General features: G+C 36.4%; 3 protein-coding genes and 1 long non-coding RNA gene across 8 annotated transcripts; 2 read left to right on the plus strand and 2 right to left on the minus strand.

Moving 5' to 3' along the window:
* Positions 1 to 34395: 34395 nt before the first annotated feature.
* Positions 34396 to 42583, minus strand: SRSF3 (serine and arginine rich splicing factor 3). 3 transcript variants are annotated; one of them, XR_012489336.1, is made up of 8 exons: positions 42449 to 42572; positions 40484 to 40691; positions 39044 to 39178; positions 38342 to 38419; positions 37665 to 38121; positions 36770 to 36808; positions 36042 to 36128; positions 35037 to 35893 (listed from the first exon to the last, which is right to left on the minus strand). XR_012489336.1 is itself a non-coding variant. In XM_074311114.1 (6 exons), the coding sequence occupies exons 2-6, from the start codon at positions 40687 to 40689 to the stop codon at positions 35866 to 35868; spliced, it is 495 nt and encodes a 164-aa protein (XP_074167215.1). In that variant the 5' UTR covers positions 40690 to 40691; positions 42449 to 42583; the 3' UTR covers positions 34396 to 35865. The 3 variants fall into 3 exon arrangements, 2 of the variants coding, with proteins under 2 accessions (XP_074167215.1, XP_074167214.1); XM_074311114.1 differs by lacking the exons at positions 37665 to 38121; positions 38342 to 38419 and having other exon boundaries at positions 34396 to 35893; positions 42449 to 42583; XM_074311113.1 differs by lacking the exons at positions 36770 to 36808; positions 37665 to 38121; positions 38342 to 38419 and having other exon boundaries at positions 34876 to 35893; positions 36042 to 36155; positions 39024 to 39178.
* An 883-nt stretch (positions 42584 to 43466) lies between these two features.
* On the plus strand, positions 43467 to 107994 carry LOC141566504 (uncharacterized). Its single transcript, XR_012489337.1, has 5 exons — positions 43467 to 43665; positions 69667 to 69881; positions 74775 to 74982; positions 85577 to 85686; positions 107637 to 107994. It is a non-coding gene; the product is annotated as an uncharacterized LOC141566504 (long non-coding RNA).
* Positions 107995 to 115004: 7010 nt separating this feature from the next.
* Positions 115005 to 149877, plus strand: STK38 (serine/threonine kinase 38). Of its 2 annotated transcripts, none has more exons than XM_074311108.1 (14): positions 115005 to 115295; positions 122239 to 122371; positions 125863 to 125914; positions 127761 to 127883; positions 129459 to 129542; positions 133631 to 133754; positions 136511 to 136665; positions 137732 to 137834; positions 139930 to 139991; positions 143122 to 143239; positions 144552 to 144675; positions 145193 to 145288; positions 146762 to 146856; positions 147767 to 149877. In XM_074311108.1, exons 2-14 carry the CDS (start codon positions 122241 to 122243, stop codon positions 147895 to 147897), a joined length of 1398 nt encoding a protein of 465 aa, XP_074167209.1. In that variant the 5' UTR covers positions 115005 to 115295; positions 122239 to 122240; the 3' UTR covers positions 147898 to 149877. The 2 variants fall into 2 exon arrangements, with proteins under 2 accessions (XP_074167209.1, XP_074167211.1); XM_074311110.1 differs by having other exon boundaries at positions 115033 to 115295; positions 122236 to 122371.
* Positions 149878 to 155222: 5345 nt separating this feature from the next.
* KCTD20 (potassium channel tetramerization domain containing 20) lies at positions 155223 to 229812 on the minus strand. 2 transcript variants are annotated; one of them, XM_074311111.1, is made up of 8 exons: positions 229663 to 229812; positions 193447 to 193653; positions 177916 to 178189; positions 167292 to 167394; positions 166835 to 166955; positions 163767 to 163964; positions 160747 to 160857; positions 155223 to 160003 (listed from the first exon to the last, which is right to left on the minus strand). In XM_074311111.1, the coding sequence occupies exons 2-8, from the start codon at positions 193604 to 193606 to the stop codon at positions 159711 to 159713; spliced, it is 1260 nt and encodes a 419-aa protein (XP_074167212.1). In that variant the 5' UTR covers positions 193607 to 193653; positions 229663 to 229812; the 3' UTR covers positions 155223 to 159710. The 2 variants fall into 2 exon arrangements, with proteins under 2 accessions (XP_074167212.1, XP_074167213.1); XM_074311112.1 differs by lacking the exon at positions 229663 to 229812 and adding an exon at positions 198798 to 198816.
* Between the last annotated feature and the right edge of the window lie 22198 nt (positions 229813 to 252010).

Here is a 252010-nt window from a genome sequence, read left to right on the forward strand (position 1 = left end):
AAAGAAAGAAAGAAAGAAAGAAAGAAAGAAAGAAAGAAAGAAAGAAAGAAAGAAAGAAAGAAAGAAAGAAAGAAAGAAAGAAAGAAAGAAAGAAAGAAAGAGAAAAGGAAAGGAAAGAAAGGAAGGAAGGAAGGAAGGAAGGAAGGAGGAGGAGGACTAGTAATAACAGCAGCAGTAACAATAGTAGTGGTAGTAGTTGTAAACTAAATTACTAATGGACTCATGATCACCATCACCACTGAAAAAGCACACTGCTGAGGCATGAACACTAGGCTAGTTTTCAGGAGTCCCAAGCCTGCTACTACTAGTCTATGAGTGCCCATAGTCCATTTATCCTCTGAAATTTGTTTCTCCATAGGGGCTTGGACTAGCTGACCCTGTAGGGTCCCTCACTGTCCTAACCATCCTTGTGCTTCTATAACTACAGGTGGGCCCAACACCCACTTCTGTGTTTGTGTTTTGGGGAAGTCATTCTCTCTCTGTGTCTGTCTGTCTTTCTCAGTTTCATTTTCCTCAGATTCAGCAGATGGACAGAGGACTAACGGTCACTTCAGTTCTAATCTTGAGTAGCCAGTGACCCTATGATTATTTTTACACTGTGGTCCAAGTGGGCTGGTTACTCTGCCACCTTGTGGTATGGGTATGACCTCATCCACATAATTGAGTTAAGGACTCAAAGGGAGTATTTACTTAAATGTTGATTTAGTTTTATAATACCACCCACTAAGTATTAGATTAGATTAACTGAACTGACCTGTGGTGCTATGAAGAGAAGTTTGGGGCAGCTGAGAGAAATGTTTACTGGGCAGCCGGGTATAAGGGAAGGGAGCATTGGGTCAGGAGTCAGGATACCTGGGTTTTAATCCTGGCATGGACTTGCCAGGTAGCTCTACGTAAATAATTTCTCCTGTCTGGGTCTGTGTGATTGTCTGTAAAATAAGCTAATTGGTAACTCCAAGTTCCATATTTTATGATCTTAAAGGAGATGGCATAATAGACAAAGTGCTAGCCCTGGGATCAGGAAGACTTTACTTCAAATCTGCCCTTACACTTATTGGTCTAGAAAGTAGCCCATTATTATCATAGATTTAATTTGGTTAAAGGTAGATGCATCTGAGGACTCAGTACATGGCCTAGAGACAACATCCCAAATTTTTGTGACCTCACTTGCTTGCACTGTATAATGACGATAATGGTAATGATAATGATGATTATCTATATGATGTAGTGGAAAGTTATCCTCAGAGCCAGGAAAACCTGGGTTCAGAACTGGGTGTATAACTTTAGGCAAGTCACTTAACCTTTAAGTGCTAGTATCTAAGGAACTCTCTAAAACAAATTACAGATGAGGAAATAGAGGCCTATCCAGGTTGCAACAGTGATCCATTCAAGATCACAGAAGTGACAAAACACGGCTTTTAAATTAGATCATGGAATCATATACTTGGAGCTGGAAGGGGCCTCAGAAGCCATTTAAAAATTTTAATTTATCTATTTTTTTCAATAGTGTTTTATTTTTCCAAATATATGTAAAGATAATTTTTAACATTCATTATTTTAAAGGCTTTGTGTTCCATATTTTTCTCCCTCCCTCTTTACCCCCCCAAGACAGCAAGCAATCTATTATAGATTAAATATGTGCAATCCTTTTAAACATATTTCTACTTTTGTCATGTTGTGTAAGAAAAATCAGACAAAAAGAAAAAAAATTGAGAAAGAAAAAGCAAACAAATAAAAAAAGGTGAAAATAATATGCTTCAATTCACATTCAGTCTCCATAGTTCTCTCTTTGGATGCCAATGGCATTTTCTATCCCAAGTCTATTGGAAATGCCTTGAATCATCTCATTGTTGAGAACTAAATCCTTCACAGCTGATCATCACATAATCTTGTGGTTACTGCATACGATATTTTCTTGGTTCTGTTCACTTTACTCAGCATCAGTTCATGTAAGTTTTTCCAGGCTTTTCTGAAATCTTTTAGAACAAAAATATTCCATTATATTCATCTACCATCACTTATTCAGTCATTCCGAGCTGATGAGCTTCATTCAATTTCCAGCTCCCTTGCTACTATTAAAAAAAAAAGCTGCTGCATACATTATTTTGCACATGTGGATCCTTTCCCCTCTTTTATGATCTTTTTGGGATACAGACCCAGTAGTGACACTACTGGATCAACGGGTATGAACAGTTTTATAGCTCGTTGGGGATAGTTCCAAATGGCTCTCCAGAGTACTTGGATCATGTCACAACTCCATTTCACAACTCCACCAATAATGCATTAGTGTCCCAGTTTCCCCACATTTATCATTATCTTTTCCTGTTATTTTAGTCAATCTGAAAGGTATGAAGTAATATCTCAGAGTTGTCTATATGTATTTCCTCAAAAGCCATTTAAATGTATTCCTCTTGTTTTAGAGATGAGGAAACTGATAATCCAGAAGTGGTGCTGAAGGCTTGTCTCTAACATGGACTAGTTTTCTCCTTTTTATACCTTAAAGCAAAACCATTTAAGACCCATGTAAGAAGGTATTGAATTGAGAGTGAGAGGCTTTGAATTCTGCTTTTGCTAATTACTACCTGTGTTTACCTGGGGCAAGATATGTCAACTATTTATACTCCAGTTTCCTCATCACAGGAGCAGCTAGATAGCAGATTGAACATTCCTGGGGGAAGGAAGACCTGAGTTCAAATCCAGTCTCAGACACTTCTTAGCTGTCTGACCCTGAGCAAGTCATTTCCCCCTGTCCACCTCAGTTTCCTCATCTGTAAAAGAGCTAGAGAAGGAAATGGCAAACCCCTCCAATATCTTTACAAAGAGAAGCCCAAATGGTGTCATGAAGATTCAGACATGACTGAAATAACTGTACAATAAAATTCCTCATCTGTAAAATGAGCTTTAGAATTCTAAAGTTATAATGCTATGAAGTAGCTGGGGTAACTGGTATGTGCCAAACACCTGTGAGACAAGAGGGAAGGCTCCAAAGGCGTATACTTAGAGGTCCTAGGGAATGTCTCCCCTCAGAGGAAATTGACTTCTATGTCACTTTTTATTTTATTTCTTTGTTTTTGTGAGATAGGTATATTAGGTTGCTTCTGAGGTCCCTTCCATCTCTGATCCCAGGAATCCAGCACTCTAACCACTATATCACACTGCCGTTCAATCCTCCAAATCCATTATACTAGGCATTCACTTAGCTTCCCCTAAACCTCAAGCAATCTTACTGTAAGAGATCTCGGATTTCCTTGATGGGGTTAAGTACATCCTCTACCAGCACAGATCACTATCTTTCTGAATTTTAGCAGACAGACTTTGTGAATTTCTATGGCACTCTATACCTCCCTGTACAGGTTAAAAAAAAAAAAAGCCCATCCCCTGGTGGTGATCCCTGTGTTAATGAAGCTTCTCACTCACACATAGGTAGGTCAGGTCTTCATTGACAGTCTATCACCAAACTGGCTCCTTATTAAAATTGGTTGGACCTGCCAAAGCTTGTCCTTTGCTGCATGGATTAGAGCAGTAGGGATCACCTGCTCATCACAGGAAGGAAGGAAGGAAGGAAGGAAGGAAGGAAGGAAGGAAGGAAGGAAGGAAGGAAGGAAGGAAGGAAGGAAGGAAGGAAGGAAGAAGGAAGGAAGGAAGGAAGGAAGGAAGGAAGGAAGGAAGGAAGGAAGGAAGGAAGGAAGGAAGGAAGGAAGGAAGGAAGGAAGGAAGGAAGAAGGAAGGAAGGAAGGAAGGAAGGAAGGAAGGAAGGAAGGAAGGAAGGAAGGAAGGAAGGAAGGAAGGAAGGAAGGAAAGGAAGGAAGGAAGGAAGGAAGGAAGGAAGAAGGAAGGAAGGAAGGAAGGAAGGAAGGAAGGAAGGAGGAAGGAAGGAAGGAAGAGAAGGAAGGAAGGAAGGAAGGAAGGAAGGAAGGAAGGAAGGAAGGAAGGAAGGAAGGAAGGAAGGAAGGAAGGAAGGAAGGAAGGAAGGAAGGAAGGAAGGAAGGAAGGAAGGAAGGAAGGAAGGAAGGAAGGAAGGAAGAAGGAAGGAAGGAAGGAAGGAAGGAAGGAAGGAAGGAAGGAAGGAAGGAAGGAAGGAAGGAGGAAGGAAGGAAGGAAGGAAGGAAGGAAGGAAGGAGGAAGGAAGGAAGGAAGGAAGGAAGGAAGGAAGGAAGGAAGGAAGGAAAGGAAGGAAGGAAGGAAGGAAGGAAGGAAGGAAGGAAGGAAGGAAGGAAGGAAGGAAGAAGGAAGGAAGGAGGAAGGAAGGAAGGAAGAAGGAAGGAAGGAAGGAAGGAAGGATAGGAAGGAAGGAAGGAAGGAAGGAAGGAAGGAAGGAAGGAAGGAAGGAAGGAAGGAAGGAAGGAAGGAAGGAAGGAAGGAAGGAAGGAAGGAAGGAAGGAAGGAAGGAAGGGAAGGAAGGAAGGAAGGAAGGAAGGAAGGAAGGAAGGAAGGAAGGAAGGAAGGAAGGAAGGAAGGAAGGAAGGAAGGGAAGGAAGAAGGAAGGAAGGAGGGAAGGGAGGAGAGGAAAGGAAGGGAGGGAGGAAGGGAAGGAGGGAGGAAAGGAAGGAAAGGAAGGGAGGAAGGAAGGAGTGGGAATAAGTAGCCTAAAGAAGACATGAGTGTGAAGGCAAATATGTTAGCAGTCTTAAAATATTAGTAGCATTATCATTCAAAGAACTCTATCTGTGGAAAAAATAATAGTATTTCCCATTCATATAGTATCTTAAGTTTTTGCAAGTGCTTTTACATATCTTACTTGATCCTCCCAATAGTTCTGTGATGAAGGTGTGACTTGCCCCAGGTCACAGAATCACAATTTTCAAAATTGGTTCCCTCTGGTGCAACCCATGCCATAAAGAAATCCCTGAGATAAAGTAGGCGACAAATGATCATTTGGATTCTTCCGAGGAAAGGGAAGCTACAGTCTCTTAAGGAAGTCTATTCTATATATGAAGAGCACTAATAGTTAGCACACTTTCCTGGCATCAAGCCTCAATTTGCCCTTTTTTGCATCTTCCACCTGTAACTCCTGGTACTTACTTCCCTAGGGCCAAACTGAACAACTCTTTCAACAGGAGAGCCCTTCAAAGACTTGGAACGACATTTGCATGACTACACACATACAACCTATGTCAAATTGTTTGCTTTCTCAATGTGGGGAAGGGAAGAAAGGAGAGAATTTGAAAGTCAAAATTTGAAGAAAAAAAATGTTTAAATTGTACATGCACATATACTTTTACATGTATTTGGAGAAAATAAAATACTAAATTTAAATTTAAAAAGTAAAAATACTTGGAATATGGCTATCACATTTCCATTGAATTTTTTCTTTTCCAAGTAAAATGATAGTGACATATTTGGCATATGGCGACTAGCCTGGTTGCCTTCCTTTGGATGTTCTTCAATTTTAAGATGTGCTTTTTAAACTGTGGTGCCCAGAACTGCTCTTGGTCTGATCAGGAGGTTTCATCAAGACAAAGAGAGGCACTATGACTTCCCCATTCCTAGAAGTTATTTTTCCCTTCATTCCTTAACCCATACCTACTTAATGCAATCCTAAACTATATTAACTTTTCTTCCACATCATAGTGCTGAATCATACTGAACTTGCATACTGAACTAAAACTCCCAGACCTTTTTCATTCAATCAACAGTCATTTATTAAATACTGTGTGCCTGGAACTTTGCTAAGCCGTGGAAATACATAGAGAGCAAAAAACTCGATCTCAAAGAGTTTACAGTCTGATGGGGGAGACAACATGCAAATAACTAGGACCACATAAGTTCCATATGCAAATGAGAAGTAATTCCAAAGAGCAGACACCAGCAGTGGAAGTGGAGGAAGGAAAGGGAGAAGGGAAAAGGAAAGATTTCTTGATTAAAAGATACAAACCAAAGAAACCAAAAGATTGGATGGAGGAAGGAAAGAGCATACTAGGTATGGGAACCAGCCAGTATCCCTTGAGTCAAAGAGGTTGGGGAGGGGAGTAAATAAAGTGTGCTAAGATTGGAAAGGTGGGAAGGGGCGAGGTAGAAGAGGGCTTTAAAATCCAAACAGGGATTATATTTGAACCTGGAAGCTGTTGAAATTTATTGATTTAAGGGGGGGAGATAAGCTGGGGAGGCATGCTGAAATGTTTCTGCTAATTAGTATCTGTGTAAACTGGGACAATATATTTCAGTTATTTAGACTTTAGTTTCCTCATCACAAGATGGTGCAGTGGACAGAACACCAGACTTCGAGTCAGGAAGACCTGAGTTCAAATACAGCCTCAGACCCTTGCTGGCTATGTGACCCTGGGCAAGTCAGTTTGTCTTGTTTGTTTGTTTCCTCATGTGTAAAATGAGTTGAAAAAGGAAATGTAAACTACTCCAGGATCTTTGTCAAGAAAATCCCAAAAGGGGTCATGAAGAGTCTGATGTGACTAAAAAAAGAATAAACAAAAAAAGCGACACGGTTGGTCTCATCATTTTAGAAAAAGCACTTTGGCAGCTGCATGGAATATGAATTGGAAATGCAAGAGACAAGACAAGAAACTCAACCATCAGGCCTACCTACTCTAGTCAAGGTGGCAAGTGATGAAGGTCCGTACCTAGGCTAGTGGAGAGAAGGGAACAGACACAACGTCTCTTGTGAAGGTAAAAACAACAAAATGACGACGACGACGACGAGCCTGTGTAAGTGGAGTTTGAAAACACCTGGAAAACACCTGTGGAGTCACAGAAAACACCTACTCTGCAAGCTTGGGTGACTGGGAAGATGGTGGTGGTTCTACTCAGGAATGAGAAAGTTTGGGAAAGGGAGGGTTCGGGGGAAAGTGATAAAAAGTACTGTTTCAGGCATGCCTGTGGAACAGGTTCAAGTTGTCTAAGATGTTGTTTGTCCTCTGGAATTATTTTTATTGTTTTTAAATTTTTCAATCTTATTCTATTTTTTCCATATACATATAATTTTCAACATTCGTTTTTGTAAAACTTTATGCTTTAATCTTTTTCCCACTTTCCCCGACCTCCTCCTTCCTCAAGACAGCAAGCACTCTGATATAGGTTAAATATGTGCAATTCTTTTAAACGTATTTCTATAGTTGTCAAGTTGTGCAAGAAAAATCAGACCAAAAGGGAAGTAACCTCAAGAAAGAAAACAAACAAAGGTGACAATATTAGACTTAAAGCCACATTCAATCCCCATAATTCTCTCTCTGGATGCAGACAGCATTTTCATTTCCAAATCTATTGTTGTCCTTTGTTTTTGAGAAGGACCGGTGGGTTCATGGAATGATGTCTTGACTTTCTCCTGAATTATATTTAAATAAGGCAGAGTTTAGACAGCTCACTCTCTCTTCCTGACTCATCAAAGTCTAGTGCAAGACAAAAGTTAGGAGGATTGGTGATGGAGTTAGGAGGAGGGTGCAGTGGACGGCCTTCGAGTTCAGCCACCTTCTTGGTCACTGGAAAAAATTCTCACTCATCCATTCTGGTGAGAAAAGTGTTCATATGCCTAACTCTCCAGGGGATTGAGGCCAGTAGTGTACCTTAAACTGGGTTTACCCATCTGCAGAGATAATTTACTGGGATGTGACTGCTGCCAATGCTACCGATTCATCCAACTCTCACCTATCTAACCAGGTAGTTGGTAATTCAAGAACCTGTAACCGGAGAGAGGCTAGGCCTTGATATGTATCAGCATTGAGATGACAATTGGACCATTGGTGAGAGCAAAAAGGGAAATAGAATATAGGATGAAGAGGTGGGGGCCCAGGATAGTGCCTCAGGGTGCAATCATTGTTCCAGGACCTGATCCAGTTGAAGAAACAGAGAAAGAGACTAAGTAGAAACAAAGAGTCTCATCACAGAAACAGTGGCCCGCCCACTCGTGAAAGTCAAAATACAACTATACTTAGAGGAAGCGGGAGACACAAAGAAAAAGACTGACTCAGAGGCCCAGGCAGAAGCAGGGTTTTTCTGAATCCTCAAAGGGTGAACCTGGAAGTCTATAGGTTCCCTCACCCTCAAAACACACTCAAAGACAGTGGGAAGGTTTGTACCAGGAGAGATGAGTCCATACCAGAATGGCAACATCTTGGCCAATCTGCTCCACCCCATGTGCACCTCGCCCTGATACTGAAACTGCAGTTGATGGGAAAATACAGCCACTGGGAGGAACAGGCTGTCCAGGGCAGAGATTCCCCACACTGGCTGGAAACAGTATTTAAGAACCTTGAGGGGAGGGGAGGGAAGGGAAGGGAAGGGGAGGGGAGGGGAGGAGAGACAGAGAACAATCAGAGAGAGAGAGGCAGAGAGAGAGATGAAGATGAGGGAAGGGAAAGAGAGGTGGAAGGGGGAGAGAAACAAGAGAGAGGAAAAAATAGGGAAAGTGAGAAAGACAAAGACACAGAGAGACAGAGAGAGAAAGAAGAGAAAGGGGGAGAGGAGAGAAAGGGAGAGAAATATACAGATAGCTATAAAGACAGATACAGAGACTATAAGAGACAGAGAGAGGGGGGAGGGAATTATTCTGACAAATAAGGATATTCAAGGAAAAGGAATTCACAGTAGCGTTGTAATAATAACACTTTAAAGTTTACAAAGAGCAGGGGTCAAATCTAGCTTTTGGCAGCTGGAGCTGTGTGATTAGGCAAGTTGTTGACTTTCCTCATCTGATGATTGGGGATGATAACACTTCACCCTGGTGAAGAAAACCTTTACAAAAGCTATTATTATCACCATTCTCATCCCTCCTATTGGTGGTCAGAGCAGCCTCCGGAGGCCCTGATGGAAGGCACTGAGGGCTGACACAGGCAACAAGGCTCTCCAGGCTTGATGAAATTCCCTGGGGCTAAAATTGCCTGGTGAATAATTCACCTGGGAGATGTGCTGGAGCCGTTCACTGTTTGCCATCCGTCTGAGTGTTTGCCATCCGTCTGAGGCTTTATCTACCCCAGCAGAGACGGGCATGGGGCCAACTCCCCATTCAAGGTAAATGATTGGGCATCGAGGAAAACAAATAGGCCACAGTGGACAGATGTCATGGCTGGGCGCTCAGGAAAAACCCTGGACTGGGGTTTGTGTCCCGGATCCATCAGGCTCCTCAGTGTAACCTCATTCAAACAGCTTTCTCTCATGGAGCCTCAGTTTCCTCCTCTGTAAAATCCTCTTCCTAGTTCACAGGGGCTTCTAAACCAAGAATCAAATGGGATTATGGACCTTCTAATGGGGAAGTGTTGACCTCAGTATCCTGGATTCTGGGTTTGAATATTGCCTCTGCTATTAACTTGGCTCTGAGACTTCAGATATGTCTGGGCACCCGGTTCCTCGTTTGTAAAATGAGAAGCTCGGACTAGATGGCTTTTCAGGTCCTTTTCAGCTCTCAGTATCATGATCCTAGGGTCACCATCCCCAGATCCTGGGAAGTGTAAAATAAACTCCTTATCACCAGAAGGAGAGACACTGAGCTAGCCCAGCACTCAGCCATAAGCAATGTGAAAAGAGCCCCTAGACTGAGAGAGACGCAGGGAATCTGGACTGCATGCCAAGCACTGCCCATAACTAACTCACAATCAGCTGCCAGCAGCCCTGGACCAGAAGGGTGTCTCTCTGAGTGTGTTTTGAAGATCTGGGCGCATGGGTCCTGCACAGAGTGTCCCATTAACTATTTTGAAAGCTCTCAATTCCTTATGCATGCCAGTCCTTATATACAAAACAGCCAAATAAAGCCTTTTGCATACAAAGTGCTTCACTTGGCTAGAGTAGAAATGCCCAGAATGGTTAAAAAGCAGTCTTTAGTATATTCTCCTAGTATCACAGTCAGGATAAGGAGGCACCTCGGAGATTTTTTAGCCCAACAAATCTCTTCTTCCTTTCATGCCCCAATAAAAACATCTTACAGATAAGGATATTAGGCTCAGAAGGAAAATGATTTGATCAAGATCACATAGTTAGGAATAACAGCACTGGGATTAGAGCAGTAGGTCTTTGGGGAGCTCCAATCTCCTAGAAACAGGAGTTCTTAACCTGGGGCTATGAACTTTATATATGCTATATATGTGTATTACATATATAGTATATACACTTATATAATATATAACACATATAAAACATATGTAATATATATGTTGCATATTATATATATATATTACATAACACATATATAAAAATATATATACATATATAATATATAACACCTATAAAAATATATTTTGGGTAACTATTCCAATATAACTTATTTTCTTTGTAATCCTATCTATTTTATTATATGCATTTAAATATATTATTCTCAGGAAGAGCCCATAGGCTTTTCTAGGTTACCAAAAGAAAAAAAAAGGGTAAACCCCTTGATTTAGAACTTATTCTTGCGCTTTTTTCATTGTATTATGATCCCTGGGTAGCACAATGGGAAAAAAAAAAAAAGCCATTCAGGGGTTCAATACTCCTCTCTCAACCTATATGATCTTGGATGGGGCACTTGTACATCTGTAAAATAAAGAACTAGATGATTTCTAAGGACCAGTTCTAAAGGTATAACCCTAGAATCCTTGAAACTTTATTCCTAGCACCCAGTTTCAGTGAAACCCCAATTTGCATCTGGGACAAGGCCAAGTCTTTCTTTTTTTCATCTTTCTTATAAAATGCAATAGTTTTTTTTTTTTTAAAAAGCAATAAATTATTTGCCCATAAACTTGGGGCATACTCTTCCTTATATATACACTGCCAGTGAGCAGAGAAAACAAGCCAGGTAATATGTAGGGGTAATATGAATAATATGTAGTCAACTACAGACTACATATGGCCAAAGCACCTCTTTCTCCATCTCTCTTTTCTTTCCTTTCTCTACATCTTTGTCTTTGTCTTTCTCTGTGCTCTCTCTCTCAATCTCTCTCTGTGTCTCTGTCTCTTCCTGCACTCTCCCTATTCCTCTCTCCTCTCTTTTTTCTTTATACTGTCTTTGTCTCAGTTTTTCTCTCTCTCTCTCCACTCTCTCAATCTCTCCTCTCCTGTCCCCCCCTTACTTCCCCTACCCCCATATTCCCCTCTCCTTTCCCTTCACCTCCCCTACCTCACTCCCCTCCCCTCTCCTCCTCTTCCTTCTTCTAGAGGGTTGAGTTATATGGCATGAAGGGGAGATGCAGGTAACAGAGCCACTAAATCATAGTTTATATAGTGGTTATATAGTATTTTTAAAATTTCTATTTCCCATGTTGCTACTAAAGTCTTCCCCCCATAAATACTTGGAAATTCAATTGTTGGTTATTGCCATAACTTAGGACTTGGTGCTAGAGGAAAGAAAGCAGCAAAACATAGTGAAAAGTACCTCCAAATGGAAGTCAAGAGACTTCTAGGGCTGACTCTGTCCTTCCCTTTGTGATCTTGGATAAGTCATTAAAGCCTTTCTGGAGGCCTTAGTTGTCCTATCTGTAACACGAAGAGGCTAGACTGAGTTTAATAAATATAGGTTGGTTGAATATCTACTCACCAAGGTAGTACTCAATTGAATCTAACAAACTAATTATGGGAATACATTGGAAATCACTCTCCAAATTCAAGGTACAGGATTAAGTCCCATTCCTCCTTTTTTTTTTTTCCCACCCTCCCCTCCATCCCCTCCATTTTCCTATCTCTCAACTCATACATGTCTGTCTTGTATGGCTTCAGGTCCAGTTCTTTCTCTTGGTGCTATAAGACATAGTAGCTGGAGATGGGGGGAGAGAAGCTGGCTCTTTACCTGCTAATCTGAAAGGTGAGAGCAAGATTAAAAATGATGGGCTAGACATGTACCATTGGTATGAATGAAAGCAAGAGTACCATTGGTATTTTTGCCATGTTAAAAAAAAAAATCAAATCAAGTAGATACTGGTACATTTCTGGGAGGAGTTAGGCAGGAGTCACACAGAATGCAGAGGCATAGAGGGCTTATGGTTTGTATTGTTGGAGGTGAAACCCATATTTATTAAGATCCACTAGATTGTTGCAAGTATTTGAAATGCACTATTCTAGTAGGGGAAGGGGGCAGCTTGGTAGCACAATATATAAATCACTGAGTTTAGAACTAAGAAGACTCATCTTTATGAGTTCAAACTTCACTTCAAACACTCATTAGCTGTGTGAACCCTGGGCAAGTCACTTCACCCTACTTGCCTCAGTTTTCTCATCTGTAAAATAAGTTTGAAAAGGAAATGGCAAATCACTCCAGTATCTCTGTCAAGGAAATCCCAAATGGAGCCATAAAGAGACAAACATGATTGAAACAAGCAAACAACAAAAGTTCCAGGTGGGGATGAAAGATAAAAAGATGAAAAATAAATAGATAAGATGACGCAAATACATATAAAAGATATATGAGATGAAAAAAGGCACAGTTCCAGCCCTCAAGGAGAGCTATTGGTGGGAAAGACTAGAAGTACACAATTAAATATCATACAAGGTGGAACTTGATGAGAGCAAAGGATCAATCCAGACAGAGTGCTCTAGGGCAATGATGTCAAATAAATAGAAACCAATTCTTCCTGCCACATCCTGAGTTAATCATAAGTTAATAGGAGCTATGTCACACGGTATTTGCACAGCTAAGTGGTGCAGTGGTTAGAACTCTGGGCTAGATGTCAGAAAGACCTGAATTAGTAGGTGTGTTACCTGGGCAAGTCACTTAATCCTCAGTTTCTTCATTTGTATAGTGAGCTGGATAAAGAAACCATGCATCCAATATATTTGCCAAGAAAACCCCAAAATGGATCATAGTCATCCATGACTGAAGCAACTGAACAATAGCAATTAGGCTTTTAAGGACCAGTAACTCACTCACTTTTATATGCAATTAACATTGTGCTTTGGGCATAATATGTTTGTTGAACTGATTTGAATCACTTAGCAGGATCCCCATCAGATTTGAGGACAGAAGTAAAAAAAAAAAAAAGAGATCTACCTGAAGGGTAAGATAGGGTGCAAGGAAGGTCCAGAGTCAGGACATTAGTTAGTTAATAAGTGATAGATGCTGTGACAAATACTGGGGATACTAAGAAAGGCAAAAACAAGGTGCCATTACCTTTGAGAAGCTCACTTTCCTATGGGGGAGATGACTCACAAATAACTAGGTAAGTACAAGGGGTGCAAATGACAAGGACGGTATATCGACTGACCCCAGAGGGGACCAGTGACCATGATAATCTCTTATATACAGCTGGTATCTATCAGGGCCATGGCAGGGAATGGAATCAACTCCTGCTTGGGGTTTGCAGAAGAGGAAGAATGCAGGGAAGAGCTGAAGCCAAAAGCCTTAGAATGGAAAAAGCAGAATCCAATAATATTTTATTTCCAGGAAACATGCTTGAAGCATAAAGATTCACAAAGAGTTAAAATGAAGAGCTGAAGCAAATTTGTTATATCTCGGGAGAATTGTACAAAATCAGGAATAGCAACTATGATTTCAGATATGGTTAAAAGAAATACATAAGTAGGAAAATTACATTATGTTTAAAGGTACTATAAATCATGAAAATATAAAATATATACATATATGCATCTATTTATACATACATGTGTATATAAAGTGGTATAGCACTTAAAGGTAAAGTTAATCAAATTAGATAGCAAAAGACAAAACTAGAACAGTTGGAATCCTCCACATGCCCATTTCAGACCTAAACAAATCTAAAAAAAAGATAAGAGAGAAAGAATTAAGGATGTAAATAGAATCTTAGAAAAGTTTTATATTTTATATCTCTGAGATTTCTGAAGGTAATAAAAATGAAAATCTTTCAGCTGTGCAAGGCACTTTTATAACTATTATAAGATATTAAAACTCCATAAATTAATTTTTTTAAATGACAAATATTGAACACATCCTTTTCTGACACAAGGAAGTAACCATTATGATCAATAAAGGAATTTTGAATGAGTAGGATGCTCTCAGAAAAACAGGGAAAGACTTCTATAACCTGATATAAAGTGAAATGTGTTGTTGCATAACAGCAAATATTGCAAGATGATCAGCAGTGGACATAATTATTCTCAGTAATATAATGATCCAAGACAACCCTAAAGAAGTTATGATGAAAAATGCTATCCTTATCTAGAGAATGAACTGATGGTATCTGAATGCAATTAAAGTTTTTTTTTTCCCCCAAGATCAGCTATAAATGATTCAGTTCTTCTCAGCAATACAATGATACAACATAAATACAAAAGACTCATGATGGAAAATACTATTCACATCTTTTTTTGTTGTTCTTTTTGGTAATTTTAAAAATATTTTAAACCTAAATGCAAAATAAGAGGGGAAAAATGACATTTATACAGCAAATCATAAGATTTGAAATTTCCACTTCAAGTAAACTTATATAAATACTACCCATCATTTTCAAACTGCCCAGCTTTTCTGTTTTCTTATTGGTTTTCTTTTGTTCTCTGTTGTTTACTTTTTATTTTATTTTCTCTCCTCTCTCCTTCCTTACCCTAAAGAAGGCTACAATTGAGTATGGATATATACATATATTTGTATGTGTATACATAGAGAGGTTTCTAAAAACATTCACATATATGTAATATACTGTGCTTATTTCATCCTATCATCAAGATGGATAGTATCTTCCTTTACAGGAACAAATCTTTCCATGTTTTTCTAAACATCAGCTCATACTTTCCTATATCCTATATTTTTTCCCATAGTCCTAGCCAATCACATTCTATATGAGAGAATGTCTATACATTCCCTCACCCAATTTTTTGCATTCCTTCCATTCTTGGCTACATAGGTTTTATTTTTAAATTTTTAAATTTAAAATAATCAAAATTATTCTTTTTACACTTCAACAATGTTCTCATCTGTTTTAAGATCTAATACTGCTAAGTCTTTGCCTCTTTTCCCCTTGGCTTCTTTGAAATTCCTAAACTTTTGTTCTTCCAAATGAACTTTATTAGTATGTCTCTCATTTTTGTAATGCTTCTTGAAAGCAACATAGTTGAATTTAAAATTTTAATCTGTTATCCACTTCCATTTTATAGGTACATCCACATTGTAAACTATAATTACTTGTGTTATTTTCCTCCTTCCTATATTTCCTCACTATCCTCACTCATTTTACTTCTACCCATTATCTTGTCCTTCTGTTCCTTAAGCCACCCACCTCTCTAAAGGTCCTTCCTTTATCTTCTCCCTTCACTATCTCCTTGCCTTCTCAGATCTTTTTGAATTTGGAAGTTTTATACCTTCTAGATATATTTTCTTTTTAACCTTTTCCCAATGAGAGTAAAGGTCTAGCACTACCCATAGTTCCCTCCCTCTCCTTCCTCCCCCCAACTAGCTTCTTCTGTATCAATTTTTTTTCCCTTTTCGCCTCATTTGTAGGAGATATTTACTCCTTTTTCTCTTTTCCTATACAGGTTTTGTTTTTTTTTTTTTTTTTTTTTTTTTTTTTTTTTTTTTTTAGAATTACTCCCATCATATTCAGCTCAGCCCACATCTTTCTTTCGAACTACCCAAGTAATAATCACAAGAGAACTGGGATATTTTCACAAATACAAAGTAAATTACCTTATTGAGTTCCTTATAATTGGTCTTTAATGTTTACTTTATATTTCTCCTAGATGTTACATATTGAATTTTCCTTAAGTTCTGGAGGGTTTGTCACAAAAATCTAAAAGTTTTTGAGTTTATTAAATATCATTTTTTCCCATTCAGAATTACTTTTACTGAATAAATCATCTTCAGTTGTAACTCCACTCTTTTGCTTTACTATAGGATTTAAGACCTATAGTCTTTTAGTAAAGTAGCTACTACCTCTTACATAATCCTTATAGTTCCATGGCATTTAAATTATTTTATTCTTGTGCTTCAAATATTTTCTTTTTTTTTTTCCCAAATTATTTTTTTAACCTGGGAAACTTGGCTTATCATTTTCTTTTTATTTTGCCTCAACCTAAAATGTCAGGGCAATTTTCCTTAATAATTTATTTTAATATTATATCAAGATTCTTTCTCTGTAATACTGATTTTCTTATATTATTTCTCCATAAATTCTCCAGATTGATTGCTTTTTCTGATGAATTTCACTTTTTCTTCCATTTTTTCATACTTTAGGATTTTGTTTTATGATTTCTTGGTGTCTTAGAATGTCATTAGCTTCCCCCTTACCCCATTCTAGTTTTTAAGGAATTATTTTCTTAAGTTTTTGATTTTCTATTTCCAGTTCATTGACTTTTTAAACATTTTCTTGAATTACTCCTATTTTTTAACCCTAATTTTTCCTCATTCTCTCTCATTTGATTTTAAAAACTCTTTCTAAAATTCTTGCAAAAACTCTCTTCTGTGCATGGAACTATTTCTCATTGAAAAAGGAATAACAGGGGGCAACTAAGTGGTGAAGTAGATTGAGTACCAGCCCTGAAATCAGGAGGACCTGAGTTCAAATTTGGTCTCAAACATTTAACACTTTCTAGCTGTGTGACCCTGGGCAAGTCACTTAATCCCAATTGTCTCAGGGGGAAAAAAAAAAAAAGAGCACCGATTCCAAGAGACTTGTGATGGAGAAAGCCATCTGCATCCAGAAAGAGGACTATAAGGACTGAATGTGGATCACACATAGTATTTTTACCTTTTTTGTTTGCTTTTTCTTCCCTTTTTTTGATCTGATTTTTCTAGTGTAGTATGATAAATACAGAAATATGTACAGAAGAATTGAACATGTTTAATATATATTTGATTATTTGCTGTTTTGGAGAGGAGGTAAGGGGGAAGGGAGAAAAATTTGCAACATAAGGTTTTGCAAGGATAGATGTTGAAAACTATCTTTACATATGTTTTGAAAATAAAAAAGCTATTATTTTAGTATATGTGTTGCTGAAGCAAGCACAAAAAAGCTATTTTTTTTAAATTGCTGCAAGCAAAAAAATACAATAGACAAAAAAAAAAAAAAAAAAAGATTGGCTTTTAAAATTCCACAATTTTTCTCTGAATATGAACCCAAATCTTCTCTATTCCCCCTTAGCGACTATCCTTGGATAGTTGGATCCTTCTTTGCTTTCTTATTTTTATTTATTTTGGGGTTTTTTGCTGATCAACATAATCAAGTTATAGTCTTGAGGTATGGTGAATGATGTCCTTAAGTCCTTCTTTACTGTGATTTTCTGGGGTCTTTCTTGGGATCCAACCTTGGGTTCTCCTCTCCACTCTTAAACCACAGGTAGGGCACTCAATCATACTGCCCTAACCAAATGATCTTGCTCCCTACTGTCCTTCCAGTGGCTGCAAACTACAACTTTCTCTCTGCCACAATCTGAGATTGGGAAATCTGCTCTTCTGCAGATGACCTCAGCCAACAGGGTCCCTGCCCCTCACTACTGCACTCATCTATGTGCTACCTTTTCTCCCCATAGCCACAACCTCCAATGCCTCTGGTCAACACATGTGTGCTTCAGTGTCGCTCATTAGTAGAAGGTCCCTCAATCTTCTCCTACTCAATTGTCAGATGTCCTATTCTCTCTTCCCATCCCCCAAATGACAGATGAAAGTTTCTGAGGCTGAGACTCCTCCCAGAACTTCTTGCTTTTTGATTCTACAGAGTCAACCTGGAATTGTTAGCACTTCACTCAGACCAAGTCTCCACCCATGAAGGTCTGGTCTTTCTAGGATCATTTTAGGTTGTTTTAGGACAACTGCTCTGCCTCACGTTTATTTCTGCTGCTCTAAAGGTGATGTTCTTTTTTTTGGAGAAAATTTGAACAGTCGAAAGTTTTATGACCTATTCTGTCATCTTTCCAGAATCTTCCCCACTATTCACATTTAGAGAAACTACTGATGAACTCTGAATGCAGACCATAAGCACATTGTTTTTACTTTTTTGTATGTGCCGTGTTTTGTTTTCCCCTTTTGGCCTTTTTTCCTGAAAGTTGTGAAAAACTATACCATAAAAATGTTTTACATGATTGCATATATATAACATAATTACTATTTTTGGATAATGGGAAGGGAAAGGAGGGAGAAAAATTTGGACTCAAAATTTTGTACAAAAATGAAAACAAAGAAACTGGAAATTGAAGGAATGCCCATCAATTGGAGAATGGCTGAATAAATTGTGGTATATGAATATTACGAAATATTATTGTTCTATAAGAAATGACCAGCAGGTTGATTTCAGAAAGACCTGGAGAGACTTACGAACTGATGCTGAGTGAAATGAGCAGAATCAGGAGATCATTATATATACTTCAACAACAATACTATATGATGATCAATACTGATGGACAGGGCTCTCTTCAACAATGAGAGGATCTCCTAGCAATTTCTCATTACATCTTTCTAAGTTGCAGTTCCAAAATAGAAAAGAGGTGAAGGAACAAACATCCTACTTGGATAAGAACTAGAACACAAACCAGGAGAGCAGTGGCCAAAATTCTCCCAGGATTATAAGACCTTTGGAAACACCAAAAACTTTTGATCCCCAAACCTAGTTGGAAAAGCAGAAAGAAATAAAAAGATTTGATAGACATCCTCTCCCCACTCCTACTCCCAGAAATGAATAGGCTCCATTCTTTAACAAGTCTAAAGTTAAGAAATGGGCTAGAAATAATGAGCAAATAATATTAAGAGAATCTGCCATAAAAAGCTACAGTGGTGACACTTAACAGATTGGAAAAGATAAATGTTGAAGTTGGCTCAAGACAAATTCAGAAGACAATGATTTGAAAACATTTACAAGCCTCAAAGGAAAAACTGCATATTGGACACAAGCTCAACAAGAATTTCTTTTTAAAAAACATTTAACTTTCCCCTAATTATATGTAAAAACAAATTAACTTTTTTTTTTTAATTTCAAGTTCCAAATTCTCTATCTTTTCTTTCCTCATCCCTCCCTGAGATGGTAAGCAATTTGATGTGTTAGAAATGTATAAATGTAATAAAACATATTTTCATATTATGCTGCAAAAGAAAACATGGACTCATTTCTCAAAATAAGGGATGGTAGATATGGAGGTGGATAAAAATTTTCATTTTAAATCCTTTGGAATAGTCTTAGATCATTATATTGCTGAGAATAGCTTAAGTCATTTGCAATTGATCATCATATAATATTGCTGTTACTATGTACATTTTCCTGGTTTACTTTGCACTAATTCTTATGTCTTTCCAGGTTTTTCTGAAAGCATTCTGATCATGTCTCATAACACAGCAACATTCCATTATAATCATATACTACTGCTTGTTCAGCTATTCCCCAATAGATGGATATCCCTCAATTTCCAATTCTTTGCCAGCAAGAAAAAGGCTGCTAATAAGTATTTTTGTACATATGGGTCCTTTTCCTTTTTTTTTTTTTTTTTTTTTTTTTTTTAATCTCTTCAGGATACAAACCTATTAGTGACATTGCAGGATCAGAGATATAGTCCATTGGGCATAGTTCCAAATTGCTCTCCAACTCCACCAGTAGTGCATTAGTGTCCCAATTTTCCCACATTCCCTTGAACATTTATCACTTTTCTATCATATTAGCCAACCTAATAAGTATGAGTGCCACTTCAACTGTTTTAATGTGTATTTCTCTAATAAAAATTGTTTTACGTGACTTAGATTTCTTTATGTGAAAACTGCCTGTTTATATCCTTTTGTTAACTCGAGAATGGCTTGTATTCTTATATTTGACATATGTTTTCCTTCTATGTTTGAGAAATGAGACATTTATCGAGACACTTGCTGTAAAAATTGTTTCCCAGCTTTTTGCTTTCTTTCTAATCTTGGTTGCATTGGATATTTAGGCACTTTTAAATTTTAAATGTAAATTTAAAACTCCTAAATGATCAAAATTATTCACCTTATATCTCATAATGCTCTCTTTGTCTCTTGTTTAAAAAGCAAAAAAAAAATTTTAATGAAATGAGTGGTAAGAAAAATTGGGGGAAAAATGAGAAGTGCAAGAAAATTACGAAAGAATTAACAGCTTGTGCTTCTTTAAAAGCAGCACAAAAAAATATCCCCCCCAAAAAAACTCCTTAAAAATCAGAATTAACAGATTGTTGGGTTTTTTTAAGTAACACCCCCCCAAAAAAAAACCTTAAGAAAATAACTGCTTAAAAATCAGAATTGGCAAAAATAGTAAGAGTTACAACATCTCACTGAAGAATTTACCTCCATGGTACCATTACATACCTCTTGGATTGGCTATGATGACAGGAAAAGATGACAAATGTTGCAGGGGATGTAAAAAACTGGGAACACTGATACATTGTTGGTGGAATTGTGAACTGATCCAACCATTCTGAAGAGCAATTTGGAATTATACTCAAAAGTTTACCAAACTGTGAATACCCTTTGATCCAGTAATTTTTCTACTAGGCTTATATCCCAAAGAGATCTTAAAGGAGGGAAAAGAACTCACATATGCAAAATGTTTGTGGCAGCTCTATTTGTAGTGGCAAGAAACTAGAAACTGAATGGAGCCCAAAATATGAATGTTATAGATTATTGTTCTATAAGAAATGATCAACAGGATGGTTTTTAGAGAGACCTGGAGAGACTTACATGAACTGATGCTAAATGAAATGAGCTGAACCAGGATTTCATTGTACATTGCAGTGGCAAGATTATACAATGATCAGTTTTGATGGATGTGCCTCTTTCTCAACAACAAGACAATACAAATCAGTTCCAATGATCATATGATGAGAGTCATTTACACCTAGAGAACTGAGAACTGAGTGTAGATCACAACATAGTATTTTCATTTCTTTTGTTGTTGTTTGCTTGAATTCTTTTATTTTTTCCTTTTTGATGTGATTTTTCTTGTGCACATTTATCTTGTTCACAAGTGTATAAATATGTATATGACTATATTGTTTACATATACTTTTTACCATGTTTAACATATATTGGATTACTTGCCATTTAGGGGAGGAGGTTGGCAGAAGGGGTAGAAATTGGAACAAAAAGTTTTGCAAGGGTCATTGGTGAAAAATCATTCTTGCATGTGAAAATAAAAAACTTCAATAAAAAAAAAAAATTGGTCAAGCTAATGAATCTGTGAGAAATCAAGAAACCAAAACCAAAGTCAGAAGCCTAAAAAACATAGAAGAAAATATGAAATATCTCATAGGAAAAACACCTGATCTGGAAAACAGATTTAGGAGATTTAAAATTATTGGACTACTTGAAAGCCATAATTAAAAAAAAAAGAAAAAGAGACAGAGACAGAGAGGGAGACAGAGACAAGAGACAGAGAGACAGATATACAGACAGAGAGGGAGAGGGAATACAAGGAGAAGAGCACTTAGACATCATATTTCAGAAAATCATACAGGGAAACTGCCAATATCTTAGAACCAAAGTAGAAATCAAAAATATACTAATCAACTCCTGAAAGAGATCCCAGAATGAAAATTCCCAGGAATATATTATAAGCAAATTCCAGAATTCCTAGGATTAAAGAGAAAATTCTTTAAGCATAGGAAAGAAATAATTAAAATACTTTGTAGTCAAAGAATATTTAGCAGCTACCATTTTAAAGAGAGAAGGGCTTAGAATATTGATATTATGGAAGTCAGAGAAATTAGAGTTCTATCCAGGTATAACCTATTCTAGAAAAATTGAGAATACTCCTGCAAGGGAAAAAATGAATATTTAATGAAACAGCCATCTTTCTAGCATTCCTGATTTAAAAAAAAAAGACCAGAGCTGAATAGAAAATTTGACATTTAACTCAAGATCATAAAAAAGTTAACATGAGTGAAAGATCACAGGGGATTTTATAAGGTTAAACCACTTACATTTCCTAAATGGGAAGATGATGTGTAACCTTTAAGAATTTAAGTCTAATGGGCAACTAAGTGGGGCAGTGGATAGAGCACCAGCCCTGAAGTCAGGAGGACTGGAGTTCAAATCTGGCCTCGGACACAACATTTCCTAGCTGTGTGACCCTGGGCAAGTCACTTAACCCCAATTGCCTCAGGGGAAAAAATTAAGTTTACTTAGAGGGCATGAATATGAGTTTATGATGTTGGGATAGTCTTAATTAAAAATTAAAGGATGAAAAAAGGGGGATGTCTTAGGAGAAAATGGAAAGGAGAGCAAGAACTGGGGGCAAGAATCTTAAAGAGATACAAAGGAAGAGTTTTTATAATGGAGAAGGGAAAAGGAAGAGGGCAGGCAACACAAATCTCAATCTCATTGAACTGTTTCAACGAGGGAGATTTTACACTCACATACACATACACACACACACACACACACACACGGATTGGATATAGAAATTCATCTTATCCAACAGGGAAGCAGAAAGGAAAAGGGCTAACAAGAAGGGATGGGAATAATGGGAGGATAGATTAAGAGGTAACAATTATGTGAAAACTACATTTTGCAAACAAGTACCAAAGACAATGTTGGTGCTGCTTGTTTTTTTATTCTTGAAGACTATGACTTCAGGGAGGTGATGCCGTGACATGCAAGTGAATTGGATTTAAGTGAGGGAGGTTGTGCAAGATTACCTGTCACAATATCTTCAACATAGAGAAGAGCTAATCCAATTCCAATTGATCAATGATGGACAGAATCAGCTACACCCAGAAAAGGAACACTGGGAAATGAGTGTAAACTGAGAGCATTGGTTTTTTTGTTTTGTTTTGTTTTGCTTTGTTTCTCTTCCCAGATTATTTTTACCTTGCGAATACAATCCTTCCTTTGCAACAACAACAACAAAATGCCGTTCTGCACATATATATTGTACCTAGGATATACTATAAGATATTTAATATGTATGGGAATGCCTGCCATCTAGGGGAGGGGGTGGATTCTGAGGGGAAAAACTCGGAACAGAAGGGAGTACAAGGGATAATGTTAAAAAAAAAAAAAAAAAAAAAGATTACCTGCCACACTTTCCCCTCCAGAGACATCTGGGTCCACAGGCCCCAGATTAGGACAACCTGGTCCTAGATTTTGGCTTAAGCTACAATTTTTAACAAGTGTCAATCTGACTGAATCCAACACCCATTCAGTAATTAAGGCTAGGTACAAAATGAAACAAAAATGGCCTTTTCATTTAGCCAAATTTAAGTTAAATTAAAAAATAAACAAATCTAAATAAATAAAAACATAAATCTGGGAGGGGGAAGACCCTTAGGGTTAAAACAGAAATGACTGCTATTTGCATTCACTCTGTGTTGAAGAGGGCCAAACAATGACCACTTGGGGCTTAGTCAGGACCTATACCCTTATCTACAGACACCCTTAGAAACTATTTTTTTCTTCTGTAACTCTGAACTCTTTTTCAAGATATTTTGGATTTTGGGAATTACTGGCTAGATTTCTTTCTTAAAAACTGAACACATATGCAGCAAATGGCATAGTACTCAAATACTTAAAAGGAAAAGTTAAATAAGTTACAAGAGTAACACTCTATTACTAGGGACCTCAATTTACTCCTCTCAGACCTATATAAATCTGAAGATAAAATATGCAGGAACAAAGTTGAGGAGATAAAAAGGATTTTACATATGGCATACCTGTAGTAAAAAATTAATGGGAATAAAAGAATATACCTTTTTTCTCAGCTTTCCATCCACTTTCATAAAAAATGGCTGTGTTAGGGCATAAATATCTTACGAATGAATACAGAAAAGTAGCAATATTAAATGTTCCCTTTGCAGACCATTATTACAACAAAAAAAAATCAATAAAGGGTCTTTGGAACAGTAATTACAATCCAGCAAAGTACATGAAAAGTGGGGAGGGGAGCAGGAAGATAATCAATTGGAAACTAAATAATATAATTCTAAAGAATAGGTTAAAGAATTACAAACAATTTCATTAAAAATAATAACAATAAGAAATTCCAAAATTTGTGGAAAGTATCCACAGTAGTACTTAGGGGATATTCTCTATCTTTGAATGTATACATTTATAAAAGAAAAAGTTGGGCATACAACTAGAAATAATAGATGATACCAAAGAAAGATGTGAAATAAGATGACAAAGATGAGACATTTTTTCTGATGTTTATGTCCTCTTAAACAGCTCCACCTCAAACCAAAATTACTTGTCCAAAGTAAAGCAATTGTAGATGTTTCCATGGTCAACGTACACCATAGGACTTCTTAAGCTTTTTCCATTTGTATTCCTTTTGGCCTAAGAAATTTGTTTGATTCCAGGTACATAAGTATATAAAATAGCCATTCAATTTGAATATTTTGATAAGTCATAATTTTGCAAATCTCACATTCAGTTGTAAGACCCCATATAGTTATGAACCACAGATTAAAAAAAACTGGGGGTCTAGGACACCAACATTCTGCAACAGGGTTAAAAAATAAACTCCAATCCCAGAAATTGACATTTACTGACCCTGAAACTCATTCAGCTCTTTTCCATGTCCCAAGCTACTGGCAGTGAAGCCAAACTAGCAGACCCAGAGAAGGGCCTACATCAAAACTTACATTTACACTCCAATTGTCACTCTCTCTTCCCAAGCTTTAAAATTTTTTCCCCTGGTTATACATGTACATTAATTTTAATATTTTTATGAATCATGTTGAGAGAAAAAAAGTAAAACGAAAGGAAAAAACCATGAAGAAAAAAAAAAAAAAAAAGAAAGAAAAAAAGTTAATATAGCATGTGTTGATTTACATTCAATCTTCATAGTTCACTTTCTGAAATAAGATGTTTTCTATCCAAACTTTACTGGGATTGCCTTGGATCACTAAACTGCTGAGAACTACTAAGTCTTCCATAGTTGATCCTCGCACAATCTTGTTACTGTGTACGTTGTATTCCTGTTTCTATTTTGCACAGCATCGGTTCATGAAAGTCTTTCCAAAACCAGCCTGTTCACCATTTTTTATAGAACAGTAATATTCCATTACTTTCATGTATCATAATTTATTCAGCCATTCCCCAATTGATGGGCATCTACTCATTTGCCAATTTTTTGCCACCCCAAAAAGAGCTACTATATATATATATTTCCTCTTCCCAGTTCTTTAGAGACTGGTCCTAGGCTGTGTAAGTTTTCTCGGGCCTCCAATAGCCACAGATTGGAGCAAAATATTGCTAGGGCCTGCCAACTGGAAGCACCAAAGCTGAAAAGCTGTAAACTGTAAGTAAACCTGAGGGAAGGGCACAGCATCTACTTGGAGCCAGTTCTTATCATCAAAAATCAGCTGGGGCAGGCACCCAGGTGGGAAAACTGAATTATCCAGTGTGGGAGGTGAGATGACTTGGAAGTCCTCACACACACACACATACATACACAAAATCAAAGGGGAGGGAATCAGAAGTGAACAATAAGGAAAATAAGAGAGGAAAAAAGACTGAATGTATCGAAAATTCTAGGAAGAAGAAATCTCAAAGACCTTGAACATAAACAGATAACACTAACGAGAAAAATAGTAACAACAGAAATATTGTTTCCCCATCTACTGAATGAACTCAGGCGTTTATGAATAAATATTGCAAAACAAAAATGATTCGACATTTGATAAGACAAAAACTGTGGAAGAAAACGACACACATGGTTTCTGCATGTTTTAAAAAATAAGAATTGTGAGATAAGAATTTATATTCTGCCAGTAAAAATAATAAACACAATAGAAAAAAATTGAATTGAATTGGATAGTAAACCTCACCAAAAAAATAAGACAGATAGATCGGGAATGCAAATACACAGGAATGTAAAAGAAATCTCCAAGGAGAAAGGTGAAAAACAAAAATGTAGGGAAAAAATATGCTCACTGCAGGTGAAACACACAGATCTTGAAGACGGCATGTGTAGAGATAATCCAATAATCATAAATCTCCCAGAAGAACATGTCAGAAACAAAAAACAAACAAAAATAACCCCCCCAAACACTTTTAACACCAAATTGAAGGAAATAAGAACTTTTGGATATAAAAAGATGAAATTCTAATTCAAAGAATCCATATTGCCTCAAGAAAAAATGCTAGGTTGCAAACTCCAGACACAGTGACTAAATGTAATAATTGGATTCAAAAGTTCTGAGAGCCACTAGGAGAAAGATCTTCAAACACAAAGGAAAAGACATTCAAATAATACAATCCATTAGAAAAAGGATGGAATGGAATGTGTTCCAAAAAAAGCAGTGGAGCTTAGAATGTAGCTTCAGGTGTCCTATTTTGCAAATAGGAAGCTAATCATGCAGGGTATTAGATGTTCGACAGTTTCAAAGAGTTTGAAACATTTTTAGAAAAAAAAACAGAACTGAAGGGAGAGTGAATACATGCAGAAAGCAACAGCAATATAACAGAAAGACCAATAAGAAAGTTTTTGTCTAAATGTACACAAAAAGATGGACTGAAGGTAGAAATTTGGGATAATTATTAGTGAAGACATGATTTGAGGGAATTAGTGACACCATATTTTCAAATGAAGGTTTCTTCAGTGGCAGCAATTAGAATATGGCAGACGCATAAAAGTGGGTAGAGGAGCAGGGAAATGGATAGAAGTGAATATTATATCTAGGTCAAAACAAGTGCTATTAACAAGAGAAAGGTGACCTCTGTGGTCTTATAAAAAGTTTATCAGGGAGTAGGAAGTTAAAATTGAAAAGGGGAAGAAAGGATGCCTTACTTTGCACATAGGAAGGGTTCCCCTGATGCACATATTCCTTTGGGTGAAGGGAGACCACAACTTTAAAAATTGGATGAGGCCTAGGGATTTTGGTGTCTGAGAAGTCAATTTGTCTTGGAGGTAAGAGGGAGGATGGAACTCCTAGGGGCAACAGAAAGAGCATAAACCTAAATAGAAAATTTTTAGACAAATGGGGAGTAGGAGAGAGGTAAATAAGGGTATAAATCAGTATAAATCAGTTGGGTGAAAGAAATGGAAGTATAACATGGGATGGTATCATCTCTAATACCTGCAATATTGGCATTGTTCTGAGACACAATAGCAAAGGGGATACATGGGCCAAGCCCTACAAGGCAATTACAGAAAGTGCCTGGAAAGCAGAACCTAAAATGTTACCTTGGAAGCTTCTGACTATGAAAAATATGGAGAAAGAGACCAGATGATTACAGTGATTATGAATCGAGTATAAAGGGGAAAAAATGGATAACAGAGTAAAAGAAATCCTTTTTTGAAAGGGGCACAAAAAATGAAATTTTAAAAGCTAATGAATGATACTAGTTGAAGGGGAGAAGGAAACTGCCTAACTAAAAGAAAAAAAAAAGAGGACAAAAAAAAAATATAATCAGTCAGAGAGAGGAACTAATAAACTAAATCTTAAAAAGGATAGTAAATAAGAGGAGAGGAAAAAAGCTAGTAAGATGCTGAGTGAAACGAGCAGAACCAGAAGATCATTATACACTTCAACAATGATACTGTACGAGGATGTATGCTGATGGAAGTGGATTTCTTCAACATAGAGAAGAACTAATCCAATTCCAATTGATTAATGATGGACAGAACCAGCTACATCCAGAAAAGGAACACTGGGAAATGAATGTAAACTGTTATTTTTACCTTCTGAATCCAATTCTTCCTGTGCAACAAAAAATTCGGTTCTACACACATATATTGTATCTAAATTATACTGTAATATATTTAACATATATAAGACTGCTTGCCATCTGGGGGAGGGGGTTGGGGGAGGAAGGGAAAAAATCTGAATAGAAGTAAGTGCAAGGGATAATGTTGTAAAAAATTACCCATGCATATGTACTGTCAAAAAATGTTATAATTATAAAATAAAATAAAAAATTAAAAAAAAAAAAAAAAAAGCTAGTAAGAACAGGAGCACTTAAAATAAAACAATTGAATTAGCATATTATATTTACAGTATAGGAGAGGGAAATCAGCAGTTTTATAGATAGATGGAGAAAAATATAAACCTCTTTTAATTTTGAATGTAAATGGATTAAACAATCCAATAAAATGGAAAAAAGGGACAGATTGGCTACAATATCATCAAATAAATTTCTATTGAGACAACAAAAAACTTTTGGGATACACGCAAAGTAGACTAAAAACTAGTTTGACACCTTCCATCAAAAGAAAGAAAATTAAGAGTACTCAACAAATGAAAACTAAGTTTAATAAACTGTTTTGTCCAATTACATGCCAGTAAAATTTTCGTATTTGTAAATATCCATTCATTTCATTTGTTACAAAATACCCAGAATATCAGAACATTAAAAAAAAAAAAAAAAAAATCAAAGCAGGATGAGGTTTAAAATTATTCAAAATATAATTCACACCAATTTTACATAAATTGATTGTAAAAATAAGGAAAGGTGGCATCCTGTCCATGTTAGAAAGGAGCAGGAGCAAACAAAAAATTAGAAAGTGTGATTTAAGTTTGTTTCTTCCAGAATACTGTAAACTTCTTAACAGAAGTTTTAAACACAACCTTGAAGAAAGGAGCCATGGTTTCCAGATGGGAGGTGAAGAGTCAAACTCTTCTAGACATAAGGGAAATAGCTTATTAGAAGGGATGAAGAATGGAAGATGTCATATTAAGGGGGAATAAAGCCAGTTTTTCGGGGGTTATCAAGTGGGTCATGTAATCAGCCTAAGATAGGATGGAGCCAAACTGTGAAGAACTTTAAATAGCAAGGAGTTTTTAAGTTTAAAAAGTAAGGAGTAATGGGGAGCCATCTTGAAACATTGAGCAGAAGTGTGATGGAGTCAGATGTGTCCTTTTGATTTTCAATTTGACAGTTGTGTGAAAGTTTGAAAAAGGGAGAGGTTAGAGACAGAGTTCAATTAGGAGGGTGTTGCTTTATGTCCAAGTTAGAGGTGATGAGGGAATAAACTAGGATGATTGTGGTCTGAATGGACAGATACAAGAGATTCAGAGACAGAATCTAAGACATGTCAGCTGATAAGGATGTAAGAACTAGAAATATGGTGCAAAGGAGCCATTGGCATTAACATATCTCTTCTCAACACATTAACACATCCTTCATCTCTATTTGGGTTCACTTCTGGTGATGCTTTATTATTTCCTTAAATATTCTGAGTGGATGAAGAATTCTGTATCAACAATGTGGCTTAAAAAAAACTGCTTTTTTAAAACCTTGATTATAACACATCCATATTTGCCCAGTAATTCTCCAGAGGATCTTGTTCTTACATGACAGCATACTGCTTGGGATAGTTCATTTACTGTTGTTTTAGACACTACTGGCCTATCTCCTCCAGTCATGTGTCCTCCTATCAGTGGTTTTTTGGCTTTGTTTTTTAACCAACCATTCTTCTCTTGAATAAGTTTGTTTCTAATTACTGTATACTTTTGGTTGTTCGGTGGGTCATCTAATTTTGGTTCTTCCAAAATCATGGATTATGTGATTATACATCCTTAAAACCCACCCAAATACTGTATTTCTACAGCAGTTTGGAATCACTGGAAAATATTACTTTTTCTTAAAGACAGAACAATCTCATTCTTTTACTATTCAATTCTACATGCAGAACATGACATATATGCAGCACAAGATACTGGTTAGACTGTCTGACTTGCCTATAGGTTGTACATGACATAGTCTGTACCTGGATAAAGAACTTAAGTCATTATTCCACTAATCCACTGACACCTCTACCAAGCTCGTTTTTGAATACTTTCTCCCCCCTCAAAACTTTTATGTATTTTCACTGCCTGGAATTCTAACTCTCCTGATCCATTCCTGTTGGGCTTTTAAGCCCTCTTTAATGGTAGCCCATCCCCTTTAGATTATCTCAAATTTATCTTGTATATATTCTGTTTATATCTAATTCCTTTAAGGAGAGACAAGGTGTTTTTTGTTTTTCCTTTCTTTGTGTCTCTACTTTGTGTTGAGGTAATAAACATTTAAGCACCTACTACATGCTAGACACTGCAAAATGCTAGGGATTCAAAAGAAGGCAAAAGTTCTTGTCCTCAAGCTTACAAAATAGTGGGGAAGACAAGAGGTGAATACATACACAAAGCTAACTATATGTAGGATACATATTTATCAAAGGGAAGACATTCTTAAAGAGACACTGGGAAAGGCTTCCAGTAAAAGATGAGATGTAACAGAAACCAGGTTAAACCAGTAGGAACTGCTGAGGAAAGAAAGCATTACAATTATGGGGTGACAAGAGAAAATTACTGGAGCTAAGATAGAATGTCTTGCTCCTGGAATTACTAAGTAAAGTACTTAAATATTTATTGAATGACCTTAAGGGGTACAGTCACCAGCTCTAACCAAAGAACAGAAGTAGTACAAGACTATAGAGATGGGCAAATACAATGATTTTTAAAAAGTTAAGTTCATCATGACAGGTAAGCTCAACTGACTTTTTAAACATTAATTTGGTTTTGCTTTTTTTTTTTTTTTTTCCCTTAAAAAATCTGTTATAAGAATGGTTCTGGGAATGGTAACAAGGGAAAATACAGGTGAATGAAGATATTAATAAAAAACAATTTTAAAAGTACAAATCAGATCAAACCATTTCCTTTTTTGCTGGACAATTATGGGAATGCTGGAACCTTAATATTCTTGAATTTTGGATTTCTGCAAGTCTTGTATACAATATGGAAAGATGGAGAGAAATCTCTGGCACAAGGAACTCTGTCCACAATTGATGACCATCTTTATTAGACATGGAAAGCATGATGAAAAGTTGGTCAAATCTGCGACACAAAACTGGCAAGTAATGGTTAATATTTTGCATGACAATCTAGATTTAAAACACTATTTGCCCCAGGATGACATATAACAAGAATATAACAAATACTAAGTTTTAAGTTTTCCTTCCCACACATCCCTTCCTCAATTTTCTTCCATCAAGCATTCTTTAGCCATATAGAATGTTCTTTGTACTTCTCCCCAAGCCTGAAAGTATCTCAAGGACAAGAATTCATCTCTGTAGCATCCAATATAGGACTGGATATACAGAAGTGGCCACTTAACATTTCAAATGAATTTTGTGTCAAAATCAAAATCTCAAAGAATTAGGTTGTCTTTAAGGAGCTATTTGACCACAGAAACCTTTTGATAGCACTAATATGATCCCTGTACTAATAACCCATATCAGATTGTCATAAGACCTATCTTGAATAAAATATGTGGGAGGTGCCAGTTCTTCTAGTTTAACAGATCATTTCTTCACGGAAACTCCCTCCCCCCAACAGTAAATATTTATGCAATTAATGCAGAAGCTTAAGGAGCCACACTAATGGCATGATGGGATTTATACTCAGGAAGACCAGAGTTCAGATTCAGTCTCAGATATTTACTGTTACCCCAAAGTAACCTGCTTGCCTCATTTTCCCCAGTTATAAAAATGGGGATAAAGGAACCTACCTCCCAGGAAAGTGAAGAGGAAATGTTTTTGTTTAAAAACTAAGTGCTTGGCACAGCACCTGGCAACAAAATTAAAAGTTTTATTTCCTTCCTCCTTCCCCATGGAAAGAGCTAGAAAATGCCATTAGGCACAATATAGCTGATCTTTTTGTTAGTAGCAAATTTGTAGAAACCAAGGGGTTGGTGGAAGTGTCCATTAATTGGGGATTAGCTAAATAAATTATGGTATAAGAATATTGTAAGAAATGTAGTTTCAGAAAAATGAGAGGGTCTTTATGCAATGATGAAGAGAAGACCAGGCAGAGAATCAAGAGAATAATTTACAAAATGGAAACTGACTTAAGAACTCTTTTATTAATGCAATTTTCAACCAGAAGTGTTAAATGAAGCATGCCATCTATGTCCTGACAAGAGGTGAACTCAAGATGTAGAATGAAATATAGTTTGGACATGGCCCAAGTGATTTTTTTTGTCAAATTGCATTAGAGGGTGTTCTTTTCTCCCTTACCCCCCAAAATAGCTAGTGGTAGTGGTGAGGGAAAACAAAAATGCTACAGCTCATAACCTCAATGAAAAGAATTTCTACAAGCCTTCCTTTACTTCATATATATATATATATATATATATATATATATATATATATATATATATATATATATATATATATATATATGATAGTATGCCAAACAGTAGTCAAAGCCATTTCCTCAATCTAATGTATATATCCTATAACAAATCTTTCCTACACAATCTTCAAATGCTTTACATTTGTAAAATTCAACCTGGAACTTCAGTCTTCCTTTCATGTAAATTCTTTTTGATGTTGACATGACCTTTTCCACACATATTTATTGACCATTATAGAAGCTGCTGAATGCCAGAGCTTAAGATGATTTGTGTTCTTTCCCATTTCTACCTCCCACAAAAACAAAATCCAGACTATTATCTCATGGAACAAAAAGACAAGTGTGATCACTATTTTCACTGTACTAATGTCCTTTAATTAATTAATGATTTAGTTTTAGACTTTGCTGGTTTTTCAATTATAGCTTTTCAGCTTCTTTACTAAGTATATTGCAGATTTTTCCAGTTAAGCCCCCATTCTTCCTCACAGTAATGGGACAAATCCTTGAGCTGAGATGGCTCCCAATATGGTGCTGGAAATAAGACAGTTGTCTAGGAACCTGCCTAGTTCAGTCCAAGACCACAGGTTTCTCAACGTTGTTGGTCATCAAGTGCCTTTTTAGGATGCAACTACTACAAATATTGTGGAAGGAATATCTACAATGTCTCTTCAAATTTTGCATTACCAATGTTTACCTTCTTAGATGTGAACTTTTTGCATTCCAAAAAGTTACTCTTCCAACTTCCAAAGAGGACAAGTCATTTTGCCAGAAATTATGTATTTACCAACTAAATAGCAACTCAAGAGTGAGAAACAAATCTGGTTTGATTTCATAATATCCAAAGGTTCTTGTTTTGTTCAACAATCCAGCCCAAATTCTAAAAGCAAGAATGTCAGTCTGGTTAAGGCATTATACTTTGGCAGACTTTGGAAAAACAATCATTTCATCTTAAATATTTGGCTTCCTTATGACTATATTAGGCAATAAGCCTATACTGAACTATGTTGACTTATAGCTTTATTTTCTTTAACAAGCATACATTTTAAACAGCAAAAGTAGAACTAAAAGTTAGGCAGTTATCAATGTATGCATCTTCTCATTCAAGAACTAATCACATAATTGCTTCCACTAAGCTCAAATAATAAAATATTGCCAGTTTTCCCATTTATTAACAACTTTAATTTTATGCAAATCTGAGAAACCAGGGAAGCACAAGACATGAACTTAAACCCCAGCTTTAACAGGAACTAAAAATTATGACCTAAGGATATTAGTGAAGAACTAAGGAGCATGAAAGTATTACACAAATACAAGGTATTTGAGAACTACTAACTATGGCAATTAATAACTCTTCTCCCATTGCCCTGGCTGGGACTAAATGTTATCAAGTCAACACAGGACACAATGAAAGATCTTGCAGCACAGAAATACTCAACCAAGATGCATATAAATACCTCTGGGTCTTGTGTTTAAAAAAAAAAAGTAAAAACAAAAAAATCCCAAAACCCAGCCCCCTACACTTTCTTCAATTAGAATAAATCAAAGATTATGGATACAGCAACCCCTAGTGGACAGTAATCAATACACCGCAACTCATAATTTCATGTCTAAAAATTTCTCAAAATTTTAATGCTGGGGTAAAGAATAGAAACTTAAAACCATAAGCTCCTTGAAAATGGAATTGTGTAAACTTTTTATTTTATCATCTAATTTAGTTAATGTTGAGTGAACAGTACAAAAGCAGTCTGTTGCAGTGTAAAGTGTTTTGAATTATGGCTAGTACTAATCATGTGATAGTATATAAATTGGCCTACCTAAATCATGTCTTCCACCTCCCAGGATTCTAAGGGAACATAGATAACCAAAACTTCCTTCCCCAAGCTATCTCTAGCTCTTCTAGAACTATGAACGTTTTAGACAAATATGAAGTCATGCATATACCTCAAAGGATGTTTTACTTATAGACAGACACCTCCAAGCAGCATTACTTCAGAAGGTAGGTAATGAGTCTGTCTACAAATAGGCTGAATTTCACAGTTGGAAAACCAAGAGGTAAGGCTTCTTGGAGGAATAATGAAATCCCTACTTTGAATTGTGATCCTGTAAGACTCCCCCCTCCCCTCCCCTTAAAGGAGAGCTCTGAAATATGTAAGTGCTATAGAATAAAGTTATACACTTCATTTTAAGTAAAATTCTTCCAGTTCCCAATTAGCTATTTTGGGGGGGTCAGGAGGCCTCTTGTGAACAAGTGAACTTTGATTCAAAATCTTATGATTAGCTACTGTTGCTATTTGGTCTTGTTATAGGGTGCATTAAATTGTATCCTATGGGCAGTGCAACCACAGCTATCTGAAATAAATTTCACTTAATATTATGAATTTTTTATAGAAAGTTCAGGAAATATTGAAATTTACTCAGAATTTTATCTCATTAATGTAATGCCTGAACTGACATTGAAAAAAGAACTTATAATGATAATACATTACCCAATACTACTTTAAAAGCACATTTAAGGAAACTAAGCCACAAAACTGTTGCATTATGATTTAATCTAAGTGCACAAAAGTTTGAAATTACAATCCTTCCTAGTATCCAGGAAGGTTAAGCATGCCTCCATATTTTCAGTTCTACACTGTTACATTTGAGCTAATATGAATTTTTACATCATGATGCTTAGTTTGGAATTCCCATGCAAAACCTCAACTTATAGAATGGAAGCAATCTAAATTTAAGTGAAAATTATTTTCATGCTGAAAGCCTCTAAGGCCATTTCAATTTGGGTTACAATGAAATATATCTTGATATTCCTCTGAGCAAATTGCAGTATCATGAACCCTGAACTGGCTTCTCTTTTAAGGAGAAGGCATGATTACCTAGCAGAACTACTCCTCCCCCAACCAAGAAACCATTTTCAAAGTAATCAAGTCCAACTCAAAGTAGCAGCTTTGTGCAATCAACTGCTTTTATACAAGAACTGTGATGAACAGTGGATTCAACTGGCTACCACACAAATAGGCTAGCTAGTATTTTATTACTCCAAAAGCACTTTAACAAGAAAAATATAAGTATGGCTTCTGATAGGAATGTTTAAACCTGGACTGCATGTACCAAGCGCATAGGCTGAATTAGGTTCTACAAGGAAAACTTTTAAGTATTCAAAAGTTAAGCAACAATTTGTAACCAAAACTTTAATCCCGAAGGTCTCACAAAACATGTTACAAATGACATCATGAAAAAAAATCTTGCACAGTAACTCAAAAAGTTTTATCTCTACAATGTACCCTTAAACTGGAAGTGTGTGTGAATGGCGAATTTTTATTTATCACTATTTATTTACTCACAGTGCGTTAACTACAAAAAGAATCCATGACCTTAAGTAAAAAAAAATAAATTCCTCGAAACCTCTAGGTTTTCACTTAAAGGTTATGTGTCCACTTAGAATATTTTTTTCTTTTTCTAAAATTGCCATCACACATTTGAGCAAAGCAATTATATTTATTTTGGTATGCTTTTTATTTTCCAATTCACCTGCTGGCCTGTTCTAAGAGGAGCTTTAACATTGCATTTTGTTTAACTGATGCTGTACATATAACTATGCTGTGGACAAAAATCAAGGATCTCCAATGTATTCTGTCATTTCCTCCCCAGAAGACACAAGTCAAGATATTATTTTTTGGCCATTGCAGGTTTTAGAAATTTGCAAATCGATGCAAAACAATAGAAAAAAAAAAATCAATAAAAATTAGAATTTCGTTTAAGGGAACACTGTAAAGTTAACAAATTCTTGGTATTACATGCCTTATATGATCTGTTTTAAACCATACAGATACACATCTTTACATGTGTCACTGTTACAAGACAATAAACAAATTTTAACAGCTAAAACATTTTAAAAATGCACTGAGCTTATGAAGGCTCAAACAAAACTTGTAATGTTCTGTACATGCTCCTGTCAAATGAAGGGCTACTTCCTGTACATCACTCCTCTTGAAGGCCGATGTTCTATTTCCTTTCATTTGACCTAGAGCGACTGAACAAGGGGAAAAAAAATTATTATATTTCAATACCTGACTTGAATCAGATGAAAGGTCTATTTTGTACATGTAATTTTAAAAAAATAAATACATATACACATAGAGCTACTTCTGTAGTTTGCGCAAATTATTTAAAGAACCTACCTGCGAGACCTGGAAAAGGAACGAGAAGGCTTATGATTTCTCTCCCGTGACAGTGATCTCTCTCTTCTTCTATCTCTTGAAAGGGACCTAAAGTAGTAAAGGAAACAAAGATCACTATGCCTACTCAAATTTAAATGTCAAATTATTTCAAAGTAGTAGAGCTAAGATTTAAAGCTGATCCCTATAACTTATAGAGCATAAAAGGTTAATTAAATATTCGTTACATACCTACTATGACTAAAGCACCATGAAAGGAACTAGGGATTTGAGGGGAATAAAAAAAAAGTCTACTCTCAACACTACAGAATTCTTATTATCTACAGATAAGAGTAGAATGGAGTGGGAGAAAAATAGTCAAGACTGCCTAGATGGCAGATAGAACTTGAGTTGGGCTTTGAAGGAATTTATACATCCTGAAAAGTAAAGGAAAAAAGGGCATTCCAAGCAAGGGAATCAGTTTGCAGAAATGAAAAAGGCAAAGATATAAAATGTTCAATTCAAGGAAAAGGAAAATTGCCCATTTCAGCTGAAATAAGAAACACAAAAAAGACTTATAACTGGAAAAATGTAGAAGATCAGAAAGCTCAGAGAACTACAGGTTGAAGATGCCCTGTTGTCCCCCAAAAAGTTAACTCGAAAATTTCGTAATATCACTCAACCTAACAAACTTCAACTGACAAAGAATTACTGACAAAACCCCCCCAAACAAAATATGTAAACTGCTTTACCTGCTCCGGCTGCGAGAAAAGCTTCTTCTTCGTGGTGATCTACAATCAGAAATAGGACAAATTAGGCTTACTATCAATTTTAGTATTTATGGCGTGAGGCATTTCCCAACTTTTCAATCTCACTGTTGGGCCCAGTGATCGTGCCGAAGAACTGGCACCCATCGTCCAAAACAAAAAAAAGCACAGAAGGATTAAGGAACAAAAAGCTCAAGTGAAAAGCAGGTATTTCCAACCATGAATTCACTTTAACAAAGAATGCTTCACAGCAGATCTGTCCAATGCAAAACTTCCACGTCAACTAACTTCACTACCCAAACACCACGCCAAAATGTAGTCCCACAAGTAGTTCCAAAAACAGTACCATAGACCAGTATTTGGAACCCATGCAAACCTAGAAGTCCTTGACAAGACTTAAGGTACCAAGTGGATAAAGTGAAAAACCGTGAAAACGCGCTCAGTGTAAATATTGATGCCATTAAGTGATACATTAGAACTGCATATTTGTGATTGTCACATTTTAAAGTGTGTGTTTAGGCTTACAAAAAAATTACCTTAGCTTGGCCCACTTCACCCCAAAAATTGTTTTAAATTTTGAAAACTGTTAGTAAAACCATTTAAAGGTGATAGGATTCAACAAAATTTTGCTAGAAAGGAAAGCTAAATTTGTTAGAGATATTAAAATTTTAGTTTGGCATCTCACACATGCAAATGAGTTTTGCTTGAGGTTCTAGTTACATTAAAAGTTCCCTATCACCCTTAAAAGTTTTATTCAAGCAATATCTGTACGTTACCATTCAATTATGCACAGCCAGCCTTTGATCGAGAAAAGTAATTACTTAAGCCGCTTACTCCTTATTTTAACCAGCAGTAAACTGTATAAGCAGGAAAAACTTACTAGTTTTGGGTTTCAACAAGCTAGAAATGGTGAGGTGAGGCTGCCGGACTGACGGCCAGGAAGAATTTGCTGAAAAGGTTTTGCCAGATGTTGCGTTGTATTTAGTTGGTTGGCGAAGGGGGTGTTGTGGATTTTTCCTGCTTTTTTGTTAGCCGAAGGCTGCTGCTGTAGTTGTTGTGAAGACATTTGGTAAATAAACAGCTGAGCTGATTGGCCAGGAATGTGTGGGCGGTCGAGGTGGCTGCTGCCGATTTGGTTAAGGTTGGAGAGAAGGCTGAGAGAAAACAGCATGCTCGGGAACCAAAGGGCGGTGCAACCTGACGACTGGCCATGCCTGGGTCATGTGAAACGACACCAGCCAAGCTGAATGGGGCGCGCTGGTCACATGACGCTGAAAGGGCTAGTTGACTGGCTAATGCAGACTCAGAGGGTGGTGAGAAGAGACATGATGGTGACTCTGTAACGGGGTTCATTTTTATTAATAGATGGACCAAAAAGCACAAAAAAAAAATGAAAAAAACAAGCCATCAGTACAACCATCTATTAGCTAACATATAATCTTATTACGATGGGCAACAAGTGTGGGGTGGATTTTTTTTTTGGCCTTTTGTTTGTTTTATTTTTAAAATAGCAGAAGGGGCAGTTTCAAACTCCCATCTCCTAAGGACTTCACTCACCTTTTACAGGTAAATTCAGCCCTGTAGAAATCATGTTGGAGATTTGAGGAGGTGCAGATAGCCTCCAGACAACAAAGTCTGAGTCCAAGAGTGATGTGCCATTTTTAATTACCAAAAAAAAAAAACAAAAAACTGAAATGTCAGATTTGGGTTTGAAAAACTTAAAAGATGATTGGAATTACATCCTGTTTAGCCCCCTTTATTAGTGACCTAAGTTTACACTAGTTTAAGATTAATTTCTACTTCACCAGTTGTAACATTCTTAATATTACAATTGTGCAAACAAAGTAGAAAGATACATTTGCGTGGAAAGCTAAACTGTTGTGTTTAGTCTGTCATTGAGTCAAGGAATGGGAAATGGCCTAAAATTGAAGTAAAAGGGAAGACTGGAAAAGATGTGCTAGAAGATGAACTAAAATAACTTGAAAGAAGATAGATCCAGGACTGAAGTTACTGACTATCAAACTTGAACAGTGACCTAAAGACCAAAGCCAACATTCAGCATCAACTTAGATAAAAACTCCCCACTATAGCCCCAGCAAGGCTGTTTTATAAAAAAACAAAAACAAAAACAAAAAAAACCACCTCAGAATCTCAGCAATAGATGTTACCCATCAACATGCTTTAGGGAAACACCTGTTCCTATATTGCTCTATGGTTTAACACCAAGGGCTCTAAACACATTCTTTGATTCTGAAGTACCTGCGACGGGGTGGAGGACTTCTTCTCCGATAATCATCCCGTGGGCGACGACCCCAAGAAGGTGGAGGACCGCGATTCCGACTTCTTTTCTCCCCATTCGACAGTTCCACCCTTACCCGGCAACCACAAAGTGTTCTTTAAAAGGAAAAAAATTACATATATTACTAAAAAATATTCTCAAAAATAAACAAAACACACACACACACACACAAAAAAACCCCTTAACTACATACATTTTAGATGCTGATCTATACTTCAAATCCATTGGTTCATTTTGGCTAAAAAGCCTTTTGAATAGTGATACAAGAGTTCACTGTTCTCTATTCCTTCCCTACATGACCCGATTTAATGCAAAATGCCTATAAACATGTGTAATACATAAACATATTTATTCAACATTTAAGCAACTAAATGGTTAAGACAATGGGAGGAATAACAAATTATTAAAACTAAATGCCTCCTTTAAGATTATATTACAGAAGATAAAGATATTAAATGTAAAGAAAGGGTCTAAGATGCTAAGCAATTTGCATGAAGTCCACAAGATCAAGGTCTTAAACTGGTTAAAGACCATGTCTCATCAACTTAGTATCCCAACACTGTAGACTGTATTTGTGTTATGGATTCAGCATTTGGGATGCCTAACACTGGTGTTGGTTTACCAATTTTGTTTGTTATCTAATCTCATTTCAAAATTATGATTTCTACCACACAACTTTATACTCTTAATTATCTGGTTGCCTTTTGTATTTTAAATTATAGTTTACAAATATATATATATATATTTTTAATATGGCACTACTGAAACTCAGTGATTACTATTTTAGTTTAGACAGATGCAGTAAGATGGAAAGTGCAATGAATATAGCATATATATGTATTTTAGGCCTAAAAACCAAGTATCTTTAAACACTAGATGGCACACTACAAATAAGTATTAAAAACACTAATTTTAGTTTGATTCATTTTCGGTAGTGGTTTGGTGATATCAATATGCAACAAAATAATTCTTACAGGTGGCCAGCAACTCTACCTTAACCCTAATACTACAAAAAAGGATCTAGGTAAAGCTTCTTGAGTAAAGAAGCCCTATTTTAGTTGTTTATGTCAGTCCTAACTTTATTGTAGACGAGAAGATAAAGTTTGGACTGAATCTGTTAGCTGATTTATTTTGATCATTCATATAGTAGTGATTAAACTGTATAGTTGTCACTGATATCCTACAAGACTCCTAACTAATTCTAAATGTGTGCTGATAGGCAAATTATATATACCTCAATTTTTGCTTCTATAAATGAGAATTGCCTTAAAATGCTATCTATGTAATTGTTAATTTTATGATGTACAATCCATTAATTACTTCTTCTAGTGAATCCAATGAATAAATGTATAATTCACATGAAAGAAACAACTAGACAGAGATAATACAGTAAATATTACCTTCCATCTAATTCTCTAACAGCATCAGCTGCATCTCTGGGATCTTCAAATTCAACAAAAGCAAAGCCGGGAGGATTTCTTGCAACCCACACACTTCGGAGTGGCCCATAATATCCAAAAGCTCGCTCCAATTCTGTCTTGTTGCCATTGTTACCAAGGTTACCTACATAAACCTTACAATCCAGTGGACAAGAGTCACGATGCATCTCTGTAATGAGACAATGGTAAAAGGCAAAGTTTAATATTTGCAGAACTTTAATAAAATATTTTATTAGCTTAAAATGCCAAAATATGCCAATATAATATCAAAACCAAGAAAAGTTGAATGAAATTCAGCTCCCTTCTGCAACTACTCAACAATCCAGCACCAAACTATGTAGTGATATGTGTATGGAGAAGTAGTTCCAGATGCACTGTCTGACAAAAAGACTAGTGTCATTTCAAGATCCCCACCCCTCAACTGGCCCTTTAAGTGCCCTGGAAATCCAAGTCTTTTTTAGTCTATTAGCAATCAAAACCAAAGATTCATTTAATGGGTCCTTCCCTTTTGCAAAATTTAGATTTCTACAAGGAGTCTTTCCCCCTTCCATGCTAGTCTCTTCTAATATTCTAATAAATTGACTTCCAATTTATTCTGTATGTTTTGTTTGTTTTATTTATGTAGTCATCCATTAGATTATGGACTAGGGGGTGAGGCACCTACCCAGGAACCCCCAACGCTAAGAATTTCTGGGCTCTGGCACATAATCAGTATTTAATTTATTTAGACACAATTGCAGATCATCCTTCAAAATAGCAAATCTAGGCTGACTTAATATTCTTTATAAAGTCAGCATCTATTCTCTACTACACCTTTCAATAGTGGGTCATTGTGTATCCTTGGTTGAGAAGATATTTGCAGCTAAAGGGAAATAAATAATGAATGTTGCTACATTAAAAATTCAAGTATGCTGCGCTCTTGGTTGTCACACTTAAGAGTAAATATCTGGGTAACAATCCAATTTTTTGTACGGAAGAGCTTAACCCAAAAGTCAGAAATTTCTTAAAGAGGCTCTGAGCCAAAACAGTAATATTGGATGCTGTAAACATCGGGCCAATCGTCTCCCGTTTCAGCCATTTAAGCTAACACAAACACATACTAGGTACTAGGTACATGCTGCCACACCCAACCTTAGCGTTTTTCTAGGAAGCATGTTGGAACAGGCTACATCAGAATTTGGAGAGCTAAATATAAACTGGTCAAAAACCGCATACAAGTTTCAAACAAACAAAAACGGCGAACATTCATGGCAACAGGTTTCAGGCCTGTACTCGGACGCCTCCCAGAGTTACGGTGCTCATTGAGCGGGACCAGGGCTGCGTCCGAGTTCTAAATGCGCAGTACCTATTGGCCCACGTTTATTTGGGCGCCGATGGGGGAAGCGCCCGCAGCAACAAAGCGGCCGCACGGCCCCCTCCTTCCCTTCCTCGCTCGCTTCCGGCAGGCCCTAAGTACTCTCTCCAGCCCCCGCACTCCGGAGGCCAGGAGGCCCAAGGCCTGACGCCCTCTAACCCCACCCCCGCCCCAGAAACGCGGGAAGCTCTGCTCAGCGGAGGCTGAGCTACAAGAATGATGGAGCGGGCCGCACGAGAAGAGGCGCCATGAGCCGGAGGCCGCGCCCGCCCGCCTCGGCTCCTTTTCCTCATGTTTCGTACCCCGATCCCTGTTCCTGGCCATCCTCACTCCTCAGGCTCAGGAGCCCCCATCCCAGCGCTCCAAAAGCGCCCAATCTCTGGTCAGGGCCTTCGAAGTCTTTCCCTGCACTACCCAAGTCACCTCGACCGCCGACCACCGAACGTCACAAAATGGCGGCGGTGCCTCTTTGTCTGCGGTCGGCCTCGCTCTGGCCTTACGACTACAGCGGCGGCAAAAAAAAAAAAAAAAAAAAAAAAACCACACGCCCGCTCCACTGCCTGATTCCTTACCGTTTGCTGTGGCTTAACAGGCGGGGATACGATTCCCACCGCTCGACTGGGTTTTTCCCGCTCCTCCCGGCTCCGTCCCCGCGCAGCTGTTGCGCTACTCCCCCGACGTCCACAAAATGGCGGAACACCGCCTTCGCCTCCTAGCTTATATGCCTCCGCCCCAGGACACGTGACAGAGGGCTGCGGCCAATCAGAAGACGAGGAACGCTGTGACCGACACCTCGGAAGGGCCCGCCCTTCGTCTTAAGTTGTGAACACCGCTTAGACAGCGGTTGGTTGCTGGGAGCAGGCCTGAGCCTGGAAGCTGTGTTTGTCCCGCCAAGGAAGGCTTCCTTCCCCAGATGCCGAGTGCGCGCGCGCATTATGGGTGTTGTGTGGGGAGTGTGTCCACCCCCTTCCCTCCATTTCCTTTACGTCCTTTTATAATCACTTTCTTCAGTGTGCCAATGTATAAAAAATAATTGAAACCCATCCCAATATTACTGTGTAAACGCTCTAGTATGAGAATCTGGCCGGATGTTCTCAGCATATATTCCAGACCCAAGGTACAGTATTGTTGCCCGCACGCAGACATTTTAGTGAAACAGAAAACATCGTCAATCAACTAGTATTTATGCTAATTGTATGCTAAGCATCATACTGAGTGTTAGGAGATTAAAAAAAAACAAAAAAAAAACAAACGAATCCGTGCTCTCCTGGAGGTTATAGACTAATGGGGGAGACACGGCAAACAACTATGTGCCAAAAAAGTATATTTTATATAGGTTTTATAGTATACAAATAGCTGTTTCATACAGGCTTTATAACCATGAATATAAATATACATTATATATGTAAATACAGGTATACATTTAATAGATGTACGGGTGAGACGGGCGGTCCAGGAGATCGGGGAGCCATTTGCATGGAGCACATAATGTAAACATGGGCGGTGACTGAGGTCATAGTTGCAGGCAGGATACGGATGAAGAATGACCAAATAATAGAGGGGAGTAAAGAGCAGCGCCCCGAAAATGGAGGGAGAGCGAGGTTTACAATGTCCCAGGCTGCAGAGGATGCGGAACTTTGTTAATTAGGTTTGACAATTAAGAAACAGTCAGGGACGCCAGAGAGCTCAGACTTTGCTGGATGGGCCGGACCCCAGGCTCAGCTGCCCTGGTTCTCATCTGTTACAACTTCCTCATTTCCCAGGCGGGAGAGCTGAGGTCCATGTCAGGGTAAAACATATTTATTAGGGTGAATGATAATGACTGGATAGGTATCTTTCTGCTCCATTTCTTTGCTCTATGGACTTGTTGTCTACGAGGATTTTAAGACCGGGCAATATACTACGTATTGTGTAAACTAGGATGTTAAAATGTGAAATGACAATTACGTGGCCCCTAATCAACACTTGTTAACTCTTTCTGATCAATCTAAAAACAACAGCCTGAACGTAGCCTCGGAGGCAGCAGTGGACAAAAAAAATCTCCCTCTCACAGATGTGGTTATTCAGTTATTCCATTGGGCCTAGATGGTGGAAGTGGATGGAGTCTGAATGAGTCATTGTCCTGAGTTCAAATCCAGCCTCAGGAACATTGCAGCTGTGTGTCCCTGGGCGAGTCACTTAAGCCTGTTTGCCTTCCTTAACCCTTGTTAACGGCTCATCCATAAAACAAAGTGGAGAAGGGAATATCAAGCCACTCCCTATCTTTGCCAAGAACACCCCAAATGAACTCAAGGAGAATCAAGTGTGACTGAAACTAGAACTACATCGCACTGACCATTCTCTCTAATTCTTATCTCATGTTATCTTGATATTTCTATTTGATTATTTTGATACTTATGGCTTTGAATATAGTTTGAGATCAGGTATTGTCAGGCCGCCTCTCCCATTTCCCCCCAGTGATTTCCTTGATATTCTTGACCTTTTGTTCCTCCAGCTGCATTTTGTTATTTTTTCCCCTAGCTCTATAAAGGAAGTCTTTTGATAGTTTGATATGGCACTAAGTAAATTAAGTTAGGGAGTATTACCATTTTTATTATATTGACTCAACATCCATGAGCAAGTAATATTTCTCCAGGTTTTTAGACTTGCCTTTACTTATGTAATGAGTGTTTCGTAATTGTGTTCATAAAGTTCCCTCTGTGTCTTGTATTTTACTCTGGCTGTAGTTATTTTCAATGGCATTTCTCTTTCAATCTTGTCCTGCTGGATTTGTTGATAATAAACAGAAATGCAGATGATTCATGTAAATTTCTCTTATATCCTGCAATTGATGAAGTTATGTTCCACTAGTTTTGTAACCGATTCTGTAGAATTCTCTAAGTGAATTTACATTTACAGAACACGAAAGTTTTGTTTTCTCATTTCCTATGCTTATTTCTTCCATTTTTTTTCTTATTGTGACAAATAGAATTTCTAGTACAATATTGAATAATAATGGTCATAATGGACATCTCTGTTTACCCACTAATCTTATTGGAAAGACTTTTAGCTTACACCCATTACACATAATGCTTGGCTTTTGGCTTTAGATTGATTTTTAACATTTTAAGAATAGTTCTATTTATTTCCTGCTTTCAATGTTTTTAATAGGAATGGTATTGTATTTTGTCAAAAGCTCTTCTGTATTAATGATTGAGATAATTAAATACTTTTGGCCTTTTTTGTTATTGATATGGTAAATTATGCTTATAATTCATATATATATATATATGTATACATATATAAATATGCTTATAATATAATACCAGCATTGCATTTCTGGTAGAAGTTCCAACTTGTCGTAGCATATGAACTTTGTAATATATTTATATATTTATATATATATATATTTTTTTTTTTTTAATAGTTTTTATTTACCAGATATATGTATTGGTAATTTGATCTTTGTAATATATTACTGTAAATCCCTTTGCTGGCATTTTACATACATTTTTTGCTTCAATATTAATTAGGAAAATTGATCTATAGTTTCTCTGTTTTTTATCTTTCATTTAAGTATAGAAACCATATTTATCTCATAGAAGGAATTTGAAAGAATTTCTTCTTTACCTATTTTTCCAAAGTTACATAATGTTGAAATCAATTGTTTTTTAAATATGTGGTAGAATTGACTTGTAAATCTATCAGGTCCTGGTTGTTGTTTTTTTTTTTTTTTTCCTTAAGGATTTCATTTATGTCCTATCCAAATTCTTTTTTCTAATATAGGGTTATTTAAGCATTCCATTTCCTCTTGTTTTTTTATCCATTTTATTTTTTTAACCTCTTTCATTTAAATTGTGTTTTATTAGCATATGGGTGGACAAAATAACTCTTAATAATTGCTTTAATTTCACCTTCATTGGTTGTCTATTCACCTTTTTCATTTTGATATTGGTAATTTGATTTTCATCTTTTTTAAGTTAATTAATGATTTTTAAAGAGGCTAATATTTAGATTTATTTATGGTTTCATAGCCTTTTTAAATTTTATTAATCTTTTCTTTGATTTTTTTAAGATTTCTATTTTTGTATTTAACTTGAGATTTTAAATTTGTTATGCTAGTTTTTTTAGTTGCATTCCTATTTACTTGATCTGCCCTTTCTCTTTTATTAATAACATAATTTTACTAATTTTTTATTAATCAGTTTATTTATTTATTAATAACATAAGTTTAGAGATGTAAAATTTCCCATAAATACTGCTTCAAATGTTTATGTCCTTTTACTACTTTCACAACTCAGTGGGGTCCAGTAAGTTTTTGATGCTTCCAAAGTGGTGTGATTTAGGATTTGATTTGGTCACTATCTTCCTGGTCCTTAACCAACTTGGGCTTCTGCTCCCTTGTGACTGTAAGCACTCCTCTCTTTCCCGGAACTGCAACCCAGAATTAGATACTGCAATGGAGCTGTCAAATGGCACCCAATTCTGTGCCCAGTGATGGCATCGGGGTCGGCCTAGAATCTCTTTCTGACCTTGGATGTTGGGCATACCCTGTGCAACAGCTACTATTGCTCCACCACCACCACTGTAAGGGCCCACAACAAGGAGAAGATGAAATGATGTGCAAGGGAAGTGGATTTAAATAAGGGAGGGCCTTGCTGGGTCACCTGCCTCACAACAGCAACACTATAACAAAGATAGCTCTTCTGTTATGCCATGTTCTGGGCCAACTCCCTTTCCCAGTCTCTAGACCTCTCTGTCCCTAAACTGGAGAAAGGACCCATTGTGACTTTTTGTTGGTTAATCTACTCAGAATTCAGTTTGATGTTTAGAAGAGTGAGTTGGGAAAGCTTTGCAAAGTTGCTGGCATTGCTGTGCCCTTCCCCCTCAAGTTCAATACAATATTCACTAGAATTTTAAAATAAATTGTAAATAATAGAGTTTAAGGAGACCCCTTTCTATTTTTTTACATTTAGATGTTTTTATTTAGGGTTAATATTTTTCCATAGAACGCCAAAGTCACAAATTTAGAGCTGAAAAGGAACTTAGAGGTCATTTAATCCAACCTCTTCATCTGTGAAGGTGTCAAAAATATCAAAAATCATGGACCCAGAGATCCTACTGTCAGAAATATACTCCAAGCAGGTCAAAGATAGAAAGAAAAATCCCATATATACTAAAATTTCATAGCAATACTTTTTGGTACCAAGAGTTGGAAACAAACAGGATTGTCCATTGACTGGGGAATGATTAACCAAATTGTGGTACATGAATTTAATGGAATGTCCCTGTGCTACTGTAAAAAATGATAATTATGAAGTAAAAAAAGTTCAGCACAAGTTAGTTAAGTGACTTGCCCAGGATTAACTATCTGAAATGAGATATCTAGATTTTCCTGATTACAAGTCTTTTCTAACTACAAGTTCTTTTCTACTGTATCATATTACTTAGAATAAATGTTTTGAAGGGAAACTTTAATCAAAGTAATGATTCAATTTTTAAAAATAGTATTGGGGCATAGGAGTATAGGTCATTTCAAAACCAACTTTCTTCTTTCAGTAGATAATCTAGAGGCATGTCATAGATTGAGAAACTCTGTTAAGTAAAGAATTATTTACATGACACTTGATTTTCAAAAATCAACAAATATGATTCAACAGCTTTCAACCTTATTTCCTCCTGTCCACCCTTCATCTCCATTTTTCAGTCTATGGAAAGTCAAGTGCAATAATACTTTTTTGGTAGTGGAATGAAGTGATCCAACAGTACTGTAAAGCAATTTGGAATTGTGGGAGAAAGGTGAACAAATGTCCATAACCTTTGACCTGGAGAAAGCTATTGCTAGAAATATGTCCCAGAGTGATCAAAGATATTTAAAAAAAAAAAAAAAAAAGCATCCTATGCATATATATACCAAAACAATCATACCTTCATCTTTTTCGGCAACAAAGAACTAGAAATAAAGTGGATGTATATGAATTGAGGAATGTCTAAACAAATTGTAGTATGGGAATAAGACTGCATTGTAAAGAAATGAGAAATATGAAAGATTCTGAGAAACATGGGGAGACTTATATGAACTGATGCAGATTAAAATAAATTGAATTAGATAGTTGCTAAGATGTTATTGGAAAGAACAATAAAATGAAAATAAGCCTACAAAAGTGTAATGATCAAGCTTGCCTCTGGAAAAGAGAAAGGGCATTTTCCTTCCTTCCTTTGAATAGTTTGGGGAGAATGGGTAAGGAATACTGCATATTCTATCAGATATAGGTGATTTATCGGTTGGTTTTGAGGAATTACTTTTCCCTTTCAAAAATGTTTATTATAAATAGCTCTGGTTGAAGAGGGGAGGGGGCTATATTTGAAAATGAAAGTTATTTAAATTTGAATATATAAATGAAAATAAAATTGTTAAAGATGCTGTCAACATCATCATCTATTTAAAGTGTGAAACCCTACAATACAAGAATATATTGATATTTAAAGGACTTCTATTTATTTAAAACTAATTTCAGATCGTCATTATCAACAATTTTTGGATTTTTTTTTTTTATATTTCCTTTTATAACATAACACCTAAGTAATCAGATAATACAATGGACTGAGCACTGGTCTGGAATAAGGTTTGAATGAGGTTCAAATCTGGGCTTGAGTACTGTCTAGCTTCTGATATGATTTAACCTCTGGTTGCCTCCATTTCCCCAATTGTAAAATGGGATCAATAAGTTTCTGACTTTTCTTTTAATTTTTATCTGAATTGGGTTTTTTTGTGCATTTTTTTCAGTTTTATGTAGTCAAAATTATCTATTTTACCTCTTATGAACCTATCTCTTATACATCACTTCTTCCCCATCCATGAATCTGACAAATAATTTCTTTTATGCTTCTTATTTTTTTATGATGTCATCCTTTATGTCTAAATCATGTTCTTATTTGGAGCTTAATTTGATATATGGTGTGAATGTGGGTCTATATCTGGTTTCTGTCTGGCTGTTTTCCAGTTTTTCCAATAATTTTTGTGGAATAGTGAGTTTTTTTCTATTCTATTGATGAACTTCTGTTTCTTATCCAATACCATATAATTTTGACAATTATAGCTTTGTAATATAGTTTGATACTTAGTACCACTAAGTCCTTTTCTTTCTCTCGTTTTTTTTTTTTCCACTGATTTCCTTGATATTTTTGACCTCCAGGATACATTTTGTTATTATTTTTTCTAACCCTATAGTCTGATATGGCACTAAGTAAATTAATTTTATTATTTGACTCAGCCAATGAGCAATTAATATTTCTCCAGTTATTTAGATCTGCCTTTGTGTAAAGATTGTTTTATAATTATGTTCATAAAGTTCCTTGTTAGTTTAAATGGTATTTCTTTTTCTTTCTCTTACTATTGGATTGTGTTGGTAATATATAGAAATGAATATGATTTGCAACTTTGCCAAAGTTGTTAAATGATTCAACTAGTATTTTTGTTGATTTCTAGGGTTCTCTCACTAAACCATCATGTTATCTGCAAAAAGCAATGGTTTTATTTCCACTTTATCTATGCTTATCCCTTCAATTAATTTTTCTTTTCTTTTTGCTGTGGTATTTTTAGTACAATATTAAATACTAATGGTGAGAATGGATATTCTTGCTTCACTCCTGACCTTACTGGAAAGATTCCTAGTCTGTCAGGATTAGTTAGGGAGTGCTTTTCTAAAATCCCCAAGTGAAATCCCCAGTGAAAGTGATGACCAAGCAGGAGGCCCAACAGTCAAACCTTCACACAAGGAGACAGTGGTACTAGGGAACTCCTTCACATAAAGGGTCTCAGGTAGCTATAAGGACACTATTTTTCTTAATATGTGCTGATGTCACAATTTTCTACTCTAGGTCAATTCATGATGAGTTTACCCTATTTACCTTCTTCCTTGAATTCTGTGGTTTAGAAAATACAGCTTTTTGGCCATGTAAGTCCCCTCTCAATGACTGCCATCACTCGGGCTGCTATCTCTAGGGCTGAAGGGAAAGATTCTGGGGGATATAACTCTATGTGGATCTGTGGGTGCTATGTAAAACACGAAACTTTGTTTTCTTCTCTATCCTCTCCCAAAAATCCAAGTTTTTTCCCCAGTCTGTGCTCATTTTTCTTAAATCTTTCCTTAGTTCTACTTTCTTTTATAGACTAAAGACTAGGAGAAAATGGAGTCCCTAAAATATGCTACTCAGTCTCCAGCAATATGGAAGGTCAAGGGGAGAAGCTCTCAACACACAGCCCCTATACACATTTTTGGCACACACCCTAAAAGTTTGGTCAGCCTTGGGGTCCACTGACTCTAAGAGAAAGGGAAAAAACAAAACAAAACCCCTTCTTTAGGATTTGAAGACTGTTTCCTAAGGGTTTTAATATGAAACAAGATACCTAAAGTTTTGTTTGTGATTGCTTGTTGAATTGACATCAATTTAGAGTTTAGGGTTGACAGAGTGCTTTATCTATATGGCAGGAGTACTTATGTACTTAGTTCGCATCTTTAAAGGTACCTTTAAAGAGTTTCGATCTTTGGCTCACACATTAGACTTCACACCTTTAGAGAGCATATAAAAGGACAATCCCACACTCTTGGAGATTCAGAGTCAGGATTCAGTCAAGGAGAGAATTTCAGGGACTTTGGGAGCTTCAGAACTAGGACTGACTTCTGGGAGATCCACAAACCCACAGAAACCCACAATCCCACACTCTTAGAGATTGATTCATTCCCATTTCCGCGTTTGTGCTGGCTGGAGACATTTGGACCAGAGCTCTCTGGAATCAAGGAGAGAGAAAGCTAACCAGGCACAGAAAAAGATTCAGGATTTTGAAGGACATAATAAAAGATCCAGACTTCAACTCCTGGCTGCATTTGGTGATTATTGGAACTGAACTGAAACTAAGGCTGCCTCCAGAAGCTCCCCAAGAAAAGGATTACATTTTAGAGAAACAGAACATTATAGCACTGGAGGTACAAAAATGGAAAAAAAAAAATTCTAATGGGGAAGAAAACACATAAAAAGAAACTAAAACAAGTGACAAAAATATTGAGTATAATGGATAAGTCCAAAGAAATTCAAAAAGGAGTGCAGTCAGGTAGGAAATGAAAAGATGGCTGGCTGGAATCTCCTATTTAAATGAAAATTTTAGAGAGCTCTTAATTCCACCCTCTAATCAGAGGGATAGAGGGTATTATTGAGTATTAAGTATCAGAGTTTATTCTATAGTATAGGATCATGAAATTTCCCAATACTGAAGTTCCAAGGAGTGGGGAAGAAGGGATTCAGCATAATGGAGAAATCCAAGGAAAGCAAGCAGATAAGAAATGAGGATCTCTGCTTGATTTGATGAGTTCCCCAGCTACATTATACATGCATGGACTTTTGTCCACATAAAGGTGTTCTATAGAAGTAGACGATGTGCCTTAGTCCTTCTTGGCAGACATATGCTCATACACATGTGTGATGTGATATTGCTAAAGTTATTTAACCTGTCTGTCTTAATTTTTCTAAAGTAAAATTTCTACAAAAGCAACTTTTTGGAGAAGAGGACACTAGGACCTTCCATTTTGGATCTGAAGAATTAAAGTAATCCAGAGTCCTGCCTCATCAGGAAAGCTATAGCTTGTCACCCCAACATGATCATTCCTGTGAGATGCTTAGACAGTAAAGTCCGGAATCAATGCAAAATATCTATTCAACTTCTGAGAGAGAGCAAAATAAATGTAATAGACTAAGTTTTATGTTTCATATGTATTCATGAATGCCATTGAGACTTTTAAGGGTGAAATTAAGGATTTTAGAGCCAATATCTATAATTGTGCATTGAGTACCTCTGTGGCAGCTAGCCTATTATGGCTATCTTGATGAAACCCTAGACATGAGCCACACTTTTGTTTTTGTGTTTTCCTAGGAGAGGATTAAGTGATTTGCCCAGAGTCATATAGTTAGTGCCTAAGGCCAAATTTGAACTCAGACCCTCCTGATTTCAGAGTCTATTCTCTGTCCACTGCCCTGCCCCACATCTTTGTTGTAGAGATTACTACTTTAGAGTACATGCAGAATTAGGGAATCTGAACCCTTCAGTAGACAGGCCTTCCCCTAAAATGAGCACAACTCGGTGTGCCACCTGGACTACAGGGAATATGCATTATTTCATCTGAGCTTTAGGAGAACTAGGAGAGGTAGGGACTATTGATGTCCCCATTCACCAAATGGGTGATCTGGCCCAGCATTGGATCACACTGAGTCCAATCAGTTTTGAGTATTCTGGAGCCCCTTCCCCAGACTTCAAATCCCCGAGCTACAACTTTAAGCCTACCCCTGGATATAGCTTGGGACTCTAATCAAAAGTCTTCCAGTAGGTAATCATTTTCCTTTCTATGTAGTTTCTCTTCCAGGGACAGAAATGTAAACAGGCATTCTCCTAAACTTTCCATAATTTGCTCAGTCTCTCCTGATCAACCTTCTACAGAATATTCATGTCAAATTATGTCTTGTTCTAGACAGCATCATGGCCTGATGAGTTATATTCCAGGAGAGCTCCATCAGACATTATAAATATGCAATCAAAATAAAAAAGGAGTTGGAAATGTAAGATCAGGGTTTGGGAAAAATTCCAATGATCTAAAAGTGAGAAATGACTAAGCAGAGCACAAATCCTGTCCTGCCTTTTAAGGTTAGAATGACTAGAAAACATGCTCAGAGTCAGGGTAGGCTGAGAACAAGGAGTCATCTTCACCAGGGGAATTATATTCCAGTTTTCCAAGGGGGCCAAGAACTTAATTTGGTTCTTCTTTCATTTTCTTTAGTGATCTGGGGTATAGATGTAAATTAGGAACAGCCTCATCTTCCTTCACCCCACCCTGCCCTGGGTTTTATATATGACAGCAGTTGAAAAGGGAAGCATTATACAAACTCAAGGCCTCATTTACAAATGTTTTTTGTACTAATCATTTGTTTATTTTGTTGCTCCATTAGTGTTCCCTCACGTGGGATTTAAGCAAAATTGTGAAGTTGCACAAAATTTATTATTAGGAACTAGCAATAGTATGCTTCTGACTTTGGCTCTTTTAACATTTTTCAGCAGTCCCTTCAACTACAGACCCTTAGAGCTCTGAGAAAAGTATAATTTAATAAATTAACTCATTAATGAATGGAAAAGCATTTATTAAGTTCTTATTACATAAAACACTTTGTATTAACACAGAAAATCAAGACAGTTGCTGCTTTCCAGGAGCTCACATTTCTAGGAGGCTTCATTTGCAAGTCATAAGATCACAGATAGAGCTAAAAGTAACTTTACAGGCCATCAGAGTCCTTCCCTCTCATTTTATAAATAGTGAATGAGATGAGGTGAGATCTTTCAAGACAGTTGTGAAAATCGAGTAGGGCTTCATCTACTTCAGAGTTTGAGTAGGCCTGAAGGACTATGAACATCGCGTCAAGGGCATAATTGCGTTCCCCTCCCATGATATCATCCAAATATGGGCAACTATGTACTTATTGGTCAAGTTCAATTTCATGGGCAGATCTGAGTTTAGAATGTAAGACTCTCAGCCAATGAGGATGAGGGTCAGTGGTGGGAGGGGGTGTTTTGCGTTAGGGATTAAAGGGGCTGTCCTGGCCACAGGAGGCGCTTCCTCTCTTCGATTGTCTGCTCTAAGGGTGGGACGCCCTTCCCTCGAGAATGTACTATAAACTTTGCTTTTCTCTAGAGCTCTCTCCAGGTTTTTCATTAAATGGTGACCCCTCACCATTTCCGTACAACACAATAGGAAACTGAAACTCAGAAAAAGTGAGCAGATTGCCCAGAGTTACACAGCAACATGAGGCAGAATTTGAATTTGCATCCAGCATTCTCCCCACTGCTAACTAGTGGAAATGCCCCTTGGTTTTGGGGTGGGGGCTGTACATCAGTAAAGCAAATAGGAATGCATCTTCTTTAGTGTCATTTCCATTGATAAGAGTTTTCTAATGGTGAGCCCTTTGACAATGTCAAGGACTTTGGTGGCAAGAATTTTCTTTCCAGATCTTCAGTAACTTTGGCAGTTGAGGCAGGCAGCTACAGAGGTAGTTTCCAGACTGCATATAGAAGGAGGAAGGAAGGAAAAAAAGAAGAGAAGGAAGGGAATAATCCAGGGAATCTAGGAGTGGATATCAGGAGGAAGAACATTCTAAACACTGGGGACAATTGTAATGGGGGGAATTCCAGAGAAATTCTTGCAACAAAATGTTAACTCAGTGGAATTTATAAGATAATGGTTTCCTAGCATGTGACTTCTCTAGTTCAGTACATATAGTTCTACAAGATTCACACCTACGACAATGTACTTATAATAGAGTATATAAGAGACTAATAAGAACAGACTCAGAGAGACATTCACTCCATCTCCCACCACAGGAGGCCTGTCCTCCTGCTTCCCCCACAGAGACCAAGGCCGGTCTGAAGGGCCTCCAGGAAGCTAGCAGAGCCCCAGGCAAGGAGACAATAAAGAATTTGGACTTTATCCCTGGCTATTCTCATGGTGATTACTGTGCTGAAATGTCAAAGGCTGGTCCAAAGACCTCCAGAAAGCTAACCAGAAGACTACCGACAATCTGAAAATTTGTGAAGTCAGGAGATGGAATATCTTGTTCAAGGAATAGCAAGGAAGTCAGTGTTGCTGGATTGAAGAGTACGTGGTGAATTGTAAAGTATTAAAAGATTTGAATAAGTAATGAGGAGGCAGGTTAAAGAAGGCTGTGGATACCAAACTGAGAATTTTTAATTTGATCTTGAAGGTGATAAGAAACCACTAGAGTTTACTGAGTGAAGTGGGGACAGGGAGTGACATGATTGAACCTTTTCTGTAGGAAGATCCCTTTGACAGCTAAAAGGAGGATGGAGTAGAATGGGAGGGGACTTGTGTCAGGGAGACCAACCTGCAGGCTATTTAATTACTCCAGGTATGAGGTGATGAGGGTGTTCCCCAGGGTGGTGACAAGGTCAGACTATGAAAGGAGGTGTTTAAGTGAGATATTTTATGAATGTAAAAGTGACAGGTATTGGCAACAGATTGAATATAGAGAGTAAAAAAATGAGGAGTTGCTTTGAATCGCTGGGTCAAAGTTTATACACATTTTAATAGCTTCCAAGATATAATTTTAAATTGCTTTCAAAAATAGCTAGACCAGTTCATAGATCTACTGGGATGAACCAGTTTTCTCACAATCTCTCCAGCATTTGTTACTTTCCTTTTTTTTTCCTCAAATTTTTATTTATCTGATAATCATAAAGTAGAACCTCAGAGTTGTTTTAGTTTGCATTCTCTAATTATTACTTATTTGGAATTTTTTTCATATAGTTATTTAATGCTTTAATTTCTTCCTTTGAAAACTGCCTGTTTATAGTCTGTGACCATTTATCAACTGGAGAATGTGTTTTTATAAATTTGAATTATTTCCCAATATATCTTAGAAATGATATCTTTATCAAAGAAACTTGCTGCAAAGAGTCTTACTACCCTGTCTATTTATATGTTTCTTCTCATTTTAGCTGCATTGGTAAAAATGTTTCTAATTTTATGCAATGAAAACTGAACATTTTATCTGTTGTGATCCTATCTCTTGTTTTGTCATAAATGAATTGGTGTATTTATAAAGGACACTAGTTGCTTTTGTTGACACGAGAGTATAAAAAGGTATAGGTGTTATTGCACATGAACTATTCAAATTAGTTTGGAGCCCTGACAAAGCAGATCAATAACTGGTTGGACCTCGTGTCCAGGAGTGTAATTGTGAATCAGGGCAAAAGGGATCTAGGAGGCATTGTTACAGATTTATATGCAAAATCTGGAATCAGAGAAATAAAGTTCATATTCTAAATTATGCTCTTTACTTTCTCTGTAATATAGACCTGGACTTCTATTTGCCAATTTGTAAAATGATGTGTTTGACTAGAGAATCTCTGAAGTCCCATCTCCATAGTCACTAAATCAGTGACTCTATGACTTTAGGTGTATTAATTAACCTTTCTGGGTCTCAGTTTGCCAATCTATAAAATAAGGTGATTGATTAATCTTTAAGGTTCAGCTGAAAACCAATGATTCTAGGTTTCAATATTACTGAGTTATATAATAAACAGGTGGGTTCCCTGTGAACATTAGCAATGTGTCTTTCTTAAATTTTAAATATGCCAGTATACTCTCTGAGTCTGAATATTATCTGTTTTGACAAGAAATGGGAGTTGAATAGTTCTGCTTTTTCTCTGCCATCTGTTAATTTCATACTATCTTTCCTAAACCCAGGCTTTTATCTGTTCCTTGGCACTGAACAAAACTTTAAAAGCCTTTAGCTTTCCTTTATATTTTGCCTAAGTTGCCTCTTACTCTAGGCTTTAGCCTTCATGACACTCTCTTATTGTTATGTTATTCTTATATTAATAATTGGTCACCTGTCTCTCTCTCTTTCCCCCTTTCCTCTACCCTCCACCTTTTTTTTTTTTTGTCCCTGTGCCTTTTGAATATGAGTTCATCAGAGAAGTTCCTGTGTAACCACATCATTTTCTTTAGCGGTCTCCCTCATTTGTGATTGTATCATCTAGGTTTTGTTTTCCAAAGCCATTTCATCATCCTTGATCTCTAGGGCTTTCTTCTCTTTTAGGGCTATTGACATCAATGTTGACATAATTGACATTCCCAAGTCTATTTCAAAAACCTTTTTAATGTAATCCTGGACAAATTAAATATAATCCTTTTTTTTTTTTTTTTTGCTGAGGCACTTGAGGTTAAGTGACTTGCTCAGGGTCACACAGCTGGGAAGTATTACAAGTCTGAGGTCAAATTTGAACTCAGGTCCTCTTGACTACAAACGATTTCACTCTATCCACTGTGCCATCTAGCTGCCCCAATCCACTTACTTTCTTTGAGTTGTTTACTCATTTATAGAATGAGAAAGTCGAATTTGACTCAATTTTCAACTTTAAAATGAAGATAATAATAGCACCCACTTCCTTGAGTTGTGAGGATAAAATGAGATTATAGTTTAGCTTGGTACTTGATTTCCTTCTTTCCTTGACGATCTCTGAAGTCCTTTCTAGCTCTACATCTATAATCTTATGACTTATCTATGGTCAGAATTAAATCTTGATTTAACATTTATTTATTGATTGATTAATCAATAAACATTTATTCTAGGGATACAAAATAGGCAAAACACAGGAAAACAAATATGTACAAAGTAGTTATATATAAGATAAATAAATAATTAACAGAAGGAAATATCTAGAATTCAAAAGGATTGGGAAAGGCTTCTCATAAAAGATGGGATTTTAGTTGGAATTTAAAGAAAACAAAGGAATTTTGTAGGTGGAGAATAGAAGAAATTGTAAAAAGTCTCTAATTTTCTAATCATTCCAGAGAAAATAAATGTAGCTGAACATGGAATGTTTTTTTCAAGACCACCAAAAAAGGATCACTGTCATTGGATCAAAAAATATATATTGGGGAGTAAAGTATAAAAAGACTGGAAGGGTTGAAAGCGTCAGATTATAAGATTATGAATTTGAATGATAAACAGAGCATTTTGTATTTGATCCTCAAGGGTATAGAATGCCAGTGGAGTTCATTAAGGTGCAGTGTGTGATGGGGTGAGACCTACACTTTAGGAAAATCACTGGTGGCTGAATGGAGGATGGATTGAAGTAGAGAGAGATTTGAAGCAGACAGACCCACCATCAGGCTAGTAATAATAATTTAGATGTGAGGTAATGAGGATCAGCACCAGAATGATGGCACAGTGTCAGAGTAGATGGATTTGAGAGATGTTGCAAAGGTGAAATTAACAGAAGTTGGCAATGATTGAATATGGTGAATGAGAAATAGTGAAGAATCCAAAATCATTTCTACATTTGAAATGATGGTTTCATTTCATCAGCAATTCATCAGCAATAGGAAAGGTGTGTGAAGAGATCTTAGAGGAAAAGATAAATAAATTCAATTTCGGACATTCTGAATTTAAGATATCTGTGGTCATCTGACTTGAGATGTCTGAAAGGCAATAGGAGATGTGAGAGTGGAGGTCAACGGAAGTGTTTTGGTGTTGGTGGTCCTTCATTCTTGAAGAAGAACAAGGACATCAGGAGGGTGAAGTCTTGACTTGCAAGTGAGGATGTAAGTGATGCAGTGCTGTGCTAAGTCATCAGCCTTTCTCCCTGCAGAGTGAATAGAAAGATCACAGCAGGATAGATAGGTTTGAGAATTATCAGCATTGAGATGGTAATCAAATCCTTAGGAGCTGAAAAGATTATCAAGTGAAATACTATAGAGGGAGAGGGGAGGAAAAAAGTCTAGGACTAAAAGAACCGACTGAGATAACTTTGGTTAGATAGTGTGATCTAGATGAGCATCCATCAAAGGAAACCAAAAAAAAAAAGCCATCACATAAGTATGAGGAGAACTAAGGAGAAAGTGGTAATCTGAAAACCTAGAGAAAAAATAGTATCATGGAAGGGAGAATGATCAATTGTGTCAAAAGCTACAGAGAAGTTAAAAAAAAAAAAAGATGATTGAGATAAGGCCACTGAATTTGACAATTGAGATAATTCCTTAGGAGCAAACAGTTTAAGTGGAAGGATGACATTTAAAGGGGACTGTAAGGCCTTAAAAAGATTGTGAGAGGAAATATCAATTGATGGAGGCATGAATTATACATGGCCTTTTTGAGAAGTTTAGCAACAAAGTTCAGAAGAGATATAGTTAGGGATGAAAGGATCAAGTGAAGGCCTTTTGAGGACTGATGATACATGGCTATAAGTATGTAAGTAGCGTGAGGGATAGAAAATCCTATCCAAAAATGACTACTCAGAGATCACTCATAGAAAGAAGAATTATTTATTAGAATCTCGAGAAGCGGACCCCATCCTGGTCTGTGAGCCAGATTCACAGCAGGAGAGAGCCACTCCCTTGAAGATGTTTACAACTTTTATACATTTCAGACAAAGAAGCTCTAAAATCCCACCCTCCATAGGTTGTGATTGGTCATACAAGTCTGCTCCCCATTTGGTCAGTGGAATGTAGCTGGCAATGTGATTTATAGCTTCTTCGTCCCCCGTATAGGTTAATCCCTATTTGGGCAAAGGAATGCAGCCTAGGCCTTCACTTGACTGGGGCCTATAGGCCTGATTTTACGTTAGCTAGCAGTCTCTGATCAATATGTGCTTAATCTGTAAGTTCTTCACCATACCTTACTCCACACAGTAGTATAGCAGAAGCCAAAAGACAGGGAAAAATTGAAAATAAATGATAGAGGAGAGGTTTCAATCTGTTGAAAGAGACAGGATAGAATGTGATCAACTGAGCAGATAGAGATGCTTGGTCCATAATAATTTCTGTCTTTATGAGTAATGAAATTGATGTATGCTCCTTTAGGATAGGGACTGTTCCTGACACACACAAAAAGGTGTTTAATAAATATATGTTTGGTTGATTGATTAGAATAAACTTCAGGGATAAATTAGATGGTCTAGTTCCATCAAATGGTTGAGTAATTGAAATCCCTTTTAAACTACAACTTGTCTCAGTACCAGCTTAATGATCAGCACCAGGAACTCATTATTCATTTCCTTCATTTGATCAGGCAGAAAGTAATTTAGTTCCAAACTTCTTCTTCTTCTTTTCTCCTTTCAACATTCACTCATCCCCAATCTCAGGTTTGTGGATTTCCATACAAATGAGTATCTTCATGTCATATGATGTTTATCTTCTTTTTTTAAAAAAATAGTATTAGCTTTTTTATTTTTCGAAGTACATGCTAAGATAGTTTTCAACATTCACCCCTGCAAAACCTTGTATTCCAAATTTTCTCCCTCCTTCTTCCCCTTTCCCCTCCCCTATACAGCAAGCAATCCTATATAAGTTAAAATATGTGCAATTCTTTATTTTATTTTTTCTTTTTCTGAGGCTGGGGTTAAATGATTTGCCCAGGGTCACACAGCTAGGAAGTGTTGAGTGTCTGAGACCAGATTTGAACTCAGGTCCTCCTGAATTCAGGGCTGGTGTTCTATCCACTGGGCCACCTAGCTGCTCCTGTGCAATTCTTCTAAACATATTTCCACATTTAACATGCTGCACAAGAAAAAATCAGATCAAAAAGGGGAAAAAATTAGAAAGGAAAAAAACCGCAAACAACAACAACAAAAAACAGGTGAAAATATTATGTTGTGATCTTCATTTTGTCCACATAGCTCTCTTTCTGGATGCAGATGGCTCTTTCCATCACAAGTCTATTGGAATTGCCATGACTTACCAACTTTGATGTTTATCTTCTTGACAGTATGGTGTTTCTTCTTACTCCTTATTTAAGATCTGTTTCTTTTGAATTTAAATTTATTTAAAGTCTATTCAGTTCAACTTAACATTTATTTAGTCCCTACTGTGTCTCATATGTTGGAGGAAAATTTTTAAGAATTTTCAATTTTTAGGAGGCTGAGGGGAAGCAGGTAAATGTGTATTATTTGATGAATGAAGCAGAGGATTGCATAACAAAATATAATATATGAAGTTTGAGAGAGAGAAATCATCCAGTGAAGGAGACCTAAAAGGAATCCCTGATATAGTTATGACCTTGAGTATATTCTTCCATAACTATATTCTAGGCCTTAAACATTCCCATCAAGTCCAGCTGACTTCCAAGAGGCTATTTTCAAGTTTTTGTTGCCCAAATCTATGATTTCTCCAATATGGAGCATTCCTTGATTAGAAATTACAGATTTAATCTGCCACTATAGAATCTATAACTTTAGAAAGCTGCCTGGGGCACCTGCAGGTTAAAAGGTACTTCCAAGGTGTCACAGCCCGTGTATGTATCAGAGACAGAGCTTGAAGCCCTGTCTTTCTGACTCTTAAAATCTTTCTTTCTTTTTTTTTTTTTTTTTGGTTTGTTTGCTGAGTCAATTGGGGTTAAGTGACTTGCTCAGGGTCACACAGCTAGGAAGTGTTAAGTGTCCAAAGTCAAATTCGATCTCAGGTCCTCCTGACTTCAGGGCTGGTGCTGTAGCCACTGCACCATCTAGCTGCCCTCTGACTCTTAAGATCTATCAACCAATCCATAAACATGTATTAATCTTCTGCTATATGCCAGACACTGAAGTACTAAAGATACAAAAAGAGGCAAAAACTAATCCTTGTCCTCAAGTAGCTCACAATCTTATGGGGGAGACACTATACAAACTATATGTATAGAATAAATGGAAAATAATTAAAGAAGAAAGACACTAGATGGGACTAGGAAAGTTTTCTTGAAGAAGATGGAATTTTAGTTGGAGCTTAAAAGCAGAATTGAGGAGGCAGAGCATTCCTTAGGTGACCAACAATGCTTGGGGCTCAAAGACAAAGTACCTTGTTCATGGAATAGCCAGGAGGCCAATGGCGATGGATCATCTATGATAAGAAGTAAGACACAAGAATTGAAAGATAGGAGGGAGTGAGGTTATGGAAGACTGAGAATATCTTTTTTTTGGATAAAGATCTACCCACTATATTTGTGGTCTTCAAAATGGTGGTCTCTGCTTAACTACAAAGAGACCATGGCCTGACCCCAAGGATGTTCATCAATGCAGAGTGGAAAAATGGATCTCATCCCATATATTTGTTTCTAACATAAACCACACCCATCTCCTTCAACCATTATAACTTAGCATTTTCTCCCCTACCTCCCACTGCCCAGCTGAATGCTGGCCCCTCAGGGCAGTTGCTAATAATACATTTTGTTCACTTTATAATTTGCTTAAGTCAACTTCGCGACATTGCTAACCACCCTCTCCACCTGGATACTTATTCTATTTTGTCTGGTTAATTGAAAAATAGACTAAGCATATCACTAGAAACATGGAATTTTCTAGTGGATGTTAAAAAAAAGGTCTTTGTTGGTTTTTGAATCCTATGTGTTAAAAAATTTTTTTTATGTCATATCATTCTTTTTTTTATTTTGAATATAGTATTTTTTTTGTTTTTTTATTTTATTTTATAATTATAACTTTTTTTTTTTTGACAGTACATATGCATGGGTAATTTTTTACAACATTATCCCTTGCACTTACTTCTATTCAGATTCTTTCCCTTCCTCCCCCAACCCCCTCCCCCAGATGGCAAGCAGTCTTATATATGTTAAATATATTACAATATATTCTAGATACAATATATGTGTGTAGAACCGAATTTCTTGTTGCACAGGAAGAATTGGATTCAGAAGGTAAAAATAACAGTTTACATTCATTTCCCAGTGTTCCTTTTCTGGATGTGGCTCCTATGTGTTAAAAATTGAAAAAATACAACACTTTTCAATAAATTTGCAAACACTGTTATGCCCTCAAAAAAATTATGGTCACCCTCCCTTCTTTGCCATTAGTACTGGGAGAAGTGAGTCAGGAACAACCTTGGAGCTCCAATCACCTTTACATACCATCATGTAATAAACTCCAGGTGCATTATCTCACTCATTGGAGGATAATTACCCCTCTGTTTGAGTATTGCCCCTCACCTTGCTGTTTCCTGCCCTGGACCTTCTTATCTTGACCCCTATCCTGTCAGGATTAAGTTATGATCCTTTCCTGGAATTATGGCTTGTCTATCCACCCAATAGCTAGCCCCCCTCATCTGCCTATGTTTCCCCTCTAAGATCGTATATTCAGATTATGTACCTTGTTTTCAAAACCTAGTTAGCTAAAACCCCATATAAGTTCCCCCTCTCCGTTTATCTGGGCTGAATGCTTTGGACATGAATCCCATTTGGTCAGCCAGCCCGAACTCTTCACATTAAAAATTAAAAATCAATCTCTGTCTTGCCTCAGTTTCTCTGGTATTACAGTACAACTGGTTGGCATCAAAGAAGATGGAATTTATTAGCTGAATTTCAACACAAACTTTTGTGTTGGTATGTGGGATTGAAAAAAATAACTTTGTTTCTAAGGAAGTCCTTATTCCATTTGGATTGACATCTTTCTGAGATATCTTTCTCAGCTATGGCAACCATCAAAATATATATCAAAACAAAGCAAACTTAGAATAAGTCATCTGCATTTCTGCATCAACAAAGGAGCCAAACCAATATTTTTGAAAACTAATGACATATTCAATCACACTTCTTGCATTAAAATAATGCATATCAAAATACATTTAATGAGTGACAAAAAAGGTCTGTATTCCATTAGTGAGTAAAATATTGTTTTCTCTAGTACCATTAGTAAATAAACTATTACATCTTTTAAATTTTAATGTAAGAGTTTTATAATGTTCCTAATTATTAGTACAAGTATTATATGAATTTGATTTATTAAAAAGTAAATATATTCATAATTATTTATATTAAATGTTTATAAATTATATTCATATATAACTATGCTAATATTTAGGTACATTATATAAAATTTCTTCACTAATAGTAAATGTTTAAAAATAATAACTTTGATTTTAAAAGTTTATCAAGCCAGGCTTCCTCTCTGGGCTTACCAACTTACTTGTTAAAATCTACAGTTCACCTTGTTTACCTTCCATACTCTGTGAAGATATAAGAAGTGTCTGGGGCCACAATTATTGCTTTTTGGCCCCTTTCCCAGTTATTTACTCCTGTGGATTAACTTGGTCCCTCCTCCCCTATTATTCAGTTGTCCTTTAGAGTAAACAGAGTTAAGAGTTTTGTGTGGCATTTCCCACCTTCCTCTTACTTTTATTTTGAGAAGACTTTAAGGACTTCTTTGTTCAAAATGGAAATTACTTTTAATATATAAATATCATTGGATCATAGATAAGTCCCCAGATGATATAGAATGGGAAGGAAACTTAAAGGTTATCATGTCCACCCCTCTTCATTTTACAAATGAGGAAGCAGGTGAAAAAAATTAAATGACTTGTCCCAGGATCACACATTTAGCAAATGTCTGACTGGAAGTCATTTTGACTCCAAGCCCCAGATTCTATCCATTGAGCCACCTATATAGCACAGATAAATACGTGAATGAGGCTCTTATTTCTTTAGAAATCAGAAAAATTTATTTAGCTTTTATTCTTTCCTATGTCAGTTGTTGGAGAGAGGACATAGATAAGATTTCTAGAGGCCATCAAAATGATGATAGGGGGTGATCAAGGGGATCACCGCTCCATTTCTGCCTCTTCCCATGATGGCTCAGGCCTGGTGTCATTTGGAAAGTTTATCAAAAATGTGGCTCACTCCTGCTCCTAAAACACAGCAATACAAAGAAAGATACAATAAAACGAAAAATAAAAATACCCCTGAGCTGTAATTATAACCTCTTGCTCTATTGGCTACTGCTTTAATTTGGTTGGTTGGTTTATCCCTGAGGGTGCTACAGTTTGCAAATCCCTGCTGAGTGTAACCAAGGGAGGAGCTGTTGACTGGTTTGTATTTGAGAAGAAGGAAGGCAGATAAATAGCCTAAGTTTCTATAGCTCTTTTCAGTTTAAAAAATACTTTCTTCGCTAGCACTCTCCCTTTGAGATACTATGTAGGGCAAGTGTTATGTTCTCCCCTCCTTTCCTATTTTATAGATGGGAAAACTGAAGCTAAGAAAAAGAAAGTGACTTTCCCATATTTGCTTGAATTTGGGTCATCCAATTCCAAATCCATTTGCTCTCTCTGTGAACTCTATTAACTTGGAAGGTGCCTGGACTTAACATCCAAGGTGACTGACTAATACAGCCGCATTAAGGAGGAAGAATTTTCCATCTCAAGACTCAAAAAGATTGGTTCATGAGGGGGTAGCTAGCTAGTGGCCCAGTGGATAGAGTACTAGACCTGAAGCCTGGAGGACCTAAGTACAAATCTGACCTCAGACGATTTGTTAATTATCTTCCTAGCTTCCTACTTCCTAGCTGTGTGACCCTGGACAAGTCACTTAACCCCATTTGCCTCAACAACAACAAAAAGATTGGTTCATGAACTTTTTCATCTGATGACAAAATTACAATTGTTAGAAAATTAGAACATTTACAATTTGTGTTAATTGATTCATATGAACATTAGCTAATCAATGAAGTCACCAGGAATTTATTAAGTACCTAGAATGTGCCAAACACTGAAAATTCAAAGACAAAAATGAAATCGTTCCTGCTTTAAAAAACCTTACATTGTATCTAGAGAAACAATATATACATAAAAGTACAATACAGCATATTATGTATAAGTATATACATAATCCATTACTTAAGTCAACAATTACCTATTAAATGCCTACTACATGCCAGGAACTGGCAAAGATAAAAAGGAGGGAACATTACCTGTTTTTCAGACGTTTACAATTTACTGGGAAGGGGAAAGAAGGGAACAATTTAGAGAGTAAAGATAAGGCAATTGGAGGAAAGGAAACATTAACAGCTTCAAGAAGAGTGTAATGTAGAAGGTGATGTTTGAGATGAGCTTTGAAGGATGCTAGGGATTCTTTAAAGCACAGCTGAGAAGGGAGTGGGTTCTTAGCATAAAGGAAAATTGGCATGGAGACTGGAGATAGAATGATTTACACATAATTTACCATTTTAAATACTTCTCTAGTAGAAAGAACCAGGAATCAAGAGACCTGGCCCTAACAGTTCTCTAGTTCAGTACATGTATATAGTTCTACAAGATTCACACCTATGATAATGTAATTATAATTATTAACTGGACAAAACATCTCTTCCCTGAGCCTCAGTTTCTTCTCTTTTAAAATGAGAAGATTGAACTAACTGATCTCTAAGGTCCCTCCTGGGTTTCAACATTCTCTTCTGTGCTATAACATTCTGAGCTCTAAGGCCCCTTCCAGTTCTGACAGACATTCTATGTTCTGTAACCCCATAACTGGCATTAAAGAATTGTTGGCTTTTTTTCATAAACACATTCCTTCGACCCTGGAAACCCTGGGGAAGGAAGCCTAAGGAACAAAGTGTTCCATACACAGGTTTTGTCATCATGAATTCCTCATGCCCCCAGCAGGATAGCTGAATGATTGCCTGTATTCCCCTGGGAAGATTCAAGGCAACTTTTCTCCCTTTTCTTTCAGATCCACACCCTTTTGGTCTCTTACTTCCCCACTGTAGGTTCCTTCAAACCACATAGTTCTCTGGAAAGAGGATTGCAGCTCTAAATCAAAGCAAATATCTCTTAAGGAACCAGCAGGGAAAGGAATCTTTAATTTTAGGTTCTCTAATTCTCTGTTTAAGATTCAGCCCACATAGTGAAAACAGGGAGTGTGACTGAAGCAGACAGAGTAGAGATAAGAAGAAATTGCTTTTTGTGGATTTTACTGACTTGTGATTTAGAATGAGATCGGGGGCAGCTAGGTGGTGCAGTGGATAGAGCACCAGCCCTGAAGTCAGGAGGACCAGAGTTCAAATCTGGTCTCAGACACTTAACACTTCCTAGCTGTGTGACCCTGGGCAAGTCACTTAACCGAAGCCTTAAAAAAAAAAAAAAAAAAAAAAAAAAAAAAAAGAATGAGATCTGGAAGTATACAGATAAATACCAATTTAAGGTCCTTTCCTTTCAGAAGGGCCATTGCCAGGATTAAAAAAACAAAACAAACAAACAAAAAACAAGAACCATCTCCAGGATGAATCTTTATTGTATTATTATTCAACTTTTCAGTTAATTAACTAGTTCAACCCCTTCACTTTGCAAATGAGGAAACTGAGGAACAGAGAGCTTATATGGCATAAAAATTTAAAACTAGAACAGAAAGGGACTTTTGAGGACATATTGAAACCTCCAAAGCCTCAGGTATACAAATGTGTTAACTGACAATGTCAGGATTTGAACTTAGGTCCAAACCCAACAGAACATGGTTCTCAAAGCTTTTTGTTCCTTGAACTCTTTTGAACAAGGACAAAGAAAGTGTAGTATACTCCCCAAGGTAATTTAATATACTACTTACACTATTCTTTACAATTGTTTACTGCTTAAGTACTGTAAAAGAATTTTAATGGGCAGCCAAGTGGCATAGTTAGGTAGCATAATAGATGGAATACCCTGCCTGGTATCAGGAAGACCTGAGTTAAAATCTGGCCTCAAATATTTATTTATTAAAGCTTTTTATTTTCAAAACATATGTATAGATAAATTTTCCACATTGACCTTTGCAAAACTGTGTTCCAAATTTTCCCCTTCCTGCCACCCCCTCCCCTAGATGGCAAGTAATCTGGTATATGCTAAACATGTGCAATTCTTCTATACATATTTCTACAATTATCATGCTACACAAGAAAAATCAGATCAAAAAGGAAAAAAATGAGAAAGCAAACAAACAACAACAAAAAGAGTGAGAATGTTATGTTGTGATCCACACTCAGTTCCCACAGTCCTCTCTCTCTGGATATAAATGACGCTCTTCATCACAAGATCATTGGTACTGCCCTAAATCATCTCATTGTTGAAAAGAGTCACATCCATCAGAATTAATCGTATAATCTTGTGATCCTATGTGATCTTTGTGATCCTAGGTTGTTATGGGTCAGAACTCTTGTACTTAAGGATTCTTACAAGGTGCTAACTCAGTGGAATTGATGAGACAATGGTTATCTGGTTTAGCATGGTGATTAATGGTTCTCTAGTTCAGTACATGCACTTAGTCCTTAATATAGTTCTACAAGATTCACACCTACGATAATGTAATTATAATAGAGCACATAAGCTGGGACAAACTCAGCCACATTCATTCATTCCATCTCACACCAGCATGGTGGCAGGCCTGTCCTCCTTCATTTCTCCACTGAGACCAAGGCCCATCTGAGCCGAGACAGACTCAGAGAAGACAGAGGACTGGAGGCTGGAGCACAAGCTCTCAGACTGAGACAGATTCAAGAGAGAGACCTTTGTGGTGGCCCTCCTGCCTCCCCCACAGTAACCAAGACACATTGTGGAGAACCTCCAGAAAGCAGCTCAGCCCCAGGCAAGGAGACAATAAAGACTTTTGGACTTTAACACCTGGCTCTGCTGAAAGGAAAGCTGGTCCAGAGACCTCCAGAAAACCGACCAGAACACTGCACTAGACAAGTCACTATACCCCGTTTGCCTGAGATTCCTCATTTGTAAAATAAACTAGAGAAGGAAATGGAAAACCACTCCAGTATCTTTTCCAAGAAAACTCCCATACGGGGTCATGGGCACTTGGACAAGACTGAAATGACTACAAAATAACAAAAGAATTTAAAATGGGAGCTAACACACTGCACCACTCTATCTTTACACACTATCTGTAAGGGGGAAAGACAAACTGGGGATTCAGGGAACTCCTATATGCCCCCCATGCCCTTTTCCTTTCCCATCCATCAATTTACACAAAGAAGGAAGAAATAACGAGGTCTGAATCAGGGCTAGCCTTTAGGAAAATTGTGAAGTTTTATTTCAGGAGCCTAACCTCCTCTCAGCACCCTTCTCTTCCCAGTTCCCATGGCATCTTCTCTTACTTACGGTAAGATTTACTCTTATCTTATCTTATACTTATCTCTTCTTACTCCCTCAAAATCTGCTTCCGAGAAAGGTCTTGTTAAACTCCTAGTCTCATAAGAATGTCAAAGCTAGAAGAGAGCCGGAGGATCATTTCATCTTACAAACGGAACTGGGGTCAAGAGCAGGCACAGCTAGTAACCTGTGGCCCTTGAGAGGCAGCAGAGTATCTATAGTGGGGAGCATGTTGGCCATTCGCTAGCTGTGTGATCTTGAGCAAATCATAATTTCTCTTGGTCTCAGTCTCTCTGCAAAATGAGGTTGGAGTAGATGATTTTAAATATTCTTTTTAGCTCTGAATCTACTAACCTATGATTCAAACCTCAGCTGAAATAAGTTGTAAATGACTGATATCTTCTGATTTGTGGTGCTTTGTAGGGGCATTTGCTTTTTAATTAGGAATATAATCTTAAATCAAAAAGAAAAGTCATAATGGTTACATGTCAGTGGTAGTAAGCCAGGGGGCTTTGAGGGAGAGGAAGGCTCCCTACCTTTTACCCCTGAGTTTGTGCATTAAACACGTTTGGCTACAGACTGGCCACCCGATATAGGGAGATTAGGGAAAGGTTTCAACGTAGGCATGACCTTCACTGTACCCAGTTTAGTGTAATTATGCTATTTCCTCATCCTGATAGGAGGCCTTGTTTTCTGATCTCTCCCTCCATCTTCTATTTTAGGTTTTAAACCTTGGTTATTTGGTGCCTTTCTGCTGCCCCCTGGTGGCCTTGGGCCCCTAATACAACAATTCTCTTGATTTATTAGTGGGATGGATAGTCCCCATAAATGTTACTGCTGGTGTCAATTAACCCCACTGGAAAGAGGATTGTAGCTCTGAATCAAAGGAAAGGAACCAGCAGGAAGAGGTTATTTCTTCGACTCTCTTGAATATTTGAGATTCAGCCTGCACAGTACAGAGTTCAGACTCTAGAACCAGTTTTTGGTTGTTGTCATTGTTGCTGCTGTGGTTGTTTTGGAGTTGGGGACAGGGAGGGATAGTGGAACAGAATTTAAGGAGCCATAAATCAATAATTTAATACTGTTAGCCTTGCTGGTTGTCTTAGATTACAAGTCATTTGTCATTGGGCCTTAAATTTCCTGTCTAGCACCCAATTTCTCTGGAATAAGAGTCTTGCAACATACTGATCCATGAGACTCTAGAAGCCATAGAATTATGACTGGAGCTAGAAGAGGTCCCTGAAGTCATCTAGTCCCCTCCCCCTAATTTATATAGGTGGATAAGTTAAGCAATTTGCCTAAAATCATCTCAGAAGCCCAGCCCTCAGGGCAGTATGGTAAGTAATGCAAATATTTTTGTTCCCACTTTATAGGTGAGAAAATGGAAGCTTTATGCAATGTAATGCCTCCTCTATGGACCCCAACACAAGATTTGAGCTACAATTCTTCTGATTTCAAGTCTATTGGCATTCAATCCATCAAGCTGCTGCTTCTGCTACTGAGGGAAAAGAGGAAGGTGCCATTGCACACACAGTGAGGGATTCCTCCTGTCTTTCCTCTAAGCTTCTAAGCGTGGCCGGAGTTTTAGGTATTATTATTATAGTTTTTTTTTAGTTTTAGGTATTTTTATGAAAATTTTTCTATTGGGAATAGTTGATCTATTCCCAATGAGGAATATTTTAAAAATGGTTCACTCACTTACCCAACAAATATTTATTGATAGTAGGATGATAAAACTATAAAGAGTTCAACTGCAGTTCAATTCCTTTTCCTTTTTTCCTAATAATAGATCAGAGAGCACAACATACTTATTGTACAAGTTAACTATTACATGGGCAAGGGCAGCTAGGTGGCACCGTAGTGATAGAGTGCTGGGTCCGGAGTCAAGAAGACTCATGCCTCTGAGTTCAAATCCAACCTCAGACAATTCTTAGTTGTGTGACTCCAGGCAAGTTATTTACCCCTTTTTGCTTCAGTTTCTTCATCTATAAAATAAGGTGAAAAAGAAATGTCAAAATGCTTCTATATCTCTGCTAAGAAAACCCCATATAGGGTCTTGAAGAGTTGAACATGTCAGAAATTATTAAACAACATTACATGGACAAAGAGTGGAGGAAGCATTTGTTGTATTAAAATTATTTGTTTTAAACTAGGCCAGTCTATGTTATTAAAGTTATGCCATTCCCTAACCCAAAATCACCCTTATAATTCTATTTCTTTAATCTATTCCATGCCCCTTTCCTCCCTTTCTTCCCTTTAACCCCAGCCCAATCTTCTACCTTCACTTGTTTATTTACTCATCTCTCCTTTCTGGCCACCCAGCATCTTCTTCTGAATGCTTAGACCAGAGATCATATCTTGAAGGAACTTCCCTCCTGGAACTTTATTCAGAAGTTTTGTATAATTTTTTGATATTTTTTATATGTATGTATATAAAGTTTTGTATAATTAAAAGAACTTTGCAGTTGCCTAGAAACTACTGAGAATGCTTCCCTTTTGGGGCTTTGTGGATGTTGGGTTCAACTCTATTTTTAGAATCTGTTTACCATATATAGAAATCTATTTATCTATCTGTCAATCTCTGATTACCTGTCTCTATACACACACACACACACACACATTCATATACATTTACCTAGATAGATTATCTTATTCCATAGGTTTTTTGTTGTAGTGTATTTCATAATCTATACATATAGGTAGAATGTTTTCCTTCTACCTCTGTGTCTCCTTGCTTCAAGTCCCAACTAAAATCCTCCAAAATCTCCTTGGTGGTGTACAGAATTTTTCTGGAACCAAGGACCACAATCACATGAATTCTGTCATTATTCTTGAATGGCATTTGTCAGTGTATTCTTTTTTTTTTTTTCTGCTAAGGCAATTTGGAGTTATGTGACTTGCAGATTCTCTTATACACCTGCCTTTACTCAGACAAACAAGGCACAAACAAAGCTGTAATTAGCCTAGATAAATGTCTCTTCTGAAATGACAATCTCTTCAGTTTGAGGGAGAAGATTTTACTTGCAATCTGGCCAGTAGTTATTAGACTAAGGATAGGTGACTAGGAATTTTTGTTTTGACAGAAATGGACTGAGACAAAAGCAACCCTGGCAACTGTTTGCTTCCAAATGAGTAGACATTTTCTTTTTCTTCTGTAGTGTCCAACTCTTCATGACCCCATTTTGGAGGTTTTCTTGGCAATTTACTGGAGCAGTTTTCCATTTCCTCCTCTAGTTCATTTTACAGATGAGAAAAATGAGCCTTGCCCAGGATCACCCAGCAAGAAAGTGCCTGAAGCCAGATTTGAACTCAGGAAGAGGAGTCTTTCTGACTCTAAGCCCATTACTCTATCCACTGTGTCATCTAACTATCCTATAATCCCTTTTAATGATCAAATATCCATGCCTTTCTATATTTCTCATGAGTTCTGAATTTCCATTTAAAAAATGTGTACTCAATTTTTTTTTCAACCAGGAATGTTTCAAAAATCCTCTATTTCATCAAAAGTCTACTTTTTTTTTTTTTAATTTTTTACTGTAAGCTTATACTCAATTTTGCCTTTCTTTTGCCTTTTGGAATATTATATTCCCAATTCTTTTTTTTTTATTTAAATGAAAGCTTCCAAATCTTGTGTGATCCTGACTATGACTCCTGAGAGTATGAACTTTCTTTTTGACTTCTTGCAGTATTTTTCCATTGTAGTATTTCACATAGAAGCTAAGATGTTCCTGGAGTTTTCATTTGGTGATTTCTTTCTGAAGATGATTGGTTAATTTTTTCATTAGCTGTTCTAAGATATCAATTCACCTTGTCAGTATTTCCTTTCATTTTATATCTCTTGCTTTTTTTTTTTTTTTTTTTTTTTTTTTAGCAGTCACTCTTGTATTTCTTATAGGTAGGAAATTCTTTTCTCCAAGGTTCTATTTTGACTTATTGTGGAGTTGCTTTCTTCTGGGCTTACTCTCTGGGCTTTTCTCTGTCCAAGGTATCTCATCATTATATTCTTTAATTTCTTATACCCATCTACAGTTCTTAGATTGAAGTATTTTCCTTGGTTCACACAACGCTCCCATACTCCTGGGTAGTCTGAGTCCTGTGGCTAAGTGGGTGGCTAAGATTAGATCCTTTCTTATGCAGGAACTTGAGGCCTTGTGTCCTACTTCACTTCAGGCTAAAGCTATCTGGACTCTAAGTGGTGCAGAGCTGTCTGTATGCTGATCTGACCCTGTCTCCTATTGATAGCTGGGCTTTCTAGGTTTTCCCTCCCCATCAATGGATGCTGGTCTAGTCTGGTCTTTTGCTTTGGGACTAAGTTATTTTGCCTTTTATTTTTTCTGGCTTAATTCTTAGTGTCTTTTTATGAAGTTCTGTAGTGGATGGAGTTTGTATCTAATTCTGTTTAATTTTATCATTGTATTGGTGCATTTTTAGAAGTTTACTGAGGTGTTTGAGGGGGATATGGACTCCTCTACTTTTTCTACACAATTCAAGCTTCTTTCCAGTTCTACACTTATAATTTTTTGAGAAGGGACAGGGGAAGCAAGGATATTAGAGGGCAATTGCTATAACTTAGGCATAAGGTGATAAAGGACGAGAAAGACCATGAGGCAACAAAAAATGGGGGGAAATGAAATTTTACAAATGAAGAATTTATAGAAATGAAATGGCCTGAAGTTAGAAAGAGAGAAGTATCAAAGCTGAACCTTAGATTTCTTTTTTATACCTGACTAACTGAAAGAATGGCAAAATACTTAAACAAAAAAAAAATGGGGAGGATAATAAGAGGTATTGGCTTCAAGGGGGAAATTATAACAACAGCTCAGCTAGATTGAGATTCTAGCAGTCAGTTAGATAGGAAAATGGAACTGGAGGTGGAGATCAGGGATGGAGATAGAAATTTAGTAGTAATCTTCATAAGATTGATTTTTGACATGGATGAGCTCTCAGAAGGGAAAAACAGAGAGGGAAGTTACAAATACTCTTAAGGACTTTAATAGGATGAGAGAAGGAAATAAGAGACCAGGAAGGGTACAGAAGTGACATAGAAGAATCAGAAGAAGGCAGTATCATAGAAACCAAAGGCTTTTAAGAAGGAATTGCTTCATGGACAATTGCTTCAGGGAAATCAAGAAGGATAAGAAAAAAATTATTGAATTTGGCAAATAGCTTGTTAGTGACCTCAGAGAAAATAGTTTCAGACAAGTTGATGTGTCAGGGAAGATATAGCAACAATCCTTCTGCTACCTGACCCTAAGGCTACCTGGCCTTGAGTGCTGCAGTTCCACAAACCTTGCAGGCTGTCAGATAACAATCTATAGGTCAGTAATAACAAATTCTAAGACAAAAATGAGGTGCATACCAGATCACTCCTCACTTCTACCTCTAAGTCATTAAGTTAGCACCTGGTCTTTCTAACTCTTTCCTATTAATTTATCTCCTTCTCCAGGTTCTTTGCAAACTCTTTTCAGTACTTAGTCCACTGTTAGCAGTGTAATAAATCTTTGCCCTTTAACTTGGGGACAAACTTGAGTTTATGAATTATTTTGCCATACCTATGACACTAACGTGGGAACCCTAACATTATTGGGGAACCCAACATTTGGTAGTCTGTACAGGGACTCCCGAATTTTATGTTTTCTTTGTTAAGGTAAGCCCCTTTTCACCCTCTCCTATAAACACCTAGGAAGGCTTGTCACACAGAGTGTGCTGAGCTCTATGCTCAGCAAACTTTCTTTGACTGGGGACATCTGGATTAGGAAATTCTTGCAATTATTGGCATAGTTCCCTCCTAATTAAGGAATATTTGCCACCTTTTCATCTTCCCTGGGACACCAGAGGAGGTGAAGTCCTACATAACGAGGCATTCCAAGGTTCCTGGCAAATATGGGTCAACCTTTATCTCTATTCTTAAGGGTATCTCTTAAAAAACAGAGTTTGGCCCAAAAGATCTTACAGTTAAGAAACTTATTTTCTTTTGCAATATTTCCTAGTTTCAATATCCCTTAGAGAACCAAGAAAATGGCCCATTAATAGGTCCATTAACTATAACACTATCCTACAGCTTAATTTGCTTTGCTACAGACAAGGCAAATGGACTGAAGTTCATATGTCCCAATGGACATATGCCCATGAACCAAGATCCTAAATTAAGTTAGCACTTCAGGATGCTATGGTAAAATTTGCTAAAGGGGAATTGAAAGTAGATACTGATCTCTTAGATGACCCCCACTCCTTTCTACTGCTCCAGGGACATGAGATTACCCATCTGTGCCCTCATGTAGTCCTTATTAGGACCCAAACCTTATGTTCCGCAATGTTTCTTTAACTCAATCCTCTTCTTAAAGATCCCCTGGATTCCCACCTCTTGAGCTGGGTTCCTTGATATTGTCTCCATTCCCTCCTCCCCAAAGTTTCTCCCCTTTTGGGCTTGCTAGAGAGATTGATTTTTATTCATAAATGTGTTCTTTTTCCTTTGGACTAGAGGGATCAAGAAGGAAGGATAGCACGATCACAGAAGACAGAAGCTTCATAGTCAATAACAACTTTAAGAACTGAGAAAAGATTATCAGAGGCTGGGACTCAAGGACTACTGAAAATCATTTGGACTTGAGATTGAGAACATTTACATTCATTTCTCCCTCAGGACCACAGCATTCCACTATCCCTTCTATAAACTAACAAAAGCCAAGGTAATTTGAGTTAGCAGATAAGACTAAGCTGGGGAAGGGCTTCAGAGAGCAGGAAATAACAGGTATGAACCTGAGAAGATGAGGATTTGCAGAGGCAGAGCTGAAGAGGGAGTATATTCCAGGCAATGATGGAATAGCTTGTGCATACTCATTGAACCAGAAAATGGGAGTGCTGAATTCAATTTTGAAGGAAAATTACTTGAAATAAGTCTGGGGCCAGATTGGGAAGGACCTTTAATGCTTAGGAGTTGTATTTTATCTTAGAACTAATATCCATCGATCCATGGTGACATAGAGGTGACTTTGGGTTCTTAAAATTTGTGCCAGCAGAGTGTAATTCTGCCATATCCCACCAAGATGTATAAGGATCAGTTTAAGGTATTCAGCCTGGAGAAGAGAAGACTTTGAAGGGAACATGATAGTTGTCTCTAAATATCTGAAGATCTGTCTCATGGAAGAACTAGACTCATTCCTCTTAGCTCCCAAAGGTAGAACTCATAGCAGTGGAGAGAACTTTCAGAGAATTAGACATTAATTTAAGAGGAAGGAAAACTTCCTAATAGTTAGAGTTGACCCAAAGTGAAATATACTAGATAAAGAGGGAAGTAATACAAATATATAAGAACAAGAGGCATTCCGCAGGAGATAAATGGTCAAAGGATATGACTAAGCAATTTTCAAATGAAGAAATCCAAGCTACCAACACTCACAATACAACATATTCCAGATCTCTAATAATAAAGGAAATATAACCCAGAAATACTATTACTAGGCTTATGCCCCCAAAGAGAATAAAGCTATAGGGAATTCACAAAAATATTTATAGTGGCAATTATTTTTTTTTTTTTGCAAAGAACTGGAAATAAATCCCTATCTATTGGAAAATGGCTGAATAAATTATAGTATATGAATATAATGAATAATTATAGCATCTTAAGAAATAATGAAAGTAATAGAGAAAGTTGGGGGACTTGTATGAATTAATACAGAGTCAAATAAACAGAACCAAGAGAACAATTTATATGACTCTAACAATGTAAAGGAAAACCACCAAATCACCTAAGAACTATAATTAGTTCTAATTACTACTCTAGAAGACTGATCAGTCATGTTTCTCAGCTCTTGACAAAAGAGGTGATGGACAAGAGGTATAGAATGATATACACATTTTCAGAGAGTACCAATGTATGGAATTGTTTTGCTTGACTATGCTTATTTGTTACAAAGTGGGTCTTTCCAAAGGTATGGAGGAAAAGCCTACGTGTGAATGTAATGATTATATTTTTTAAAAGGAAGAAGAGAAAAATGTAAAAACATGCAGAAGAGAATAGAAGAGGATATAGAATGTAGAACACATTGGAACTACCAAATTAAATTATATAAATTTAAAAACTAAACTGTAGGGGCAGCTAGGTGGTGCTGTGTATAGAGCACCAGCCCTGCAGTCAGGAGGACCTGAGTCAAATCTAACTTCAGACAGTTAACACTTCCTAGCTGTGTGACGCTGGCCAAGTCATTTAACCCCAATTGCCTCAAAAACAAACAAAAAAACCAACTAAACTATACATAATAGAGATCCACAGAGTCATGGATCTTTTTCTGTTCTTCATATAAGAAAATTCATATAATTTACTTTTTCCAAACCTAGGTTACATGTAAAAAACCAGCTCAAGCCTCATGTTTCTTGTCTCATTAACAACAGAGCCATAAGAATTTAGGAACCCATAGTTTACTTGAAACTTAAAAAAAAATTTAATAATCATATGCCACTTGTTATTTCTATCTTCTTTATAATTATTAATTCAATTTTATATGTAAACACCTAAACCCAATATCTAAATCTTATAACTTGTGTAATGCCTTTTCAGAACTTGCTATAAGACATTATAAAGGCCTATATATTCCATTAAAATTATTTATTTGACATATAAATCATCTCATGTTGTTGCTTTCTTAAAATTTCCACTCATGCTAATTTTTCCTTAGAAAGACATCTTTAAGGTAATTTTTAAGTTCTTTGTATGCATTTCAGTACATAGTTTACATGTAAGTTCTAATTTCAAAATAACAAAAGTAAGTAAAATCAGATTTCCTGTTAACATAAACTACCACCAAGATAACTGACCACACTGAAATCCTATTCCTTAAAACAATAACAAAAGAAGTTTCTATTTTTAACCTCACAAATCACAACTTTTTAACTTTTTCTAATTATTCCCTTATCATTTTGAAAGAATGAGACACTTCACGAACTTATTCTTAAACAAATGACAAGTTCAAAGAACAAATTTAATTCTTTCTTAGGCCATGGAATGACTATAAATTGAGATCAAAACAGCAAGCTCTTTTTAAAAAAAAATTTTTTTTAATTTATTTTTTATTAATTTTATAATTATAACCTTTTTTTGACAGTACATATGCACAGGTAATTTTTTTTTTTTTTTACAACATTATCCCTTGTACTCCCTTCTGTTCCGAGTTTTTCCCCTCCTTCCCTCCATCCCCTCCCCTAGATGGCAGGCATTCCCATACATATTAAATATGTTATAGTATATCCTAGGTACAATATATATATGCAGAACCGAATTTTGTTGTTGTTGTTGTTGCAAAGGAAGAATTGGGTTCAGAAGGTAAAAATAATCTGGGGAGAAAAACAAAAAATGGAAACAGTTTACACTCATTTCCCAGTGTTCTTTTTCTGGGTGTGGCTGATTCTGTCCATCATTGATCAATTGGATTGAATTAGATCTTCTCTATGTTGAAGATATCCACTTCCATCAGCATACATCCTCATACAGTATCATTGTTGAAGTGTATAATGATCTCCTAGTTCTACTCATTTCACTCAGCATCAGTTGATGTAAGTCTCTCCAAGCCTCTCTGTATCCATCCTGCTGGTCATTTCTTATAGAACAATAATATTCCATAACATTCATATACCATAACTTACCCAACCATTCTCCAGTTGATGGGCATCCATTCATCTTCCAGTTTCTAGCCACTACAAAAAGGGCTGCCACAAACATTTTGGCATATACAGATGATCCCTTTCCCTTTTTTAGTATTTCCTTGGGATATAAACCCAGCAATAGCACTACAGCAAGCTCTTTTCAACTTTCAGCTTATTACAGTGGTTCAAATGCTATTTTTAGTATTTTTAATCTAATAATGAATAGATTTAGCCTTGCGATGACAATTAGCTGTGACAGTAGAAAGCAGAAACATAGTTATAATAGCATCAAAACTAGTCCATCAGGGCCAAGCCTCAGGGCACAGAATAACATAAGTATATCAGGACAAAGCATCCTTAATTCAGTTTGAGTGCATAGTTAAATTTTAGGTAAAGTCTGGTCAAAGCCAGAATCAGTACTTAACCAGATGGGAAATATTACATAGTGATATAATAGGAAAATTAAGTGAAAAGTTCCATGTCAAGATTGTCTTCTCAGCAGCCTTTTCCAGATATAGACATTCCATCTATAATAGTTCCCACACTGCATTGCCTCTGAGCAATACATGCATCCTCTTGAATGGCGGACTATTAGCCATAGGACAGTGAAAATAACCAAACCTGAAATTGTAACTCAGAATAATATCAGATTATAGTCCTATGAGCTTTCACCTCAAATAGCAAGTCTCACTAAATACAGCCTAGGGCTAAGTATTATTATTCCTCTCCTGCTGCTGCAAGTTTAGCAACCTTTAAAAATTTACTCAATTTTTTTTCTTCCTTGTCTTTGTCTTTTTCTCCTAGAATCTCAACTTACTCTGCTATAAAATAAATTACTGAAAATTAAGAAAATAATTACTTTCTGGAATCCTACATTGCTAGAGAATATGTGATACTTTACCTAGAAAACACCAGGTAGACAGTACTGGCCAATTGCTGAAAAACTCCAGATTAAGAGATATGCCATCTCTTAAATGATTGTATTTTCTCTTCTTAAAGCAAAATATAATTTTAAGGCTGGAATTTATTAAGACTAAATTGATTCAAGATATACATACTTTCCACAGGTCATAGACAAATAACCTTAGTTAAAATTCACTCTATATTATATAAACAAGTTTGAAAATTTTCACCCCTATTTTGTGCAAGTGGTGTTTGTATACCATTTACTTTGTAGGAATTCCACCACAGAAAAAGCTCTTGCAGAGGTTTGATAAAAGTTTATGATCACATGGTCCCAAGAAAACTAATAAGTTTAAAAGCAGATTTTACTAAGGTCTTTTCTTTACCTGCATAGTAATCAATAAATAATTTTCTCTTTTAAAATATACTCATAACTAATGCTAAGTGAAATGAGAAGAACCAGGAGATCATTGTACATGACAATATCAATATTATATGACAATCAATTCTAATGAACGTGAGTCTTTCCGACAATGAGATGATTGATGCCAGTTCCAGTAATCTTGCAATGAAGAGAGCCATCTACAAACACCCAGAGAAAGGACTATAAGGAACTGAATGTGGATCATAACATAACATTCTCACTCTTTTTGTTGTTGTTCGCTTGCATTTTTTTTTCTTACTCACTTTCTTTTTTTGACCTGGTTTTTCTGTGTAGCAAGATAATTGTATAAACTTGTTTTCACATATTGGATTTGACATATATTTTAACATGTTTAACATATATTGAATTGCTTGCCATCTAAGGGAGGGGATGGGGGGAAGGAGAAAATCTGAAACACAAGGGCTATGCAAGAATCAGTGTTGTCAAATTATCCATGCATACGTTTGAAAATAAAAAGCTTTATATATACTCATAGAGGGGCTGCTAAATGGCACAGTGGATAGAGTACTGATCCTGAATTCAGGAGGATCTGAGTTCAAATTTGGCCTAATACACTTAATAAATACTTTTTAGCTGTGTGACCATGACCAAGTCACTTAACCCTAATTGCCTCAAAAAAAAAAATTATATATATATATATATATACTTATAGTACCCACATGTGCAAGAGTGTTTGGAGTAGCCTATTTTGTAGTGGCTAGGAACTGAAATGCCCCAGTGGATGCCCTTCAGTTGAGGAATGGCTGAATAAGCTATGGTATATGAATATAATACGAATATAATGGAATATTATTGTTCTGTAAGAAATGATGAGCAGGCTGATTTCAGAAAAGCCTGGACAGATTTATATGAACTGTGCTGAGTGAAGTTAGAAAAACCAAGAGAATATTGTACATAATAACAAGATTATGTGATGGTCAACTATGATGGATTTGGCTCTTTTCAACAGAGAGGTGATTCAAGGCTATTTCAATAAACTGGGATGGAAAGTGCCATCCATATCCACAGATGGATGTATTGGAGATTGAATGTAAATCAAAGCATAGTATTATGTTTTATAAGCAACCTTTTTGAAGGTTGTTATTTATTTTTTTCCTTTCTCATTTTTTTTTCCTTTTGATCTGATTTTTGTTTTGTTCAGCATGATGAATTTATTTAGAAGAATCCCACACATTTAACTTATGGGAAGCTGGGAAGGGAGAGGAAAGGGAGAAAAATCTGGAACACAAGGTTTTGCAAAGATGGATATTGGAAACTATCTTTGCATGTATTTGGAAAAATAAAATACCATTAAAAGAAAAAAATATATATTCATAAACTGAAGTTTCCAGTTTCTCAAATTACAGATGGTAGAATGTTACAAAATGTAGTCTGCAGGATTGGTAAAGTAACATATCAGTTTTTAAACATTTTCCCACATTTTTTAAACAGTACGATTAATAATCTAACATAATGATAAAATTCACTTTTCTTTTTTTAAAAAACATTTTAATAGTTTTTATTTACCAGATATATGCATGGGTAATTTTACAACATTGACAATTGCCAAACCTTTTGTTCTAATTCTTCCCCTCCTTCCCACCCCCACCCCCCAGATGGCAGTCTGACCTATACATGTTAAATATGTTAAAGTATAAATTAAATACAATATATGTATACATGTCCAAACAGTTGTTTTGCTGTACAAAAAGAATCGGACTTTGAGATAGTGTACAATTAGCCTGTGAAGGAAATACAAAATGCAGGTGGACAAAAATAGAGGGATTGGGAATTCTATGTAGTGGTTCATAGTCATCTCCCAGAGTTCTTTCGCTGGGTGTAGCTGGTTCAGTTCATTACTGCTCTATTGAAACTGATTTGGTTCATCTCATTGTTGAAAATGGCCACGTCCATCAGAATTGATCATCATACAGTATTGTTGTTGAAGTGTACAACGATCTCCTGGTCCTGCTCATTTCACTCAGCATCAGTTCATGTAAGTCTCTCCAGGCCTTTCTGAAATCATCCTGTCGGTCATTTCTTACAGAACAATAATTAAAATTCACTTTTCTAACAGCATTATCTGATATAATAGTTTGCCAAATTTTACAATATAAGAAAAATTAGAAACAGAATAATACCATAAGTGATATTACATATTTGAAGCTTTAAATAAAACCTATTACCAATTAGGTGACTTCATTGGTGCTTCATTTTTGAAGAAGAGAAAATCTGTGTATTAGAATCAAGATACGGTGTGTCTGGCTGTGGCTGATCAGACCAATTTGCTCTGCCACAGGTCAGATACAAATGGTCCATTTGAACATTTGGGGTGGATTCCCTAACTTTGTGCATCTCAAATTTCTTCTGAGATATTTCAGTTCAATTCAGAATTGAACCTTTTCAGATGAGGGCATACCATGCTGGGCAGTCTTGTGTTAATGTCTCCCATATTACACAATAAATTCTAAATTTCTTGAGAGAGCCCTTGAAAGTATTCTTGTATTGCTTTTACTGATCACCAAGTGAGTAACTTGTTTTTTGTGTGTTCCCCATAAAATTGTTTTTTGGCAAGTGTACATTTGGCATTCAAACAATGTGGCCAGCCCAACATAGTTGCACACTCTGAAGTAGAGTTTGAATGCTTGGCAATTTAGTTTGAGAAAGGACTGCAATGTCTGGTATATTATCTAGCCAGTACTCTTTAGAATCAGGTAAACTTAATTCAATTGAATGAATTTCCAAATTACCTTACACAGAAAATTTTATTCATCTCATCACCATTGGCATTGCATAATGATCACATTGATCATTGTCAATCTCTGCAAAGGACAAGAAAACAAACTATTTTGTGACAACTACAAGAGGATCTCTTGTCTAGTTTTTGCTGGCAAGATGCTTCTCAGCATTTTCTTTAGTTGGCTGGAAATAGTTACCTTCATGAAAGTGGATGTGACTTAGAAAAGTCTGAGGAATAGTCATGATATTTGCTGACTAACAATTCCAGGAGAAATGCCAGGAGCAGAACAGAGGTCTATCAGCCTGACCAAGCCCTTTAATACAATCAATCAGTCATGAGGGCCTGTGGAAGAACATGGTGAAATTGTGTTGCCCACTGAAGTTCATCAGCATTGTACTCCAGTTTCATGATGCATACTTGCATAGATTTTGGATGAAGGATAATGTTCTCATACCAATAAGAACTGAAAAAAACCGGGAGTTTTTCTTGTTGGTATTTTTGTGTTTTTTTTTTCCTCTTGAAAAGCAGTTTTAAATTGCTCTGGAGAGAAGTAGGAGAAGAGGGGTGAGAAAGAAAGGTGGAGTGAGCAGCAGCAATAGTAAATGAAGAATATTTTCCAGGAGAATTATTTTAATCCTTATAGATGCTTAAACCATATGAACATATTCCTATCTCTGTTTCTTCCTTCTGTTTTATAACCATATGCTGTTGGTGGTATGGTTCATTACTAAGTGTTTCTCTATTATTGCATGTTCTGATTACTGACATTTTATATCTTTTTTTTTACAATGGATTTCTATGCAAATTAAGACATTTTTAAGGTACCACTTCATACTTCTCAGATAATGATGAATGTTTTAGGGCATATGGGAAAACTGATTCACTAATGCATTGTTGGTGGAGTTATGAAATGATTCAATCATTTTGGAGAGCAATTGAAACTATGCCCAAAGGGCTATCAAACTGTGTATATATCCTTTGATCGTGCTGTGTCTCTCCTGGGTCTGCATCCCAAAGAGATCATAAAAGAGGGAAAAGGACCCACATGTGAAAAAATCTTTGTAGTAGCCTTTTTTTGTAGTGTCATGGAATTGGGAATTGAGTGGATACCTGTCAGGTGGGGAATAGCTGAATAAGCTATGGTATATGAATGTAATGGAATATTATTTTTCTATAAGAAATGATGAACAGGCTGATTTCAGAAAAGCATCTGGAAAGTTTTACATGAACTAATGCTAAGTGAAGTGAGCAGAAACACGAGTAACAACAAGATTATGTTTTGATCAATTATGATGGACTTGGTTCTTTTCAACAATGAGGTGATTTAAGATGATTCCAATAGACTTGTGCTGGAGGGTACCATCCACATCCAAAGAGAGAATTATGGTGATTGAATATAGATCAAAGCATAGTATTTTCACTTTTTGTTGCTGTTGTTGTTTGGTTGATTTTTCTAGTGTTTTGGTTTTTTTTAAACTTTTAATCTGCTCAGCATGACAAATATGGAAATATGTTTAGAAGTATTACGTATGTTTAATTTATATCAGATAGCTTGCTGTCTTGGGAAGAGGGAAAGGAGAAAATTTAGAGGTTTTGCAAAGGTGAATGTTGAAAGTTTCCTTTGAAAAATAAAATACTATAATTAATATTCAAATAAATATATTTTAAAAACTCCTATGGATTTCTAGATAAAGATGATTTTTATTGTATTCTGAATTGATGTTTTTATTACAGAGTATGTTTAGGGGTGGGAGGGAAGTCTATGAAAAATTGATTGTACAAAATTTAGTTGGCTGAAAAACCTCTTTTTTAGCCTAGTAACCATAAGAATTTCCTGGGGTTTCAGCGCTTTTATGAATTTAATTAATGATCTGTATTTTTAATCTTTCTAACTTTCTAACTTGGCAGAGAAGGGAAGCCATGAGGAGCTGGGATTCTTGCCCTAGAATAAAAACAAAGCAAAGTAAAAAACCTCTTAAGTCAATTACTTTTTTCTCCTAGTCAACAGATTACTGTACACTGAGATCTTTGGGGTTTTTTTTCCCTCTTAACTCAACCTTCCACAAAAAGGTCCTCCAGAGGAAGTTCTGCCCTAAGCTGCCTCCCATCGGTAGAGAAATATGTGATGAAGAAAAATCAATTCTACCTATTCCCCTGAAGGGAGAAAGCAAAAAATTGCCTCTGAGGCAAACTGTCCACCAGAATGACATTTGCTGAGCAACAATATATTGGGGAGTAGTAAAGAAAAATTTGCCAGACAATTAACTATACATTTTTGGTTTCTGTACATGTAAGTTATCTTTTGTCTTAGTAGAGACAACCAGGTGGTGCCCTAGGTCTAGAATCAGAAACTGTTGTTCAGTCCTGTCTGAGTCTTCCTAGTCCTGTTTGGAGTTTTCTTGACAAAAATAATGGAGTCTTTTGCCATTTTCTTCTCCAGATCATTTTACAGATAGGAGACTGAGGCAAACAGGGTTAAGTGTCTTTTCCAAAGTCACATAGCTAGTATCTGAGACCATATTTGAATTTAGAAAAATAAGTCTTCCTGATTCGAGACCCAGAACTCTATCCATGGAGCCACCTAGAATCCAGAAGATTTGAGTTCAAATATGAACTCAGACATTTACTAGCTATGTGACCCTGAGAAAATCATTTAATCTCACTCTCCTTAACTATAAAATGGAGATAATAATAGCATTTACCTCCTAAATTAAATGAGAAAATGTTTATAAAACATTTAGGATTCCTTTTGTTACCTTCTTTCTAGGACCTTTAGATGTCCATTTCTTAATCATTCCCCAAAAGACAGACCCTAATGCATATTTGAGTCTGGATAGTCAATAATGTTTATGTGATTTGTATCCATTCTGGTAGGAAAGTAAAATCCTTAGTCATTGGAAGGGCTAGTCAGCCTATTGAAGTAGAATTTCTAAGTGGGTATCAGATACTGCAAAACACCCACAGAAAACCTGGACCACTTGTACTTCCTTTTTAGCTCTACCAGCCAGATGAGTTTTATTAACAAGGAGTCATAAGGATCAACAGTGAGTATCTGCCAAAAAAGTGACTTAATGTGATCTTGCATGAGCACCTTAAATTAATCTCCTTCCTAAATTAGGTCTATGCCTTCTAAAAACAAATGCCTCCATCCAGATTTACATAGGGATGATAATTCTATTTTAGGGATTTCCCTTTCTGATTATCTATGAGTTTTCATTTTTATTTTTTTACTGATATGTTACTGTATTTATATGTTTTTCTAATAGATTTAGAGATCTCAGCCAGAAAACAAAACAAAACAAAACAAAACAAAAAAAAAAAAAAAAAAAAAAAAAACAACCGTTTATGGATACTAAGAGAGTCTAAATAGAAAATGCAGATAATAAATGATTAACTGAATTTAGCTGCAATATGGGCCTAGTTTAATTATGCCATCACCTTGACAACTACATTATAATAGAAAATTTATATTTTCCTTCCCCCAAAATATAATATTGCAGATGAAATTCTGCATGCTTGATTACCAGAAAGATGATAAGATTTTGCCATTGAACTGCTTTCATATTATTTTCTTCAGCAGGTTTCAAGATACCTCAAAATGCTGATGACTCAGAGATCTCTAAAGACTATTATATTTCTAATTATCTTTGTCTGTGCTTGTTTGGATATATCTCAGGAAGCTCAAAAGTAAGAAAAATTTTTGTTAATTAATAGTTTCAGTTATAAATGAGTAAGGTTCTCTGTCAAGTTCATTCTTTTTTTTTCTTTAATGGATTTACTAGCTTTTATGCTGCCTATTAAATTATTATTATTATTACTTGGTTAAAACTCGTGATTTTATTGGTGCAAGGAATTCCCAGCATGGAAAGCATCTCCACTGATTGCATAGTCTTTGAATCTTATACATACAAAAAAGTTATCTAGGGTCTTTTAAGAGGTTATGACTTGCCTATTATCCTAAAGCTGGTATGTATCAGAGGCAAAATTTTGGTTTCAGATTTAGTTTCAGAGTATTTTCTGTCTATTGTGCTATATGGCAAATCATTTAGGTAGATCAGTAATATCAGAGAAAAGGACACTGGCAAGAATTCGAAATCTGAGAAAAGAATACTGAAACCTCAACATGTGTGTGTTTGTGTGTGTGTGTGTGTGTGTGTGTGTGTGTTGGGACCAAGGAAGAATAGAAGAATATTGATTTTTAGAAATATAATGCTAGAATTGGTAGAGACTTGAGACAGTAGGGTATGGTAGAAAATGAGACAGATTTGGGGGCTAAGGATCAGTTCATCAAATCTTGACTCTTCTAGTTAATTACAGGTGTTCTCTTGGGGAAACTTCCTAAATCAATATGGGTTTCAGTTTCCTCCTCTGTAAAATGAAGGTATTAGGTTCAATAACCTTTAAGATTTCTTTCATCACTAACTCTATGATATTATGATTTTTTTTAATAGATGGGGGAAAGAGGGAGAATTTTGAGAGAATCAAAGCAAGAGGGACAGAGAAATCTAGAACACCTCACACATCTTCGTTTTCTAATTCCCTAATGCACTTTTCTAATACATTCTTATGTTTTCCAATGGTCTGTGTGGGGATTTTCTCTGCTCACCAGACTAGCAGTTCCATGAAGGCAGGAACTGAATCTTATCCTACCTTTGAACCCCTAATGTAATATATTCTGTACGGCAAGCGCTTGAATTAAATCAAATAGAATAGAATTTAGGCTTCCTAACTTAGTCCAGGGCTTAAAAAGCACAAAAGTGATAGAAAGAAGAAAAAAACAGAAATAGTCAAATTAGAAGGTAGCTAATTTAAATCTAAAAGCATTTAAGAGGACAGAGCAGTTCTATATAAGGTGTTCACTTAAAAATGGTGACATTTTCCAGCGATTTATTCATCATTAATCTCTGGAGGTAGGAGGGAAATTCAGACTGTCCCTACACTTATCGTGAGATCTTACCATACTACAACTATGCATATAATTCAAGGCAGTCAAAGACAGATGGGAAGGTTCAATAAAGAGAGAGTACTTGTCACAACCAAAAAAAAAAAAAAAAAAAAAAAAATTGGAAGGAGAGTAGTGTCCATTGATGAAGAATAATTGAACACATTTTTATAAGAATACATGAAATCTACTATGAAACAAAGGATATAAAGTTTCTTGAGAAACTTAGGAAGACTTTTGTAAACTGATATACAGGAGAGTAGGTGAAACCAAGAAAATAATTATATCATGATCACAATAACACAAAGGAAAACAACTTGAAAAGTCTTCAGAATTTTGCGCAATGCCTCTGAGGCACATTGTAATTTCAGAACATCCCACCATGAAGCAGAGAGAGGATGGATGATAGGGTCAGAATAATGCATACATTTTCAGACATGGTTGACTTGTTGATTTGTGTTGCTTAACTTTCCAACTTTGTTACAAGAAAGTGTTCTATGGGGAGGGATTGAAAAGGAGAAAAGTCATTATAAAGTGACAATGACAAAAATGCTTCAAGGAAAGGAATATAAGGCTTAAAAATAAAGTGATTTGCTTATGATCTGAATGTATGATATGAATTCTAGCCCTTCAAAAAAAGTATTACTGATTTTAATTGCTTTGTGGTTTGGGGGAAAACATATTTGTATCTGCATGTAACTGCATGTACTTTTAATTTTTATTTATTTACTTATTTAATTTTTTTTTTTTTTTTTTGCTGAGGCAATTGGGGTTAAATGATTTGTCCAGAATCACACAGCTAGGAAGTGTTAAGCATCCAAGGCCAGATTTGAACACATCTTCCTGACTTTAGGGCTGGTACTCTATCCACTGTGCAACCTAGCTGCCCCCATACTTATGATTTATATAATTAAAAAAAATTATAAGTATATTAAATTAATAGAAATGCAGTACTGGAGCTCACTCTTAAAAGAAGTTCCTTGGTGAATTTTTTTGTAAAACAAATATTTATTTGGTAACAGTCTCATTTCCTAAATTATTTGTTTTGCAAATTCCAGTGTGTGTGTGTATGTGTGTTTCTTAAATTAAGGCACACCCATATTTTTGGTTTCTGATTTTGGGAGGAACCAAAAAAGTAGCCATGACACAGTAATTCATTGCTGGCAGAATTGTAAATTAGTTCAACTATTTTGGAAAACAATATGGAATTGTGCAAGAAAGGTTACCAAATTCTTAATACCCCATGACCCAGAATTTATACTTCTGAAACTAATTCCTTCCAAGGAGATTACTGAGAGCAAAAAAATACATACATACAAGGGTGTGCTAGAGTTAAGGCTTACCAGCTCACAAGAACTGATAGTTAAATTTTCAGTGTGAGCATTTATATCTTAGAAATCACCAAATGCTACAAATCAAAGCTTAATTTATTGTTTTTTTGATTGTCTGGACTTAAGAAAATTATGGGAAATGTTAATAATTCAGATTAAATTTAAAAGTCTGACCTGCATGCAATTTTCTCCCCAGAAAACCAGTTTTTAACATTGACTAAAACCTGCACACATACATATATTTTTTGATTCAATGATTAAGAAATGTCTGACTCTTCATAATCCCATTTTGGAGCTTTCTTTGCAAAGATCCTGGAGCGGTTTGTCATTTTCTTCTCCATCTCATTTTACAGATGAGGAAACTGAGGCAAATAGTTATGTAGCTTGCCCAGTGTCACCCAGCTAGGAAGTATCTGATTTGAAATCACAATGAATCTTCCTGACTCCAGGCTTGGTGCTCTGTCCACTATGCTACCTAGTTGTTTACATATATACACATGGATATGTAAATATGCATACATACATCCACACAAAATGTTGATAGCATTATTTGTGATAATAAAAATTTGGAAATGAAATGTGCCCATCAACTGGAGAATAAATCATACTATATAAGCAAATATAATGGAATATTATAGCACATTAAGGAATAACAAAAATAGAAAAATTCAGAAAAATATGGGAAGACTCATATGAAATGATTCGGAGTGGAAAAAGGAGGACCAAAAGAACACTATAAATAATGATTACAATTGTGCAAATAAAAATAAGGAGAAGCAGCAAATCTCATGTTAGATAAAATTCTCAGTGTTGGTACCAAAGAGAAAGTGTACATTTTTCCTTTCTGTTAATAATTGATGATGTTTCCTCACCTATTTAACCCTCTTGCCCTACCAAAAAATATACTATAAAAAGGATTGTCTGACTGTTTATTGGGAAGTAATTGTTGTGCCAAAAGATAGAGCTAAGGACTGGGTATATTTTTACTGGTATAAGGAACTCTGAAGTGAGGAAACTCTTTTTATCAATGCAGGGGGATTACCTTTTCTGAAACTTCTGAAAGGCTGCCTAATAGAATTGCCTAAAGAATCGAAAACTTAAGTGAATTGTGAGCTGGCTTATTTTAATATTTTTATTTTTTCTAATTACATTTAAAACATTTTTACATTTATTACATTAACAAAGCACATATGAAGTTATGCAAAGTATTTCAATAAAAATCATGTTGTGAAAGAAAACATAAATCTCCCACCCTTAAAAAAAAACCCTTAAGATAAATAAAGTTATGGAAAATTATTGCCGTTGATGTAAAGTTGTACAAAATACTTCATTTTTCTAGACCTTTTTATATAAAAACTAAGGAAATTGGACTAGAAAACAATTAGAGAGAATAAGTATCCTTATAAGTATTGTATTTAGACACAATCTGCTCTTTCTCTGAGTATGGATAGGATTTTTCTTCATAAGTCTTTCAGAGTAGTCATAGATTATTGTATTGTTGAGAACAGCAAAGTCATTCACAGCTGATCATCGCAGAACATTGCTATTACTTTGTACACAGTACATTTCACTTTGTTTCAGTTCTTGTAGGACTTTCTAGGCTTTTCCGAGAACATTCTACTTATTTCCCATAGAACAATAATAACCCCACAACTTATTCAGCCATTCCCCAATTGATGGAAAGACCCTCAGTTTCAGTGTTTTTGCCCTGAAAGCTGCTGTAAATATTTTTATACATATAGGACCTTTTCCTTTTTTTTTTTTTTTTTAATTATCTTTTGGGATTATTGCTTAGTAGTGGTATTGTGGGTCAAAGGATATACATGATTTTATAGCCCTTTTGATTCTTTCTCTATTGGGGCATGCTCTTACTTTTTAAAAATTTGATTCATCTTCCTTTTTGTTTGGGAAATTAGACTATCAGATAAATTTGCTTCAAAAATCTTTTTACTTTGCTATTTGTTTTTCCTCCTATTTATTCTACTCTCTCCCCTTTTTCAAGTATTTCAAGTATTCCCTCCTCAAGTATTTTGCTACTGATCACTCCCTCCCCCATTATGCCCTCCTTTATATCATTTTCTGCCCTTCCTATATCCCATTCCCCATTTCTTCCAAAGTAAGATAGATTTCTATACCCATATTGGATGTACATGTTATTTCCTCTTTGATTCAATTCTGATGAGACTTAAGTTTACTCACTTCTCTCTTCTTCCTCTTCCTCTCCACTGCAAAAACCGCTTTTTATGGCAGATAATTTATACCATTTCACTCCCTTTCCCTTTCCCTTCCTGAAAGTACATTCTTCTCTCATCCCTTAATTTTTTTTTTAAAAGACATTATCTTTTCATATTCAACTCACATCTGTGCCTATATATATACTCCTTCTAACTGCCATAATAATGAAAAAGTTAAAATGAGTTACAAGTATTATCCTCCCATGTAGGAATATTAAGAAATAAATCTTATTGAGTCCTTTATATCATATCATTTTTCTGATGATGACCTCATCCTTCTCCTAAGTCCTGTTTTTGAAAATCAACTATCCTCACTACTGATCAGAGAAATGTAAATTAAGACAACTCTGAGATATCACTACACATCTGTCAGATTGGCTAAGATGACAGAAACAAATGATGATGAATGTTGGAGGGGCTGTGGGAAAACTGGGACACTGATGCATTGTTGATGGAGTTGTGAAAGAATCCGGCCATTCTGGAGAGCAATTTGAAACTATGATCAAAAAGTTATCAAACTGTGCATACCCTTTGATGCAGCAGTGCTACTACTGGGCTTATATCCCAAAGAAATACTAAAGAAGGGAAAGGGACCTGTATGTGCCAAAATGTTTGTGGCAGCCCTTTTTGTAGTGGCTAGAAACTGGAAAATGAATGGATGTCCATCAGTTGGAGAATGGTTGGGTAAATTATGGTATATGAAGGTTATGGAATATTATTGTTGTGTAAGAAATGACCAGCAGGATGAATACAGAAAGGCTTGGAGAGACTTACATGAACTGATGCTGAGTGAAAAGAACAGAACCAGAAGATCGCTGTACACTTCAATGTTGTATGAAGATGTATTCTGATGGAAGTGGATATCATCAATATAAAGAAGATCCAACTCACTTCCAGTCGATCAATGATGGACAGAAACAACTACACCCAGAGAAGGAACACTGGGAAGTGAATGTAAATTGTTTGCACTACTGTCTATCTACCCAGGTTACTTATACCTTCGGAATCCAATGCTTACCGTGCAACAAGAAAATTGGATTTACACACATATATTGTATCTAGGTTATACTCTAACATATGTAAAATGTATGGGATTGCCTGTCATCTAGGAGAGGGAGTAGAGGGAGAGAGGGGAAAATTTGGAAAAATGAATACAAGGGATAATGTTGTAAAAAAAAATAAAATTACTCATGCATAAAAAAATTTAAAAAAAAAGAAAGAAAATCAAATATCCTATTCAGCTCTGGTCTTTTCATCATCAATGCTTGAAAATCTTCTATTTCATTGAATATCCACCTTTTCCACAGAAGGATTATACTCATTTTTGCTAAGTAGGTAATTCTTGGTTGTAATCCTAACTCCATTGCTCTTTGGAATATTATATCTATATCTATAGTCTAAGATTTCTAGTCCTTTAATGTAGAAACTGCTAAGTCTTGGAACAAGTTGATAGAAAAGCTAGAAAAGATTTACATGAACTGAGTGAAGCAAGCAGAACCAGGAAAACATTTCACACAGCAAAAACAAGATTGTGTGATCATCAACTGTGACACTTGGTTCTTTTCAGTAATTCAGAGATCCAAGGCAATCCCAATAAACTTTGAATGGAAAACACTGTCCTCATCCAGAGAGTGACCTATGGAGACTGTGAATCAACACATACTATTTTCACTTTTCTTCTTTTTTTTTATTTCTCATGGTTTATCCCTTTTGTTTTGATTTTTTTCTCTCATCCTGACTCATGGAAATATGTAAAAAAATGAATGTACAGGTACAACCTAAATTTTTTTAAATAATTAAAAAAAGAAATTAAATTTAAATGACTTGACCAAGTTCACAAAGACTGAAGGCAGAATTTTTGAACCAAAGCTTTTCTGGCCCTGAGGCTGGTGCTCTATCTACTATATCTTCTTGCTGCTTGGTTATTAATCAATCACCAAACACTTATCAAATGCCTAATATGTCGCAGTCCTGTGCTAGGCATTAGAGATGAAAATATAATGAAACAATCTTTTCACTTAAATGAATATATAAGGATAATAATAATAAAAAAACTAATGGTGGCTATAAAACTGGTTTTATAGGTGGGTGATATAGTAGATAGAATGTTAGACTTGGAGTCAGAAAGACTTGAGGCACTGAGCAATATGACCTTGAGCCAGCCACTTTACCTTTGTTTGCCTTAATTTCCTCATTTATAAAATGGAGATGAGTAATTATAGCATCTACCTCCTAGGATTATTGTGAGGATCAAATGACATAATAATTGTGAAGCATTTAGTACCATCTGAAACATAGCAGATTCTATATAAATTCTTCTTCCCTTTCCTTCCTTTCTCTATTCCATCACATACTATTTTTGTGATATCAGATAAGTCACTTGATCCTTCTGGGTTTTGATTTCCTCATCCAAATTTAATTTCATTATCTACTAGTTGGGGATATTAAGGCTTTTTTTTTTCTATGTCTAAAATTATTCGTTTCAATGCCAAGCACTGGAATAAATTTCATTATCAGCTTTCTGGAGTTGAGATGATGGGTCACTAGCTTGATCAGAGTTCTTAAATCTTTCAGAGTTGTGGGATATTGATACTTTCTTTTTTTTAATATAGCTTTTTATTTACCAGATATACGCATGGGTAATTTTACAGCACTGACAATTAACAAACCTTTTGTCCCAATTTTTCTCCTCCTTCCCTCCACCCCCTCCCCCAGATGGCAGGTTGACCAATACACGTTAAATATGTTAAAGTATAAATTAAATACAATATATGTATACAGGGACATTAATAATTTTGCTGCTTTTCTCATGGAGTTGTGAGATTCAGTTGTGAGAATGCAAGTAAAAGAGCATATAAAACATATAATATGATATAAATGCTTTATAAATATAAAACATAATTTTTGTGAATTTGTAAATTATACATTTATAAATATAATATTTAATATATAAATATAAATATATATTTGACATCTATAAAATTTATAGATTTATAAATTACAAAATATATATTACATTATATAGCATAATAAAAAAATGACATCTCCATTTAAAATATTTGGGTAGACGATTTGTGGTATTCTAAACTTGTATAGGTCTGATCAGTTACAGACGCACACACTGTACATTGGCATAGTGATGTCATTTTGGTCCTTGTCAAGAAATAAAGGACAACTACCCAACTATATGCATGTGTTTTGCAAATCATTACATAAATTTTAGTCTACAGGGCACATAATATGGTAAATAGAAGGCCAGACTTTGGAGCCATGAGGACCTGATTTAAGTCCTCCTTTTTTTTTTTTTAAATTAATTTTATAATTATAGAAATTTTTTGACAGTATATATGCATGAGTAATTTTAAAAATAACATTATCCCTTGTATTCATTTTTCCAAAATTTCCCCTCCCTCCCTGTACTCTCTCCCCTAGATGACAATCCCATACATTTTACATGTGTTACAGTATAACCTAGATACAATATATGAGTGTAAATCCAATTTTCTTATTGCACGTTAATATTGGATTCTGAAGGTATCCTGGGTAGATAGACAGTAGTGCTAACAGTTTACATTAAATTCCCAGTGTTCCTTCTCTGGATGTAGCTGTTTCTGTCCATCATTGATCAGCTGGAAGTGAGTTGGATCTTCTTTATGTTGAAGATATCCATTTCCATCAGAATACATCTTCATCCAACATTGAAGTATACAGCAATCTTCTGGTTCTATTCATTTCACTCAGCATCAGTTCATGCAAGTCTCTCTCAGCCTGTCTGTATTTGTCCTGCTGGTCATTTCTTACAGAGAAATAATATTCCATAACCTTCATATACCATAATTTACCCAACCATTCTCCAATTGATGGAATCCATTCATCTTCCAGTTTCTAGCCACTATGGAAAGGGCTCCCACAAACATTTTGGCACATACAGGTCCCTTTCCCCTCTTTAGCCCAGTAGTAGCCCTTCTAGATCAAAGGGTATGCACAGTTTGATAACTTTTTGGGCATAGTTCCAAATTGTTCTCCAGAATGGCTGGATTCTTTCACAACTCCACCAACAATGTATTAGTGTCCCAGTTTTCCCACATCCCCTCCAACATTAATCATTATTTGTTCCTGTCATCTTAGCCAATCTGACAAGTGTGTAGTGGTATCTCAGAGCTGTCTTAATTTGCATTTCTCTGATCAGTAGTGATTTGGAACACTCTTTCATATGAGTGGATATAGTTTCAATTTCATCATCTGAGAATTGTCTGTTCATATCCTTTGACCATTTATCAATTGGAGAATGGTTTGATTTCTTATAAATTAGGGTCAGTTCTCTATACATTTTGGAAATGAGACCTTTTTTCAGAACCTTTAACTTTAAAAATATTTTCCCAATTTGTTACTTCCCTTCTAATCTTGTTTGCATTAGTATCGTTTGTACAGAAACTTTTTAGTTTGATGTAATCAAAATCTTCTATTTTGTGATCAATAATGATCTCTAGTTCTCCTCTGGTCATAAATTCCTTCCTCCTCCACAGGTCTGAGAGGTAGACTATTCTCTGTTCCTCTAGTCTATTTATGATCTCATTCTTTATGCCTAAATCATGGACCCATTTTGATCTTATCTTGGTATATGGTGTTAAGTGTTGATCCATATCTGATTTCTGCCATACTAATTTCCAGTTTCCCCAACAGATTTTTTCAAATAATGAATTTTTATCCCAAAAGTTGGTATCTTTGGGTTTGTCAAACACTAGATTGCTATAGTTGTACCCTTTTTTGTCCTTTGTACCTAATTTGTTCTACTGATTGGTCTATTTTTTAGCCAATACCAAATGGTTTTGGTGACTGCTGCTTTATAATATAGCTTTAGATCAGGTACACCTAGACCACCTTCATCTGTATGTCCTCCTTCTGAAACATGCTATAATTGTGTGACCATGAATAAATCATCTATCATCTCAAAACTCCAGGCAAGTCTCTAAGCTAGGAGTTAGAAAGAAGAATAATTAATTTTCTATCTTATCTTTCTGAGCAAGACCAATTTAGGGGAGGAAAAAAAACAGAGCACCACCACCATTCCCATCTCCAAAATCATTAAGCAAAACAATTTTAAAAACAATGGTGGTGAATGATTGTATATCCAATCACATCTTTTCCTTATAACCAGAAGAACTGAATGCTACCTACATTAAGTTTATCAAAGCAGCATTAAAATGATCCATTGTATTTACTATGAGTTTTGTTGCTTTTTATATTAGGATCATATTTATTTCAAAGTATCTAATTTATTTAAACCATTTATATTGAACAGGGATTATTTATTTTTAAAATATTTTAATCTATCTGATTTTGGAACTTATACACCCACATACCCACACCATTTAATTTAAATTAGTTTCTTTTTCTGAGATTTTCTGAGATTTCTGAGGGTTATTTTAGGTTTTCTTTTTCTTGTTTTATTAATATTTTTGTAACTATTCATCTATTTTGTTTAAACTACCAATCTTGTTAGGATGTTGTCATCTATAAGTTTTGATCATTTCCTCTCTCTATTCATTATGATTTTGTCTCTTTTTTTTTTTTTTTAATTTTTGATCATTTTTATATTCATTCTCTTCTTTAAAAATAGTACTAAAATAGTACATACATCCACTCACAATTTATCAGATAGACCTAATTCTTTTGCTCATATCCTCCAGGGCAAGCTCTCTTCACCTCAAGCCTAGACTTTTGCAACAACTTGATGATAGGTCTCTCTCTACCTCAACCCTTTTCCCAATCTAGTCTATCCTTCATTCATCTGTCAGATTTTCTTAAAATACAGATCTGATCGAGTCACTCTCTGACCTTTTAAAATAGCCACCAGGATTACCTATGGTAACATCCTGTTTAGTTTTTAAAGCTTTTTTTAACCTGGTTCCTTCCTATATTTCCAGTCTTACTCCCTTCTATATTCCTTCCATATATTCTTCTTTCCAAAGACATTGATCTTCTTCCTGTTCCTTATGAAAAACATTCAATTTCCTCACTCCAGGCTTTTTACTCATTGTCCTCAATTTTTGAAATGTTTTCTCTTCATCATACTGTGTAGAAAAGGTAAAGAACTTACAGATCAAGCACAAATTGATCAGTGACTGTTAGCTAAATTAATTGAAGCTTAAGGCTTCAGGCTTGGCTTCTCCAGAATCATGTGATTTTAGATAAGGCCTGGACTACAATCCATTGTCCAAAGAAGATACATGGAGAGGAAGTTATACATCACCTTATCTACTACAATCCACTGACCAAATAGGAGAATAGAGACTTATGTGACCAATCACAACATATAGAGGGTGGGATTTTTGGGGTTCTTTGTCTGAAATGTATAAAAACTGTGAGCATTCTCAAGAGAGTGGCCCTCCTGCTGTGAGCTTAAGCTCACAGACCAGGGATGGGGTCCTCTTCTCGAGATTCTAATAAATAAATATGCTTTTTATGAGTGATCTCTGAGTAGTCAATTTAGATAGGTGTCTTCGTCCCAAACAATACCTCTTGGCCTCCTTCAGTATAAGTTAAAATCCAGCTCTCCTTCAACACTAAGGCCCTCTTCTTGAGATTACCTCCAATTTATCCTATACATATCTTGATTATGAATAGTTATTTGCATATTGTCTCCCCATTACAATGAGATTCTTGAGAGTAGTGACTGTTTTTGCCTTTCTTGGAGTTAGGAAGAACTGAATTAAAATCCACCTTAATGGTCTAAGTGTACCTGATCTAAAGCTATATTATATAGCAGCAGTCACCAAAACCATTTGGTATTGGCTAAGAAATAGACCGGTAGATCAGTGGAACAGATTAGATACAAAGGACAAAAAAGGGTACATCTATAGCAATCTAATCTTTGACAAACCCAAAGATTCCAACATTAGGGATAAAAATTCATTATTCGGAAAAAACTGTTGGGAAAACTGGAAATTAGTATGGCAGAAATTAGATATGGATCCACACTTAACACCATATACTAAGATAAGATCAAAATGGATCCATGATTTAGGCATAAAGAGGGAGATAATAAATAGATTAGAGGAACAGAGGATAATCTACCTCTCAGACTTGTGGAGGAGGAAGGAATTTATGACCAGAGGAGAACTAGAGATCATTATTGATCACAAAATAGAAGATTTTGATTACATCAAACTAAAAAGTTTCTGTACAAACAATACTAATGCAAACAAGATTAGAAGGGAAGTAACAAATTGGGAAAATATTTTTAAAAACAAAGGTTCTGACAAAGGTCTCATTTCCAAAATATATAGAGAACTGACCATAATTTATAAGAAACCGAACCATTCTCCAATTGATAAATGGTCAAAGGATATGAACAGACAATTCTCAGAGGAAGAAATTGAAACTATATCCACTCACATGAAAGAGTGTTCCAAATCACTACTGATCAGAGAAATGCAAATTAAGACCACTCTGAGATACCACTACACACCTGTCAGATTGGCTAAGATGACAGGAACAAATAATGACAAATGTTGGAGGGGATGTGGGGAAATTGGGACACTAATACATTGCTGGTGGAGTTGCGAAAGAATCCAGCCATTCTGGAGAGCAATCTGGAATTATGCCCAAAAAGTTATCAAACTGTGCATACCCTTTGACCCAGCAGCGCTACTACTGGGATTATATCCCAAAGAAATACTAAAGAGCGGAAAGAGTCATATATGTGCCAAAATGTTTGTGGCAGCCCTTTTTGTAGTAGCTAGAAACTGGAAGATGAATGGATGTCCATCAGTTGGAGAATGGTTGGGTAAATTGTGGTATATGAAGGTTATGGAATATTATTGCTCTGTAAGAAATGACCAGCAGGAGGAATACAGAGAGGCCTGGAGAGACTTAAATCAACTGATGCTGAGTGAAATGAGCAGAACCAGAAGATCACTGTACACTTCAACAACGATACTGTATGAGGATGTATTCTGATGGAAGTGGAAATCTTCAACATAAAGAAGATCCAACTCACTTCCAGTTGATCAATGATGGACAGAGGTAGCTACACCCAGAGAAGAAACACTGGGAAGTGAATGTAAATTGTTAGTACTAATATCTGTCTGCCCAGGTTGCATGTACCTTTGGATTCTAATGTTTATTGTGCAACAAGAAAATGATATTCACACACATGTATTGTACCTAGACTATATTGTAACACATGTAAAATGCATGGGATTGCCTGTCATTGGGGGGAGGGAGGGGGGGTAATTTGGAAAAATGAATACAAAAAAAAAAAACTTTAATGTAATCAAATAAATGTAATTTAATGTGATCAGAAAAAAAAAATCCACCTTAAGATAGTTAATAACTATCCCCAGGCAAATCACTTTACCCTGTCTGCCTCAGTTTCCTCATTTGTAAAATGAACTAGAGAAAGAAATGACAAACTACTCTAGTATCTTTGCCAAAAAACCTCCAAAATGGGGTCACACAGAGTTGGGCAACAAATATTAAGTTTGAAACTTGAAACTTCCTGCATGTTCTGTTAAAATTGTTCTGTTTTCCAGTTTTGATACAGGAAAGTTAAATTATCCTCTTGCCTTGCTGCTACGTAGGTCTTTTTTGCATTGAAGTTAACAGTTCCTTTAAATATTTAGCTGCAATTCCATTCTATATTAAATACTAATATCATTTTATCACCTTACTTTAAATCTGTCATAATGTTTGAACTGTGAGACTCTGAACTTAATCTTTCTACCCACATATAGTCTAGAAAGGTAGGTTATTCAGATTATTACTACCTACATTTTCCCTTCAGGATTCTAGGGGTACTTCCAGTTAGAATCAATTAACTGTTAGAAATGATTACTGAAAAGTGATAAAACACAAAGTACAAAAATGCACACACCCCTCTCTCTAACTTGGTTCCTGGGAAGATTCAATTCAATGTTATAGAAGTAGTTTTAAACATTCATTCCACTACTGAGTTTACTTCTGAGTGTGACATAAGGTTTGTTATTGCCTTGCTTGAAGGACATTGTATCTCGGCTGCAAGATTGATCTATTGCTGAACTAGGTCAAGCATGTCACTCTACAGATTCAGTTACTAGACTTCTTCTCAGATTTGATTACTAGATTCTCACAAAGCCTTTTCCCAAAGGAAAAAAGGCACAAAGAGGAGGTAGCCTCATTCAGAGGCTTGTCTAGGAGATCATATTCTCACTGACCCTCTAGAGCTCCAAGAATCATCCTTTCCATTAAGTGGTGAGTAATCCTCAGGAGTAGGGACTATCTTTTGCTTCTTTGTATCTCCAGAGTTTAGTACAATGCCCAGCCCATAGTAAACACTTAATAAATACTTACTGATTGATTGACTTCCACTTCAATCCTAGAGGAATAAAAGAAATCAAATGTCTTCATTGCAGTCTTTGTGTACATTTTTAGCCTACCAGTTATGGTAGTAAAAAACACTTTTAGCAACCAGTTAAAGGGATTTTCTTCATTATGTAGTGAACAGACAAGAAATATTCATAGCATACCTATCTATGCATGGTCTGAATCCAGGAGCAGGGACCCTCCATTACATGTCATTACTCACTTTTAGGACTAATTCCACTAAACTCTCTCATGTGGATTAGTAACAGGCTGAATCTACTGCTCATATTATCCAGGGCTGGACCTCATTAACCAATTCCACTTATTTCTGCATGATTTCTCTTTGTCTCTTTTTCTCTCCACTTTATCTCTTTCAATAAAAGTTCTTCTTTCAATACGGCAAAAGCTTAAGCTAAATCTAGCCTCTTCCTTGAAAATATTTGGAAGGCTTACAGTAAACCTAAAAGATTTAGTTCTGCTAGATAGACAATTTAGGGTATCAAAATAATTTCCCTCAGTTTTTAATATATTCCATATCTTTTCATTTCTTGTCTGGATTAGAATTTAAGTATAATTCAAATTGATGAGGAGCTTTTGCTTAGTTTTATTTCTGGGTTTTTTGTTTTTGTTTTTGTTGCTATTTGGTTTCTTCTAGGTTACTTGAAATATACTCTACATTTCTGAGTTAGTTGAATTTGAAGCTCATTTCTGTTGGAATTCTGTGTTTTCTGTTAAATTTCTAACCATCCTCTGGAAATTTTATTGTACATTTCCTTGAAATGTGACTTTTGGGGCAGCTAGGTGGCACAGTGGATAGAGCACCAGCCCCGAATTCAGGAGAACCTGAGTTCAAATTTGATCTCAGACTCTTAACACTTCCTAGCTGTGTGACCCTGGGCAAGTCACTTAACCCCAGCCTCAGGGAAAAAAAGAAATGTGAATTTCAAATTTTTCTTTCTTGTGGCTTCCAAATTCTTTGTTTCTTGATTTTAACCTGGACTATTGCAATATTGCTGGTCATCTGCCTGCTTCAAGTCTCTTCTCACTTCAATCCATATTACATTCAGCCACCAAAGTGAATTTTTTAAAGTGCCACTTTGACCATTGTCATTCTCCTAATAATAAACTATAGTGGCTTCTTATTAGCTCAGAATCAAATGCAAAATGCTGTGTTTGTTATTTAAAGCCTGTTATGATTTAATTTTCTCCTATTTTTTCAATCTTCTAACACCTTGTTCCCTGCTATTTACTCTCTATTCATTAACACTTCCCTCCTGGCTGTTCCACAAACATGACTCTCCATCTCTTAGCTCTGGACATTTTTTTGGCTGTCCCCTTTGCCTGGAAAGTTCTCCCTTCTCATCTAAGATCCAATAGGATCATTCTATTATTCATAATTTCTCTTGTTAAAGATCACTGTTGAATTTTCCAGACTGTTGAGTTTCCTTATTCAAGTATCATTGTTGTTCATTCATTCATTTAAATTCCATTCTTAAAGATGTCAAAAATTCCTGAATTTCTCCTATTGAGCCTATTAGCCATTTGTTATTATAGATCCATTTTTACTTTTAGGATATTTTTCTTTTTGTGTTGTTCTATAGTTTCTTTTACCCCATGTTGTTGTTGTTCAGTTGTTTCAATTGTACCTGACTTTCCATGATCCCATTTGGGGTTTTCCTGGGAGAGATACTACAGTGATTTGTCATTTCTTCCTCCAGTTCATTTTCTAGATTTGGAAACTGAGGTAAACAGAGTTAAGTGACTTGCTCAGGATCATTCAGCTAGTAAGTATCTGAGGTTGAATTTGAACTCAGAAAGAGGAGTCTTCCTGACTCCCGGCCCTGTGTTCTATGCTCTATGGCACTACCTATTTGTCCAATATTTATTGTGTTAGAATCTTTTTGCTTACTCATGTCTGACTTTCTTTCATGATTTTCCTTCTCTCTGAGATACTACTTTTCCTTGTGGGAATTTTTATTTTTTTACTTTGATGTCTTTCTTGCTGTTCCTGAATTGATGGAAGGGAACTAGATTCAAACATGACAATTTACTTTGTCACCTTGCATCTCCTCCAATTAAATTAAATATTGTTTGAAATAACCTGGGACTTTGAAATGGTTTTCACTATAGAAAAGTTTTGGTTGACATGTAACTACCCCCATTATAAAAAGTCTTGGCAGACCATAGGTTTACTTATAAAGAGAGTGAAACTAGAGGAGTTTATGAGCTGAAAGTGACATTGAGGTATTATTTAGTCCAACTCCATCATTTCAAAGGGGAGAAAACTGAAGCAGAGGGAAATGATTTGCCCAAAATCGTTCAATTAATTAGTATTAAAGCAAGAATCAGAACTCAGATTCCCTAACTCCCAGGCCAAAGGCCTTTCTATTATAGTACCAAATCATAATGATGTCTTTCCATTCAGAACAATATATTGTGTTCTCTCACTGTAGCTTTGAAAGCCTAAAAAAGTAGGATTATCTCCTTGACAAACTTGCTCTAACATGATTCTACTGTATTTGATGTAAGGGGATTTCATCTTTAATAGTTGGACATACCAGTCAGTATCTTCCTAGAATTATAAGAAAACACTGTAGGTGAGTAATTGCTAACAGCTGTCAAGTTATTATTGAGGTCTCTGAATACTTGTATTGGGGAGGGGGGAATGTTTCAGAAAGTCCTAGAGGAACTACAAAGAAGTCTTATGATTCATCCTGAGTTTCTTACCCTTTCTCCACCTCCATCTCTCTAACCCAGAAAACCAAATAACATTCCTAAGACTAGCAGGGAGGCTCAGCATGTTGCTCTTCCTGAAAGATGGCTCTCTTCCAAACAGGATGATGTCAGTAAGCAATTTCTCCTGTTTACTTCTTGCTCTTAAGTTAATTTTTATTTTTTGTTCTTTGGCTTACTTTCCCAACTCTTTTCCCTAAGAAACTATAGATATTTCTGTGTCTCTTTCCAATGAACACTATAATTACTTGCCAAACTTCCTCCCTTTTCCCTTCTGATAGCTATACTTTAGAACAGGTAAGATAAATAGGTAGGAAGAATTATTTAAGCTCATCTGTCCCAATCTTCCTTTACTCCCATTGACTAAGCTGTGCTCTGGGGGGCTTACTTGTTCCTCCCTCCTCATTGTGCTGATTCTCCTCTTTTTCAGGAGTCCAAATCTCAGGTCACAGCTATCAGTGCCTCCAAGGAGAAGCAGTCTATTCCAATCTTCTAAAAACTGTGGTTCTCAACCCCACATGAAGTTTTGTAACTGAATGTGGAGGTTGCAAAATTATAGCTTGTTATCAGTAAATGTTTAATTTGCATACCTATTTTATATACCTATATTACTGGGATCATGAAATTTCTCAGGTAAAAAGGGGTTAAGAGTGGAAAAATTTTAAGAAACCTTGATTTAAACTACCCAAGTGAACATACATATCTTTACAATATACCTTACAATATGAAAATATTCACAGCAATAATTTGGAGAGGAGTAAAGAATTGAAATTCAAGTGGGTACTCATCAATTAAGAAATAGTTGAAAAGATGAATATGTGAATAGAATAGTATATTGTTTTGCAAAAAGAAATGATAAATGAGGAATTCAAGGAAATATGGAAATATATGTATGAAGGAATGTAGAGTGAAATAAACAGAATCTAAAGAACAATGTATACGATGTAAATGAAAATATTACTAAAAGAAAGACAAAGTCTGAGCAACTGAAAAACTATTAAGGTTTTTAGAGAACCGGTATGAAATATATCTCTCTCCTTTAGGCAAATGAGGAGAAGACTACTAAGAAGAGGTGGCCACTGTTATCATTCAATTGTTTTTCAGTTGTGTCTGACTCTTCATGACCCTATTTTGAGGTTTTCTTGGCAAAGAGACTGGAGTGGTTTGGCATTTCCTTCTCCAGCTCATTTTACTGATGAGGAACTGAGGCAAACCAGGGTTAAGTGATTTACTTATCCAGAGTCACATAGCTACTAATTGTCTGAAGCCAGAATTAAACTCAGAGAGCTGAGCTTCCTAACTCCAGGTCTGGTATTTTATTCACTGGCTACCTAGATGCCCTAGCTGTGACTGCTATCAGGTATATTTGTTGACCTATTTTTGTTAGAAGAAAAAGTTTAATTTAGAGAAGGATATTCTAGAAGCAGCCATAAATAAAATTTTTTTTTTAAAGTTTTGACTAATCAGGAAATGTTTTACATGATCCCACATATATATTTCATATCAAATTGCTTACTATCTTAGGAAAGGAGAAGATAGAGGAAGAGAATTTGGAAGTTCAAATTTTTTAAAAAGTTGTGTCACAAATTGTCTTTACATGTAATTGGGGAAAAAAACAAAGTTGTGTTTACAATTTAGGCTTTTTTTTCACCTTTCCAAATGTTAAGGCTTATGTATTTATTTTTCATCAGAGAAATACCAGCTGTGACACTGAAAACCAGTGTCAGGGTCAAGAAGATCTGGATTCAAGTTCAGCTTTGTGTCATATACTGGTTATAGAAATCTGGATTATCTTTAAATAAACCTTTGGTGGTGCAATCATTTCCCTAAGATTACAAATTGGAGAAGAGTTATCTATGTGCATTGATAGAGCTCCTGTTCCTATATAAAGGCTATCCTGAAATCCTTCCCTCTTCCCCAATCAGATGACAACAATGAAATCATATGCTATACTCCAAATGAAAAATGTCACAGGAAGCTATGACAATCCTATCTTATTCTTCCACTGTTTTCCTGAAAAGTTGAAGATGCTTTGAAACTTCAGATAAATTACTTATTCTCTGATCAGAATGCCTTAATTATATTATTAGCTAAACTGGTGGTAGACTTACCTGGGTAGACTTGCAACTTTATCACAAAATCAGTGAAAGACCGAGATAAAGGTGAGAAATAAGAGGAAGACAGAGATAGTTGGTTATATCATTATAATAGATTATCAAAGGCAAAATTTGGAGTAATAGGCAACCACCTGTTTACAGTGTGCTTCGTATAACTTCTTATAAATTCTTCCATTTGGGGCAGCTAGCTGGCACAATGGGCAGAACACTGGCCCTGGATGCAGAGACTTTAGTTCTAATTTGGCCTCAGACACTTACTAGCTGGGTGATCATGAGCAAGTCACTTATCCTCTATTGTTGCTCCTCCCCCCCAATAAAAAATAAATCTAACCATTTTTCATATCATTGAAATTCTATTCTGCATGGAACATTGGTATTCCTTTTGTAATAAGTCTCATGTTTTACATGGGAACCTGGAAGCCTACATGGATAGTAATACAAGTCCTGAGTATGCAATGATAGATGAAAATAGCTCAGAGGTGGAACTAGGGATAAGCAAGTTCAACTCAAGTACATAATAGTCTCTTAAAGGGCTACTAGGTGGTATAGAGGATAAAGTATCCCTTCTTCTCAGTCAAGAAGACTCATCTTTTTTAGTTTAAATCTAACTTTAGACATTCACTAGCTGTGTGATCCTGGAAAAGTCATTTAACCCTATTGGCCTCAGTTTCATCATTTGCAAAAAGATTCTCCATGTTGGTGGAGATTGATTATTCAAAGCTCCAAGCCTGTGTGAGGGACATAATTGGTACCATTTTTGGAGAAGAAAGATCTTGGTATTTTGGCTTTTAACTATCAAGAGAAGAAATGTGATTCCAGATTCTCTTCAGCTTCCTAAAGACAGATGAAGACTCTAAGAAAAAGCTAACATGAATAAGAACCAGCTCCTCAATCATGTCCCTATACTACATTAGAGATTTTGAGGAATTTACATCTGGGTGAGATTTCTAAGTTTCTCTCTTGGTTGATTTGAGATATTTTGCTCCCAATGGAAACTTCATTCACTCTGTGTATCAGATTTTGGAATATATTTTCATCCGAACTTTTCCATCAATCTCTGCTACCCTACTCAACCAGTTTTCCCTTATGGGGAAGAAAGAAGTGATGGAAAAAAGGAAGGAAGGAAGAAAGGAAGGATGGAAGAAAAGAAAGAAAGAAAGATGGAAGGAAGGAAGGAAAGAAAGGAAAGGAAAGAAAGGAAGGAAGAGAAAGGAGAAGGGGGGGAGGAAAAAAAATCAAGCAGTTCAGTAAAAACCAACCAGTAAGGGGCAGCTAGGTAGTACAGTGGATAGAGCACTTTGGATAGATCCTGAAGTCAGGAGGATCTGAGGACAAATGTGGTCTCAGACATTTAACATTTCCTAGCTGTGTGACTCTGGGCAAGTCACTTGAGTGCAATTGCCTCAAGAAAAAAACAACAAACAAACAACCAGTACACTGTCAGTGTAACATTCCACACCCTCAACTCTCCAATCACAGGGATAGATATATTTTTTCCAATTCCAGTTTGGTTATGATGATTATATAGTGTTCAGTTTTATTTTGTTTTGTTTTCTATCTATATTGTTATAGTCATTCAGTAAATTGTCTTGGTTCTTTTTTCTTTTCTCTACATTTCTACATTTCCTATAAGTTTATCCATGTTTCTCTAAATTCTTCATATTAGTCATTTCTTAGAGTCCTATTATATTTTACCATATTTACATGTTATAATTTGTTAATAGAGGGATACCTACTTTGTGTATAGTTATTTGTAGCTACAAAAATATCACAATTATTTTGTTGTCTATTAAGTCTTTCTTTTAAAAAAATTCATTCTCTTTCTTGTGAAGAGCAAGGGGATATCCAGGCCAAAAGGTATGGACAGTTTAGTCACTTTCATAGCATAATTCCATATTGCTTTGAAGAATGGTTGTGCTAATTCAGAGCTCTGCCACATCTCCTTCAACATTTTTGTCATCTTATTCAATTTGCAAGCTGTGGTAAAACCTAAGAGCTGTTTTGTACTCCCTGAAAGTAAGAGCCATTTTATTTAAAATCTTTAGTATATAAAACGTCAAGTTCTTAATGTTTTTTTTTTTCCCCCCCTGAGGCTGGGGTTAAGTGACTTGCCCAGGATCACACAGCTAGGAAGTGTTAAGTGTCTGAGACCAGATTTGAACTCAGGTCCTCCTAAATTCAAGGCTGGTGCTCTATCCACTGCACCACCTAGCTGCCCCTCTTAATGCTTTAAAATGAATGAATGAAGGACTTTATAATTTTTAAAGTATCATATGACCTAGGATATACTATAAGATATTTAATATATATGGGAATGCTTGCCATCTAGGGGAGGAGGGGGTGGAGAGAAGGAGGGAAAAAACTCGGAACAGAAGGGAGTACAAGGGATAATGTTGTAAAAAAAAATTTTACCTATGCATATGTACTGTCAAAGAAAATGTTATAATTATAAAAATTAATAAAAAACAAAATAAAAAAATAGTTGTAACACACACACACACAAAAGCATCATATGGATCAGAGGTAGCTAGATGGTATAGTGGATAGAATGGTGGGCTTGAAGTCAGGAAAATATGAGTTAAAATCTAGATGTATGACCCTGAGCAAGTCATTTAACTTATACCTACCTCAATTTACTCAACTGTAAAATGTGGATAAGTGCACCAACCTCCTAGTATTGTTGAGAGGATCAAATGAGATAATAATTGCAAAGAGTACATAGTACAGTGTCTGGCACAAAGCAGGTGCTTAATAAATACTTGTTATCTCTAGATATAAATTACTATTTATTTTCTCTAACACTTAATCCAATGAACTTTTCATTCGTTATTATTGATAATAACTATTGATAATAATAGTGACTAAATAATACCATTCAATTACCTTGTCAGGTCCTACCCATATCCAACAACTTTTTGTGTTTCTTTCCCGATAGGAAAAGAACAGTGTCTGAATACCAGTTTATGCACGACAAAGGGAAGACCGTGCAGGCCTTGAAAAGATTAATGTGGTTATACAATATCATGAGTGGGGTACATTTTGCCAATAGCAGAGCTCCTTCCTACTTAAAGAGTCCGTGGAGACTACAGAAGCGTCTGCTCCATCCCCATCTATACAGAAATGCAAGTAGGGTGAACACTTATAATCTGGCAAAACAAATATTGATTAGCCTGATGATTGATGTCCATCCTACAAAACTACAAAATCTGTTAGGACAGAAGTGATTTCTTATCCAAGTTTTGTACCTAGAATAGTGTTCTGTTTATAGGAATTGATTAAAAAAAATGCTGGTTGAATGAGTGCAATTGAATGATGATAGAGCATATGTTTCCCACTTTTTAAAAAAAGCTTTTTATTTTCAAAATATATGCATAGTTTTCAACATTCACCCTTGCAAAACCTTGTGTTCCAAATTTTTTCTCCCTCCCTTCTCCCACTCCCTGCCCTGTACAGCAAGTAATCTAATATATATTAAACATGTGCAATTTTTCTAATACATATTTCTGTCCTAAATCATTCTTTCTAGGTTCAAGTCGATCTGGCAAATCAGTCCAGGACTTGAACAACTGTTGTTTTTTTTTTTGTTTGTTTTTTAAATTAATTTTATAATTATACATTTTTTGACAGTATATATGCATGAATAATTTTTTTTATAACATTATCCCTTATATTCATTTTTCCAGATTTTCCCCTTCCTCCCTCTACTCCCTCCCCTAGATGACAGGTAATCTCATACATTTTACATGTGTTACAGTATAACCTAGATACAATATATGTGTGTAAATCCAATTTTCTTGTTGCACGTTAAGTATTAGATTCCGATGGTATAAGTAACCTGGGTAGATAGACAGTAGTGCTAACAATTTACATTCACTTCCCAGTGTTCCTTCTCTGGGTGTAGTTGTTTCTGTCCATCATTGATCAGCTGGAAGTGAATTGGATCTTCTTTATACAACTGCTCTTTTTTGATGTTTGATGTTGAACTCTTGAAACTAGTCAACTCTGACTGAGGACCTGAAACTTCTGAACACCTCAATCTCACAAAATTGCTTCCAAAACTGAACACACTTAACCTGGGATTGCTGTTCAATGATCTATAGTCAGGAAAGGAAACACAAAAGGGAAAAGTCAGTCCAGAACTCCAAAACAATCTTCAGGTTGCATAATTGAATGACAAATCTGGCTGCTCATATGAGAAGAGTTGCAATGCTATGGGAGGAAGGAGAAGTATGGTCTCTCTTCTAATTCCTCATAGGAGCATTACTTTCCAGGTCAAAAGAAGGAGAGAAACAAAGTTATAGGCACTCCCTTTTAAAATTTAAGTCTTTACATGAATTGATGCAAAATCAAATGAGCAGAACCAGAAGATCATTGTACACAATAACACAAAATTGTATGCTGCTGTACTGTGAAGAACTTAGTTTTTCTCATCAATACAATGATCCAAAACAATTCTGAAGAATTTACAATGAAAGATTGTTTATTTAAAGAGAAAGAACTGTTAGAGCTTGAATACAGCTCAAAATATATATTTTTCTTTATTTTTGTGGGGTTTTTTTGTTGTTTTGTTTTTTGGTGATGATGGGGTGGTGCTGTTTTCTTTCACAGCATAACTTACATGGAATTGTTTTGCATGACTATACAACTATAACATGTCAAATTGCTTGCCTTCTCAATTGGGGTTGGAGGGTGGAAAGGAAGGGAGAGAATTTTGGAACTCAAAATTTGAAAAATAACACATTAAAATTGTTTTTACGTATAATTGAGGGAATAATAAATCATTAAATTAAAAGTTAAGTCCTTCTTAGAGGTCAATAAGGACATTAATTCCCTAAGCTTTGTCAGACCAGAATCAATCAGGAATTTCATCATCCCCAAATAACTGAGTATTGAGCTAACAGGCAGGATAGTTATATTCATACTCTCAGCACCTTTTTCAAACCTTGCTTTCAAACCTCTACCTGATCTTCATCTTCAACTTTTCATCCCCCTCCCCCAGAACTTTGTATTCTGCTCTGGAATCTCTGGCTCTAATAGATGGGTTTTTGTGGTACTTTGCCTAAAATTAGGCCCCTTGTTATTTCCTGGCCACCATTTCCAAACTTTGTCACATTATGTATCCTTTTTGTGTTGTCTTCTCCTAGTAAGATCAAAGTTCCTTAAGGATAGAGAGAATCTTGCTTGCTTGATTTTGGATCATCAGAGCTTGGCAAACCTGCCTGATATCAAGTGTTCTTTCTATCTACCTACCTATCTAATTATCTATGTATCTGACATATAGCATATAGTAGGGACCTAATAAATATTGTTGATTGTGTTACCCAAAGCTTGGATTAGATGAAGGAAAATAGTTAAAGAGAGAACCAAAATGGGGTAATGTGAAAAACAAGAGAATTATGTAATTGGAGGAAATGTTTTGTCATAGAGAATTGCAATGGGATGGAATGTTGGGTATAATATTCCAAGGTGCTCTCACCTATGCATAATAAGTTAGCTTTTCTTCAAAAGGTATTGAAACTGTTCTTAAATTTATCTATCTCTGGGAACTAAGATTTTTGGTTATTAACTTAGCTTCCTAGTCACTTGGATACAGTCCAGGAGATAAAGGGCTAGAGATCCTTTAGATCTCTGATAGCAAACTGGCTTCTTAATCACAGGAGGATTGTGCTCAACTGAATCAAGTCTGTGTCTTATAACAATCTGTCAATAAACATTTCTTAAGTGTTTCTATGCAGCAAACACTGTGCTTAGCCTCGGGGACACAAAGCAAGGTAAAAGATAACCTGGACTGTGAATCATTATGTCTATTTTGGAAAACAACTTAGAGTAATGTAAAGAAAGTGATTAAAATATCCATTATCTTTTGACCAAGAGACTCCAATACTGGGTATATACCCCAAGGAGGCCATAGATAAGAAAGTCCCCATAGACACCAAAATATCTACTGTAGTACTTTTTGTGATGGCAAAAAATTAGAAATAATATAGATTCCTATAGAAGGAGAAATGGCTAAACAAATTGTGGTATTATGAGTATAAGGGAATAGTATGGAATATTACTATGCTATATGTATGTGATGAATACAGAGAAATGTGGACAGACCTATATGAACTGATATAAGAATGAAGCATATAAGAAAAAATATACAAAGTAACTTTTTATTGTCATTCAATCATTTCTCAGTTGTGTCCAACTCTATGCATTTGAGATTGTAAGATTTTCTTGGCAGAGATGCTAGAGTGGTTTGCAGTTTCCTTCTCCAGCTCACATTGCCTTAGAAAACCAAGGCAAACAGGTTGAAGTGAACAGGTTGAAGGGTTATACTGCTAGTAAGTGTTTGAGACCAGATTTGCATTCAGGAAGTTGAGTTTTCCTGAACACAGGCCACTCTAAATCCACTACCACAAACAGAACCACCACATTCATACAATCAAAAGTGAATGTTGCAAAATTACAAAAAATAAACATGGCTCCAAAGAAAATGAAAAGATACTTCCATCCTACTCCTTTGCAGAGATAGACAATCCATGAGTGTGACACAATATATATATTTTCAAACTTTCTTGCTGATTTAAAAAAAAATATATTGTTATAATGGGTCCCTTTTTGAGAGGGGAGGGAGGAAGGATACTGGGGAAATTTTCAGTGACATTGTTATTCCATAGTTTCCTTTAATTGTTCTGCTTCAGTTTTCCTGAATTGTTCTGCCTCAGTTTCCCTGAATTGTTCTGCCTTAATCCCCCTAGTTGCAACCCCCATCTTCCTGACTATTAGAACTGATATAAATTAGAACAGAGCTAACTATCTCTGACCATTAGCATTCCATAAAGCCATAAATTGTAGATAGGTTATTTAGAGATAAGTATGAATATCTTCTATTTCAGACATCCTGGCTCCTAGGTCCTCCTAAGTTATCAAATTTATGGTCCTTACCCCTAATCTGTCAGAATTGAATTTATGGTCCATTCCTGAAAAGTTCCCGCTCACTAGTGCACTTCTGCCTCCTCCCCCCCCTCTTGTCTCTCCTTATCATTGAAGTCCTATAAAAATCCCTGGAATTCTTCACTCATTGCTGGATTCTTTGAGACTTATTCAGCGCTGGGGGCAACATGGATCCTGTTTTACCCCCAGCACAATCTCTCCCTCTCAAATAAAATCTCTATCTTGCTTCAGTTTTTCCTGCATTACAACATAAAAACAAAAACAAAAAACAAAAACAAAAACAAAAAATCCAACCAACCAACCAATAATATCCTTATTAAAAAAAAAAAATCTGGACCTGAAATTTCACTGGTATAGAGAACACATGAAGAATCTCTTTTACTCATGTACATCAGCAACTCCTCTATTGTTGGGTGAGGGTACTGAGAGGACAAATGACTTGCTAAGAGTCAAGTTACTTCAACAATCTAATGACAAATATTTAGGTCCCTGATGGATGTCTCTAAGGTCCCTTCCAGCTAAGAGATCATGATTTTATGATGTCTCAAGACTACCTAAGCAGACAGGAAAATGAATAAGGAATTTCATTTGTTTTAGATAAATGTGGATGGAAAGATGTGGGGCCAAGGCCACTTTCAGACTCCCTTGAATATCCAATTTAGACTGTAAAGAGGGCAACACTACCATATGGTCAAATTTGATTTACAGGAAAGAATTTTGGAGTCATTGTTTAAGAGTTCAGATTGATCTGCAGCTGGCAAAAATTGCTATTAAGTACAAGTGGAAGGATATACAAAAATAACAAACATTTTCTCCTCATAATTTCTGGTTATTGCTCCTCAAGAAAGGCATAACAGAGAGCAGGAGGGAATGCAGAACCAAATGAGAATCACTTTTGAGAAGAGAGTTAAATTTCATGTGATGTGACAACTCCCTACCTCCTCCTTCCCCTTTTAAGAGGATTAGGAAAGATGAAGGCTGCAGGACCAAATGAGAAATCACTGAAGGAATTAAATTTCATGGATGTGACAACTCCCTGCCTCTTCCTTCCCCCATTTAGGAGTGCTAGGAAAGATGAAGACTGTAAAAAGAGTTTAGAAGATGACAAAATCACTGAGATCTCAAGAAATGCTGGAATATTAGAACTAATCTTGTTCCTTCCTTTCCCCTCCCCCAAAATTTGTAGACTAATAAAAGGAAGTCTTTACTTCCTCTAGCAGGGGGCAAATTCAGGGAACTCTACCCAACAGAGGTCACACTGGTTAAGTCTTCAGATGCATAGGGAGAAAGTAAAGGCCTTCACCATAAAATGGGTCACTTTAGAGCTAAAAGGGCCCTTTGGACTATCTACTTCTTTCCTTTCCTAATTAGTCCTATTTTGTGATTTTGGTGGTGTGGGGCTGAAGCAGCAAACAGCATGTAAGCCACAAAGTCTGAAATATTCCAGTTGTGCTAAACCAAATTAAAATGCACCTGGGGAGAATTTAGCAAAATAAATAAAAATATAATAGAATGTAGATAATGTCAGTTTTCTAAGCCAGTAGGGACCCTTAAGTGGTTGAATTTGAGCCTACACCTGTTCCCTTGAAGAAAAAGCTTCCCAAGAGTAATGATATTACAGCTTTGGGGCTTATTACGTTAAACATAAGTGTCTGTAGGAAAAAAAAAGAGAGATTAAGTGACTTCCCCACATCACAGAACTAGTATGGGGTGGAGGTGGGACCGAAACCCCTGGCTTCTTGTTCCTCAAGTCAGCTGTTCACTTACTAGGCCATGCTGTCCCTCACATTACAGAGCAAAGAAGGGGATCTTTCCAATGTGAGGTCAGCCATGTGATAGGATAGCGAGTTGGGCCAGAGACAGTAAGACCTAATCTTGACTCAGATAATCTTAAACGAATCATTTGTTTGTCTCAGTCTCCTCAATTGCAGACAGGGATATTAATAGCACCCAGCTCCCAGGGTTGTGTGAAAATGAGATACTATTTGTTTAGTATTTAGCAGAGTAGTTGGCACATAAGCTCGATATGTTAGCCCTTTCCTTTGACACTTTGATGCACCGTCACCTTGGAGCAGAGCCTGATCACTTCATTCTTGGCGGTGCAATGGCCTTTTGGTTGGTCTTTCCACCTCCAGTCTTCCCTGGGTATCTTCTCCATTAGAATGTAAACTCCATGAGGGAGGGCCTGCCTCTTTGTATTCACTCAGCACAAAGCCACGTGACCTTTACTTTGTGGCTCAGTCCCCGCTCCCGATTTAAGACCCCAGGACCAAGCTCTTTTATCTTCCTCGAGCTCTCCCGCCAGAACTGTCCCAGTCTGAGGTTCGGGTTTCTCATCTTCTGCCACTCCCCTCCCCGTTTTGCCTCCAATCTTCCCCCACATCAGGGTCTTTTCAATTAAGTCCCAATTCTTGTTTTGTGACATTTCTTAGTCGTTTCAGCCGTACTGGACTTTTCGGACACCATTCGGCGTTTTCTCGGCGGAGAAACTGTAACGGATTTGCCATTTCCTTCTCCGGTTCATTTTACAGATGAGGAAACTGAATAAATTGTTCCCTCTCTCCCTGGTCCCACGCCAGTCAATCATCTCAATGGCCAAAGTGGTTTTTCTGGAGCGCAGGTGTGACCATGGCTTCCCTCCATCCCAGTTCGATGTCCCTCAGTAGTTCCCCGCCACCTCCAAGAAGAATCCCTCATAACCCGGCTCCTTCCCTCCGACACCTTCTCCCCTCTCCCTCTAACATTTCCCTTCCGCTCGGTGACGCCGGCCTCCCGGTTCGGTTACACTAGCTGTCCCGCTCCGGGCTCCTCAAACCTAAAGCGCCGCCTGGAGCCGAAGGCGCATTCCGAGCGCCCTCCCACCCGGTCATTTCCCCAATATTTGTCAGTACGTAGTAGTTCACTACTGTCTCCTCCTGGGGAACGGAAGCTCCTCACAGGGCAGGAGCGACGTTTCTGCTCCACTTTTAACCTTCAAAGGTTTAACCCGCCCGCAAAGAAGCCGCTGGGCGCTTTAATACAGGATGGCCCGGAGGGCGGGGCCGGAGATAGAAATCAAGCTTCCTGTTTCCTAATTCAGCGCCCTTTCCGCAGTTTAGGCTGCCACGGCGGGTCGGGGAGCGCTTCAGGAAGAAGGGGAACTCGTTAAATTTACGCATACAAGTGCGGCTCAGTGCGACCCGAGCACTACAAACCAGTGAGGTGGAAGGACCCCACATTACTACCACGTGCAGATGTGTAGCCTAAGCCACAACCTCTTCCAGGAACGTTCTATCACCCCGCCTGCGTCCGGAGGACGAGCTCGCGGAGGCGGAGCCGCGCATGCGCATCCCGTCCTCGGGGGGCCCTCTCCGCCCTCTCCATATCTCACTCTGTCTGTTCTCCGAGTCGGAGGCGCAGTCGCCGCACCCGGGGAAGGAGTCTTGGACCTTCTCCGCCGCCGTCTTTTTCCGGCAGTTAGAGGCGCTTCCTGTTGTCTTCGCCTTCCCCAATAGCTTCTTTCCCCCTTCTCCGAAGCACCTCCCCGAACAGCCGACGAGAGGCTCCTCCCCTCTTCCGGCAGGCTGGACGCCGCCGGGGGTCTCGGCCTGACAACGAAGCCAGCTGGGAGGGACCGGCGCCGGGGCTCGGTGCTGCGGCCCGGCGGTCTCTGGTGAGCGGCTTCGTCCTCGTCACCCGCCCCGCCTCCCAGACCTCCGTCTCTCCAAGCCCCGCGCCCTCCTCCTCCAGCTCCGTCCCCTTCCAGGTCCACCTCCGCCTCCCCTTCTCCCAGCCCGCTCGCTTCCCTCCGACCTCTGGCCGCTTTCAAGCGACCCCCGACCCTCTCCTCTGCCCTTCCCCTTCCCCCTCTCCGTTCCTCACCCACCGTCACTTCCCTCCCTCCCAGCCCGCTCTCTCCCACTCCCTTCTTTGTCCCTTCCCAAACCAGTCCTGCCTTCCTCTTGTCCCATCCCTGCCCCTTTCCAAACCCTCCTTTAACCTGCCCTTGTCCCGATGCTGCCCGATCCCTCTCCCCCGCCCTCTGTGTCCCCTTCCAGACCTGCCCCGTCCTCCGCTTCCCCCCCCCCCTTTCTAAGCCCATCCTCAGCCTCTCCCCTCCTAGCGCACTGCGCCCCTCCTCAGCGCGGCGCCTTCCGTCTTCAGGGCTTCCTCCGCTTCCACCTGCCGCCGAAGCTTCCCCCTCGCACCTTGCGCCCGCTCGCTGAACTGGGTCTGCTCTAACTTCTGTCCCTCTCCTCCCCCAGCCTTCCTCTGCGCCTTTCGAGCTCCCTAACTAGTCTCCAAACCTCTTCTTTCTCCTGCCTTCCCTCACCGGCCTCCCGCCCCCCCTCCCCCCAACAGATAACTCCCGCTCCCAGCCTTCCCTTTTCCCAGTCCTTGTCAAACTTTCCTCTTGCTTCCCCTCCCAAACCGCTTCCTAAGGGCAAGTGCCTGGTCCCTCCTCCTAGAACTGCCCATTCTGAGCCCTTCCTCCCCCTCCTGATCCCAGAACCGTGCCCTTTCCCAGAATTTCTCCCACGTACCCCGTTCTCCGCCCCAACAACTGCTCCCACCTCTGAGGGAGCACTATCCTTCTCCTCTCCAGTCCCTCTCCCACTAATTCTCCAACCCCTCCTAAAAGTGCTGCCCCTCCTCTCACCTTCCACACACACCTTCCTTCTTATCCCGAGTTTTTCATTTAGTCTCCCCTCCTAATCTTCCTCTTCTGAACAACCCCGTAATTTCTTTTGAATTCTCCTTTCTCTTCCTCTAATCCCTGTATCAGATAAGCTCTTGAGATCTCTCCTCTTTGCTCCGTCCCTGACCCTTCTGCCCCCCTGCAAACCCTCCGACTGCTTCCCGTTCCTACGCCCTCCTGGCAGAGTAACTTCTTTGTTGTCCCCTCAGCCACCGGAGGCCTCTTCACCCCGGTCTCTAGCCCATCTGTGAAATCCCCTCGATGCTATTCCCCTCATTCTCCAAATCCCCATTTATTCTGTATCCCCAACCCCTCCCCCAACTCCCCCATACCTTTGATTCCTATGGGAGTTCCTTTTTCTCTTTTTTTCTCTGTTCTCTCCATATTTTAAGCTAATTTGTGATAGCTCCTTTCTCTACCTCCTAAGTCTTATACTACCTTTAATCCCCTTCCCTTTTCCAGGTTGAATGGTACTTTTCAGACTGCCTATTTCTCCCCAAATATCCTGTTAATTTTTAGGATACTAGACTTTTTGGTTAAGAGGATAAGGGGAGGTAGGAATGGCTCTGATGAAATAATACCAATAACACAGTACAGTGAGGGACAATGTTTTACAGCTATAGGAAAGATAATAGTATAGTTGGATTTTGTTAGAGAGAAAAGAAAATAGAATAACAGTCGATCATTATTAAGTTTTTAACATACATTATTGTAAACAACTCTTAGATAAGAAGTACAGGTATAATTTCCATTTTTTAGATGTGGAGATAGGCACAGAAAGATTTATAGCACAGATTTAGAGCAGAAAAGAATCTTAAAGATCATGTAATTCAATTCTCATATTTTACAGATCAAGAAAATGAGGCTTGGAGAGATTAGACAACCTGCCTAAAGTCACACAGGTAGTAAGTGGCAGAAACTGATTTGAACTTAGATCTTCTGACTGCAGTCAGTGTTTCTGCCACTCGACCATGTTGCCTTATCAAAGCTCACGTACCAGACCTGGGATTTGAATCTCTGAACAAAGGAGGGAATGCAGATAAAATATTGAATGGAGGTGAAGTAGCAGAAAGTGTATAGAAAAGGTAGTCCTGACCTCCAGTAAGGAATGAAACTCAAGAGATTTTTAAAAGCTGAAAAACTAGGAAGGGGGGGGAGAAGAGCATTTATTTTTCATGTGCCTAAGAGAGTAATCTTGTAGATTGGGATTGCAATTTCTCAAAGTTATTTGTTTTAACAAGTTTGCTTTAATTTCTCTGTTTACATGCTACTTTTCCCATGTGTATTTGAGCATTTTGAGAACAGGGATTCTTTTATCTTTGGATCTTCATCTCCTAGCAAAGTGTCTAGCACATAGAGTAGAAGTTTTAAAAATGGTCATCCTATGAATGAAAGAGAGACCCTTCTTATTCAGAATATAAAGACAGAGAAGGTAAGGTTGGAATGAAGGAAATGCTCAATCTTGTTCATTATTGTATCACTCCCAGAGAAGGATGTAGGAACAGTCACCTACACTCTGAATCAATCTGATCTATATATAAAAAAAAAATCCCTAAATCTAAAAAAAAAAAAAAATACATAAACTTAAATCCACTAGATATTAGCTTACTTTTACTTGTGTGACTGAGCAAGGATTTTGTCCTCTGGTTCTTTATAGCTACTAGCTCTCTTCCCCATTATCTTTATACACACACAAGCATCTTAATATAAGAGAACCAGAAATCAACAAGAATTTTTGAGTGTTTTTGTGTAGGAGTCACTGTTTAGCAGAAGAGAATAAGTATACACATTTGAAACATTTAAGTGACAAATTAACTTTTGATGAATATTTCTTTGTATATGTACTATTGGCCTCAAATGCAAAATAGTAATCTAAGTGAGGCATTTTCAAAATTTCAGTGGAACTATGTAGGTACTCTAACCATCAATACAAATCCTACCCATCCATTCTCATTAAGTTTTAGCTATGTTGTACCATATATCCCACCAGTATGCTGGTTTAAAGGATTCATAATATAAAATAGGTACCAATGCAACTTTGGATTGTCTGTTATTCCTCATATTTGGTACATGACTGACTTTTCTTCTTTCCCAATTATACATCTCTTTTATATTATTTACATCTCTTCTTTTGTTGATAATATATTACAGCTTATTTACCTAGCTGTTAAAAATAATAGCTAATATACAGCACTTTAAGATTTTTAAAGCACTTATTATCTCATTATGTCACATAATAACCTATGTTATTCCCTTTTTTACAGATATTGAAATTGAGGCTCAGGTTAATCAATTTAACTAGATTGAACCTATGATTGATAAAAATCTGAGACAAAGACTTTTGCTGACTTCCAATATAGCTCTCTTTCTACTGTACCATAAAAAGCTTCTTATAAATCACAGGGTTAGACAAGATGTTGCTAGGAAAAATATTTAGAGTAAGTTAATAATAATGATCATCTTTGCTAACATGATAGTGCTAACCAACTTGATTTTTAGAGCTCACCTCTTTTGGGATTTGGGGTTTTTCCTTCATTATTTTCCTTATAGTTTCATCTAAATGTTCAGTATGGAAACATTTGAATTTGTCTAGATCAGTGATTATCAAGTTTTTTGAAGTTGTTACCAATTGTTAGTTGTTTTCCTCTAGAAGGAAAAACTATATTGAAAATTCTCCCCCCCCCCCATTTTAATTGTCTCTGACTTTTTCCCAAAAGAAAGAGAAAATGTTCAAGAAATACCCTTCTCCCCTCAAAAAATGCTGAATTTTTTTTTTTTTTAGAAAAAAAAAAAAAAAGATTTCTTAAGAAATCTGAATTTGGAGGCAGCTAGGTGGTGCAGTGGATAAGAGCACCAGCCCTGAAGTCAAAGAGGACTTGAGTTTAAATCTGGCCTCAGATACTTAATACTTCCTAGATGTGTGAACCTAGGCAAGTCATTTAACCCCAATTGTCTCAGTTTAAAAAAAAAAAAAAAAAAAAAAGAATAAGAAATTTGAATTTGAATTGAAAAAACAAAGCCCCTTAGTGGATCCAGGAGCTTTAGAAAGCTTTAGACAGACAAAGACAGACAACTTCCTTTGGTGTATATTGTCACCCTTCCAAGTTATCTAATCTTATGTCTTTTTCCCTCCCAATCTTTCTATAAGTCCTTCACCAAAGTACCAGCAGCCTTTCTCTGATTCTCGTAATATTTTATGGATACGAATACAGTTGTGTATCAGACACTTCTTGCTATGTGACCAATCTACCTTTTTGGTCTCACAGGACCTTGGTAATGCTTTTTTAGGCTGCTTCTTCTGAACAAATTATCATTACCAATATGTGTTAGCCTTCTTACATGCACTTTTTCTTTTCCTCCGAGTCAGTTGCAATGTAATTCTTACAGTATTTCATGATTCACAACTATGTAACATTAGTGTTTATGTTCCAGTGTTAGTGACAAAAACATGATTTTTGGGAAAGGGACAGCTTGGGATAGATGACAGGGCTATGTATCTTCCCAGCTGTGATGTAGCTCTTGCTATTTTTCCTATTCAGATCCTATCAGACTTCCTTGTTCTTAGTCTTTCAGATCTATGATCTTGATGGGTTGCTTTTCAAAACTGCACATCATCATGTTGGCAATATAAGACTTTAATATGCTTTATTATTCCCATATGAATGGCAAGACTAATTTCTTTTACACGACCATGACTTTAAAGACAAATTAATTAAACAATTAATTTATTTTGAGATAACTAAAGAAAAATTGTTGGGGGATTTAAAATCTAGGCTAGGAATCACTTTTATAGACCATGCTGTTTTGTTTATTCCTGTTTAAATTGCAGTAGTTTCTCAAGCTATTTTCAAAATAAAATTTTACTGTTACATTCTTACCACTTAATTGTTAATTTCTTGGTTTCTCTTTTCCTTCTCAGTGACCCTTATCTCCTGTCACACTAGAGATATTTTGCCTAGCCTGGGGAAACCTAGGACAGAAAAGGTCAAAGGCTACCAAAGACCTGCAGGTTGGAACATGAGGAAATTTTAAATGAAAACATTTGATCCATAAAAGCAAGAGGAAATGCATTGGCATAAAATCAGAGCAGTTTTCTTGGTTTGGGGGGAGTTGAGGTGCGGGTAGGAAATAGTTACTCACTGAATATGTGAATTGATACAGAGCAATAGTATCTTTTTATTAGATGATTAGGATTGAGCTTAAACGATGTTACTATTGTAGAAAGAGGAAATTTGAAGAAAGGTCAAAGGGAGTGAAAATGTAGCCTTTGCAACTAGAAGAAGCCTGTGTTTGAAAGTTGGAAACTATATCATTAGAAGATTAATTGTGCTTAGAAAAGTTTGACTTTTTTCCTTACATAACTTCCTGCTGGCTTAAAATATATAGAAAATAATATTGAGAAGCTGATATTTTGAAAGCACTGACTGCCACTTAACTGACTTAAAGACCTTGGACAAGTCACTTTCTTTCTCTGGGCATTAGTTTCCTCCTCTGAAATATGAGGAGGGGAGGAGTTGGGTTTCCAGCTCTAAATGATGTGAGCATTTTTTCTTGAAATCAGTATTTTACTGCTTTTATTTTCCTTTTTGTGTAGACCCTTACGCATATATTGAAAAGTATCATCTTTGTTCTTTAACGCTGATCTCTGAAGTATTGGGAAAAATCTGGCCTGACAGTAAAATGATAGTATTTAGTTTTGTGATTTTTATTTCATTTGTTAACATATAAACAAAGGCACATAGGGCCTAAAATTTTAATCACATTCTCTGACAGGAGAGTCCCTACACAGAGGTACAAATATATGCAATTCTCACTTCTGAATTTTAAAAAAAGACAGAGGACTGAGTTAAAATTTTCCTCAAAAATGTAGTTTTACATGTGGTTTTCATTGTGGGTGGAGAGGGCATAAGAGTGACAAATAAGGAACCACACCCAAGCTTCACAAACCAAGCAGAGGTTTCTAAATTCTTTTCTTGTAGTGTAGCTCTCTGAAAAACATTTGAACTTACTTCCCTTCTGTAAAAATGTAAGTTGGTATATTATGGTGAATTAAGTCTATAGTATTTTGGAGCCTGTATGTATTGCTTATCTTGGCACATTAGAAATGAAGGTGGGGCAGTTTTTAAGTCTGGGTTTTGAATCTTTTTCCTCTTATGAAATTAGCCTTTGTTCATTGCCTGTGTTTCAAAAAATTGGTGAACTTTACCATTTTATTTTCTAGTTATAACAAATACATGTTCATGCTTGACTTTTTAGATTTTAAATCTTACTCTAAAAAAGCAAACTATCTTTAAAAAAACTGCCAAAAGATTGGGGGCAGAAGGGAATCTAGTAAGCTTTCCATTAAATTGTCCCTTGATTTGTCCATTAGTCTCTCTTGATTTTCACGATGCATTTATGTCGGGGTGAAAGGAGGTTGACTTAGAGAAAGCTTGGGAGAGGGGGAAGGAGTAAAGTGCTAGAGATGGGAAAGGTTGGACTCTTTTAGTCATCTGGCGAAGAATGAGAACATTGTCTGGTTATCTGGAAAAAACATGGCTTTCATTTTAGAAGAAAAATATCCCTGATTTTTTGCTTCTGAAAGCTGGGTATTTTGTGGCCCCAACTGCCACTGAGAAGCTGTAGAACCCTGCCTGATTCACTTTGTTCTTCTAGACTTCCTTATCAGTAAAATGAAAAGTTTGTTCCTGGTTGTCTCTGAAGATTTCTTCTAGCTCTAAAGTTTTATGAATCTTTTTATGTGTATTGCAGATTCTGGGATAGACAGCTAGAATCCCTCATTGTCTGTGATAAATAGTTGAATTTGTACATAAATTTAAATTTGAAGTTGGAAGGATTCTTATCCTATGGTTATTTTCATAGTAAGAAATGGCAAAATTAATTGAATAGCCAACGTCTCCGTTTTTCTTTCCAGCAGCCATGGCAATGACAGGCTCAACACCTTGTTCATCCATGAGTAATCATACAAAGGAACGGGTTACTATGACAAAAGTTACTTTGGAGAATTTTTACAGCAACCTTATTGCACAACATGAAGAACGGGAGATGAGGTAAAAATATTTATATGAAAATATCATATGTTGTAGGCACGAAGTGAAATTTTTGTAGTAAAAACCCATTATAATCATCATTTGTAGACCTAATAGCAATGAGATGTCTCTTTACAACAAAAAGGTTTCCACACCTTAGCCTTTGATTTAAATTAATCATTGGGCAAACATTGTAATACAGCTGAGCAATTGGAATAGTTCACTAGTAAAATTGTGTGTGTGTGAGTGGGTGTGTGTGTATGTGTGAATGTTTACATATAGGTAAAGATGATGTAAATTGAAGCTGAAAAAGCATGAACATTTGGGAGGGAGGTAGACTAGGAATATAAGAAAGTTTTATAGAAAAGCCGAATCTTAAAGGTAATAATTTTGAGAGGTAGATATAAGGAAGAAGTACATCTTGCATTGGCAAATGGACTGAAGCTGCAAATAAAATGTTAAGTTTGAGGAATAGCAAGTAGTCTAGCTTGACTGGGATATAGGTGCTATATAAACTAAGATATAAGGGTTACAGTTGGTTTTAAAGTTGAATTGAGGAATTTGTATTTTATCATCAAGCATTAAGGAGTCCCTGAAGATTTTGGAGTGGAACAGTGACCTAGTCAGACAAGTGCCTTAGAAGTAGAAATCATTTTGGCAACTGTATGTGAAGGATGGGTTGGAGAAGGAAGAGGTTGGAAGCAGGAAAACCAATTAAATGCCCGATAGAGTAGACCAGGTAAGAGGTGATAAAGGCTAGATTTAGGAAAGAAGTTTTGTGAATTCATAGAAGGGGTTAGATGTGTAAAATGCTCTGGAGGTGGAATTGATTAGACTTGGCAGCTAATTGGATAATAAGGAGTTGGATGGAAAAATCTAGATGGCTGATAAATCTAAAGTGTTAAATTTGTTTACAACTTGTGTGCAAAGCACGATACTAAAATCTGGAGAAGAGAAATTTAGATGTTTTCATTTTAACTTCACAGAGCTTATAGTCCAGGAATGGAGAGTATATATAAGAGCCCATAGAAACAATCCTTGGTTTACTTAGTTGTCCTTGAAGCTTTATAAGGAATACTATTTTATTTTATTTTCTGCCGAGGCAATTGGGATTAAGTGACTTGCCCAGGGTCACACAGCTAGGAGTTGTTAAGTGTCTAAGGTTAGATTTGAACTTGTGTCCTCCTGACTTCAGGGCTGGTGCTCCATCCCTGTGCCACCTAGCTGCCTCAGGAATACTATTTTAAACAGGTATGTTCTTGACCTTAGTGTCTTTCTATAGTGAAAGAACCTGATTACTTTGACAGAAGTCCTCCCCTAATCCCTTAATGTAGCATGACAATGTAACCTTGGTAATTAGAGGACTTCTATATCTTAGCATAAATTCTAGAATCTCTTACTAAAATGGAAAGGAAGTCTTTGAGAATGTTGGTTCAGTGATAGACCATTTTATCCTCAAAGGACAGCCTAGATAAGTTCAGAGACAGAGGTGATCACAGTTCTCATGCAGACCATTCATAAACATGTTTTTGGCATAAATGAGATCTGTCCCAATGAACAAGTGAACCCACACTAATTAAATCATGAATCTCTGAAGTACCAAAGAAGTTATTCTGAAAAATTCACTGTCAGACCAGTTTTATACTGAATGAATATGGATGAATGAAGCATTTGCTAAGTTCTTAGAAGATGCAAAGCACTATGTTGAAGGTTGAAAATATAAATTAAAAAGCCAGACAGTTCCTACTCTCAGGATGTTCACATTCTAACAGGGAAGACAACACATGGATGGCCCTTAGGATTCAACATCAAAGCAGATGGTGGTGTTTCTTTGTCATTTCCATTTAGAAAATCATTATTTTCTGATGTAGAACTTCTTGCTGGTGACTTTTCCTCAAACATAGGCAGCTATCAGAAATATGTTCTAAAAACTAGATTTTGTGTGTGTATATAATTAAATATAAGTATAAATATTGTGTGTTATGCATATATAAATATTCAGATACATGCACATGTATAGATGTAATTTAACTTTATATCAGTTTGTATAATTGAATGCATAATTTTTAATAGAGAAAAGAACTAATATAGTTTTTACAGTTCTTTTTTTTTTTTTTGCCACCAAGAAATGCAAGTTTTTTAATTCCCCTCATCTCCTAAATCATCTACTGAAAAAGAAAAAAAAAATGCAAAAAGATATGCAAAAATTAGGAAAAGAAAGTGGGAAGTTAGGAAACAAAGATGCTATGAGCCTCTAATATTCACTTGCCAGAGAGGAAAGGTATCTACTGTATTAGATCTGTTGATCTTATAGATTGAGAGTGCAGTTTCTAGAACTATTTATTTTATTTTGCTTTTAAGCTTTTTTATTGATAGCTTTTATCCTTATATTACCTTTATTTCTAAGAATGAAAGAAAAAAAGAAAGAAGCAGTTCAGAAAGACAAACCAATGTGTCAGCTGTCATACAGGGTTCTACACCTAATCTTCACTCTCTAGGGCCAAACTTAATCTTCATGGTTATAGTGTTCAGTTTTGATTTTTGTTGTTAATTTCCTTTTACATTCTTGGAGTCATTATGTATATTGTTTTCTTGACTTTACTAATTTTACTTTGTCTCAATTAATTTAAGTCTTCCCCATGGTTTCTTTATAGTAAATGTGTTCATTTTAATTAAATCTTGTATTGACTGATACTTTTATTGTCTACATAGTGTTTTCCATCACAGAATGTAAGCTCCTTGTGGTCACCAAAGTCTACTATCATGCTTGGCACATAGAGAGTATTTAATTAATAAATGAATTAAATTACCTCAAAACCTATGCAGATCAATATTATGGCAGTTGATTTTAATTCATTTATGTATGAACTAATTAATATCAACCTGTAGATCAGAAATGAACTTGGCTACAAATTTCCAAAATAAAGACATGAAATCACATGAAATCTCTTCTTATGCATCATGGGAACACCTTAACTTCACATTCTGGCAGTGGTGCCAAACTGAGACCTTTTGACCCCTAAGTGACTGGGTTCTGCCTTTAATAATTATTGTTTACCATTCTCTTTGCTTTGGTAATGATGATGTAACTTTGAGGAGAAGGAAGATGTGAAAATAAAGGAAGTTGATTTCATTTTATGAGAGAGAGTATATAAGTGTATGTGTGTGCATATGCCTGTTATGAAAGGTTATCAAATACCAGCTGTTTTGTGGTTTGGTGAAGAGGAAATTCTGAAACACATACACATACACACACACACACACACACACACACACTTTAATTTTGAACAGAATTTTCTGTTAAATTAGTATTTTTTTAGTACAACATAAAATTAACAAGCGTTAACTTTTCCATTTTGGGATAGCAAATATATTTCTGAGTGAAAAATTGGAGTCTACAATATAAAAATTAATTTAGAAGTCTTAATGGGCTTTTGAAAGAATGTCATCTAAAGGTTATTTCATAATCTTATGTCAGTATGTTTTTGTTGTTTTTGTATGTGTGTGTCTAGACAAAAGAAGCTAGAGAAAGTGATGGAAGAAGAAGGTTTAAAAGATGAAGAGGTAACTGATGATTGAAAATATATCCTTTGAAAACAATGTAATAGATTATGGATTGTTAAACAACTTCTTAAAGGGGACTTAGAGAAGATAGTGTTCTGATTCAGAGAAATAAGAATTTATTGAGCCATTATACTTTTTTTTTTAGTTATGGTACTTTATACAGGGATTTATTTAATTGAGGATCCAAAGGCAAAAAAAAAAAATCATTTTGATAAGTAATATAATAAATAGTTAGGTTTCCTAGAAGAGGGAGGACTGGAGGACTGAAATGTGTAAAATGGAGTCGTATTTTACAAAAGCAGTTCTCAGGCATATAGAATCTTTTGAAAGAGCCTTGAGTCAAAACTGAATGTTCCTCAGACACACAATACTGAAGACATGATAAATTCTTTCCTTCCATCTAAAAACCTGGAAGAGGTGAGAAGTACACTTGACTAATCAAATGTCAACACAGAGAGCTGAAGCAAATCAGAAAAGCCAACAAAAAGGAAACATGGAGATAAATGAAAGTGAATAATTGTAAAGAAATTGTTTTTGTGAGAGTGAATAGAAGGAAATGTTCAAGCAGGAAATGAACCACAGAGACTAGAAAAGAACTAAAAACATTTAATTTGGAATCAGTGGACCTGTCTTCAAATCCCATCTCTGATCTTAATACTTGTGTGACCTGGGGGAAGCCACTTACCCTCAATTTCTTCATCTGTAAAATGAAGAGAGTTGGAATAGGACTTTGAGATTCCTCACAACTCCAGGTTTATAAGCCTGTGATTAATGGCTTACTTTCCTATCTTTAAGATTTACAAAGTTCTTTCTTCATAACAATCCTAGTTATTAACAGGGTAGTGCAGGGGAAAGAGCTCTGGATTTCCAGTCAGATCATCTGGCGTCAGATCTCTCAGTCTTTCTGCTTACCACCTGTGTATCAGTAGGCAAGTCATGTCTCCTTTGTGGGCTTGAATTTGCTCCTCTGCAAAGTCTGTTCCAACTCTACAGAAGAGGGAGCAGAGCACCTCATACTGGAAAAAATCCTAGAATCAGAAAACATCTCAGAGGTTATCTCATCCTACTGCCCTGTGAATATGAAACCTGACTGCTTACTTCATGAGCAACATATTTAGGAATGGAGTGTAGAATAACAACTAGGAGTCACTTATAGCATTTTAAAATTGGCCAGGTATTTTGCTTAAAACAGCCTCCTCTGAAACTAGACAAGTTGTGCATTTGTCCTCATCACACAGACAGATAATGGCAGCTCTTGGAATGCTGAAGTGATATAGCCAACATCATGTAACATAAAGACTGGCATTGGGACTCAAGTTTTCAGATTTCATATATCTCTTTCTTTAACCTCCTATTGAGGTAAATGAAATGTTTCTCATTGTTTACCCTTTAATTAGAAAAATAGAATGTGTGGATATAATGGATAAATTTAGTCCTGAAAGAGGCTGTTTAAAAGTGTTAGGTCTAGTCTCTAAATTTGTTTTCTAATGTATTTTATTATAAATTTGTTTCTATTGAGTATTGTGAGGACTTCACTTTCTAGGTGGCGTTGAATAGGAGGAAATATTGTTTGCAACCCTTGTTCCTCCTCAGTAAAATGAAGAAGATGAATGCCAGGGTTTCTAAGGTGTCCCCTAGTTCTTTATTATTAAAAGGCTCTGTGAGCTGTCCAAATGTGGGATACTGTCATTTTGTTAATAAACAGGGGGAGGGATGATTGAAAATGATAATGAACAACATTAACCCTTGGTCCATACATATAGATGAGTCATTTACTATTGACTATTGGGTTAATTTTGTTGAAGTTGCAGAATTCTAATTTTATTCCCCTAATTTAACCATTTAGAAGCGACTCAGGAGATCAGCACATGCTCGGAAGGAAACAGAGTTTCTTCGATTAAAAAGAACAAGACTTGGACTGGAAGACTTCGAGTCCTTGAAAGTAATAGGCAGAGGAGCATTTGGTGAGGTAAAAATGCAACTGTTCAACAAATATAATAATGGTTGTACATAAGGGCTTCAAAGCTATTTAGGATAATATCAGGGGTGGGGGGAAAACAGGGTATAAATCAAGAGGTAGAATTGCTTTATCTATCATCCTCAGGCCATGTTGATCAGTTGTTCAATTGTATCTGACTCTTGTGACCCCATTGACATGTCAGACCCTTTTGTCCTCCACTGTCTCTTAAAAGTTCTTGTTCATTGTTTTCATGACACTGTCTACCCAATCATCACCTCCCTTTCCCTTTTGCCTTCAATCTTTCCCAATATCAGAGTCTTTTTTATGATTTCATCTCAATATATGGCCAAAGTATTTAAACTTTAGCTTTAGTATTTGAGCATCTAGTGAATATTCTGAATTAATTTCTTTTAAGTATTGACTGATTTGACCTCCTTGCTGTCCAGGAGACTCTCAAAAGTATTTTCCAACACCACGATGCAAAAGTATTAATTCCGTGGTGCTCAGTTTTTCTTATAATTCAATTCTGATAGCCATGCCTTGGGTAAGCAACTGGCTTCTTACTGTTGCCCACATCAGCATTCTGATTCCTCTGTTTCCTCTTGTGCTTTTATTTTCTTTCACAACTTCAGACTCCCAGAAAGTCATTCTCATTTGTCATAGTAGCCATTTGTGTTTGGTCAGAGCTGTTCATGGTAGTGCTGCATTTCCCCATTTCTAACCCCTTTCCTCAACCTAGTAGATTAGCATTTAAATCAGTAAGATTTCCTTACTTAATAGAATGTATGGAAGAGAATTACATGTGGTCATAGTAGGGAAATGAAATCATTTGTTATTTAACCCATAGGAAAGAGAAGAAACCATCCTTACTTTCAGTCCCTGAAGGCCATATGGAAGGCCATAGTTTGGTGGAGGGGAGAAGGAAGGGGGAGAGAAGATATTGCAGGTAGGCAGCATAGCATTTGGAATAGCCCAGAGTGGTGAGACTCATTCACAAGACATGTTAAATAGTCTTCTTGGCAGGAATGAAGAACATGAACTAGGTTATAATCAGTGATAAAAATCATTAAATAAGTTGGTCTAGGGGATAAGGGTGGTCTATTTCTTATTTGAAGTGTTTAAAACCCAAATTAGATTTTAGTCAGGCAGATATATGAAAGGTGATTGAAATTCATGTTATTTGCCAGTATTCTTATGTGTTAGTTTTTGTATCTGATAAATGGATTTTTTGTCAAGTAGGCAGTACTGGGGAGGAAAAAATTTAAACAAATCAAGATCTTTGTCATAATTATAGTTTGGATACCAATAATAATAATAATAATAGATATATCCATTAAAACTGGATAAAACACAATGCTGTGCCAGTTCTGGGAAAGATTATTACTGGCTAGGCTTAGGGAGAAAAGGGAGTATAGTATTTTTGTTGAACTTTAAGTGATTGAGCAGAATTTTAAGTAAATATAGCATTTCTTTGATGATGTAAGACAAATACTTTCTCTTTAAATATTAAAATTACTTCTTATGATATTTTAAAAAATTAACTGTGGTTTGTTGTGATTTTGTATTTCCTTTACAATTCTTCAGGTGAGGCTTGTTCAGAAGAAAGATACAGGCCATGTGTATGCTATGAAAATACTTCGCAAAGCGGATATGCTTGAAAAAGAGCAGGTAAGAAGAAACTGCAGCTATTACTATTTGGGTTATGTGAGTATTTGTTGTTAGAAGCTTCTCAACTTGATTGTAAATTCAAATGAATTTTTTCTCTAATGTTTGTATTACAGTGTATACAATTTTAAATGAACAAATATTTCTATGTACAGATTTTTAAAGCAAATAGTTCCTATTGTGTCAGTATGTTAAAAGGTAAAGGTGTAAATAACTGTAGCTAGTTAATTAATCATAACACATCAATACTTGTCATTTGAACTAAAAATTAAGTGTGAGACCTGATTTGGGAGAGAGCTAGTAGCAAGCAGCTTCTTAATGTTTGAACTTCTTTATATGTAGTTTTTGTAACTGAGAGCAAGGAGTTAGGAATTGGGATTTTGAGTCTGTCTATCCCATTTTATTTCCTTGAGTACATACAAATTAAGGTTTGGACTTAAGTTTGTCAATGGAGTTGAGAAGTATAATGAACACATGCTGGAGTAACCATGTTAATCTTTCTTTCATGATTGAATTCTTTATATCCAAAATCAAACTCCATCTTGAAAACTGATCAGTAAAAGTACAAGTATTGTAACTATGAGAATAAACTATTAGAATTTGAAATGAAATTTGCAGTTTTTTTAAAAAGATAAATTTGAATGAGAACTTATTTTAATTAACTCACACTTCTAAGTTTTTTTGGCTAAGTGTGTCATAGGAAGAAGTTGGCCATCTGAGGTTAGACTTTGGTAGTCCATGATGTACATCTGCATGCTGGAAGTCCATATGGCAAAGTTGGAGCAAAGAATTTGCTGAAGATCATAGCTTCATGGAAGGGCTCTTGGGGAAGGGACAAGGACTCTTTCTCATTCGCTCCTGTATGGTTCTGGAGAAGATGTGTGTAAGGAGGATGAAGAATTTAATCCAACTTACACTTAAAATTTTGTTAAGCTCTAGGTTATTGAAGATTTTCTAGAAATGGAGTTTTCCTCTCTTAGTGCCATATGCTATCAATTCCCTCAGCAGCAATTTTCAAATTCTGCCAAAAATGAACTTGACATAAAACTCATCTCTGTGGAGTATGTTTAAACTAATCTATGATTTGCTACTTGTGTAGTGTTGAGTATCCAATAGCTGGTAGAGATAACTGCAGCAAAGACCAGATAATTACTAGAACGATAAAATTTTCACAATGCTCATGGGTGCAATTAATTTGTGTTGGGGGATTTGTGTAACTATTTCTTATTGTACATAATTTTAAAAAATCCTACCAAATTAAAATGAGAGTTTTTGCATTGATTTTTAAATGAAAGTATGTTTGTATTTTACAAGTATGTATTTGTTTCACATTCATATTTCCTATCAGGGACATAGTTTCATGTAGTAACAACTTTTTCCAAATCAAAAGATACCAGTTCAAAAAATAACTTTAAAATAAATATGTAAAAAACAACCAAACCCTCAGCTCATTCATTTCTTTATTCATGTTATAAATCATTATATAGTTAACACAGCTAAATATGCCTTTACCCAAATGTTTGTCTTCTTTGGGTATAGTAATTCACTTTGGTACAATGAGTGTATCTGTTAAGTATGAAGACTGAAATATATAATGGAGAATAATGTATAACAACCCTTTAGTAGGTTCATTACAGTCCTAATATTTCACATTTATAGAGCAATTTCTGTTTCTCAAATACTCTCCTCATAAAAGTCCCATTAGATAGACAGAGCAAGAAATTTTAGTCCCATTTCACAAATAAGGAACCCAGGAGAGGTCAGGGCCTTACTCATGGCTCTAGCTCTAATGAGTAATAACCCTGGTATTTGAAGGCAGGAATTATATTTGCAGGTATAATGTTTTCTTTCCATTGCATTGCATTGGCCTGTTTTCCTATTGATGATGTTGTGTTGGTTAATAGAAATACTAATTAAAATTAGAATTCCATGAGATGTATTTGTGTCTTCTTAGCTGAGTTGTTAGAATGCTGGGCTGATGGGGCCCAGATCAAGACTTTCATATTTGCATAGACTGGGTATCATTGCTGTGTCTAGGCCACAGACTTTACCACTCCCCCGGCCAGTTGTCTTTCAGGTACTTGTTAGAGACTCAAATTTTTTTTAGAGCTAGAAGGAATATCCAGTTCGCTAGTTTTTGACTAAGCTAGCATGTAATTAGTAGAAATTAGTAGAAAGTCATTACTTCTGTCAAAAAAAACAATTGGCATAATCAGTAAATCAGTAGAACCATCTCTGCATACAAAAGATATGCTTGCAACATAACTATGAAGAAAACTAAACATTTTATTTCCTGCTTCTCCATTTACAATAATGGTTTTGATGCATAGAAACTTGTTTGCTAGAGGCATTGGTAGTATTTTTTACAAGGGAAAAAGGAGTCCAGTTTTTGGCCAACTGATAACAAGACTAGATGTGTTCTCTGTGGTTTAGAGTTCTGTCATGCTAGTCAGAAAGCAAACTAGGTAAAGTGTTAACACAATTTCTTTGCATTTTTTTCTACTTTAAGAGAAAGAGCTATATGTAGTAAAACACCAGTATATTGCAGGTAAAGGGACATAAAAACCCTATCACTTTACCTGATTTTTATGTTGTTTTAGAAGACTGACCACTAGTTCTTCATTTCTTCATATCCTGCCTTTACCTCTTGAGAGCTTCACTGCTGCTTTAGCCACAGAGTAGGACAAGAGGATAGTAGTAATGACCTGCCTGCCCTTTCTTAACTTAACAGGATTTCTGTGGCTATATATAGAAATGGCTAGGAGTTGTAGTATTTCCCAAGAGGCATACAGGGAACCAGGGAGAGGGATCAAAAGCCTTCACCTCTCTTTCCATTCTGATTCATAGAATAAGTAGGAACCCAAAGATACAAAAGGAAGTATCCAATACCTATGGAGATAGAGTGACTTTCCTTCAGGAAAAGATAAGATTCTTTCCATGTCATATTCTAAAAAATTATACTGTAATGGGATTCTCTGAGGTCTATGTAGCATCACTCAAACCTTAAGATAGTACTGAAGTCAAATATACATAGGATAGAAATTAGGAAGGAAAGAAATTCAGTCTTTAGTGGTGATGCCCTTTCCGTCTTCATTCTCCATCTCTATCTTTCCTAGTCATGGAATTGGTATTTCACATTTTTGAAACTTTTGAGAAAAGGAGGAAGAAAAACTAAAAATGAAAGTATATGTACTTGACATGTTTTTAAGATAACTTTGTTAGTTAGGGAGCACAGAAATACATGTTCAATTTGCTCATAAATTAACAAATTTGATATATTTAAAAGTGTAAAGGACAAGAAGAAAAAGGGAAACTAAGAAAATAAAGTTTTTCCTTGGTCCATCCTTCCCTTTATCTGTTTTGAATTTTTCCATATTTTTTACTGTGGTCCTCTAAGGTACTCTGCCCCAAATATCACATTTCTATCAAGGAACACATTTTGAAACTTAAGCTTTCAGAGATAGTATGTTGAGATTAAAAGACAAATGTTCTAAGCTGGAATGTAGACATTGGCTCTGGGCCTAGCTCAGATCTTTCACTTGAGTTCAGTAATCAGTTGTTGAGTCCCTTCTGTAAATGTAGACTCAAACTAGTCAAGCACTAATACTTGAAGACTTATAAAGTGCTGATTCACAATCATATTTTTAAGGAGGAAGTTTCTCATTCCATTTCTTTACTTTGAATTGGAAGTTATCCAAAGAGCCCCAGTCTTATTCCCATTGCTAAGGATTGCTTTGGAAGAAGAGTCCCTGGGAAAAATAATGGCAGTTATTGGACAATTCTAACTGAAAAGTCCCTATTAGAGCAATGGATTCTTTTGTGAATTGTGATCTGCTTAAAAACCACCTGTATGGCTATTGTTTTTTTCCCTCCTTTTCATCCATCAAGCCGTCATTACTGAAGGACCTTCAAGTCGGTATCTCAATATTTCCAATGGGGGGTTGGGAGGTTTGACTGCTTTCAGCAGAAGTCCATTCCCTCTTGCATCATTTCACAACTGAATCTTCAAACGGTGCTTGAATTGTTTGAACAAAAATGCATCTAATAAAGCAGAGCAAGGCTTGTCATTAATCAAATGCATATACCTCCAGGTTGGCCACATTCGTGCGGAGCGTGACATTCTAGTGGAGGCAGACAGTTTGTGGGTTGTGAAAATGTTCTATAGTTTTCAGGATAAGCTAAACCTCTACCTAATCATGGAGTTCCTGCCTGGAGGTAATTACTTGATGATGAAAAGGTCATTTTTCCTTTTTGTTCTGTGGCTGTTTTCTCTCTCACCAATTAACCCTCCTTCCTACTTCTCATTGTGCTCACTAAAGGTACTCTCTGTATCTTTTTTTTTTTTTTTTTTTTTTTTTTTTTTAGGTTTATAAAGGAGGACACTAACCTGTCCAGTTGGGTTGAATTGCTCTCTATAATCTTAGTGCCACAAAAGTCACTTTCTCATCCATTTTGATGATTTCAGATGGATATTCCATTTTTAAAAATAGGTGTTTACTGGGGTCCCCTTTCTATATGATTTCCTGCCAGTGAGAATCATTTTATAAGTCCCCAAGTAACAGGTCCAGTGCTACACAATTATTTGAAATACACCTTTAAAAACCTAATTAATGACTATCCAGACTGACAGCTAGAAGTTTGCATATTCATAAGCACCAAACTTTACCTTATCCAAGATGTACATCTTCCAGACAAATCAGAAGTAAACTTCAGTGACAGTAGGCTGATAGCACATGTTTTAATGAACATGAGTTACTCCCCAGTGGGCAGATGAGCTTTCAGCAGGTTTTCTTGGGGAAAAGAAAATAGCATTTTTATTTCCTAGAGCAAAATAAAAGCAATATTTGCTAACAATAATTTTTACTTAAGATTCCCATCTTGTTATTGTTTGTATTTTAGTAACAATCAGTGAAAATTAAGAAAGTGTATTGGCACATAGTAAGATAGAGACATTTTAAAAATTGATGTGAGTGGGACAGATGGTGCAGTGGATAGAGCATCAGCCCTGGAGTCAGGGGGACTTGAGTTCATCTTTGACCTCAGGCACTTGATATTTATTAGTCATGTGACATAACACTGGGCTGGTCATTCATCCCCAAGTGCCTTGCCAAAAAAAAAAAAAAAAAAATTAAAAAAATTTTTTTTTTTATATGATGCTTAGGAATTTGAAGAGGTCCAGCTATCATTGGCATTCGATCTTGGTTTTAACTCTTCTTCACCTGCCGACAGTTCTGCTCTTTCCACTCCCTTCAGTCTCATGTCTTCAGTTCCCCTGTGTTCTTCCTAATCCCCTCCCCATAGTTTTCTTCACATTCTTTGGACACTGCATCTGGCATTGTCTAAGTGGATTTGGGCTCTATGTACCAAGTCCTCTGCTTGAATCCCCTGATCACCTGAATGTTTTTGAGTGTGGTTAGCTTCACTCCTCAGTGATACCAGGGCCATGTTGCTGAAGTATGCCTAAATGTGTTTGAAGGATTGTCACCTGCCATATGGGCAGCTCATAGCATTGACTGGCGGGGATCAGATTTTTCAAGATCTGATCAGAAAAAAAGGAAGGACTTGGATCATTTAATAATCGTTTTTAATCTTTTTTGCTCCACAAGTAATTTTCCTCTCCTTCTAAATTGTGGATGAGATAAATTATAGAAAATAGCATGGTACTGACTTCAAATCCAAGGTTTTTCCCCTCTTGATTATTGCTGCTTTTGCTATAATCACATATAAATTCTATACTGTGTATTTCATCTCTTACTCTTAGCTTGAAATGTACTTTCTGTGCATATTTTCCTAATTTTTGCTTTGTTCTTACTCCTGATTTGGGGTTGGAATTTTCTATTTGCCCTTTTGCTTGTTAAAAAAGAAAAAAAGAAATAACAAAACTTTGACTTCACAGAAACTTAAAGGAAATTAACTTTTGACTGGTAAAATTTTTATATTTTCATAATATTGTAGACAGTGTAACTTTATTCACCTTTAATATGGCTTCTTATGAAACTGAAAATTAGTAAATTTGACAAGTATTAAATATGTGTCTATGGAACCAATTTTTTTTTTAAGATCCCAATATGTAGTTTACTATTTTTATCATTCATTTTTAATTTTGTCAACTAACATTTATGTGAGTGCCAACTTTGTGTTTTTTGTTTGATGTCCCAATTCAGAGTTGTGAACAAAAATTCAGGGAACATCCTTAAAAATGAAGAATATTCACATATTTGCCTAATTGCACACATGTTTATAATCTTTGTGGAAATACTGTTTAATGTTATATATATATGTATGTGTGTGCTTAAAAAGAGAGGAATCGAATTGTGACCATTTGTGATAATTCTGCTCTGGACCCTTATGCAGAAAATCCACACAAGACCCCTTAGAATAAACATGACGCACATTTAACAACTCTTAACACCTCATTAAAGTCATAAGAAATTCCTTTGGTATTCTAAATCAGAATCCCAGCCCTATGAACGAATTTAGTTAATTTAATAGCAAAAGCCATTTTGCATTTTAGAGTAATATCTTTTTTTCTTTAAATCTTTTAAGCAATACTTACATTTCCACCCTAAGCTTGAAGTGCAAATGAATTTCAGAACACAGAAAAGTACTTGTTATTCCAACTGTGTGACCATAGAACAGAATGGCCAACTGTTCAAATTTATGTAAATTTTATGGTTGATTCAGCATGTTGCCTATCTTCTGCAGTTTAATCCCCATAATAACTCTGAGGTGGGGAAGGTTTTATTGCTTCCATTTTGTAGATGAAACTGATGTTCAAAGAGATGAGTGCTTTGCTCAAACTCATAGAATTTAGTATGAAGCTAAACCAAGATTTGACCTCTGATTTCCTGGCCCCACGTCTGGGGCTCCTTTCATTAGATAACTACTAGAAGTAGCAGGAGCAAAAGTCAGATAATCGGGTCTTATTCATTTTTTGTTTTTGTGTGTGGTTGTTTTGTGTCTTTTTCTAGGTGACATGATGACCTTATTGATGAAAAAAGATACTCTGACTGAAGAGGAGACTCAGTTCTACATAGCAGAAACAGTGTTAGCAATAGACTCAATTCATCAACTTGGATTTATTCATAGAGACATCAAACCAGATAACCTCCTTTTGGATAGCAAGGTATGTAAGAATAATTTAAATTATTTGTGCTTTAACACCAATCCTACTTGTAGTAAATAGGATATGGGAACTGGTTGAAGGACCTAGTTTGAATATAGTTTTGAAAGATAAAAGGCCATTTCTGGTTTTGGCAAATTATGAGAGGCCCAAAAGATGATATTATTGTACTGATTAGGTATTATTAGATATTTAATAACATTTCACTTATTCAGAGCCACAGTCAAGACAGGAAATAGATCAAAAGCTGTGCCTGAAAACCCATGTACATCTCTAACTCATAGCAAAACCTTCAGGCACTCACAAACACTCTGTTTAGTCTTAACCTGTGTCCAGCTCTAATAAATTTACTTTTATGATCTTCAAAATGCATAGCATTTGTGAAGAAACAAATATAAAAGGAGGTCTGACGCAAAAACATACAGATAACAATGAAAAGTGGCAACTAGAAGCTTGCCAGCAAAAGAGAAAGAAACCATAAAAAGTCTACCCAAGAACTCAGAGCAGTTTGGAACTATCTTGTGTAGAGACAAATGTCAACAGCTCCTGGTAGTAAGACTGAATTACAATTTGTTATAATGAATTAATTATTTCTAATTAATTCAAATTAATATTTCTAATGATGACCAAGAGTCATCAAGATATTATTAAATTATATTAATATGCTGTTTAAGATGCAGAAGTGAGGTTCATGATAAAAAGTTTTGGTTAAATAACACGTTAGTTCTTATCAGACTAAAAAAAAAAAAGCTAATGTTTTCCAGCCTTTTGGAAAATTTGGCCATCAAAAATAATTCATTTTCTAAAGGTTCCAGAGATCTTAAGATTTTACTGTTAAAGTGTTTGCCATGTCCTGACACATTGAAAAAACTGCTGAATAATATAATATCAGTTTGCTTGACATAAGCTTGTTGTCTAGGTTGTTTATCTGAATTCTTCAGAAATTAGATTCATTTTTAAAAAATCATCACCTATTCACTTCATTGTAATGGCATTACAGGTACAGGTCATTTTCTGTTGTTTTCTTTATTATTTCTGGTCTTCATTTGCCTTGTTGTTTTCTCCTTAGGGTCATGTGAAGCTTTCTGACTTTGGCCTCTGCACAGGACTAAAGAAAGCTCATAGGACAGAATTTTATAGGAATTTGAATCACAGTCTTCCCAGTGACTTCAGTAAGTTTCTAAAACCTCATAAGAATTGCTCACAAAGAGTTAACATAAAGTGGTTAAGTTGAGAAAGTCAGTTTCGTTATCTTGTGTAGGTGTACTCATGAAAGAGAAGCATTTTTTTTCCTCAGGTTTTGCTTTCAGTTATGCTGTTTAGATTCTGGAAAGCAATTTGACATAGATGACCTGTTGTGTGAATGTGGGGTTATAAACTCTTGTCTCTGATACTCCCAGGATCAGAGTAACTCAGTGTTACTGCAAAGTAAGGAGGTTAGGTGACCTTTGGGCCATTCCAGCTTTAGTTCCATAACCTATGAATGTATGAGACAAGTGGATTCATAAGAAGTGCCTTTGCCTATCCATTTTTCAGATGACTGGGGAGGATCATGGGCAAAAAGCACGAGGGGAAAATCAGGTCAGTGGCTCCTAGTATTACCAAGCATTGTTCAGTTCAAGTTGCAAGCATTTTATCTTGATAAAGTCAAATCAATAAGCAATATTAAGAAGGAAGGCAAAAAGTTCTTTCAAGGAGCTCAGAAAGTGTTGGAGGAGATAGTATGTGATCCTCAGGTATCAAATAAGTACTTAAAATAAAGACTTATCAAGTGAGTGTATATGTTCCCTTCATACTTTATAATAAAACCTCACTAATTTAATAAAGAAGGGCTGGTAAAAGTGGTTCTGAGTTAATTTTTTTAATGTGATTGTACTTTAGATAAAATAACAATAATAAGTTATAAATAGGTATTCATAAGTAAAAGGCAAGTTAATTTTTAAAATTTGTTTTTGCCACTAAAGTTTATTCCCATACTTCATCATGGTGTACAAATAATAGTAGAACTGAGCAAGTTCCCAGTATACATTTAGTGGTGAGCCAGGCACTGTGCTAAAGTAAGCATTTTAGCATTATCACCTAATTTGATCCTCAAAATAACAACAAATATCGTTAATATTTATATAGTGCTTATTATGTTCCAGGCACTGTGCTAAGTTTTCTATAGTTAGTATCTCATTTAATCCTCACAACAACCCTTGAGAGTAAGTACTGTGATTATTCCTATTTTACACATGAGGAAATTGAGACAAACATAGGTTAAATGAGTTGCCCAGGTAGGCTGACAGATTAAAATTCCTATATGAATCTTAAATGGAAAAAAGCTTTAAGCAAATTTTACCCAGAAGTTTTATTTGTTTTTCTTAATCTTGCTTTCTCTTCCTTAATTTCTTACTTTCTTTTCTCTTTGATGTTTATCTTTTGTTCATTAAATATTTATTAAATGCCTATTATGTGCAGAGCACTGTCTGAGGGGATCAGAATTTAGGTGACTGAGTCCCTGCTCTTTTGAAGCTTATAGCCTAAATTCCTGAAGTTAGATTTTAATGTATCTTTAATTTCAGAGTCTTTAGTTTAGGTTTGTTTGGGTTTTTAAAATAATTTAATTTAGGTCTTCCTTTCCTATAAATGAAACCCTGAAAATTTTCAAAAAGGAAAAGTTATTTAAAATTTTATATTCATTTAGTGTCTCTATATGTAGCTTAGCTGTGTAAATCACATGGCAGGGTTATTGTCCATATGAACTATAGTACAGTAATGAATGCTCATGAAATCTCATATGTTCAGAAACTTTGATGGTATTAACGTTAGATTATCTGTAGACCTGTTACAGATAGATTCCTCCTAACCCCCCCAATTTAGCAATTTATTTATATTCTTGTTCTCTACCTTTGCATGGGTCATAGAAGACAAATTCAGATTAGATGACTTCTTGTCCAAAATATTGTAAAAGGGATTTTTGCTTCTGGTAGGGGCTTGGACAGGTGATCTCTAAGAAATAAAGACTTGGGAAATAGAATTTATTTCTTTTCATAATCTGTCATTCTATGCATCTGAATTATTGAAAATTCTGAATATAGAGAATTTGATTTTCAGAGAACCCTGATTTTATAGTCTGCCACAAAAAAAAAAAAGTAGGATTAGGGTTTAGTTACTGGTGAGTCAAATTAGCAGAACTTTAAAGTACCTCTTAAAAAGAATTTGAAAACTAAAGGTGAGATAAAGCTGTCAGAATCTGGTTTCATGGTAATTTTTTCCTATATCTAGCTTTCCAGAACATGAATTCCAAAAGGAAAGCAGAAACTTGGAAAAGAAATAGACGTCAGCTAGTAAGTAATCTTTGGGACATATTATTTGATGAATTCTGAACAAGCATTGGGAATTCTTTACTTGAGCTGGTGTTCAAAATGAAAAATAAATTCAAGAAGGATTTTGATAAATAATTTATAGATGTTTGGAACTTTGGTGTTTGTGATTGTCTCTTCTTTCCACAGCTCAGAATTAATTGAGAGCTAGAAATTGGCATGAGATGTTATTTACACAGCTTCAGTTATCTCCAAAATAAAAATGTTAGCCTAGTGGCTTTTAAAGTTAAATCTGATCCTCAAAAGCAAAATTTTATAAAGGCTACCTTTCAGTGGTTGCTTGGAAAGGACTGAATTGAAATTAATTTCTAAGTAAATAAATAGCTAAACTTCCTGTCTAATTGTGATTCAGCTATGAATTTAAGGAGAATATATGTCAGAGGCATAATGTGCTAAAGAAGCTCTTTATTACCATAAAGTCTGCTACACAGACAGTGCAGATTAACTGGAAGTTTATTTTACATCTAACAGGATGAGGAAGCCCCTCTTAAAATCTTTTCTTTAAAAAATAGTCTTTTGCTTTAACATCACCTTCATTTCCAAATATATGGACTTTCCAGACCCTTGTAAAGGGAAAATAAGAGTAAGAGAGAAAAGGCAGTTGAACAAAATTAACCAGCACTTATCTGAACATGACTATGTACATTATGGTCTGCATACAGTGGCTCCTCCCCACCATCCATTCGTTACCTTTGCTGAGGATATTTTTTCATCTCTTCCCTGGGACTAGACTTTTTATAATTACACAGCCTTAAGTTTCTGTTTTGTTGTTTTATGTTGTTAGAATTGTTGCCCATGTTGTTTTTCCTTGTTCTGCTTGCTTTACTTTGTATCGGTTCATATAAATCTTCTGTTTATATTTTTCAGTCATTGTTTCTTACAGTATTGTAATTAAAGACCCCAAATTCAACTTTATTCCACTGTGTTAATTTTTAAAATGTGTTCATTCTGAGTTTCATACAAGCAAGGACAATGTATTGTTCAGTTTTTTTATTTTTAGTCCCTTGTAGAGGCCTTTATATATAGTAAGCACTTGTTAAGTGTTTGAGTCATTAAGTACAAATACTAAAATTAGCCTTTGAGATCCATGAAGTATAGCCTAGGAGCCACTTCTAGCTTGCCCAGAAAGATTTTGCAGTTTCCTCTTGCAGAATTAGACAACTCTTAGTACTTAAAAATCTTTTTTTACATGTAAATCAAATCCTTCATGCTATTATTTAGGGCAATGGCACTTTTCTCCCTTCTTAGTTGAAATAGAGAACAGATGGCTAAGATCCTCATAATATCCTGTTTTAGAGCTGAAGCCATGCCACCTGCTAAGTCTTATCAAACCAGGGCATAGAACTTTATCTTTTGACCTTTCCGGTCAAATCCGGCTAGTCTACAAGCTAGGTATAGGCTTTAAGCTAATGTATAACAAGAGACAGTCTAGTAGCCGCAGAATAACTTCCTTTACTCCACTATCATTTTCCCCAGTTGTCTCAAGCTGAGAAAGAGACAGACAGAGACAGAGAGGGAGGAAGGGAGGAGTGTGTGTGTGTGTGTGTGTGTGTGTGTGTGTGTGTGTGTGTGTGTGTCTGTGCGCACATGCACATATATATATGCATTCGTGTGTGTGTGTGTTTGAAATATGAGCATCCCAGGGTGTCTTTTCAACCACTTGGAAGTAGGTGAATATCCTTGCTTATATACTATATATATAGTATATACTTAAGGGATGAAGGAATAAGAATGAAAATGAAAGTTTTCCCAAAGTGATTCCAAAAGTCAAATACATATGTGTCCATTGCTCTCAGTAAACTCATTTCTGTAAAATACGTAAAAGTGGTCAAGCAGAGAAACTCATTTGATTTATATAATCTGAAGCTTTGATATGAATTAACCATACAGACTAGCATATAGCATATGGTTTAGATGACTATAATAAAGGTTAAACTAAAACTATTATGAGTAAGAAGAGAAAGAGAATAAAGTTTTAGAAATTGTGAATGTCAAGATGAAGCAGATCTTTGCATGATAAAAATTGCCAAGCATGTTCTGAGGAAGAAGGATTGCTCAAATAATGGAGGGGAAAGATTTCAAAGTTAGAGACATAGCCTAAAGAAAAGTGAACTCTTAGATGGTGAGTACATCTCCCAATATAAACCTGCTGTTAACTAGCTCTGTAATCATACATTCTACAAGTCTAGTCACCATCTTTACCAAGAGTATTCAGTTGTCTAGTAAAAAGGTTTTATTTTCTAAAGGAATACTTTAATTATATAATGTAAGTCACTAGGGAAAATAGAATTTCATTTACTGTCAACTTTGTTGAAACATATCTATTCTTTAAAACAGAGGACACCTATTCTAGTTTCTCTTATCTGCAGTTGGCATTGCAAATATCTACTTTTCTTACTTAATCTGTAAATATCAAGCCTAAAATTTATGATGAACTTGAAACAAAACAAAGCAATTTTTCCCTTAAATACGCAGATATACTTCTTAGTAGCTTATTGGTACCAACCAATTGTGATTTAGAAAACATGCCTTTCATATGGACAAAACATTTTAAATACAGCATTTAGGTTTTCTAAATAAGTACAGGAGGAGTAAATGCTCAGTCATATCTTAAAATGAAACTTTTAGACATAAATGTTACTACCAAAAGCTAAGCCTTTTGACTTCTAAGAAACTAATAATTTCATAAGATCCAAGATACAGAGTCAGAAGGGACCTCTAAAGCCATCTCCTCCAACCTTATCATTTAGAAATATGGGAGCTGAGATCCAGGGAAGTCAAGGAAGCTGCCCAAGCTCACACAGGTACCACTAAATGTTAGAAGTGGAATTTGAATCCAGATATTCCAACTTCAGAGCTAGTAGTCTTTCCACTCTACTATTTTCTTATCATTACCAAGAATCCTCTGGACTCAGTAAATTACCAGTTTTTAGGCTTATTTGGGAAAATTTCCCTCTCAGTAACAAACCTGAAGTTTAAAAAAATGTACTGGGCAAATAAAAAACTTGATACATGAGGTCCTTTGCTTAGGTTAGGATGACAATGGATGTGTTTACCCTCTGCATTTTCCTCTGACCTTTGATAAATATTTCAGGCCTTCTCCACAGTGGGTACTCCAGATTACATTGCTCCTGAAGTGTTTATGCAAACTGGATACAATAAGCTCTGTGATTGGTGGTCTCTTGGGGTTATCATGTATGAAATGCTCATTGGTAAGTTACATAATATCTGAGAAACTGATTATATCTGACTAAAGAAGATTCCCCAGTGACCTTAGAATCAATTATCTCTTAGGAAAATCTTAGGGGTCCCTTTTGCATATATATCCCTTTTGGCTGCAGTGGTAAAAATTCCTCCTACTGATTTCTCAAATTGAGACAAATCTTGGACTAGTCCCTTGTTCATGTGATTATTCTTAGTGGTTGCTTTTGGACTTCACATTATTTCTCAATCTCTTTTTTCATTCATTTATCTCTCTATTCTTTTCATTCACGTAAGCTTATAAAGCACTTGCTTTCTATGGAGGAATTTAGTGGATATAGTTCCACTTATCCTTTACCTTCATTCATCTTTATATTTATTCATCTCGTTTTCATTTATGAAACTACTATATATATATATTCCCCACCAGTTTTAATTCTGTGTTCGGGGTTGCATACTGAATATATGTGTATATACACAAACATATACACCTGGATAAAGATGAATGTTTCCAGGTGTGGTCTTTTGAGTGATAGTATTTTTCTTTGACTAGGTAGTTATCTGGGTGAGGATATATGTAGATGGAGTAAAATTGTGAAGGAACAATAGGTAGTGGATAAGAACATGCTTATGTGTGCATCATTGTCACGAGTCTTTGGACTGAGAAATGAAGGTCATCTTAAACCCTGGACTTTCTTCCCAGACCTACTTAAGTTCTGTGTTCTATTTCCACATAAGAATGACCTCCCCTTAGTATTGCTTCATTTCTGTTTCAGTAGTTTGGGTTTTTCTCTCCTGGGCTAATTACTTCCTTCTTTCTTTTCTCACCCTAAGGTTTTTGTTTGTTTGTTTGTTTTAATAGCTTTTTATATACAAAACATATACATGGATAATTTTAATATTGAGCCTTAAAAAATTTTCTATTTCAGTTTTTCCTCTCCTTCCCTCCACCCCCTCCCCTAGATGGCAAGTATCCCTTACATGTTAAATATGTTAAAGTATATGTTAAATACAATATACGTATACATATTTATACAGTTATCTTGTTGAACAAGAAAGATCATCACCCTCAATTTTTGATTGGTTTCTCCCTAGCTGCATCAAAGAGGGCAACAACAGCCCTGCTGGTTCAGGAATTCTGAGAAAGTGTGATAGATCAGATTTTTCCATTATCAATGGGAATCTTCTGTGCCATAGCAAGATACAATATTAAGTTTAGTTAAAGTTTGTGATTATTAGCAGTTAGGGAAAGTGATCATAATTAGTCAGTTTGGAAATATCAAACTTTGGACAGACACCCTCATATTCTTTTTCTTTTTCCAGGTTATCCTCCTTTTTGTTCTGAGACTCCTCAAGAAACTTATAAGAAGGTGATGAATTGGAAAGAAACACTTACTTTTCCTCCAGAAGTTCCAATCTCTGAAAAAGCCAAGGATCTTATCTTAAGGTATCCATTAGAGAAAGTTCTTTAGAGTCTTTGGTGCTTAAGAATCAAATTGCAAGTTTAACATTTAATTCATTCTTTTAAAGAAGGAAATGAAAAAAATCATCTCTAATGATAAAGGCAAAAAAAAAAAAATGATAAAGGTATTATGGCATAGTGGATAGAGTGTTACTTTCTAACTCAGGAAGACCTGGGTTTAAATCTTGCCTCTGATATGCACTAGATGTGTGATCTTAGGCATTTCACCCAACAACTCTTTTAAGACCAGAAGTTGCAGAACAGATGCTGATCTGCTTTGATAGGAGAGTTTTTTCATTGGGAGTTCCTTCTACCAATTAAGTCTTAAGTTTAGTTCATAATGAGTGTGTATGTGTGTGTGTGTGTTTTTATGCGTGTGTATGTGTGGGTGCACCTGCATGCATATACCCATACATATACAAATATGTATGTGTATATATGTCTATATATACACATCTATATGTGGAAGAGAAAGAGAATGCATATGAGCTTTATTTTTTAGATTCTGTTGTGAATGGGAACATAGAATTGGAGCACCTGGAGTTGAAGAAATTAAGAGTAATCCCTTTTTTGAAGGAGTTGACTGGGAACATATCAGGTAATACTGTTGAAAACCATTTATGCAATGTGGCTTTTTAGGAAATTTGTTCTTATTTGGAAATTTAACTCACACCATTGCCAAGATATATGCTTGAAGAGATCATCTGAAAAATTTTGGATTTATATTCCTACAAAGAGTGGAAATCTGCCATTCTTGATATCTGTATTCTATATGATTATGTTTAAAGGAGTAACTATGAGTAGATTATTGATTTCCTAGAATAAGGAATCAGACTCAGAAAATATTTCTTACTTAGAGCTAAGTAATCTCGATATTACCCAGTACATAAAGCTCGAGAAATGTTAAACTTATTCAGAAATTGAATTTAAAAATTGAGGTCTATGATTAGGTCAGAGTAATGCAAGTGAGGCATTTGTTAGGCCTAAGACATATTTGGGGAAAAGAAAAAAAAGGAGTAGGAGAGAGAAAAGAAGTAATAAAGATATATATGATTTGAGGCAAGGATAGAGTGTTGTTTACAGAAACATGAGGTGCTTAGGCCTTCAGTGGCTGTTCAGCATTGAACACACTTGGTATTGAATAAATTGAAAAATCAGGCTTTCTTCTACACCTTGGTATTCAAGAATCAGTCCTCCGGGCATTTCTTTCTGTTGCAAGTAGCTCTTGGTTCAGAAGAAGATGAACCAGATCTATGGTTTTCCTTTTCCTTTCCATAGCCTTCTTTTTAGATTTCTCATACCTAGAAGGTGGGCCAGAGGGAGAAGCAAGGTTAAATGCACATTTGCCCCTTATATCCTTTTCTAACTGATAGTAAAAGGGACAGAAATTGTAATATCTAGTGTGGTTTTGGTTTTCATTTACTCTTTCTCTCCTTGCCTTGCCCAATAAACATGAAAAATCCTAATCAGGAGTTATCTGAGAGTTTGTTTTACTTAGGTGGAGCATTTTCATTACCCTTCCTTGATTTTCACAGGTCTAGTGGAAGTGCATGCCATCTATTAGGAGTGCCTTTGTTGTGTACAGACTTTGGTTTCCTAGTTCAAATCCTAAGGTTGACAAGATAAATTGTTCTTATTTAGATCTAAGCAATTCCTGGAGAATTTTTATCAAAGTAATGAAGCTCATTTTGATCATATTGCTCCCTACCATTATAGATACCCTTTCCACATTGCGAGGGTTTGGGATACAGCATCAACCATGATCTGAAAAATCTACCTACCCATTTTGGCTCTTTCTTTGTACCAGAGGAAAATATCTGAATTTTATCTTTATCTTTTATGGAGAGTTTCCAGCACCATATTGTAAAATTTAGAGTAAGGATTTGATTGTAAGCTTTGTGTCATTTCTGGCCATCATGTATATCATCTGTGGCATTCATAAAAGTATCCCAAAATTCTCATTTAATTTCTTATTCTGACCTGTAATATATTGAAACTGATGGAAAAAGTTGCAATGTAGAAGGAATAACTGTACCAATTTTATTATTCTTGATATATATTTTCTTGGCAGAGAGAGGCCTGCTGCAATATCAATTGAGATAAGGAGCATTGATGACACCTCAAACTTCGATGAGTTTCCTGAATCTGATATTCTTAAGCCAACAGGTACCAACGCTCTCTACTTTCCTTTTAGTTTATTTTTCCCAGCAGTTGCCACAGTTTCCCCCCAAATTTGGAATAATAATAATCAAACCATAAGGGTGCAGAGCAAATAACTAAAGTTCTTTTAATCCTTCCTAAGTATTGTTTCCTTCAGCATCAAGCTATATTAGCCCCTGGGTGCAGTGATGCATTGAAGGATATGGAAGGATGAAGATGTGAGTTAGTTCTGAGATATCAAGCACATGACTGAACTTAATCCCAGAGCAACTCAACCAGATTAAAGTGTAGTTGGGAAATAGTTAACAAAATAAGTTAAAATACAACGGAACATAGATAATGTTAATGTGTAGTTTTCTAAGTTTTTGTGCACTTACAGGGATCCTTATATACTGTTTAGCAGCCCTATTTTTTTTTGCGTTTGATAGCTACTGCTTTAGAAAAAAGAAAACTGGACTGAAGGTAAAGCCTAGGATTTGAAGATTGATTGACTCTGCTAACTGCAGATCTTGGGGCCTCTTTTTCCTTATCTGTAAAATAAAGTGGTTAAAACAAATGATCTTCCAGCTTTAAAGCCTATTATTTTTGTGACTGGAAGTGAATAAAACTGTCATATTAATACAACTCAGTCAGCCCCTCTAAAGTCCTGCTCTCAAGGCCTGCTTTGCTTTAAAACTTAATTGTAATGCCAGAAATTAAAAGCAAAAGCTGCCAACTTTATCTTTCATGGGTCATTTTTAGGAGATGATTCTTAAATATAAAAATTTAAATGAGAGCCAAACATAGTGTCTTGCAGGACAACAAAGTAAGGTTTCCCCTTTAGAAATTTTTAAGTTCTTGAGGATACCACATTGTTCAAAGTTGAGGGAGCATCTAGGCAGCAGATGAGTCAACCCCAGTTTCTCTTTTGTTCCAGTGGCAACAAGTAACCATCCAGAGACGGACTACAAGAACAAAGATTGGGTCTTCATCAATTACACTTACAAACGTTTTGAGGGCCTGACAGCACGAGGAGCAATACCTTCCTATATGAAAGCAGGAAAATAGCCAGCAGTGAAGTGGGACCGTTTGGGGGAACATGGTTCTGTGTACAGCCCTGGGGCCTTCTTCTCTCTCACTCATGTGTAAAGACTGTGAGCTTCCAAGAGATTTTACAGAACCTGCTCTATCCTGGTGAACATTGAACCTTCTGAAATGTGACAGGTGGATTTTCTTCTTTTGTGGTATCTGAAGACTCCAACCAAACATTTCTACTGTATCAGCTGTAGACAACTGTCTTGCTTCTTCAGAAGCAAGATGAGCCGGTTTCACACGTACTCAGAAGTTCTTTAGAGTGAAGAAAATTCTGTCATCCAACATGACTGAGCCTGTAGTTCATTCTTGTCCAGTCCCAACCAAGTCCCGTGTCTTTGTGATGTGTCTTTGCCAGGCTTCCTGGTTGTCCTCCCATTGTGGCTAAATAGCCTTGCAGTTCCCAGGAAATCAAGCAATAATGAAAGTGGAGGACACAGTCTGGCTTCTCTGTTGTGTGAAGTGATGGTAATATGTTCCCAGGCCTCATTAGATACCCCTCCCTCATTGCCATTTTTGATGGTATTCTCACTTTTCTTCATGGCTTCCATTTGTGATGATGCACTTTACTTATGGTACTAGGAGAAAGATACATTTAGGCCTTGATTATTCACCTGGCCCCCCTGAACTAAAATAGTCATATTCCATTTTTGAGTTGTTAATAGTGGCTCCCAAGTTGGGTCCGCTAGATAACCAGAAAAGCCATTATGCATTGCCAAGGAGTCCTGGATCATGTGGAAAAAAAATAAGCCCCTACTTCCTCTTCACTGCTGTTTGTGAAAACCCTCAGGCAGGCAGGCCAGCCAGTCACTGACTCATCTCCTCGTCATGCTGCCAATAGGAACCCACTTTCCCTGAAAAAAAAAACCCAGCCCAGCTGGAAGACTTGCAGATTCACAAAGGCCACCCTGGGACTCAACAAGGGAATGGTGCACTAGCCACTGCCATCTCTTGGCTGCTCTGCTTATGCTGACTCCTCCAATCCTTCTGGAAGGAAGTTAAGGAATCAGCTTATTGGAATGGTGCAGAGATACCTTTGTCCTTGTTTGTAGCTGTTTCTTCTCACTTCCTCTGTATTTCTCCTTTCCCAACTTTAGGTAGACTTTTCACTTTGGTACCATGATTGCAAATTGTTTTTCTTTTCAGATGCCTTTCTAAGAGACCCTTCCTCCCTCAAAAAGGGTCTCATGGATTGGATGTAATGTGTCTAAAGGACACTGGGTAATGTCTATAAGCACATTCATCCATATCTGCTATAGGGTACTCTCCATGAGAGACCCTGAAATTAGCACAAAGTGCCTTCTCTTTTACAGCTGCCACCTCTAGAGGAATATTGCTTGATCAGAAAATTGTGGAGGCTTCATATTAATACATTATTTTTTTTTAAACTTTTGATAATTCTTAAAGCATTATTTTGCACCTGTTTGGTAAATTTGCCTGTGCAAGAGGGTCATGGCTGATCTATAGTTGGGAGGCTCATTTCTGTCCATCTTAAAGTTGTGTTTAGATCAGTTTTAAAAGGAAAGTGTGTCAATATAGCCATTCTCAAAAAGGAATGCCCCTGTTCTGTTTGGGGAGCAAGATATAATAATGGTAGCAAATAAAACTGTCCAGATTTCATGTTTGAAAGGAAAAAAGAAAATTAGGAAAGTCTCAACTCCAGATGGAGAAAATATGTTTGGCACTAGGCTTCTTAGTTGCTCAGTAATAGCTTGTTTAGCAGAAAGGGATTCAAAGGGATTTTAACATGTACATTTGTAGTCCTTTGTATTATAAAGTAGTCACTGTAATGTCTTGGATCCACCTTGTTTAGCAGAGTGGTAAATGAAGAGAGAAATACAGGGTATACATCCTGTGTGCTGGACAGTAGGGGGTGGAAGGTTGTGATTTGTTTAGGGAGAAGACACCCACATTTTAACCATTAAAAACTTCTGAATAAATTGTGTGGTAATTGTAGTTTGAATTTGTCATGTGTATTTTTAAATAGATTTGGCCTGCTAGTCAAGGAAGCTATGGGACATTGACAGTTTCTTAAACTTCGTACATTCCACTACACCATTAAGATCTGTAAAGTGAGCTAGAGAGGGAAATAGCAAACCACTGCAGTATCTTTGCCAAGAAAACCTCAAATGAGATCATGAAGAGTTGAATATACCTGTAAAAATTATCTAACAACAGCTCATGTGCTTCCTTTTAAGTTATGGGCTTGTCCTCCTGAAGATTTGACATGTAGTTTACTAATCTATTTTTTACATCAGTGACCACGTCAGGATCAGTGTGAGAAGTGCTGTCAGCCACCGGCCCCTCTCCCTTCTCTTCTTTAAGTAGACATATTTTGCTAGCCTTGAGATCTTGGCAGAAGTAGCTTACACAAGAGAGTTTAGAGCAGTGCTAGAGAAATCTGTCATTTGGCATACCTAATATCTATGAGTCCTGATACTTGTCTTGCCCTAATTGTGAGCTCTTCATATGGCGAGGAGGACCGTGTAAGGGGGAAAGGAAGCAAGAAAGAGTTAGGAAGAAAATCATTCTTGCCCCTTGATCAGGGGTTTTGCTGGTGAAGCCTATGGACCTCTTCTCAGAAGAATGTTTGGTTACTTAAATTCATACCTGAAGGAAATGTTAAAATTTCAGTTAAAGGTGAGTGAAATTACAGATAAAATTTATTTCCCATTCAGATTCATAGACCATTTCCCCTTCACCTTGAAATTCATCCTTAGGCCTTCCAAAGTTTGAAGAAACCCTGCTCTTAATGAATTGTCAAGGTCTTCTTAAAATATTGGCTTGTCTAAACATACTGATTGGGAAACTTAAGCTTCTGAATGAATCCTAATTATAGTGAGACGTTACCCAATATGGTGAAGTAAATTCCACAAACATTTTTTAAATGCCTACGATGGTCTTGGTGCCAAGGAGGATAAAAAATGGCATGCCCTTAGAGCAATTAGTCTCTGCCCTGAGGTTCTCATCTGTGGTTTCCTCCCCAGGACCACCATTTTGGGAAGGACCTCAGTTGTGCTTCACCACACTCTCACCTTGATGCCTTCTTTGTGTCATTCAGCATTTATTTAGTCCCTGCCCTCAAGGAACTCACCATCTAATGGGGAAGACAACATACAAATGCTGTACAAACAAGATATTCACAGGATAAGTTCCTTCAACAGAAAGCACTAGTATTTTTATTTTTAAAAAACCTTTTTATTTTCAAGACATATTCATAAATTTCACCCTTTCAAAACCTTGTGTTTCAAATTTTTTCTCCCTCCCACCTCCTCCCCTAGACAGCAAATAATCCAACATATGTTAAATGTGTAGTTTTTCTATTCATAGTTCCACATCACGCTGCATAAGGAAAATCAGATGAAAAAGGGAAAAAAATTAGAAAAATGCAAACAACAAAAAGTGAAAATGCTATGTTGTGGTCCACACTCAGTCCCCACAGATCTCTCTTGATGCAGATGGCTCTCTTCATCACAAGTCTATTGGCATTGGCCTGAATCACCTCATTATTGAAAAGAGCCACGTGCTTCAGAATTGATTATTGTATGATCTTGTTAAGTACAATGTTGGTTCTACTCACTTCACTTAACATCATTTTATCTAAGTCTCTCCAAGCCTAGAAAGCCCTAGTATTAAGGGTGGGGAAGGAATTTGTGTGCTACATAGCCCCCAGGCAGATACCATTCCTTCCTCCCCTGTGGCCAGCCAGTACTTCCTTATGTTAGGATGAAAAGTTCTTTTGGGCAGTGGCTGTCTTTTTACTTGAATTTGTATTCCCCAGATTTAGCATAGTGCCCGGAACATAATAAGCACTCAACAAATGCATGTATTTGATTTTAGGGGTATATAATTGTATGAATAAACAGGACAAAAATATTTCTGACAAGTGTGCAAGAGGACTGCAAATGAAGCCTTATGAAGCTCTTGGGCTAGGTCTGAGAACCTTCATATTTTACTGAAAAAAAAAATCAAGGCAATGGTTCTCTCTCCCCTCATTACATATTACTTAGATGCCTTTTCTTTAAACACCTTTGCTCCTGTTCCTTCTGTTCTTCAGCAGACTGCTCCCTTGATCTCTTTGGCCTTTGACACTGTCACTCTCTCCTTTATACTCTATTATCTAGGTTTTTTTCTATTTCCTGTTCCCCTATTTGATCTCCCCTCAGCTAGATCTTTGAGTCAGGCCTGCCAAACATTGGCCCTAACCTGGGCCATCTTCTCTCTATATACTATTTCATTTAGTCATGTCATCAGCTCCCATGCATTCAGTTATTTCCATCCTGAACATTCACAAATGTGCTAATCCACCCCCAACCTCTGCTGACCTCCAGTCTTGTATCTCTAGCTGCCTATTAGACATCTTGAACTGGATCTCCCAAAGACATCTTAAATACAACATGTCCAAAACTGAGCTCATGCCCACCCTCCCTCCAACTTATTACTATTGAGGACACCATCATTCCTTCACTCATCCACACCGACCACCATAGTGTCATCTTCAACTCTTTATTCTCATCAAACCCCTTCTTCCCCCATTATTAATCTGTTATCAAATGCTCACATTCTGTCCTTGTAACATCTCTCACATGTTTCTCCTTTTCTCTGACACTGCCACAAGGGTAAGGCAAAGCTATGATGCTTGGACTATTATAATTGCCTGCTGTTTGCTCTACCTGCCACAGGGCCCCCCACTCCAGCCCATCTTCCAATCAACTGTCAAAAGTAATCTTCCTCAAATGCAGGTCCAACACCCTCCACCCCCAATAAACTCTAGTGGCTCTGTCACCTTAAGAATAAATATAAGTTCCTTGGGAATTCAAAGCTTCCATAACCTGTTCCCTTCTTCCCCAATTTCCTAGTCGTCTTCCACATATCTTGAATATGTCTCTCATTTCTTAACTCAGCATTTCCATGTTTGGAATGCTCTCCCTCATCTCCACCTCCTAGCTTCATAGTCTTTCTTTTAAGTCCCTGCTCAAAACTTCTAAAGGAAGCCTTTCCTAATCCCCTTAATTCTAGTATCTTTCCTCTATTGATTATTTCAAATTTATCCTATTTATAGCTTATTTGCACATAGTTGTCTCCCATGAGGCTGAGTTCCTTGGGAGCAAGGCCTGTCTTTTACTTTTGTTCAGCATAGTACCTGGCCCATGGTTGGTGCATAATGTTTATTGATTGGGGCAATCCAGGAGGACTTCTGAGAAGTCTTTTGAATTCAATTTTAAAGGATGAATGGATGAAGGCAGGGATGAAGAAGAACTTTCAGGCATAGGGGTGAAGGAAAACAACGAGAAAAAACCAGCATATGTGGATAATAGTGTATGAAATAATGCTTTTCAAGGAGAGAAGCAGGATTTGAATTCCAGGGAAAGGAGTTTAAACAGTCAAGTAAGAAAGAACTATTGAATGGAGTGGTGATATGATCAGGTTTAGGCAAGAGAAAAAAATAAATGAATATTTGGGAGGTGTATGTGTGTGGGGGGAACAAGCACTTATTAAGTACCTACTATATTCCAGAAAAAGTGTTAAGGAATTTACAAATATGATCTTCAAAACTGTGTAGGGAATATGCTATTGATGAGGATGAGTCAGGGAACCAAAATATGATGAGGCAAAGTCTAGTTTTGGGGGCTCCCGGTATGAGGTTTAGATTTTGGGGTTCCCATTATTAGGGAACCAAATGATAAGGTCTAGATTTAGGAAAATGGGATTAAGGTTTCTGGTGGTCAGAGAGTTAAATGATAAGGACTAGTGGCAGGTTCAGGGAATCAAATGGAGAGGTTTGGCTCCTCTGCACTCCCTTGGGATTCAGGGTAAGGATAGGGAGTTGTAACATGCCCTCCTGGCAGTTACTATTACCAGTCTGTCCTAGGCCCAACAGAGTACCTTTCTTTGACCACTGACCTTTGCAGTGTGATTCGTTTATTTCCCTCCTTAGCTTCAGCCACTGATTTGAACTCTTCCTGTTCTAACTGTTGTAACTTAGCTTTTCTTCTTTATCTCAATATATAATTTAACTCGCAATTCTAGTAACTCTTTTTTAATTGTTTGTCATTCTATTTTCAATTCAACTTCTAGTTGTCGCATTTTATACTCTATACTGTCATACAAACACATTAGCTCTAGGTTGCTCCCTGTCCGAGCTATATTTAATGGGTGTGGGGATAGCCTTCTAGGAGCTTGATTACAAGCTTCCTGCTGTTCTTCAGTGGTGATCTTTGTTAAAAGATCTTCCATCTGGCTCTTTAACCTCTACAATTTATATCAGCATTATGTTCAGCTGTATCCTTGAGCCTGATCCCAGAGTTACCTGGGTCCATATTGCCTCTCTTCCTTCCCTCCTAAGTGGCGTTTCTACCGGATCCAATTCCGAATATTAAATATTAATTTTCAAAACCTGATAATTTCCCTTCTGGCAGCAGAGAGGCTCATCCATTCGGATCCCCTCAATTCCCGGTGGTGATGAGGTTGGTGGCAATAAGACAGTTGTTAAAAATCAGCAAATATCAGCATCATCTCCATTTTACTAAATTGCCTTGGGACACACAGAAGGGCTTCTTAAAAATTTCCCACTTGTGACCTTTTTCACCAGAGAAATTTTTATACAATCAAAGGTATATAATCAAACGTTTACTGATAATAAATCATAATTTCACAACCTTTACATTCAGTTAGGTGATCCCATATAGGGTCATAATCCACAGTTTAAGAACCTTTGATATAGCGAATAAATGTCTGAGATCAGATTTGAACTCAGATTTCCTGGTCCTATGCCAAACTTGAGTCTATTACACTCACTGTTTCTAAGTCACACAGAAAATTTAGAATTACTCCAGTGCTTCTTGTCTACAAATTCTTTCTCATTGTAGTTGTTCAGTGGTTTCCTTTGTGTCCAACCCTTCATCACCTCATTTGAAATTTCTTGGTAGTCACAAATGTTAGATAATCATGCCTCATTTCCCCTTTTAAACTTCCAACTTCAGTTATTTGGGGTGGGGTGTGTGTCTTGAGAATGAAAGTACATAGCAGAGCAGAAGTCCATGAGAAGTATCTGGACCTACTAAGTTTGAGAAGAAAACTTGTTATGGCAGCATAGACCAAGGCTCAAGGCACATATAGGGATTAATGATAAGCTAGCATTTACAAAATGATCTACAAACATGATTTCATTTTTTTTCCACTGGGAAAGGAGGTTCTGATGTGTAGGTAGTTAACATTTCAAGGAAGCCAAATAAATGACCATTAGAGACTTAATTTCATTTTCTCCTAAAAAACAAAAATGAAAACAAAAGAAAAAATACTACTCGGGCACGCAGAAATAACTTTATTATAGAAAAAAGGCATCCTGATTATAGGATCTCATAAACACTGCAGGAAGTGAACAAGTGCAACATTAAAACTAAATACAAAATAAAACAGGGGAAACCAAACCTGAATCCCACCTGTTAATAGAAGATAGCATTTAAAGATAACACTTTCTTGGGGCCCATCCTAATCAGGATATCTTGATCAGCAAAGTTAAATAATTAATTTTTATTTTTTTAACATATAAAAAAAAGGGTTGGCCCTTGATATTGGGGGCTGGGGAGAGAGGTATCTGCCATATTTCTGCTAGTTCCTTTACTGATCTTCCCAGAGTTTTGGCCTGCTTTACATTCTGACCTGGGACAATCTGTCCTTTCTTAATGCAGCCTGATCCCTCTCTCCCCGCTACCACATTAGAATTTGACAGTATGCACACCTGACTGACTGAGCCCAGCTCAGAACTCCTGGGCTCAAATGATCCACCAGCCTCAGCTTTTCTGAGTAGTGTTTGTCACTAATATCACTCCCCTCCAAAATTCTTACGTTTCTGTGACATGATTTCTTTTAAGTAAATTATACTTTTAGGAATGGTTTGATTTAACTCCTACATTTCAATTTAGATTTGTTTGCTCATTCCTAATGGAGAATTCTAGATCAACATGCTAAGAATCCTGTTTGTAAACTGTACCCATTCATTCAGGTCTCTTTCCATTGTGATTTGATACATCCATATCAATCTACATTTCTGTCTTGAGTGAGACTTAAAAGAATTCTTGCTGTTGCATATGAAAGTGTGGAATTCATTATTCCCAACTATCTTGGAGGGTTTAAATAAAAAATTCTCCCTAATTCTCTTCCCTCGGCAGGAACCAAAAATTCAATCACACATAAGGAAACTACTCTTATCCTTTCTTCTTATCAAAATACAACCTGGTAGGATGAGATTTTTCAAACACTGAAGGACACTACCATGAGCCTGTATGAATCTTATGATCCCATGATTAACTGAGAATGGAAGTGTTCACTATTGTAAAATTTCTACTCTATTTACTCTTTCTTATTCTTGCTCCATCCCTATGTTGAAAATATGTCCAAGCTTATGATAATGTAGTAACAAACAGAAGAGAACTACCATTTTTCTTTAAAATTCTCACCTTGACCACCAAGGAAGAAAGATAGTCTTAGTGCAAATAAAACATCTTCTTTGGAAACAATCTGTCTTCAGGTATGATAGAACCTGACTAACTTATTTAGGCACTTAGAAAAGAAATTGAATCAGGTTCTCTCCATTTATGCCAGGAAACAACACACATCTCCTCCAGTCTCAGAGTTCTGCCAATGTTGGGCTTAAAGAGATGCTCTGAAACCAGCACCTATTCATTTACTATCTCTGACATGTCACTATATAGCTTGGAAAGATTTAAAGAGAATTTTTTATGATGACTTTCCGCCCAGGGGATTGTTACTCTGACCCTGAGAATATCCTTTGATATCTCACAATTAACTTGATGAGCCAGGGATTGTTACAATCATTAGCATTTAGTCTAGTGACAAAAGAATATCATTTTCCTCACCCAAATGAACTCCCAGAGTTTCTCAACTATCAAGCCCCTCAACAATGCTTTCCCCACCGGGGATGACACTAAATAAATAACAAACAATAAGAAGAAACTACTATCTCTTGGAAGAAACTCCATCGCAACATCAGTTTTCTCTCATTAGTTTGTGCCAACTTGTTTTAGCTCATGGGTTGCTCCATGGACTAGATAATTGTGCATACTAATATCAATTAGGAAAATAATGAAGCTGGCCCAAGAAAGCTATCCTTCAAATAGTACTGACATATTCCAATAGATTCAATAGTTGTACCTTTAAAAAGACATCAAAGTAGGAGTTCCATTTTTGAGTGTTTGCATTTTATATTAATAACATACAAGCTAAATACTGAGAGGGGATAAACATGTACTTCAACAAGAAAATAAATCTTCATTAATGTCTTAAACTATACAAATAAAGACTGTGGAATCTGAATGGTCTTTGCAATGATGAGTTTGCCTATTCAGAAACACAACGAAAGCACCATTTTTAAGCATGTCTTGATGTGAATTTAGTGCTAATGAGGTCAAAGTTGTAGATTTAATTCTAGGATGTGCCAATCAGTTCCATACAGAGGAAACATGGTTCCTCACACAGGCTGTCACTCTAATGATAGCCAGCTGATTCACAAATCTATGCCATCAATTTAAGAAAAAAAGGAGATGGAGAAGGGCACATGGATGGCTCAGAATCAATCACCTCCACTGGAAAAGCAATTCTGTGTCTATCCTTCCAGTGGTGGCCCAATAATATCTTGAGAAGATGCATTTTGGATTTTGATACCACCAACAATCTGTCACAAAAAGTAGTAAACATAGTTCTATTTAGGAACTCACTGGGTTCAGAAGAGTTACTCTTTTTCTCTGAGACAACTACTGCTACAAAGTGTGCACACTTTGTATACTGTGTACAAAACTACTATTTTCTTGGCTTGGATTACAAAGTAATCGCAAATGAGAGGAGAGTACCTCATTCTGTAGTGTCTTAAAGGAGTTTGAAGGGTGTAAGAGTGTCAAAGTAACATGAATTTTAGAAAGAGATTATGAAGGGCTAAAATTATAGTCAACTTATGACTATCTTACACCAGTGGAATCATGGCAATAAATGCCAGAAAAGTAGCACAGATAACATACAACAGAAGATAACTCCTAACCATTTATATTTAGCTCTGGAATCCCATTTGGTTCCTAGTTACAAAGAAATATAAACAGTCAAGTCCCAATTAATGTAAATAAAGAATCTTCTGGAATGGCATCTATTCAAATTCACATATTTAGAAGTTAAAATTAGGTAAAACAGGGTCATTGGTTCCAGCCCAAGGGAAATATGCAGTGTGAATTTGAATAATTCACTCATTTCAGGAGATTCATTCATTATTTGCACAAATCTAGACTTAGCTGTACTTATAACACTATGCCCTTCTCTATCTCCTGGGTCATAATTATAGTCCAAGACCCACTGTCCAAGTTGCACATCAGAAGAATTTGATCTAGGAGTGTGGTAGTTAGGGAAAGAATGTAGGCTCTGGGTTAGCATGAGGTTAAGTCAACTGACTTTAAAAAAAAAATCAAGCTAATTTTCTCCACCCTGAGCCACTGAAGGTGACACTTGTATTAAAAAAAAAACAAAAAAACCCACAACAAACATTAATACTTTCTTCTCACCTGGCATCTTCTATTACCCTGAGTGAACAGGTGAGAGGCTACTTCCAAAATTGAACGTGCTGTTACTTCCCCACCCACACCAACGTCCGGGGGATAGAATCTGGATAATAAGACCATTTCAGTCACATCCCCAGAAGCTGGAAGGGACTTTGGTATGGGAGTGAGAGTCATCTAAAACTCATGAATGGGGTTGCAGAATTCAAGCCAGAGTCCAAATCCCTGATTGTTTTCCTTTACCTAGCACCAGGACAGGGCTATATCTACTGATTCCTGAGATCCTGGCCTTCTCCATCTCTGGTACTAAACTACAAAGGCATCCTAAAATTCTTTCATTTGAATAATGGAGGCCTCATAAAAAATTCCTGACCATATTTGAGAGCCTCTAGCCATGCCCCCATTCATTCTAGCCACATCCCCAGCATACCTCTGAACTGGGGGCAAAGACAACTCGGGATGTCTGAATTTTTATTTTGACTGGGGAATGAATGAACTATCAGGATGGTTTCATTCACCTTGATTTTCATTCCACAAAGCCCAATCAATTCAGATCCCCATATTTCAAAGTTAAAAGAGCATAAATCCTATTGTTACGCCATTTATACTCTACCAAAAGATATAGTAATGCTATATTTTGTTGGTTTAATTTTTTTTTTTAAAGACAATGTAATTTAAACTCTTGAAGGATTATCTTCTGAAAACTCAAATGTTTTGTAAACAAGGCCTCATTCCTCCTAGACGAGCTGAATTCTGGGTGCATTCTTTAGCAGTCTTCTAATAGTCTTCCATGGGTACTATGTAGCAGAATGGGATGGTGGTCTGGTCCCCTTGCAACTGAGGAAGCTGCCCCAAAAAATGAAGTGTGTACCTGGCAAGGAAAGAGGGAAAAAGAATGGAAAGGAGGGTAGGAAAGTTTCACTATTTGAGGAAATGGGATATTTTAACTTCCTTATCAGCTTTCTCAAGTTATTCCAGGACAGCACCAATCCTGAGGAGCTTCCCATGTGCCCAGGTTCACTACAGAATATTTGGTGATTCAATGATCAATACTCATTATTAATTTCCTCTTAGGGGGCATCAGCTTGCTTCAAAGAATACATCTTAATATTACTGGTGACATGGGGAAGAGTTAGGGAGAAGTATGTCTCATGTTCAGGGTGAGACAAACTTTGAGTGCATCCCAGGAAGAAAAGGACTTTACAGATGTGGTTGGATAAATGGCTGGCCCTAATCCAGAAAGTCATTAGGGGCCATCTGGGAGAGGGGAGCATTTAACCGGTCCAGTTCATCCACTTGTGGAGGGTGGTGCATCAGGTTTTCCTGATCTTCAGAGACATCCTCCTCAGCTGCCACTAGGTTGGTGAGAGATTTGCTTCGGACACATTGAAAATCAACATGGCGGCTCTTTCCCTCCTCCTTTTCCCAAGACATCTGGATAAAGGGGCGTTGCACATAGTTGTATATGACTTCTGACCGGCCACCTGGTCTCCTCTTAATTTTTTCTTTACAAGTGGGATAGCCTGAAAGAGAGATGCAGAATTCCTCATAGGCTTGGCCATTGTTCCCCCTCATATCTCTATCCTCCCCTTATGCTCTACCTCAGACAGCCTCATGTTCACCCTGACTCACAGGGAAGCATGGTTCTTAGACTGGATGGACTCCCTCATCCACCACCACATTTCTCCTTAATTTTCCTGATTCAGTCTTTTGGTTTGAAATGAAGGTTGCACCTACTTGCTCAAATGAATGTTCTATGAGTGAAAAATCTAAATACCCTAAAGGTCTTGCTTCTAATTTACATTTTAAATAAAATGTGTTTACTGTTTACAAAGCAATTTTTTTTTTTTTTTTTAAAGTATCAGGATAGTACTAGAAAGAATGCTGGATTTTGAATCATGGAATCTGAGTTTGAATCCTTACAACAAACTTCTGAGATAAATAATGCAACTGTTATCTAGCCCAGATGGAGGAAATTTGCTTATCTCTTTCTTCATATGTAAAGTATTTTGCAAACTTTCAAGTGTGACATTAATATTATTAATTATTATTACTCTGGAAAGGTTATCTATTTTCAGCTGTTTTAAAACACACACAAAATGGGAGGGGGAAGGGAAGAAAATGGAAATTTTGGCAAGAGAAAAAAGCAACTACTAAAACATAATTAATGAAAATGCTTTTATGTATGACCTCTTTGAGGTACATGGTAGTATGTATGAAGTTGAAGCATTAAGTCAGAATCACAAGAGAATTTTGTTTTTCTTACCTTCAATACCAATTCTGATATTTTTTAGTCCTCGTTCCTTCAGTACAGTTTTTGCAACATCTCGATTCTCAATGTATTTGAAGAATCTGTAGAGCTTGGAGCTATAAAGAACTAGAGAAAGAAAACCAGGGGTTAATCATGAGGAAGTGAGGTTTCTAGAAACATCCTTTCTATCCTGTTCCCATTAAATGCTGAGATTCCAGAGACCCGGGTATCTGTCAGGTTTCTCTTGATAGCCTCTTTGATCTTTCTATTTTATATGACTATGAATCATGAAATACCATATTTCCAAATGAGAGAAATGGCAGGTGATCTAAAAGTCAATGAAGAAGACAGATGGTAGGGATCAGTAGACCGTATTATATTACCAGCATGACTTGAATGCAATTATTTGGATATGATTAAATAACAATAGTGGCATGGAAGACAGAAAGAATATGCATGTCTGGAAAGGAGGTAAGTTTGTCATAGAGCAAGGGATAACAGAGGCAGTCTCAGTGCTTCCCATAGAACCTGGTTTTTTTAAAAAAAATTTATTGATATTTTTTGTTTTTCTAAAATCATTCTCCAAGTATCCACCCCAATTCTTACACAGCTATTCTATTTAGCAAATATTTATTTCTTTTAAATAGTATTTTATTTTACATGAAAAGACAAATTTAACATTTATTTTTATTAAATTTTCAATAGTATTTTATTTTCCCAAATACCTATAAAGATAGTTTTCAACATTCATTTTTGTAAGACTTTATGTTCCAAATTTTTCACTCTCTCCCTTACCGCTTCCCTCCCCAAGACAGCAAGTGATTTGATACAGAATGTTATTTTCATTTATTCCTGTATATTATAATTATTCCTTAAGTACCAGCCAGTGAAATATAAACTCTGTAAATCCAATCTCAACTCTGCACCTTCCCTTGAGCCTAATACAATATTCTATATACAGTAGTTAATGATTGAACAAAATTGACTATAAGAAACTTTCTTACAATAAAAGTTACCCTAAGGTAACAAAGTCCTAAGAGGGCTGCCTCCAGAGATGACACTGTGTTATTGGAAATATTTAAGTAGAGGCTGAATTACCAATTAGAAATGATATTTCATATAGATGGCGCAGCAGATAAGAGTACCAAATTTAGAGACAAAAAGACCTAGACATTTATGATTCTGGGCAAATTAACCTCTCAGCCTCAGTTCCTCATCTGGAAATTAGGCTAAAAGAAGCTCCCTCACAAAGTAAGCCAAGTATCTCAAAGTGAAATAAATAATGTATATAATGCACTTTGTAAACCTTTTATTTCTTTATTTAAATACTCTCTCTCTCTAGCCTATTCCCAATCCACTGAGGAGACAAGAAATGAGGATATGATAATCGTGATATATGTAAAGTCATTTTGCAAACCTTTTAAAAGCATTATGTAGATGCTAGGTAGCACAGTAGATAGAATGCAAGGCCTAGAGTCAGGATGACTCATCTTTGTGAATTTAAATCTGGCCAGCTATGTGACCTTGAACAAGTCACTTAACCCTATTTGCCTCAGTTTCCTCATTTGTCAAATGAAATGGAGAAAAAAAGTGGCAAACACTCCAATATCTTTGCCAAACAAACCCCAAATGGAATCATGAATTGTTAGATAAGACTGAACAACAATAAAATTATTTTTATTCTTAGAATTATAATAAGAATTCTTCTTATGACTATGCAGTATTATGATTATGGGTATGTGAACTAGCAGGCCCATATGATCTCTGATAACCTTAAAATTTTAAATTATGGGATCATGAAATAATCCAGGAAGAAAATGACACGATTATCAATATTAGTGCAATATATGTACAATGGATCTAACATCTTCTTGGTAATATTCTAAGTACCAGAAAAGAAATAGAGATCCTCCAGCCAGAAATCATTATATAATCAACTGAACAAATTAGGCAAAATGTTGAGTTTGGATCTGATTTCTGGTTCACAGGTTGGCTGGGTTCAAATTTCTGCTGTTAGTATTTTAAGACTATTCTAAACTAGTTTAGTTCATCATCCTAACTTTCAGACATTCTCATAATATATGCAGAGCTCCTTATTCAGTGCCATCTCAATCAAATCACCCAACACTATTTTATAGATATAGAAAAAATAACAAAATTCACCTGAAAGAACAAAAGGCCAAGAATATCAAGGGAATCCATGAAATAAAATGTGAAGGACAGTGCCCTACTTGTACCAGATTTCAATCTGAATGATAAAAGTGGTATTTATTTTTTAAAAATCTGATCTTGTTTAAGAAATAGAGTGGTGAATCAGTGGAAAAGATGAAGTATACAATACGTTGTAATAAAGGACCATAGTAATTTTCAATAAACACTAGTTTGATAAATCCAAAAATCCAAGCTTTTAGGACTAAAACTTATGAGCTAACAAAAACTGCTGGGAAAAGTGAAAAAGAGTATGGCAGAAACTAGATATGTACCAAGATACAGTCAAAATGGGTATATGATTTAGACCTAAAGGGTGATAACCATAAGCAAATTTCTTCCTAGGAATGGTTTACTTGACCAATAAGTATACTGATGAATAAGGAAAGAATTTAGGATCAAACGAGATATAGAGAGCATTACTAACTATAAAATGAGGAAAAACTGTGAATTTCTTAGTCTCTGAAACACAATGATCCAAGACAAAGATCCCAAAGGACTTGTGATATAAAATGCTGCCTCCAGAGAAGTTACTGATGGCATCTGAACGTACAATGAAATATATTATTTTTCTTTCTTTTTCTTTCCCTCCCTTCCTTCCTTCCTTCTCTTTTTTTTTCTTATACAAAATAACTAATGTAAATCATTTACACGTATAATTTATGTCAGATTGCTTACCATCTGAGGGAGGGTAGAAGGGAAAATACATAATTTGGAACTGAGAACTACAAAAAAATGTACAATAAATTTAAAAAATTATTTATTTATGTAATTATGATTATGTTTAAAATAGAAATAGAAAAAGAAAATATATGCAGAGCTCCTACTTTGCGAATATTCCTCCCCCATGGGTGGAGGGTGGTCCTCATCCCAGTCTACGGAGTCCTCATCAGTCAGCACAACAATGTGGCATTCCCGCTCCCCTTTCTTGGCACTGCCCACCATGATGGGCAAAATCAACTCCTCGAGGTAGTGATCAAACTGCTTGTGAGCTCCATCATTGGAAAGCTCATGCAACAAAGCACCTGAGGGGAGAAAATGCACATTCAAATCCTCTCTTGCAATCAACACAGCATTGGGTACAGTATATGGCACATTGTAGACACAAAATATTTATTGACTGACTATCTACTCACATTTCTATAAGGAAACAGGCCACAGAATAGGAACTAGCTTCATTTTCTAGAGTGATAGTAGCACCTGCCTCACAGAGTGAAGCTATTATCTCACAAATGAGATAGTTAATATGTATAATATATTTTGTAAACCATTTATATCTTAATTTTTAAACATTTTCTTTTCCAAGTACAATCACACTTATCCATTCCCATGCAATTGGAATATGATACTCCTTATCCACATGGAGTCATTTTGCAAATCATTTTAAAGGGCTACATTAATGCTAGTAATTCTTCTCCTCCTTCCTTGTCTCCTCCTACTCCTTCCCCTTTTCCTCTTTTCCTTCTTCTTCTATATTAGAAGGGATTGAGAAGAAAGTGAGAACAGGAGGCAAGGAATATAGACAACTTTTTCTTAGGAGTTTGTGATGAGGGAGACGAGCATGTCTGTAGACAGTAGGGAACAAGTTAGCAAATAGGGAAGTAGATGAGAGAGAATGCAGATGAAAATGCTGGCAATTTGGCAGAATAGATTGAAGAAGAAAGGATTTAAGAGCTGCCCTTGGCAAGGGGAAGGGTCACTTTTTTTTTTTTTATCAAAGACTGGAGTTGAGGAGAGAATGGGGGGAGTTGTCAAAGGATTCTGAGCTACAGAGACAGCAGGAGGGAATGCATGGTCAAAGACTTTTATTTTCTCAACAAAGTAAAAAAGCAGGGTTTCTGCTAATAATAATAATATAATTTATGTAGAAATTTAAAGTATCATTTCATCTTATGGCCCTACAACCCTGGGAGATAGGTACTATTTTACAGATGAAAAAAATTGTGGCCTTTTGGTGACTTGCCCAGGATTACACAGCTAGTGAATGTCTAAGGCAAAAACTGTATTCAGATCTTCCTGATTGCAGGTCCAATATTCTACCCACAGTGTCACTTAGTTGCCATCTTAGGTGTTGGATTTTGAATGGGTTTAGGAGCTGAGACAATCTGAATAAGAGATAAATAAATAATTATAATAGGTAACATTTATACAGTACTTTTTGGATCATTTCTTTTGATTCTTACAACAACTTTGGGAAATAAGTGCTATTATTCTCCCCATTTTGCTTCTAAGAAAACAGGCAGGCAGAGATTTGTGACTTGCCCAAGATCACATAGTTAGGAGGTGTCTGAAGCTGGACTGGAATAGGAGTCTTCCATATGGGATATGGAACAAGCTTTTTACCATACCACCTAGTTGCTAAGAGAGAAAAGAGGTAGAGGAAGTGGAGGGAGAGAAGAGGACATTTGGAATTGCTGTGGGGAATTAGGCAGAGGAGCAATTAGGAAAGAGTAAGAGCACTGCTGTGCTGTAGTAAGGAACCAATTGAGATGAGCTAACAAATATGGCTGAGTTAACAAAAATTGGTTCCCCCAATATGGTTGCATGACTTTCAGCAGGACATAAGTATGACTGAAGGAAATAGATAGTGGGAGTAATCTATACAATAGTCCAATCTAAAGATCACCTGGTTACTTAACACCCTCTGAGAATCATTTCATTAATGATCCCTCTGGAGAATGGTACCAATCTTAATTTCAGGGGAAAGTGTCCCTAGGAATAGATGCCCAGGGGAAGAGTCAAATGAACCATGGAGAAATGAAGAGACTTCCCTAGGGTCAGTACCAAACCCAGCAGAAAATTAAGAGTTCTAGGGGTCATTCCATCAGTATCATATGCATGCTTCTCCATGTTAATAACATTAATTAGCTTCATATATGATATACTTGACCTCCTTCCTACTCCATCCCAAACAATTTCAACTTGTAAGTCCCTTCTCTCCTACCATCCTACTGAATTTTTCATTTCTAATGTAACCAATTAAGGAAATATTAGCAAATCCTGACAACACTTCATAGAAATTATTAATTACCTTCTTTTTATGGCTAGATAGTCCAGAGGTGAGGTCACATGCTGATTCATTATTTTCAAACTTCCTGGCTCCTGTTTATTCTAATACCCACAATAACTTATTGAGTGGCAAAACAAACCGTTGTGGGAATCTGCCAACACCAAGTTTGATATGGAAGACTCAGTCCATTTCAAATAAGAACAGGGTAAACTTAATTGGTAACTGGCAGATAGGTAGATGGCAAGTAGATGTCTACTGGACTTGTATCTGGAAGACCTAGATTCAAAGCTTAACTCTATTCTTTATGATCTCTAGGCAGCTAAATGATGCAATGAAGAGAGCACTGGATTTAGAGTTGGAAAGATCTGAGTTCATCCTTAATCTAGCCCAAGGATCACTTGGCATTCACTCTTACATACCACCTTCCAACTACTCAAATTGAGCTTCCAACACTTATTAGCAATATAATCCCAGACATTTAACTTCTGCATTGAGTTTCTTCAAATATAAAATGGAGAAAACAACAGCACCTACTTCTCAGTGTGAGGATCAAATTAGATAATATTAATAAAGTGCTGAGTAGAGTGCCCAGCCCATTGCTGTTGAGGTTCAGTCATTTCAATCATGCCTTATTCTTCATGGCTCCATTTACAGTTTTTTTTTGGCAAAGATAATGGATTGGTTTGCTGTTTCCTCCTTCAGGTCATTTTCCAGATAGGCAAGTAGAACTTAAAAGATTTGACCAGGATCACACAGATAGTGTCTGAGGCTAGATTTGAACTTAGGAAGATGAATCTTCCTGACTTCAGCTCAGTGCTCTATCCAATGCACCACCTAATTACCCTGTGTAAATCCTAGGTAGCTAATAATTTCTTTGGTACTTACTCAGATCTTGACACTTGATGGTATTGAAGTCAAAGTTAATACAGAGATAATCACAGGTGTCTCTAAGGTCAGGGATGGAAATTCCATCAGGACAGTTAATGATTCCAGTTTTATAATAATCCTGAAAACAGATGGGGGAGGGGGAAATGTAGTCAGAGAAAATAGGAAATAACTCCCCTTTTCACAATTCATACCCAAATCAATAACTCAGATTAGGTAATGCTCAAATGGATTTGTAAAGTGGAAAAATCGCAAAAGGCTGTTGGCCTGGCTGTTTAATCAGGTTGGGGAGAGGGGACATATAGACCAAGGGGTTGAAAGTGAGGATAAAAAACTCTAAGAAGTTGAATCTTGAACTGAAACCCTACAGGATTACTACTGAACTAGACTGAAGCAGACCCTCGTAGTGGTCAACTCAGCAGTTTCTGAGAAGGAAGAAACAGGGCAGGCTCCTTACCAGCACTGTTCGAAACACAGTGGCGCTGATCCCTTCAGCAATTTCAAATTCTCCTTTTTCATTGGGCCGGGTAAAATTATATTCTCTTCCTGGTCCAAACATCCTAAAAGACAACATTATTAATGTTCCCAGTATCACAAAGATGATCCCTTTCTTCTTGACTCCATTCTCTGACCCCATTATTCCCTAGCCAGACATCAGGGAGCTCTAGGTCAGTCTTTCAGAGAACAAGGGGAAGAACTGACACACCATGGCTAATGGCTAATTGCTTCAAGAGCTTGCCTTATGAGAACAAAGGGAATGATACAGAACGAGCCAGCATGGGGGGAGCCCCAGGAAATGACATACGCAGAGAAATTCTTCAGGATGCGAAGTTTGCCTTCTCTGTCCTTGATTCTACAAAAAAATCTAGTGCCCCTGTGCAGTAATTCAGGCCTTGTTCTATAGCAAGCCCTGCTTAGCATATTCTCTGGTCTTAATCTTTCCTTCTATGTCCAACAAAAGTTACACATCTCCTGACTTTTTCTAAGGGGTCCTCTTCTCTGCTTTTCTAAGGAGGCAAATGGCTAATGTAATCAAAGGATCATAACGATTTAGAACTAGAGAGAACACCCTGGACAATTTATAGCATTTATATAATATTATAAAGTTTGCCTAAGGCTTTACATATCTCATTTAATATGCACAGCGACCTGGGAGGTAGATGCTATTATTATCCCCATTTTACAGAGGAGAAAACTGAGGCAGAGATTAAATGACTTGCCCAGGGTCACAAAATTAGCAAGTTTCTGAGGTTGGATATGAACTTGGGTCTGTCCAATTTCAAGTCCAATCCTTTTATTTTATGGAGGAGGAAACTGAGGCACAGAGAGATGAAATGATCCAATCATGATACTAACGCTACAGTAGCTAGGAGACACCATAGTACATAGAGCAACGGATCTGGGGTCAGGAAGAGCTGAGTTCAAATGTGGCCCCAGACCCTCCCTAGCTTTGTGACCCTGGACACGTTATTTTACCCTGCTTGCCTCAGTTTCTTCATCTGTAAAATGAGCAGGAGAAGGAAATGGCAAACCTCTCTGGTATTTCTGCCAGGAAACCCTCAAATAGAGTCACAACATGTCAGATACAATTGATTGAATAACAAAACCATTATCTCTAAGTTAATTTGCTCTTTTCGTAATATTGCTGTTGTATTAAAGAGAGAGGGCTAGAACCCCTTCTCTCCTGTCATGGACATTTTAGTGGTCATCTTCTGGAGGTCCCGCTACCAATTTGCGGTTTGAGAACCCCAAAGAATGGCTTTGTGTAAATTCCAGGTCAGGTAGTGCCAGGGCAAGGCGGGAAGACATACTTGGCAAACAGATGGGCAGGCAGGGGCCAGCAATTGCAAAAGCTGCATGGCTGAACTTGGACCAGCCTTGCTCTCACGGAGATCCAGGAATAGCAGGAAAGCCTGGCCATTCACTTACATTCCTCCTGCCCCTGTCTCTTCCTCTCAAGTGCCTCAATATTCCCAGATCCTTTCTTTCTATTATTTCCATGATACTTCTCGGCATGGGCTGGGAGAGGTGGGGACCCAAATTCTAAGTACAGAGAGGATGAGCTGGTCCCATTTGTTTCTTTCCCTTAATTCATGAATCATATCCATCTCCCACCAATAACGTAGAAGGGAGTGGCGTGATCTAGTTGTTACAAGTTGTTAGCATTCATGCCCAGGCAGGCTGCATTTTGAAGGTCAGAAGTAACACAATCCCTGAATCATATGCTTTCCAAATCACTGGATTGATCCCCCCCTTCGATGTTTTCTAAGAATGCTGGTAGGGCTCTCCTGGAAAGCTCTTGAAGGACTCCAGCTGAGGCACTCATTAGAAGGGTAATAATGCCAGACCTTCTCCCTGTGGTTCTTTGAGGTTTTTTTTTTTTCCCCCGAACCCATTTGGTAGCATTAGCATATGTGTGTGTGTGTGTGTGTGTGTGTGTGTGTGTGTGTGTGTGTGTGTGTGTGTGTGTGTATGTCTAAGGATGAATTTGAATTTGGATCTTCTCAACTCCAGGTGCAGCATGCTATCCCCTGTGCCACTTAGCTGTCAGTGAAATTTGCTGTTCAGTCACTGTAGCCAACTGGGGTTTTCTTGGCAAAGATGCTGGAGTGGTTAGCCATTTCTTTCTCCAATTCATTTTACAGATGAGGAAACTGAGGCAAGCTCAACTGGGGGATGAGTGATTTGCCCAGGTCACAAAGTGTCTGAAGCTAGATTGGAACTCGGGAAAGTGAGTTTTCCCGACTCCAGATGCACACTGTTCTACCTAGCTGCCTCAAATCCTCATGTATAAGTATATGTTACTCCTCTGCTCAAAAAAATTTTCAGTGGCTCCATCTAACTTACAAAGTAAGCTAGGTGGTACAGTGGATAGCATGCTAGACCTAGAGTTGAGAAGATCCAAGTTCAAATTCAGCCTCAGACACATATGTACACACCTATATGTTTACTTCACATACATGTATACATACTATGTGACCTAATTCCAAGACATATCAAAATAGAACCATTCCTGTGTAGGGCTGAGATTTAAGGATGTCAGAAGAACTATATGGCCACTTTGTCAGAGGAGCTATCAGCAGGAAAACTAGAGTCCCTGAGGATTCTGGTCATAGATAAGCAGAGAAGGAAGTCCACAAATCAGCTGCAAATTCTTCCGCAATTTGACACCCTCCTCACTTTTTCAGCCTTACCTCATATTATTCTTCTCATGTACTCTATACTCTATTAGTATTAGACAAATCCCCTTCCCTTGCACCCCTCCTCCAAGTATGCCTTGTGTGTTCATGGCTTTACATACATTGTTTTTCATATCTGGAATAACCTCCCTTCTCTCAGAGAGTTTTGGAATCCCTACTCTACGCCCAGACTCTCCTAATTGACAAGTGCATTAGTGCAAACCCATGTGCCCCCTCTATCTTGACAGCCCCCAACTTATTTCTCATCCCACCTATATCATTTCCTTGCCATCTGCTTTATCACCTTTTCCACCTGTTCCTCCAATCAATACTGCCATTGTTACTGGAAATACAGTGTCAATCAACTCATCCAGATTCCCAGTCAACATTCCTACAACTTCCCCAACCAAATCACAATTTCCCTATTTATGTTATATGCCTTGATTAGTGAAAGTCAATCAATAACTCAATCATTCTGTCCCCACCTAAAGTGGCTGGCTTAATCAGATGAGAACACCTCTATTGAATCAATTCAGGTTATGGACAACCTGCAAGTCACGAGATGAAATGCAGAAATGCCCCGCAAAAGGACTCAGTTGGAACACAAACATTTCAATTTTAGTGTCATGTAGAGGAAGGCAATTCTAGCCAAGCCACCAATAAGAAATTGCCTCAAGGGATAATGATGAAAGTCTGTCTTCCTACTTCTCTTTCTCCCAAGTTTGAAACTTTCAAAAGGTCAAAGGCAGGGGTTCTCAAACTATGGCCCACGGGCCAGATGAGGCCCACTGAGGACGTTTATGCGGCCCACTGGGTTATGGCAAATGGGCTGAGGGGCAGAGACAGAGTGTGAGTTTTTGTTTTGTCCTACCCTCCAACAGTCTGAGGGACAGAGAACTGGCCCCTATTTTAAAAGTCTGAGGACCACTGGTCAAAGGATTTAGACTCGTCAGTTTCCTAAGCAATAATCCCAGGAACATCAGTGACTGATGACAATGTCTATGTTGCATTGGGAACAGGGGACAAACTAGACAGTCAAGAAAGGCAGCTTCAGATCTTTGCAGGGAGCCCAGCAAACAATTATACCACATCTAAGGAGAATACCCTGAGGATTTTGGCAAAAGAATGAGGAACTGTGAATTATCTCTTTTGCCAATATGGACCAAACTTAAATCCACTTCCCCTTGGTTTCTATGTGTACTTGTGGGAGAATGCCATAGACTTTGGAGGGGAATGTTTCATACCAACTGTTCTTAATAAACCAACTTAGATAATGCCCATTTCTAAAAATGAATTAAATCTGGCTAATTCATATCAATGGATGACTAATGCAGGAAGCACACTGGTGAGGACTTGTGAGTTACAATATTAGAGAGCCATCTTCCCCAAATCTAAAGGTCCCATAAAACCCTGAAGAGAGACGAGGCAGCCTTATTTTCAGAACTTAGCCCAGGGGAAGTACATGTTAGGGAGAGTAGATCCAGAGTAAATGCTACATTAAAATATAAACTCCATGAGAATAAAGGGCTACCTCAATTTTGTAATTTGCCCTTCTTCTATTCCAGTATTCAGCATAGGGCTCCATACAAAATAAATACTTGATAATGCTTGGTGTTTTTTTTTCCCCTATGAATTCATACTTAGTTATTCTTTCCCATCTTTTAAAGCTTAATTTACCAACAATTCACCTTCACCAACAATTATCTTCCCAGTTGTCTAGTGGGTAAAGACCTTTTTTTTTCTCAGCAATTTGTTAAGACTATGTGCTTTTAATAAACTGCACCAAGATGGGGTCTAATCATTCTATCACCCCTGAGTACAGTACAGTGCTCTGCATACAGAATGGGTCAATAATAAACACCACATTCTAGAGAGATATTAATTGCCTATAGGATCTCTTGATCTTGTAGGACATGAGCTCTGAATAATTTTTAATAAATAATAAGAGTCTTATTCCCTTATCTATTCTAACTCTTTAAAAAATCACAGATTTATAGAATTTTCAAGTTGAAAGAGTTCACAGGATCTAATTTCTTCATTCACAGATGAGGAAACTTGGGTTAAGACAAGCCTTGGAAATAGCTTTTTCCAAGATTACACTGCTAATAAGAGCCAGAATAAAAAGCTAGGGGGATTCTAATCCTGAGCCAATGTCTTCTTCTTAATTAATTCTACTTAGTCTTTGTTTCAATAAAATGTCACATTTTAAGTCAGTTGGCTAGAATTCTGAGTAAACCAATCAATCAATCAATATTTATTAAGTGCCTAATAATGTGCTGGGTACTATGCTAAGCACTAGGGATACAAAAAGAGGCAAAAATCAGTCTCTGTCCTCAAAGAATTCACAATCTAACAGGGAAGAAAACCTCAGGACTATTATGTCCCCAACAAAAAGATTCTAACCCATTAAGCTAGCCAGCCATTTTATCAGCAGACTTTAATCCAGTATCTTCAACATAGAGAAGATCTAATTCAGTTCCAATTGATCAATGATGGACAGAATCAGCTACACCCAGAGAAGGAACACTAGGAAATGAGTGTAAACTGTTTACATTTTTTGTTTTTCTTCCCAGGTTATTTTTACCTTCCGAATCCAATTCTTCCTTTGCAACAACACCAACAACCACAAAAATTCGGATATATTGCATTTAGGATATACTATAACATATTTAATATGTATGGGAATGCCTGCCATCTAGGGGAGGGAGTGGAGGGAAGGAGGGGAAAATTTGGAACAGAAGGGAGTACAAGAGGTAATGTAAAAAATTACCTATGCATATGTACTGTCAAAAAATGTTATAATTATAAAATTAATAAAAAAAAATTAATCCAGTCCTAGGCTCACAGTGTTACTGGCAGATGTCACATTCACACTAGGGCTGTACCATCAAGAGTATATTTTGGTAATACTTTCATTGGCATATATGCTTAAAATGGTTGGAATGCTTTGTGGTATGCACTGTGCCAATGAAAAACACATTTTAGCCAACACAGAGGGAGTAACTTGAACCTAAAGAAATATTTTTATATTCTAGCTTTGTTCTGTTTCAAAAGTTTAAGGAAATATTTAAATTTGCTCCATGTTTAAACTGATTCATTTATTAAAACAAAAAAATTAAATATCTGGGTTCAGTTTACAAAAAAATTATCCGTCCCCTATTATGATTAGCTGACAGAGGAGACACAAAACTTAAATGAGACATAGAGATATAGTAATAGTTTAGCTACTAAAGTTAAGCTTTAACAGTGTAACTGCAATAGGATTTGTGATATCCTATATAGTAACATCAAAGAGATAATCTGTAGTTTTAAATATAATATAAACTTTTAGGATGCTGTGTATAAGAACATTAACACAATATAAACATGTGATTGTGCATGAAATTAAAAACTTTTCTCCACCATTGGGGAGACACACTTGTTATTTTTCTAGTCATGGAACTGAATCAAAGCTGTGTGTCATCACTCAATTCTTGTGACCAAAGGCACCTGTTTATTTACAAGACTACTGTCCAGGACTGGGATTATCACCTACAATTGCAACATGTTATAATAAAAAGTATACAGAATGAGAAGACCTCTGTTCTAATCCTGGCTCTGATATGAATTAAGGATGGCTTTTGGAGAATTACTTCTTCTCTGTAAATATGTTTATTCATTTATAAAATTAAAGCACTGAATTTGGTAATCTCTAAATTTGCTTTTAGCACTAAACTTCTTTTTTTTCCCTTTACAATCTAGGAATTATATTTAATAATGAAACGCATGAAAAAAGAGTACTGAAATTTTGGGCAATTTTGAAAATGAAATGTTCCAACTTAGACCAGAATTTTTAAAATTCATTTTTTAGTTTAATATCGTGAACCCAACTAATAGACCTGTTGCCTCAAAATAATTCAGGTGTTTAGCACTAAATCTTCTAATGCTTTGTTATAGTTCTTAGCTTTTCTGAGTTTTAGGTCCTTTTTGCATTGGAAAAGCATATAAACCCTTTCTGAGTATACTATTTTCAAATGCATGAAATACACAGAATAACAGAGAAAACCAATTACACAAACATATGTAAAATGTATGGGATTGCCTGTCGTCGGGGGGAGTGTGTGGAGGGACAATTTGGAAAAATGAATACAAGGGATAATATTATAAAAATTTAAAAAAAAAACCAGTTACATAAAATATAGTTATCAAGATGTTAAAAAAAAGTTCATAGATGCTCTAACCATCAAGGCTAATCAGACCCCCAAATTATGACTATAACTGAAAACAGAGAACTAAGGCAGGTGTGGGGACATTTTTTCTAAATTTTTTTTTCAGAATGTAGTATGAAGGAGAATATCAATGAAAAAAAGAAAAAAGTTATTTCTTCAAGAGGTAAGGTGGGGGGTTATATCTAGAAAAGGATGTAGTATAAAAATGTAAACATTTTAAAAAATAAGATAAAAGCTGTAGTGCAAGAGAGCAAACAGGGAAGGGGACAAATTTATGGGAAGTGTTCTTTAAAAGGAGAAATAGCACATGATTTATTAACAAAGTTTAACAGATAATAAAGGAACCCTAAATGAAGCCAACAAAACAGCAGGTGGTAGAAACTCAATTTCACATAACTTGGCAGTCAGGGGAGACTGTCAGTGTTGAGAAGTGCTGAGAAGCAGTGGTCTGGCTGGGCAAACTACCTCCTTAAAAAGCTGATCATTTTTCTAGATTAAAATGTGATTGTTTACTTAGAAACCACAGGGCTTTCTCAGAAAGAGAAATCTCATCTTTGTCACTTGATTCGGGTTGATGCATGTCAAATGACATTCTAGGAATTTCAAAGGAAGCTTTCCTGGGATTATGCTATGTGTCTCTCTCTGTCTGTCTGTATCTCTGATTCTCTCTCTCAATCTCTGTCTCTGTCTCTGTGTATGTGTGTCTGTTTTGTTTCTGTCTCTGAATCTGTCTCTTTCTGTAGGTGTTTGTCTCTGTTTCTGTCTGTCCATCATCTCTGACTGTCTCTGTCTCTTTGTGTGTCTGTGTCTGTCTATCTCTGACTGTCTCTGTTTTTCTGTCTGTTTCTGTCTATATGTCTGTCTTCATCTCTCTGACTTTGTCTCTGTCTCTTTCTCTGATTGTGTGTGTCTGTCTCTCTCTGACTATGCATATGTGTGTGTCTGTCTCTGTTTCTGTATGTCTGTTTCTCTCTTTGTGTATGTGTTTGTGTGTGAATCTATCTGACTCTATCTCTGTATGTGTGTGTGTCTGACTGTTGCTGTTGTCTGTCTCTCTATTTGTGTGTGTGTCTCTCTGACTTTAAGCATGTGTATGTCTGTCTTGGTTTCTGTTGTCTGTTTCTCTCTTTGTGTGTATATTTGTGTGTCTGTCTCTCTCTCTCACTCTATGCATGTGTGTGTGTCTGTCTGTCTCTCCCTTTTTAGTTGAACCAAAACAGGGCAAAGCTACATCTCACATTGGCCATTTCAGCTCCTTTCTCACAAAGAGTTCAGGGATCTTTCTTGCACATCTTCCTTGTTGGATAAGACAAGTTTGCCTTTAATTGACAGGTTGTACAAACTACGGCCATAAGTGGAGGCAGTGAGAAGTAGTGGGAGAAATTCTGAAGTTGTAGTCAGATCTCTGCTGATGATTTTCTTTCTTTTTTTTAAATTTTTTTATTAATTTTTATAATTATAACTTTTTTTTTTGACCGAACATATGCATAGGTAATTTTTTTTTTTTTAACAACATTATCCCTTGTACTCCCTTCTGTTCGGAATTTTCCCCTCCTTCCCTCCACCCCCTCCCCTAGATGGCAGGCATTCCCATACATATTAAATATGTTATAGTATATCCTAGATACAATATATATGTGCAGAACCGAATTTTGTTGGTGGTGTTGTTGCAAAGGAAGAATTGTATTCGGATCTGCTGATGATTTTCAAATCAACTGACAGCCTTAACCTCTCTGCAGACCTCCAAGTATATGTGGCTAACTGCCTACTGGACATCATCTGGATTTCTGTAAAAACATTAGGCTTAATGTTCCAGATTGAACTCATCTTCCCCTCTCCCCACCTTTTTCTCCCCACCCAGCCCTTCCTGTCCCCTAACTTTCCTGTTACTAAGAAGGGCACCTCCATCTTCCCAGTTATCCAGGCTCACAATCTTGTTGTCATCCTCAACTCCTCACTGTGGTTAACCCCCATATCCAACCTATTGCCAACTCCTGTCCCTCAATATGCTCCCTTCTTTTCTCTGACTACCACCACCATGGACTGTTGCCATAGCCTGCCTGCCTTATTCCAGTTATACTCCACTCAACTTTCAAAATAATCTTCCCAACAAACAGGTTTAACCATGTCACTATCCTATTTAATAAACTCCAGTAGTTCCCTAGGATCAAATATAAAATTCTTTGGTTGGCTTTCAAAACCCTTCCAAATTTGCCCTTTTCCTACCTTTCCAGGCCTTAACCGCTTTTTCCTCCAACAAGACCTTCCACTTCCCCGCTCTGGACATTTTCACTGTGTTTTCCACATATCTCATCTCACTCTTGTATCTCCCCTGGCTTCCTTCAGGTCTTAGTTAAAATCCTACCTTTTGCAAGAAGCCTTTCCCAGCTTTCTTTAATGCTAGTGACTCTCCCCACCCTGAAGAATATCTACAACTTATTCTGTATAAATCTTGTTTGACAACTGTCATATTTGCATTTAAGATTGTGAGTTCCCTGAAAGTAGAGCCTATTTTTGCCTTTCTTATTATCACCAGTGTTCGCACAGCAGCTATCCCCATAGAAGGTGCTTAGTAAATTACTGTTGACTTGAGTTCTTGGAGTTGTTTGTTTCACTCTCCCTTTTTTCAGTTAAACAGCATGAAGCCACAAGCTACACTCTCTATTCCAGCACCTGACCCACAGAATACAGGGACTACCTCTTCTTTGCACATCCTCCTAGGGGTACCACTGACATCTTTGACTGAGAAGCAACTAAACATGGGCAGCAGAGAGGAGGGGTACTGGGAGAAGTGCTGGAGATCAGGGTCTGAATCTTGGCATTGCTCCTAACTACCCTGGATAAATTACTCAACATAAATCACTTAACTTTAAATAATTTAACCTCTGTAGATTTCAGTTTCCTCCTCTGTAAAGCAAAAAGGTTAGACTTCATGACTGCCAAAGCCCCTTTCAGTTCTAAATCTATGATCCCATGACGATCAAATCCCCTACCGAAAAAGAGATTGGATGTGGATAGAGAATAAGCCTTAGTGTTCCTGGACTATTTTCTACCATTATAACTATATTTTAGTTTCCTTTTAGGGAATTTCTTCAATGACACAGGTTTTGTGTATGGGAACAAACACCCCCTCCATGCCTATACATGTATAGCACATAATGCATACTCATAACACATGGCAACACATAATACACAGAATCAGTCTGTTACAGAGGGGGTTTTGGGGGAGCAAGGAAATTGGGGTTAAGTGACTTGCTCAGGGTCACACAGCTAGGAAGTGTTAGTTGTCTGAGGCTAAATTTGAACTCAAGTCCCCCTCATTTCGGGGTTTATGTTCTATCTATTGTGCCATTTAGCTGTCCCAGATAAATAATTTTTCAAAAAGACTGATATTAATTTTTTCTAGTCTCTTTAGGCAAGTGTGTAACTATTTCTACAGACAGACTAAATAATAGCTATGACCAGGGCTCTGCTAATAAATGTTTAACAACCAGGTACTCAATATACCTTTAAGTTTAATTTGCATCATTAACATATTCTTTATTACTTTCTTAAGTCTAGACAACAATACAATAGATCAAGCTCTAACTGAATTTAACAACTGGTTCTGGTTTGAGCTGGCTTTAGTATCATTCTGAGCATAACCATCCTTCCCACTCTAAAGAACAGAACGAACTTGGGGGTAACCTGTTACCTTCCCAGCATGGTGTCCGGATGAGCAGTGAATATCTGTGGATTGACCACAAAACGAGTGCCGTCTACAAGGAGAGTCACCTTCTCTGGAGCATGGGAGTATGAGTTACAACTGAAGCCTGAACTGCTGTTTCCAAATCGTTCTGGAGTGGAGAAGGACTCATGGCTCCTCTTATTTCCAGTCTGAAAGCAATTGCCTTTGATATCTTCAGGAAGGGCTGGGATGTTGGAGAACTGATGATTGGCTGGCTGAGAGGTGTAATCAAATAACAGATCTACAAACAAACCAAAAGCAAACTTTAAGAGTGAAAATCTAAGAAAAAGAATCTTATTTTAGGAATTAGACAGAAAGGTTTGGCTGGTAGTGTTTGCATGTGTCTGGAATCCCAGCTCCAAGGTGGCTCACGATTTCAGAAGTTCTGAATAACAGAAGGGTCAAAGCCTATCATTTGTCCACATCCAGTCTGGCATTAGTGTGGGAAGTCCCCCGGGAGTCTAGGGGGAAGTGGAACTGATGACCTGGGTTGAAAACAAACAGGTCAAATCTCCTGCATCTAATTGCTTTTTTAACCTGCGTGAGAGAGTGAGACAATAACAACAAAAACCAGGAAAGAGTTCAAAGGTGCTATACAAGCGAAATGTTCTTGGTACGTAGCAAATTAAAAACAGAAAAAAATATATAATTGGAGCCACAGAAAGAAACCTATAGATTAGAAGACTTTTGAGGTTTGGGGAGGAGTTACAGGCATGATCACTCCAATTTCTTACATAGGAACAAAACTTTTTTGGGGAAGTAGGAAGTCATACCCACTATCCATTATTCTCTAAGCAGGATAATTACTTTCAAATCACTTTTTCTTCCATTTAAAAAATAATATTTAAAAATTTTCAAACATTCATTTAAAAAATTATATCCAAATTTTCTTCTCCCTCAACTTCCCCCCTCCTGGACACAGTAAGCAATTTGATTTATTTTTCTTCAATTTTTTTTAAAAAAGAAATGCTCAGGAAAAAAATGCTAAAAATAAAAATGGTTTATCTATATCATCACTAGCCACATATCAGTAATTTCCCCCTGAATCTGAGCTTAACTTTTCTATTAATCCTTAGTTTTTTAATCTGTAAAATGGAGATTATAACCATACTATTTCTTTTAGAAAGTTGTGAGGAAAGCAGTATATATCTAAGTTATTAAATAATCTAGGTATATAAAATATGACATGATAATGTAATATACTTTTGAGTTATAATAACTTAGATATTCAAGCTAAGATATAGTAGAAATATAATATCCTAAGTAGGTAAGATATAAACATGACATAATGTGATTATATATCTAATATAGTATATATATGGATAAATGACATATTACATAAGTGATGAGATAATATATGGCAAACATAATACATGATATGATATGACATAATATGATATATAGCATGATATACAACTTTATATGATATAATCTATGACATAATATTACATTACATGTTCTTGGTACATAGCATATGTTACATATAATGTAATATGACATAATATAACATAATGTAATATGGCAAACAAGAAACAATTGGGATCCTGAATACCACTTTAGGCTCATGGATTTAGAGTTGTAGTCATTTAGTCAGATCCCTAGTTTTATAATTGAGAAATCGGAGTCCCAGAGAGTTTAAGGGATTTGCCTGGAGTCACTTGCTATGGGTAGTAAAGGTCAGAGGTAAGATTTTTATCTAGGTGCTCTGTCTACAAACTCGCTGCTCTTTTCATGGAACCATGTTGTCTCTTCCTAGTTCAAGTGAATGGACACCATTATAAGGAACATAATCTGATAGAACCACCGGGAATAAGAGTCTTGATTCTAATCTCAGATCTATCATTAAGTAGCTCTATTAAGTAACTTCTCTGAATCTCTATTTCCTCATCTGTAAAGGAGGATAATAATACCTCCATCTCAAGGGGTTGATGTAAGGGTCAAACATTCCTAAATGCTTTAAAAAACTATCAAAGTTACACAAGTGGAAGATAGATCTACTAATGAGTAGCCATACCTAAGAAAACCTGACTCATAAAAAACAAACAAACAAAAAAACACAAAAACAAAAACAAATCACAAAAACACAAAAATCTGTGGTAGTCCCAGAGAAGCCAGGTGGGGTTATGAAAATGCTATGCAAGAGCTCACTGGAGAGAGTGTAACAGAGCAAGGGGGATCCATCAGTGGGGGAGCAGGAAACCAAGAACATGGTTGCCACCAAGATAAAGACCCTGAAGCCAAGGAATTACAGAGATCAGGAATCAGTCACACTGGGAATCGAGCCACTATAAATAAGGATTGCCAGTGGTGTATTTGCACGCCTGGGCATGCTGGCACTTTTGCTGTGTAAGCACTGCCCCACCTGCCAGCACTCCTGCTAAGCCCTTAAACTTTTGCTTGAACAAGGGCCAGGATGTGGCCCTCTTTCTAAGGGGCCTTCATGAGGCAATAAGCTCAAGAATACAAAGATTCTCAAAAGTTCCCCAACTGGTCCATCTGGCCCAAAGCTTTCTCAGTCCCTAAGACACTGGCGTTACCAACTGGAAGCCAAGTCCCCCCTTCACCACAAATTCCTCTTGGCCATTAATTACTGATGAAGGAAGTGATGGGGTTTGGAAGTATATGTATGAAGAAGAGGATCTCTGATGGCTTTCTCAAGTTAATGGTCTCAATTCACTGGATAACATACACTGGGGTGCTTGAGCAGAAGGCCACCAGACTCGCTCCACTAGACAGTCTGCTTCCCTAGCCTCCAGGAGGATTGCTGGTTTAGGTAAGGAACCAAACCAAACTTTCAACCTTCAAGGATTATTTGGGGTTTGGCTTTGGTCAATGGTACAAATAAATCTATTTGGTCTCAGTTAACTCTAGAATGTGAAGCAAGTCTATTTGGAACAGCTTTCAACACTACCAGGTAGCTTGCTAGAAGAATGAAGTAACTTGTAAGGATGAGAAGAAATGAGAACAGAACTTGTGGCTTGTGGGGAAAGGAAGTATAATTTTATTTTTAGTAAGAATGTAATTTTTAAAATAAAATTCTCAATAAGTAAGGTAGACGATTAGTCCTGATTGTTCCATTAAACTGTGAGTTCATTCACAACATAGTATTTTCACCTTTTTTATTGTTTGGTTGGTTGTTTTTTACTTTCTAATTTTTTTTCCTTTTTATCTGATTTTTCTAGTGCAACATGATAAATGTGGAAATATGTTTAGAAGAATTGTACATGTTTAACCTATATTGGGTTACCTGCTGTCTCAGAAAGGGGGAAGGTGAGAAGGGAAGGAGAAAAATTTGGGATATGTGATTTTGCAAGAGTGAATGTTGAAAACTATCTTTACATGTATTGTGAAAAATAAAAAGCTATTATAAACTGTGAGCTCCTTGATAACAGAGGCTGTTTTTTGCCTTTCTTTGTACTCCAATACTTAACATAATATCTGGCACATAGTAGGTATTTAATAAATGCTAATTGACTGATTAGTAGTAATTCCTGAAACTATAAAAGGACTGCCCTAACATCTGGATGGTTCTCTCTGGCCATCTGGGTGCACAATGTGGTAGACAATGACCTCAACATGATATGTAAAGACAAAAGAGAAGATTAAATGTGTTTCTCAGTCAGGTATAAGAAGGATAATGATGCTGGAATATTTCCCAGAGGAACAGTTGTGATGGAATAAGTTGCACACGGGTCATTTTAGTCAGATTTAGTCTACTTTCAGAATGAGGGCCTCCTGACTCTGGGAGAGATTCCAAGTCTATAATGAAGTTCAAGATGATCCATAGAGGACCAGAGATGTAGCGATATCTTATCTCCTCAGTCTTCTGGATGGAATCATTTGCCTTTGTAACTAACAAGCAACTAATAGTATGTCATGGGGGATCTGGGGCTACCATAAATTCTGAGAGACAACATACAGAATGGTTTTTTTTGTCATATACTCACTGAGATAATTTCAAGTCAGATAGTGAAGTATCAAAAGTCTTAAAGTGTAGCAGTAAATAAGATGACAAAGCCTCTCTTTCTTTCTTTCTTTCTTTCTTTCTTTCTTTCTTTCTTTCTTTCTTTCTTTCTTTCTTTTTAAACAGCTTTTTTTATTCAAAATACATGCAAAGATAGTTTTCAACATTCACCCTTACGAAACCTTGTGTTCCAAATTTTTCTCTTCCCTTCTCCCCCTCTCCTAGATGGTAAGTAATCCAATATATGTTAAACTTGTGCAATTTTTCTGTACACATTTCCACAATTATCATGCTGTACAAGAAAAATCATATCAAAAAGGAAAAAAATTAAGAAAACAAAAAGCAAGCAAACACCACAAAAAGTGAAAACACTATGTTGTGATCCACATTCAGTTCCCCACAGTCCTCTCTTTGGGTGCTGATGGCTCTCTTTATTACAAGAGAATTGGAATTGGCCTGAATCATCTTTTCGTTGAAAAGAGCCACGTCAATCAGAATTGATCATCACATCATCTTGTTGCTGTGTACAATGTTCTCCTGGTTCTAATTACTTCACTCAGCATCAGTTCATGTAAGTCTTTCCAGGCCTCTCTAAAATCATCCTGCTGATCACTTCTTATAGAACAATAATATTCCATAACATTCATATACCATAATTTATTCAGCCATTCTCCAACTGATGGGCATCCTTTCAATTTCCAGCTCCTTGTCATTACAAAAAGAGCTGCCACAAACATTTTTGCACATGTGGGTCCCTTTCCCTCCTTTATGATCTCTTTGGGATATAAGCCTAGTGGAAACATTATTGGATCAAAGGATATACATAGTTTGATAGTCATTTGGACATAGTTCCAAATTGCTTCCCAGAATAATGGCATCAGTTCACAACTCCACCAACAATATATTAATGTCCCAGTTTTCCCACATTCCCTCCAACATTTATCCTTATCTTTTCCTGTCATCTTAGCCAATCTGAGAAGTGAGTAGTGGTAACTCAGAATTGTCTTAATCTGTATTTCTCTGATCAACAGTGATTTAAAGCATTTTTTCATATAACTAGAAATGGTTTTAATTTCTTTGTTTGAAAATTGTCTATTCATATCATTTGACCATTTATCAATTGGAAAATGATTTATAAATTTCTATCAATTCTCAATATATTTTAGAAATGAGGCCTTTATCAAAACTCTTGGATGTAAATTTTTTTTCTCAGTTTTCTGCTTCCCTTCTAATCATTGGTTTTGTTTGTACAAAATCTTTTTAATTTAATATAATCAAAATTCTATTTCATAATATACTCTAGTTCTAGGCATAAATTCTTTCCTTCTCCACAAATCTGAGAGGTTGTCCTTTTTTTGTAAATTTTTCTTAATTTTTGTAAATTTTTCTTAATAATATCAATGTAATAGTTCCATTATCTCAGGGCAAAATGGATCTAAAAATCAAATCTATTACTAAACAAGAAAAAAAGAAGCGGGGGAACCTATTTTAAATGTTTTAAGATTTCATTGGTCAACTTGGATTGCTAATGGTTTTGGAAGTCCTTGAAAATGTTTCCATGACAAAAAAAAACAAAACACCTTGATGATAAACTCTTCTGTCATGTCTAATTTTTCTTGACTCCATTTTTGGAGTTCTCTTGCAAAGATACTGCAACAGTATTTTTCTTCTTCAGCTCATTTTACAGATGGGGAAATTGAGGCAAATGGGGGAGGTGACTTGTTCAGGGTCATACAGCTAGTAAATATCTGAGATTAAATTTGAACTTGGGTCTTTCTGACTCTCAGACTAGCATTCTATCCATTGTAACTCCTATCTGCTCATCCTGCATATATATATATATGCATTTTTGTTTTCCTTCTCAGATTTTTTTCTTTCTTTCTAGATCCAATTTTTCTTGTGCAGAAAGATAACTGTATAAATATGTATACATATATTGTATTTAACATATACCTTAACATATTTAACATGTATTGGACTACCTGTCATCTAGGAGAAGGGGTGGGGGGGGAAGAAAGGGAAAAATTGGAACAGAAGGTTTTGCAAGGGTCAATGTTGAAAAATTACCCTCTACCATTAGATCGTGAAAGAGACTTTTTTTTCTTTCTTTATATGGCCAGCATTTAATAAATGCTTATTAACATGAATAGTTTTGACTCAACACAAAACACCACTATGGAAAATGAGAAAGAGCTTGTTCAATCAACTCAATCAAGACTCAATTTGATTGGACTCTCAGTTGTATCTAAAATGTGATTTTCCAATTGTCTCTAGGAGATTTTTATCCATTATTCCCACAGGTCCAAATTGGTAAGAATTGCTCTAAACCTCAGCTCCTTAAACTGTGGTTCATGACCTCATAGGGGATCTTGTAACTGAATATGGGGGTTGCAAAATTGTGATTTATTATAAAACAAATGTTTGATTTTATATACAAATATATATATATATATATATATATATATATATATATATATATATATAACCTGAGGTCATGTAAAAAAATTTTGGGCAAAAAAAGTTTTATGAGTAGAAAAAATTTAAGAAACACTAGATGATCTCTAGGTGATCCAGATGATCCAGAAGGTCTGGGAGGAGGAAGAAGATGTCATGGTTTACCACTGTTGTTCAGTTGTGTCTGACTCTTTGGGACCCCTTTTAAGGTTATCATGGCAAAGATGGTGGAATGGCTCGACATTTCCTTCTCCAGCTTACTTTACAGATGAGGAAACTGAGGAAAATGGGGTGAAGTAGTTCTATCCACTGTGCCACCTAGCTATCTTAGCATCATGGATACCAAATAACTCAAGGAATTGATTGTTGCTGTGAATGCAGATAATACTATTCTTCTTTTCCACAAATACCAATGTCTCTGTAGTTGATATAGATGCTAAAATTAGGGTGGAGGATAGATAGAATTAGACAGTAAGCGTGCTGAGAGTAAGAACTGTTTCAGTTTTGTTATTTGCCCTCTATGAGGCTATCAATGATATTTTAATTGCCAAATGATAAGATCATAGAATCTCAGGATCAGAAGGAATCTCGGGGAGATAACTCAGGAGGTAATCCATTCATTCTTGGAACAATCCCTAATATATTATTATAAATTTAAAATTAATTAATTATTTTGTTTTGTTTTGTTTTTTTTACAAAACATATGCATGGGTAATTTTTCAACATTGACCCTTGCAAAACCTTCTGTTCCAATTTTTCCCTTTCTTCCCCCCCACCCCTTCTCCTAGATGACAGGTAGTCCAATACATGTTAAATATGTTAAGGTATATGTTAAATACAATATATGTATACATATTTATACAGTTATCTTTCTGCACAAGAAAAATTGGATCTAGAAAGAAAGAAAAAAATCTGAGAAGGAAAACAAAAATGCAAGCAAACAACAGAAAGAGTGGAAACCCCATGTTGTGGTCCACACTCATTTCCCATAGATCTCTCTCTGGGTGTAGCTGATTCTTTTCATTACTGAACAAATGGAACTGGTTTGAATCATCTCATTTTTGAAGAGAACCACATCCATCAGAGTTGATGATCATATAATCATGTTGCCATGTATAATGATCTCCTGGTTCTGCTCATTTCACTTAGCATCAATTGATATAAGTCTCTCCAAGCTTCTCTGAAGTCATCCTGCTGGTCATTTCTTACAGAACAATAGTATTCCATAGCATTCATATGCCACAATTTATTCAGCCATTCTCCAATTGGTGGGCATCCTTTCAATTTCCAGTTTCTAGCTATTACAAAAAGGGCTCCACCAACATTTTTGCACATGTAGGTCCCTTTCCCTCCCTCTTTGAATCCATAATATATTATAAGCTATCAGTTTTCCAAAAGCAGAGAAAGGCAGGGAAACCACCATTTTGATTTTCCTTATAGTCTGAGATTTACAAAATAAAAAGAACTTTCATTTTTCATAATTGCTACCATGGCTCTAATCCTTGATGATATTTTTTCAGTCCTTAACCTCTGTGACCTCTGAGAAGCTTTTGGCACACCATCACCTCCTTCTAGACATACTTTCCTCTCTCTTGATTTTCTTTCAGTCTGTTTCACTGATTTACCATTATTTGTCTTGGATGTGTCTTGGACCCACTTCTCACTTTTCACACTCTCCTTAGGTGACCTCTTTACTTCTTTGGCTTCAATTATCATCTCCACAGAAATAACAGCCAAATCTACAAATGTAAACAAACCTAATATATCTCCCCTAAATTTAGTTTTATATTATCAACTTCCTGGAAATATCTCCTTCAAATATCTTATCAGCAATTCAAACTCAACATGCCCAAAACAGAACTCATTTTCTTTCTACCTTAAACCTGTCTCTCCTTCTCTCATACATTTTTAGTTGAGGACACTGTCATCCTCAACACTCTAGCCAAACTGGCTTCCTAACTCAGTATTCTATTTCCCACTTCTTTGCATTTACACAAACTGTTCCTAGTATTTGGAATGCACATAATTCCCTTCTCCACCCTTGCATTCATCTCCTCGAAGCTAACTCAGACAACACTCAAGCCCCCATAGAATTTTCCATTCCCTTTAAAGTCAGGTGTGAAACCATTTCCCATTCCTTCCGTAATTAATGCCTTATCTCCAAATTATCTTCTATTTGCTTATCTGAATACAAGTTCTACCAGTCGGTCTGCTCCTACACAATCTCTTTTATTGAATCATCATCTACTTCCAGCCCTCTAATTCTAAACCCTGTCCACCCTGAGATCTCATCTCCCTTTTCCCTATACTTTCTCAGTTGGTTATCTCATCAGCTCCCATGGTTCTATGTTTACTTCTTTCCAGATGACTAAAATCATAATATTCAGTCCTAGTCTGTCCCACATTATCAACTGGAAATCTGAAATTGATGTCGCACTGACCCCTTAAACTTAACAAATCAAAAACAGAACTAATAATCTTTTTCATCTAAACGTATTTATTCCTCCTCCAAATGTTTGTAATCTGATTGATGTCACCAAGACACTACTAGTCAGCCAGGTTTACAACCTTAGAGTCATCCCCAATGATTCTTTCTCCCTTCCCCTCCCCCCCATATCCAGCCATTTGCTACATCCTTTCAACTCTTCCTCCACACATACCTCACACCTGTCATTTTCTACTCATATAACTAATCAATCAAAAAGTATTTATTAACCACTTACTATATGTAAGGCACTATAATTAGTGCTGGACTTATAAAGTAAAAAAAAAAAAATTAGTTTCTGCCTTCAAGAAGCTTACATTCTAATGGGGACATACAACATGTACATAAATAGGAATATTCAAGATCCTTACAAAATAGATACAAAATAACCTAAGGGAGGAAGAAAGAGCAGTGTGAGGAACCAGGAAAGACCTTTTGCTTAATGTCAAGTTTAGCTGAGTCTTGAAGGAATCCAGAGAGTATAAGAGATAAGGAGAGAGAGCTTCTCAAACAAATGGACCAAACAGAATGAAAGCTGATGATGGAGTGATGCATCATTCTCAGCCTTCTGAAGTCATTCTTGTTCCCAGAGCAACTGATTTTTACTTGTTGGTGAGAATCAAACTCTGAATCAAGTCCCCTCTTCCCCATCTTTTTGGTCTCCTTTACTTAATTTTTAAAAAACTAATCTGTCTCTCTCTCACTATCATCCCCTGCCTCCTACCACTCAGTCAAAAAAAAAATTTTTTTTTAAATCAAACTCAATAAAATACATGTAGTCTAGAAAAGCAAATTCCTATACAGGCCATGTCTGAAAAATATATGACTTGTTCTATAATTTAGATTAATCACCTCCATGGCAAGAGTAGAATGGTATATGTTTTATCTTCATCCTTTTAGACTTGTGATTTTATCATTGTGTGGATCAGAGTTGATTTTCTCAATAATGTACTTATATAAAATGTTCTCCTGATTCTGCTCACTTCTCTCTGAATTAGTTCATAGAAGTCTTCCATGTTTCTTCTGAATCTGATCATTTTGCCATTTCTTATAACACAATTTCATTTTATTTATATACCATAATTTATTTAGCCATCCCTCAACAAGCCAATTTATCAGTTTCACATTCATCTAGCTATTATAAATGTTTCACATTTTTAGGTCCTTTTCCTTTATTATTATCTTTTAAAATTTTTTAGTCTTTTGAGGACTAGACCTAATAATGGTATAGCTGGGTCTAAGGATATACATAGTTTGGTAACTTTCTGGAAACAGTTCCAAATTGCTTTCCAGAATATCTGGATCAATTTACAAGTCTACCAACAATATGTTAACTTCTCCTAATAATTGTTATTTTCCTCTTTGGACATTTTTGACAAACTAATTGGTGGGAGATGGAACAAGTTGCTTTAATTTGAATTTCTCTATTAGTGATTTACAGCATTTATTTCATATGATTTTTAATTAGTTTTTAATTGGATGCTTGGCTTCCAATCTCTATTCTCTCTAACTCATCTTCCACATGGCTGCCAAAATAATCTTCCAAAAATGCAAGTCTAGTCATGTTGCCTTTTGGAGTTTCCTTTAGGATAAAATATAAACTATTCAATTTGGCATTGAACATTCTTCATAATCTTGCTCAGAACTTTCTTTCAATAGGCCAGTCAGGCCTTTAATATTCTAGTCCCTATTCCCTAAATGCTATTCCTTAAAATGAATGTTCGATTTCCCACAGGGAAACTGGACTGTACGTCCTCTTCATTTTTGCCTCTTAAAATCCCTAGACATTCAGTTTATGGGTCACCTCTAATAGCTTTCTTGAGAACCCCTTTCTCCTCAGTTGCTAATGTTTTTTTTGTCCTTAGGTTAACATGTATATATTTGTCTGTTTATATATTGTACTGCTCCAGCAGAAACCTTTTAATATACACTTTTCTTTTTTTTTTTTTTGCTGAAATCTTTTATTTTATATGATTTAGCATAGAATTCACAAGATTTTGACACAAATTCTTTAATTTTTCACTGTGAAACTGATAGAACCTCAAAATGATGAGATAAATATGAACCAAATGAGGAGGTATATACCTCAATAGGATTAAGTGAGGTCTAGTGGCAGGATTCGGGGTACAGGGAGTCACATGGAGCTCCCCTGCAACCCCCTTAGGATTTGGCACAAGGATACAAAGTTAAATCAGGTCTAGTGGCAGCGAGAGTCCCCTGTAAATGAATTTATAGCCCGAAAACCTAGATGGGTAAAAAGATGTTTATTGCCAGGTTTGGAAGCAAGGTTAAGGTCTGGTTAGTAAAAGGCATTAGATAGAGGAAGATATACGCCGAAAGAGGCGGCGGGGACAGAGAATCTCTGATGCAAGCATCTTGGCTGGCATCTTTCAAATCTCTGACCAAAGATGATTCTAGCTTTGCTGTTTTTATCTGCTTGAAGAAGTCATATGGGCGGAGCTCAGGTTAATTCCTGGAAGGCCAGATTTTCTCCAGGCTCTTCAAATAAGGAAGAAACTGTTTTGGGGAAACCTGAACAGATAGTTGGGGGGTTGGGTTATCTGAGCAGATCCAAACCAGCTCAGATCTTGTATCAAAGGGGTCTGAAAACCCAAACCAACTGGGGGCTGGCTACAGCCCAAACTGGCTCAGATACGGATCTTTTCCCCTAGGAATATCTTGTCCCAAAGGTACATCAGACAAGGAATCTTAAAGGGGCTACGTCCACTACAAAACCACACATCATATTGGCTATTGAGCACATCTTTAGCAAACAGTTAATTTTTTCAAGTCTAGCCTAGAGTATGGCCCATAGGTTTTCCATGGAATTGAAATTAGATGAATTCCCAAGCAATCTAAAGTATGTTTTTATTCATTTCTTAGAAAAATTTCTTAACTTTTTGAGATATGTGGAATGGTTCAAGTTCCCATGGAGTATTCTACCTCCATTTTAGAATATTTGTAATTCTGGAACAATTCTATTTCTCATTATATCAATATATTTATCAGAGTTCATCATTCTCTCAATGGGGAGCTGACTTGCAGGTTCTCTGAAGATAAAATATCCCTAAAAGAATTTTGGGGTAGATATTTTGCATTGTGGTCTGGTGAAGAGATTCACTGGACTTCTGAAAAAAATTTTGATACTACCTTGAGTTAGAAAGTGAGTTTCATCAGTAAAAATTATCTTTTCCCAATCTTCATTACTGCAGTCTTTTATTGTAGTGACCATGAAAAGCATTTTTCCCCCTTTATGGATACCAATAGTTGGCAATTGTTTTGTTTTTTTAAACTGAGCTTTTCATCACTGTTCAAACTTCAAGAGGAAAAGAATCAATTAACAATCCCAGGTTGCAGCCAGGTCCCTTTAAAGATCTTTGCTTATTTTCTGAGCATTAATTAGGTTGTTTCATAGCAATAGCTTGTCAATTCTTGTCATCATTTTAAATTCTGAATTGTTCTTTCTTTCATTCTTGAGTGCTATGTTGTATGAAGCCTTGAATGATACTTAAAAGATTTGAATAGTCCACACTAAAAGCTGATGCAATATCTCTAATAATCCTTTAATTGTCCTTTTTAAAACTACAATTTTTGCATATGTCCTTAGAGTAATATCCATTCTTAAAAACCACAGAATAAAAGAGTTATAAAATGTGTCTGAATGGAATAAATTGAGTGAAAACCTCTCATCAGAATGTGGCCTTGACCTATGCCCTAACTGTGACTTGAGACTTTGCAATAACAAGTTGAGCTATAGCTAAAAACTGTAGGTGGTCAAACATTTCTCTCCCCTTCCTTCAGACCTCTTAATTAGCATTTAACTACTTAATGGGTAAAGAGTTTGTTATTTACTAGTATTCTTTTGTTTTGGGGATAGATTTCTCATTTAGGGTGTTAGCCTGGACTCCCTCAGACAATGGGAGAAAAAGTGGGGGGGGGAATGAGGGTTTCTGGTTAGGGTCTATATAATCTTGTATTTGTACTTTGCCCTTTTGCACTCCTCTTTGACACTCTGTCTGTTGAGAGTTGCCCTTTCTTGCAAGAGATGGTAATAAATCCCTTTTTGGTTTTTACCTTGAGAATATTTGATTTTAATTTGGGTAAGAGTTGCTGTCCCACACATGTTCATGGCAGGAAATCAAAAACTCAATTGACAGAGAAGCAATTAAAGTTGGAGAAAATAACTTAAATCTGGTTTCATCTCTTGAAAGCCTGGTGTTTGAACCATGTGTCACAGAATGAAATCATATCAAAATGATTTAAGTCTCAGGTAACTCCCAACCACTACAAGCTCCTTGAAGGTATGGACTGCTTTTCATTTTGTCTTTGTATCTCTAGCAGCTAACCCAAGGTTTTGAACATAATGGAGCTTTAACAAATACTTGATACATTGATCTGATATTATATGTAGAATATAATAACTTTGTGGCCAGGGCTGTCTCTCCCCCTTTTTTTGTCTTTGTAGACTAAATGCTTAGCAACACATCTTATATTTAGAGGATACTCAATAAACGTTTACTGAATTTTAAATGAGTGAATGAATAAGCCTTTGCTCATACATCTTAGAATAAAAGGAAGCTGTGTTCAGATTATAGTTAGGAATTCCTCTCCTATAAACTCTGGGTTGAAAGAGACCACTTATTTGCACCCAAAAATAACTGGGTGAACTGCACAAACCAGGCCAAATGTTGCAAAAACCAAACCAAACCCAACTTAATTAGTTAATCATTCCAAAGGATTGGAAATAATGGCAAAAATTACTAACCTAACCTCGGACTTTATAAAGCTTGAGTCTACACTCTGTCCCCTCCCTTTCCCTCATCCCCCACTAATAAAATCAATATAAACTGGTTCAATGCTAGAGAACTAAGACTTACTATGAAAATTATTTTGATCTCTCTGGTCTTCAGACAGGCAGAATAGATGATAATGATTAGGAAAACAGGTTGGCATAGGCCTACAGTCAAACCTTTCCTTTTGATGAGTCCCATATAATCTCAATGAAGTGAAAATAAAAGCAACAGAAGTGATATTGATGTGGGTTGTGGTCCCTTTAAGAAACTAGTTCTTTCAGATTGATTTATTCCTTTCTGATTCCCAGCCCCTCCTAGCTGATCAATTCAGGAAGCCAGGACTTTTGATTCATAAATCCTGGTCAAATGCATCCTTTTGAATTCCAATACAAGATCCAGGTTTGTCCCAGCCCCCATCAGATCTGAGCCAACTTGGGCTCTCCCAGCATCCATTGACTAATGATCTGCTCAGGTTTCCCAACCCCCACCAAGCAAATTTTAGCCCTAGCTGAAACCCAGAGAGGAGCCAACTTGGGACTCTACCCACGGGCCCCCTTTAGCTAAGTCTCTCATTATAAAAAGAGCCAAACTAAAGTCCTCTCTTTGCAGAGGTTCCAAACATGCCAGCTCCATACTTGGCACCCCAAGGGTCTCTGCCCACTGAAATATTGTTTCTAGTGCCCTCCTCTCTTTATCCTCACCTATTTCCTTAACTAGACTTTAACCAGACTTTAATCTTATTTCCAATCTCCATAATAAACCTCTTTTATCAATCCAGGTTTTTGAGTCTGTAAATTCCTTTTTACAAGGGACTCTTGTGCCACCACTAGACCTCATTTAACTCCCTACCCTTGCGCCGAATTCTGAGGGGTTTCAGGGAGCTCCATTTGACTCCCTGAACCCCAAACCTGCCACTAGACCTCATTTAACTCCCTGACCACCAGAAACCCAAATTTCATTTGGGTACCCCAAATCTACACCTCATCATTAATATGAAATAAATTTGGGAGACCATCCTGATTAGCAACATGGAACAACTATGACATAAAAATCCATCACAGATAACAGAGATTTGATATTTATTTACGTGGAATAGCTCATGGACTTAATAAACCATGAACAAGGCAGAGTCAGGTGATTAACTTGCTTTTGGGAGACATGACTTTTAAAGTTAAAGAAGGACAAGGAAATAAAGGCTCGATCTAGGGAATGACAAGAATGTGTATTGAGAGGTTGAGACTGTCTTAAAGATAATTGGGGGGAGGGGTAGAAGCACTGAGTTCCCATCAAGGTTGTTTCAAATATGATAAGCAAGACAGACTTTGAAGGAAAGTTGGATGGATTAAATGGATTCTAGCTTCACATTATTCTATGCAAATAGGACAGTCTGGGAGAACTGACCCGGTTATATGATTATAGGAACAGGATGGGCTTATCCCAGGAATTCCTGAGAATAAGCTGGTTTAGAGTTCCCATCATTTACACTTAGTCTTTTTATGAGGTATACTGATTTTAGAAAATAGGTTACAGTCATTTCTTTTGTCTGGGTACAAATTTACATAAGCATAATGAAGCTTAGAACTCTAACAAAGGACTATATAAAACAAGTAGGGGAAAAAATCACTTGTGCCTCAGCTAATTGTATCTATTAGGTATTTGTGTAGACAAAACTTGATGGAGAATTGTTATAATTCTGTACTGTTACCAGCTAGTATGACCACAAGTTAAAAAGCCCTTCTTGACACCTCATTGAATACCAGAGAGCACCCAGAACTAAGATAATTAAGGTCTTGCTACCATACCATCATTCCTGGGACACATAGAGAGGTTAGGATTTTGCAAGCAGGATGATATCAGACAATTCTCTTCTTTTTCTTGGGATGAAGCTGGGATATTTTCCACTAAGTAGTTAGATTCCTGGCGTATTGATCTGTCACCTTCACTGGATCGATGAATGTTCATCCTTGGACACTGTAACTTGAGCTTCCCACTTGACCAGGAAAAAAATCCTAGAAGACAAAAGTTTGAATGATTTAGAACTCATATGCTTCATAGTTTCCCGTGGTGCATAAAATGTGACCTCATCTATCTAAAAAATCATGTTTGCGCAAGAGAAGCATTTTCCATTGATTTGACATTTTGGTGATCTTATTACAGCAAATTGTTGATGTCTACATGCTTCATACTACCCAGGAATAAGGAACTAAATTGTATACTAATTTACACATGACTAAAGGGTTTTGTAAAAGCTCTATGTCTATGTAAATATGGCTAATAAGTCTACCAACTTCCTGGCACCAAGGTTGCTCAGTTGACAGAGAACTAGACTCTGCAATTAGGAAAACTTAGTTCAAATCCTGGCTCAGACTTGACCAGATCTCCTCATCTGTAAAATATGGGTAATAAAAATACCCATAATAGCAGTAACCCTTCTGGGGATGATTGTGAGGATGAAATTAGACAATATTTAGAAAGTACTTTGTAAACCTTGAAGTGCTACTGCCTTTTTTTTTAATAGCACCTTTACAAACAATTTTCACATAAATAATCCAAATGGTTCCACATTGACACTAAGGTGTTTAAACCAATTGAAAATACTAAGGCAATTATTTTTTCAATGTAGTACTCTCCCACTCCAGACATAAGTTCAGGTCAGCATATCAGCTCTCAGAAAGCTTAAGTTATATTGATGAGATGAGATAGAATTCATACACAGATAAGTAAATACAAAGTATTGTCAGAAAAGAGAGGATACTAAAAACTGAATCAGGAAAGCTTCACACAAGAGACAGTCTCTGAATTGAATGTTGAAGAAAGCCAAGTTTCCTGAGATATAGAGAAGAAGAAGAATGAAGGAATTTTTATTTTATTGTAGGGGAAATAGAGAACCACAAACTATTTTTGAGCAGGGTAAATGTCTTAGGAAAATTAATTTGGCAATTGTGGAGTATAAAAAAGAAATCCTGTAAGTCTAGGCAAATGATAATGAGGGCTGTGACTGGAAAGAAGAGGTTCTTCTTTGATTGGGAAGATAGTGGTCTCCTAAAAGATATTAGTGAAGCTTGGTAGAGATGGAACTTTGGAGGTGAAAATGATGAATCCTATTTTGGATATGTTGAGTAAAATTAAGGAATATTTTGCAAATATGTGAATCATATTTATATAGAGCTTAATGTGTCACACTCTCAAATGTACTTTCTTCCTTAACAACCCTCAACAAACATTTATTGAGAATATACTAGATATAAAGCATTATATTACAAGTGGAGAATAAGTTCTAACATCCAACATGAGATGAAGATATCTATGTGTTCTTATGATATTTCAGTAAAGCTAAAGCTAAGGGCAGGAAAGGAAGGAAGCCATTTAAGACACAAAAAATATAGTACATAATGAAGGAAACTTTTTAACATTAAATTTTATAAATGCACACATTTTTGAATGTCAGAAAATACTTTCCATGGATGTTAGGAATTTATGTTGTTAAGTTGAATACGCTTATTTCCACCTTTTCTTCTCTCCCTGCTTCCCCCAACAAACAGTACAATTTTCAATGTTTTCTAGAAAGCACAAATATCCTATCCTAGTTTCCAGCTCTAGACATCATTAGTAGGTAGGGAAGTATTGTTGTTTCCGAGGAGTAGAAAAAGAGAGGAAGCATCACAGGATCATATATTTAAATCTGGAAGGTATATACCAAGTGAATTCATTCAACATCCTTCATCTTAAAGGTAAGAAAATACTTGGAAATCTACTTGCTAAGACAAACCCAGGAATTATATGAACACAATCACAAAACACTTTCCTCACAAATAAGGTCAGATCTAAACAATTAAAATTAATTGTTCATGGGTATCACCTTAAAAGTAAGGGAGCTTATTAGACTCAGAACCATTAAAGGATGCTTAATATCATATTGGTAGAAAATGGCATGGGAGGGATTTGAATTCAGATCATAGTACTTCAAGATCAATCCTTCAAGTTCAAATTTCTCAAGGCATGCAAACTAGTATGCCTTACAAGTATCTTTTAATCTATTTTTTATTTTTAATGTAGTAGCTATAGGATCATTTATTAAAATGTTATTCTCTCAAAACAGAATTATTTCTGGCTCCAAAATAGAAGATTAGGGTTACAAGATGTAGATGAAAAAAAATGTTTTTCCTAAACCATTTATGACCTGGATTACTAAAATTTAAGAGTTAAAAATCCCTCATGCTGAAAATGAAACAAGAACTATATTTAAGAATACTTGAAAACACTTTCCAAAAACAATTTTAAGTATTCTCCTAAAAAAATACTCATATTACTAACTCTGTTAGCAAACCCTTTTCTTTTTAGTGCAAAGAAGGTCTACTGAGATATCTGCAAACCACTTAGCACAGTACCTAGCATATAGCAGATATTTACTAAATGCTTATTCCCTTCCCCACAGTGGCTGGCACATTTTGTTGTTCAGCTGTTTCAGTTGTGTGAAGTTTTCTTGGCAAAATTACTGGAGTGATTTGCCATTTCCTTCTCCAGCTCATTTTACACAAGAGGAAACTAAGGCAAAAAGAGGGAAATATCTTGCCCAGGATCACACTAAATGTCAAAGGCTGGATTAAAATTCAGGAAGATAAGCCTTTCTAACTCCAGGGCAGGCCGTCTATCCACTGCACTACCCAACATCTAACCCTAACACATATTAATTAGATGTTTAATAATTATTTGTCAATTGATCAATTGGTGATTGTAGTGACTTACAGAACAATGCAATCACACACTTATGTAAAAAGAAAAAGGGTCAGGTAACACATTAAAAAATGTGCCTTCTCAAGAAAGCTATTCAAAATGTTCTCCAAAAGAAGTAGGAAATGTTTCTGCCTGATTCTGGGAAATAAGAAGTGTTCCCATTATATGGCTGGGTTGTCCTATCATCCACTCACTCTGATATCTCACTCTCTGACATCTTTCAATTTTGAATCCTACTGGGGCTAAAGAGTGAGAGCTTTACCATAATTACTCCTTCCACCCTTCTCAGGATCTTCCTCCAGAATCTTGCAAGTTCCTATCAGTTCTTCCCCTATATGAGCTCCCAGGGACTTCCTCACCAAGATATGGGTATTTTGCCATTTATGATCAGGACAGAGTCACAAAGCTAGTCTTGGAATTCCACCTGGGATAGGTCCATGCTAGCCAAATCACATCCCTCCTGCTGCCTCCTTTCTCCTGTAGATTTACTCAAAGGCAAAAAAAAAGCATCCCTTAGGATCTGCCTCCTTTGAGGTGGATTCTTAGTAGCCTCTGGCTGTCCTAAAGTGATTTTTAAGTCAGCTAAAGGCATAAAATATCCCACCCATGGGGAGTCAAAGCCTCTATGATGTCTGAAAAAGTTGGATCTGATCCATATTCTGGATCTGACCACGATATTCTGTCCTGCTGCTCAGACATATTTCCAAATAAGAGAATTGGGGCTGGGTCTATATACTAAATATCATAGTACAATTGTTGCTTATCCTTTCCAACCAAAGTTAACCTCCTTTGTAACTGTTTAATGATCTAGGAATCCTTCATTTTGTCCCAACATCAAATATGAACTAAGAGGATAGCAGCATCAGGCTCACCCCTAACACCCCTGAATTTTCATAAATTTCAAATTAGTGGAGTCCAAAATAAAAAAGTGCTATATTTAGGATTAATACTTAATATATTATTATAATAATTATTAAATACTTATTAGAAACTTTTTATGTGGTAAATTCATGACTAATGACTAAGAAGGCCCTTAATACAAAGTGAAAATTACCAAGTTCTTGATCAGTTATTGATGATCATCTAACTATACTAGGCTACACCAATATAGGAGTCTTGAAAATACATTCTGGGGGATGTATTTTCTTTTTTTTTTTCTTTTTTTTAAATTATATATATATATATATTTATAATATTATCCCTTGTATTCATTTTTCCAAATTATTCCCCCCTCCCTCTATTCCCTCCCCCCGATGACAGGCAATCCCATACATTTTACATGTGTTACAATATAGTCTAGGTACAATACATGTGTGTGAATATCATTTTCTTGTTGCACAATAAACATTAGAATCCGAAGGTACATGTAACCTGGGCAGACAGATATTAGTGCTAACAATTTACATTCACTTCCCAGTGTTTCTTCTCTGGGTGTAGCTACCTCTGTCCATCATTGATCAACTGGAAGTGAGTTGGATCTTCTCTATGTTGAAGATTTCCACTTCCATCAGAATACATCCTCATACAGTATTGTTGTTGAAGTGTACAGTGATCTTCTGGTTCTGCTCATTTCACTCAGCATCAGTTGATTTAAGTCTCTCCAGGCCTCTCTGTATTCCTCCTGCTGGTCATTTCTTACTGGGGGATGTATTTTCAATTCATTATCTCTCTGATGAGAAGTGGTTGAAATTACATTTTACTTTACCTCCAACACTTGAGCAAGAAACAAGTGAGGTTTGTTTTTGTGTTTTCTTTAGTGTAACAGTAGGTTAAAGATCTATACTCATCATACAACTGCATTATGTCTCATGTCAGCCTTGACCAGAGACTGAAAAAACCAAGGAGAGTGATTATTATTATTACTATTAATATTAATATCTAGTGCTTTTAGGTTTTGCAAAACTTTTTAGGAACATAATCTCTTTTTTATCCTCAGGACAACCCCAAGAGATAGGAGCTATTATTATTTCTATTTTAAAGACAAGTAAACTAAAGCTTACACAACTTGTCCACAGTCATACAGATAGTAAGTCACTACTGAAACATGAATTATGTCCTGATTATAAATGCCAAAACTGTTGAGAAACGAGGGAAGTGTCACTGGGTGGAAATTAAAATAATCCTGATGCTTTATCGAACATCCATCAAATTGGCAAAAATGGTAAATGGCAGAAAGAGTTAATATTTGAGGAGCTATGTGAAAGCAGGCACATTAAAACATAATTAGTGGAACCTGACTTTGTCCCATCAATCCTAGAAGCATTAGAAAAGTAACTCCACTGTTTACCCAGTGACCTTTATTCTGGGCAAGGAGGTCAGTAGCAGAAAGAGAAGTCCCATATGATGAAACATTAGTAGCAGAAGTGTACAATGGAAAGAACACTGAATCAAAGTCAGAGAACTTGAGCTTATATCCTACCTCTGATACTTTGTATCTGTATAGGCTTGGATATGTCACTTAACCCAGAGTCCAGTTTCTGAAATGTAAAATGAAAGAATTGAGCTAGATGACCTTTTAAGTCTCCTTTACCTCTACATCTCTGATCTTCTATGGCACAAGAGAAAAAAGGAAGAAAGAAAGAAATAGGGAGTAAGGAAGAGAGAAGGAAAAGAAGGGAAAGAAGGAAAGAAGAAAAGAGAGAAAGAAAGAAAGAAAAGAAGAAAGGAAGAGAAAAAGAGAGAAAGAAAGAGGGAAAGAAAGAAAGAGAAAGAGAGAAAGGAAGGAAGAAAGAGAAGAGAAAGGAGGGAAAAGATGAGAGAAAGAAAGGAAAAGAAGAGAAAGAGAGGAAGAAGGAAGAGAAAAAAGGAGAAAAAAGAAAAGAGGGAAAGAAGGATAAAGGAAGAAAACAGAAATGATGTGTATGTCTATTGATCAGGCAATGGCAGAACAAACTGTTACATTTCTCTTACATTTGTAAGAGAAAATTATTGTAACATAAAAAATTGACAAACATGAAATCCAGAGAAACATGGGAAGATTTATATGAAGTGGTACAGAACAAATAAGATGGAATCAAGAGAAAAATAAATGGAGACTTTAAAATTACCAAAGCAATTGAACCTAAAAGTAACTTCAATGACTAATCTTGATTCCACAGAAAAGATGGTAAAATCCACAGGATTTAGTAGCATCTCCTTTCACATTCCCTCTCTAAGTTTCCCTCCAACTGTTTTTAACATGATTCCTGATTTTTATTCCTTCCCTCTCAATTCTGTATTCTTATCTCAGGTTCACGGTTCTGACCAACAAGCAGAAGAATGAAGAAACATGTTTGAGCTACAAGTAAGCAGGCATCAGAATTGTGAACAAAACCAAGAAGAGCCAGTTAATTGATGAATCATGTAGCTGAAAGAGGAAAAGAGCAGGAAGAAGGTTCTAAAGCACAAAAGCTATTGCTATGTCTGCAAGGTAGGGATCTGGTAGCTAGAACCAAGATCCAACAGCTCCAGGAGGCACAGTGCTGGTCCTAGAGTCAAGAAGATTCATCTTCATGAGTTCAAATCTAGCTGTGTGACCCTGGGCAAATCACTTAACCCTATTTGCTTCAGTTTCTCATCTATAAAATGATCTGGAAAAGAAAACAGCAAATTATTCAAGTATCTTTGCCAAGAAAATCCCGCAAAAAACTCCAAAAAAGATCATGAAGAGTCAGACATGACTCACCAACAATAATGCAAGATCCAAGGTTGAGTCTTCACTAGGCAAGTTACAGAATGCTAAGCTAGACAAAGGGTTGTGTCAATTTGTGGATATTTTTATGCCCAACCACTTGTAGTCAGACTGCCCCACCTTTCAGTTCTTTCTTAAGTTCCTTCAGCTCCCCAGCTCCAGCTGTCTTCATTGTTCTTTCTCCATGGCAACAGTCCTCAAAATCATCAAAGACATTATTTTCACCACCCCATCCTCCGTTTACTCAACACAACACTCAGTACATTCCTACTCTCTCCCCAAACTGTGTCTTTCATGTTCTAAGCCTTCCATTGCTACTACTATATTATATCTGTCTCAGCTATCCTCTTGTATTTGCTGTGAGGAAATTGTCTGAATTAGATTTTTAATTCCTTAAAAGCAGCAATTTTTGTTGCCAAAGGAGGCTATAGGCCTCTGAAATCAACAGATACTGATAAATATTTCAATAAATATTAACAAATACACTTACTATGTGCAATATTCTAGGTTAAATACTGGAGGTAAAAAACATGCAAAAAGACTTAATCTCTCTCTTTACAGAGCTCATAGTCTACTAGAGAATATAAGGCATGTAAACAAATATCTATACTGTTAAGCTATAATTTCCAAAGTGCAGAGGAAAGCTGGTGAGTGATATGAGATTCAAGGAGGGAGAAATCACCTCTAACTTGGGGAGGCTGGGAAAGGAAAAAAAGGGAGGGGCTCACTGAAGAAAAGAAGGAAAAAATAAGAGATTTCAGAGGTAAAGCCACATCTAGGCTATGGCTCAAAGGAAAAGATTTTAAGAGGTGGAGATAAAAAGTAGATTTGCAATCTGAACATTAAAGAGCAAATCATAAAAAATTTAGAAGAGAAGAATTCACATATATATATATATATATTCACAGTTATGATTAGGAAATATCCTTAGCTAAATAAAAGAGGAAATTAGAAAATATTAAATAAATTATTGATTATACAAAATTGAAAAGTTTTTGTAAAAATAAATTAATTATCTAGTAGAAGATAATTGTTCAGTTGAATGAGAAATTTTTGTTTTATCAAATTTCTCAGATAAACATTTGGTATTCAATCATACAGGCAACTAACATATAAATCATATGCATATAAATATATAAAAATAAGAAATATTTATCTCAATACAAATCATATACAAAAAAACACTCCTCATTAGATAAATTGTCAAAGGATTTGAACAGAGTTCTCAAAAGAGGAATTGAAAACTATTAATAGTCAGATGAAAGAATGATCCAAATTACTAATAACATGATAAATGCAAATCTAAATAGCCCTAATATTTCACTTCACATTCAGCAAACTAGCAAAGATGACAAAGATGGAAATAGTCAATGTTGGAGTAGAAATGGAAAAACAGGTACGCACACACACATTGCTGTAGCTGTGAATCAATATAACCATTTTGAAAAACAATATGGAATTATCTAATCTTTTTAACCTAGAGATTTCATTACTAGGCCTATGCGCCAAGGTGGTAATTGATAAAACAAAAGACCCCATATGCACCAAAGTATGTATAGCTACACTTTTTGTGTTAACCAAGAATTGGAAACAAAGTCATTAGAAATGTGTGATCACAAAAAAAAAAAAAAAAAAAAGTTAACTCATGGTAATTAAAAATCTTTGATATATATATAAAAAGAAAAAGAAACAAAGTCATTACCATTATCAGGGAATGGACAAACAAATGATGGCACATGAATGTAATGGAATATTATTGTGTTATAAGAAATGATGAACATTATTAATACAAAAGAGGGAGAAATTACTTAAATGAATTTATGTGGTGAAGTAAGCAGAGGTAAGAAAGTAATGTACACAATGAGTACAACAATATAATTGGAAACAATAACCACAAAATAATAAAAAGTAAATTATGAGGAACAACATGGCCTGAAGAAAATATAGGAGAAGACACTTCAGTTTACTCCTTTCTACATATGGGAGATTCATCAGTATGGGATACTGCATATGTTTTTAGACTGGGGGAATGCACACTCTGATTTTGCTGATTTATTTCTTTATTTTATTTTATTTTTCTTTTTAAAGACTTTTTTATTTGTGGGATAGTTCTTTAGGAGGGAAAAAAGGATAGGGAAATTTGAGCCACATAAAAACAAAAATTATCAATACAAATTTATTCAAACATAAAAAAGGAAGAGATGATTGGACAGGGGTAGAAGAAAGGGAAAGTAAGAGAGAATCAAACTCAGAGGGTGAGAGACAGACAGACACAAACACTTTTAATGGCACCTTTCTCTTTACTCTAGCTAGCTCTGGATAGTCTAACCTGCCAGTCAATGGCTTTCTCTCACCTCATGGAGTATTTCCTTTCTCTTGGTTAATTGTGAGTTCCCCAGGGGAATTTGTCTTCTTCCTTGGTAACTATATGCTCTCCCAAGTCTAATGCATATTTGCCACTCCTGGTGTCTATTTATCTCTTATTGTGTCTGTAAACGCTTCTAAATAAACCTTCCTTTTGGCAAACAGAATGGCCATTGTGAATCTGTCACATGGTTATTTCAAACTAGGTATGGTTACCTCAACCTCATCATTTGGTGCTCAAAGCCCATGGCTTTCTCCTTGCCAAAAGTAAGAAATTGATGTGGACTGAGATCTTTTGGGGGGAAATTATCTTTGGGGTTATCCCTGGGGCTGTCCCCCTTCTGGGGGGGTTCCTGGGTTTCAGGGTCTCTGGCGGAGGCCCACTTTTTGGGGAGCCCAGTTGGGTGATCTCATTCAGTTGGCGATCTTGGCCAGGGATGGGATTGCACCCTCTACTGAGTTGAAGATTAGTCCGGAACCACTCCCTGTAGCTCAAACTCCAAGATAAGTAATTTCTTTTCAATTGAAGATCTAGGCCTGGGGCATTGTCAATATTCAGTGAATCTCATTCAATTTTGAATTGAAGCCCCAAGCCTTAGACAGCTGATAAAAGACAACTCTAAACTCAGAATCTTCACAGAAGTCCTAAATAGGACCTTGCCCACTGTTGAAGATATCTTCTCAGTGTAACCCACCTTTGCTATATTCCTTATCCACTAAGAAGTCTGTCTTCCTTGCAAGCGGGCTTCTCATTGCCAATAAATCCCATTTTGCCACACAGATTTTGGGATTGCAAATTCTTTCTTATAGGACCTGTGCCTCCAGCCAGAGGGGATCTCTCACCCCAATTTTCACATCTCATCATTTGCACTTCATCAAAATGAATTCCCCAATAATTTTTCTCCTAAGTGACCTGGAGGCCAGCAAACTTTCTCCTTCATCTGAAGGTATGTGGATCCTTCTCCTCTCCCACTTTCTAAGTCTTATTTTATTCTGTAGCAGAGTCCTTGGTGAATTCTTAGAGTTGTTTTTCTCCAAAGCTCACTGATCACTTAGCAAAAACTGGGGGCTATGTGATCAAACTTATTCAGATCAAGTTTTGCCATTTCTGGTGTGGACCCCACTTTCTGAGACCCTGGATCTGTGGGCATTGGCTAAAAGAATGGGATAGGAGTGGGAGAGGCCATTGCAGTATAGGATTATGTTTTTGGCTTTCTAGGGTTGTTTTCACTCCCCAAACATTGAAAAGGGAAACTTTTGGAACATTTGGCTAGTTAAAACTTAAACTATTCCTGTCTTTCTCTCAATTAACCAACTAGAGTTGGCCTATTGTGCTGAATGTAGCTGAATTAACATAACTAAAAGCCCTCAGTGATCTGAACCAGAGGCTGGCTGAAAAGCTGCAGACAGACACTTTTAGAGGGAAGACACTATGAGGGGGAAGAAAATGACCTCACAGTGGACTTAGTTCTGAAAAAGATTTAGCAAAGATTATCAGAAGCAGATCCTTTATAGAAGAAATATATCACTGGAGGTTTTCCAGATATAAAGGGGCAAATTCAATACGGAAGAAAGGCCAAAGAGTGGAGGAAGTGCCAGTGAGCCCAAAGGTGGGAGAAATCAAGGAGGAAGATGGAATGCACCAGGCAGATCTGTCTAAATATATGCTAATCAATATCTCGAAGGTTGTTTAAAAATAGACAGAGGTTTGAGGGATGGACAAAGGAGTTCTATTCTAACAATCACTCTATACCAATAAGATAGTCTGCGCGAATTGTTTATATCTGGTAATTTCCAGATGGGCTTTTTCCTGATAAGGGAAGATAGTTCACATCACATATAGTTACATATGTACACTCACCTCTAAACCTGTGTAAATACATTCACTGCAAGTCTAAAAATATTAAATAATTCTTTCTAAGAGTACATTTATTTCTAGCATGAAATATAAATAATCTGTAGACATCAAAATCCATTTCCCCCTTCTTATTTGCATTTTATTTCCCTGAAAAGGCCATTTTTGGGGGCTGTTTTTACTTCAGCCAAACTAGGAAAAAAATTAGTTGAATATCCTTTCTCTGACCTGTCCAAATATTCTAGATAGGTAGGTAGAACAGAACCTTAATTGCATCTGACCAGTAGATTGCTAAGAATCAATCTTATTAGATTTTAAATCATGTTAGTAAGTAAAGCAATGATGCAAAGAACAATCTTATGAAATATGATTGTGCCATAAGAAATGAGGGGAATAATGCTTGACTTATATGAATTGATGCAAGTGAAGTGAGCCGAACCAGGAGCAGATTGTATGTAGTAACAATAAAATTGTATGATGATCAACTGTGAATGACTTGGCTATTCTCAGTAATACATATCTCAGTAGCACAGTCATTTAAGACTGTGTTCTTAAGTTCCAGAAAATTTGTGATGAAAAAGGCTATCCACCTCTAGAGATAGAATTGTTGCAGTCTCAATGCAGATCAGAGTATACTTTTAAAAGCTTTCATTATTTTTCTTTTTTGGGAGGGAGTCTGATTTCTTTTGCAACATGGCTAATATGGAAATGTTTTGCACAACTGCATGTGTGTAATCTGTAGTAAATTGCTTGCTTTCTTAGGGAATTTGGAACTCAATTTTTAAAAAGGAATATGAAATTTTGTTTTTTACATATAGTTAAAAAATAATAATAGCTTTTAAAAAACCAACAAATCATTTTAGTTAGCAAAGAGCCTGAAAGCTACAATCTGACAGGAGTTGATTTAGTTAGCCTCCGCGGTGCCTTGCAACTTTTGAGAGATTTTATAGTTCCCTTTCTTACTTCCACATTCTGGCTTCCCAGTCACTTGAAATCTCACCTTCTGCAGTACATATAAATAAATAATTCCCCTATTAAATATGCAGGGGGAATTCTACAATTGTTGCAAGCTGTCTATGAACCTAGGGAAATTTCTGTTATGTTTTGTGAGGGACACCAGAATGAGATTCACTTCAAACAAAGGGAAACAGGCTTGCATATTCAACTGCCAATTTGCCCCTGACGTGGGCACCTTTCATTCCTCAGCTCCCTGACTCTTAAACCCCTGTACACTGCAGGAACAAGCCATTGGGGAAGAAATGAGGTACATCTTTTCTCCTTCTAGGTGGTTTCAAACACCTCAGGCAAACTTCTAATACCAGAGGCCAGCCAGTGGGAACTTCTTATGGCCTGCCCAGGATTCTGCAGAGTGACAATGGTCCAGCCTTCACTTCTCAAGTAACTTAAAAGGTGGCTGGGATACCTGAGATTACTTATCATCTCCATTCTGCCTGGTGGCCTCAGTTTTCTGGAAAGTGGAGAAAATGACTCACATCCTCAAATGAGTCCTTAAACTGTGCCTGGAGACTCCAGAGAATTGGGTGAAGAATTTCCCATTAGGAAGAACCTGTATATAATATAAGGTTATTCTGACTACACCAACTTCTAACTTGAAGGTTTCCTCCCAGCTGGATTCATGTTTCTAGAATTAAAATTGCTGTTCTTGTAACTTCTTCCTCAGACATTAGTGACTCATAGAGGACCTGAAACTACTCTTCTGCAGGATTCCTGGAAACACTGGAAGGATAATGGAAAGAGAAGGGTGAAATTGCCTGTGACCTTCTCTCCCTCACTTTGGCTTTCTTTCTTCTTATTTTCCACTTTTTCCAGATATACCTTTAACAACACTCCAAGGATGAGAGCTTTGCCCCTAGTATTTTCTCTCCAGCTCTCCTCGTGTCACTCTGTGAGCCCTCACCAATGGGAGATAACTCCTTAATCTTTAGTCAGACTAGGAAGCTCCATGGGCAGTGGGGACGTTCAGGATTGTTGGGGTGTGCCCTCAGCATCCTCAAGGCAGCCCACAGATGGGACCTGATGCATTATTTGCAAAGGCCCCATTCCCAAATGTCACCATCCTCACCCTGGATGCCTCCCCATTTGTATTAGCAAGGCCCTCCCCCAGGGAATAACTTCAATCTGATTATCCCCTGTTTTCTTGCTAGAAAAGATCTCTTATCTACATATCTCAACACCAATATCACAGGTAAAGAAACTGTCACTGTGACCCATAATGGTCATGTTTATGATGAGAATAAACTCTGTATGACCTAAGTGACCCCTGTAAAAATTATGTAAAATCACCAAAAAATGTCTCCTTTGATCTACAAATCCTTGTCTTGGAGCAAGATAAGCTTTCTTGGGGGAAGTCACAACTCCAGGAACGATTTCATATTTACCTGAGACTTCCCTTAGACTCATGCATAAAATGGGTCTTCAGAAAATGACTCTTTGAAGACCTCTTCTTCCTTCAGAATTATATGCCCGCCCAGAGAATCCCTCTTGGTGTTTCTTTAACAATAAAGCTTTTTTACCATAGCCTCTGGGTTTAGCACTCAGAACTCCTAATTTGGAGAGAAGGAACCCCACCCATTCCTGCTCAACCTCTTCATCAGTACCCTCATTCCTCATCATTTACATACCAGATATTGGGATAGTAATACTACTGGAGCAAGTGAGTGCAACCCCTCTCACACTTGCTGCAATTTCACCTCAGCAACCTGTCAAGGTCAAGGGCTCATTGTAATTATGACTATGGACCATCCCTAGAAATAATTGTGAGATATCCATTCCAAAATTATTCTGGCAGACTCACTTCCTTGAAACTTCTCCATTTTCTCCTGAGAACTAACATTCCTATTGGTGTAATGTCATATAATTATAATTATCATTGGGGACAACTAACTAGGAAGCTACTACAAAACTTGACTTCAGGTACCATCAGTGCACCTAAGGGATATACTTTTCTTTGTAGGATAAATTGTCCATTCTACTTCGATGTTTCTGAGGGACCTGTTAAAAGGAATGTCTCCAACTAGAACCCTCCTCAACCTGTCATCCTCTCTCCTGAATGCTTAACACCTTGTAAACATTACAGTACTTGCACCCTAGGTCACCTGAGTGCTGCTTTTACTGTGTTTAATGCTACTGCTTCAAACACTGCTCCCACCCTGTCAAGGAGACAAAAGAGATTTGGAGGAAAACATTCCTTGGTATTTACTTTAGGAAAAGCTGTTTTGGATGAGAGACATTCATGATAGCTTTGTCTATCCTCCCCCCTAGTCTTCCTCTGGGTGGGATTCCTGGTTACTGTCTTTAGTCACCTTCAAACCAACTCCACTTTTAATTCTTTTTTGCCCATATTTGGTCCTTGTAATTTTAACCTCTTTGTGAGATTTGTTTCCTCCTCCAGGCTCCAAGATTTGAACTTCCAACTATTTTTTCCCCTTGAATACCATTGGCTAACTGATTCTGACACCCAGCTCCCCTGTGAATGCTGCAGTTGTCATCTTGCCTCCCCTTTTCAGTCTGGACCCCACTAGGCAGGGACAGCTCTATGCCCCTTGTCAGCTTGAAGCAGCTCCATAAGATGAGACCTCCGTCCATTTGGACCAAATGAATTTGGGGTTCAAACTGCTTAAGAGAGGAAATAATATAGCTTCTAGGTGAGACAGCACTAAGGAGGTCACCCTGACCTTGGGGAAGGGGCATCTATCCTAACAATCTGTCCATGATTCTAAAGTTTTCCGGCTTTGGAATTTGTGATACCAAGGCCCATCCCCAGTCTTGCAATGCTATGCTATTGTTCTGACAATCTGTCAGTCAAAGGTTATGAAAGTCCTCTGGCCTACAAATATAATAATATTCCTTCCTTTAGATTTTAAGGAAGATATTTTAGAGATCCTGAGGCCCTCTGACCTAAGAATACTATTGTTCTAATAATGTGTCTGTCAATGATTCTAAAGTCTTCTGGCCTTAATCCTAGATCTGCTGGTCAGTGATAACCAAATTCCTGAGATCACTCCTCAGTTCTTCCTCTAGGTCATAAAATGAGCATATCAATGACCTGAAAAACTGGATAAATGTGTCTCCTTGCTTCTGGTGCTTTGCTAAATTCTTTTGGAATTTAGCCTGCTTCAAATGATGTTACAATTACAATAAACTTTGCCCTTGACTTGGATATGGGTACAAGCCTACATGTTCTTTTGCGCTATCTCGTGACACTGGTCTGTGACCCCCAACCTTTTAGGTCCCTTCCCAACCTCAACAAAAAGAACCTCCCAGTGAGAAAACGCCTTCTCCTATTCAAGGCAGCACCTTTTCTGCAACCTACAGTGTTAGTGAATTGCCTAGGATATCCAGAGTCACAGAGCCAAAATGTATCAGAAGCTGAACTGCAATCTATGATTTCAAGCCTGGCTTTCTATTGTCTATGCCACACAACATCTCTATACACAGGAGTAGAATACAATGTGTTGACTTAGAAATTTACCTAAATTTGAATTTTTTAAATTTTAATTTTAATTTTTTTTTTTTTTTTTTTTTTTTTTTTTTTTTTTTGCTGAGTCAATTGGGGTTAGGTGACTTGCCCAGAGTCCATAATTTAGGCACAAAGAATGAGATCATAAATAGATTAGAGGAACAGAGGATAGTCTACCTCTCAGATCTGTAGAGGAGGAAGGAATTTATGACCAGAGGAGAACTAGAGATCATTATTGATCACAAAATAGAAGATTTTGATTACATCAAACTAAAAAGTTTCTGTACAAACAAAACTAATGCAAACAAGATTAGAAGGGAAGTAACAAATTGGGAAAATATTTTTACAGTTAAAGGTTCTGATAAAGGTCTCATTTCCAAAATATATAGAGAATTGATCCTAATTTATAAGAAATCAAGCCATTCTCCAATTGATAAATGGTCAAAGAATACGAACAGACAATTCTCAGATGATGAAATTGAAACTATTTCCACTCATATGAAAGAGTGTTCCAAATCACTATTGATCAGAGAAATGCAAATTAAGACAACTCTGACATACCACTACACACCTGTCAGATTGGCTAAGATGACAGGAACAAATAATGATAAATGTTGGAGGGGATGTGGGAAAACTGGGACACTGATACATTGTTGGTGGAGTTGTGAAAGAATCCAACCATTCTGGAGAGCAATCTGGAACTATGCCCAAAAAGTTATCAAACTGTGCATACCCTTTGATCCAGCAGTGCTACTACTGGGCTTATATCCCAAAGAAATACTGAGGAGGGGAAAGGGTCCTGTGTGTGCCAAAATGTTTGTGGCAGCTCTTTTCATAGTGGCTAGAAACTGGAAGATGAATGGATGTCCATCAATTGGAGAATGGTTGGGTAAATTATGGTATATGAAAGTTATGGAATATTATTGCTCTGTAAGAAATGACCAGTAGGAGGAAGACAGAGAGGCTTGGAGAGACTTGCATGAACTGATGCTGAGTGAAATGAACAGAACCAGAAGATCGCTGTACACTTCAATGCTGCATGAAGAGGTATTCTGATGGAAGTGGATATCTTCAACATAAAGAAGAGCCAACTCACTTCCAGCTGATCAATGATGGACAGAAACAACTACACCCAGAGAAGGAACACTGGGAAGTGAATGTAAACTGTTAGCACTACTGTCTATCTACCCAGGTGACTTATACCTTTGGAATCTAATACTTAACATGCAACAAGAAAATGGGATTTACACACATATATTGTATCTAGGTTATACTGTAACACATGTAAAATTGATGGGATTGTCTGTCATCTAGGGGAGGGAATAGAGGGAGGGAAGGGATAATTTAGAAAAATGAATACAAGGGATAATGTTATTAAAAATTTTGTGAAAAGGATGTTTGCCTCCTTTCATGCAAATTTGGATTCTATAAACTTTAATCAGATAGCCTTCCTTCAGCTTTCATCATTTCTGAAGCCCCTCATTCTTTCAATCTGCCTACATATGGAAAACACTTTTTTTTTTTTAACAGGTGGCAACTAGAATTACATTCAGTATTCTAGGTATACAAGCACTATGATTTTGTAATCAGGATGAATAACACTTTCTGTTTTGTTTCAGATTTGATTCTTGATGACAAGCTGAATTTTGTCAATCTTTTTGGAACACTGTTTTCAAGGATAAGTCTAGAATGACCCTGGGATTTGATACCTGGGCCATAACTTGATGGCTAAGTCCACCATTTTAGAAACATGGCATGGTTATTAATAAGCCTAAGAAAAAATGGTCTTACACTACTACTACTATTAATAATAATAATAAATGATAATTCAAATTAAAGCAATTTTGAAGTCCTACCTCATACTCATCAGTTTGGCAAAGATGGCAAAAAAGGAAAATTACAAATATTGGCAGAACTGTGAGGAAACAGGCACACTAGTGTATTGTTGGTGAAGGCGATATAGACATTTTGGTAAACAATTTAGAGCACAGAAAGAGCATAAACCACTTTGGGAATACCCTTTGATCCAGCCATACCACTACGAGATCCCAAAGAAATCAAAGAAAAATGGAAAGGATCTTCTAAATGTACAGAAATATTTTCTTTTCATGGAAACCAAAAGTTGGAAATCAGGGGGAAGAGTTAAACAAATTGTGCAACATAAACATAATGGAATATTATTGTACCATAAGAAATGACAAAATCAGCAGTTTTAAAGAAAACTAGGAAAATCTTTATGAACTGATGCAGAGCAATGTGAGCAGACCTAGGAGAACAAATCATACAATAAGAACAAAATTATAAAGAAAAACTTTGAAAGCTTCTGATCTGTTGTATGCCATTATGAACCATAAATTCAAAAGAATGTAAATGCAACATTCCACTCACCTTCTGCCAGAGAGAAGATAAGCTTAAAATACAGAAAGAAACATACACTATTGGAGCCAACCAACATGAGAATTTGTTTTTAACCAAAATATAAAGATTTGTATTGAGAATTTTTAAAAGAAAAAATTTTAATGGGGAAATGAATAACAGAAGGATAGATTAGTAAAAAATAACTTAAAGAAAAATCATGATGGGTTTTCTTTAAAAATTTTTTACGTTCATTTTTTACATATTTCCATATGAGTCAGGTTGAGAGAGAAAAATCAGAACAAAAGGGAAAAACTATGAGAAAAAAAGCTGAAAATGTGATTTGATCACATTTAGTCTCTAGATGCAGATGGCATTTTCCATCCAAAGTTTATTAGAATTGCCTTGGATCACTGAATTGTTGAGAAGAATTAAGTCTATCATAACTGATCATTATACAATCTTGTTGCTGTGTACAATGTTTTCCTAGTTTGGCTTAATGCACTCAGCATCAATTCGTGTAAATCTTCCAGATTTCTAAAATCAGCCTGATTATCTTTTTTTATAGAACAATAATATTCCATTACTTTCATATGTCATAACTTATTCAATCATTCCCCAATTGATGGGCTTCCATGCATTTTCCAGTTCTTTGCACCTATAAAAAGAGCTGTTACAAACATTTTGCATTTTGAAAAGATTCTTTTCCCTTTTTAAATGATTGCTTTGGGATGCTGACCCAGTAGTGGCACTGCTGGATCAAAAGGTATGAACATTTTGATAGCCCTTTGGGCACAATTCCAAATTGTTCTTCAGAAATGGTTCACAACTCCACCAACAATGTGTTAGTGTTCGAGTTTTACCACATTCCATCCAACATTTATCATTGTCTTTTCTTGTCATCTTAGCAATTTTCTTTATATTTGTCCATAAAGAACATTACCTACTAATTTCTCTGTCTATTTTGCAGTTCTTTGAGAAATTGCTTTACAGTTGGGACAGGTAGGTAGTACAATGCATAAAATTCCAGACTTGAAGTCAGTTCAAATGTTACTTAAGGCATTCACAGGCTATGTGACTTTGGGCAAGTCACTACCTTGTTTGGTTCAGTTTCCTCATCTGTAAAATGAGCTGGAGAAGGAAATGGCAAACCACTCCATTATCTTTTCCAAGAAAACCCCAAATAGAGTCATAAAGTGTTGGGTGTCACAACAACATCTGCAGACCTACAAGTTTCTCTGTGGCATCCTTCAAGTCACTCTGGAAAATCTTAAATAAATTCAGTCCTGACATCCTTAGAAAAGTGTTTCTTTTTCCTCTGGCCATCCTTTATTGCATTTAAACCAACTTTATCCCTGCTGAAACATTTTCCCCAAGCTTCTAATAATACATATTTTAAAAATAGCTTTCCCTCTATGACTTTATCAAAGGCTTTCTTGAAGTCTAAATATTATCTATTAGCTCCCTTTGAGAATCGTAGGACATAAGCTTCCTCTTACTGAAACAGAACCCATGTTCTCTATACCAGAGCAAGATCTAGATTACACAGTCAAAAAGCAGTATTCTATAGCATTTAACTAGACTGTGGAGTATTGTTCAGCCATACAAGAAAGCTAATTAGTAGGCATGACCTATAATGGGAGGCTCAACCGTTTTTTGTGTTTCCATCTTACTCAATTAGGATGTTGGTTCCTATGGCTTGATGAGCTGGAAAGGGGGAAATAATGAGGTTGTCATTTTAGGATGGTATATCTTTTCCTTCATAATCTCTCTTTTTAATATTCACCTTAAATGATTATGTGGTGGGAGTTGTGAAGAGAAAGGTCTTCTAGTGGATTGTTGAGATCTGGTCTTGAATTTAGAGAGATTGTTTGAAATCCAGATGATTCAGAGACATCCTCATTTGGAGATGGGAACATTAGTGGAGAACCACCTAGGATTTATGGGGAGAACATGTGCTCCAGCAGCTTGACATTTACTGATTAAGCCCTGAATTGTCATATGTGAAAAAAATCCTGCTACTTAGTTTTATTAAAACTACCTGGGAAAATGCTCCAAGATGAAAATGCTCCCCATAAGAAGTTTAGCTTTGAGAATAAATCCTATAATAATGCAGACTGTTCAACTCTGGAGAGTTAGATTCTCTATTCCCAGATCCTAAAAGTCAATTGCTCCACTTTTGTAGGTGTGTCTAGCTTGGATCCAATGTAGTCTTCTCAACTTTAAGGTTGATTGGGTTACAAATCTCTAGGGAGACATGCTACACTTTTGTCAGTAGACAAAAAGTATGTATATACTACGTCCTTTGCCTGGATAATGGGACAAGGAAGATTCTCTGGATCATCCCATGCATTTTTGGTTTTTGATGGAGGTTAGAGAATGCTGTACTTTCATTTGGTTAATGAAGTAACATACTATACAACAGAACCCCTCACTATGGAACGCCTCTGTTGCTAGTGCCAGAGTTCCATTGTCATGGGATGCCCCAAATTTCTCTCATTAAGAATAGTGACTGAATTTCTTACTGATTACATTCATAAGATGCCTCATTACTGGGGCAGGGGATATAACTTCCCTATGTCTCATTTTATGTCTAGATTCTTTCTAGTTACTCTTAGAGATATTCTGAGGTTATGAAATTTGGGAGACTCCAAGGGTTTTTGCTAGCTGATGGTTGATCTTAGAAGTGAAGTAATTCCCTTGAATTGACTCAATCATATTGGAAAGCCACATCTGAATATTGTGTGTGTGTGTGTGTGTGTGTGTAAGTGTGTGTGTGTGTGTGTGTGAGAGAGAGAGAGAGAGAGAGAGAGAGAGAGAGAAAGAGAGAGAGAAAGAGAGAGAGAAAGAGAGAGAGAGAGAGAGAGACTCTCTCTTTTTTGTTTTTACAGTCTTCTCCCCATATAAAACAGCTATCTACTTATCCATTATACTGAAAGCCTATCATCAGGCAATATTTAAATCCCAGAAAAGGGAAGAATTCTATGAAATCTATTTTTGAATCCATGGAATAGGAGATTAGGTCTCTTCAGAATGCTACTCTAAGCTTTTTTCCTTTAACCACATGATATTTTTTGCAAGTAATGCAACTCTGGATGATAACCACAGTTATTTGACAAATCCCTAGGCAAAATATTCTTTCAGTAGTCATGATATTATCTTTGCTTTGTACATTTAGTTTGTCTGATGGGTCACAAATACAAGTCAAAAGATCAGAGATTTGGGGGTAACAGAGCCCTGAAAATTAGTGTAGCCTAGAGATGTCCATCTTGATTGTACAGAGTAGGCTACTGTGTTTAGAAAGGAAATGAGTTTATTAAATGTAAGAGGAAGTGAACAGGCAATAATGAGGTGAGCTTACTTAATTCTGCAACACTTTGGACCACAGTATTATCACAGGTGTTGCCAAGAGAAAAGGTCCAGATGTTCAATGTGTACAGGGTAGTAGGTAACAAAATTTTGGGAGGGGAGGTAGATGGCCTCAAGAACAACAGCAATAAAGGAAACAGAATTCCTGAGGAGGTGAGGTTCAAGAACAAAAGATCCCTTGTTCTTCCATATTTGCCTTGCAAAATAACAAGACTCTCAAAGTAGTGACTCAGAGCAGTTGTTGGCTCTGCCATGTTCTTTGAGACTGAATACTGAGATATAGAAGGAAATGGTTTTGATAATCTTATGGTGAATTTTACTTGTATTTAGAATCTCTCTGGGCAGCTAGGTGATACAGTGGAGAGAGCACTGGCCTGGAGTCAGGAAGACCTGGCTTGCAAGACTAACTGTGTGACTGAGCAAATCACTTCACCCTGTTGTTTGTTTCCTCATTTGTAAAATGAGATAGGAAGGAAATGGCAAACCACTCAAGGATCTCTGTAAAGAAAATTCCAAATGGGAGTCACGAAAAGTCAGAATCAATTTAAACAACTAAACAACATACAGGATACATTCAGAAAAGGCTGATGGGGGGCTGATAGAGGGATGGTATTAGAAACTGGAGGAACCTGGAAATGTAACAACGGAAGATACTGTTAGCAGACAGCATCTGTGGCAGTGGGTCCCAGCAATGGATCAGGTCATCTGGTGTTTATATTGTGAATAGGAGTCATCTTTTTTGGTGTAGGAAGCAGAATACTGCCAATTTTCTGTCTAACTTAAATCTTGCCCTACTATACCTACATAACCAAATACCATTTACTGTAAGCTAAAGCTGCTCGAAGTGAATAGCCTCCATAGTGCACTAATAATCCCCTGGAAGGGGAGGACATATCAGAGAAGACATTAAGTGGGCAAGTGGAGTTCCACAAGATCCCTGAGCTTCCTCCTAAATTTACAAGATCCTCAAAATAGAGTTGGGAGAAGACTTCTATAATTAACATTATCAGCTGCTGTCCAAGGAAAACATGAAGGTTCGTCTACTTAAGAGCTTCAATACATGCACATTGGACACTACTTGGCAATCTTGGGGAGAGAAAAATGTATTTTTGGCAAGAAGGAAGAAACAGGAAGTGTCATTGGGAACTAGATCTTAAATCTTGTTTTTGGAGTTGAAAGACTATTTTAAAGTTTTCCAACCTCATTCCCATGACCTTTTCCTACTCTAATGTCTATGGAGAAACATTTGGAGGGTTATGACAATTTAAGTCTCAAGAGGTGGCAGGATCAGACTGGTCAATGTTAGCAGCATGGATGGAGAAACTGCTAGGGAATGAGTTAGGAGGATAGGTATCAGGGAAGGAATGAGGCAAGGTTGAAATCGAAGGGGAGGGGCATAGGTAATAAGAATGGAAAGAGGGGATCACAGATCAAGGAAGTTCTCTGAGGTGTCCAGAACAGGAATACAAAGAAAGAGAGGGGAGTAAGAGGGAAACAGAAGAAATACAAAGGTTGGGAGGCAGTAAATCGGATTGGCTTTATACCACTCATTCAGAAATGAATTTTTAAAATCAGATTGGATTTGATTTGGACCTGCTTTTTCTCTTGCCTTTATTTTGAGCTTTTAAATTTGGTCTTAGACTTTTCCAAGGGAATCTTTAAGGCTAAGAGATGATATTTTTTCTGTTTTCATCTCATTTAGTATTTTCAGGAACCAATAATGAGGATAGAAATCTTCCAGGCAAACTCTAAAGTGAATTAATTTTTTATTGATGAAAGGAATCTTCATTTGGCCATTACGACTCAGATTCTTATAGTTATACCTATTACAAATATGACAAAGGCCAATAAAACGTTTTAGAAACAAGCCAGCAGAAAGGCTGGCAGAATTGATAGAGTGTCCAAGGAATACGAATACTTTGTGGATGCCCATATTTCATTTAACTTTCAGGTCGAATCAGTCTATGTCCAGAGAGACAGCTTTATAGAAGAGCTGAGGGAGACAAGGAGAGGAAAGGTGGAAAGAGAAGAGCCAGACCAAAGGAAAAAAGATTTATTAGTATACCAAGGATCCTACTTGCTAGAATCATTTTTAGTTTTCCCAGGAAATGGTACTTTCTGATGTAGCTATATACAACAAGGGAAGATTTAGACAACATGTCAATATAATATTTAACTGTACCAATGGGTTCTGCCATACAAGAAAAGCTGATGATTGTACTTGACTTGGATTTCCACACTGAAAAGGTCAAGTCTGTAGCATCATCAGCTTGCTTTGAGCCAGGCTGTTAGTTCCTGTAACCTGGCTTGTGGGTCTTGCAGATGGTTGCCAGAAAGTCTCTCTAAGAGAAAAGAATGAGGTTGACATTTTAGTCACACTAAAGTTTCTAAAATAGCACGTCTTTTTTCCACCATGCAAGGGCATAATTTTCAAAAGTACAAATTTTGCTCTTCCTTAAGAAGCAACATGGAGTAACAGAATCTGTGGGAAAAAATATGGGCCTAAATCCTGCCTCAGAAACTCACTCCTTGTGTCAGCAACAACAACCCACTCAACTTTTCAATTATCCCATCTGTTAAATGGGGATAATGATACTCTTACCTCCTAGAGAACAGAACAGCTGTGAAGAAAAGGATTTGCAAACATTAAATATATAAGATTAGGAGGTGGGGCAGATAATAAAAATAGCTGGCATTTGTACAGCACTTTAAAGTTTAAAGCATTTTACCAATCTTATCTCATTTGATAGTCACATCAGACCTGGGAACTAAGTGATATTATTACTCCCATTTTTACAGATGAGGAAACTGAGACAGAGAAGTTAAGAGACGTGTTTTAGGTTCTATAATTAGGAAGTATGAGGCAGTTTGTTGGTTATGGTCTTCCCACTCTAGCATTCTATCTACTGTGCCACAAAGCTGCCTCTAGATGGACATCTTGAGTGTTACACAGATATCCGTGGACTATTATTAAAAGGCCCATGAAATACAGAAATATGTTTTTAAAAACTGCACATATTAAACCTACATCAGATTTCTTGCTGTCTTGGGGAGGGGGAGATAAGGAAAGAAGGGAGAAAAATTTTAAACACAAAGTCTTACAAAAATGAATGTTGAAAATTGTCTTTACATATATTAAAAATACTATTAAGAAAAAAATATAAAAGGTCTGTGAAGTGGGCAGATCCTTCTGTACAAGATCTATAAATGGGCATGAATAAGAATTGCTGAAGATGATGACACAGATGAGCTGGGATTTGTAGTGTTCGAGGACTTAATTGTTAAATGTTAAATTGATAAGACTGCAGGTTTACTGGAGCACAAATTTCATAGAAGGAGAGAATCATAAGGGATCATAGACCACACTTAATTTTTTTTTGGTCTGGACTTGTGCTTTCTTTGATAAAAGGTAACCCTAGTAAGGAAATTCTTTCTTGCCAATGCAGATCTGCAGTTTCTCTCTTGTCATGCTGTCCCCCTTATCACCTCTTGCCTATAACTACAATTGCTTGATGTTTAGTTTTCCTGCTTCCTGTCCATCTTCCATTTAACTGTCAAATCCATCTTCCTAAAGTACAGAACTGACCATATCACCCACCCTTATTCAATAAACTTCACTGACAACATTTTTCCTCTAGGATCAGATACAAAAATCTTATTTGGAGTTCCAAGCCATTCACAAACTGCTTCACCCCACCTTTTCCAGACTTATCCCTTACATCCCAACCTCAATAACACAAGGCCTCCTGGCTGTTTCTCAAACTGGACATTCCATTTCCCAGCTCCAGACATTTTCACCAGCTGTCCTCCATGCTTAGAAGTCTCTCTTCATATTTCCACCTCCTACTTTCCCTGGCTTCTTTCAAGTCCCAGCTAAAATCCAATTTTCTACATGAAGTCTTTCTTGATTCTCCTAATTCTAGTGTCTTCCCTCTGTTGATTATTTTAAATTTAACTTATATATAGTTTGATTATGCATAGTTCTTTCCATGTTGTTCCCTCATTAGTCTGTGAGCTTTCTGAGATCAAGGACTGTCTTTGCTTTTCTTTGTTTCTTTGATGCAAACAGTAAGTGGTTAATAAATGCTTACTGACTGACCAACTTAAGTCTAGGAGTTCCCTGTCCAGAGCACTGAGATGTTAAGTAATTTTTCTAGAGCCACATGTCCAGTACAAGTTAAAAGTAAAACTTGGAACTCAGATCTTTCTGATTTAGGGGTCAGCTCTTTATCCAGTACACTAAGTGCGTCTCCATTCTTGACTAAAAGTCCATCCTGTGGCTGGCCAAAAACATCCTGAAAATGGAAATCCAGAACTTGAATGAGGGGAATCTACTCTTTCCTTCCTTAAGCAGACCTTTTGTAAGAAATAAGTTGCTACCCAAACATATTAAAAACAGTAACTGTGAAACATTTCTCCCATAAACCTGAAGACACCCAAAATACACATGGACTTTGAAGGAAGAACAAAGGAAGGAAGGCAGGGAAAGAGGGAAGAAGGAAAGAATGAAGGTAAGAAGAAAGGTAGGAAGAAAAGAAGGAAGGAAGGAGGAAGGGAGAAAGAAAGGAAGAAGAGACTGAAGGTAGGAAGGAAGGAGACAAAGGGATGGAAGAAGGAAGGAAGAAGAAAGAGAGATGAAGGGAAGGAAGGAAGGAAGAAAGACTAATTCTTCATGGATCAAAAATACTAATACAATCCATAGAGTTTTCTTGGCAAGATACTAGAGTGGTTTACCATTTCCTTTTCCAGTGTCTTAAGGCAAATGGATTAAGTGATTTGCTGAGGGTCACACAGCTAGTATGGTGTCTGAGGCTAGCTTTGATCTCAGGTTTTTCTCTCTCTTGTGGGATATACATATGGCCAAAATCTTTTGTAACCCATATCTCCAAGCACAGTGCTTGGCACCTAATAGGTACTTTTGATGTTTGTTGATTTAATTAACAATCTCCCTAAAATGCAGTGAACAGAAATGAGCATAAAACTCCAGATAACACAAGATTAAGTCAGATTATACAGGGGCTACCTAGTCCTGTGAAATCTTATGTCACATTGTTTAAATAATGTTGAAATTGTTGTACATTAAAAACATAAGCCTCTTTTTCACATGAACTCTGGTCTCCCCTTATCTTTCTTTTCTTGATAATTTTTTTTAAATTTTTAAAAATTGTTTGAATTGAAATTTAATTGAATTTAAAGTTAAAAATTTGAAAGCTTATTTTCTAGATTAAAATAAATGGATGTTTCATTCTCAAAGGTGTACAGAAGGTAGAGAATCCATCAGTAGGTGTATACAATAAGCAGGTCATCGACACCAAAAAATATTTATACATCAAAATATTTATAGCATCATTTTATTTTTGTAGCAGCAAAGTACTGGAAACAAAGTAGATTCCTATTGACTGAGGAATGCTAAACAAATTGTGGTACATGAATGTAATAGAATAATACTGGAATGAAAGAAATGATGGACGTAATAAAATCAGACAAATGTGGAAAGATTAACATGAACTGATATAGAATGAAAGCAAAGCCAAGACAATAGAAGGTAAGTAGTAAAAAATTCTAAAAAACAAATACGATCTCAAAAAAGAGATATGAAACATGCTTACCTAACCCTACTGTCCTTTTCAGAGTTAGAGGAAAGGCCCATGGATGTGAAACATTGTATATAACTTGAGGTTTTTTTCAATGCATTGATCTTATTTTTCCTCTATTCCTTCTTCTTCTTTTTTTTTTTTTTTATACCCCCTTATTTGTTATAGAATTATTCTCTGAGAAGATGTAGGAGAGGAATACACAGATAAATGTAAGAGATGCAAAAATCAAAGATATCAATAAAATTCTATTTTTTAAGTACAAGTGGTGGTTAGGTTGAATAATTACTAAAATCTGAGTAGTGAATGCTAGCCATAGCATTATATAGGCTGGGCAATTTTTACTTCCAAGTATTTCTTGCTATTTATCTTTATCTCTGATGAAAACAATGGCTCTGATAACAAAGATAAAGATAAGAGCAGCAGACTAGGGAAACAGAAGGCTAGTACTACCAATCTCGCTTCCTAACTCCTTTAAACAATACCAGAACCAGACAGCACCAGATTCAGGATTTAAGATCAAACTGGGCCTCAGACAATTACAAGATATGTGACCTTGGGCAAGTAACTTCAGCCTATTTGCCTCAGTTTCCTCACCTGTAAAATGAGCTAGAGAAAGAAATAGCAAACCACTGTAGTTAATCCCTGCCCAGAAAACTCCAAATATGGTCACAAGAGTTGGAACTGACTCTGGATTAAACAGCAAATATTGTACAAAATGCAGAGCAACTGTCTACATATAAAGCAGTAGGGAAGGCAGTAAGCACTTATTATGTGTCAGGCACTGAACTAAGCATTTTACAAATAGTATCCTATTTGGTATGAAAGAAAAAAAATCCAAGGTCCTAAAATCTTGCCTCCCCAAATCAACAAGGTAATACTGTAATTAATGAAGCAAATGTTATTTGGGAAGTATGGACTGTAGAAACAGCTATATAATCTCCTTATTACTTAGCTCTAATCAGATTAAAAGTACCAGGATATGTGGCAGGCACCAATCAACCTGTATTTATTAAGCACTAACTATGTGACAATCACTAAGCTACATCCCACAACAAAAATGATCCTAAGAATTTGGGAGGCACTTAGAAGGCACAGTGAATAGAACACACAGGAATGGAAGTCAGGGAGACAAGTGCAAATCCTACCTCAGATACTTAATAGCAGAGTCACCCTGGGTAAGTCACTTAAACTCTGTCTACCTCAGTTTTCTCTCCTGTAAAATGGATCTAACAATAGTATCTACTTCCTAGAATTCTTGTGGAGATCAAATGAAATAATATTTATTAAAAAAAAAACACCTTAAAGCATTATATAACTGCTGGCTATTATTATTAGATGATGCAAAAAATCCCAAATGGTGTTTAAAGGGTTAAAGACAGGGAATAACAAGAGATTAGAAGTACTGGAATGCTTCCTCTTAGACAAAGCTGAAGAGAGATTTAAGAAGCAGAAGATTAAGATGGCCTTTTTATTTTTCTTTGTAGCTAAAGACAATATATAGGAAATAAAGCAATTTGAGGAATTTCTAGAGAAATAAATTGCCCAATATGAGAAAATTATCTTCTCTGGAAAACCAATGTTTGAAGGGAAAACGTATTTTGCTTCTCCAGTTACTTTACAGACCCCATAAATTCTGTTTCTATGACTTAAGGGATGAGCCTATAACCCTTGGACCACGTCCACAGAAAGCCACTTGATCATTCCCAGTGGCCTGAAATACACTGAAGATGCTTATGCTTGATGTTTGTTTCCTGAAATAGCTGTGAGAAGCTCTTATATTTTTCAATCTTCTGCAAATGGTTTACCTGACTTGCCTCTAACTTAAATGACTCACTATGGCAAGGAAGTCATTTTGCAGACAGTTACCAATATCTTTTCACTGTACCTGCCTTAACTCATCTATTATTTTTGAGCAATCTGAGAGCTGTTTTTTACTTGGAAAGCAGCTCAAAAAAATAGATTATCTCTTCTTTGCTTGGAAGAAGACCTGGTGATGGTTCTAACCCGTCAATGAGGTCAGAGCGGGAATGCGAGGCTGGAATGTGGACAGGAGTATTGTTAGCCAGCTAGGCCACTGAGGCTGGAGCTGCGGGTGCATTGGGTGCTAGGAGGAGGATTATGTATGTTTCCAGGAAATATTTCCTCTGTAAAGATGCCAAGGGCATTTATGTGTATTTGGTAGCAGTACTAAATATGCAAATATGCAGTCCTATGCTAAAAAAGCCTACTTGTGATATAAGGGGAGGAGGTAACTTTTAAAAATTTCTATTCACTACATATGATTTTAATGTATATATTATACATATATACATGTAATATGTATAGATTATATATATGACTTTGATTAAGATACTATTTGGAATTTCCTCTAATAAAAATGTTTCTTTTCCTTGCAACTAGAAATATATAATAATTTCCCTAAATCATCTAACCTTTAGCTGCTTCTCCTCTGCTTTAACTATTGACCTCCCTGGCTTCCTTTAAATCCCAACTAAAATCTCATATTTTACTGGAAGCTTTCCCTGTAGTGATGTTCAGTCATTTCAGCTGACTTTTTGTAATCCCATTTGGGGTTTTCTAGGCAAAAGATACCCATCGGTTTGCCATTTCCTTCTGTAGCCCATTTTACAGATGAGAAAACTGAGACAAATTGGCTTAAGTGACTTGCCTTGGGTCACACAGCTAATAAGTATCTGAGTCCAGATTTTAACTTATTCTTGACTGTAGACCCAGTGGCATGCTACTATGCCACCTAACTGGCCCCTTAATTCTATTACCTTCCTTCTGTTAATTTCCTATTTATCCTGTACCAGCATCTTGCTTTGTAAATATTTGTTCTGAATATTATCTTCCTAATTAATCTGTAAATTCCTTCAGGACAGGGGCTGTCTTTTGATTACTATTTATTATTATTATTATTATTATTATTATTATTATTTGTATCACAAGTGCTTCACAGTCCTGGTATTTAGTAGTGCTTAATAAATGTTTATTGACTGATCATCCATCAATTCCCTAACTTCAAATAGCCTGATAATAGATAGAAGTCTAACACTGGGAAATGATAGAAGACATCTGAATTTGAGATCTGCTAAGTCTAACATTATTCCTAACATTTTTCACTAATTTAGTAAATTAGTAAATTTAGTAAAAAAACAAACAAACAAAAAAACCATTCACACATCAAACTTCACTAATTTAGACTAACTAGTAAGAAAACCAGTCAATTAACTAAAAATTTGAAGTATAGATTATTTGAAAAGAAACACAGGGAAGCAGTATTATACAATAGAAAGAGCACTAGTTATGTGGTCAGAGGATCTGAGTTTAAATTCTACCTCTGCTACCTGCTATTTGTAAGGCTTCTGGAAACTTGCTTTTTTTGTGTCATATCATACTGTGGACATGCTGTTTGCAGTCCTCCAAAATCCCCAGATTTATATCCCATCCATTTCCTTATATTTAAAGTAAAGGGGTAGACTGGATGAGCTCAGCTCTAAATCTATGATCTTGTAAATTATATGTGTGAAAATATCATTTAGTAACCTAATTTAGACTAAAGTGGTGGCTAAGGGCAGCTCCAATGAATTAAAGGTGAGGAGTACAGAACATTTGAAGAGAAATACCAAGTGGTACAGTAGATAGATAGCTGACCTTGAAGTCTATAAGATCTGGGCTGAAGTCCTGCTTTTCACTTTCTCCTGACTTTGTGACCCTCAGAGATGAGGTGTAACTAATGGGAAGAGGATTGGAGAAGAGAGGAAAGGAAGAAGAGGGAAGAGAAGGAAGGGGAGGGAAGAATAAGTGAAAGGAGCAAAAGAATGGAGAGAAGAGGAGAGGGGAAAAGAATAAAGGAGGAAAGAGAGGAAAAGAGAGGAGCAGAAGAATAGAGAGAAGAGGGAAGAGGGAAAGAAAGGAAAGAAAAGAGGGGAGAGGTGTCAAGAAAAAAAAGAAAACAGGAAAGAAGAGAAGATACCAACTTGCTTTGGTAAAGGAAACCCTTCACTATAGGAGTTTCCTTTGTCAATGCTATCACAAACTCAATCCCCCTCCCTATTAAAAAACAAAACAAACAAACAAACAAAAAAAAACTAACAAATTAAGCACAGAAGCATTGTTAGAATATGCTATTACAGAAGTCTCTCAAACTGACATTCATGAAAAATAAAACTATTAGAAAGGAAACAGAAGATACATACATTGGTTTCTAGTTTAAAGCTCCAATAATCTGTGCTGTTTAACACTTTTATTAGTGAAAGGCATAGATGGCCAGACTACATCAAACTTATAGATGACACAAACCTTAAGGGATAGTGAACATGCTAGATATATTGAGACTTTTAAATAATTCTTTAATTATTAAAACATTGGGCTGTAACTAGTTAGATGAAATTTAAGACTTGGGCATAAGTAATCATTTACATAAATCAAAGATGGAAAAGGCAGGACATTCATCTGCAAAGGATCTGGGTTGGGGAAGGGATTAGAGAAATACAAACTCAAAAAGTCAACATGTGTTATGAAGCTAGAATCTAATGATGCAATCTTAGACTAATTGAGAGATAGAATGTCAATCAACCAACAAGCATTTATTTAGCACCCATTATGTGCCAGATACTATCCAGAGCTAGGGATAACTGCACAGTTGTTGTCTACCCTGGTTAGAGTATTTAATTCAATCTTGGACACCAAATCTTGGAAAGGGTAGTCATAATAATAACATTTATATAAGACTTTAAGGTTTGCAAAGCATTCTACGTACATTCATTTAACACTCACAACATTGTAAGAAAAAGTACTACCTTCTGTACTATGCAGTTGATTTGGAAAAAAATAAATGTCCTGATTATATTTTATTCTGTTGCATATCATTCCTCCACTTGTTTCCTGGAAGAAGGATCTAAATCAATCCTACCAACTTAATATTATCTAACATTTATGTATGACTTTTAGGTTTGCAATTTTGTTTGTTGTTGAGTTGTTTAAGTTGTATCCAACTCTCTGTGACCCATTTTGAAGGAGGCATTGTCATAGATACTAGAATGGTTTGCCATTTCTTTCTATAATTCATTTTACAGATGAGGAAACTGAGGCAAATAGGGTAAAGTAACTTGCCTAGGGTAACACAACTAATAAATGTCTGAGACTGTATTTGAAGTCAGGAAAATGAGTCTTTCTAATTCTAAGTCCAGTGTTTTATCCACTGTACCACCCAGTTACCCCCTAGCTTTACATATATGTCATTTGATCCTTAGAAGCAGTCGGTAAAAGAGGTATTTAGATCCCCAATTTACAGATAAGAAAACTGAGGCAGATAGAAGATAAGTGACTTGCCCAGGGTTTTACTAAATGTATTTCATTCTGGATTTTAACTCAGGCCTTCCTGACCCCAAGTTCTGACTTCTAGCTACTGTATCACCCAGATGCTTCTTCCTATAGGAATGAGCCAGTGTCGAGATGGGCAGTGAGGATGATGATTGTCAAATGAGAATCAGTTGAAAGAACTTGGGAAGAGGTTTTAACTTGGAAAAAGAAAAGATTGGGGTGGGGCAGGCGGAGGGGAAGAGTAATAGAAATATAGCTGTCCTTAACAGGAGCTAATAGCATTTAGATAGCACTTTAAGTTTTGCAAAATTAATCTTCAATAATTCACATCATTTATGAGAAATATTTGATTTATTCTGCTTGGTCCCAGAAGCCAGAATGAAGAATGATGGGTAGAAATTAGACTTAAGATAAGGTAAGATTTCTCAACAATGAAAGTTATCCCAAACTAGCATAAGCTACTTTGGAAGCTGTGTCATTATCAATATTCAAGTAAAAACTGGATGCCTATTTGTCAGATGTGTTGTGTTGGGAATTGTTCACATATGGATCCTCTGAAATAACCTCGACATCTCTTTCATCGCTTAAGATTTTAGGAATGACATGTTATTGCATAATAGCTAGCTATGAATTCTTGGTCCCCAAGAAAAGAAAATCACAGGCAGCCTCCCTTTAAGAAGAGAGCCCTTCTCTCCATCATTTCACAATCTTTTAAGAAATGTCACACCAACCCATGTGTGCAAAATTGTTTGTGGCAGCCTTTTTTTGTAGTGGCTAGAAAAGGAAATTGAATGTATGCCCACCAATTGGAGAATGGCTGAATAAATTGTAGTATATGAATGTTATGGAATATTATTGTTCTATAAGAAATGATCAGCAGGATGAATACAAAGAGGTTTGGAGAGACTTACATGAGTAAGTGAAATGAGCAGAAATAGGAGATCATTATACATTTCAACAACAATATTACATGATGATCAATTCTGATGGATGTGACTCTCTTCAACAATGAGAGGATCCAAATCAGTTTCAATTGATTGTAATGAACAGAACCAACTATACCCAGAGAAAGAACACTGGGAAATGAGTATGGACCACAGCGTAACAATTCAACTCCTTCTGTTACTATTTGCTTGCATTTTTGTTTTTTTCTTCTTAGATTATTTTTACCTTCTTTCTAAATCCAATATTTCCTGTGCAACAAGATAACTGTATAAATATGTGTACATATATTGTATTTAACATATACTTTAACATATCTAACATGTATAGGACTACCTTCCATCTAGGGGAGGGAGTGGGGGGAAGGAGGGAAAAAGTTGGAACAGAAGGTTTTGCAAGGGTCATTATTGAAAAATTACCTATGCATATGTTTTGTCAATAAAAAGCTCTAATAAAAAATAAAATTAAAAAAAAAGAAATACCATATCAGCTGGGTATAGTGGTATACACCCATAATCTCTGCTATGAAGCTGAGGCAGGTGGATCTCTTGAGTTTGGGAGTTCTGAGCTGCAGTGATGCTGATCAGATGTCCACACTAAAGTCAGTTTTAATATGTGAGCTCCCAGTGGTGAGGAACCAGTCAGTTGACTAAAGAAGGATAAACCAGCCCAAATTGGAAAAGAAGCAAGTCAAAGCTCCTATGCCAATAAGAGCATAAGAAGATTAGGAGACCCACTCTACTTTTTTAGGGGGGAGGAGAAATATACTCCTATACTAATAGTTTAGTTGAACGTTCAATTTCTGCTAAGAGATACAAAGTGACATTTTTAGACAGGGCATGGATTTTTTTTTGAATGATAACAAACATAAAGGTTAAGAATACCACACAAAAATTCTTTAATAACTTGAATCTACAATTCATGAACTTACATAAACTTATTTTTTTTTTTTGTCCTTAATCTACTGATTTCAAGTTTCAAGGGGCTGGTTCCTTACTGAGTATCCTAAGATGTGGTGAACAAAATATGTGCTTCAAGAATTTATCATTGATCATTTTAGCCTGTAGGATTCTATTTTTAAGTCTATCTCCAAACAAAAGCACCTTTCATCAGCTTAGCTGTTCTTCTCTGATATGTTTTTCTTGGGGTCTAGAATTGCAAATGCATGTGATATTTTAATAATAGTGACAAAAAATATTTCCAAATTTCTCTAACTGTAGTCATCCTTAGAACAAAATCCAGGCTGAGGAGGGGAGAGGATAGAGGAATCATGAGGCTCAAGGTTACAGAAATAATGCAAGACAGAGACAAAGAAATGGAATTAGAGATGATGAATGACAGAGTGTCAGAGATGGGATCTGAACCCAAGTCCCTTAACTACAGGAATGGCAGATAATGACCAAACTGAGACTGGAGAGATCAGTAACAGATGGCAGATATCATCAATTATTCTTAATTGATCTTAAATATGTCTGAGACTGTATTAGAAGCCAGGAAAATGAGTCTTTCTAATTCTAAGTCCAGTGTTCTATCCATTGTACCATTCTTATCATTTCTCTTAAAGATAAGCTAGAGGCTTACGATGAAGTTGCACCGAATATAAGCTATATTCTTCTCAGATTTCCTATTTAGAGGATCCCTATGCGTCCCTATGCATCCCTACGCGCAAGGATCGGGATCTAGCCTTCATCCACAAGACGGTTTGCTGTATTTATCAGCATCTTTTCTGATTAAGAAATGGAGACAGTGTGCCCCAGTGTAGCCCCACTTGCATGGCAGCTTGGGTTTCCGCTTCTGCCCGGTTCCCCTCTTTTTTTCTTAAAATGAGAATGCTTAGGGATTTGTCCAGCATCAGACATGGTATATAAAGCATAGATAATTCTGGCCAGAGCTTTAAGAAGTCAGATTTACTTAACCCCAGCCTCAGAAAAAAAAAAAAAAAAAAAAAAAAAGGAAAGTCAGATTTGCTGGCAAACATCTCTGAAAAAAACAGGGGATACCTTGAGAGTACTGACCCCCCCCCCCTTTTCTCTGGCCATCCCACTTCATCCTATTCCTTTCCTTCTTCAGGGTCAAGACTTCTAATCAAGCTCCAGAGAGAAGAGGAAAATAAAGGTTAGAAACAAATCAGGAATGCTTCATTCTTCCAAGGCATTCTCAAGTGAATTTTGGCACTCCTAAAAATCCAGAAGTGAACTTTGCCCCCAGAACTATCAAAGCCAGACTGGCTTCCCGGCAATACTTGGTCTTTTACGACACCTTTATCAGGCATTCCTCTTTTTTTTTTTTTTTTTTTTGTACTATTTACAATTACAGAGTGACCACGATGAATAAAAACTATACTCAAAAGTAAAAAGGCCCGGTTTCACGTCCTGCCTCGGTACTTCTGTCACTAACTTTCACATGCTTTAGGTAGTTAAGACTATAAATTGTAATGAAATTGCCAGGGGAGTCCCCATGGTCCAGCTGATTCATCTCCTATGTGCACAATGTATCTATAGTAGTTTTATATAAATTAGTGCAAATAAGGCACTTAAAAGTTTGTTTTCAGACGCAGCGTTCCTGCCTGTCATCTCATTTATGCTGTTAGTTTGTCGAATTCTCTTCTCTTACTTACAGCAACGGCAATTTAAGCTGGGCACTCTCAGAACAGCAGATTCCAAAACACTTGAGATCTAAGCAGAGCTGGGCCTCGCTAACCTGAAAGCACCACATTTCAATGAAAAAAAGGGAGGGTTGGCTTAGTTCAAAAGAAAACTACTTTTAGAAGTCCCGGCTTAGGGGGCTTAAGTGACCCAGTCAGTAAGGTGGGAGAGCTGGGAGCGGGAAGGAGGACCGAGAGAGGAGGGTCTGGGAGAGAAGCGAACCTGGAGCGCCAATTCACAGTTCGGGTCCTTCGTTGGCGGCCCGAGATCCGTCCGTGACCCAACAACAAAAGGCATCTCTCACACGCACTGAAAACTGCAGTGACTGCTCCCGTCCCTGCACCGCATATAAGCCATCTTCTTCTCAGACTCCCTGTCTAGGGTCCCCACGCGTCCCCGCGCGCACGGATGGGGTCCAGCGCCCCTCCACCACGCGCTCTGCCGCATTGGCCAGCATCTTTTCTGGTTCAGAAGTGCGGACGCCGTGCCCCGGCGTGGCCCCCTCTGGCACGGCAGCGGGTTTCCGCTTCTGCCCCGTCCCCCCTTTTTCTCCAGCGGAACCGCACAGAGAGACTCCGAGTGCGAGGGAGCGCGCCATAGGAAACTTAGACTTCCCGGCCCCAGCGCCCCTCCGCCCCTCCGCCGTCCGCAGCCCTCCCGGGCAACGCGCACAGTGACTTACTTCTCACTGCAGTGCTCCCGGCCGCCCGGGCATGCTGGACACCGGGAATCGCCCTTTAAAAGAGGAGAAGGCTGCGCCCCGGTTCGGCGCCCGAGCCCCACTGTTTATGCTGCAGTGGCCACACTCCCCGCCCCTAGCTTACAGCCAGACGGCTGAGTCACATACATGTGTCAAATTAAAAGTCCCCACGAGCTAAGGATGCTGGGAAGGGCTTTTGTTTACAACTTAAAATTTCATAGAAAAAATACACATTCATGTAGTCTGTCGCTCCGTGTCATGGCTCGTACTTCGGAGAGCTCTGAAACCGACCCTTTTCAATGCGTTGTTTTATGAAACATCTTTTTCATCTCAGCTCTCCTCTCCCTTCCAGACCACCCCATCTCCCATCTTCCTGGGTTTGTACCTCTGTCCCCCAGGCTGGGAAGGCTCTTGTTCCTCCCTTTAGGCTTCCTTTTAACTCAGTACTCACTTTCCGTAGGCCTTTCCCACTCCTCCTACAACTAGTGGTTCCCTTCTGAGATAATCTCCATCTATTGTGCATATACTTTGCATGTACCTCGTTATTTATTTCCCCATTAAAATGTGAGTCCTGGAATCCGAGCGCTGAGACTGGTTTTTTGCCCTTTTTTTGTTAAGTGCCTGGCACTTAGTAAGCGATACATAAATGTCTTTTCTTGAATTTCATTATTTCAATGAATAGAAATCTAAATTAAAATTAAATTCAAATCTAAATGCTTTTTGAACAGTGAATTAATGAATGCATCGATTTTCCATTAACTGCGTAATTCTGCTCATTTTAACTTTCTCCTGATATAATAAACTTAAGTAAAATTTGAAAGTCGACCTATACTGCTGCTGTAGAATACCGCCCATTTTCAAGATCCATCTTTTACAAAAAAATAAAAGTTCAATGTTTTAAACTACAAACAAATGTATAAATTAAATCCCAAGAACTCTGTCATCAGTAGAAATAATGCAAAAGAAAGAAGCCCTTCCATTCCATTCAAAATTTAAGATCATACACAATGTAAGATCAGACAATAGAAACGCTGGAGTTTTCTGCAAAAAGCAATGCAATCGATATTATCGATTTTAAAAATCAACGAAAAGTCAAATTAAGAGCTTGCAGATCAATTTAATAGCCAATATGGACATCACCTATATAATCATTTAAGATTGAACATGTCTTTCTGTACAAAGATTTACAAAAATGATAGCTATCACAAGTGGTAGTGAAGAATAATAATAATAGCTTGTGTTTGTTCATCCCTTTAGGACTTGCATAATGTTTCACATTTTTTTTTTAATTTTATCCTCTAAGTAACCCTGGGAGGTAGATATTATTGTATTTCCATTTTACAGATGAGGAAATTGAGACGGAGAAAATTTAAGTGACTTACCTCAGGTCACACACAGCTAGTAAACCTTTGAGGCTGACTAAACTTAGGTCCAGCTCTATCCATTGTGGTCACTAAGCTACCTCTGTAGACAGAAGGTGGGTTGTGGATTCATATCCCGCTTCTGACACATCTAACGATGGGACCTTCCAATTTACCTTCATAGAACTCTAGGTCACTCTCCTCACTTCAATAGAAAATACCCCAAAAATTAAAATAAAATTTAATTTGTATGAATTAAAGAGAAATCATAGTGTTCCTTATATCAGATTTTAAAATAAAATACATTTTTCTTTATATAAGTGAACTTTCTTGTTAGCAGTTTTACTGGTGGAAAATTTGCAAAGATAAAGTTTGTCAATATGGAGTCTATCCAGTAGAGAGTTCCTGTGTAAATTGATAACATGTTTATCTCTCATTACTTACATTATCACTTTACAAACTGCTTTTTCTTATCCCCCATTCAGTAGGCATAAGTCAAAATAGTTCACATCCCCATAAAAACAGGGCTTGGTTTGTTTAATTCTTAGAAATAATAATGAAAAGAGAGATGGCATCACACCATAACTAGAGAACAAGCATTGGAGTCTGGAAGACCTGAGTTTAAGTTCCATTTCTAAGATTCATTGGCTTTGTGACACTTTGAAAGTCGCCTAATCTTTTAGTACCTTAGGCAATATTTGAAGACTATTTTTTTCAGTTTTTAGAAACTCTTTTTAGTTTTAAAAAGGGTTCCAATCTATACTTGTAGAGGATAAATTTTCTTATTCAGGAATTCTCTGAACCAAGTTTCATTTTAATGAAAATAATGGTAGTTTTTAAAAATTAAAATAATTGAAATTATTAACCAAAACATATAATTGGACAAAATAGTTTGATAACTTCCTTTATTTCTACTTCAATTACTAGTTTGTCTTTTTCATTTTATATAATTTACATTTTAAAAGCATTTTAGCTATTTATCAATTGAATTAAAAAAAAAAAAAAGCTCAATTTCAATGATCAGTTCAAAAGTATTTTTGCCTTTAGTTTTGTTCAGCTCTTCATTAATTTTCCAAAAGCCTACTAAGGTAGGCTTTACTTAGTTTAGTTTACTTAGTTGTGGATTTTAGATTTGCTGTTCCAAGTTTTTGAAATTACATATCCAATTCATTGATTTGTTTTTTGACTTTTTCATAGATGAAAAACATTTAGAAATATAAAATTTTAAAATTTTCTATTGTTTCCATAATTTGTGCTTTGACCCTTTAGTTCTTTAGAATTATATATTTATTCTCAAATCATTGTAATTTACTCTTCAAGGATCCTTTCTTCAGTATATATTTTTTTTATTGCATTGTGATCAGTAAATGATGTGCTTGATGTTTCTGTTTTTTTACATTTTTGGTGAGGCCTTTGTCTTAGCACAAAGTCAATTTTATCAAAGGTAACACAAACAGTATGTAAATACCTTTCTATTCCTATTCAATGATTGCTAGATTTTTATCATTTCTAATTTCTAAACATTTCTATTCTATTCTTAATGTATTTATTTATTTATTTTTATTTGAATTTGTCTAGAACTAAAATGGATTTATTAAAATTTCCCACCAGTACTTTGTACTAGTGTGCACTTTCTGCTCTCTATTTTACTAATCATCTGTTTGCATGTTGTATTAATCAATGCTTTTTTAAATGGGTAAGAAACAATATACATGATAGGATTTTATATTCTTTATGCCTTTCAATTATGTAATTGTGAAGATGTTATCTGCATCAGAATATCCTTTTTAGTAGCTTATTGCCTGCTTGTATTTCAATTGAAGATGTCATATACATAATTGAGGATAGCATGTGCTTACATATGTATATACACATACATATGCTTGTATAATTTTTTAAAGACTTTATAAGATTAGAAATTAGTCATATGGGCTAGCAGTTTTTGATCTCTCAAACGCCTGTTCTTGATATTAGAGTCCAAGTACTTTCATTGGTGGAGAAGACAATTGATAATAGAAATATTCATAGATCTTTTCCATTTTTCATATCTTTGTTATCTTCCTTCCAGTTTCATACTATTAGAATGACCTAACTCCGTGGGATCTTATATTAAGTTTTTGGTAAAATTGTTTATCCTCCATATTGTCCATCTTTGCATTGATGTCACTACTATTAAATATATGAATATATGTATATATATATTTATATAATATTGATTTAGTTCAAGGGATTTTATTGAGTACTTTATAGAACTTCTTTGTTTTTCTCATCTACTGTAATAGAAGTAAGTAAACTATAATTGTCTTCATAGTGATCTTTTTAATAAAAGGTAAAAAAATCCAAGTAACCCATAAAGTGATGTTTCCTGTTGCTTTGGGATATGCAATGATAACAACAACAATCTTCTTTATTTCTCCAAAGAGAATCTACAAGCCATTTTTCCATTTAACTATAATTTCTTTTTATGTTCCAGGTCCATTAGGACAAGAATGTCTATAATGTATGATTGAATCCCTCAGGTTCTACTTTCAAATCCTTCTACTGGAGGCTGAAATCCTAGACACCCTAAATTATCACTCCCCACCAGCTTTGTCTTAATCTCTCCTGACACCCTTATGCCCCTCAGTAGCAGACCTGTTTTTCCTTCTCGTAATGCCTATACATAAAGATGCTTAAAATTTTCTAAAGGCATAGCATGCTATAAAGTAATGCTCTTTGTCATGGAGAAATAAATCCCCTACAAATGTCACTTTTTAAAAACCAGGTTAGGCTTTACCTGGAATTTCTCTGGCTTGGCCCAAATAAGGTTTTGGCAAGATGCTTAGTCTTTAAGCAACAAAATGATCTTCCAAGTGTTACATTGAATATATTGTTCACTAAATACACAATTTCATGTTAGAACTCAAGCCAAAAAATATTGTGTAAAGGATAGATTTTATTTCCCCCAGTAGAAAACACATAGAATTAGACTCTAAGTTCTATAAATAACAGAATAAATAATCAAAGTACTTCTTATCAGTAGAATAAATAATCAAAGCACTTCTTATCTTTTCAAAGGAACCTTTATCTACCAGAAACTTTATATAGTCCAGAACTACTCTGAGTTCAGGCTTCTTGAAAGGAAAAGCTCTTGGTGTTTCCAAAGCTTTAAGCAACTTTTTTTCATTAATTCAATAAACATTTATTAAACACCTTCTGTCATCAAGCAAAAGACAGTCCCTGCCCTCAAGGACTCAGAGATGACATGCAAAAAATATACCCAAAGCAAGCTATAAATAAACAGGATAAACAGGAAATAATTAACACAGGGACATTACTGGAAATAAGAAGGATTACGGTAGGCTTCAGAAGGTGAGATTTTAATTGAGAGGAAGAAAACCAGGGAGATCAGTAGTCAGAGTGGAAGAGTGGAAAAGGGAGAGCTTTATATTTATGGAGGACAATTAGAGAAAAATTCCTAGAGCCAAAAGATAGAAAACTGTTTTCATTTGGAACCCCTAAATATTATACCCCTAGACTAGGAATATTTGAAGAGATAGATAGGTATAATTCTAGAAATTAAAAAAAAAGAATGAGTGAGGGAAGAAACAAGCACTAGATAAAGCTTTTTGCTTGTTCCCCTCAAGGTGGAAATCACAATATCCCTTGGAGAGGGCTGGGTCAAATTCCAGAAATATTAATTCATGCCATCTGTGGACTGAGTGTATATATTTGGATAAACTATGTGAACATACATATTTTACATGTGGGTCTGCATATCTGCATATATATAGTACTACCCTTAAATTTATCCTACAACCCCCAATTAGAATTTCAGTCCTCTATATACATGCCTGAGATATATCTAGCCCCAAATCAGACACAGTACTAAGAAAAGACAAGGACTCTGCTTTACTATCAAAGAAATTTTATAAAGATCTGACCATCCCCCCCAATCCCAGATGCTCCTGATTAATTCCGGAAGCAAACATAAATTCCTCTGTTTGGCATTTAAGGCTGTTTATAACTAATATTCTTCCTACATTTAAGTCTTCTTATATCTTACCCTCCTCTGCACATTCTCTGATCTGGCTACAGTGAACTCTTTGTTTTGTTTTGTTTTGTTTTGTTTAATTAATTAATTAAAAACATTTTTTTTTTCTGTTTATACATGTACATTCATTTTTTTTACACATTACTTTATGAATCATGTTGGGAGAAAAAAATAAGATCTAAAGATAAAAACCATGAAAGGAAAAAAAAAAACAGAAGAAAAAAAAAGAGAGAGAGAACGTAGCATGTATTGATTTACATTCAATTTCCATAGTTCTCTCTTTGGATATAGATGGCATTTTCCAACCACACTTTATTGGGATTGCCTTGTTCAAGTAAATCTTTCCAGGCCTTTTCTAAAATTAGCTTATCCATAATTTTTATAGAACAATAATATTTCATTACTTTCATATACTATAACTTATTCGGCTCAATTTGATGGGCATCTACTCATTTTCCAATTCTTTACCATCACAAAAAGAGCTGTTACAAACATTTTTGTACGTGTGGGCCCTTTTTCCCTCTTTTATGATTTCTTTGGGATATAGACCAGTGTGGCACTGCTGGATCAAAGAGTATATATATATATATATATATATATATATATATATATATATATATATATATATATATATATAGTTTTATGGCCCTTTGGATATAGTTCCAAATTGTTCTTCAAAATAGTTGGATCATTTCACAACTCCACCAACAATGCATTAATGTCCCAGTTTTCTCACATTCCCTCCAACATTTACTGTTATTTCCTCTTATGTAATCAATCCTGGGTACCTCAGGAACTATTTGCTTTTTTTGGAACATGACACTTATCTCTTATCTCACTGCCTTGGCACAGGTCTTTCCACATACCTGCCCCATCAAAAATCTCTAACTCTTACTTACTCTGGCTTTTTTCAAGACTTTTCAAGACACCCTCTTTAGGCGATTTTTTCTGATCTCAATAGCTGCTAATTCCTTCTCCTTTTCAAATTACTTTTATTCCATATATATTTTCAATATATCTACTTCAGGGTTGAGCTAGGTCCAGTTCTAACCAGCTTTTAAGAACCCATTGTTAAATTTTGAATGTCAATTTTTAAACATCATTACAAAATTAAGGATTGATTTATTGTTTTGTTGATTGTCTACAAAAATTGTTTACAAAAATGTTAATAATACAGATTAAATTTTAAAGTTTATGAATGCCTTTTCCCTAATGTTAAAACATTTACCAATATATGCATATGTGAACATTGCTTGATCTCAGCAGGAGTGCAGTAAAAGATTCAGAGAATGAAATAATCATTAATTTGGAAAACTGCTTATTATAGGTTAATGATGATGATGATGTTTAAAAGATTGTATATTAATTTTTAATTAATTAATTAATTGTTTGTTTATACAGTAATGAAAAGCCTCTTCACTATCTCCTCCCATTCACTGAGGCCCTACCACATCATCCACTCTGTCTCTGTCTGTCTGTCTCTCTTAAGTTTAATACAGATATTACCAATATTACCAGTAAGAGCCTGGAGCTGCTAGCCCAGGCAGGGAACATCATGCATTTCCAGGTTGGCACAGCACTCCTACACTGAAGGTGCTAGGGCACGGACCAAAAAGTCCTGGAGGTTTTGTCCCCATCATCTCTCCTTCCTAATCAGTTACCCTTAGGTCATATTACTGCATCAGAGCAGATTCTTTCTCAGGCTGGAAACATCTTCCCAGAAGGAAGCACAAACTTATTTTAGATGATGATAACAATTTAAATTTTGCAAAAACAAGTAATAAGAACCAGGAAAACAAAATGCACAATTACTACAGTGCAAATGGGAAGAAGTCAACAAAAGATATTGAATACTGATGGTAAATTGATGAAGTTGTTATTGTTCAGTCCTCTCAGTCACGTATGATTTTTAGTGACCCCATTTGGGTTTTTGTGGGGGTAGGCAAAGATAATGGAGTGATTTGCCATATCCTTCTCCAGCTTATTTTCAGATGAGGAAACTGAAGCAAGCAGGGTGAAGTGACTTGCTTAGGGTCACAGGGTTAGTAAGTGTCCAAAGCCAGGTTTTAACTCAGGTCTTCCTGACTCCAGACCCAATCTGCTGTGCCACCTCACTCTCCTGATGATAAAGTGTGGCACCCCAGAAGATAGGAAAATTGTGCCTTCCTCTTACCTTTGTAGAAGTAGGGGGAACTGTATGGAATACATTAAGACTTGGTTGATACATTGTTTTATTTTTTCCCTGCTTTTTCTTTCTTTGTTATTCTTTGTTGTAGGATATGACTTTCTGGATAGAGGGACAAACTGACTGCTAACCTTACTACTTAACAAAAATTGTTTTCTCTAATATCAATGATCTTTTAACCACCAAATCTGTAATGTGCTCTCCTGGCAGTTACAATTTTTTCCTCCTTGCCCTCGATTTAACATTTGGCATTATTGACTACCCATTCAGCTTGATCTTTTTCTCCTTTAAATAAATTTCTCATTTATTGTCATTTCCACTAACTGTAATTTTATTCTCTGGTTTTATACTGGTTCTAGTCTCTTTGTTGGTGACCCTAACAAATGTCATAGGATAAATTACATCTTTATGCAGATTAATCTCAAATCCAAAATTTCTATTTTTGGTCTTGTCTCTTTCTTGTGCTGTAGTCCCACAACACCAACTATCTATTAAACATTTCAAACTGAATGGTCCAAAAGTACCTTAAACTCAACATGTCCAAACATAACTTATTGTCTTTCTCCACAAACTCTGCTGTCTTTCTACTTCACTAGTAGTGGTTAAGAACACATATCAATGTAAGGATGGTGGAAAGTCTTAAAATAGTCAATAAAATTGTGGCGTATGAATGGGATTATTGTGCTGGAGATATTTAAACCTAAGAGAGACACTTTTCTTAATGTAATAGTTTAAACCGAGTCTTGTTTTGAGGCAGAAAGGTAGATTGAATGAATTCTAGAATTCTTTAGATTCTGAGAATTACAGAATTTTGAATTTTGAACATTTCTGGGCTCACGGTTTGAAGCCTTTTCAACTTTGCAGGATCAGTTAGAACTTACTCTTTTGGCTAATCCTTTGAGAATATCTAAACCCCATAGTACAATGATGCTTCAGGGTAGTATCTTACCTTTATAGCCCAGTGATGGACTCCATATCTGTCATTCTAGGACCAGTCTAGCTAAATTGAGAAAGACTCATTTCCATATTTGTCAAAGGATGATGAATGGATTGATTGCAGTAACTCTAGGAATTTGTAGAGAGCTAGAGATAAAATTTAAAGAGAGTGCCTTCATTGATAAAACTCTGTATCTGCTAACTCCTAATAAGCCCATCATCACATCTTATCATCCATTAAAATAGGTCTAATTTTCTGTTACTATATCACTGTGCTAAGGCCTCAGTGATAAATATAGTTTTTAAGCATATTAAAATAATGAAAAGGAAATACAGAGGCAGATCAAAGGAAACTGATCAAATTTGAACTTGGAGGAGAAAGAGCCTCTTTTTTAAAAAATGAGAATGTTTTCTAATGATATGCACAAAAGATGGCAGTAAAGAGTCATCAGTTCCATTCTATAGTTGGATACATTGGGCAATAAGACTATAGTCATTTTCTGCAAAAGTCCTCTTTTTTTTCTGGTAAAAGTAGCATCAAAATTCTTTATTTGATTTCCCTCCCTTTCTTCCCAAACATGGTTAGAAATAACTACCTCCTGATATAATATTTAGCCACTCATTTATTTTCATTCACCAGGCAAATATTTATTATGGAGTCTACTATATCCAAAATCCCCCCTCTCCTGCTTAGAAGTCAATATGGGTTATAACAGGTCCACAGATAATCAAAAGACAAGGCAGCCTGTGATAGGGATCTTACATACACCTAAATTAATTTGGGGCTAGGATCATTAAAAGTAGTGGAATCAATGACTTAACTAGCTGTGTAATATTAAGTAGCTAAAATCTTAATTCTGACCATCAGATTCTAAGATTCTTTAAAAAAGTACAAGGACTTTGAGTGTCACTTATGCTTAGTGGCCTGGCCAATTGAAGATATTGGTGACTGATTATGAAACTGGATGGTCCTTTTCTAGTAAATGACATAATTGTATCTCTTTTCTCTCTATGATATTCCCTAGACCAGCTGTGGGCCTTGTTCTCTAGACTAGCTGAAGGGATGACTCACATTTACATAGAGCTTTACTATAACTCATAAGGCTTTACCCCAAGGTAACTAATTTAGAAAGTACTCACACAGCATCTTTTTTAAAAAATTTTAAATTTTTTTTATTATAGCTTTTTATTTACAAGATATATGCATGGGTAATTTTTCAGCACTGACAATTGCAAAACTTTTTGTTCCAACTTTTCCCCTCCTTCCCCCCCCACTCCCTCCCCCAGATGGCAGGTTGACCAATACATGTTACATATGTTAAAGCATAAATTAAATAAAATATATGTATATATGTCCATACAGTTATTTTGCTGTACAAGAAGAATTGGACTTTGAAATAGTGTACAATTAGCCTGTGAAGGAAATAAAAAATGTAGGCGGACAAAAATAGAGGGATTGGGGATTCTATGTAGCGGTTCATAGTCATCTCCCAGAGTCCTTTCACTGGGTGTAGCTGGTTCAGTTCATTACTGCTCTATTGGAACTGATTTGGTTCATCTCATTGTTGAAGATGGCCACTGATCATCCGATAGTATTGTTGTTGAAGTGTATAATGATCTCCTGGTCCTGCTCATTTCACTCAGCATCAGTTCATGTAAGTCTCTCCAAGCTTCTCTGTATTCATCCTGCTGGTCATTTCTTACAGAGCAATAATATTCCTTAATATTCATATACCACAATTTATTCAGCCATTCTCCAATTGATGGGCATCCCTCAGTTTCCAGTTTCTGGGCACTACAAAGAGGGCTGCCACAAACATTCTTGTACATACAAGTCCCTTTCCCTTCTTTAAAATCTCTTTGGGATATAATCCCAGTAGTAACACTGCTGGATCAAAGGGTACACACAGTTTGATAGCTTTAGCTCACACAGCATCTTATTTTCCCCCCTTATTTCTACTACTGAAATCATTGTCTACAGGATGCTTTTTCTTCCCTGCCTCCCTACTCAGTTCCTTGAAGTGATCATATGTTATAATTATAAAAATTAATAAAAAAAATTAGAAAAGAAGTGATCATATGTTCCCTTTTGTATTTTCTCTTTGGATCAAAATATTCACCAGAATCCTCTCTCTGCTGCTTGGTTCTCTTCTCTTCCTCCCTCATTCCATTCTTCCTTTTTCCTTCCCTCTCTTCTTCCTTTCCTGTCTCTGTCTCTGTCTGTCTCTGCCTCTGTGTGTGTGTGTGTGTGTGTGTGTGTGTGTGTGTGTCTTGGCAAGGCAATTGGGGTTAAGTGTCTTGCCCAGGATTGTATAGCCAGGAAGTATTTTTTGACATCAAATTTGAACTCAGGTCCTCCTACCAAAGGGCTGGTGCTCAGTTCTCTTTATTGTGAAGATAAGGACAAGACATAGAAGTACAGTTAGCTGATTCCAGGGATTAAGGAAGAAGCACAGAATTTCAGGGCAAGCTGCCCTTTACCTGCACGTAAGAGGCCTTGAAGCTGGACAATTGACTGAGTTGTAAGAATCAGGAACTAGGGGGAAGGTACCCACATACCTGGATCTCAGGATACCTGGCTTCACTTGGACCTCTCCTAATGGTGCTGCACAGGGTTAAATATCATCACTTTGTTCCCATCTGGGTTCCTGGTAACTGGAAAGAAAAACTTCACAAGTCCCAGAGGAAACAGAACTTTTAACACACTTTTTGTATGAAGTTTTGTTCACTGTACTCTGGTTCTGAGCGCCCCACCCCCACTCTCCCCGCTTTCAGGTTATATAGGTCAGTGGTATCAAACTCAACTACAAATGGGGAGCCCTGAATTGTCCATAAGAATCTCTTCAAGCCAGGGCAGCTAGGTGGTGAAGTGGATAGAGCACTAGCCCTGAAGTCCCAAGGAGCTGAGTTCAAATCTAGCCTCACACATTTAACACTTCCTAGCTGTATGACTCTGGACAAGTCACTTAACCCCAATTGCCTCAGCCAAAAAAAATCTCTTCAAGCCAAATAATAACTTCATTTTAAAATGTAATATAGTCTGTGTTTTATATTTTTTATTTGTTTTGTCAACCATTTCCCAATTACATGTTAATCTGGTTCAGATCACACTCAGAAATATTTTAAGTCTCATGCAGCCCATGGGTCCTGTGTGTGACAACCCTCTTGTTGGTGGCTTTCATCCAGTTGATTCACGGTAAAAGATAATAAATATTATTGGTTGTTAGCCAGCTAATAACTTTATACAAATACCAGTCTAAATCATGTTTACTGAGAAGATAAACTCTGAATTGTAGAGGCTCCAACGACTTCATATTCATCATGGTCTACTGACAACATTAAGTTTCCAGCTGAATATATAGAACCAACCATTCATGTGTTCTGGAATCATGACACCAAATGAAGGCACAGACATATGCTGCATTATCATTATGAAGACTATGTGGGAATCCTGAGGTTCTGAGTATCTCTTTGATAGCAAATCCTATGAAACCTTTGTGGATTTGGATGACTCCAGGATGCCAGTTGAGAGCTTAATAAAGCACTTGTTAAGACAAGAATTCCACTAAATAACTTAGGAACATTGCCATTATTTTACAGAAAAAGTTTAAAAATATAAATAGAATTATGTCTTATACCTTTTGTGACATGGCAATAGTTCTAAGAAAAGCTATGGGATTCAAAAAAGGTCAAGGTGTATAAAGAGTCATAAGACAAAAGATCCTTAGAAGAGGCAGAAAATGTCAGATCAGCTAAATCCATAGGTTCTGTCTAGAACCTTGCTAGATCATTGCTACAACCTTCTTCGTCAAAGCCAATTCTGTCTCTCCAAGATAATCCTGATTAAGTAATTTTGAATAATAAATGGACTAAATAGGCAGACATCTTGAGGTCATAAGATCATAGACTCAGAGTTGCAAAAAATCAAAAAAGTCTTCATTTTGCAAATGAAGAACCAAGCTCAGGATAAAAGCCTTTCCCCAACTAGGCTGCCCACATCTCCTACTTCAACCTCATCTTAAATGAAAATTTTGATTGTTATAGTTCCATATTTTACAGATTGCAAAGCATTTTTCTCCCAACTACCTTCCAAGGAGGCTAATAGTAACACCTATCTCATAGGATCAAATAAAAGAATATATTCAAAATATTTAGCAAAATTTAAAGTTCCATATGAAACCCAGTTATTATCATTACTATTATTATTACCTCCATCTTACATATGAGGAATAGTTTAGGGCATGAAGTGCCCAAGTTCCTAAGCTGAGTTCAGAGCTGTGACTAATAAGCAATGCTCTATTGTGGGTGGAGGGAAGAGAAAACACACCTTATTTTTCCCTTTGTCATTTACACTAAAACTATACTTCAGTGAATTCATGATCTCATTCTTCTAGATGGCTATACATTTATGTCTTCTCATTGTGTCAGATTTTTCTCCATGTCCTTTTATAAATCATTTATGGAGAATCTACTCAAACTACTTGAAGCATATCCCTAGGTTAGAAGTTCTTAACTTGGGGTCCATGGACCCCATAGATTTCAGCAGGGTTCATGAATTTGGTTTTTAAACAATATCTTGGTAACTCTATTTTAATATATTGGTTTCCTTTATAGTTCTATATGTTTTACTTATGCTTTTAAAAAATATTATTGAATTCTTCATCAGACTATCAAAGGGGTCCATAATAAAAAGATATTAAGAACTCCCAAACAAGTCTTCTAGAAATCTGTAGATTCCACTGTAAGCATTCAGACTTTCCATCCCTCCCTCCTCCAATTTTCTTACATTTCCTAGATAATATCTTTCATGACACTCCTAACTGATGAGCTACAATTGGTAATATGCTACTATCTACTTATGCCTACCATATTGCCCTTTGAGTCTTTGGAGACTATGTTGTTATATACTTCATGACCATGTAGCATCACTAAAAATACTATTTATCTTTTGAAAAGCAGTTGGTTAGACAACTCAGTTGGTTCATATGTGTGTGTATGTGTGTGTGTGTGTGTGTGTGTGTGTGTATCACACAAATATTACCAATAGAGAATGACCAAGGCCTAGTATGAAATAGGACACATAGGCCATATTATAGTTCTGTAACTACAACCTTAAACTTGTTCCACCTCATTTAAAAAAAATTTATATAGCACTAATATTTCCTATATAAAAATATCTATATCCATGACCTATCCCAATTGTCTCTGATAATATCACCTGAGGAGTTGTTATATAAATCCCCTTTATATAACAACAAGGAGTTGTCCTCCTCACTAGTCTTTAATATATAATATGTAGCTGAAACATCCGTACTATCAAAAGATTCTTAACAGCTTTTCCTTTTATCTATGACTGATACTCATGCAATTTTCTCATTCTGAGATACTTAGTTTTCCAGCATGCTATTTTCCCTCTTTATTGCAGTGGTAGCTACTCATAAAAACTTTTATTCTAAAGAGGTTGCAATCAATTTAAAATTCCATCTCTAGCCTTGGAAGAAGTCCATGTAACTGCTAACTCATTCCCTTTTTTGTTTCTTTTTCAGTATCTCTAAGAGCTATTGATTTTTAGCAAACCATAGGACATCAATATGAGAGAAATTAAAGGCATTCCAGAAAGCTTCTCTGAACTCTTGTATCATTTATAATCTATGCAGCATAACTTAGCTATTGATCGCACACATTGTACTCTTGCCTTGAAATGTTCTATTTATTTCACATGCAGAGTCATCCCTGGGGTACATATGCATAAATAAGCACGGTTTTAGGCAATGACAATGGGAGATGGTTCATTCTATTTTCAAATATCTAATCATGAAGTTCTTCCATATGTTGAACCGAAATCTGTTTCTCTATAATTTCTATATATTTATTGTTTTCTGAAACTACATAGATGTTTCTCTTCTCTAAAAAAAATACTTCAAACATCTGAGGATGGCTAATATTCCTGTCCACCCTCCAGTTTATGTTTATAATTTCTTTTCAAAGCTATTCAAAGCTGTCCTGGATGTCCATTTTAGTTTCACCAATACAAAAATGTGCAGTTAGGAGAGGAAGACCACATTACATAATATCTTACTCTGAAGAATAATTCAATACAAAGGAATTAGCCTTCAACTTGGCATCAGAGAATCTGGATCCTATCAAATCCTACTATGCAACCTGGTATGGTAAGTCAAGATCACTTGCAACTTTGCTTCCCTTTTTTAAAGTTCTAAATATATGCTCCTTGTTCCTGGTTATATGCACAAATCTTATGTTTATAAGGCTATATAACTACAGAGTATGTCTTTACAATCTATAGACTATAAGCACTTTGAGTAGTGGATTTTCTCCTTTAATCTCCTCTCTAGTTTTTCTTCTTGTCCTCTTGTTTTTGCTAACACTAGTTTGCCTTAATTTCTTTTAAAGTATTAATTGTCCAATTTGATGAGTCTTTTATTATTTCTGTGGTTAGTTAATTTGTGACTTTTTCCTTTTGGTGACTTTTCTTCAGGAACTTTTCATCCATTATAATTGTTCATCAGACTAGAAGATTCCCCCTTCTTGTTTGCCCATTTTCTTTTCTTTATTTGAATCTTTTCCCTGAGAATCTTCAATTGCTCTTTTTCTTGTCTCTCTTACAACCTTTCTTTCTTTAAAAAAAAAACTATTTGTATAGGGGAGACCTCTCATTACAGTATCTTGCCTAAAACTCTGAGATTCCTTTTGATAGAGACTATAACTTTTGTGAATTATTGGATATCAGTTTTTCATTCCAGATCAACCACCCTTTTGATGGGCCCTGCTGATCTCCATCCTCATGGATAATTGGAAGATTCATATATGTGTCATCATGACCTTAAGAAAAAATGTTCCATGAACAAAATTATCATCTTCCCTTTAAATTTGGTCCTCTTCCCAAATTTCTTATTCCAGTTTTTAGCCCCTTGACTCCCCTTTCCCTCACTCTCCATATCTAATAAGTTGCCAATTCTACTCATATAAGAACTCTTGCATTTGTCCCATTCCCTCTTCTCTTCTGTTTCTACCCCAGTTCAGGCCTTTATCACCATTTTGTCAGATAACTCGTTTTTCAGTCTTTTCAGTCATGTGCCCATTTGGGGTTTTGTTGGCAAAGATACTAGAGTGGGTTGCCATTTTCTTTCCAGTTCATTTTACAGATGAGGAAGCTGAGGGCTAAGTGACAGGAGCACACGGCTAGTAAGTGTCTGGGGTCAGATTTGAACTCAGGAATATGAGTGAGTCTTCCTGATTCCAGGCCCAGCGTTCTGTGCACTGACGCCACCTAAGTGTTCAGTTTACTCAGCCTCCAGTCTTTCCCTTCTCTGATCAATTTTTCATGAATCTAACCATGAAATTTTCTGCCTCGAGAGTCTTCAAGGATGCCTTAAATGCTGAACAGTCCCGTATTTAGGGTCAGCCACAATTTGTCTTTAGCCCTATGCTTTTCAGTTCATTTTGCATTATTCTCTTTATGCACTCTATCTTCCAGCCAACCTGGACAGTTACTTAACTCCGCAGATGGTATTCTATGTTTATACATTTGCATGGGCCATTTCTCCATGGAACACACTTTTTCTTACTCTCTTGTTGCTAAAATCATTCTCTTTAATGTTCAGCTTAAGTGCCTACTATTAGGAACTTTTGATTTTTCCAATTGATTTTTTTCCAGATTGACTCAAGCTAAAACGATGATCCTTACTCTCAAGAAGTTTACAATTTAATGGGGGAGGCAACACATCAAGGAAAACAGAAAGGGGTGTCTGGACAGGAGGGGGCATTTATGCAGAAGGGGGAAACTAATAGAAAGGGAAACCCTAGAGAAATCCAGAGAGTGAGGAGTGGAGTCAAAAGTGATCAAGGCTAGCCTTCCTCTTGCCACAATGGTTAAGATCATCTGCCAATCAGAAGAAAGCCCACAAGGCCAAGATGAGAAAGCTGAGCAACGACAAGGACAAAATAAGAGCACTGATGATTAAAACCTTCTCAAAGTGCTTTGGATCTCTGTTTTGTTCCCATCACACTCTACCTTATTCACTTTTCTACATACACCATACTATGAATGTCTCCAAAGTGAATTATAAGCTATTATAAATTAGTGCAGAAATTAATTTTTTTCTCATCACTGCACCTAGCATCTTGCATGCAATGGGACTTCATTGAAACAAATTGTATAAGTCCATTTTCCTCTTGATTTGCCAGAGATAAAGATAGCCTAGTTTCTTGAACCCCAAACTCCTATTGGCTCTAATTCCAGCCCAGCGCCTCCAGTCATAGTGAAAGAGAATAATCCCTTTGAAGACTGATAAGGCAATTGTCTTTGCAGGTGTTGAAATCCCTTCCTCCTTGGCAGCCACAGCTACTTTAAAACCAGAAAAGAATGTTCTTTGCCAAAGTCTTTGGCAGTATGAAAGTATTCAACATGAAAAGTGAATATGGTTATCAATGGAAATTAAAACTAAAGATGTATTATCTTCTTTGCCATTGGACCATTGGGTCTATCCATCTGCTTTGCACCTGGACTCTCCTGTATGTGTTGTTTCCCCTTATTAGAATGTGAACACTTATACTATGGTGGTGTAAGAAACATAAAATATCAATAAAAATTTATTTAAAAAAACCCCAACATAGTCACTGAAAAGAAGAGACTATCTTGTTTTTCTATTTATATATCTAGTGCTTTGTACATAGTAAATACCTAAAATGCTTATTCATTTCTTCATTCATTTAAAAACTACACTTTTGGGGCAGCTAGGTGGCACAGTGGATAGAGCACCAGCCTTGAATTCAGGAGGACCCGAGTTCAAATCTAGTCTCACACACTTAACACCTCCTAGCTGTGTGACCCTGGGCAAGTCACTTAACCCCAGCCTCAGGGGGGGCAAAATACACTTTTGTTGTTGAAAATGACATATCATTTATAAAAATTCTTAACTATATAATTTAAAAACTTGAAAACGTTTTTCTAACATTAAAAATATTATATATGAGGAACATAGATATATAACTTTTTAATCCATTTGTTAATATACTTTTAAAAAATGCAATGTCTTTTGATTAACTTGTAAAAACAACTGATTAATACCATAGAAGACAGAAATTTACAACCCAAATTCCAACAAAAACCTTTCTAGAATTGGTGGGTGTGATTGAAAAATTAATAACAAGATTCAGTAAGCACAGACAGCCAAGTTCCTTTTCTATATAGATCTACAATGATTTATGATGTGTCTTTTTCACCTACGACAGTCAGTAAAGCTAAATATCAAAATAAGCTAAACTTAGAACTAGACCTTCAAATCACTGTCACAAGATTTTAAAAAATAATAAAGTATAATCAATCACATTGCACTTATTAAAATATTATTAATAATTATTTTGATGAAAATAAAATGTACAATTAATATTTTTATTTCATCTTTTTCTCATCTTAAAGTATTCCAACTAGCATATGTTTCAAAATAACACTAAAATACAGCCATGAACTGTTTTAGTAGAGTAGAAATGTTTATCTATAATCTTCAAATATATATTGAGGTATATGTTTAATTTCTTCTTTTCTTGTTTTCTTTCTTTTTTTAACTGATAAAGTTGCATGATATAGAAAGTTTGAGATCATAGCTTTAGAGAACTAGTATAAAATTATTTTGTGCCTTCACAAGGAAAATATTCTTTCTCTATCCTGTTACATATGGGTGTTTGTTCAAATATGCACATATAAACATGAAAACATGGGTGGGTGTGTCATGGACTGTGACATGTGGCTTAAAAGGAGACAAAATGAACATCTCTACCTTCTTTTCCTATCCTCCAGGGGAGGATTTAATTTCTGCTAGGAAGGGAAGCAAGAGGTTGGGGCCAGATAGTCTAGACTAGCTGCTCTACTCTTCTTAGAGAAAGAGAATACCAGGCTAGAATTTTATCTATATGTTCCTTTAAATATTATTAGTCCAGACTAGAGGATGTGATTTTCAGGTTCAAACTAACTTCTGATAACTGTTAAATTATTGGGGCAAACAGAACCCCAAATTTATATATAAAACTTTACCTCTTTCCCATTAAAAACTAATTTCATAATTAATGTACATAGCAATAAACAAAGAAATACATTCAGCCAAGTCAGTAGGAAAAAAAATCAGAGAAAATGTACATATTGAGAATATATATCAGACAATACAGAGTTAAGGAGCTCTTCCATTAGGAGGCATATAACTTAGCTCAATTAAGAGAGTCCCAAATTTCATACAAGAGGAAATTCCCTGATATCTTTAGTGCAGCAAGCTGGGGATAGGGACATGGTAAAGACTGCCAGCTCCTCTTATGATGACTTCTTTCCCAGAATCTTTTCCTCTAGCAACATGAATGAGAATTGGCAATTATTTATCTTCTCTCTTGAAGCTGGCTTGAATCAACTGCAGAGCCCAAGAAGCCTGGAGAAACTTGAAGAAATTCTAAAACTTCAAGAAAAAAAAAAAAAAAAAAGACTGGTACTTTCATGTTCTTGACAACACTAGTGTGCCCCTCTAGGACTAAGGCATTGATTTTCATAAATGAGCAGAGAGTCTCCTATAAATAGAATCTGAGACAAGAGCAGATAGATAGGTAATAAATGTATGTATATCTTTGTATGTATATGTATTTATACACACAAAAATGTATATGTGTATGTTTATAATATGTAAACTTGTATGAATACACATACATATACGAATATATTATGACTGTGGATGTTCATAATATATGAAAAGAATTACCTATAGACAAATTCTCCCTAAAACTATATATATATGTATATATATATATTTTAAAATTAGCAAATATTAAATATCTTCTGTGGGCTTAATGTTATATAAAAGACACAGTAGACACAGTAGGATACACAGCATAGAAGGACAATTTTGAGCTGGAAGGCAATTTAAGAATGTAATTTGACACCTTTTTTTAATATAGATGTCAAAGCTAAGGCCTAGAGAGGTTAAATGATTTGCTATTCAGTCAGCCAGTAGCAGAGCTAAGACAAGAATTCTGTTCTTTACATCTATAACTTGTTCCTATCAATATATGGATAATAGGAGTACAGATGCATCTGCATTTTGCAAGTGATTTATGGTAATCTGAGTCAATGTAGAAGATTTTGTTTGTTAAGAGTTGTGTCTGATCATGCATATTTGCAACGTAATGACTTTCATGACTAAAGCACTGCTAGCAATAAAATTTCTGAGCAGATTTAATATATCAAATGTGTTACCAGCTCTTGATCATAAGCACTAATAAAGGAAAGAAAGAATATATCCAGTGGGATATTAATCACTAGTCATTTGGTTGGTTGAACCAGCTAAAAACTCTAAGTTTCTAAGGTAGTTTCTAAGGGTAGGGAAGAACGTAATTTCTATAATGTAACCTCTAATATCTGCTAACAGTCATAAATTCTCTTTAAAATAGTGGTAATTTTTACTCCAGGGATAAAGAAAGTTAAAAAAAAAACATCTTGGAAACAAGATTTAGATAATCAAGAATTGAATTTATTTTTCAAACATTTAATGAAAAATAAAAAGATTGTGAACTATTATTCTAACTCTACATTTGAATCAGTTCATCTTATGTTCTGGGGATGAGTAACAATTCATGCTGAGTGAAAAGAAAAGGTTTTCAGTTGCAATAATCTTATGATCTTTAAAGTTCCATGGAACAGAGTATGTTAATTTTTTAAAAAGAGATTTATTTCATACTTATAAAGTCTTGCAACTTTTAGATAGTTGGTATGAAAATGATGAAATAAAAAAGCTTCATTTATTAATTTTAAAATAATTTTATTGATACATTTTGTTTTTACATCATCTAAATTTTTCTCACTCTCCTCTCCTTTCCTCTTCCAAAGATCCATCTCATTTAACCAAAACTCCTTTGAAATAAAAAAAAAGAGGAAAAAAAAAACATTCAATACATTGAAAAAGTGTGAAAATATTTGCAATATATCACACTCCTGGACCTCCCACATCTGCATATCTTTCCTTTGGAACCATGCTTGTTCCATGAAATTATATATTTCTTACCCACCCTCAATTGGATTGTTCTTTGTGATTGTTCTTTCCATCTTCTTTGTTTCGGTTTTATGTACTTTGTTTTCTTGGCCCTACTTACTTTACTCAGTATCAGTTCATGTAAGTCTTTTTATGATTCTCCATATTCATCATACTCATAATTTCTTACAGCACAGTTATATGTTCTTTTTGTTCATGTACCATTGAGTGTTCATTCCCCAATATATGGGTGTCTATCTTGTTTTCAGTTTTTTGTTACTGCAAAAAATTGCTTCTACGTTTTGGTGGATGTGACTTTATTCTTAATAATTTCCTTGCTATACATTGCAATCATTAAGTCAATGGATATAAATATGTTTCAGTCATTGTATTTGCATAATTCTACATTGATTTTCAAAATGGTTGTATTCATACATACACAATAGATTTAACAATGCACCAGCATAGCTATCTTCCCATAATTCCTCCAACATTTAATTTTGTCTGTGTTTTATTTTGTTAAGAATATATCCTTTTTATTCAAAGCCATGATAACAAAACTGTTTATCTTCTAACTTTTATGGTACTATCTTTAATGTTCAGGTCACATTTCCATTTTGAATTTATTGTAGAACAAAGCATAAAATGTTGACCTAAGCAAATGAAATTGTTAATATTCATTTAGTTTTTTCATTAATATCTGGTTAAAATATGTAATTATTATTTTTTTGTAATTATTATTAATACATAACTGATTAATCCTTTAAAAGGTTTTTATAATCCCAGAATATGGCTAACCACCATGGGGAATGCACAAGGCCAGGATCTCTAGCTTCGGACTATTCTACCTCCAGGCGTTGACACGTTTTCTAAAATTGACACTAATGTATTAGTACTTGAATTTCTTTGGCTCTGAACAATGTAAAAAATTTCCCCCTCTTCCTCAGATTAGGATATTCTTTCAAACAGCTCCCTGGGAATATTTGCAGGGAACTCATAGCTATCAGCAAACTGGATCTACAAAAATAGTGGCTATTTCTTTGTTCACAGTATGTATTTTCTTTTTTTAAATGACTCATCCCCATTCTTATGATCAGATTCATAAATAAAAGGCAGGAAAAAATGAACTAAGTCTAGAGTTTAAATTGAGATTCATGAACTCTTGAAAGGTTATGGAAGGGTCAAATATTCTTTAGTTCCTTCCTTTATTCTGTCCCCTTCCCAGATTGTGCTGAGAAGAAAACATTATCCTTTCCTACTAAGAATTGGATCCAATCTCCATCTCTTTGCACACTTGATAGCTACCACAAACAATTTGGTTGATGGCTGTCAAGTTTTTTTTTGTTTTTTTTTTTTAATAATAACCACTTGAATAGCACTTAAAAAGTGAACATCCAGGAGTTGTGAACTGATCCAGCCATTCTGGAGCACAATTTGGAACTATGCCCAAAGGGCTATAAAACTATGCATATCTCTGATCCAGCAATATTTCTCCTGGTCCTATATCCCAAATATATATTAAAGGGAGGAAAGGAACCCACATGTGCAAAAATGTTTGTGGCAGCCCTTTTTGAGGTGGCATGAAACTGGAAAATGAATGGATGCCCATCAGTTGGAGAATGACTGAATAAGTTATGGTATATGAATGTTATGGAATATTATTGTTTTTTAAGAAACAATCAGCAGGATGAATTCAGAGAGGCCTGGAGAGACTTACATGAACTGATGCTAAGTGAAATGAGCAGAACCAGGAGATCATTATGCACTACAACATCAATATTATATGATAATC

The sequence above is a fragment of the Sminthopsis crassicaudata genome, chromosome 4 (genome assembly GCF_048593235.1).
Source record: "Sminthopsis crassicaudata isolate SCR6 chromosome 4, ASM4859323v1, whole genome shotgun sequence".
Classification (NCBI taxonomy): domain Eukaryota; kingdom Metazoa; phylum Chordata; class Mammalia; order Dasyuromorphia; family Dasyuridae; genus Sminthopsis; species Sminthopsis crassicaudata.

Bases quoted from the DNA above. Each gene is read 5' to 3' on its own strand.
- KCTD20 (XM_074311111.1), bottom strand. From the start codon at position 193,606: ATGAACATTCATCGATCCAGTGAAGGTGACAGATCAATACGCCAGGAA. The intron at 166,956-167,291 runs GTAAGGAGCCTG...ATCTGTTTTCAG, and splicing joins CTGTGTTTCGAACAGTGCTG to GATTATTATAAAACTGGAAT. The intron at 160,858-163,766 runs GTAGGAGCTCTG...TTCTTTCTCTAG, and splicing joins GGGGGAGGAATATTCGCAAA to TTCTTTATAGCTCCAAGCTC.
- SRSF3 (XM_074311113.1), bottom strand. From the start codon at position 40,689: ATGCATCGTGACTCTTGTCCACTGGATTGTAAGGTTTATGTAGGTAAC. The intron at 39,179-40,483 runs GTAATATTTACT...TTCCTTTTAAAG, and splicing joins GTTAGAGAATTAGATGGAAG to AACACTTTGTGGTTGCCGGG. The intron at 36,156-39,023 runs GTGTTTAGAGCC...GAGTAGGCATAG, and splicing joins GTACTTCAGAATCAAAGAAT to TGATCTTTGTTTCCTTTACT.
- STK38 (XM_074311108.1), top strand. From the start codon at position 122,241: ATGGCAATGACAGGCTCAACACCTTGTTCATCCATGAGTAATCATACA. The intron at 133,755-136,510 runs GTAATTACTTGA...GTCTTTTTCTAG, and splicing joins CATGGAGTTCCTGCCTGGAG to GTGACATGATGACCTTATTG. The intron at 144,676-145,192 runs GTATCCATTAGA...TTTATTTTTTAG, and splicing joins GCCAAGGATCTTATCTTAAG to ATTCTGTTGTGAATGGGAAC.